At 36.4% G+C, this 288,358-nt stretch overlaps 2 protein-coding genes and 1 pseudogene across 5 annotated transcripts; 1 reads left to right on the top strand and 2 right to left on the bottom strand.

Annotated features, from left to right (window-relative positions):
- Window positions 1-56,986: 56,986 nt before the first annotated feature.
- LOC123811325 lies at window positions 56,987-58,874 on the bottom strand (annotated as a pseudogene).
- A 14,842-nt stretch (window positions 58,875-73,716) lies between these two features.
- UGP2 (UDP-glucose pyrophosphorylase 2) lies at window positions 73,717-133,992 on the top strand. 2 transcript variants are annotated; one of them, XM_045828435.1, is made up of 10 exons: window positions 73,717-73,977; window positions 89,295-89,422; window positions 90,272-90,379; window positions 123,889-124,074; window positions 125,354-125,487; window positions 126,633-126,930; window positions 128,464-128,661; window positions 129,178-129,420; window positions 132,118-132,222; window positions 133,530-133,992. In XM_045828435.1, exons 2-10 carry the CDS (start codon window positions 89,309-89,311, stop codon window positions 133,635-133,637), a joined length of 1,494 nt encoding a protein of 497 aa, XP_045684391.1. In that variant the 5' UTR covers window positions 73,717-73,977; window positions 89,295-89,308; the 3' UTR covers window positions 133,638-133,992. The 2 variants fall into 2 exon arrangements, with proteins under 2 accessions (XP_045684391.1, XP_045684390.1); XM_045828434.1 differs by lacking the exon at window positions 73,717-73,977 and adding an exon at window positions 74,519-74,980.
- Window positions 133,993-134,600: 608 nt separating this feature from the next.
- On the bottom strand, window positions 134,601-238,130 carry VPS54 (VPS54 subunit of GARP complex). Of its 3 annotated transcripts, XM_045828432.1 has the most exons (24): window positions 237,407-238,130; window positions 231,042-231,122; window positions 216,544-216,699; window positions 214,897-215,138; window positions 211,569-211,647; window positions 208,699-208,733; window positions 207,424-207,555; window positions 203,812-204,197; window positions 193,077-193,203; window positions 191,973-192,080; window positions 180,843-180,898; window positions 179,019-179,115; window positions 170,983-171,320; window positions 162,952-163,081; window positions 162,146-162,327; window positions 161,650-161,762; window positions 155,477-155,540; window positions 150,146-150,251; window positions 149,177-149,264; window positions 148,488-148,609; window positions 148,297-148,377; window positions 141,019-141,126; window positions 139,400-139,494; window positions 134,601-135,989 (listed from the first exon to the last, which is right to left on the bottom strand). In XM_045828432.1, exons 3-24 carry the CDS (start codon window positions 216,677-216,679, stop codon window positions 135,884-135,886), a joined length of 2,931 nt encoding a protein of 976 aa, XP_045684388.1. In that variant the 5' UTR covers window positions 216,680-216,699; window positions 231,042-231,122; window positions 237,407-238,130; the 3' UTR covers window positions 134,601-135,883. The 3 variants fall into 3 exon arrangements, with proteins under 3 accessions (XP_045684388.1, XP_045684389.1, XP_045684386.1); XM_045828433.1 differs by lacking the exon at window positions 231,042-231,122 and having other exon boundaries at window positions 214,897-215,102; XM_045828430.1 differs by lacking the exon at window positions 231,042-231,122 and having other exon boundaries at window positions 237,407-238,129.
- Between the last annotated feature and the right edge of the window lie 50,228 nt (window positions 238,131-288,358).

The raw sequence follows: 288,358 nt of genomic DNA, 5'->3' as shown, positions 1-288,358 counted from the left end.
GGAGTGGGTAGGGAAAAGGGGGATCTAAAATCTCACCACATGGAAAGTTTCTATAATCATAAGATTTTTTCTGGGCTGTGTAGTTTGTGGAGCCAAAGGGGGACAACCATACAGCAGACTTCTTACAGGAGAAGCAAAAGTGGAAGGACTATACATAGAAAAATGTGATTGTAAATTAATTTCTCTTTAGGATATAAGCTTCTTTCTTTTCTTTGCTCCTTATATTTATTTTTATAAAGTAATTACAGCCCTGGCTGGCATAGCTCAGTGGATTGAGCTCGGGCTGTGAACCAAAGTGTCGCAGGTTTGGTTCCCAGTCAAGGTACATGCCTGGGTTGCAGGCCATGACCCCCAGCAACCGCACATTGATGTTTCTCTCTCTCTCTCTTTCTCCTTCCCTTCCCTCTCTAAAAATAAATAAATAAAATCTTAAAAAATAAATAAAGTAATTACAACTTAATTATTTATTTCAGTATACAAGAGAATCTCAAGCTTTCCACTGTGAGTCTGAATTCTGTATGCCTTGATCTGACCAATTTGTTCCATTACAACATTGAGAAAAGTCTGAAAAGTGTAACAATGGAAGAACATAATTATTCATGAAATGGTATCCAATAGTTTTAATGGCAGCAATAATGAGATGATTATCTTCTGAATCCTAGCTTAGTGAGTAATTTTAGTAAATTAAGTATTTCAGTAAATTAAAGCCAGAACAGAATGAAGTGTCATTCCCAATGCCAGGCCAGAATTAAAAAAGGCAGGGATCAAGAGGAGAAGGCTCCATAGCAACTGTGGCTTTCAGATTAGAGTAGACTAGAAACTAGGAAGAAGGCAAGGCTTCCTTAATTTTATTCAATATAGTTTTCTGCTTAAAGAGGAAGTGAGTGTAGATTATGATTCCAAAAGCACTAAGAAATTTCTGGTCAAGGTGGTGGCATAGGTAAACACAACTTGCCTCCTCACACATCAAAATTACAACTAAATTATAGAACAACCATCACTCAGAAACACCAGAAATCAAGTTGAATGAAAATCTGACACTACAGAATTAAAGAAACCACATCCATCCAGACTAGTAGGAGGGGCAGAGATGCAGAACAGGCTGGTCCTATACCCACACGTGGTGGATTCAGAAGGAATATCTTAAGAGCAAAGAGTCCCAGCCCTGCACCAAACCCCACCAGCCCAGGGTTCCAGTTCCAGGAAGATAAGTCTCCATTACTTCTAATTGCAAAGACAGCAGGGATTTAGTCAGTGGAAGAAAATTCTGGAGTCCCAAGCAGTTCCCCTTAAAAAGCATACACACAGAATTATGCAGACTCATTCCCTCTGAGCTCTAGCATAGGGGTAGCAGCTTAAAAGGCACTGGTGGCATACAGGGAGGAACTTGAGTGTCTAGCATCAAGGTGAGAGCTTGAGGACAGCTTTCTCCCAGACAGAAAGGCAGGCAAAAGCCATTGTCCCTTTTCTGAACACTTCCCCCCGACAGGGCCACAGAACTGGCAGATAGGTGCCATATCTGAGACTCCATCAACCTGGCTAACACTATTTGCCACTGCCCTAGAGATCCACTGAGACTATATCTAACCCAACTTATGGGCCCACCCAAGCTATTAATAGTGGCTTTTCCATATGAATGGCTGGTCTTGGCTCATTCTTCACAACTTCCTAAATCCTCTCAAGCAACCACTGACCTCAGTGAGTCTCCAGCCCCTGTACTTCTTGCTAAGTGGCCTCAGGCCCAGTACTAGCAGTAACAAGTCTAGGTTCACAGCTTGGCTTCACCTGGGAAGCTCCAAAACAAGTACAAGTTGCTGCTATCTCAGATTGCTTTATAGCTCATGCAAGGTTGCCCCAGGCAGAATACAAATGAGGGCTGACCTTGGCCTCCACAACCCAGGAAATCCCAGAGCCTTCACCCAGTACTATTCTATTGTGAATATTAGTACTATTCTAGTACTAATAGTACTTCACTATTTACAACCAGTGAATAGTTACAGACCACATTGGAGCACCACCACCCTGCCCTGGCACAGCTGAATTTCCACAGATGGTGGAGCTTGGTGTCAGTGGTCACAGCCTGTCCTTGCAGCTGACTGGCCTGGGTAAATACCTCCCTTGACCTTCCAACAGCAATCAAGTCTCAACTACAAGATGAAGGATGAACCTTGAGTACCTAGCTTCAGTGATAGGGGAGGCTGTGCCAGTGGACCCTACAGAACACCTACTACATTAGGCCACACTACCAAGACACTACCTATATATATATTGGGTAAAGACAAGCATCTTTACCTAATATATAGAAACAAACACAGGGAGGCTACCAAAATGAAGAGACAAAGAAACATTGCCCAAGTGAAAGAATAGATCAAAGCTCCAGAAAAAGAACTAAACCAAATGGAGGTAAGCAATGTAACAGATGCAGAGTTCAAGACACTTTATAAGGATGCTCAAGGAACTTAGTGAATATTTCAAGAGCATAAAAAAGATCCAGTCAGAAATGGAGAATAAACTAATTGAAATAAAGAAAAATTTAGAGGGAAACAACAGCAGAGTAGATGAAGCTGAGAATCAAATCAATGATTTGGAACATACAGAAGCAAAAAGCAACCTATCAGAACAATAAGAATAGAAAAGAATAAAAAAAATGAAGATAATATAAGCAGCCTTTGAGACAACTTGAAGAGGTCTAACATTCATAGGAGTGCCAGAAGGAGAAGAGAAAGAGCAAGAAGTTGGAAATCTATCTGAAAAAATAGTGAAAGAAAACTTTACTAATTTGGCAAAGGAAAGGGACATGCAAGTCCAGGAAGCATAGAGAGTCCCAAAGAAGATGGATGCAAAGAGGTCTACTCCAAGACACATCATAATTAAAATGCCAAAGATAAAGAGAGAATCAAAAAAGCAGCAGGAGAAAAAGCATTTAGTTACCTACAGTGGACTTCCCATGATACTGTCAGCTGATTTTTCAAAGAAACTTTGCAGGCTAGAAGGGATTGGCAAGAAATATTCAAAGTCATGAAAAGCAGGGACCTATAGCCAAGATTGCTCCACCCAGCAAAGCTATCATTTAGAATCAAAGGGCAGATAAAGAGCTTCCCAGACAAGAAAAAACTGAAGGAGCTCATCATCACCAAACCATTATTATATGAAATGTTAAAGGGACTTATTTAAGAAAAAGAAGATCAAAACTATGAACAATAAAATGGCAATAAATACATATCTATCAACAATTGAATCTAAAAATGAAAACTAAGCAAACAAGTGAACAGAGACAGAATCATGGATATGGAGAGCATTTTTATGGTTGTAAGATGAGAGGTAGGTGTGGGGGAATGGGTGAAGAGGTGAGGGGATTAGAAGTAAAAATAGGTAGTTACAGAATAGCCACAGGGATATAAAAGTACAGCAAAGGAAATGGAGTAGGCAAAAACTTAGATGCATGACCCATGCACATGAAAAATGACGTGGGATTGCCTGAGGGAGTAAGGGGTGCTGAATGGAGGGGAACAAAGGGGGGAATTGGGAAACTGTAATAGCATAATCAATAAAATATAATTTTTTTAAAAAAGCACTAGGACTTCAATAAGTGACTTCTCTTAGTTTTTCCAGTTGTAAAATAAAATGAGAAATAACCCTCTCTCTATCACCCCTTTGTATTCCCACCATCTGGAATATATTATGGCTATAGGTTAGAATAATCAATGATTTTTTTTCCAGAACATGATGTACAAAAGTTATCCCTACCATCAAGTGTCTTAATACACTTTATTTAAGATGTCCCTCTAGACTTCCGGCCAAGATGGAGGTATAGGTAGACACACTTTGCCTCCCTCCACAACCAGAAGAAGGACAACAACAAATTAAAAAACAAACAAACAACCAAATCTGCCAGAAAATCGAACTGTGTGGAAGTCAGACAACCAAGGAGTTAAAGCAGAAACATTCATCCAGACTGGTAGGAGGGGCAGAAACAAGCAGCCAGGGCAGCAAGGACCCGAGGCAAGATGGTGGCTGGAGGACTGGTGTGGGTGAGGTGGTGGCTGGCAGAGCAGTTGTTCCTACATTTGCATGCATAATTTGGGAGGAACAACTGGAGAGCAAGACCAACTGCACAACACAAGGTTCCAATGCAGGGGAAGAAGGCCTCAAAACCTCTGACTGTAAAAACATGTAGGGGTTGTGGTGGCAGGAGAAACTCCCAGCCTCATGGGAGAGTTTGTTGGGGAGACCCACAGGGTCCCAGAATGTACACAAACCCACCCACCCAGGAATCAGCACCAGAAGGGCCCAATTTGCTTGTGGGTAGCGGAGGAAGTGACTGAAAGCGGGGCAAGAGCCAAGCAGAGCAGCATTGTTCCCTCTCTGACACCTCCCCAACATACAGCCCCCACAACATAGCAACCTGGGTTGCCCCGCCCTGGCAAATACCTAAGGCTCTGTCCCTTACTGCATAACAGGCAAGCTGAGACCAAAAAATATGGCCCAAATGAAAGAACGGATCAAAACTCCAAAAATAGAACTAAGTGAAGAAGATATAGCCAACCTGTCAGATGCAGAGTTCAAAACACTGGTAATCAGGATGCTCACAGAATTGGTTGAGTATGGTCGCAAAATAGAGGAAGAAGTGAAGGCCGTGCAAAGTGAAATAAAGGAAAATGTACAGGGAACCAACAGTGACAAGAAACTGGGACTCCAATCAATGATTTGGAGCAGAAGGAAGAAATAAACATTCAACCAGAACAGAGGGAAGAAACAAGAATTCAAAAAAAATGAAGACAGGCTTAGGAACGTCCGGGACAACTTTAAATGTTACAACATCTGAATTGTAGGGGCGCCAGAAGGAGAAGAGGAAGAGCAAGAAATGGAAAACTTATTTTAACAAATAATGGAGGAGAACTTCCCCAATCTGGCAAAGGAATAGACTTCCAGGAAGTCCAGAAAGCTCAGAGAGTCCCAAAGAATTTGGATCCAAGGAAGCATACACCATGGCAGACCAATTACTTTATCCAAGATGAAAGATAAGGAGAGAATCTTAAAAGCAGCAAGAGAAAAGGAGACAGTTACCTACAAAGGAGTGCCCATAAGACTATCAGCTGATTTCTGCAAAGAAACCTTGCAGGCAAGAAGGGGGCTGGAAAGAAGTGTTCCAAGTCATGAAAGGCAAGGACTTACATCTCAGATTACTCTATTCAGGAAACCTATCATTTAGAATGGAAGGGCAGATAAAGTGCTTCCCAGATAAGGTCTAGTTAAAGTTCATCATCACCACGCCCTTATTATATGAAATGTTAAAGGGACTTATCTGAGAAAAAAAAAGATGATAAAAAATATTAACAGTAAATGACAACAAACTCACAACTATCAACAACTGAACTAAAAAACAAAAACAAAAACAAACTAAGCAAACAAGTAGAACAGGAACAGAATCAGAGAAATGGACATCACATGGAGGGTTATTAGTGGGGAGGGGGAGGGAGGAGAATGAGAGAAAAGGTACAGGGAATAGGAAGCATAAAGGGTAGGTACAAAACAGACAGGGGAAGGTTAAGAATAATATGGGAAATGGAGAAGCCAAGGAATTTATGTGTTTGATCCATGGACATGAACTAAGGGGGTAATGGTGGTGGCAGAGGGGGCACAAGGCAGAGTGGAATAAAGGAGAAGAAAAAATGGGACAACTGTAATAGTATAATCAATAAAATATATTTTAAAAAATAAAACAAAGTTATACATTTCCATTAAGCAAAAAAAAAAAGTTAATGAGGTAACAGTTTCAGGACCACTCACTAACATAGGCCTCCTCTAAGGTCCTTTGAAGAGACCTAGCAACACTGCATTTGTAATTTTTACACGGGTGCTCCCTATATTATACAAGCTTCAGGCCCAAGAACTTGATTCTGTATAGAATGGCATGGAAAACACTGTAACGTCTTCAAGCATTGTGAACCAGGTACAGGACACTTAATGAGAGGAAATTCTTCCCTACCTATGTAATTGTAGGGCTTGGAACAAAATGAAAATGGGGTCTTTGTTGGAAAAATAGAAAATGTGTGTTGTTATAGGGACTAAATTTTAAATCTTTTTCTTTTCTTCCACTGTCTCTCAACCTGTCAGTGTGTTAAATTTTTTTTAATTGGTTTAAGAGAGAGAAAAAGAGAAAGAGAAACATTGATTTGTTGTTCCACTTATTTAGGCATTCATTGGTTGATGCTTGTATGAACCCTGACCACGGATCAAACCGGCAAACTTGGTGTACTAGGAGTACATTCTAACCAGATTATAACCAATATATTAGGCATTTCTGGTTTTAGTCAATGCTCAACTCTGTATGTGACCACATAAAACACTGAAAAATAGCACATAGTTGTGGAAAGCTTTATCCATTTTTCAAAAAATGTTTGCTGAGTTTTTCAAGGTGCCAGACCTATTATGTATGCTGGGGGTTCAGCAGTGACCAAGACAAACAGGCTCTTGATATCCTGAAGCTCACTTTTGTCATCTGATATAGCTTTCCAGACTTGAAACATGACCATCTACATAACTAATGTGACTATTAGGCCATACATTTTTTAGTAGGAGGGGGTGTCATATTCATCTCTGTATTTCTAGCACCTAATATATTGATTGGTGCATAGAATGTACTCAAAAGACTTTGTTGACTGAATAAATAAATTCATTTCCAGTGAAAATAGCATAGCTTGAGAAATTGACCCAAAATGAACATACTGTTATTTATTATGACTAAAACTTCATGAAAGCAAAATATAGCTCATATATTCTGAAATGTAACACCAAAAAATACTTGATTAACGAAGTTATGTAGAAAAATTGACTTATAAAGGACATATTCAGAAATTAGTCAGGAGTTATTTTTGTTTTATGTCATTACAACTATTCCTCTGTGCCAACAATTTGCTGCTGAAGTTGTTTTTAAAAATACAATCTTTAAGTAGTAGATTAAACCCAGCTGGCTTCAAATGATACCAAGGCTGGGGGATATGGGGGTACAGCTGGCCATCCAGGGAGTTCCATGATCTTGTTAATGAACAACTGATACTTGTAGGCTTTTCTTGTGGGAGAAATTCTGTTTCCTGAGAATAATTGCTATTATTTTTTATTAAGGTAAAATTCACATAATATAAATAGTATACAATTCTATGACATTTAAGTGCATTCACAATGTTGGGCAACCATTGCCTCTATCTAATTCCAAAATATTTTCATCATCCCCAAATGAAACCCCTTACCCATTAAACAGTTACCCTGAGAATTTTAAAATCTTTGGCTCCATGTAATAAGTACAAATGCTATAAGCTATGTAATAGAGAAACAACAAGGAAATTACTTTCCTCCGAAAAAGTAAAAATAGTAATTTAATAATACATTTCAAAGGGCCAGCAGGGGCCAGCCTATGACCCCAGGAGTGCTGTTTTCCTAACCTCTGATTTGAACATGAGAGTGTGATCTGCCCTCCAGGCAGGCAGCAGTTACATCTCTGCACAGATCTTACAGCCTCTGAGAAAGTTGCCTGGATGATCCTAGAAGATCAAAATGAAAATTGAGTTTTCAAGAATATTCAAGGTTTTTAGCCATAAGTGATTTTGAATTATCGATAACCAGGCAATCAGGAGATATGGTAAGTGGTTAAAAAGAAAAGTGTGGATTCAAAGTTGTTAAATGGGTTGGAATGAGAAAAAAGTCATAAGCACTACACTTACAAATTATAGGAATTGCCTCTTCACAGCCTTGACTCTATTGATGCAGCCTTGACTCTATTGATGCAGCCTTGACTCTTGATGAAGAATGTGTGCTGGTGCAGGGACTCACATATTTAGGGGAAGCTACCAAAAGATCTCATGGAGAGAAAACTCCATGCTAAGGGAAGAGCTTAGAGGAAGAGTTTGGGCCAGAAACAAAGTCTGAGTCACCAGAAGGGCATGGTTTTTCTGATTCCAGTGTTATATTTGTCATTCAGATTCCTCTCCTAACCCATATTCTCTTGGGGCTCATGTTGGGGTGGGGTAGGGTGAGGGACATGGTGAGTAAAAAATGGAAAATTACAGGAGCTGTTTGGCTAAAAAGGAGGACTTTTGAACTAGGCCAAGGCAGCTCATCCATTAAAAGAAAAAAAAAAGTGTGGGAAGAACTAAGTGCAGGGCATTTGTTAGACATGAAGGATATAGTGCTAAACAGTCCCTGACCTCAGGAAGTTAACAGTCTGAGGTGGATATTTAAAATTGAACTACATAAATGCTGATTATAATAAAGTGTACAAAGGAAAAGCTCAATAGGCCATGGCAGTGTTTAACAGAGGAATCTAATCAGGTCTGGAAGGACAGGGAAGGCTTCCCTGAGGAAACATTTCAGCTGAAACCTGAAGGATAAGGAGTTGGAAAGAGTGTGCAAATGTTTCTGAGGTGGGAGGATCTTGAGTTTGAGGCCGGTGGGCTCAAGTACAGGGGCTGGAGAGAGAAACAGGGGCACAGCTTATGAAGGAGCTGGCTTCTTCTCTGCACTTACAGTGGGTATCCTGCTACAAAAGCACCCAGCTCCAGGTAGGGCAGAGAGTCCTTCCTAGTTGTAGACTGTGGAGTGTGACCTGAACTAGGGTCTTGAAAAACTTAGTAACAGGATTTGGCAGGTGCCCTGGTTTTAACTTCAGCTAAATGCACTTAGGCCATTAGTTTGGCCTCTTTACATGGCCCAGGCTTCTATGTAACATTGTCCCAAAGATGTGGGTTCAGTCTCTTCAGCAAATTCCAAGATTATTCTAGGATCTTGATCAAGTCTGATAGCAGGAGCTAAAACTAAGGCACGTGGTGCTGGCAAGTTAAACTTTTGGCTCAATGCAGAGGCACAGATGTTTGTCCATCTGCATGAGAAACCCCTCACAACATTAACTCTTCTATGGTAAGAAGGGTGCAGCCATGTTTGTGCTTTCCCTAGCAGAAAAGTTTCCCCAGGAATGAAGAGCTTGTAGAGTCATAAAACTCTGTTACATCAGGGCCAAGTTTCCTAACAGATATTTGGTTAGAATGACTATGGGCAGGAACAGCACCCCTAGCAATCCTTTGCTCTAGGGGGCCATGAAAGTTGTCCACCTTATTTGGAGTAGTATTCTGGTACCTGGCACATGCACACTACATGATAGGGAGTCTATAAATATCATTGTAATGACTAAGTGGAGGCTGAGCACACGGCAGGCAGTTCTGCCGAAGCACTTCCCAGCTAACTCCGAAGATTTGTTTTCTCTGCTTGTAGAGATGTGAGAAAACAGCAGCCACAGCAGTGATTCTCAGCCCTGCCTGCATATCATGGGGATTTAAAAAATACATATAGTTTTATTTCAGACATGTTTTAAAAGTACATTTATGAAGAAATTAGGCTAAAAGTAAATATGCACAAATATTAACTTTGACAGTGAGATAACGTACAGTTGTTATCTTACTCTGTAGTAATGTTACTTAAGGGGAAAAAAAAACACTTTACTGAGATATAATTGCCATGCAATGAACTTCATATATTTAGAGTGTCAATGATAAGTTTTAACATATTAATATACCTTTGAAACCATCACCACAGGCAAGATCATAAACAGATGGATTACCCACAAAAGTTTCCTCATGTCCCTTTGTAATACCACCCTTCTGTCCCACTCTTATTCCATTCCCAGGCAACAAGTGATCTGTTTCCTATTATTATAGATTAGTTTGTGTTCTCTAGCACTTTATATAAGTGGAATTGTAAATCATGTATTCTTTCCATCTGGCTTTTTTTTCACTCAACATAATTATTTTGAGATTCATTCATGTTGTTATATGCGCCAGTAGTTGATTCTTTTTATATCTTTTGATGGGTGTTTGGATTGTATCCAATATTTAGTTATTACAAATACACCTGCTATGATCATTCATGTTCAAGCCTTTGTGTGGATGTATGTTTTCATTTATTTTGTGTAAATACCTATGAGTTGAAAGTAAATACATATGAATTGAATGTAAACACTTAGGTAGGTGTATGGCTTAAATTTTAAAGAAACTGCCGAACTGTTGTCAAAAATGGCTGTCATATTTTACATTCCCACCAGCAGTGTATGAGTTCTAGTTGTTCCATAACATCTCCAATTTGGTGTGGTTAGTCTTTTTAACTTTAAACATTCTAGTAGGTTTATAGATATATCACTGTGGTATTAATTTGCATTTGTCTAATAACTAATGATGTTGAGCATATTTTCATGTATTTATTTGCTATCTGAATATCTCTGGTAAAAGGTGTTTTCAAATCTTTTGTCCATGTTTTCATTTGTGTGTGTGTATTCTTATTACACTGAGTTTCAAGAGATCTTTATGTATTCTGGATACAAGTCTTTTACCTGATATATGACTTGCAAATATTTTCTCCTGGCCTGTGGCTTGTCTTTTCACTCTCTTCACAGTGTCTTTTGAATTAGATGAAGTCCAATTTATCAAAACAAAATTAGAAATAACCCTTTGGGGTGGCATCTAAGGAATCTTTTACTAACCAGGGTACCAGAAATTTTTCCTTTCTTTTTTCTTATTTAAGTTTTACAGTTTTAGGTTTTATATTTAGGTCTATGATCCATTTTGAATTAATTTTTTTTCTGGTGAGAGAAAAAAAGTTCATTTTTGCATATAAATGTCCCACTGTTCCAGCACCATTTGTTGAAAATCAAAACAAAACTATACTTTTTTTTTATCCTCACCAAGGACTCTTTTTTTCATTGCTTTTAGAGAGACAGGAAGGGAGAGAGAGAAACATCGATGTGAGAGAGAAACATCAATTAGTTGCCTCCTGGATGTGCCCAGACCAGGGATGGAACCTGTCACCTATGTATGTGCCCTGACTGGGAATCAAACCCACAACCTTTTAGTTATGGGATGATGCTCCAACCAAGCGAGCCACACTGTCCAGGGCAAAACTCTGTGTACTTTCTTCATTGAATTTCCTTATCTCTCTGTTGAAATCAATGTACCATGTGTGTGCAGACCTATTCCTGGAGTCTATTCTGTTCCACTGAACTACCTCAATACTTGACTATTTCAATTCTCAGCATTTCTATATGAATTTTAAAATTGACTTGTCAACTTCTACAAAATATCTGCTGAGATTTTGATGGAGGTTGCATTGAATCTATAGATCAATTCGGGAAGAAATGGCATCTTAAAAATGTCAAGTCTTCAATTACTTGAATGTTTAAAAAAAATACTGATGCTTGACTACTCCAGGCCAATTGAATCAGAATCTCTGGGAGATGAGATAAGGGTATCATTATTTTCTAAGAAATTTCACAGGTGATTTTAATGTGCACCCATATTGGAAAACACTGAGTCTGGACATACCTCTTAATGGGCTTTTGTGCGCCTAATTCTCCTAAAGGAAATAAGCAGCAGTGAATAACACAAAAAATGATTGCATTAACTAGTTATGCTGAAGTTTCAAGAAAAACTTTCAAGGAAACAGAGATTTGAAGGCACATCATGTGAAAGAGAAATTTAATTCTTCCTAACCCAATAGACAGAAACTTCAGAGAGTCAGGCATCATATCCACCCAACGAGGTGTCAGTGATGTCCTCAGAAACACTAGGTTTCCTGGGAGAGAGGATAACTCTGGTTTTATAGACTGGATAAGGATTTGGTAGGATCTATATATTCAGCATTCACTAGGGGCCTACTATGTGCTAATAAAAAGGTTCAGAGGCTTTTCAGCATCAGCAGAATTCTTGGAAAAATGGTTAGCTAACCACTCTAAGTTTCTGAGTCTGTGAGATACTTCTTTAATATTTTTCATGAAATGGCTGCATCACATTGTTGGGACACAAGTGTAGACTTTGTTATGATTCATAGCCCAGAGCTGATGGGGTGAAATGAAATAAATTGTTGATGGATAACTAATTCTGTGTGAAGGATAAGAACACACAGGAGTATACAGCATTATGGGGGAGGGACAATAGAAATGGTAATAATGGAACAATCTCACTGCGAAATGGAGGCTCAGAACTATGAAACTTCAGTGGGTGGAATCAATCTCTTGTGTGGATCACTTGAGCAGGATAATGATAATATGCTATAAAGTTCTGGAGGTAAAGTAACTGGTAAAATGTCTGACAGATTTAAAAATATAATGCTTTTCTTTAAGGGCACATGGAATGTTCACTGTAATTGACCATTTTCTAGGCCACAGAGTCTAAAAATTTTCAAGTAATTGAAACCATACAGACCATGTTCTTTGATTACAAAGGAATTAAGCTAAAAATCAACACTAAAAAAGATAATTAGAAAATTTCTAAGTATTTGGAAATTATATAATATACTCTTAAATAACCTATAGGTCTAAGAAGAAAACAATAAATACTGGAAACCATTTTGAATTGAAAGGAATATTTGTTTCATATTAGAAAATAAAACATATTGAAACTGAGGTACAACTTAAGTTGTGCTCAGAGGAATATTTGTAACCTAAATAAATATATTAAAAAAAGAAGAAGTGCTGAAAATCATTTTAAGAAGTTAGGAAAAGAATACCAACTTATACCTAGAGGATGTGTTACAGTGAATCATATGAAATTATCTGTATTCAAACATTTTTCTTATGAAAAGAGCAATTTCATTTTGTTCAACCTAATAAGAGAAAGAAAATAATGAAAAACTAAAGCCTACGTTATAATGAAATAGAAAACAAAGGTGGTTCTTTATGAAGATTTATACAGAGATTCTTAAAATGTACTCTGAGAACCCTTGGATATCCCTTAGTTCAAGGAGTCCACAAGGCCAAAACTATTTTAATCATCATCATAATCATCATATGTTATTTTTATTTTTTGTACTTATTATTTCACAAGTATATAGTAGAGTTTTCCAGGGTCTACATGACAATACTGCAACTGATTGAAAGCAAAAAAGGATAAGAGAATCCAGTTGTCTTCTCTTAAGTCTGGTATTAAAGGAGATTTGAAATATAACACAGATTTGAAATATTATTCTTCTCACTCAGTTTTTTTGTTTTTAACAGCAAAAATACGTTGAGATATATTCATACAATGGAATACTATACACCAACTAAAAGAAACAAATCAATGATAGATGCAGTAACATTGGAGAATCTCAAAAGTATTATGTTAAATGAAAGAAGCCAGACACAAGAAGTATATATTGTTTGATAATATTTATATGACATTCAAAAACAGGCAAAACTAATCTGTTGAGTTAGAAGTCAGAGAATAATTACTCTTTATTGAGCAGGAAGAATGACTAGGAAGGATACAAGGAGGGGATTTTTAAGGTGTCAATAGTGGTTTATTTCTTGATATAAGTGGATATAACATGGATAGTTCATTGTGTAAAAATTCATCAAGTTGAGCACTTAACAAATTTTGTACTTTCCTGTATATATATTATACTTCAATAAAATAACTCATAAAGATATTTGTATAAGAGATTGAAGGAGTGATTTTGTTTTTACTTGTAGAGGCAAATAAATGACTATTGAGTAAGAAGACTTAGAGAAATTTCAGGGCTGATGCAAAAATATTTTTGAGCTAAATCAGACTGTGCCATTAGAATGATCAAAGTATAATTATGTAATTTAGCTCAACATTATTGTGAGAAGAAAAAAAACTTTAAATTTTTAACATTTTGTTTTAGTATTGATAAAAACAAAATGTTCATGTTTGATAAAAATATGAACATTGTTTAGGAAATAGTGGTATGAAGAATTATAAATGTAATAAGTCATGGTATATTCTAGAGACTGTATAAAATATCATATTAGAAGTCTTGGAAAAACTGAGCTTCAAATTAAAAAGACCTCTTACTCTAAAACAAAAATGTGCCATGGCTAAATACAAAATAAATTAGACAGAAATCTAGATGACATAGTGAAGTCCAGAAAATGGTAGGTCATAAATTATATAGGGAAAAAAATACTAAAGAAATAACTTTCAAAGGCTGCCAAATCTGATAACAAAAGAGTTTTATGATAGAAAATGTTACAATCAGTCTGAGAATCCATGGAACCAGGTCGTCATCATGGGGAAAACATAAAATGTAAAGTGAAGAAGTAGCCACAGAGAAAATGATAAGGCAAGACACAGACAGGGAGAAAACAAAAGCACAGACACCAGTACAAACATGGACAGAAGATTTGAATAAATACTTCACCAAAAATATATACAGATGGTAAATAATCACATGAAAAGATATTCAACATCATTAGTCATTAGGGAAATTAAAATCACATAATGCAAATTAAAACCACATCTATTAGAATGTCTAAAATTTAAAACATGACAATACCAAGGATTAGTAAGGATGTGGAGCAGTTGCAATTCTCATATGCTGTTGTTGTGAAAGTAAAATGTGACAACCATTTTGGAAAACAGTTCAGCAGGTTCTTAAAACGTTAAATACACATCTACCATATTGAAAGCATACAAGTATATCCATACAAAGACTTGTAGTTGAATACTCATAGTTTTACTTATAAAAGCCAAAACTGGAAACAGTCTAAATGTCCATCAACAGGTCAATGAATAGACAAATTAAGGTACATTAATAAAATAGAATATTACTCAGCAATACAAAAAATAAACTATTGATACACGCAACAGCATAAATGAGTCTCAAAATAATTACACTAGGTAAAAGAAGCCAGACAAAAAAAGAATACATGCTGTATGTTTCTATTTATAAAAAGTTCTAGAGAACTGTGAAAATACCAGAACTGTTTTCCAAAATGTGTAACCTGTTGTATAAATGGCTATTTAATGGTAGGGTGCATTGCTGTGGCCTCCAACCATAAAACATAAATTTCGGAGGAGCCTCGAAACAATAGGTGTTAAAATCCCACTTCCATTTCTGCAGTAAAAGGAAGGATTTTTATAGTGCTTAGGTAATCATATCCTTTAAGCTGGGAAGGAGCCAAAGTAAAATTGTTGGGAAATAAGGCACATGCTTGTCCTGACATCTGATTTTGCATGAGTCTCAAGGCAACGTGCTGCTGCAGTGGTAGAGCAGGCCTGTTTAGCCTTAGTCTGGAAGGGAAGGCCGCCCATACCTCCTGCCTGAGATCTATTTGCAAGTGTGTATTTCCTTGAGACAGAGAATAAGGCTTGACATTGATTAATTACCTTGTGAGGAAAAAATGGTAAATGCTTTCCATTCTTGAGTGCAAAAATGCAAGGCAGTTTTACAAGAAAGTCTTTCAAATCGCTTTCTCATATGGGCAAAAACACTGTTGAAAAATCTTCGAGTCAATTTCTAATCCACTGTGTGAGCATGGCACTGTAAAGCTTAGTTTAGCTACTTGATAAATAAGATCTATGTGTCTGAATTATCCTCTCACCTCTTTTTCTGAAAAGATTCCAAGAATTAGTTATTGGAAACAAGACATTGTCCTAATCTTTGACATATTTTTATAATAATTCATCAGATAGATTATAGGTCTACAAAGATAAGACAGAGTTCCTGTCCTCAAGTTGCTCACCATCTTTCTCCCAACCACCTACAATATTCCCACTGCTATTTTCTGGGTGCCAAACAACCTAAGGAACTTTGTCTTTCATACTTATTTCCAGCTCCATACTCTTGCACTCAAATTTTCAGCTATGCACAGCTGCTTGATTCTGTCTCATATAAACTGCAAATATCTTATGTCAAAGAGTGACTGGCAGTTAATGATTTTTTCAATCCTGCATATAATATCTGGTTCATAGGAATGCTAGCTCAATACATTTGTTTTATTAATGAATATTATGTTTCTCCATCTACCCTGTGTAAAACTTCCAATCACCATAGAAGAGCTAGTGAAAGGGTTCTCTTGTGGTTCATAGGAGACTATGGCTGCCAGAATACAATCTGGAAACAACAGATAGATTATTCTGCTCTTCACCAGAAGGATACCCTTCTGGTAAGCCAGGTTTAACATGATTACCCTCAATTACAGAGAAGTAGATATTTTTCCTGTTGCATGTTTTTTCTTCTAAGCACAGAACTCCCAAGGACATACTTGGCCTAATCTGAAGTAGGGGCTGATGTGTAACAAGTAAAAAGAAACTTCAGGAAGAGAATCACAGCGATTTAATCAGCCATTGGAGTCTAATTCAAGACACCTGCTGCTTTGTTTAACAATACAGTCTTCCCAGAACAACACATCTTTCTTTGTTTCCTAGCACTGATGGATAATTTATGCATGGCTTGGAGAACAACATTTATTATGGTAACTAACTTCAGGCAGAATGGAAGCTATAAAGAAAATAAAAAGGCAGTTAGATTCCAGTGTAATGGAGCATTTTAGGCTCTAAAAAAGAAAACAAAGCAAAACAAAAATACATGTGGGGCCTGAAAACTAGGCTAAGTAGCCATCTTATATTCCTCCTCCACAAAGAAAACCACTCCAAAAATGGGTGGGATCGCTACGCACAGCTGGAACTGAGCCAACACTGAAAACCTGGAGAATCAGGTCTGTTACAGGATTAGCTTGAGAAAAGTGTATTCATCTTTGAGCTACTTGGTTCAACTAGTGCTATTTTCACCTAAATTATTTCTTCAAAGCTGTACCCTTAATAGCACGATAAGTTGCCACTTTTTTCTTCCCTATATCATTTCCATACTCAATCACAGTCCACATGTCAGGACTTTGGCCAGCACTGAAGTGTCACGTAGGTATTTGCTGAGGATAGGCAGTCCATGACCATGACAGGCTCGTATCTGCCAATGCACATGCCTGTCCATGCAGAATATGCCAAATACTTGCACCAGAAATGTTGGAATGGGATAGACGTCAGCTGACTGAATCATTCTTTCTCATACTGCAAGTCATAGCTTCAGTGCATGCAATTTGGGTGTTTTTTTTTTTTTTGCATGCTGTTTCCTCTGATCATGCTTTATGTCATCTCTGGATTACTTGATGAAACACGGTTTAGTGTTGGATGTGTTCATTTAAGTGGACAGTGAGTGACAGACTTGCTCCTCACCATATTAAAAACAAAGTGAGAGGCTGACAAGTTAAAGTATTATGAAAAGTGAAGTCAGACAGAGAAAGAAATATGTGATTTCACTTATACATGGAATCTTTAAAAAAAACAAATACATAAACAACAAAAAATGAAAACAAACCCATAGACACAGAGAACTAGATGATGGTTGCCAAAGGGAAGAGGGAGAGAGGAATGGGAAAAACAAAAACAATGAGAGCTCACATTTAAAGGTACACAGCTTTTAAAAAAGGTTAAACATATGACTCAGCAATTCCCTCCTACATGTATGTCCAAGAGAAAGAAAACAAATGTCTACATAAACTTATACACAACAAAATATACCATTATCATAATAGTCAAAAGTAAAAACAACTTTAATGTCCACCAGCTGATGAATAGATAAATAAAATGTGGTAAGTTCATTCAGTGAAATATTATTTGGCAATAAAAAGAAATAATGTACTAATACATGCTATGATATGGCAGAAACTTAAAAAAAGGTAAAGGCATATTAAAATATTTAAAAGTAAAAATATCCTGTTCTATTTCCATCCCCACTTCCAAGTTTCATTAATTGTATTTTTACTTTTAGTGATACAATTTTAAAGACATAGAATAAGTAAAAAAGAAACACAGTCTACTTGGGAGGCAGACTGGCATGTAAACAACAGGAACAAAACAATATGTGGGGTAATCGATTCCCAGTTAGGGCACATGCCTGGGTTGCAGGCCATGGCCCCCAGCAACTGCACATTGATGTTTCTCTCTCTCTCTCTTTCTCCCTCCCTTCCCTCTCTAAAAATAAATAAATAAAATCTTAAAAAAAACCAATATGTGGGGTAAATATAACATAGAAGCAGGTACAATATCGAAGAGGGGAACAGAGGCAATCACTCTGCTTAGGAAAACTAGGGAAGCTTGTTGGAGGCAGTGGCATGTCCTCAACATGAATTATTACAGCTATAGTTCTAGTACGTGCAACTGCCACTTGCCCATACCCAGCTGAGGAGATAGTCCAGGTAGCCCCTAGGACTCTGCTCTCTTTTCCCCAGCCACAGCTCTCTGACCCAAAGGTGAGCACCACAGAAGAGGAAAAAACTCTTTCTCTACCTTCTGATGTTCATGACTGGAGCCCTGTAAATTACACTGATGACAATAGACAGGTTAACAGCAGGAAAAAAACTACTGGGTTGGCCAAAAAGTTGATTTGGTTTTTTTGGCCATAGGATGGCCCTAGTAGTGTTTAGTTGTCTTTAACTTCATTTGAAACAATTTTGTTAGATTGTATTGTGGCAGCTGTCATATCAGTGTGTATTTTTTAAAAAGTTATCAAAATCAGTGAATTTTTGTGTAGCCATTTTAATATTGAAGATAGAAGAAAATATGCAACATATTTGGCATATTATGCTTTATTATTTCAAGAAAGGTAAAAATGCAACAAATGCAAAACAAGATTTGTGTAGTGTGTGGAGAAGGTGCTGTAACTGATTGAATGTGTCAAAAGTGGTTTGTGAAGTTTTGTGCTGAAAATTTCTTGCTGGATGATGGCTCCATGATCAGACCATTGAAGTTAATAACGATCAAATCGAGACATTAGTTGAGAACCATCAATGTCGTACCATAAGAGAGATAGTCAACATACTCAAAATATCCAAATAAATAAAGTTATTCATGAAAATGTGTCTTTTCTTTCTTTGTTTTATTGTTGTTCAAGTACAGTTGTCTCCATTTTCACCCCACCATGCCACCACACCCCCACAAAGACCTTGCTGCAACCAGGAAAGACAGTGAAATGACAAGTCAATGTTTAGGCCCAATTACCCAACACAAATGCTAGCAAACTGAAATGATCATTTTGATCTTATAAACTAAAAATCATAAACCATGTATACAATTGTATTGTTGTACTTGAATTCAAATCTCAGTAATAAAATTGTACAAGGAACCAATGCTGTGTTTAGGACAAGGCTTTGGAATAGACAAACCTGTATGTGACTCCTGGTGCTTTGGGTGGGTTTCTTAACCTCCGGAAGCCTCAGTTTCTCAATATAGACCATGAACATAATTATGCTACCTCACTGATTTATAAAGATAAAACGTATATGTACATAAAGAGTTTGGCTGTGCTTATAATGAGGCAGAATAGACACAAGTTAGGGAAAATTTCTGACAAGTGGAATGAGGAAATAGGAACAACATCACTGGCCAACAAGCCAGTAGGTCCTCTCACAGAGCCCCCACCTCCACACATGATCAAAGGGAAATGGTTTATATTTAACCCCTACACTCCCCTCTGCTTCTTCTACCTAAGGTAGCTACTTTGTGTGAATTCACACTCACTGCTTCTCCCTCCCTCTATGTGCTGTGTGGAGAGTTGAGCTCATTTGTTATCGAAGAAGGGTAGAGTGTCATTTTTAATCAGTATTTTGAAAGGATACTAAGTAGGTATTTATAAATTAAGAATCCATAAATACTGAATTATATACACTTATTATTCTGTTTTAATATTTATAAAGTTCTTAAGGCAACATTCCTACAGGTAATTTTTTCATAGAGTGCTATATTTTAGGGAGGTTTGTTATATTCCTCTGTTCTCTTCCTTTTTTTCAACTTAAAATTAGATGTCTTCCAGATGCATGCACTCTTCAACTTAACTAAAGCAAAAAAATTACTAAAATCTTCTTAAGTTTATTTTTGTCCCTTAATTTGAATTCTATAAGTTTTAATTATTTTTTGAGAAACTTGAATTGTTTAATATTGGTTTTTATATGATTGTGTAGCAAGACAAAGACTTAAAAAATACATCAAGACTGAATAACCATAATAATATATACACATTTATCAGGAAAAACAGAGTACACATTTGGAAACACAGCTTCATATTTTGCAAACAAGATTAATCACACTGACCTGGCTTTAGGTAAATGTTTTAAAAATAGGTAGGTGTTTTCCACAGATAAATTCCTTATTTAAAATTTTTATGTTCTCATTTTATTGTGTTTCCTCTATGTGGCAGTCAATTAAGCAGATAATAAATATTTGAATTAAAAAAACTCAGTCCCATTATGTATAGTCTTTAGGAGGATGGTTTTATGCATTTTTGAAGAGGGCATCTGAGTAAGTATCTTAATCCAACCCTTCAGGAGCTCTGGAGATATTTTTATGCCTAGGATTGGCTCATGATACTGCCAGTGCCAAGTATGTAAGATGAGTTCAGCCTCATGAAATCCTGCTCTGCATCCTCATACCTGAAAATAATGAACTTTAACTTGTTAGCTTCTCGCTGTTTTTAATATGGTGAGAAGAAAGTCTGTCACTGACTGTCCACTTAAATGGCCACATCTAAGACACTGAATTGTGTTTTATCAAGTTATGCAGATGTGACATAATGCATGATCAGAGGAAACAATCTGCAAAAAAAATTCAAATTGCATGCACTGATGCTATCACTTACAAAATCAAAAGAATGATTCATACTCTCAAGAGATATAAAACTGTACAATGTGAGTACCAAAAGCACAGTGAGTTTTATTCTTTGGTACTTGATGTATTCTAAGTGCCTAGAACAGTTTCTGGCACATACAGGTGCAAAAATATATGTCAAGTGAATAAATGACCAAGACAATATAGATGCAGAAAGGGCATCATTTCTAGCAAATTCTTATATTTCCTGATTTATGATTATTTTAGTCCTCTCATATGAGCACATATGCCTTGACTTACTATTTTTTTAACATTTTATGAGCTAGTGCATCCTGAGATCTTAAGGAAAATCAGCAGAGAACAGGTCAATTTAAACTGGAGAAAGAAAAGGGGATAGTCATCATCTTACAAACTGAAAAAAAGCTTTTTAGGATAGAGTGCCTAAGATAGGGCGCAAAAAGCAATGGCGACTTTAGGAAAGAAGAGGCAGACATCCAAAACAAACTTACCTGCTATGTAACTTTTCCCAGGGTCACCTGGATTCCTTCCCCACAAGCAAAATGTGTTTAAGTAAGTAAAGTACAAAAACAGACTGAAAAGTTCCTCTACCTATACCTATTGATAAAACTACTGTACAAAGAAAGATGACATATGCAATGATTGCAGAGAATTTGTTTTTATTTTAGAACAAAGTAATTTTGACTTACTTAAACATACCTTATCTAAAATTTTGAAGAATCAAATGTGTGGCCTATTTTCATTGTTTGTTGGCTGTTCCAGTACTTTAAAAGATGCATTTATAACAAGCATACATCAGAGTGGCATTATATAAATAATGGTAAACTTGAGAACTGACAATAGTCCAGCTTCTGTCAATTAAAATGATAGCAAATATAAATTATAAATAAACTATGGAACAAAATACTAAGTCAATTTGATTAATAAAGTTAATCAAATTTTATTAATTTGGGGGCCAATATTATATTATCTCCTTTTGTTTTAGCCTTTGCTTGAGTTCATGATATCTAGCACATCTGCAGATGTATGTTACAAAATTTCATAACCAAAATAATGACACAGCCCTTCAAGACATGTACAAACAAGTAGCGTAATTTTCTAGAGTATGATGTTCTAGTACAGTCAAGTATTACAAGAAACAAAAAATAAGCAATATGTCATTGATGTGTATGACTCGCAGGACATTAGTCAACACATTTTGCAATAAAGAGTCTGATTGACTGATGTAATGGGAAACAGGAGAATTTTTCTTAGTAAATTTTCCAACTTCATATTTTTACACTTGAGAGAAACATATGGTTCAATACTTAACAGACTTAGTATTGGTAGGAGGCCTGTGAAAATTGCTTGCAGCCACATCTATATGGCATCTTTCAGAACTCTTGTAATGACTTCCTTTTTTCCTAATGCTAAATACAAATATAGTCCTATTTTAATCAGTATAAATATTATCTAAAGGAAATTTTTATTTTTACCTAAAAAACAAACTACCATAGTTCTGTTGTACAACTCTCTTGAAGAAGAAGAGGAAGAAGAAGAAGAAGGGGGGAGGGGAGAAGAAGAAGAAGAGGAAGAAGGAGGAGGAGGAGAAGAGGAGGAGGAAGAAGAAGAAGAAGAAGGAGAAGAAAAGAAATATCATGCTTTCTTTTTTGTTACTACTTTTTGTTATACCAATTCTGTAAGTGGTTTTGAAAATGATTATTAGGTGAATACACCTAATAATTTGCATACAAATTGTATCTTCCTTGGTTGCCTTCACATTTTCAAATCTCATTTCTTTCTCTGCTCTCCAAACATATTGCTTTCTGCTCCTACCATTGCCAGACTTTAGTATCACATACATCTGTTTGTCAAAAGTGCCTGTAATTCTACTACTCAGAACCCCTGTGATTCTACTGCTCAGAACCTAACAGATATCCTTATACAATAACACAACAACAAAAAGACAAGTAAAGACAAAAAATACCAACAAAACCTAAACAAAGAGAGTATGGGGCAGGGGTGGGGAAGAGGGGAAGTGGTGGGAAGGACACTATATCCCATATTAGGATTGACACAGGGACAAATCTCAGAATATGGAAGCCTATTTCCTTGTCTGTATTACCTTGTGCATCTCTTTTCTCAGAACAAGAGAGACAGGCCAGGAGCAGAGATTATGTCTGTTTTACAGTTTTTTCCTTTAATGACAGAAATAAATTTCCTAAGAAGCTAATTAATTTGATGCTTTGGAACACTTCACTTGTGTGGGCTTAGAGGTGTTCACATGTCCAATACTTTTCCAAAATTTGTAAAAGGAGATATTCTAACTGTAATCATAACTAAAGTAAAAGTATACCCACTAGAGCTTCTCACACTTTCCCTCATGGTGTGATGTTGGAGTAGCTGCAAGTAGATTCAGCTAAGAAAAAGTTGAGTTGAAGATAAATTTAGTTTGGGTTTAGTTGGAATATTCATGTGGTTTGTAGTTGTTCCTGAATTAGTTAAGTTTTTGCTAGCCATCTCAGTGTAAGAATAGCTCCCAAGAATACCACTAACTCAGCCATGGCATCAGGTGTCTTCTGATCCTAAGGCAAAGAGTGCCAGAGGTTGTATCATGATGTGAACAGTGGACAATACAGAATTAGAATTATAAGGTAATGGAAGAGAAACTAGGTTTGATATATATGGAACCAGAAGCTAGCCTGGGGGAAATCGTTCTAGTCATTAAATGTGTTCGATTACAAGTGGAGGGTTTAATTCTCATCAATGATACACAAAACAGAAGGTTTCTTCTATCCAGAGTGAACTTGACAATGCTACTTGCATAATTATAAAAGCACTATATACATTTCTCCCATTTTAATGAAAATCAGGTGACATACATGTTATCATCATCCTTGTGTTCATGGGGAATAAACCTGTAACTGTACTACAAACAGTAAGTACAGATGAGTACATAGTGTTTTATGTATCTCAAAATGTTATCACATGAATACACTGATAAAAGATTTAAATTGCTTGCTGATTTGATATGAAATACTAAATCAATAAAGATAATATAAAACTCATAAGACACCACTACAATGAAGACACCAGTGACAATTCAGAGAATTAAAATTAGCCCCATGCAATAGGATATTTGAAATTCTTCAAATATTACTGGTTATAAATGAAGAAAACTTGATAGAGGTTTTCCCAAAAATTTACATGAAATTACAATAATGACTAGTGAGGTTAAAAGAAACTTTTCTAAATTCTCAATAAAATTTTTATTTTTGATCAACCATGCTAGCAGTTATCTGTTATTTCTATAGAAAAAAATAACAAAATTATTATTATATGAAGAAACTATCAAAGAGTATGCTGACAAAAAGTAGGAAAAAGAATTATAGAGATTTATCAGACAATTAGTTAACAAAAATATAATTTTTCTGGATTTCGTCATTTCTGTGGTATTTGTCAGATTTTTAAAATTTAAATTTGTTTTTATTCCTTTTCTCTATTCATTTTCACACCCATTTTTGTAACTTAGTATTCTTTTTCTTAAAGAGTGTCCCAAATTTTATAAGCTTCATGTCACATGAAACATGAATCTGCCTGTCCATTGCCTGGCTCAGAGTCTGGCACATTTGAAGTTTATTGAAGCAGTATGTAGGAATGGCTGTCAGTCTAAGGGTAGTGACATGAGACTCAGTTTAGTGAAGGAGAGGTCAGCCTATGTTAAGGCTCTTTGGTATATCCAGCTTCTAGGCTTGACCAGTCTGGAAACTGTGATGGTACCACATCTGCCAATAGAGATATTGAACCCAGTGAGTGGGAAGTCAAAATGGCAGAGGCAGTGAAAATGAGGCTAGAGACTGTCATATGGTGTCACAGTCAAGAAGCAATATTTTTCCTCATGCTTTCATTCTTCACGAGTGCTAAAATTAAAATAAAATTCTATCTCCAAAGAATATGCAAATTAATTTTCATGTGTTTGGAAATTTATTCCTTTGAGTTATGTTTCTTAGCTGGAGAGAACGATTCCTCTTCTTTCCCTCTAACTGAATAATGGGAAACATCTGTGAGTAGGATTACATCCAGTCCCAAGATACCAACATTTGGAAGTGACTGAAGTCTTCCACATAGAGTTCTAAGTTAAAATACCTTACTTGAATAAAATGCATATTGTGACCTGATATTGCTATTCTATTCATGTCCTACTTGACAATATTCTAAAATCTAAATATATGGTTGGGTTAACCGCTTCCTGATAGAGCTGCTTCTGAAGCACCACACCTAGAATTAGACCCACCAACCAACCAGTTAGAGCTTGATGGGAGAACTTGGAAGTAGGCAGTCTTCTGTCAAGGTGCTGGGGAAAATATAGGGCAGCATGGTATCTAAAAGGTATAGCAATAGATAAATTCAAACAGTTGGTATTGTGAGTTCTGATACTCCAAGTGGGGTACCCTAAAAGGAGGAAATGCAGAGGAAAGTAGTTTAGAAGTCCAAGTAGGCAAAGAGTCAGCATCAGGAATGCCCATTAGCAGGTAACAGAACTTTAGTGATGTAGCTGATGTTCAGGGACAGACTCCAGTCCCTAGGAAGGGTTTATAGTAGAGATTGATAATAACAAAACAGGACCCTGACTGTTCAAGCTACTAAGTCAGATATCAGCCACAAGGAAGCAAGGTGTCAACTCAGTTAACCAACTGAAGCACAAGCAGGTCTTAGAGAATAAGATTTGTGATCAGAACTTGGGCAAGTGGTCAAGAGCTGCACTAGCAACAAAGGTGACTGGTGCTGAACCCTTCAGCATTGAGCTACAGCCCTTAAATCTCTTCTATTCAATGTCTGAATTGGACAGTAGGCTAAGCTGAGCTCATGGTTAGGAACAAGTTAACCTTTACTGAGGGAAGAAGACAACTGTAGAGACTTAGAACAAGGTAAAGTCTGACTCATGATCAAGTAAAGGAAGGCCCTACCAATGTATAGGGCTTTTAAAATAAGTCATCAAAAGAGAACATATTACATAAAAATTAGCAACAAACTAAAGATAACTTAAACTACTAAAAAAAAGAAGAACTTTTAGTAAGGGGAAATATTGTTTTAGTGGGAATAAGAAGCAATCAGATTTTTTAGCATATGTGCTTTAGCTTACTTTTATACATAATAAGGCAAGAAAGAAAATGTCAATATAGGCTGTAGTTAAAAACTCTTCATTTTTTAAATATAGGAATAATTAAGTTAGGATTTTAAAAGTAGCTTTCTTTTCCTAAACACTGATTTAGCAATTGTTTGATATGACTTCCTCACCTAGGAAGCTGCTCAGCACATTTTTTTTTGACTCATTGTCTGATTCACCACAGAGACAGGGTGTGCCAGTTCTGGACATCACTGGTATCCATTATTTACCCCCACATATCATTGCTCAATTCCTGGGATAGGGTAGAGGACACAGTAGGAGATTCAATATGTAATAAATAGAATTTGTCTTATTTTCATAAGCCTAATATCTGGTGAGCCATGAGTTACTTCCTATCCCTGCCAAGTTGGCAAAATTTCAATCACTGGTCTTCAAGTTCCTGCTTTAGTAGTCCAATTAAATTTGAGGACTGGGTCTAATACTGAGACCCAGTCCACTTGGCTGGGCAGCTGATTTACTCTGGGATTGACTCCTGAAAGACTGAACCCTATTTTCTATACCTCTAGCTTTTGATGAAGATTCTTTTCTGAAGGTGTTGATAACCCTAAACCACAGAACTGGCGCCTGCTTATTTTAGAGCATTGCTTACTGCCTGAATATTTGCCTGGAATAACACTGAGACTGGCACCCTTTCACACTTAGGTGTTAGCGAGGATCTCCTAATACATAGGAAAGTTGTGCAGAGAAAAAAAAGCAAAGATTTGGAACCTGAGAGATGAAGGGTTGATCCTTTTAGTTAATTTTTGATAAATCACTGAACTCTTCTAAGCCAATTTCCCCATCTATAAAAATAAGAGGAGTGATTCTTACTACATGTCAACTGTGAAAATTAAATAAAACAAATAATGTAAAGCATCTACTAATCTAGTGTAAAAGCTGCTTACTAAATTATAGCTATTGTGATCACTAGCAAATTTAAGGAAAAAAAGAAAATTTATTTATCCAATGAATATTTATTAAGTGCTTATTAGCTGCCAAGTATTGTATGGAGCTCTGGGGAGAAGTACAAAGGTGAAGATGACATGGTCCTTTAGTGGGAAAAAGGAAAAAGTAAATAGACATCTTCAACACAATATGCTGTGGATAGTGCAGTGACAGACATTGACCCAGGGTGATGAAGATAGTCATAAGAGGGGAATGAAAACTAGAAGAGATGATTCTGGAAGAGCTTCCTAAAGAAAAGAACTGATTAAGAGGAAAAGGGGGTTAAAAGATGCTCCTGACAGAAGTTTGAAAGAGCTTAGTGGATTTGGGAAACTGTGTGGTTGGATAATAAAGTAGGAAAGTAAGTCAGAGAAGAAAATGGAAAGGTAAGTAGGGGTCTCTCCTGATGGTCCTTGTTGTTGAGCTAAGGAGTCTGGGATCAAACCTGAGGGCTATGAGTGGCTGCTGATGGATTTTAAGCAGATGAGCACATGATCAGATTATGTTTTAGAAAAATCACTGCAAACACTTCATAACATTGTGGATTTGAATAACACTGAAAACAAAGACAGAACTACCATAGCAGAAGCCCATGTGCTGCTTAAGTACTGTCAGGATGGGCGGGGTGGGACAAGGTGGAGGCTGGACTACAGTCAAAATGGTGGCTGAGCTACAACCTGGAAGAAATGGCTGACATCAAACCAGGGCACGAGGAAAGCCACCAATGACGTGTTGCCACTTTGTTCAGAGGGAACCAATCCCCAGCCCCCACGAAGAGGGCCAACCAGAATAAAACCCCACTGTGTTCTCTGCGCAGCGCCCCGCACCCCCCCCCCCACCCCCCCGCTGTGCACGGACCGAGAAAATCTCGCCCAAGTGCACAAACTCCAAATAAAGCTTTATACTGCCTAACTTTGTGGCTTATTTGGCATTTATTCCTTGGTGGAGCCTAAGAAAACCTTTCAAGTACATTCCCCTCTTAATGTAAATGTAATGCCCAAATGATTCCAAAGGTGTTCAGATAATAAATAAAAATAAAGTATATTTTATTTCTTGATTTTTTTTACAAAAACAAAATTATATATCTTCAACAGTGATTAAAATGAAATTCTAGGACCCCTACCTGTGCTCCACATCTATGGTCTTAACACTGTGTGTACGTACCCCTAGTAGTCACAGGTCTGACTAAAAATGACTTAATAAAAATGACTTATTTAATGTGAAATGCTTCATCTTAAAGTGGTTAATGTAGATATGTCTACATTGAACTCTATAGATGTTACTGACAATTTAAGTACAAAAATTCTTAAAATTTTCAATTTTGTAAAATAGTACTTTCATAATACATATGGCACATTGCCATTTTTAGTATGTTGGCAGGAAATTTAATTTTTGAGAAGTGATTGTAAAAGAACTTAGAGGAACTGAAAATATAATTAAAGGCATCTGTTGAATCATACACAGAGATTAAATATTAGGTAAAAAATGTCAAATATTTGTTGTTGAATCCTCTGTTTCTCATGTGATCAAGCAGACCAGATCATACCAAAAAGGCATGCTCCACACAATGCCTAGCTCTGAATTGCTGCATTTCATGTTTGTACTTTGCCATATACCTTTTATCCCTTAATACTGGTTTCCATTTGTGTAGTAGACACTGAAGTCATCTCTTCAACATCTACCCCACCTCTTGACATTGTGCATCAGCCATGTGGTTGAAAGAACTGATCTGTGCAACTGAGGCAGGCTCTGATTAAGTCTGACTCAAGAAAATCTGATCCTAAATCAAATAGGACATTCCTTTGGAAACAGGCTAGTTTAGGAATGGCCACATCACTATTTCTAGGCCAATGAAACATGACAGAAAGATTGCTTAGGGGGTTCTGAGGAAAAGTTTCCTAATTCTTAAGTGAGACTCATTAGCAGAGATAGCATCTTTTTTTTTTTTTTTGCACAAAAAAGCATGGAGCTGTAATTGTTACTACTATTCTATTGCCACAAGGAAATGGCCTTAGGATAGAAGTGATATCTTAGATCCTTGATGACATTATTAAACTGTGATTCAACCAACTCTGAAGCCCCATGTACCTCTGTACTTCCAGTTGTGTGAACCACTTTGAATTGGATTTCTGTTACATGTAAGTGAATGCATTCTAAGTGATTCAGTTTCTTACCACTTTTGCCTACCACTTTGCTTCTACCTTGATTGACCACTTGGCTATCTTTCTTAGCACTAACCATCATCATCACTCTTCTACCTAGTCATTCATAGTGAACATTTTGGTTGTCTACGCAATAACTGTTCCCAGCTTCTTCCACTAGATGTGATCATGTAGGATGGAAATGAACCTGTTGCAGCTATGAGAGAAGGTAGCTTGAGGATGAAGTCAATATGCTGAAAATAACAAAACAGAAAAATGGAAAGAAAAAGCCTGAGTCATTGATAATGTCATTTAACAGCTGGAGTACACTACTTTCAGCCTTCTTATTATTTGACTAACAAATATTGTCATCTTTTAAGACTATTTGAGTTGGGGTATTCTGTTATTTGAATATGAAAATGACCAAACTGATAAAGAATTTAGTACCAAAATATGGGATGTTGCAAATAACAAACCCCAGATTGTGGCAGTGGATAAGATGAAGTAGTAGATCAGAGGACAATGAGGATCCCAGGATTCCAAGCTGAGAATAAAGTCACTATTGTTCTTTGGTTGAAGAATATATTTCTTTGAATTGGCACTTTGTACCTGAAACACAACCTTTTGAGATTCTAGTGTTAAGGGAAATGATAGTGCAAATGAAAATGGTTGGTGTGTGTCGGCATTTCATGAAAACCTATAATAAACAGGGAAACTTGGGCTGAAAGTGAAAAAGAACATGGTAAGAGATAAGCTTAGCTGCCAAAGTTTCTCCTAAAAATGTCATGTTAAATAATCTGCATTAGGAAAAGGCAACTGGTTTTGTGTCAAATATAGGCTTACAAATGGGATTCTCCACCTAAATCCCTTGTTTCCAATTGAACTTGTGGCAAAGGTTATCGAAATGTGGACCAGGAGAATGGACGAATCTGAGTTCTAGATTTAGAGTTCTCAGACCCAAAGACTAAGACTATGCACTCTCTTGCTATATTTCCTGGCTTATAAAATTGACTGAAAGTAAAAATTGGAACCCACTAAGTTTTTAAGGGAAGTGACTTCTAAAAACACTCTAAGCCTGGCCAATCGACAATGAATAATTTTGTAATAGTTTAATCTCTAAGGCACACCATGAGTCTTCCAAACTCACACTAACAGAAAGTGCTAAACTCTCCAATACCTATCTCAAATGTGGTGATTGAAGACAATCAACAAGGAAAGTGTTTCCAGAGGACAAAACCAAGGACCATGGAGGATAATGGATCCTCCTAGAAAATAGATTCAGAAGCTACCAGATTAGTTAACCAAGGAATTCATGACTACTAGGATGGGCAGTCCTCTCTCTTCTTTCTAACAGGATATGATTTGGGCTATAGAATAATGTCCAGTGACTGTTATTCTCTTTGCAAATGAGTTTTAATGTAGTTATCCTGTTTCTTCTCCATTGTTGTATATCCAACATATTTGGGAGGGAAAACTTATCTTTAAGCCATGGGTCCCTGGTTCACAAGCAGACATGTCCAGACCTAGCAGAGAGGTCTTCTCCTTGGAACTAGATATTGTTACTGGCTGAGACTCCATTTTTTTTCCAAATGGAGATATAGTGAATGTGCCTCGTGTAGGTAGGGACATTTTTAGATCATATGTGTGGAAAGAGGGAGGTATGAAAGTTGACATCATATGTGATGCTGTTGGTTGTCTATTCTACATCCATTCCCCCTTCTTCCTTTTTGAAAGATCCCTACCTTTATTCAGGTACCCATCCCCTTCTATGTGTCCATGTGCATGCATAAGGAGTGATTGGTCTCATACCTACTTCCAAGGGGAAATCCCCACTACTCTAAGGCCAATCATGACTCTATTTGCTTGTTGGTAATTGTTTCTGACATGGGCATGCTAATCAATGAGACATGAGGAGAAGTTTGCTAGAAGATTTCTAGTAAAGATTTCTCTACTTTTTAAAGAAGATACAAGAAAGTGATAGCTTGTCCTGGCCAGGTTGCTTACTTGGTTAGAGCATTGTCCCAATACAACAAGGGGTGCAGGTTCTAATCCCAGTCAGGGCACATAACAAGAATCAGTCAATGAATGCATCAATAAGTGGAACAGTCATAGAAGGAAAATAATGTGAAGAAACATAGAGAGGATGGCTATCTATAAGCCAAGGAGAGAGGTGGGGCACAAATCATTCCATCACAGCTTTCAGAGAAAACCTGTTCTGCCAATACCTTCATGTCAGACTTCTAGCTTCCAAAACCATGAGACAATACCTTTCTATTGTTAAAACCACTTAGTTTGTGGTACTCTGTTATGGCTGTTTTAGAAAACTAATGCAGTATCTGTGCCATTTCTTTAGGAATTAAGAGTTTTTCTTTCTTAACAGAATTAGCAAATAAATGGCATAAATATTACAATGCTATGCATTCATTTACTTATTCAATTTAACTTTAAAAGTATTTATTGAGTGACTACTATTTCCCAGGACCTGTTATATGCTAGGTTCACAGAGGTGAATAAAGTAATTACTTCCTGCTCTTTTTTCTATAGTTGTTCAAGTACAGTTGTCTCCATTTTCCTGCTACCACTTCCCCCACACACCCCCACCTCCCACCCTCAATCCTTCCCCGCTTTCACTTTGTCCATGGGTCCTTTATACATGTTCCTGATGAGCCTTCCCCTTCCTTCCCCCATTATCGCCCTCCCCCCTCTCCTCTGGTTATGGTCCGTTTGTTCTTTATTTCAGTGTTTCTAGTTATATTTGGCTTGCTTGTTTGTTTTGTTGATTAGGTTCCACTTATAGGTGAGACCATATAGTACTTGTCTTTCACCATCTGGGTAATTTCACTTAGCATAATGCTCTCCAGTTCTGTCCATGCTGTTGTGAAGGGTAGTAGCTCATTCTTTCTTTCTGCTGTATAGTATCCCGTTGTGTTAACGTACCATAGTTTTTTGATTCACTCATTTATTGATGGGCACTTAGGCTGTTTCCAGCACTTGGCTATTGTAAATAGCCAAGTTTGGCTATTTACATTAAATAGTTTGGCTATTTATTGTGCTGCTATGAACATTGAACTGTATAGGTTCTTTTGAATTGGTGTTTCAGGATTCTTAAGGTACATTCCCAGCAGTGGAATTGCTGGGTCAAAAGGCAGTTCCATTTTTAGCTTTTTTGAGGAAATTCCATTCTGTTTTCCACAGTGGCTGCACCAGCCTGCATTCCTACCAACTGTGTACTAGGGTTCCCTTTTTTCCACAACCTCCCCATCACTTGTTGTTTGTTGATTTGTTTATGATGGTCATTCTATCTGATGTAAAGTGGTATCTCATTGTGCTTTGATTTGCATCTCTCTGATGGCTAGTGTTGCTGAACATCCTTTCATATGTCTTTGGACCTTTGTATATTCTCCTTGGAGAATTATCTGTTCAGGTCCTTTGCCCATTTTGTTTGTCTTCCTGGGGTGGAGTCATGTGAGTTCTTCATATATTTTTGAGATCAAACCCTTGTCTGTGGTATCATTGGCAAATATATTTTCCCATATGGTTGGTTTCCTTTCCATTTTGCTGGTGTTTTCTTTATCCACACAGAAGCTTTTTATTTTGATGAAGTCCCATTTGTTTATTCTTTCCTTCATTTCGCTTGCTCTAGGGGACATATCAGTGAAAATATTGCTGCATGGAATATTGAGATTTTCCTGTCTATGTTCTCCTCTAGGACTTTTATGGTGTCAGGACTTATATTTAAGTCTTTCAGTCACCTTGAGTTTATTTTTGTGTATGGTGTAAGTTGGTGGTCTAGTTTAATATTTTTGCTTGTAGCTGTCCAGATCTCCCAATACCATTTGTTGAAGAGGCTATTTTTACTCCATTTTATGCTTTTGCCACCTTTGTTGAGTAGTAATTGGCCACAGAGACTCTATTCCGTTCCACTGATCTCTGTGTTTGTTCTTACGCCAGTATCAGACAGTTCTGATTATGGTGGACTTGTACTACAATTTGATATCAGGTATTGTGATCCCTCCTACTTTGTTCTTCTTTCTCAAAATTGCTGTAGCTATTTAGGGTCATTTATGGTTCCATACAAGTTTTTGAAATGTTTGTTTTATACCTGTGAAATATGTTATTGCTATTTTAATAGGGATTGTATTGAATCTATAAATTGCTTTGGGAAATATGGACATTTTGATTATGTTAATAATTCCAACCCATGAACATGGTATATGCTTCCATTTATTTGTGTCTTCCTTAATTTCTTTATTCAGTGTTGTGTAGTTTTCTGAGTATAGTTCTTTTACCTCCTTGGTTAAGTTTACTCCTAGATACTTAGTTTTTCTTGTTGCTATAGCAGATGGGATTTTTTTTCCTGATTTCTGTTTCTGATATTTTGTTGTTGGTGTACAAAAATGCCTGTGATTTCTGAATATTGACTTTGTATCCTACTGCTTTGCCTTTAGCTCCTGTTCTTAGAGAGCTCAGTAAAGTAGCTGTGTCATTGAGTTTAATCTAAGAGAGGTCATTGTCAAAAACTTTAGAAGAAACTATTTATAATTCAATAAATCACATGCCAATTGCAGATAATTCTTTTGTGTACATTAAAGTGGATTTCTATCATAAATATTCATGATAAATAAATGTTACATTCATGAAAGGAATAAAGTATTAATCTTAAAATATTTGATAATTAATTTAGGCTGACTTTCCTATAATCAGTCTTAATTGGTGAGGCTTTGTCCACAAGATTTGCAATGAACAATTTTGTAAAAGTTATTCAAGATTATCAATAAAGTTCCAAGGATGTGGAGATTATAAAGAAAGTGGAGTAGTAAAAAAATATTTAAAATGTGGTCCTTGTCCTCACTTATATAATTTAATAGAATATCTAGACAATGAAAAAAGGTATAATTACACCTACAAAGTAATGTGTGGGACAAAGTAAGGTGAAAAGAAAATAGCACAAGGAAGGGATAGTATTGGAAAGCTTTTTATGTAGAAGGTGATAACTTTTGTGCTTGGTTTTAAAAGAAGGGACAACTTTCATACACCATCATTGGTCACTGTTCTATTTCTCTTGCATGTTCAGAGCCAGTAATTAGATCTACATTTACTTTGCTAAGGAAACATCAGGCTCTTCTTGATACAAAGACTTAACAGCCAGTCCCCACTCCCTGCCAACTTGCCTTGGAATAAATTGTGGTGAGCTATTTTAGTCCAATTGATTTCAGATACTATCTTAGAAAAAAAAATGTACAACTGTTAGCAAAGAAATAGTGGTCATAGCACAATAAGGTTTTACATTTTATTTAAAGTCTAATTATTCTGAGCTCTTCTAAGTTTGTCTATTATAAATTATTACCTATTTACAGGAGGCCATAGAATAATTAATTCTTCAACAACTGAGTTTTTTAAGAAACAGAATTAATAAGTAAATAATATACAGAGTCCAGAAGAAGTAAGCCCTGCTTAAGTGTGGTTGGTAGGGTAGTAATATGGGTATACTAATTTGTAGTTTTAATTTGAACATTTCACCTAATGTGTTATTTGGTAGGCTTGAGTATGATATTGTAATGTGACATAATTATGTGCTTATGATTTTGTAATAAAAGATTTTGTAATAAAAAGGGGCATTATTTGTGCTGGACCCTATATTTGACCCTAGATCTATTTTGATCCTTTCATGTACAATTACGCTTCTATGTAGAAAAAAAGATAAGTATTAAAAATGCCATTTTAATGTACCCATTTTTTTTTATTTCAGAGAAAATCTCTGGTTAGGAGAATTAAACAAGAATAAATATCTTTATCTCAGCTCATAATTAGTTATTGAATTGAAATCTAAGGTATCTTTCTTTTGATTAAGAAAGCTGATAATACCATATTTTATATCCTTACAATATTACATTTCTCAGTTGAAGTCACAGCAACCTTATAACTACTTATTTTGAATTGTGGTAGATAATCCATGTTCCTAGATCTAAGATCTGTCTATGATCTGAAATGTTTTACAAGTGAGCAAATGTGTGTTTCTTGCCTTTGCTTAATTATCATACCTACAAAGAATGATTTACACTTTGAGTTCTGCCAATACAAATAGTTTTCTGTTTTTGGAATTTTTCCTATTATGCAAATCAACTACATTTCTGAAAAACAATTTTGGTCAAAGTGAACAGGAATGTATAAAAGATCTAGCCTACAAGGAAAGTAAAATGTTTAATTAAAGCTCTTATTAGCTGTTGAATTCAAAAAGTAAAACTGAATATAAAGGAAGGTAAACCATACAAAACTAGTAACCTAGAAAAAGACTTTTAGATTGGGATGTGACCTCAGTCATTATCCAGTTACATATGAGAGGACTTAGGCTCACTGAAATTCAGTAACTTGTACAAGGTCTCAGAGATAGTGGAAGATTTGGAAAAATATCTGTCACTTCAACTCTAATCTTTCCTTGATACTACTCCTGATGGTGACAACCATTAAATAATAGTAATCTCAATGGTTTGCAGCAGCATAAGAGTCTTTTCTAAATGGATCTAATTTTAGAGTGATGATTCAAGAGGTTTCAGACTTTTTCTGTAAAGGGCCAATAGTAAATATTTTAGGCCTTATGAGCCACAAACATTCTTTGTCTCATTCTTCTTTTCTTATTTGTAATGCTTTAAAAATGTAAACCTTTTTTTAGCTTGAACACCAATTAAAAAACTAACTAAGGGCCAGTAGCTTGCCAAGGCTTGTTACAGGTCAGAGAGTGTCAGTCAGTACTTCTCATTGACCCAAGGCAAAAAGAAAAAAAAAATAAGATGGCAACGTAATAAGCTGAATTCATTCAATTTAAAGGACTGTCCTCTGCCCTGAAATCATGTCCTTCTTCAATTTGGAGGAAGACAAAGACATTAATATGTTCTCTTTTATGGAATAATAGTGATATAAATAGTAGCTATGCATAGTTACCTATGTAACTATATAAAGTGCAGTCCACACTCAAAGTGGGGAAAGAGGGAGGATGGTAAGCATCAGTTATTCCAGGCAGAAGTAGCAAAAAATTTATGGACATACCTTAAAACCACCTCAAACAGCAAGAAACAAGTACATTATCTCTATTTTTATTGTCCTGAGTAACTTAGCCTTAACCTCAAACTGGCATACCCTATTATCATCACTAAAAGTGGTTTATTATTCTCAGAATGCTGTGGGAAGGAGTCCCACTCACCAGCACCAAGCAGTTTATGAAAATATCAACCCATAAACAGCAAACACCATTTACACAGATTTCTTTATGAAATAATATAGCCAGTGCTGTTTTGGTCTCACAATAAGGTTTATAGATGTTCTGAAAAATGGACCAAAGAACTGCCTTGCTGAACTTAATATAGCTCTGATTAAAGGTAAAGCATTGTGAAGATTATTGGTCTGAATTTCTTAGAGGAACATTTCCTACTAATAATGATTTTAAAAATTTGGGGCAATCTCTTCAACATGGCTGGCCTAGGTAAACACACCTTGCCTCCTCACACAACCACATCAAAATTACAGCTAAGCTATAGAACAACCATCACTCAGAACCATCAGAAATCAAGGTGAATGGAATTTACACAACTACAGAATTGAAGAAGAAACTACAAAAATCCAGACTCATAGGAGGGGTGGAAATGAACTAGTCCAACACCCACATGTGGTAGATAAACATTCAGAAAAGCTATCTTGTGAGCAAGAGGTCCCAGCATCACACCAGGCCACCCAGCCCAGAGTTCCAGTGCCAGTAAATCCCCATAACTTCTGGCTGTAAAATCTAATGGGGATTGAGTTAGTGGAAGAAACTGCTGGATTCTCAAGCAGTTCCTCTAAAGGGCCCATGCCCCGATTTACTCAGACTCACTCCTCCTGAGCTTCAGCACCAGGGCAGCAACTTGAAAGGCACTAGTGGCATACAGGGAGGAACTGAAGTGTCTGGTATCATGGTGAGAGCTGGGGGACAGCTTTCTCCCAGAGAGGATTATTGGCAGAGGTCATTGTTCCTTTTCTGAGCCCTCCTCCAACAGTGCCACAGAGCAGTGGGCACCATAATGAGAGTCTATCAACCTGGCTTGCACTGTTTGCCTGTCCTGATGATTCCCTAAGGCTCCTCACCACCCAATTTAAGGGCCCACCCAAGCTGTTAACAGGGAGCTTTTCCATACAAATAGCTTGTCTTGTTTCATGCCCCAGATCTTCCTAAATCCTCTTAAAGAGGCAGCAGCTGGCTTCAGTGAGCCCCTGTACCTCTTGTTAAGTGGCCCCAGGCCCAGTACTAGCAGCAGCTGGCCTTGGTTCATAGCTTGGCCATGCTTGGGCACTTCCAAGCCCAGCACAAGTAGCATCCATCTGCAGATCACTTTATAGTTTATGCCAAGTAGCCCAGGATAAAACACAGGCAGTGGCTGACCTTGGCTTGCACCTCCCCAGGAACCCCAGAGCCTATGAACCCAGTGGACAGCTACAGATCACATTGGAGTACCACCACCCAACTACTTCCACAAGTGACACACTCAAGGGGTGGACTCAGCAGGCCCCAGAGCCCTTCTGAAGTAAATACTGCACTGTGGAGTGGGCCCGGGCACAGCGGATCCTCCACAAAGAGCAGAAGTTGGTAGTCAGTGATCACAGCCAGTCCTTGTAGTTGACTGGCCTGGGTAAATCCCTCCCATTGACCTGCCAACAGCAATCAAGACTCAACTATAAGAGGATGGTGTACTCATCCCACACAGGGGGCACACTTTGAGTACCCAGCTTGGGTGATAGGGGAGGCTGTGCCACTGGTCCCTATAGGATACCTACTACATTAGGTCACACTACCAAGACAGGGAGTCATAGCAGCTCTACTAAAAATACATAGAAACAAATACAGGGAGGCTGCCAAAATGAGTAGACAAAGAAACGTGGCTGAAATGAAAGAACATATCAAAAGTCCTAAGAAAGAACTAAACAAAAGAACTAAACAAGAGATAAGCAATCTATCAGCTGCAGGGACCCAAACACTGCATCTTACATGGATGCTCAAGGAATTTAGTGAGGACCTCAACAGCATAGAAAAAGATCCAGTCAGAAATGGAGGACACAGTAATTGAAATAGAGAACAATTTACAGGGAATCAACAGTAGAGAAGACAAAGCCAAGAATCAAATCAATGATTTGGAACATATAGAAGTGAAAAAACAACTAACCAGAACAGCAAGAAGAAAAAAGAATTTTAAAAAATGAGGATAGTATAAACAGCCTCTGGGACAACTTCAAGTGTACCAACATTCACATCATAGAGGTGCCAGGAGGAGAATAGAAAGAGCAAGAAACTGGAAATCTACTGAAAAAGTAGTGAATGAAAACTTCACTAATTTGGTGAAGGAAATAGACATGCAAGTCCAGAAAGCACAGAGAGTCTCACACAAGACAGTTGCAAAGAGGCCCACATCAAGACACATCACAATTAAAATGCCAAAGGTTAAAGATAAGGAGAGAATCTTAAAAGCAGCAAGAGGAAAGCAGGTAGTTACCTACAGGGACAATCCCATAATACTGTCAGCTGATTTCTCATAAGAAACTTTGCAGGTTAGAGAAAATTGGCAAGAAATATTCAAAGTCATGAGAAGCAGGGACCTACAGCCAAGATTCCTCTTCCCAGCAAAGCTATCATTTAGAATCAAAGGATAGATAAAGAGCCTCCTACACAAGAAAGCTAAAGGAGTTCATCATCATCAAACCATTATTGTATGAAATGTTAAAGGGACTTATTTAAGAAAAAGAAGATCAAATTTATGAACAATAAAATGGCAATAATACATAGTAATAATTGATTCTAAAGAACAAACTAAGCAAACATGAGGAACAAAGATAGAATCATGAATATGGAGAGCATTTTCATGGTTGCCAGATGGGAGGGGAGTGTGGGGAAACGGGTAAAGAGGTGAGGGGATTAAGAAGTACAAATAGATAGTTACAGAATAGCCATGGGGATGTAAAGTACAGTATAGGAATGGAGTAGCTAAAGAACCTATGCATGACCCAGGACATGAACAATGGTGTGAGGATTGCCTGAGGGAATGGGGGGTGCTGGGTGGAAGGGAGCAAAGGGGGAAAAATTGAGACAACTGTAATAGCATAATCAGTAAAATATAATTTAAAAAATTATACAGTATACAACCTCTCACTTAAGAATTTTGCTGCATTGCACCTAGCCAGCAAATGTATATCATAAAAATTATCTATATTATTGTTGGCCTATACAGATTAAAAAATAAGAGTGGTGGAAATATATTCTATTTCTTCTACTATAAGAGAAGGAACAAGAATTCAGAAAAATTCTAATTTCTTTAGCCATTCTTAACCAATTCTAGGAGGCAGGTTAGGACACTACTCTAAGCAGGAAGCATTCTACCCAATCTCTAACCAACTGGAACACAAGGTTTCATACTTGTACCTGTGTAGGAAGTGAACCCTTTTCACATTGTCATGACACAAAAACTCAAGGTTTCCTTTTTTGTAGTTACAGTAAGCCCTCACTTAACATCATCACTAGGCTCTTGGATATTGCAACTTGAAGTGGAACAACATATTACAAGACCAATTTTATCATAGGCCCATTAATAGAAATAAGAATTAAATTCTTACAGCATATTTTCTGGTCACAAAAACATCAAACATCTAAATAAAGGCCCAAATTACTTCTAATATTAAATACTGAAATAAATGAGAGCTATATACACATTTCAGAAAGATTAATAAAAACAAGTAAGATAATTATTTTCAAACCTACTTATTTCAGTTCAGGGTAGTGAGTGACCAGACCCTTTGTGGCAGCTCAGGGCACCAGGCAGGAACCCACCCCAAACAGGACACCCTTCCACCTTGGGGCACTCACACACACATACACATACACATACACATACACACACACTGACTCAGACTGGGACAATGTAGACAAGACAAATCACCTCACAAGCACATCTTTAGGACGTGGGAGGAAACTGGAAGACCTGGAGAAAACCCAAACAGACATGGGAGAATGTGCAAACACAGAGAGTAGCCCTAGCCAGGAACCAATTTATTTTCCTCATCCACATTATGATGAAATAACATTATTCCAGGAATTGCTGTGGATCCTTTTTTATAACATTTCCAGAAACCCTCACATTTCAAAGTCCCAAACCTTAAAAACTATCTGTGGAGTAACATACTTCAAAAAGATGGTCAGAAAAGGCTGTGCCTGTCCACCAGCATTTGTTTTTCAAATTACTGAAAAACAATTATTATTAATTATCGATGGAAATTTGTCATTCAGCTTCTAAATGAAAACAATGTCTCACGAGATTCTGACATTTTCACTCTGACATTCATTCATTGGCAGCGACACCAACCCTGACAGCAGACAATGCTGAGTGTGGCCTATGAATTTCAAACATACAAGAAAAGAGTTTCTGATTCAATACTGAAAACACAATAAATTTTATCTTCAGATTTATTGCCTACAATTAAAAAATTTATGGCAGGCAATAAATACAAATAATATATGAGGGAGGACCCCAAAAACCTGTAATAAAAACCTGGGATTATCTTCTGGAGGGTGGGCTCCCTGTAGTACAGGCTTCCCTTGCTAGGTAAGTGTTCCAGGAACCCATCTGTGTCAGTGTCCCAGCTGGCATTGTTGTGAGAGGCTGCCTGTGGTGTCAGTGAATTTTTTTGGAAGGGCCTTCTAACATGTTTGCCCATTTCATAATGGGTGATTTATGAGCATACCTGCCCACACTGAGTGTTCAGCAGTTCTTGTAGCATAATATGTTTTAAAAAATGCTAAAATTCCTTTATAATACAAAAAACAAATGTTGAAATATAAATAAATAAATAATTGAATTTAAAAATTAAAATGAGAGATTTTTTTCCCCTAAAAGTTTGGGCCAAAACATTGGTGCACATTATACACAGGAGCACATTATACATGACAAAATATGGTAATATCCTAGTCCACTCAGACTGCTATAAAAAAATACCATAGACTAGACTTACACACAATAGAAATTTATTACAGTTTTAGAGGTTAAGAAGTCCAAGTCTGAGGCACTGGCAGATTCAGTGCACAGTGAGATTCTGCTTCCTTGGTTCATGGACAGTCCCCTTTTCATTCTGTCTTCACATGCAGGAAGTGGGAAGGGAGCTCTCTGGGGTCTGTTTTACAAGAGCATTAATCCCATTCACAGGGGCTCCACCTTCATGACATAATCACTTCTCAAAAGCCCCACCTCCAAGTACCATCACATTGGGGATTACGTTTCAGCATATAAATTTTGGTAGGACACAAACATTCAGTCTATAGCAGACAATAAGAAAAAATATAAATTGTTTCCTACTAGCTCACTTATTTAATATTACAGAGGAGTTTACAGTTCAAACTTGAGATCTCCCTCAATTACACTCACAACATGCTAAATTCAGTGTTCAACCAAATATAAGGCATTTTCAGGCATGCTTGGGAATATTGAACACAGACATATGTAATTTCAGTGTTTAGTCTTGGATATATACTTTACCTCACTGACAATTAAATACCATGCTTTTATATTTAATTTCACATTGTTCTCTCAATCTTCTATTTTCACATAGTAAAATTAAAACTGAGAAGATGAGTTTTGTTTTCAGGTTAGTTCTAAACAATAAGACTTCTAAAATAAAAAATTAAATCTCAGGAAATGAAGTTACATTGGATTAATGAAGTTCACAAATATCATATGGAAGCCATCTGTTAGAAAGCAATCAAACCAACAAAGGCAGAAACAGATCCATATAACAGGTGTTCAAAGCACTTGTTGAATTACTACAGAATGACTCTATAAATCTGAAGAAATGGGGCTTTCACCTCTGAACATTAAGGCCTTCATTCAGAGCTCATCATTTCAATAAAATACTTGAGGTCATAAGGCTGTGAGCTTGTATGTTATGATCTTTAGTAGAAATCTATTTAGAACAGGAATTTACTGAGATGAAACTGGCAGGATACTGAAAATTCATTCAAGTTTCTCAAATCGTGAAAAATTGAATTTCTAACCTAAAGTTTTTTAACATTTAATTACTTCATAAGAAGTATTTTTTTCTTTAAATGAAAAGTTCCCTCTACAGCATACCTTATATAGACTGTAGTGAAACTCCAAATCACTTTACAACATTTGGCTAATAAACCTAGTAAAAAGAAATGTAATTAAAAAAGCAATATATAAAATAGCACCAAAAGACCAAGGCAAACTGTAAGTACAATACAAGGTTGGCTTTACATGTCATTGAGAATCCTAATTAGAATTTCTATACTGCTGCAAGCTGTCCTCTTGTCCTCTTGATTCTCATCTGCTCTCATGATTTCAAATGTCATTGGCCATGTTAATTACCATGGTTTTCAGACTATAAGACGCACCTTCCCCCCAAATTTGGGAGGGAAAGGGGGGTGCATCTTATAAGCCAAATGTAGCTTGTCTAGCTCACTGTGCAGGGGGTGGCGGTGAAGTGGAGTCACAGGTTATTAAATATTTTACCGCATTTTTTGCTTCAATTTTTTCCCCTATTTTCCTCCTCTAAAACCTAGGTGCATCTTATGGTCCAGTGCATCTTATAGTCCTAAAAATATGGTGCTTTCAAACATGTACTCCAGCCATCACTTCTTTCCTGCTGTGTTGACCTGTTTTTCTTCACATAGGACAATCTCTTCAAGAGTTTTACAGATTCATAAAGAGAAATACAGGTGTGTAAAAACCTTTTATGGAAGTATAATAAACATTAATAATGTCGATTTATATAAGGAGACAGGAAATGCTACATTGAGGAAAAAATGCTGCATAGAGGAAATGTTGCATGGAGTAAGTGAAGGAGTGACAGTAGGGGAGGAAGTAGACCAGCATTTTAGGGGAAAGAACAGTATGAGTCAAGTTCCCAAATCCTGAATCAGCCTGTAAAGTAGTTCCCTAAAATATGGGCCCTAGAATGTGAAGTGGGGAACGGCTAGAAACCAGGCAAGGGCCAGATCATGGAGGGTGACTTGTCATACTTTGGAATTCAAATGCATTCCATATTTCTTATGCCTATTATGCAACAATAAAGACGCATTAAAGGGTTTTTCAAGCAAAGGAGGAACAGGATCAGATTTAGATATAACAGGATAAAAAGGTTTTCTATTTTAATCCCTACTGCCTTCTAAAGAGCATGACTTATATTTGTTTTGCTGAGCCCCCAAAGAAATTTGGCTGTACGCATTTGTGAGTGGAAAGCTAGAAAAGCTGAACTCCTGTGATTTCCAGAGGGAGAAGGAATTCTTTAGGACAACTGTAGGGAAAGGCACAGAGGCAAGAGAAGCCAGCAAAACAGCCAATGACAGCATCCCTATATTTTCTATAAAGCACTATCTAACAAATACTTTGAGTGGTTGGTTTATTGTTTGTTTTGATAGAAACTGAGCTTTACTTCAAGATCACTCCCAGAAACAGTATCCACTGAGTACATACCAAAGACAGAGAAGGCTATGAGAGTGACAGACTCTAAGGTGGCTCCTCATAATATTTACCTCCTTGTTCACATCTCTGGTGTGTAGGGAGGACCTGCAACTTGCTTATAATGAATAAAATACAGCAAATGTGGTGGGCTGTCACTCTCATGGTCTCATTGCTCTGTCCTGATAGCAGACTCACTCTAGAGACTATCCTTGCTGGTTAGTCGAAGTAAGCAGCCATGTTAGGAAAGCCACAATGACAAGGGACTGTAAATGGCCTCTAGGACCTTAGGGCATCCTCCAGCCAACAGCCAGAAAAAAGTGGAGCTCAGAGTCAAACAACCACCAATAAATGAATTCTGCTGACAACCTCAGTGAGCCTGGAAGCAGATTCTTCTCCAGATGAGAACATAGCACTTTCAATACTTTGTAGTGTTGTGAGATGTAAGCAGAGACCCAGTTAAACTATACCAGAGTCTTGACTGAGAAATAATAAATGTGTGCTATCTTAAACCTCTAAAATTTGTGGTAATTTGTTACATAACAAGAAAACTAATATAAATATAACAACTAACAACTCTTCTCCCCAGTCTCCTTTGCCAAATTTACAGGTATTTCATTTACAGGTATTTTGTGGCCTTCACCTGACCTCTGAATTACGTAAGGTTTAGAAAAATCACTTTCTAAAGCAGCTGAAAGGATGGATTGGAGGAGTGGGAGACCACAGGCAGGAGATAATGGCAATAACTCAGGAATAATGAGGGCCTTAGCCAAGCTAGGAAATACAGGAGTGAGAATAAGTTTCAGGAGGAATAGAATCTATCTGGGACATGATAAGTTCAAGTTCAAGTGCCTGTACAACCTTCAAGTGAAAATATCTAGTAAGCTTTGGTACTAACTTTGAGAATACTAGTTTTGATCTGGCAAAATTTACACTGTCCTGGATGTAACTCTTCTCAAACTGAGAGTAATTTGCCTTTTCAGCCCTCACCATGTAGCCTATGCTTCATGGAGCTATTTGATGTTCCCAAAACATGACAGGTTTATGCATATTTCCATGTCTTTGCTTATGATTTGAATGAATTACAGGTCCCAATTATGTTCACTTATGAAAATCCAACTCAACTCTTAAAATCCAATGAAAATGTCAATATACTTTGTTAGACTGTAGGCTTCCTCAAGGGTAAGGCTCTTTATTTTGTTCACATATATATCCAATAACTGTAAAATAGTGTCTGGCATTTGGTAGACACTCAATAAATATTTCCTCAGTAAATGGATGAATGTCTTAGTGTTAGTAATTCCTAATTCTCTCTCCAGTCACAGAGCTAGTATATTCCACATGCTTAAAAATGTTTGTTGATAAGTAGTACAATGAAGAACCTCTCCTAATGTTTATAGACAAATGAAAAAAAGAAAATGTAAATTTAATAGGAAAGATAATGAAAGGGTGGGTGTATACCTAAACTTTAGCTCTGTTGAACACTGTGAATCACTTGTTAAATCATTCAGCAAATGGATAACAAGCACATAGTACATGCAAGGGGTGAATGGTTATCCAAAAGTCATTGCCAACCCATTCTCCCTCGCCTCCCTCTAATTACTGAGGTGGAAGTGGACATTCATTTTCCCATTCTCCTTTATAGCTAGGATAGCCATGTGACAAACCATTACGGACAATGAAATGCAAGGGGAAATACTGGGTAGATGATTTGAGAAAGATGAGTCTTTTCTGGTTAAAGAGAGAGGAGGAGAAGGAGGGGGAAGGGGAGAGGAGGAGGAGGGGAGAGAGAGAGAGAGGGGGAGGAAAGAAGAAGAAGGAGAAAGCTCTTCAGTAGAGTCCTCTGCTTCCTGCCTTTGAAAATGGTTGTGATGAAGCTCAGTGGACTGAGCACCAGCCTGCAAAACAAAAGGTTTCAGGTTCAATTCCCAGTCAGGACAAATACCTGGGTTGGGGGTGTGTGAGAGGCAACCAATCAATGTATGTCTTACACATTGCTGTTTCTGTCCCTCTCTTTCACCCTCCCTTTCCCACTGTCCAAATATTAAATAAATAAAATATTTTTTAAAAAAAGTAAATGGTTGTCATGATTGGAGCTTTTGCATCCATTATGTGACTCTGAGAGAAGGCAAAGAGAATCTCAGAGACAGAACCTAAGCCCTTACATTAAACTGCTAAATCAGTGCCAGCAAGCACCTAATTCTAGTTTTATATTATGAGAAGTCTAACAAATAAACCCCTCTTGCTTAAGATCTATTAGTGTGTTATTCTGTTACTTATAGTTGAAAATATTTCTAAATTAGTAGAGGAGATTAAAAAATCTAGATAACAATATAATGATAAATGATGTTGTCTATGAAATATCTTTAAAATGCCTAATTTGGTTTTGAAAATAGCATTTATGTATCTTTTAAAATATATGTCATAAGTTACACTACCTATTATTTGACTGTGTTATCATAGTCTTCACTGTCTCTTCTGTTAAACCTCATCCTGTAAATAATTGTGTCAAAAATGAAGAAATTATGATTTCATTAGAGTATGTTTGTTAACTCTGATTTCATACATAGGCCTATTAAATTAAAAATGAAAGGAACAGAATACTGTTACAGTAGAAAATTAGAATTACTGAACATTACAAATTTACCCACTCAAAAGTTTCAAAGTAATTGCATTCCAAAATAATGGAGCTCTATCTACACTTTTCGAAAAAAAATAAGATTTTTTTATTTATAGACATTGCAAAAGACTGAAGTGGTGATTACAGAGCACATTACATAATTTTGTTCCTATTTCTAAAACTCCAAACCATTTTACAGGACCATTTTTTAAGTTGCCTAAAAAGCATAATGAGAACTCTATGCTTTTCTCTGTTATACTTGCCAAATGCCATCAAGGCCCGAGTAGTGTTTTAAATCGCTTTTATAAATGAATAGTGTAGCCAATCACCAGTTCCTAGAATTACTGAATAAATGAAGCAAATATTCAATACAAAACCACCAGTATAATAAATAACAATCCTGGAGCCTTTCCAATAGATTTATAAAAGGAATCATTTATTAAAATAATTTCTAAGAAATTTCATTAACAGGAACTATTCTGCATTAGTGGAAATTACTATGAAGAGTAAAGTTATCAGCATCTTCCTTCTTATTTTTTATTCATAGGCACTATTTAGTCATGAAACACTTATTAGGTTAAGAAAGCATTGAGCTGGGTCTGGAGTCAGAGGATACACAGATGAACAAGACAGAGTTTCTCCCTTCCAGGAAGCTTTCATTGTTGAGAGGCAGCTAGCCACAAAAGCAGAAAGCCTCTAAACCATGTCCCACTAGTTCTGTTAAGGTTGGGACTATTAGAATCTAATGGTGGGAGAGCAGTCCAAGCGAATGGCTTTATTTGCTTGATTATTAAGGAGCTGCATCAAATCCCATACCAGTGGAATTGTTTGTGTTAGTCATGCCCATAATGAGATAGGTGTATCAGATTTAGCCTAGGTGATGACTGCAAGAATTAATGAATTGTATCATAACAAAATGCGAGAACTGGCAAAATGGGGTCAACCTGTGTTTGTTTTGATTTTTAGTTTAATCAGGTATTAAAGTTATTTAAAAGAGTTAAAGTCACATTTCCTAATCTGAAACTTGTTTGTTTCTTGATAGAGTCTTAAGGAACAAAATCAAAGATACTTACTAAAATTCTGTATCTTATCTCTTGGAAAGAATTATCTATTGTATTCTTAGTTATACAACATATTTACATCAGGTGTATACAGGTTGACCAATTCTTACAGAAATTCCTGCCAGTATTAAAAATGTTATAATGGGCAATTATCACTAAAAAGAAAATTAATCACATCTAATATTAAGATAATTAGAACTGAAATTCAAAAACTATGAAGCTGAACACAGATCTACAGAAAACCTTGTACAAGTGTACAAGAATATTCATAGCAGCTTTACTCCTAATAGCCAGAAAAATAAATAATTCAGATGTCTGTTATTAGGTGGATAAACAAACTGTGATACTGTGGTGGGTTGAAGGGCGGCTCTGCAAAAGATGTGTCCTCTTGGAACCTCTGAATGTTACCTCACTTGGGAAAAAATCTTTGAAGCTATAATTAAAGATCTTGAGAAGAGGTCGTTCCCAGTTAGAGTGGGCACTAAATCCAATGACACTGTACACATAAGAGACAGCAGAAAAGAAAGAAATAGAGGAAAAGACCATGTAAAGAAAGAAGCAGAAATTAGAGTTAGGTGGCTATAAGCTAAGGAACACCTACATCCACCAGAAGCTGAAAGAAGCAAGGAAAGATTTATCCCCTAGAATCTTCCGAGGGACCATGGGCCTGCCAACACCTTGATTTGGGGCTTGTGGCCTCCAAAGCTGTGAGAATAAATCATGTTGTTTTAAGCCATGAAGTTCATTATTATGACAGCCCTAGGAAACTAATAACAGGTATATTCATACAAACTGTGGTATACTCATACCACAGAATACAATTCAGCAATTACAAAAAGAATGAACTATGCAAACCCTCAACAACATGATAAATCTCACAAACTAGTTGAGTGAAAGACACCATAAACTCAAACATACAGACATGGTATAATTTTATTTTTATGACCTTCAAGAACGGGCAAAATTAGTCTTATGGAAATAGAAATCAGAAGAGTGGTTAACCTCTGGGGTGGGGGTATGGGGAATTAATTGGAAAGGGGCTTGAAGGCACTTTCTGAGAGAATGAAAATGTTCTCCACCTTGATTAGAATTGTATTATATAAGTGAATGCCTTAGTCAAAAACTCATCAAAATGTACATTTAAGAGCTGCTACGTTTTATTCAATGTAAATTAGATCATAACAAAAAGTACTGAGAGAAAAACAAAACTGCAAACAGCAGTGAGCACTGAAATCATACAGTAAGGCAGTGGCAAACTACAGCCTATGGACCAAATGTGACCTGCTGCCAAAAAGAAAATTTAATGGAACAAAGCCAGGTCCAATCATTTACATATTGCCTATGGCTGCTTTCATCCTACAAAGTCAGAGTTGAGTAATTTTGACAGATACTGTATGGCCTAAAAAGCCAAGCATATTTACTGTCTAGCCCTTTACAGAAAAAATCTACCAACCTCTACACTAAAATAGCAGTCTATAACTATGTCTATAGTGATGGAGATCTTTTCTTATCTAACATGGTGTAATTCTCAACAGTATGAATTAGCAGTGTTTGTTAAGACTGAAATGTCATTCCTCTAGGCACATAGGTGAGATTTTGAGCTAAATATTATGATTATGATTCTTACTAAGAATATTAGTTCAATTTTTTTAATTTGCCACTTTGAAGCACAATTAACACTTTACTACTAGATGGTCCAAAGTCATGGCCTTTTATCCATATATACATTAACTTTTATGGCCTCTGTGCACTATGTGAGGACCTGAAGGAATTAAGAACATGACACCCCAAAATATGCCACTTTAGCATATTAACTATTTTGAGCTAAAGGCCCTTGAAATACAGCATATTCAAGAAAAACACTCTGACTTGACTTATTTTTCTTAAAGTAGAAGATGAAATTTCTATATGAAAGATGGCCTCCCTATACTAGAAGGAAAATAACATTGTCATCAAGGACAAGAAGTTAGGACTGAGAAAATTCTATACAAGCAGACCTTGTTAAAATAATTCTTATCCTCTTTTAGCCTCCCCACATAGTTTAATCACTTTTCCATAGTTGCCTCTCTTTATTCAACGAAATAAAAAGCAAGTAGGTTTTGCCATTTCTCTGGGTCTTCATTTCTTATGAAGGTTCCCATGTCAGGTAAAACTTATATTAAATAAATCGATATGTTTTTCTTCTGTTCATCTACCTTATATCAACCTAATTCTCAAAGCCCAGCCAAAAGGACCCTAAGAGAGTAAAGGTAAAAATTCCCCTTCCCTATAAAACTTAACAGTTGATTACAGAGAAATGAAGGAAATAACTGGTATCAGATGGGGTGGGGCTGAGAGAACTTAACCAGCAGCTGAAGTGATCCCAGGGGGCTATGAGGCATAGCTTACGGAGGGTCTAGTCAAATGGTTGGATTCTTGAAGGCATAATTTACAAAGGGGTCTAATCTGATGGTCTAGGGACTCTCAGGTAAGAGTGTCCAAGCTTAGAAAGTCAAAATTACAAGCCAGATAGGGCTTTTCATTGCCCTTAGAATAAAAACCAAAAATCCTTGAAATGGTCTCCAAGGTCATGAATAATGTGTCACTGCCTACCTTTCAGAGTTTCTTCTTCTTCTCCTTCTACAATTTATTTTAACAGAAAGGATATGATTCATGTTGACCTTCAGAAGATTCTTTTGGCAGCAGTTAGGTAAAGGCTGAAACTGACAAGAACAGTTAGGGACCACTGGAGTAACTTAAGTAATAAGAAATAATTTAATGAATGCCTGAATTAGGAGAGTGACAATGGGAATGAAAAAAATGATGAATCAGCATAAATAAAATATTTATTATTTACTCAATGAAATACTATGTAACAACAAAAATGAACAAACAATGGTCACATACACCAACATGGATGAATGTCACAAACGTGATATAGAAGTAGGACACAAAAGGACATAAACAGTATAATTTTTTTCACATGAAGTTCAAAATGGAAAAAAAAACTATGTTTTTTGAGATACTTTTAGATGTGTTTTAATGAAGAAAAGCAAAGAAACAATTATCACAATAGTAAAGATAGTGGTTACCTATGAGAAAAGAGAACCATATAGGTGTTGCTGATAAAATTTTATGTGTGTATTTATACCACAATTTAAAACAAAGTTTTAAAAAAGATGAATTCTACATAAACAGTTGAAGTAGAAGTAATTAGGACTTATAGATAGGAAGGTAAGAGAGAAGACTTGGAATCAAATAGCCCTGGGTTCAAATATTGGTTCTGTTAATTAATGAACAAGTTATTTAACCTCTCTAAGCCTCAGTTTTTATTGTGGGGAGCTAACAGGACTGCTATTAAGATTAAAGTTATCTGAATGAGACTTCCGGCCAAGATGGAGGCATAGGTGGTCGCACTGTACCTCCTCGAGCAACCAAAACTGAGGACAACAAGAATTTACAAAGAAAAAACAACCAGAACAGAGAGAAATGAACTGAATGGAAGTCTGAATACCATACATCCAAACTGTTAAGGAGGGGCAGAGTCGGAGGCCTATGGAGAGGGGTGGAGGGGTCCCGGCAGGATAAATCGGTGACTGGCAGATGCGGGTGCACAGGGCGCAGACGGCAGTTGGCGGACCCAAAAGCACAGGGGCAGCTGACAGACTGGTGGCAGACCCTGGGCATGGGAGGCAACAAGCAGACCCAGTGAGGTGCACAAGGCATCTGGCTCGCACAGACAAACTAAGTGAAAATGGGCAGTGACACAAACCTCGCAACCCAGGGACCCAGTGCCGGGAAACAAAGCCTAAAGGCACCAACTGAAAACACCTGTGGAAGTTGAGGTTGTTTGATTCTCTCAGCCTCACAGGAGGCTCCTTGGGGAAACTCACAGAGTCCAAGAAAGTACACAAACCCACCCGCCCGGGAGCCAGCACCAGAAGGGCCCAATTTGCTTGTGGGAAGTGGCAAAGGGGACTGAAGTCCTAGAGAGAGCAGAGTGGGCGTCATTGTCCCCTCTTGGACCCCACCCCCACATACAAAGTCACAACCCAGCAACTGAGGTGCCCCACCCTGGTGAACACCTAAGGCTCTGACCCTCATACATAACAGGCATGACCAGACCAAAGGGAAAAGAAATAATAAAATAAAAAAGATGGCTCAAACAGAGTTAAAAGCCCCAGAGCCAGTTTTTTTTAAGCGACTGAGAACTAGCCAACCTATCAGATGCACGGTTCAAAGCACTGGTGATCAGGATGCTCACAGAATTGGTGGACTTTGGTCATAAATTAGATGAACAAGTGCAGACTACAATAAGAGAAATGAAGGAAAATGCACAGGGAACCAATAGTGATGGAAAGAAAACTGGATTTCAAATCAATGGAAGGGACCAGAAGGAGGAAAGGAACAACCAAGCAGAAAAGAATGAAGAAATAAGAATTCAAAAAAATGAGGAGAGGCTTAGGAACCTCCAGGACATCTTTAAACATTCCAACATCCAAATTATAGGGGTATCAGAAGGGGAAGAGGAAAAGTAACAAATGGAAAAGTTATTTGAACAAATAATAAAGGAGAACTTCCCCAATATGGCAAGGGAAATAGACTTCTAGGAAGTCCAGGAAGCTCAGAGAGTCCCAAAGAAGTTGGACCCAAGGAGGAACACACCAAGGCACATCATAATTACATTACCCAAGATAAAAATGAAGGAGAGAATTCTAGAAGCAGCAAGAGATAAGGGGACAGTTACCTATAAAGGAGTTCCCATCAGACTGTCAGCTGATTTCTCAAAAGAGACCTTGCAGGCAAGAAGGGGCTGGAAAGAAGTATTCCAAGTTATGAAAGGCAAGGACCTACATCCCAGATTGCTCTATCCAGCAAAGCTTTCATTTAGAATGGAAGGGCAGATAAAGTGCTTCTCAGATAAGGCCAAGTAAAGGAGTTCATCATCACCAAGCCCTTATTATATGAAATGTTAAAGGGACTTATCTAAGAAAAAGAAGATAAAAAATACGAACAGTAAAAAAAGACATCAAACTCACAGTTAGTAACAACCATACCTAAAACAAAAGCAAACTAAGCAAACAAATAGAACAGGAGCAGAACCACAGAAATGGAGATCACATGGAGGGTTAGCAACAGGGAAGTGGGAGGAGGAGAAAGGGGAAAAGATATAGAGAATAAGTAGCATGGACAATAGGTAGAAAATAGACAGGGGGAAAGCAGGAATAGTCTGGGAAATGTAGAAGCTAAAGAACTTATGACACATGGACATGAACTAGGGGGGGAATGTGGGTGGGAGGGGTGGGCAGGGTGGAGGGGAGTGAAGGGGGAAAATGGGACAACTGTAATAGCGTAATGAATGAAATATATTTTTTTAAAAATTAAAGTGATCTTCTGTTTGGCAGCAGGACTAGAGGAACTTCTGGCCAAAATGGAGGTGTAAGTAGTTACGCTTCACCTCCTTGCACAACCAAAAGAAGGATAATGACCAATTTAAGAACAAAAAACGACCAGAAATGCCAGAAAAGCAAACTGTACGGAAGTCCAACAACCAGAGTTAAAGAAGAAACATTCATCCAGACTAGTAGGAGGGGCAGAAACAGGAAGCTGGAGCAGAAAGGATGCACAGCAAGGTGATGGCTGATGAATGGGGTGAGTGAGGCAGTGGCATCAGAACCTCTGGCTATATAAAGCAGAGGTAGGGATTGCAGTGACAAAATAAACTGCCAGTGTCTCAGGAGAGTCTGTTGGGGGGCCAACAGGGTCCTAAATGGACTCAACTCCCTCAATCCAGGAATCAGCACTAGGGCAGCAACTAGAAGGACACCAGTTGCTAGTGGGAAGTGGGGGAAGTAACTGAGAGTGGGGCAAGAGCTGAGCAAGTGGCATTGTTCCCTCTATGGCCCCTCTCCCACATATAGCACCATGATGTAGTGACACCCTGGAGAATACCTATGGCTCTGCCCCTCACAACATAACAGGTGCACTGAGACAAAGAAATGTGGCCCAAATGAAAGAACACATCAAAATTCCAAAAATAAAACTAAGTGATGAGGAGATAGCCAACCTATCAAATGCAGAGTTCAAAATACTGGTAATCAGGGTGCTCATAGAAATGATTGAGTATGGCTGCAAAATAAAGGAAGAAGTGAAGGCTATACAAAATGAAATAAAGAAAAATATACAGGGAACCAACAGTGAAGGGAAGAAAACCTGGACTCAAATCAATGATTTGGAATAAAAGAAAGCAAAAACAACCAATCAGAACAATAAGAAGAAAAAAAAACAATCCCCTAAAACAAGGATAGTGTAAGCAGCCTCTGGGACAACTTGAAGTGGCCCAATATTAACATCATATTAACACCATATTAACATCATATTAACATCATAGGGGTGCCAGAAAGAGAAGAGAAAGAAAAAAAATTGGAAATCTATTTGATAAAATAATGAAAGGAAACTTCCCTAATTTGGTGAAGGAAATAGACATGCAAGTCCAGGAAACACAGAGTCCCAAACAAGATGGATGCAAAGAGGCCTACTCCAAGAAACATCACAATTAAAATACTAAAGGTTAGAGGTAAAGAGAGAATCTTTAAAGCAGCAAGAGGAAAGCAGGTAGTTACCTACAGGGGAAATTTCCACAAGACTGTCAGCTGATTTCTCAAAAGAAACTTTTCAGGCTAGAAGGGATTGGCAAGAAATACTCAAAGTCATAAAATGTAGGCACCTACAGCCAAGAGTGCTCGACCCAGCAAAAATATCATTTAGAATCAAAGGGCAGATAAAGAGCGTCCTACACAAGAAAAATCTGAAGGAGTTCATCATCACCAAACCATTATTACATGAAATGTTAAAGGGACTTGTTTAAGAAAAAGGAGGTCAGAACTATGAACAATAAAATGGCAATAAATATGTTGATACCTATCTATCGACAATTGAACCTAAAAAACAAACTAAGCAAACAAGAAGGATAGAGACAGGATCATGGCTATGGAGAGTGTTTTGATGGTTGCCAGATGGGAGTAGGGTGTGGGGCATGGGTAAAGAGGTGAGGGGATTAAGAAGTACAAATAGGTAGTTACAGAATAGCCATGGGGATGGAAAGTACAGTATAGGAAATAGAGTAGCCAAAAAACTTATACATATGACCCATGCACATGAACAATGGTGTGGGATTGCCTGAGGGAGTGGGGGGTGCTGGGTGGAAGGGAGAAAAGAAAGAAAAACTGGGACAACTGTAATAGCATAATCAATAAAATATAATTAAAAATAAATAAAAACTATACACATGCAAGCCACTTTTTTGGTTCAACTCCTCACTTTTTGAAATTGACTCCACATTTTGAAAATGAACAATAAGAATGTAGCTCTATCACATGACTCTCCATTTTTCTTCCCCTAATTTCCTCTTTGTAATTTTTATTATATTACATCAAGTTCTATTTGTTACTATATTGTTTTAAAGAATAAAGTTGACCCTTGAACAACACAGGGGGTAAGGATGCTGCCTCCCTGTTGTTGAAAATCCAAATTTAATTTTTGACTGCTGCAAAAGTGTACTATACTTAAACCTCTATTTTTATCTTCTCTGTTATATAAGATTAATATAGTTGTTTTCTGCATTTTTCTATAAATTTCTTTTGAAAAGTGAAGTTTTCCAATCAGTATCAGAATTTTGTAAATCCTATTCACTGCTGAATCAGGTAGTGTGAATAGACTTATGAAAAGGAAAATGTAAGCCATGTTACTAAACACACATGTATTGAAGGAGAATGTTCTAGGTGTCAATGTCAAATGAATTCTCTTATATGCCCATTGATTGCTTATAATACCACATTTTAGTTTGGTTCGTTATTGAACTATGGCTAATACAAATTTTTGCCTTTAGTAAAGATTCCAATTGTCTTTCTTTGGTGTTGATGGCAGGAGAACCATATATTAATATTAAAATTATTAGTGTTAAGAATATTGTCATTATTAGGTTTTTAATCATGCTATTTCCTATAGTGAATCTACTTTTTCTTTTTTTTTATTTAACTCATATTTTATTATTTTTTGGTAAACATACAAATGTTTTTCATAACCATGATGACCATTTAAAAGTTAAAAAGAATAAAAAACAAAAAATAAAACTATAATCAAGAAAATGCCACTCATTAGAAAAAAATAGCTATCAATAAGGTATTTTCAAATACTTTAAATATAGGTAAAATTTATAATAACTAGAATGTGCCATGGCTAGTGTGGCTCAATTTGTTGGAGTGTCGTCCTATAACCAAAAGGTCATAGGTTCCATTCCTGGTCAGGGAACATACCCAGATGGTGGGTTCAGTCCTGGTCCAGGTGATTTTGATCCCTGGGTTCATCAGGGAGGCAACCAATTGATGTTCCTCTCTCACATTGATGTATCTCTCTCTTTCTCTTTCCCTTTCTCTTTCTCTAAAAGGAATTTTAAAAAGTGTCCTTGGGTTAGGATTAAAAATATAAATAAATAAAACAGGTTTCATGGTATCTTGTTTTATTATGTCTTAATGCTTATCTTTTACTTTTAAAGTAACAGATTACTTCAAAACAAAGCCAAGATGTTTAATGTTTTATAATTTCATTATTTTACAAATTTCAGATCCCCAAGAAAACTCAGAGCACAGATTACAAAAGAGACAGCCTTCAAAATATATTTTGTCTGACAAGCAGAATAGTTTTGGGCTTGAACTTGAATACCTTCATGTAGTACTCAGTTGCTCTGGTTGACCAGCTTCCCACATCACTTGCTAGGAATGTGAGAGATAAATCACTTTTAATATTAGAAACCTGATATTTAATTGCAAAAATTAGTTGCATTCACAAAGCAAAATTCAAATACTATAAACTCCATGCTAACTGTTACTAGTTATTTCTAATTGGGGAAAAATAGATCCAATAAAAAGTTCTCATTTTCATAACATTTCCCCACATATCAAATTATCAGACATGCTTGTATATATGAGTACTATCTTCTTAGATGGAGTACTGTAATGTGCAACCTGAAATCTAAGCTAGATAAATCATTCACACCAAAAAGTATTGTATACTAATTTCTACCATACAATGTTGACTCCCAAAGAGTGGTTTTCAACCTGGTCCATATATATAATACAAACATTCTCAAATACTTGAGCTAAGAAAAGCTGACATTAGTAAGACTAACAAAATGACAAGTAAAAGCAGCCTTCTTTTAATCCCAGAATGAAGTGAACAGAGAAATATCTTGTAAGACAAATTGGAAAAGAGGAAGAATTTGAAGTACATTTGGCCTTGGACACTTTTTCATTGCTACTCCTTCAACTTGTACAAGTTCAAGAATAAGAAACTGCCTCTTAGTGGGAAAAAGTGCAAAAAAAAAAAGCAGCTGAATAGTGAAAGGAAAAGTACAACAGAGTATATGAAAATTTGTAGTTATGAAAATAATCAAAAAATGATGATACTAATTCCATTGTGAAGTTTAAGAAACAACAAATAATAACAAATGATTTAGACACTAATCTGTTAGGTCTTTTTAAATTCTTTAGAGGTTTAAATCTGATAGGGAATACTTATTTACCTTTCAATTTGTCTCATTTCTTAAAACTTAACTGATTCCCATCAGAAAAAATATTTTCAAATTCTTAATAATTAAAGCCAGCTTCTTAGCTACACTTTGATGGGGCTATTAAAAAGCTTTGCAACATTAATCCCATCAATACCAAAGTTACTGTAATCAAATTTATTTACAAGCAAGAATTAAATTTGCTATCACCATCCCCACATTACTGCAATGACACACGGAATGAGTCATTTCATTTCTTCAAGAAAAATTACATTGAAATGGTACTGAAAGCTTTTAGCAAAACATTTTTTATTTTAATAGAATATTCAGGATCCTATATTAATAAAAATATAAGCAAATAGTGTTGCATCTTGGTCTATAAATGTTGTTCTCCACAATGGACTTAAAAGTATTTTTTAAATACCACCAACAAGATACTGGTTAAAGTTTATCTCTGACACATTTTTTAAAAACCTGTTAGCAGCTTTGCCATAAAACTGACTTAAGGTAGTCGTATTTTTCATTAACACTGAGAACAATCCAACACTTGGTATGAATAGTCCTATCAGCACACTATACTAAAACAAAATTGTGCAACATTTTGTAAACTAGCTACAATTTTCAATAGCTCTATTCACCAACCATGTAACAGAATGGTATATATTTATGTGTCATCTATACAAGTATTAATAGGTTTTTGGGATATTTTTCACCAACTACAATAGGAGGAGAATCTGCCTGTATTATTTCTATTGGTGTTTGTAAAATATGAGACAGGGCTCTTAGCTCAAGCTGACCTCCCTATGGAGCTGCATTTATATTATCATAATACTTTTCAAACTGTTTTGGACTCTACATATCTCCTGTAATTAGGGTTTGTTAAAAATAGCAGAAAGTCTTCCTCATGGCTTTGCATATATTTAGCAGTGTGATTTCTTAAGGCAGCTACAGTTAGAGAGCATTCCTGTTCTTTCAGTTGATCTTCAATGGCTCTAGATATATAGTGGCCATTAGATGGTATCTGTTTGGTTTCCAACTGTCTAGCTGCCAATATTTGAAGAAAGTTTTTCATTTTTCACATGTATAAGCTCCATATGAAATTGAGGTAAGTTCTCAATTTCATCTTGTGTTATCTTCTTTCTTTCTGCTCCTTCTCCAATACCATTTTTTGTTTCTTGGGTTTTTTGTTTTGTTTTTGTTTTTGTTTTTGTTTTGGTCTGACCTCCTTTGTACTCTTGGTACCTTAGGGGGTTGAGGTTTGAAATGTTAACAGCAGTAGAATCTCTTTTACTCAGCTTCAATTGTTCTAGTTCCTCTCTGTATTTCTGTTCTATTTCTGCTTCTAACCATCAGTGAGTTGCTTTCTCCTCTTTGTCATTCTTGAGAACAGCATTCTTTATGCCTTGAATTTTGGCTTGCTAGTCCTTCTCACCAGCTGCTCCTCTTCATCAAGCCCTTCTGCCAAGACTACTTTAATGACCACCTGGTAGACCAGCACTCCTCTACTTTTTTATTAAAGATGTTCTACTGAGATCTTTCTAACTTCCTGTTCTAATACTATTGGTCACCTTGAAGGCCTAAATTTTTGTGTTGAAACACGTTTTTATTGTACGACTAGAACAGATCCCATTCCTGGGTTTTCACATTTCTTTCTTGAGTTCTCTTTTTATTCCTATAGAACATTTCTGAAAGCAATGTTTTGTTTTGTTTGTAAAGGTGCATAAGAGGTCAAAAAAGTGAAAAAGTCCCTAAGTTGTCCTCATTCATGAATGTTTTGTCTGTCTACAGAATTCTAGGTTCAGAATAATTTTCTCTCTGACCTTTGAAGGTATTGTTCTACTGTCCTCTAATAATCAATGTGGGTAATAAGGTAAAGGGAAACTTCAGTCTACTTCAATATCCCTATCACTCTTGTAAATGTAACTGACAAACTCTATTTGGCTGACTCTTTTCTATCCTCATTTTAACTAAACTCTCATAATTGGGCTTTTCTGACACTGCTCTTTGGGATCTATACTACACACCATCCTGGTTTTTGTAAATTGGCTACTCTTGCTTCTTCACCATCTGCTGTTTTTCTTTTTCTATGAGACCTGTAAAGGTTGAAATTCCTCTATCCTCTTTTCTATTCTCTATGCCTTCTCCCTGTATGATCTTACCCATTCTCATACTTTTAAAACTATTTGCTGATAATTCCTAAATTTATATTGGTAGGCTAGATGTCCTTTCTGAGCTCCAGATTCACATCTTTATATATCTACTTGTTATCTCTTTTATATGTCTCCCAGGCATTTCAAACCTAACATAAACAAAATGGTTCTCTCTAAATCTGGATCTGCCTCAGCAGATCCATAAATGGCCCTATGATTAATTTTTCCTCCTTCACCTTTCTTTCATTCATTTCTCATGACTCCTCCCTCTTCACTTAGTCTATCACCAATACCTGTTATTTCCACCTTCAAAATACGTCTCTATATTCTTTAAAATGTAAATCATATCATGTCAGTTCCCTGCTCTAAATGACCAGATTGCTTTTTACTGCATGTAAGATAAAATCCAAAACCTATGCAGCCAGCCCTGCATGTTCGATTTCTTCCTTCTTCTCCAAAATAACTTCTTGCCTCTTGCCTTTCTCCACACACTATTTCCTCATGCCAGCCTCCTGTCATCTCTTAAAATACACAATGTCCTTTTCAACCTCAGTGCCTCTGTACTTGCTATTCTATCTGGCATACTTTGCCCACAGGTCCTTATATGGCTGACTCCTTTTTATCCTTCAGTTTTTAGCTTTTAGGTACCATTCTGGAGAGCACAGTATAGGTTGGATTTTAGTTCCCACAGGCAGTACTTTAAATGCCACTTCTCAAAAGCATTTTCTTGACCACCTTACAAAATTAATGCTGCCTGTTATTCTGGATCACAGCACTCTATTTCCTTCATAGCTTTTCATTTGATCTGCAGTTATTTAACTAATTATTATTTTATTTACTTGTTTATGAGCTGTCACTCCCACTTAGGTTAGGAACTTCTCTGTGAAGTTCACTATTACAAACCTATAACCTACCAGGGTCTGGTTCATGATAGATGTTCAATAAATATTTATTGACCGAATAAATGAAAGAAGCTGTGCCCTGAAATTCTTAAGAATATAAAAAAGAAAGTGGTTTAAGTTATCAAGTTTAGTTTTTCATGAATACTTTCAACTGAATACTTGTTTTTCTTTAAATTTTCTTTTACTATTTAATTATTTCTACCCCTTGAATTTTCTGTTCTTTGTTTCCCAGAACCTCTTTTTGACACATCAAAGGGTTTGAATGGGATTTATTCCATTGCCCTAGAGTTGGTGATATGTCAAACTGAGTACAAAAAAGTATTAAGTATCTCTCACTTTAAAGAGAAAGCCTCAACAGTTGGGATCTTTGCTATTTCTAACCAGTATATCAATCCCTATTCCCTAGCTAACCCCAGTGTCTATGAGTAGGATATAAAAAAGAATAGTGAAAAAAGGAAATCTTTAGCATTGCTGTAGACCAGAGTGCAGCACTTTTTCCACAGGGAGTAGGGCAGTGAGTTTCCTACCTCCCAAAAGATGAAGTATGAAGACTGAAAATCACTTCTTACAAGACCAACATCAACCTCAAATGTTGGATATTTTTTACAGAGCCTACTTGTTGATCTGCCTTACCACTTTAAGTGGGGAAAGGCGAAATGAAAGAGATGGCAGGGTAGAAAGCAGGAAGCCGAGAAGTTTGTACTCAGACTATCTAGTTTGGTGAGGAAGTAGCAATTTCTCATTAGCCAATGACTCCTTGGAAGATAGCAAGTCTTAAGTCACTTTCCTAGTGTGTCACTTAAGAGAGCAGCAGTCTCTGGGTTAGGTGATTCTCATACCAAGGGTGTGCAGGCATTGCCAGTTGTAAGAGCTGAGGTAATGTGAAAGATACCAAGTTTGCATTAGCTCTCCTAGGTCAGGGATCTATGCAAACTGTATAGCTGGAAGGCCTTACAAGCACCCTCCTCCTGGTCCCCACTAATCACATGAGCTCTGCATTAGAAAAATAACATTTGCATCTCTGCCATAGAAGTAAAGCAATAACAACTAAAGAACTGTAATTGCAGACCCAGTGAACTAAAGAGATATTTATCACTCTTCCCCATTTTTCCTTCCAGTACTCCCAACTCCTGAGGAGCTATAATGAGAAGGAAGAGGAGTGAAAAGCAAACCATGTTTCCCTTTTTATTGAAGGCCCCTGGAGCCACAGGTAAATCCTGAGCCAAAATGAGATGGGGAAGGGAAGATGAAATTTAAATGGGATTTGAAATTGGGATTTTAAACTGAATTACCTGAGTCTTAAAAGCCAAAAGTAACCATAAAACTATGGGATCTGCTCAAGGTGTTATTGAGAGGCAGAAGAGGGCAATTTGACAGGTCGTGATTGAAGGAAGCATTTAAAAGTTTAATGTTTGTGGGGCAACTAGTTTCAACAGTTTAATAAAATGGACATATGTAGATATTGAAATTCCTGGATTGATACCCCACATCATAACTTTTCTCTCATATTTTCTTTTCGTCTCCGCTGTATGTTTCAGGAATTTCTTGAACTTTACTTTTCATCCCTTCTGTCAAATTTTTAAATTTTGGGAATCATATTTTTAATTACCAATCATTCCTTCATGTACTGATTGTCATTTTTATATAGCTTGTTCTTGTTTTACATACATAGGATCTCTAATTCTCTGAATTAATCTTCATGTCCTTAATAAAGTTTTCAATTTTATTGTCCCTCTCTTTGGTGCAGTTGGTTTTCCTCAAGTATCTGGTTATTCTTGATTTTCTACATTGATAAATAAGGAACTAGGTTGATTAAAACTGATGCTGGCATATGGGTATTCTTTGTTTGGTGGGTCTATTTATATTTATTACACTAATAATGCCTGTTCATAGTAGTATTACATAAAAATAATCAAAAAGAGGGAAATAAAATTCACCCACTATCTCACCACCCAGAGACAATCATTAAAATTTTGGTATAATTTTATCCAGTCTTAAATAACTAACAGACAAACAAAATTTTTTAAGTTTTTAATAACTGAATCTATCTATCTATCTACATATGTATCTATCACCCAATTTAGCCCCATTTAGGATATAAGGAATATCTTTTCATGTCAATCGGTATACATACTACTGTTATCTGTGAATGACTAATATCCTTCTCCTTTTATATAGATTCCAAATGTATTTATCATAATTCAACTACTGCCCTGTTGGTGCATTTAAGTTGTATCTTCATTTTTTACTATTAGCACTGCAAGAAATATCCTTTTATACATAGTGCAACTTCAAAGCATTAATTTTAAATTGTGTTTAAAAATATATTTTAAAATCAAAACTTATCTTTTTCCACTTGAATATGAAAGGATCTAGCTGAAAAGCAGATATGTAAGTTCAGAGGCATTGAATGTTTACAAGGAAAGTGTTCAAAGGAAATATCTTCCTCTTAAGGGTTTGGAGAATAGAGTTTAGAGGTGAGAAATGAATGGGCTGAAAAAATACAGTCCCAGTGTGCAAAGATTAAGGGCAATTCTGGGGCTAAACAAAAAGTCAGTGTGGTTTGATTTTTCTTTGACACTATGTGTATAGGTCTATCAGTTATCTTAGACTTTCTAACAATATATATAGATATAGCTCAGCTGGGCAATTCTTTTGCTGGTCTTACCTGAGTCACTTATGTGGCCAGTTTGATTCATTAGGCAGTCTGACTAGAGCTAGAGAGCTTAAGGTGGACTCCAAAGAATGTCTGGCAGTTAGTGATGGTTGGCCTAGGGGGCCTCAACTGGAAAAACTTGTTTGTACTTCATGTGGCCTATCATTTTCCAGTAGATTAGAATGGACTTTCTTCATATGGTGGTCTCAGGGAAGCATTCCAAAGAGGAAGACTAAAAGCTGAAAACTTTCTTGAGGCTAAGGCTTAGATATCACACATCACTTCTGCTTCATTCTATTGGTTAAAGAAAGTCACCAGGGCAATAGGTAAAACAAACTCTACCTCTTAATGGGAGGAGTGACGAGGTCCTATTACAAAAAGGCACACCACAGGGATTGGAAGAATTATAGCCATCTTTGCAAAAAATTTATCACATAGAACTCATTTTGAAATGCCTCTTTTATTCAGTGTTCCTAGAACTATATTTCTAAGTTGACTGTCTAAAACATTTGCTGTCTAAAACATTTGTTTCCTGAAGAAATAATGGGAAAACCCTAATATACACTAATATACACCAACATAGCACTCTACAACATCTCTCTCTCTCTCCATCTATTTTTAATCCTCACCTGAAGGTATGTTTCTTGATTTGAAAGAGACTGAGAGAGGGACATCAATGTGAGAGAGAAACTTTGATTGGTTGCCTCCTGTATGTACCCCGATCAGGGGTTGAATCTGCAACCTAGGTATGTGCCTCAACTGGGAATCAAGCCCATAACCTTTTGGTGTATGGTACGACATTCCAACCAACTGAGTCACCTGACCAGGGCAGCACTTTAGAGCTTTTAAAGTACATTACAAATATCTCACTTGATAATTCATTCAACAAACTTCTTTTGTGTGCTAATTATGTGCCAACTACACTGATATGCTCTGTGGTACAAGATAGATGTCCTTTCCCTCAAAGAGCTTACAGTCTATAGAGGGAAAAAATAGATATTTAGTAAGTAATAATGATCAAGTAATAATAACTTGAGATTAATGTTATGGCAAGGCAACACAGGAAATCATTATTAGTCAGACTCTGTGCCAACACTGAGATGATCTTTATGATAATCCTGTAAGAGGCAAGGCAAGTAACTAGTTGTTATTATCTTTAGATGAGAAAACTAAGTAAGGCTCATAGAGTTAACCAAGTAATTTATCCAAGGTTTTCAGGTCCTAAGTGGCAAAAGTAAAACAAAACAAATGACCACCCCTCTCCTCCCTCCCCCCACCCCCCTCCAGCTATTTTCCAAAGCCTGCTTTTTCCAATATACTTTTCTGCCTCCCTAGAAACCAATATTGTTATGAGTACCTGAAAGAGAAAAATACACCAATAATTTTTTTAAAAAAACCTTATACAAAGGTACATATTTTGTGGGGATTATTCTGAAGAAACTTCAGAATACATTTTGAATGGTTGCAAATGAAATGGTGTAAAATTTTTTTATCACCATTTGTGCAATGTCTCTCATGAATGGTGAATGTATTTGTTTCCTTTGGCTGAAGATACAAATTACCACAGAATGGTTCATAACAACACATATTTATTCTCTTCCAGTTTTGGAAGCCCAAAGTCTGAAGTGAGTTTCTCTGGGCTGAAATCAAGGTGTTACAAGGGCCACATTAACTCTGGAGGCTCTAGAGGAAAAAAATTTCCTTGCCTGTTCCAGTTTCTGGAGGCTGTCTTTATTCCTTAGTTCATGCTTTCAAATTACACCGCCTTTTGTCCACCTGCTTCCATCATCACATTGCTTTTTTCTTCTCTGTCTTCAGATGTCTCTCTTGTCTACATTTTATAAGGATACTTGTTATTGCATTTAGGACTCATCCAGAATAATCTCTCCATCTTAAAATCCTTAATTTAGTCACATTTTTGAAGTCCCTGTTATCATATAGAGTAACATTCACAGATATCAGGGTTTAAGAAGTGAATATCTTTGAGGGCCATTATTCAGTCAACTACAGTGTAGCTTTCATTTGAAAGTCTTAATTAGAAACTATGAGAAGCTATTTCAAACATAAAACCTGATTTAAAAACTTTATGCAAGGAAGTTCAAACATTCAAAAAGTTGAAAAAATTTTATCTCAAGAGTTTCATGCATATTCAATATTTACTATGTCCCCTATTACTTTGCACTTATTTTTATTTTCATAATTTTATGTATATTTTTAAAGCAATTAATTTTTCACCATGTCTAATATACCCACAAATTCCTTCTAGGTTACCCCCAGGTGCCATACAAATATGATCATTTTCTCTGTGTGTCATGATGAGGAAAAGGTTGTGAAATATAGCTCTACAAAGTTTAGGAAACTAATACAATGGAAAAAAGGAGGCTGGATGCATAAGTGAGCAGGGCCCATATCTATTATAATAGGAAGTTAAAACATGTAATGCTTAAAATCCAGAAACCAAAGAAATAGCAATATAAACATTTAGAAATAAGTATCAGGTATAATTATGTACTGATTATATATAACTGAGATAACTGTCAGAAGAAAAAAGAGTTGCCTCTGGGTTGCAGGGTTAGAGTAAAGAGAAGTAAGGCAGGATAGTACTGTTATTCATTATGGCCATTTTGGTAGTAGTTAGATTTTTTAAAAAAGATATACATCCTTATTGAAAAAATTTTAAAAAGTCAGTTAAAAATGGTACCAGAACTTAACATTAATATACCACACTTGTTCCTGTGGTGTTTTTTCTAAATATGACATCCTCCTTTTCATTCTAGATAGGGAAGAATACTGTTACTTTTTATTCCCTAATTATATTGTACATTTAATGATATATAATTACCCAATTATTTAGGCCTTATCCAAATAATAATCCTGAGGATCTTCTCTTTAATATTTAGTTAGAGTGGTAGGTGTGAAATGCTCAAAATAAATTCCCTAAGTTAGGAAACAGAAGTTCTTTATCCTTTCCTTCCCAGTGGTGGCACTAACAGGAAATTTAATAACCTAGATCAGAGGCAGAGATGTTTTGAAAACCATCAAAAGACATTTGATGGAATGCACAACAGGGCATCTTTAACATGGTTGAAAGAAGGGGAAAAGAACAGAATTAAACTGTATGCTTTTCTATTTCATAGCTCTTTTCTATGAGGATTTCAAAGTCACTAAGAAGAAGTAACCTCATCATCTTTTTATACATCACTACAGAAAAAGAATAATGTTTATTCTATCTTAGGAGTTTAGTAAGAGATGTGTTATTTCCTTTTTTTTTGTATTTTCAAATTATGATTACATAGTGATCTATGTTTATTAAAAACCCTGAGAAAACACAGGGTGTTTCCTTATGGTTTATTCCTGGGTCTACTAATTAAATGAAATAACTCCTCTGTCTTTATAATCAAGGAGGATTTTGAGATGCAATTTGGCACGAGTGAGGTACAATTTTTACGGGCATCACCAATCTTCATCAACTCTCCTATATGCAACATGCAGAACAGGAGAAACAGTAGACAGCATAGAAAGGACTGGTCTTCTAAGCAACTTTCAGAGGAGAACCTAGAGAATTATTGATAAATGTGAACAAGACAGTGCATGCTTTAGTTAAAATGCATTCTTGAGAGCCTGGAGACTTTTGAAACTACTTAAAAGATTTGTTTTTCAACTCTTTAGATGATTATCTGTAATGTGAGATAACCCTGATTTTTTTTAAAGCAGCTTAGTTATTTGAAATAAATGCTACTCTTGTGATATAAAAGTTATATAACCTTCCAATGTAATTTAAAATCATAGTATGAAAAAATGGAAGGATATGTCATAATTCAAATTCATAACCTGTTTCAGTAAACTTCCTGATTAACAGAGTGCTGGCAACCGGAAAGAATGAAGTCCTTCTCTTCCTCAAATATTGGGAAACAACATTCATTTTTTTAGACTACTCATTCATTAATAGTCCATCTCACAGATATTATTCGATATCTTTTTCCAGCTAACCCTATTTGGTTACCTTTTAACTCAAGTAAAATGCCCTATTGTTAAATCTAGTCAGTAATTGGCAATTTCTAATTAATAGTAACCCTCTTTTTCCTCTTTCATGTGGGTGGCCTAGGATTTAAGATGGATAAAGGTGGAAGCCAATATTGAGTGTGGGCAATAGTCTAGTGTATAATTGTTAGCTGGCCTCTTGGCTAAACATTTTGGGCATGACATTGAAATTTTTAAGTCTCTGGCATGTTTTCCAAAACTGCACTGCTTTATTTTTTTAAAATGAAGTGTGTAGGGAATGGGAATAGGACAGACAAGAAAAATATCCCCAAACCCACACACATTGCTGATATGTACATTTATTTCATATTTTAGCAATTTCTAACCCACCTCTTTTTGGATAATGACTATGGTGGGTAGTTCGCAAAGCTTACTCCGAAGTTATCAGAATGTTGCATTTGCTACTACTGTTTTTATACTTTGGTCCAAGTTCACATGCTAAGTAGAAATAACTGAAACAAATACCTTTAAATATAATTTTTTAAAATTTTGTTTATAGCTCTCAAGGAGTAACGGATATAACACTGCAAGTTAAAAAGATTTAGTGGCAATAAACTTGTCATTCAGTATACACTTACCAAGTGTTTGCTATGTACCAGACACCGTGCCAAACACTAAGTCTAGAAAGACGCAAAAAAAGGTGCTTAGAAATACAGCAATATCTATTCTCATTGTTGATAAAATGTTCCTATGTAAAGAAAAAGAAAATGAGCTACTTTCAGTCAAGATGGAGGAATAGGTAAACACACCACACTTCCTCACACAACCACACCAAATCACAACTGAATTATAGAACAACCATCATGCAGAGCAGTCAGATTGAGTTGAATGGAAGTCTGACAACTATAGAATTAAAGAAACCACATCCATCTAGCCTAGTAGGAGGGGTAGAAACGCAGAACAGGCTGGTCCCACATCCATGTGTAGTGGATAAAAATTAGGGAGGGGTATCTCGGGAGAGAGGAGTCCCGGCCTCATACCAGGCCTCCCAGCCCAGAGTTCCTGTTCCAGGAAGGTAAGTCCTCATAACTTCCAGCTGCAAAAAAACAGTGGAGATTGAGTCAGTGGAAGAAACTTCTGGAGTCCCAAGCAGGTCCTCTCAAACAATCCACACACAGACTTACTCAGACTCACTCCCTCTGAGCTCCAACACTGGGGTAGCAGCTTGAAAGGCAGCAGTGACATACAGGGAGAAACAGAAGATTCTGGTGTCCAGGCAAGAGCCAGGGGACAGAAAGATAGGCAGAGGCCATGGTCCCTTTTCTGAACCCTCCCCGCTCAGAGCTACAGAGCAGGCAGGTGGTTGCCATATCTGAGGCTGCATCAACCTGGCTAACACTGTTTGACCCACCCTGGAGATACCCAGAGACTCCCTCCCACCCAACTTATGGGCCCACCCAAGCTGCTTTTTCCATATGCATGGCTGGTCGTAAATCATGCTTCACAACTTCCAAAATTTTCTCAAACAAGCAACAGCTGGCCTCAGTGGGTCCCCAGCTCCTGTACCTCTTACTAGGCCAGGCACTAGCAACAACCAGCTAGATTCACAGCTTGGCTTCACTTGGGAATCTCCAAGCCCAGCACAAGCAGCAACCATCTCAGATTGCTTTATAGTTCAGACGGGGTGGCTGCAGAAAAAACACAGGTAGGGGCTGACTTTGGTCTGCACCAGCCAGGAAACCCCAGAGCCAAAAAATGGCCCAAATGAAAGAACAGTAGATAGCTACAGACCACACTGGAGCACCACAACCCTGCCCGTGCACAGCTGATCTTCCAGGGAGGGTGGAGGTTGGTGTCAGTGGTCACAGCCAGTTCTTGTATTTGACTGTCCTGGGTAAATCCCTCCCTTTGACCTGCCAACAGCAATCAAGGCTCAACTACAGGAAGACAGTGTAACCCCATATGAAACACACACCTCAAGTACCCAGCTTGGTTGATAGGGGAGGCTATGCCAACAGTCCCTACAGGACACCTGCTACAGTAGGTCACACTACCAAGACAGGGAGTCATAGTAGCTCTATATAATACATGGAAACAAACACAGGAGGCTGACAAAATGAGGAGACAAAGAAACATGGCCCAAATGGAAGAACAGATCAAAAGTCCCAAGACAGAACTAAACAAAGTGGATATAAGCAATCTATCAGATACAGAGTTCAAAACACTGGTTACAAGGTTGCTCAAGAAACAGTGAGGACTTCAACTACATAAAAAAGATCCAGTCAGGGGACTTCCAGCCAAGATGGAGGCACAGGTAGACACACTGTGCCTCCTTGCAAAACCAAAGGGACAACAACAATTTAAAAACAAAAAACAACCAGAACTGGCAGAAAATTGAACTGTATGAAAGTCCAACAACCAAGGAGTTAAAGAAGAAACATTCATCCAGACTGGTAGGAGGGACAAAGACAGGCAGCCAGGCAGAGAGGACTTGCAGCAAGGCAGCAGCTGGCAGACCTGGTGAGGCAGTGGATTGTGGAGCAGGTGGTGTACATTTGTGTACAGATAAACCGGGAGGAACAACTGTGGAGCGAGAGAGACTGCGCAACTCATAGTTTGAGCAAGGGGAAATAAAGCCTCACACCTCTGATTGAAAATACCTGTGGGGGTTGAGGTCACCAGAGAAACTCCCAGCCTCACAGGAGAGTTCATTGGAAAGACCCACAGGGTCCTACAATGTACACAAACCCACACACCCAGGAATCAGCACCAGAAGGGCCCAATTTGATTGTGGGTATCAGGGGAAGTGACTAAAGACCCGCAGAGTGGAGCAAGTGGCTTTGTTTCCTCTTGAACGCTTCCCCCACATCAGCTTCACAATGAGAGACCAGGGTTGCCTTGCCCTGGTGAACACCTAAGACTCTGCCCCTTACTACATAACAGGTGTGCTGAGACAAAAAAAAAAAAAAAAAAGGCCCAAATGAAAGAACAGATCAAAGCTCCAGAAAAAATACAACTAAGCAAAGAAGAGATAGCCAACCTATCAGAGGCACGGTTCAAAACACTGGTAATCAGGATGCTCACAGAAATGATTGAATATAGTTGCAAACTAGATGAAAAATTGAATGTAAAGTGAAATAAAGGAAAATGTACAGGGAACCAACAGTGATGGGAAGGAAACCAGAACTCAAATCAATGGTGTGGACCAGAAGGAAAAAAGATTCAACCAGAACAGAATGAAGAAACAAGAATTCAAAAACATTAGGAGAGGCTTAGGAACCCCAGGACATCTTAAAACATTGCAACATATGAATCATAGGGGTACCAGAAGAAGAAGAGGAACAGCAAGAAACTGAAAACTTATTTGAACAAATAATGGAGAACTTTCCCAGTCTGGCAAAGGAAATAGACTTCCAGGAAGTCCAGGAAGCTGAGAGAGTCCCAAAGGAGCTGGACCCAAGGAGAAACTTACCAAGGCACATCATAATTACAGTAGCCAAGATTAAAGATAAGGAGAGAATCTTAAAAACAGCAAGAGAAAAGGAGACAGTTACCTACAAAGGAGTGCTCATAAGACAGTTATAAGACTGTCAGCTGATTTCTCAAAAGAAACCTTGCAGGCAAGAAGGGGCTGGAAAGAAGTATTCCAAGTCATGAAAGGGAAGGACCTACATCCAAGATTACTCTATCCAGAAAGGTTTTCATTTAGAATGGAAGGGCAGATAAAGTACTTCCCAGATAAGGTCAAGTTAAAGGAGTTCATCATCATCAGGACTTTATTACATGAAATGTTAGAGGAACTTATCTAAGAAAAATAAGATAAAAAATATGAACAGTAAAATGACAACAAACATACAACTATCAACAACTGTACTAAAAACAAAACCAAAAACAATCTAAGCAAATAACTGGAACAGGAACAGAATCACAAAATGGAGATCACATGGAGGGTTATCACCAGGGGAGTGGGTGGGAAGAGAGAGGGAAAAGGCACAGAGAATAAGTAGCATAAATTGTAGGTAGAAGATAGACTGGGGAGGTTAAGAATAGTATAGGAAATGTAGAAGCCAAAGAACTTATATGTGTGATCTGTGGACATGAACTAAAGGGGGGAATGTGGATGGGAGGTTGTGTGCAGGGTGGAGGGGAATAAAGTGGGGGGAATGGGACACCTGCAATAGCATAATTAATAAAATATATTTTAAAAAAGATCTAGTCAGAAATGAAGGATACACTAGTTAAAATAAGGAACAATTTGCAGGAAAACACAAGTAGAATGGATGAAGACAAGAATCAAATTAATGATTTGCAACAGAAGGAAGCAAAAAAAGAATGAATCAGAATACAAGAAAAAAGAATCCAAAAACAAAAAAATCAAAAAACAAGGATAGTGTAAGCACCTTCTGGGACAACTTGAAGTGATCCAACATTTGCATCATAGGGCTACCAGAAAGAGAAGAGAAAGAGCAAGAATTCAAAATCTATTTGAAAAAAACAATGAAGAAAACTTCACTAATTTGGTGAAGGAAATAGACATGCAAGTCCAGGAAACACAGAGTCCCAAACAAGATGGATGCAAAGAGGCCTACTCCAAGAAACATCACAATTAAAATGCTAAAGGTTAGAGGTAAAGAGAGAATCTTTAAAGCAACAAGAGGAAAGCAGGGGAATTTACTTACAAGGGAAATTCCCATAACAGTGTCAGCTGATTTCTCAAAAGAAACTTTGCAGGCTAGAAGGGATTGGCAAGAAATACTCAAAGTCATGAAATACAGGGACCTACAGCCGAGTGCTCTACCCAGCAAAAATATCATTTAGAATCAAAGGGCAGATAAAGAGCTTTCCAGACAAGAAAAAACTAAAGGAGTTCATCATCACCAAACCATTAGTACATGAGATGTTAAAGGGACTTATTTAAGAAAAAGATCAAAACTATGAACAATAAAATGGCAATAAATACATATCTATCAAACAGTTGAATCTAAAAAACTAAGCAAACAAGAACAGAGCTAGAATCATGAATACAGAGAGCATTTTGATGGTTGCCAAATGGGAAGGGGGTATGAGGGAATGGGTGAGAGGTGAAGGAATTAAGAAGTATGAATAGGTAGTTACAGAATAGCCATGGGTAGGTTAAGCACAGTATAGAAAATGGAGTAGCCAAAGAACTTGCACACACGACCCATAAAAGTGAAGAGTGGTATGGGTGGGTATTGCCTGGGGCTGTGAGGAGGGGTGGGTACAGGGGGGTAATGGGGGAACCTTGTGACAACTGTAAGGGCATAAACAATAAAATATAATTTTAAAAAAGAAAATGATATGTCAAGGTTGTTACACATGCCAGGACACGGGACTGGTTAAATGAAACTGAATTTTCTCAAGTTTCTATGGGGAAGTAGGAAGGAGGAATGGGAAAAGTATAGGCAGAATTTATATCATCCTTGGATGATAGCACATGCTACCAGTGAAAAAATGGTTCTCAGGCTTCTTTTTAGTTTTTAATCCATTCCAATTCAAACCTGCACACATACTCCTTCCCAGCCCCCCATCTTCACCCTCCTTTAGATACCTCTGGGTTTCTCTCAAGGTTTAATCTGTATATCTATCTAGCCATGTTACACGTTTCTTATGATACAGATATCAGCACCATTTACCTTAAGGGGAAATTCCACTGTAGTGTTTTGAAAAATAGCATTAGAGAGAGAGAGAGAGAGAGAGAGAGAGAGAGAGAGAGAGAGAGAGAGAGGGAGAGAGAGAAATTTTTTTAGGTATTAAATGTATAAATATAGAGAAAAATCGGCAACTGCCTTCTAAGCAGACTTGAAACTGATCCATGGCCATGATCTTTGTTCCCTAACCCCACATGATCTGCTGAGTGAGATTGGTTTTAGTGATTCTGAGGGAGTGGGAGGTTCTTTTACAAAATCCTTCAGTGTTCAGGATTAAAATTTAAGCCACTGTAGAAAGAAATTTCACTTACAGGGCACTATTTAGAATATTTGGGAATACAGCTTGTAGTGTTCTGTAACAGGCAGCATCTGGGTGGTCATAAACTTAACCATTGAAGACAGCTAATTACTTTTTGGAGATTTCTTGAGGCAGCATGTGTACAACCTTTGATACTCTATCTCAATACATAATCACTCATAAATGAAGATGTTATTCTTAGATATTACTAAATGCTCTTGCTGCAATTGAAAGTCATTTCCTCTCCCTTAATCTTCTGCAAAGAAAATAACTGATCTTCCTTCTCACAATAAACCATGTATAATTAAAGACTCTTCAATGCCCTTTGACTTTATCTATTGCAGGCTGAGCAACCGTATGGGGCCTAAGTTTTTTTGGCGATATTTTATTTTGGTGTTAATTCTGATTGATAAATACTGCTTATTTAGAGCTGGAACAATTTCTCTACTGTACACAAAAGATGTGGACGTTCTCATTAAGTTCTTCATCTCCAAATGCCATTATTAAAATGTATGCATCTGGATTTCAGATACTTTGCTTTTATTTGGGGAAATTATTTTACAGCTGATGGGTCTTTGGGTGTAATCTTTTTGGATTTCACGTAAGAAATATAGTAACAAAGGTTGTCATTCTCTAGTGTGACAAATGAATCACTGGACTTTTCTGTTACTTGTTTAATAATATTTCCATTTGAATATGTGGCACTGAAAAAATTAATGTTTAGAGAATGAGCCATTTAGAAATTCTCACTCTGATTAGTTTTGTCCAAACTTTTCTAGAATTACTTGGCTTATTGAAGGCACCTAGAGAGTGCTGACAACTCACCTGTCCTGATGTAGACAGGTTGAATTATGAAGAGTAAAATCTGAGATACACCCGTTGACTGGCGCTTTGAATCTTACAGATAAGGCGGGCGCTGGGCGGGCCTTTTTGCAGTCCCTGGACACTGCCAACGTTCTGTCTTTTAACATCCTCTTTCCTTGAGGACTTCAATAATCTATAAAAGGTAAGCATCTCTTGACAGGTAACTTAAGCCATTTCAACTTTGATTAGAAAAGTAAATGCTTATTACAACAGAAATTTCTACAGGAATAGGAACCAAGTAAACGCCTATCACAGTAGAAATTTCTACAGTAATAGGATTCGGAGGTGGTGGTTCTTGTAGGAGAGTCTTCATTCGGCACTTTCTTTCACGCTCTAAATCCCTCCTGTTAGTGGGCCCCACACATCCCCTGCTTATTCCTTAAGGTATCTTCACCTTTCCCAAAACAGATATGGTGAGGAGAGTTTGTGAGAAAAGCCTGGGGTCTCTCGGGATAGGTGTTCTCTGGTGCTCTGGCTCTATGCACAGAAGAGGTATCTTTCTTCAGCCTCTGATAAGCGGAAACAATTTTCAGACTGAAAAATAACCACTCCCTTACTGAAGTTATCTGTAGAAAGCAGGGTATTTTACTGGCGAAATGTTCCTGTCAGCCACCACAAAAGCATACCCAATGCGCGGAATCCCCACTTTCGGCTCAGTGCCTACCTCCTCTGGGCGTCCAGGAGCTCCAGACGGCCCGCCCCCTGACACTTCCGCGAGTCTCATTGGCCAGCTCCTGCGTACGCCTCGACTCCTGACTGGCGGCTGCTCCTGTTCGTCTGCGCAGCAGGAACAATTCCGCACCGAGGGGGCTGCTCCAAACGAAGGGGGAGGGGAACTATTTAGAAATTTTGAAGAAAGTAGGGGGGATTTCAGGTATCCGGAGCCAGCAGCTGGTTGGGCGGAGGGGTTTAGCAGCTGGGCGGCAACTGCGGACAAGGGATTCAAGGTGTGCTGGTGTGAGGGTACGGAGGGAAAGAGAAGGGTGCCTCTGAGGTGACATTCACTCAGCCTGCGGGCCTTCTTCCTGGGGCACCAGAAACGCCCCCAATTTCCCAGCTGCTAAAGGAAGAAGAGGAAGGTGGGTCTTGGTGGCAATTTGGAGGGGGTGGGCTTCCCACCACTCCCTAGGGGGGTGTGTTTCCCACTCTGAGATGTGTAGAGCCATTGTCCTCTACTCGCCGTGTGGCCCCAGAGGCCAAATTTGGGGTTTGGAAGAGCGGTGGGCAGGAGGGGCCGGAAGGTGTGCGAGGCGGATCAGGCCTTCCCGGATTCCTGTCTGTCAGACTCTGGGCCGCTCGCGAGTTCTCCCCGTTCGGGCGGCCCCGGTGTGTCGCGGGGGAGGGGCGAGGAGCCCTCGGCCCCTCCCATCCCAAGAAAAAGCCTCGGCTAGGGTTTCGCGGCTGGAACGGGAAGGCGGGGAGCTGGAGGCCTGTGCCCGCCCTCGCAGGGAATTCTTAGCACCTCCTAGTCCCAGGATATTTATGGGCTGGTAAAAATGGTTGCTTCTTCCTCGTCGTCCCCCCCCACCCCCACCCCCCGGGGCCGGCCTCACAAGCCTCTCCCGCCTCTCCGAATCCTGCTCGGGTGGGGGACCGGTTTTGCGGAGAACTGGCTAGGAGGCTGGACTGCGTTGAGGGGAGGTAGAGCCTGGAATGCGGCCCGCCAGCGCCAGCCAGTGTCGAGCCCCGGAGGGCGTGGGGACCCAGGGGCGGTGAAATAGCCGCTGTAGATCCGCCTCTTTCATTGATGAAATTTAAGTTCGTGTGATTTTACCTTTCCTGGCAGTCTCCAGTTGGCCCTCGCTTGTGTCAGGAGCGCAGTGTAGCCCGGAGTTACAAACAGACAGTCGCACCAAGTTTCTGTCTTTGGAAGTGGAGGTTTTCTTCTTCTTTTTTTGAGGCAGTTTTAATCGCTTTCAATAAATACCTAAGTAGCTAAACATTTGAAGAGGAGAAAGAACACGTCGGTTGTTAAAGAAGGGGAGGAAATCACTACCTGATAAGCGTGACTTCTCTAGAAATTAACATATATAAAAACCAGAGTATTTTAATCAATACCCAAAATGTCGAGGTTTGTACAAGGTAAGACACGCTTCTTCTTATCTCCCGGGTTGCTTCAGCCGAATTTGGATACTGGCACTTGAGAGGGTTGGTGGGTACGTTCATTAGAGACACTATTTGCGAAACCTTTTTCGTTAAATTGACATTGGAGCTGCCGTGAACTGCTGGACTGGCGTTTCGTTACGAATAACTTATAACCCTGTGCTCTGCTGGGTGTAGTTCTGCCGCCCTGAAATCAGGTTAATAGCACTCCAGTTTCCCGGGATAGTGGCTGTAAATGATGGTAAAACAGGATTTTGGTTGCTGATAATGTTTTCTTTTCCTAGTCGAAGTTGAAGTAACTGAGTGTGCGCGGACAAAAGGGGGAACTGGGAGGGCTGAGTAAAGGCAGGTGGGTTTCGTCAGGACTGTTAGGGAGAGCTTGAGTGTTGTTCTCAGCTCCTACTCCGTTTGTGTGCCTGGTTTGAGTCTCAGATTCATTTATTGCGAAACCGAGAGTAGCTCATAGAAGCTGGAGGTCATTTCAGCAGGAGAAATGACTTTGCTGCATTGCTGTGTTTATTTTTTCCTTCTTTAAAATCTGCAAGGATTATTAAGATTTCTTTGAAATTTGAAAATTGCCCTCTAAGTTCTACATGTATATTAGAAAAGGGTTAGGGAATTACTCTCAACTGATTTAAGCAGTAACATTGTGTGTATGTGTGTATACCTTGTACAGTTTGAAATTGGTGCTTATCTTAAACCTCATCACCAGTTTATAGCATAAAATTTGCCTTCTGCTATGCAAAAAACCGTTTTCTTGTGAACCCCAGAATATGAAAGCTTCAGCCATCTTGCTGAACATACAGCTAGTAAAGTTCAAAATCACTTAATGTGACTTTTCAATAAATGTAGATGTACTTTAAAAAAAAAGTGTCGGTAATGGCTCTCATCTGACCCTGGGAATAAAAATGCCCTATTAAATTTTACATCACTTCATTAACTCTTCTTTGAGTTATGTATAAAAATCGAAGAGAATTTGACAGCCTGCCTTGTTATGGAAAAAGGGGACACATTCCTACCTATAGCACTAAGCTCAGAAATGTCACTTGTCATTAGACTTTCAAATTCATGTTATACTTCATGTTATAGTGAGAGATGCTTCTTAAGTGCTTATTGCATAAATGCCTTAGAAAAAGCAAGGCAGAAGTAACTTAGAAATGTGCTAGTTTTGCAACAACAAAATTTATTTACCAGAAAACCATTATTTTGCAACATTATGCTAGGTGAAAGTGGACAAATCACTTCTCTTTAAAAGCTAAGAATGTTTGTTAAACTCTAGCTGTTCTGTGTAGCTGTGTTTTGGAATAGCTTGCAGAGGTGGTGTGCATTGACTGATTTCACAGCCTTTACTGTTAAAGGCTGTCTTCAGGAGATTCTAAATCAAGTGGCAATACCTGAGAGTTGATGTCAATGTTGTTATTCATTTCTGTTGTCATCTACTTTTTTAAAAAAGCTTTTTATTTTGGAATACTTTTAAATTTGTAGGACAATTGCACACATGTCAAAACTAAGAAATTATTATAGATACATTACTACTAACTAGACTTATTCAGACTAGTATTCCATGACTCAGTCCAGCATTGCGTTTAGTTGTGATACATTTTTGCTTTAAATAGTAGTTTTCCTTTTAAATTGGCAGTTTTGCACAGAGATGACATTTCTTCCTGCTGCTCCCTGCCCCCAAATTAACTGGTTGTCCTCCTGTTTATCATTGTTTAAGTTTTGTGCTTCAAACTCTGTCGGGGTGGTTTAGTTGGTTACAGTGTTGTCTCTGTACCTTGAAAGGTTGGGGGTTTACTCCTTTGTGGGACGCGTACAGGAAACCCCTCTTTCTAGAATCAATAAACATATCCTTGGGTAAGAATTAAAAAAATTTTTTTTGTACTTCAAGTGTAAACCCTTTATATGATTAATGAACTCTGTTGCTGTTATAAATGATAAACTCAATTGGCCAATGAGTTAGCTGTCTCTACAGATCAGTTTGCAAGTGTAAGGATTGGGATTTTTGTTGATTTTTGAAGTTTTTTAATTGATCAAATTTTTTGATCTTTGTTGTAGTACTTACTGATATTTCCATTCATTGATACATAGGTTGTGCCACTCATAAGGCAAAGATTGAATGACTATTAGACCCCTGTTTTCGTATGTTGTTTCAGTTAAGCTTTATAAGAGCCCTGTGAGGTAGCAGATGCTTTATATCACCTTACAGCTGAGAAAATTTAAGTATCTTGTCCAAAATTCACAGCTAGTAAGGACTTGTGTGTGTAGATGTATCTAAAACCCTTGTCCTTTCCAATACCCTTTGCCTATTAAAACTTAGTTATCTAAAAGATGTGTTTCTCCTAGACTGTCAGTTCCCTTTGGGCATTGTATCATATCCTTGGGACAAATAAATTATCTTGTAGTGGTTAATGCTCTATGAGAATTTGTCATGAATGATAAATAAGAAATTCAGCTCTTTCCATGTACTTTTTAGCAAGTTAGCCTACCTTTTGTTTTGATAACACCTGTTAAGATTACATAAATGTTGAGAAAGATAAAAGGGTATGGACTTAGTTCTGAACCCTGTTGCTCAGAGGTGACTTAGATACATAACTTTTCTGAACCTCAGTTTCTACTTATATAAACTTTGGGTATTAATACTTATGTCACAGGGTTATTGAGAAGCTGAAATGAGATGAATTGTGTGAATTTACTAGTCACATATCAGATGGCTAATAATTTTTACTTTTTCTTGAAATGACAATGACCTTTCAGATAGCATTGCCACCGTAAAGATAACCATATGTTATCAACAGAAATAAACAGAACAAGGCAGTCATGACAGGTCTTTATTTTCCTCTTTCAGGTTTGGTGTTCAGGCCCCTAGCACTAGGGAGTTGATATGTTTAACAACAACAAAAAAAAGAAGTGTGGGGTATAGAGGAGAAGCTTAACAGTGATGTAAATACACAGTTGGTGATAGTTTTTGTTTAAGTCCAGTCAACAAAATTTCTTTTGAATGCTTATAAAGTGCAGTTTTCTATATTGGTATTTCTGATGTATGTATTATGGTGGGAACATGAAATTCAGAAGATGTGTTGTGTACATGTGTTTCTGAATTTACTGGAAATTGGGGTTGCTATACTTGGCTTGAATCTCTTTCCCCAAACCTAGGCAATGTGCTTTTACAGAAAAGCTGGTCATCTCCATTCTCAGGTGCTTTAATCATAAGTTTTAAAGTAAAAATATTCAATTAATAAAACTGTTTAATGTCAATAGGAGAGTTCTCAGTATATATTCCCTGGCCAAAAGAAGGTTCAGTGTTCTTTGGGCATCTCCCAACTCTGTGTTCCTCAGGCACTTAAGATTTCTTTTCAGAGGAAGACTCTTCTTTATTGGTTCTAGGACGTAATACCCTAGTTTGGTGTATTCTACCCTCAGGTCACCTGCCTGCCTGCCTGTGATATTACCCATTTGCTAGTTTTCTCACCTTGAAGGGGTTTTTCAGGGCCCCCAATTATTCTAAATCTATGTGAGTACTAGCTGAGTGAGAAGGGACTCCTTATCATAGTTGGAGGTACTAGGGGTAATCAGCAGCTGTGACTTTTTTTTAAGATTTTTAAAAAGATTGTTTAAAGATTTTTTTTAAAGAGTTTTATTTTTTAGAGAGAGGGATAGGTAGGGAGGAAGACTGGGAGAGAAACATCAATGTGTGGTTGCCTCTTGGGGGCCCCTCACCAGGGACCTGGCCTGCAACCCAGGCATGTGCCCTGACTGGGAATCATCAAACTGGTGATGCTTTGGTTTGCAGGTCTGTGCTCAATACACTGAGCTACACCAGCCAGGTAGCTGTGACTTTTTGCCAGGTTTGTCATTCTGTGCCATTTGGAATTTTGCTTTTTTAAAAGTTATGGCTGCTTTGGGGTAGTCTCCCTACATGACTTGAGTCTTATAAATGGTGCAAGGACTATTGTCATCTAGCCAGTTAAGGCCATGTTATGTGCTTATACTATAATATTAGAGGAACTTTATTTACCTAAATTATATAAATATGTCTCTTAATGTTCTTAAATTGAGGTACTTCCTTATATTTCAAGGAAGCCTTTTGAGTATCTCTGTGTTTAAAAAATATTTGAGACTTGTCAACTTTCCCATTTGTTGGAATTCTCTTTTTTATGACTTTTTTTTGTTGATGCTTGTTTGGTAGATGGCAGCTAGCCAAGGAGGATTAGTTGAGCTAATTATAACTAGAGGGGTCTCTGATGAATACAGGGATGAAAAATATTCTGGGCCAGGTTGTGGAGGTTGGACCTTAACCTGTTTCTTCTCAAATCCTGACACCAAATTTAGCTCATTGCTGCTTATTTAGAGGCCTAGGATGCTTTTAGCCCAGAGGGGTTGTGGCATGGATTTGAGGCAGGACTAGAAGTGGCAAAGCAATGACTAAGACACACTCCTCATTTTTTTTAAAGATGTGCCTTAGGGTTCATTATGTTGCTAGAGAGTGAGGGATTTAATTAAATTCAGAGTCACAGTTATAAATGGAAAATTAAACTCAAAGAGTTGAGCTGATGGAAATTTTGTTTTTCACTGTGGACCTTGTGATCTCTGTGGTTATACTTTGTTCTTGATAACTGAGTCTTTCTTCTGGTAAGATGGATGATTTTCATTTGTGAAAGCCAATTAAAGAAAAAAATTGACAAGGAACATTAGAAAGATAAGAAATACTAGCTGGTAAACTCTCAGTAGTGTCATTTTAATATTGTGAAGATAAATTGAAAAATAACTTTATGAGGAAATTAAGATGTTCATTTTGGGGCAATAGATGTTTTCTTGTAACATGGGTTTACACATTCTGTGTGTTATTTTTTTCTTCATAGACAATTGTAGTTTTAATTAAAATAATAGGATACTTAATATTATGTGAAGAACATTAGTTGGTCTAATAATGGAAATGTCCTAGGCAAAAGGATAATATACTGTAGTTTTCTAGTTTCCACCAAGTTGTATTTGGTACTTTTTGTGGAAGTGCAGGAGTTCCCAGAAAGTCAGATATGTTCATCATTGAAAAGTTAATATGAACAGATATTTGAAAGTCAAACCAATTCTGGATTGTCTGTAAAAATGATTGATTAAGAGTTGACTGTGCTTACTTTTCATAATGCTATTTCTTATGATAACTAATATTTATGCCAGTGGAGAAAATTTCAGCGATATTAGAATAAAATTGTTGGGGAGATCCTCTGAGGGCTTTAGTGAATGAGGTAGTTAGTTCACTTACTACCTTTTTAATTGCTTAGGATCTCTTTAGAAGTTGGAGTTTTTCTAAAGACTGGTGTCATTTTGACACAGCTTACAATTTCTTTTCTTAAATATAGTTAAACTCGGTATGATAGTGTTTGAATTGTGGACATCTTGGGTAATTTAGTGGATTGTTCAGGCACAATGACTGTTAGTTGACTGAGACCTCTAAAACTCTTCCAGGCATGCATTTTTTTATTAATAGCTATTAAATTCTTTGAAAGTTGGCTTGCTAAGCTACTGAAAGAGAATTAAACTTTGTGGGTTTTGATTGGGCTTGTGTGAGAAAAAGGAGATAATACTTCATTTGAAGGCTGTTTCCTAGTTCTGTTGATTGGTAATGCAGGCATCTCCTTTAGTTTGTTGAACAGTAATTGTCTAGGGCTCAAATTCTGCCTCTGCCAACAGTTCCATTGTTTATTTTTCTCACCCATTGCCAAATGAAATTGATTGTGCCCCCAAACCATTTGATAATTAAGGATTGTTTTTGAGAACCATGGAGAAACTGGCTTGTTGTCTCAGTTAACTTACATAAACAACAAAATATTTTATTTTCCCAAACACTTTTAGATATTCATTAATTTTTTTGTATATAAATCAAAAGAGTTCCCTGTTTCTCTATGATTTCACTTATGGCTTAAAAAATATTGTATTCATGTACATAAAATAGCCATATTTAATCTACTTTTTAATTATTAGTCAACAAATTGTAAAAAATACCATTGTAGGGGACACTCCTTTAACAATAGCACCACTTGCTCTTTGGCTCTGGAGACCTGCAGACAAGGTGATTGGCATTTGTGTTTTTCTTTGGTTGCTGCTCTGGCAAAGGATGATGTTTTCTTCATGTTATAACCTTGCCTAGACTTTTAAAATTTCCAGTGAATGCAGGAAAACAGAATAACACAATTCTGTGCACTGTTTTGGGTTTAATGGAAGCCAAATGGTAAAATGCTTATCGTTGGTGATAAAATATTTATAGAGTACATAAAAGCTTGCTTCGATTTTTCATTGCCCAGAAAATAAACTATATAGAAAGAAAAGCTGAAGAGCATAAGAGAATGCTTATTCTGATACATAGTTTTAACCTCACATAATAACATCACATAATAGACATAGTGAGTTTTTGCCAGTTTTTATTCAGATTTGGTGAGATACAGCTGTAACAAAGAAAGGGGAGACCTTCCTCCAGTAAGAAGAGCAGGGCGCAGGGCAGCAGGGTTTGGATTCCAGGTTAGCACTGCCACTGTATCCTTAAGCAAGTCAGCATCCTGCCTTGCCCTACCCCATTTCATCTTTAAGATAAGGGAATTGGACTCATTCACTGACCTTAAAGCCTTTCTGAGCTTAAAAGTTTAATCTCAGTACACATATATAAAATTATAGAGCAGGCCTGCCAGATAAGTTTTTGGTCCTTGGTGGTGATTTTATGTTGTATCCTTTTTCCCTCCTCTCAGCAAATGAGTTCAATAGGCTCCTTGGCATGCCACCTTTCTTATCATCCATTAAATTTGATGCTAGGTGGTAACTAGTTGGTATATCTCTTCTGAATGTTCTGTTTTCAAAAGTGATATTTTTTGTTTTTGTTTTTTAGATTTTAGATTTTAAGAGCTACTTTGTTGTATGAGCGCAAAGTTATTCTTAATTGCTAATGAGAAATCTGGTTTAGGTATAAATTCTAAGTTAAAAGTTTTTTAAAGTAAGCAGTGCATGATTAGCAAAAATCTCTGTTAGCAAGGGTCTCTGCACATTTGGTGCTGGAGTATTGGAACAGTTCTAAAAAGTCTGGTGCATTTTTTTGTTACCAAAAGGAATTTATTAAGCATTCCTATGTGTGCAAAGCTGAATCACTAAAAAAATGTAAATATAAACTGTTGTACTGTACTGTAGTTTACAGTCTAAAATAATCAACGTTGACTTTAATACTAAAAGATCATATAAAATTGATCATAGAAAATTAACTTATCGATTTTTCTTATGTGATTGAATGCCATGGACTATAACTTTTCCAATTTTTCCTAAATTAAGCTAAGCCTAAATATAATTGCCCAATTTTGGGAGCTCCAGTGGCACAATTGGTTAGAGAGTGGTACTTATAATTGCTTAATTTGTTTAATATCCAAAGTTAGTGAAAACATTATGCTAACATATATATTAGATAATAAGAAATTGAAAAGAAATTTCAAGGTCATTTTGTCTAGATCACCTACATTTTGGAATTTATTTGACCATATCTCTGATACTTGGCTAATAAATCAGCCTCTGCTTGAGAAGCCTTAGGGACTTCAAGTACTCAGGGCTAGTCTACACTTTTCTTAGCCTCCCTTTCCCTATGACCAGAAATGACTCTTAAGCACTTTCTATTTGGCTTTATCAGCACTACCTTCATGAGACTGGACTCTGTCTTCTTCATCTGTACCTAGTATATAACTATCGTAATAGGCTATGGCTTTTTAATTTAATAAGCATTACTTATTTACTGTGTCTCATACTGTTAGGCAGTGGGACTATAGCAGTGAACAAAATAGGTATGATTTATTCTTAAAGAGATTGTAATTTGTTGGGTAAATAGACACTGAATGAATTTTTTAAAATATGTTATAAAAGAGTAGCACAAGGATCTACCATCTGAGCATGTAATGGGAAACTTTGGTTCGTTTAGAAGACTTCTAGGTGGAGATTACAATTGAACTCTGACAAATGATATGTTAGTGACTACTCAAGCCGCTAATATAAGAATTTAAGATCTCCCATTTATTTACACATTATCAGGTGCCTGTACTGTGTACCAGGTGCTGAGGTAAATGTTGAGAGGGAAAAGTTGAATAACATAATTAACGTAAGAGTTATGGTAGAAAGGAAGGCCTCTTTTAATGTTCAGAAGCTACCACCTAGAACACTAGGAATGCCGCTCCCAAAATAGCAGAAGCTAAAGTCACAGGGTTTGAACCTCTGTGGGCTGAGGGATTAGGTTTCCTGAAGGTTGGGGTGATTCCCATGATTTTAGAATTTACACTAGGCTATTACCTTCCATTTTTTTCTTCTCATTTCTGCCTACTCTTCTGTAAAAACATTGAATGATGCTTGTGATGTGTGTTTTGGAACAAACTTATAATACTTGGTATGATTTTAATTTCATGGAGCAGAAAAATACCACCTCAGTTGGCTTAAAAAATGAGGGACTTATATCACATGAACCTTGAAGTAGGATGTTCCAGCATTGGTTAATTCAGTACAGTGATTGCATCAGTCTTTCCTTCCTTTTGCACTCCTAAGCATATCTATCTCATTCTTGGGTCAGCTGTCTTTAAGCTCACTAAAGAGCAAAAGAAACTGGAGGTGACAGATGAACACATACTCATTATGTCCAGGAGTGAAAAAGGTACTATTTCTTCTCATGTGTTTCTTTTTCTCAGTGAGAAATGCTTTTCTCCCAAGTCCTTTGGCAAACTATCCTCATTGGCTCACTGGCCAGAATCATACATATTATGTTTCATGATTAAAACAATCACTGGGAAGGCTTTAAAATCTGGGCCTGGTGCCATTTCTTAAGCACATGGCCTTGGGGCAGAGAACAGATGACAGAAAAACATTGGAGTAGGGAGAAGAACAATGTGCATGGCTACTACAAATATATTAAGATGGAGTATAATCTATATCAGAGCTACTCAAAGCAATACTGGCAGCAGTCACTTATTAGAAATGCATATTCTCCTCACTCCAGACCCACTGAGTCAGAATCTTTGGGAGATTGCCCAGAGATCTGTGTTTTAACAAGCCCTCCAGGTGATTTGTATGCACATTAAAGTTTCAGAAGCACTATTGAGATGTCACAAACAGAGGAGGAAATTGCAGCCTTTAGGCCTTCTGCTTTAGCACCTTCTTTAGCTTTGGCTACTCAAAAGGGGTACTTCCGCTTTTTTTAAGACATGCCTAGCTAAGGAATTGTACGTATTTCCCATCAAATGATGAAGAGAAGTGATATGATTAAGGTTGTGGTTTATGGGGAACCAATCCATTCTGCTTAGTACCACCAGATTAGAGTGACAGATGGGCAGAATAGTTACAAAGCTGTTTTCATTATGACCAGGCGAGTGAAAATGAGAGGGTAAGGTAGCAGCAGTAGAAATAGAGAGCATTGAATGGAATTGAATTAAGTATAATATTGGATTGGATGTAATGTGCAGGAGAAAGGAGGGAAGAGTCAATTGTAACTGAGATTTCTAGGTCATCTAGGGGTGACTGAGAGAATGTTAATGCCATGGAGGAGGGCAGGGAGATGAATTTAGATGATTTGGACATGTTAAATTTGAGGTACCCAGTTGAGTATCCAGGTGCAAAAGGTCTAGAATACTATAGGGAATGTGAGCCTGTAGCTCATGGGAAAAAAACGATCAGGATGAGAGTCACATATTTGGGAGTTATTAGTAAGGAGATTGGTAAAGGAATAATTGAGGGGGAAATGGTGTGAGGACAGACAGAATCTTAGGAAACTCAAGGAGTAGAAAAAGAATGGAAATTGAGGCCTAGACAGATGTAGAAGATGATGTGGGATGATATTGGGTAATGGAATCCAAATAAGAAAAGCTTTTCTAGGAGGAAAATTAACAAATAACTGAGTTTAAAGGACTGTAGTATAACCACAGAAGAGGATGTTCAGCTTTAATTGGCCATAAATCTAGTCAGTATATGTCTTTAACTTTATTTGTTATTTACAGTCGCTACTATATTCTTGGAGTTTTTAAACCGTTTCCTGGTTTAAGATGAAGCAAGCTCTCCAACTCTCTGATTTTGAGTACATCTTAGTGTGGGTTTCCAAGGAAGGTTGGGATTCTTCAAAAATAATGAATGGTGGGACATGGCCTGGAGAGGGCTACACACCTTCTTTGTTGCTCTTGGTATTCTTTTTTCAGCCTTTCCATCGCCTTTGCTTTGTGAAGCTATCTTTCTTCTTAAGAATGTGAAGTTGTTTTGTTTGTGCCAGTATCACGATGTTAGGGAAGGGTAGTATGTACACTTCTTAGCTGCTGAAATGGATGAAATGAAATACCTGAATTAAATAAAAACAATCACTTGTTAGATTGTCTCCTACCTCTTGATTTATTGCTTTTTCTCCTCCTCCTTTTTTTTTTTATTTTTGTTGGCCCCAGTTGAATAGAGGAAAGTCCACAATGTGGAAATTTTAGTTCTTATGAACAAGGAAGAATTAGGAAATTGAGGTGGGAGAAAATTTGTAAAAATAAGTTCTGCTTGTTCTGTCCCAAATTGACTAAGTTGTAATTAAGTCAACCAAGACAATTCTCATAAACCCAGTTTTATGTGGTAGGGAGTTTCCTTTTTATTCCATTGAGTATAAGAAGACATTCTGATAGAAATGCTTTTGGAGTTATTTAGGGATTTTTGTGCCATGATTAAAGAGCTAGACTAGGAAAAAAAAAATGCCCAAGATAGTTTCACCTCATTGTGTAGTACTGGACCTCAGCATAAACTGGCTCTGATTCTGAATTCCTTAAGGCCTGTACTGTGACCTTGGATAAGTCACTTAAACTATTCAACTTTGTTTTCCTATCTGTAAAATTGAGGGTAGATTAAATGCTCCCTATCATCTATAAAAATGTTTTGATTTATGACTGAGTTAATGAAATGGGTGATTCCTATTCCACTCTCTGTCTAAAGTCAAAGAGAATCAATTCTTTATTGCTAAGAAATGAGGAAAAAAACATTTTAGGTTAGAAATCTTGCATTATTCAGGGGATACTTTAATTGACCTTCCATTAGAAAGTCAGCTGTCATTGCCAGAAGTGTAACCTGAGAATGCTAAAAGCCCAAGAATGCTTCTAATATCTGTACTTCTTTTCCTACCCAAAAATTCCAGACCTCTCTTTAAAAAAATCAGGATGAATAAGGAGGTCACTACAAAGGGAAATTGTTTCTAGCTCTGTGCCTCCTGGTCTGTGCAAGATAGACACTCTTCTTGATTAAGTACACTATTCTTTATTCTTGAATATTCTTTATTCCTTAAAAGCCCTTCCTTAGCCTCTAATCACTTAAAAACAGAACTTCACAGTTGCACTTTCCTCAGGGAAAAGAGAGGGAAACAGCTGTGGAATAGAGTAGAAGTGATAGGCGTGTTGTAATTTTCTTTTGTTGTATAAGCTGTTCATATTTGTAGAGGGGGTAGAAGGAATACAAATTGTTTTTCTGCATTTGGTGCTATGTCAAACAAACGGGAAGAATAAAGGTTAGGGCTATTATCAAAACTCACATTTGAATCTGTGTTCTCCCTCTTTGAATCAGTGTTTGAAGGTTGAACCTGCTACAGCTAGTAGAGATCACATGTAATATTAAATGTGAGCCCGTCAGCCAGCCTTCTTAGCTTTGTTTGATAGGGTAGTGACATGATTTCTGTGCCTTTTGACCTTAAGTCATGTATGTTGTTGGTAGGCTGTTGTTCTGCAGAGAGTTTTTAAAATTTGGTGGGGAGTTTTGTTTTTTTTTTGGACTGGTCTCATGTAGACAAATCTCAGATGGCTACTAGAGTTATTTTTAAATTTAGCAGTTACATTTAGTTTTATCTCACTTTGGCATTTGCCCAGAATATAAGTAAGTTAAATGTTTCCATCACTATATTTTTTAGAAATGTGACTGTGAATGCTGACCTTCAGGATCCAACTTTAACAACAAAGAAGCAAGTCTGTAGATGTCTTTTTTTTTTTTTTTAGAGACAGGCAGGGAGGGGGAGAGAGAGAGAGAGAGAGAAACATCAATGGTGGTTGCTTCTCATGTGGCCCCCACTGGGGACCTGGCCCGCAACCCAGGCATGTGCCCTGACCAGGAATCGAACCTGCGATGCTTTGGTTCGCAGCCCGCACTCAACCCACTGAGCTACACCAGCCAGGGCTTGTAGATGTCTTTGAGTCTAAAAAACTAAAAAACCTTTTATTTAAAAAATCATTAGATAGTAATTTCTTGATCTATTTTAATGTGTGACACAGAAACAATTTATTTGTTTTTTTATTTTTTTAATTGATTTTTAGAGAAAGAGACATTGATTTGCTGTTTAACTTATTTATGTGTTCATTGGTTGATTCTCATAAGTGCCCATACGGTTGGTGTGTCGGGACAATACCGAGCTACCCGGCTATGGTAATTCATGTGTTCTTTAATTTAGAGGTTTTATATTTATAGATTTTGCTTCCAGATTATTTTCTAAACATTAATATGGGATTTGGCTTAAAGATTGGGGAAGGGACCTCACAGGTATATGTGAGGTGCAGAGTAGAGGACTTAACCTGTGACAGATTTTAAATTACAGCTAAGTTTGCCAAGGGATGAACATATGTGGGTGATGTCACATTAACTCTAGTTTTAAATGTTCTGGAAGAGGTTATTAGTTATCTGTCGTAGTTATGCAAACATGCTTGTCCATTATCATCAATTTTTACAGATTACAATTGCTACTTACTAGTTGAAACCTATCTTTAGGTTATTTATGGAACACACGTGTTTATGGTGTTTTTTTTTTTTCTCACAAAGACCTTATTTATGAACCACAGTTTTAATCACTTTGGTAGTTTTGCTGGAGTCCATAAACTTAGTTGCATGGTGGTTTATTCCTATAAAAAGGTCACAGTTAGAAAATGGTTATTTTAAGATTAGATTGTGTGCTCTCACCAAATACCCTTTTTTTCTCTCTTGGATTTTAATATGATGAAAATGTATAATATATTTTTGGAGAGCTATGTTAATATCTCATTTGTTAACATTTTTATATATTTGGGAGAGGGAGAGGCTGTCTATATTAAATAAATGCCTTAGGAGTTAACATAATATACTAATTTCTGCTCTTAGAAGTATCTTGAAAATATCTATTATGTTGGCTTTAATTCTGTCTGTATAAATGTTCCTTTCTGTCCCTATAACAAGTGAAATAATTTATGGTATGTATGTGAAATACGATTCTGCTGAATTAACAATATTTGTAGAACTAATTAGTTATCAAAGAAAATGTTTGAACATAAGCTTCACAAATACATTTATAAAGTAGGATTGAATTAAGTAGGTATTGAGGATAAAGAAGGTGAACAATAATATTATTGCCCCTTATTTTATAAGAAATAGGGTAATTACAATCTAGATAGCTAAGTGTAAAACATCTGTGTTGGCATTTTTCTCCCAAGGAACTTGGGCCTGGGATGTTCTCTTTTTTGTGTGATTTTCTATTTTGTTTTCATCTAAAAGCCATTTCTGTCACCTTTATTAAGATCCATCTGTCACAGAGATGCCCAGCTATGCCAAAAGCCCTGATAGTCTTGTCTGACAAAAATAAGTACAGAAATGTCTTGGCTGAAATTAAGGACCAGAGTGGGGAATTAGTCCTGTGTCGTTCTCCTTTTAAAGTGAAAATTTTGATGCCAGGGAAGTAGAGACATCTTGGAATTGCCATTATCTATTTCTCAAGGGATTATTCTAGTAAGAAATATGAAACTAGAGTGGCTGTCCTTCTAAAATGGAAAGGATTTCTTAAAATTTTCATCTGGCCTGGAGGAGGGAGAAGTCTTTTGCTTCTGCATAATTGCTAGATCCCTTCAGTTATGATGCAGCAGTTCCATAAGGGCATGTTCCATAAAACATGTCCTTATTAACATTATTCCAATTGTTCTGATATTTTTCCAGCTTTGATAGCTAGGAGGGAAACGTTAGTAGAGATGGAATTATGTACTCAAATGAAGATTAATCCTTTTACTTCTACCTGCCTCATCTTCCCAAAAGTGTTTAGTGTTTTAGATATGTTTAGTAAAACATAAAGATGTATCTAATAGTCAAATTTGAGCACATGTGATTATATAGTCCCAACTAATTAACATTACTGAAATTCTGTGTGAGGATGATGGGACTATAGAGTTGAACTCTTCATTTGCTGGAACATCAGAAAGAAATCAGTTATAGCTTGTCAGCTGTTTGGATGATATCTGATTTTCAGTTGATGGTTTTATATTTTTGTTTTAAGATCTTAGCAAAGCAATGTCTCAAGATGGTGCTTCTCAGTTTCAAGAGGTCATTCGACAAGAGCTAGAATTGTCTGTGAAGAAGGAACTAGAAAAAATACTCATTACAGCACCATCACATGAGTTTGAAGTAAGGACTCTACACTGTTTTTTGTTTTCATTCTTTGCATGCTAAATTGCTATTGCTGTTGCTGACTATCCAGTTTAAAATAAGCACAAGATGTAATGAGAACATAAAAAAATTAGGATTGCTTAACAATTAAGGATTTTCAACATTTGGCCATTGTAAAACCATTGTCTTTTTCTTTTTTATTTCTAGGAAGTTTCTAAAGTCTAAGACAATCAGAACAAAATTACACTTCATTTATTCTATGTTTTGGTATCATTGGGTGGAGAAATGGATATTAGTGTTTAGTTAGAATTGAGAAAAGTTAGTTTATAAACCGTATATCTTGCATACCTTTTCTAAACAGCCAATTCTAATAGAACTGTGCTACTTATCAGCTATTGTATAATAGATGTGCCACACTAGGCAATGTGTTTACTTTTCTATTTATAGATCAATAGATTATCCTTTTCATTTTCAAATTTCAATTTGTACTTAACAAATTAGTTGTGAGGTTAGTTATGTTTTGTTACTCTTTGTTCTTTTGGTGAAGATTAATTTACACATAAAAGAAACAGAGAAAGATATTGGTGAATAAATATAGAAAACCATTTGGAATTCCCATGGACCAAATGGTATTCAGATTATATGATAGTGGTAGGAGATGAGGAGGATTATTTGCTTGTATTTCTGTAAGTGTGGTTCCTATTAGATCTTCCTTCCTCTTTAGTTTTAAGTTGGGATATAAAAAAGACTCCATGTTTTAATAGTATAAGAATTTCATTGAAACATATTTTAAGTGTATAATATCTATCTGGTTTTATTAAATATTAAGCATTCTGCTAGTTGTAACAACAATTTTTGTTTTCATAGCACACTAAAAAAGACCTTGATGGATTTCGCAAGCTATTTCATAGATTTTTGCAAGAAAAGGGACCTTCTGTGGATTGGGGAAAAATCCAGAGACCTCCAGAAGATTCGGTAAGTTTTAGATAATATGTAGGAAAATTTAAGGCAATTTAGGACATTGTTTTAATTTTGGGTATATAGTTTAGGGCAAGGGTGTCAAGCTCATTTTCACTGGGGTCCACATAAACCTCATGGTTGCCTTCAAGGACCGAATGTAATTTTAGGACTGTATAAATGTAACTACTCTTTAACTAGGGGTAAGGAGCTTGGCAATTTCGCCTGGTAGAAACAAGGTGCTGAGCCAGATAAAACAAGGTGGAGGGACAGATTCAGCCTGTGGGCTTTATGTTTGCCACCTGTGGTCTAGGGGACCTGTAAAAGTCATCATTCAGACATAGGAATATTGCATTGCATTCATTGTTTCCTTATGCTGAAACTGCAGAGATAGCTTTCTACCATTTTCCCCTGTTTTAGACCTTTCCATTTCTGCAGAAGACTTATGAAAGTCTAATCTCCCTTTAAATACTACCTCATAACTTAATATCCCTGGCTATGAGGCAGTTCTTTGGAAAAGTATCAAGTGCACAGTAAGGCTTCATTTATGTTCTTTTCTCCCTACTCTCACCTAAGCCATCTGATTTCTTATTGTCTGTAGGGTAATGAACAGACACCAAGTCAGCTGCTTAAAGCTCTCCCCATGCTTTCAACCCAAATAGCCATATTTCCTCTGCCTGCCTTTTGTGAATCAACCCAGCAGTTCTTTCTCACACATTATATTTGTAGACTTCTATGTCTGTTGTTTCTTTGGAATGCTGTGGTCTCTTTACCTGTAAAATGCCTCTACCTCTATCATCAGCCCCTAACAGAAAGCCGCACTGAAGAAGTGCAGTAGTATCTGATGTTTAAATCTTAGCTCTACTGCTTATAAGCTTTGTGTAAAATGAGAATAATACCAAGTGCTTTATTTCCTTCTCAGGGTCTTTTTTTAAAGATTTTATTTATTTATTTTTAGAGAAGGGATGGGAGGGAAAAGAGAGGGAGAGAAACATCGATATGTGGTTGCCTTTCACATGCCCCTCACTGGGGACCTGGTCTGCAATCCAGGCATGTGCCTTAGACTGGGAATTGAACCAGCAACCCTTCGGTTTACAGGCTAGCACTCAATCCACTGAGCCACACCAGCCAGGGTTCCTTCTCAGGGTTGTTATAAGGCCTTATTAAGAAACATAAACTCTAAAGCATTTTGCAGATGTTAGTGGTTATTTCTGCCATCATGTGGTGCTTAGCTGGCCTAATTAGTATTAGTTGCTTATATGCCTGTATTGTCTTCATACTAGTCTTTAAGGCCAGGGGACTATGTGTCTTGATCTAATGTTTGTTGAATGGTTGATTTAAAAGAAGTATTTGTCTAGAGGAGGAACCAAGATGGTGGCATAGGAGGATGCTGAGCTCGCCCCCTCCCAGGAACACACTGAATGTACATCTACATTTAGAGCAGTTTCTTCTGAAACAACTGAGAACCACTTGAACAACTTCTGAGAGAGAGACCACATTGAGAAGGTTAGGGAACTGTGAGAGTTCTCGAGAGCTGAGGGAACTATCCAGGAACACCACTATTTATATTTCCCAACACATAGATAGTAGGTAGGAGATCCATCCAGGTTCTCTGGACAACCTGCAAGGCCACTGTAGCATGTCCTCAGCCACCCCTTCCAGAGCTAGATCCAGCAGGAACAGGAGGGTACTGTAGCAAGCATACAAGAGGCCCCTCCACCAATGTATTGATTCAGCAGCTATGGCAGTTTGCTGCTAAGTGCACGAACTGGGCTGCACATGCATCTGAGGCTCTCTCAGCTGGAGTTAGTGTGGTGATTGCAAAACACTGTAGTACCTGAAGGCAGGGTTGTCCATCTGGAGAAAGGGCAGAGACAGTGGGGCACTGCTGTGCACATATGTGGGGCTACCTTGCCTAGAGAGGGTACTGAGCTATCAAAGTGCAGCAGTATGTGCACACAGGGCTGCCCCATCTGGAGAAAGTTTGGAGCTAGGAAGGCATTGTGAGGCATATGTGCAGAGCAGTCCTGCCAGACCTGAGTCAGGGGACAATTAAACCAAGAGGACACACCATGTACACTCTAGGAACCTGTCCCTACACTGGGCAGTCCTTCCCAGATCAGAAGAGCAAGGAAACACACACAGATCAGGTTCCCCTACCCAGAACCCACTTCTTTGACTTGGCAATGTATCAGGCACCACAGGTACCTATCCTAACTATAACTGGCCTTCCCAAACCATCTGACACAGTCTACACAGAGGCAACTTTTTCAAAATTGGAAGAGATAGTTATTTTATCTAAATCTTAGGACAAACACAGACAGTCAGACAAAATAGGGAGACAAAAGAGTAGGTCCCAATGAAGGAACAAGAAAATATCCAGAGGAAAAAACTAATAAAATGGAGATGAGTAATTTACCTGATAAACAATTCAAAGAAACATTCATAAGGATCCTCAACAGAATTGAGAGTAGGATGGAGGATCTCTGAGAGCACTTCAAGAAATGAAAAATGAGTGTCGCAGATTCAATTCCCAGTCAGGGTACATGCCTGGGTTGCAGGCCATGATCCCTAGCAACCGCACATTGATGTTTCTCTCTCTCTATCTCCCTCCCTTCCCTCTCTAAAAATAAATAAAATCTTAAAAAAAGTCATTCTTTATTAAAAAAAAAAGAAAAATTAGTAAAGAACCAATCATAGATGAAAACTACATTAGCTAAAATGAAGAAAACATTAGAAGGAATTGACAATAGATTAGTTAGTGGTAGCAACCTGGAAGACAGAATTGTAGAAATCACCTAATCTGAACAACAAAATGAGAAAAAAGAATTTTAAAAATAAGGACCTCTGGTATAATGTAAAGAGCTCTAACATTCACAATATAGGATTCCAAAAGGAGAAGAAAGGGGCAGAAGGTATATTTGAGGAAATAATGGTAGAAAATTTTCCTAATCTGTGGAATGAAACAGACATTCTGGTATAGGAAGTATAGAGAGTACCGAACAAGATAAATCCAAAGAGGCCCACACCAAGACATATTGTAAGTAAAATGGCAAAAGTTAAGAGTAAAGAGATAATAATGAAGGCAGCAAGAATGGAAACAAATCACATTTGAGAGCCTTTCACAGAAATATATGGATATGTATGAGCCTCATGGTAACCATAAACCCAAACCTACAAAAAACAAAGAGAAAGGAACCCAATTAAAAAGCTAAGGAAAAAAGTCAGCAAATAAAGGGGAAAGAGATCAAGAGAAGAGAAAGGAACAGAGAAGAGAAAAAAAAAAAAACCCTGAAAACAACAAAATGGCAAAAAAGCACATACCTATAATAATTACTTTAAATGTAAATGGGCTAAATGCTCCAATCAAAAGGTCTAATGTATGGGGAAAATTAACAAGACTCATTTTCAGAATGGGGAAAAAACAAGACTCATCTATATGCTGCCTGTAAGAGAGTCACTTTAGATTGAAAGTCACACAAACAAAGTGAAAGGATGGAAAAGAGACTCCATGCGAATAGAAACAATAACGAAGCTCTGGTAGCAGTGCTCATATCAGACAAAATCGACTTTAAAACAAAGAATGTAAAAAGAACTAAAGATATTATGTAATGATTTAGAGGTCAATCCAAGAAAGGGATATAACAATTGTAAATATGCACCCAACATAGGAGTACGCAGGTACATAAAGCAAATATTAATGGATGTAAAGGCAGAAATTAATAGCAATACAACAATAGCTGTGGACATTAATATTCCACTTACCTCAGTGGATAGATAGATCATCCAGACAGAAATTAGTAAGGAAATAATGGCCTTAAATGCCACATTAGACCAGATCGACTTATTAGACACTTACAGAACATTTTTCCCCCAGACAGCAGATTTTGCATTTTTGGTAAGTGGACATGGGACATTTTCCAGGATAGACCACATATTAGGCCACAAAACAAACCAGTAAGTCAAGAAGATTGAAATTATATCATGTATAGTTTTGACCATAATGGCATTAAACTAGAAATTATCAACATGAAAACTGGAGAAACACACAAATACATGGAGATTAAACAGCAGATTACTTCCTTAAGAATAATGAAAATGAAAACACAACTTTCAAAAATTTATAGGATGCAGCAAAAGCAGTTATAAGGGGAAAATTCATAGCTGTGCAGGCCTACCTCAAGAAATAGGAATAATCCCAAATAAACAACCTAACTTTATACCTAAATGAACTAGAAAAAGGAGAACACAAAACTCAAAATAAATAGAAGAAAAGAAATAAAGATCAGGGCAGAAATAAACAAAATAGACACTAGAAAAATAATACAATGATCAAGGAAACTAAGAGCTAGTTCTTTGAAAGGGTTAAAAAATTGAAACCTCTAATGTAGCGAGATTCATCATGAAAAAATAAGAGAGAGCCCAAATAAGTAAAATCAGGAATGAAAAAGGAAAGATTACAATCAACACTACAGAAATACAAAGGACCATTAAAGAATACTAGGAACAGTTATATGCCAATAAATTGGACAATCTGGAAGAAATGGACAAATTTCTAGAAACATAACCTTCCAGGACTAAACCAGGAAGAAACACAATCTGAACAAACCAATGACTAGCAATGAAATTGAAGTTGTAGTCAGTAAACTCCCAACAAACAAAAGCCCAGATGGCTTAACAGGTGAATTCTACCAAAGATTTAATGAAGAATTAGTACCTGTCCTTAAACTGTTTTAAAATATTGAAGAGAAAGGAATGCTTCTAAACTTATTCTATAAGGCCAGCATTACTCTGACACCCAAACCAGACAAAGACACTACAAAAAAAGAAAATTATAAGCCAGTATCTCTGATGAACATAGATGTAAAAATTCTCAACAAAATACTAGCAAACCTTATTTAACAATACATTATTAGGATTATGTACCATGGTCAAGTGGGATTTATACCAGTGATGCAAGGCTGGTTCAACATCTGCAAAATAATGTGATTAGTAACATCAGTAAAACCAAGGACAAAAATCATATGATTATCTCAGATATAAGAAATACAGAAAAAGTATTTGGCAAAATTAAACATCAATTCATAGTAAAAACTCTACAGAGTGAGTACAGAGGAATTTAACTCAACTTGATAAATGCTGTCTTATGACAAGCCCACAGCTAACTTCATACCCAATGGTGAAAAGGTGAAAGAATTTCATTTGAGATGAGGAACAAGAAAAGGATGCCCACTCTTATGACTGTTATGTGATATGGTATTGGAAATCCTAGCCACAAGAAAATAATACCATTTATAACTGTATCAAAAATAATAAAATACTTAGAAATAAGTTTAACAAATGTGGTGAAAGACTTGTACTCTGAAAACACTGAGACACTGAAGAAATTGCCCTGTCTGGATAGCTCAGTTGGTTAGAGCATTATTCCGATATGTCAAGGTTTGAGCCTTGGTCAGAGCACATACAAATTCATGAGTAGGTGGCACAACAAATCGGTCTCTCTCTCTTTCTCTCTCTCTCTCTCCCTCCCTCCCTCCTCCCTCTCCCTCCCTCCCTCTTCTCCCCCACTCTAAAATCAGTTAAAAAATTAAAGACACTGAAGAAATAAATTGAAAAGGACACAAATAAATGGAAGGATATACCATGTTCATGAAATGGAAGGATCAATATTGTTAAAATGACCACACTACCCAAAGCAGTCTACAGGTTCACTCCAATCTCTATCAAAATACCAATGACATTGTTCTCAGAACTAGAACAAACAATCCTAAAATTTATATGGAATCCCAAAAGACCACAAATAGCCAAAAGACTATTGGGAAAGAAGAACAAAGTTTTATGTGTCACCCTTGCTGATTTCAGACTGTAATACAAAGCTATAATAATCAAGACAGTATGGTACTGGCCCAAAAAGAGTCACATAGATCAACTGAACAGAATAAAGAGCCCAGAAATAGAAAAGAGAATATAATTCACTTATACGGTCAATTAATCTGTTACAAAGGAGACAAGAATATACAATAGAGAAAAATGACAGTCTCTTTAACAAGGTGTGTTGGGAAAATTGGACAGATACATGCAAAGAAATGAAACTGGATCATTCTAGTACATCATATACAAAAACTCAAAATGGATTAAAGACTTAGATGCAAGGCCTGAAATCATAAAACTCCTGGAAGAAAATGTAGATGATAAACTATTTGACATGAATCTGAGTAATATCTTTTTGGAGAATATATTTGCAAATGATATATTGATAAGCAGTTGATATTCAGAATGTAAGAAACTCAGACAACTCAGTAACAATAAATAATCTGATTAAAAAGTGAGCAGATGACATGAAGAGACATTTCTCCAAGGAAGACATAAAAAAAAAAAATACTCAGTGTCGCTAATCATCAGGGAAATGCAAATCAAAACCATAATGAGATATCACCTCACTCCAGTCAGAATGGCTGTTATCAAAAAGTCAACAAATAACATTTGTTGGTGAGGATGTGGAGCAAAGGAAACACTTGGACACTGTTGATGGGACTGTAGATTGGTGTGGCCACTGGAAAATAGTATGGAGAATCCCAAAAAACCTAAAAATAGATCTGCTATTGATTTCACTGCTGGGTATTTATCTGAAAAACAAAAAACAAAAACAAACAAACCCCAAAACACCAGTTGAAAAAGATGCATTCCTATGTTCATTGCAACATTATTTACAATAACCAAGATATGAAAGCAACCTAGGTGCTCATTGATAGATGCATTGATAAAGAAGCTGTGGTGTATATAAAATGGAATGTTACACAGCAATAAAAGGATGAAACCTTGTAATTTGAGACAACACTCAATTGTATGTAGATAGGATTGATCTAGAGGGTATTATGCTAAGTGAAATAAGTTAAGCGGAGAAAGACAAATACTGTATGATTTTACTTATATGTGAAATCTAAAACAAGAACAGACTCATAAACAGATCAAACAAATGGTTGTCACAGGGAAGGGGCATGGATGGATGTATGAAAAACTTGAAGGAAGCCTTGGCTGGTGTGGATCAGTGGATTGAGTGTGGGTCTGCAGACCAAGGGTTTGCTGGTTTTATTCCCAGTCAGGGCACATAACCTGGGTTGCGGGCCAGATCCCCAGTGTGGGGTATGTGAGAACCACACATTGATGTTTCTCTTCCTCTCTTTTTCCCTCCCTTCCCCTTTCTCTAAAAATAAATAAGTGAAATTAAAAAAAAATTTTGAAGGGAAATATAGTTCATAATATTGCAATTGTGACAGATGATTACTAGAATTAGTATGGTGATTATTATAAGATATATGAATGTTGAATTACTATATTATGCACGGAAACTAATATTGTATACCAGCTATACTTAAAAAATGGAGTGATTTTCTATTTTTTTAAGGTTTAAAAATTTTATTTTTAGAGAGAGGGGGAAGGAGGGAGAAAGAAAGGGAGAGAAACATCAATGTGTGGTTGTCTTTCGCATGTCCTCTGCTGGGGACCTGACCCACAACCTAGGTATATGCCCTGACTGGGAATTGAACTAGTGACACTTTGGTTTGCAAGCTGGCACTCAATCCACTGAGCCACACCAGCCAGGGCTGAACTGATTTTCTTAAGCGTAAGTTTTATTAACGTGCTGACCATTCTTTCCTTTTGTGTCAGCAATTTTGACCTCTGCTGCTAGCAGTACTTTTCACTACAGATAGAAAAGACTTGATAGAATAGAATAATTGTGTGTAGATAGTTTATCTCTTATGTGCTTGTAATCTTAGATAATCTAATACTGATTTAAAAACAACTGTTTAGAGAAGTTTTTGGCAAACTACTGCCTCAAAGTTACCCCACTGCCGGTGTTTGTAAATTTTACTGGGACATAATTGCACACGTTCGTTAATGTACCATCTATGGTGGCATAAACCAATGTAGTCCCTCAATTTTTTCCTAATGGGAAAATCTTAAAATACAATTCCTGTTTAGTAGTACTTTTATTCCCTTATGTGAAAAATGTATTTCAGTTAAATAATTTACAATGATTAAATACATGTTCTTTAAAAAAATAATTTTTAAGTAAAGTTTTATTGTAACAAGCACACTCATTCATTTACATATTGTCTATAGCTATTACAGTGCTATAATACTACAATGATTTCAATATTTGTAATCAAGACCACATGGCTTGCAAAATTTAAATTATATTCTTACAACCAGCAGAGTAGCGCAGCAGAAGCCTGCTGGGCCCATAAATTATATTCTTTCTGGCACTTATGGAAAATAAGAGGTCTATTCAGAAAGTATCCATCCATGCAATGTGAAAAATAGAGACATTTATTGAGGAAGATACAAGGTACAAGAAATATTGCACATGGGACAATAATACCTGAGTCTCCTTCAAAATAGGCACCTTGGGACCTTACACAGTTCTTCCAACTGCCGTCAGCTGCCCTGTTGTATTTTTCTGAATCTCATGGAAGATCTGAAATCTCTTCCCTTTCAAAGGTGATTTTAGTTTTATGAAAAGCCAGAAGTCTCAGGGTACCAAATCTGGGCTGTAGGGGGGCTGAGTCACCTGGGTGATTTGAAATTTCACCATAAAACACTGCATGAGACGTGATACATGAGCTGGCACGTTGTTGTGATGAAGCTGCCAGTCACCAGTTGCCCATAGCTGTGGCCTCCTGAATCATCTGAATAGTTTCACTGGAGGAATGTTCAAGCTTAATGCAAAATTTGATGCAGGTTAGTTGCTCTACTCTGAGTCATTTTGAATGCAATGGTCCACAGTATATATGTTCACTCAACAGTGTTTATTGCCCCCACTGGCTAGTTTAGTGAAGTCATAATTGTTCACAGACGTGCATTCTAGTCCACTCTCCTTGGCTTCCAGGTTCCATCAGTGTTGCACAAACCATTATCATATTAACAATGGTTGGCCTTTTTCTGGACAGACCTTGTGTATGATGATCCCGTTTTAATATATTTATTTTCAGAAGATTTTTAGTAGTTTACTTCTTTGGCCCCCAGAAAACTGACCTCACGTGCCATTTTCAATTCAGATGATTACTTTTCAGACAAAAATATTTTTTCATAAATACCAGATTGAGGGACATACCTAGAGATGGGTATTAAAACTTTATGTTGTCAAGTTTTACTTACTCTTGCCTACTGTGTTGAATACTTCATTTTAGTTCTGTCAGTGAACACATCCATGTTTTTTGAAAAGCCTATTTGAGTCCATATTTTATTGAATAAAAGCTATGAAGAACTTGATTTATGGAGTATGATAAGGATAATGCTCTGCTGCAGTTTTGTAATTGTTAACTAAGTGAATGTTATAATCAAGATTATCTTGATCATTTAGCTACATAAATAAAAGCAAATTAAAAATACATATATTACGATTAATGTTTTAGAAAAGATCAAGGAAGGCCCAATTAGCATCTACAGCTTCATTGGACAACTTCATTGTTTTCTAGAGAGGCTGTGAGAATGTCTTGTTCCTGGCCAAGCTTAATGTTTGAGCTTACCTGTTGGGGATGGGGGAGGATGGGAAGTGATAGAAGATGGGAGATGAGGAGGTGCACAGCTTGCTCTAGATGGTACTGAGGCTAACAGGTTCTGTTAAGCCATAACTTAAAACCTGTGGTCACCTGGCTGGCAGTGACCCCTGGTGATAATAAAGTACATTCTCATTTATATGAAAAATGTTTTATAAACTATGGTACATTTACACAATGGAATTCTATGCAGCAGAAAGAAAGAAGGAGCTCCTACCCTTTGCAACAGCTTGGATGGAGCTGGAAAGCATTATGCTAAATGAAATAAGCCAGGCAGTGAAAGACAAGCACCATATGATCTCACCTTTAACAGGAACCTAAACAACAAAACAAAGAAAGAAGCAAAATATAACCAAAGACACTGAAATAGAGGACAGGTTGACAGTGACCAGAGGGAAGAGAAGAGGGAATTTCAGGGGAGAATGGGAAGGGATTACAAGAATAAATTTAAAGGATACATGGACAAAAACTAGGGGGAGGGTGGTAATGGGAGGGAAGTGGGGAGGGTTGGGTGGGAGGGCTGGATTGGGAGTAAAAGGGAGAAAACTGTACTTGAACAATGATTAAAATAAAAAAAATCTTTAAAAAATGTTTTATAAAGAAGGCCTTTTTTTTTTTTTCATTTAATTAGGAACACAAGTTGTCCCCATTTGATTTATGATTATCATCGTTCTTGTTTTAAAGTCCTCAAAAGGAGTTATATCAGTTAATTCTTTTTTTTTATTATTGAGGCAGAGAATTGGCATACAGAATATCATACCAATATGGTATTTAGCTTCAACAGATTTTTTTGTTTTGCTTCACAAAGCAACTGGGAGCTTTTTGTACTCCTGGTCTGTCAGTACAGAAAGATTGAAATATATATGTTTAAATGACAAGGCATTCTGAGGAAGTTATAGTGTACATACACAGAGTAAAAATACGTAGTTGTTTTTTTTTTTGTTTTTTTCAGATGAATCATAGTGTATTGTACAGCTAATGTTTGCACATCTTTTTGAAAGACTTACTGGAGGCAGTTTGGTCAAGGATCTAACATGATGTTACATAGGTTTGCTCTGAGCATGGTGAAGACTACAGTTAGCTAATGGTAAAGCCTTTGGAGACTTATTTTGTATGTGTGTAAAGATAAAATGAGATCCTAAATGAAAAAGTTTTCTACAAAAAGGAAATAATAGCATTTAAGAAAATGGTCCTGAGAACATTGATGGATATGAGTCGTATCTTTCCTTGACATAAAAGTTTTAAAGTGATAATTGTAGAATTAACTAATTTAAGCAAATACACTAATATTAATTTAGTAAATATTACCTACTTTTAACTAATTCCCTGCTTTTTGATTCCACATTGAATTTAAGAGTCTAGTGTCCCCCAGGACTACCTTTCTTCACACATGCCTTTATATATAGTACCTTTATTTCAGGAAGGGGACTTGCCTAAGGAGGTTAACCACAAGTCTGTGATTCTTAATTCCATTCTGGTTAATTATTCATTATTTCACTTAATAAATAGTAATGGTAAATACATGCTTCTTTAATGTCACCTCCAAGACTGACTGTGAGACCCCAGGTAATATTGGACCAAGATCTTTAATCACTGCCTTTGTGTCCACTGTTAGGGGACTGTCCAGTCTCACAGAGTTGAGGTCCTTGGGAAAATCGTAGCATGGGTATTGGTGGTAGTACCACTCTTTGAACCTGTCACCATTCTCTCCTCCGTATACCCCATCCTACAGTATTTTTGGACCTTGGCTCATATGTTGTTATATAGATTATTTTGGTATTATACTCTTCAGGTATGTCTTTTATGTAGGTATTTTGTATCTTATAAGTGGATGGCAAAAATGTGTGAGGTTCTTCTATCTCACATCTTCATCTGTATTACAACTGTTAGGGAATTTCTATGATCTTTATTTAATATAGGATAGCTGTGAACCTATAAGATTGATACTGAGAGAATTTTTACATAAAAAAGATGGGTAGCCCGTGCCTACGTCTAATTCTAATCCTTTCTGGCCTGTCATTCCTTGGGGGATATTTTACTAAATTCTTTTCCTGTTTTAGATCACATGTGGACAGCTGACTCTGCTTCTCCCACTGTATAGCCAAGATGAGACTGGAATGTTTGTTTACACCAGGCATCTCAGCCTGGGAGGTCTGCAGGAATTATAGGTCCTTCATAGATTTCTCGACATTATAAGTAAATCTGTGCATAAATGTACATATCTTTCAGAGCAGATTCCTTCAAAGGGGTTCCTGACCCATAAAGGTTAAGAAATACCATTTTAGAATCTCATTGAAGAAACAATCAATGCATACCTCTTCTCTGCAAGGCACTAGCTGGATGCTGGTGCTACAAAAATCAGTCTTGGTCCCTCTTCAGCATTTTGGCCTCAAGTTTGTGGAGAAAATAGATCCAGAAAGAGCTAACTATGGAACAGTGCCATAAGCAGCCTGTGAGGTGCAGTGTAAGCATCTAACTGGCATGAGACTTCCCAGTATTAGTAGACTCCTGGGGTTAACCTTGAGGCAAAACTTTTCAAATGATGAGAGGAAAATCAAAGAAAAGAAAAGCTTCGAGAATGGTAGGAGTCTAGAAATAATATGCTTATAGCATGTAGCTGTTCTCTAGCTATGGATGATATGGTGGATGTGTCTGCTTCTCCAAGTGTAGAGCCAGAAGAAAAGTTCTAAGGGAGAGAGATGCTGAGTCTCTTTCCCTGGCACTACAGCTCCTGGTCACTGACTGAGGCTACACTGGAGAGATGTCAGAAACTACAGTTTCCATTTAAGAGAGACACTAATGGTGGAAGATTGGAACAGAATTTTAAAACCATGCTTCATTATATACCTCAAACAGTTAGTTTAGATTTTTTGTAAAACATGAACCCAAATAGTTAAAAAATGCCAATTCTTGTTTTTGTTTTTTTACATTGTGATAAACAAACCTTATAAGGTTAATTGGCATTTTAGCTGTTAATAGCTTTTATTTTTTAATGTCAGGTTTATTGAGATATAATTTACGTATGGTAAAGTTTACTCTTTCAGTGTACAGTTTTATGAGTTCCCGCAAATGCATTCGGTTGTTTAACTACCATCACAATCAGATACAGAACTTTTCCATCATCCCCTGTCAGCTTTAAGTTATGCTTCTTCTTAAACCCTTACAAAGCTCTGGTTCTCACTTCCCTCTTCCCTTAAACAAACAAGCTAAGAAAATACGTATCTTTCTGAAATACTGCCATTTTTTTCCTTCTGACTTCTAGAAAGTAAAAGGTCAGCCTAGCTTCCACTCTCAGTTCCGTGTCACCTTAGTCTTAGCCTTTTTCTTAGTCTTTGTTCACACTGTGCCTCATCCTCCCTGCCCCCACCTCCACCTACCTTTTAACCTTCCATAGAACTTTTTTTTAATAGTTTCTGGCCTTTCCCTCCTACCCCACCTTCATTTTTCCAAAGCTGCTCCAACATGCTCTTACACTACTTTACTCTTGGTTATTTAGTGCTTCAGTTTTATTTTTTGAGGAATATAGGAGTATCAGTTATTTTGAAGCATCTTTTCTTCATAGTTAGACTATCGGGAGGGTTGGCTTGTAGGAGAAATATAAGAAGCGATTTTAGTAAAGAACTAGTCCTAGTCACATTAGCAGATTGGCCTTTGGACTCTCCTATCTCTTCTGTTTGAACTCTTTTCTAATTCCCTGGGTCATTTACCTTTGTTTTCTAATCCATACAGAAGTAGAATGTTCTCTGGAAACTACAGCCTTAGTTTTAAGGATATGGTCCAAATGCCTCACAAGGTTGACTAATTTTATGAGTTAAGCTGACTTCTATAAAAGGATAATGAGTATTTACTTTTTGTAGTATTTGAATTTATTTTTTACCATCTGTATATACTTGTTTTGCCTTTAGCAGTTAAAGCATATCCAAAAGTCTTTTTACTTCTAGAATTTCTATAAAGAATTCTAGAGCAGTTAGGCTTAGGAAACACTTAGCATCTTCTCTTCATAGTTACCTTCTGTTTTGTACAGTCATTTTCCATCTGTAACCACCCTGCTTTTTGCTTATATCTTGTTTTTGTCATTTGGGTTATCTGCCAAGTCTTTTATTGTCATCTCTTATCTAGTTTACCAGGTTTAATGTACACAATTGTAATGAGAGTTGTTAAGGTGGTCGGTTACGTAGGCCATGAAAGAATTCACAAAGAGAAGCAAGTGTAGAAAATAAAGTTTTTATTCACTCTCCTAGAAAGGAGAGAGACATGGTGTGGAGAGATATACCAGCCTTGAGGGGTGGGGGCTTTGATCTTTTATTGGATTATAATTGGTTTGAAAAAGGGTGGAGGGTGCTGCCATGTGGTGCCTGAGCTGCTGGGGTGCTGTAACAGTTTGTTCCAGTGTTATCTTCTGCCTGTGCCTGTAGGAGCAGTTATTTCTCTTCCTGCTTTCCAGTAATTTCCAGTCTTGGGGACAGCTCAGAAGAGTAAAATGGCAGTCATGTTTAACTAGGTCATAGGCCTGCTGAACAAATGGTGCCACAATAGCAAATGGGGCTGGCTTTGTCCTTTTAGGAATATTATAATTTTCTATTTCTTCAGCATTTCAGAAGGTGCTATAGTTTTTTTTTCTTTTTGACTTTTTATTGAATATTTTATTGTTGTTCTATTACAGTTGTCCCAATTTTCCCCCTTTGCCTTGCCCCCCCAATCCCCACCATGTTATCCATGTCCATGGGTCATTCATACGTGTTCCTTGACTAGTCCCTTCCCCTTCTTTCCCCCCTTATTCTCCTTATCCCCCTCCCCTCCCTCTCTGTTCACTGTTAGTCTGTACCTTGTTTCCATGCCTCTGGAAACAAGGAACCTGGTCCTGGACCTTGAAAACAAGGTCCTGTTTTGCTCATTTGTTTGTTTTGTTCATGAGGTTCCTCTTATAGGTGAGATCATATAGTATTTGTCTTTCACCTCCTGGCTTATTTCACTTAGCATAATATCTGCACTTCCATCCATGCTGTTGTGAAGGGTAGGAGTTCCTTCTTTCTTTCTGCTGTGTAGTATTCCATTGTGTAAATGTACCACAGTTTTTTGATCTACTCATTTACAGTTGGGTAGTTAGGCTATTTCTAGCACTTGGCTATTGTAAATAACACTGCTATGAACATTGGGGTGCATAGGTTCTTTTGAATTGGTGTTGCAGGATTCTTAGGGTATAATCATGGCAGTGGAATTACTGGATCAAAAGACAGTTCCATTTTTAGTGCTATAGTTTTTAATGGAAGGGCTGTGGGTATGGGACTTTAAGAGGCAAAAATATCAAGAGTAAGAAACAAAATGCTGTAAAAATGGAATGAGTGAGAAGCAATTTATAATGTATGTTTTTTAAATAAACTTTAATTATAAAATGGTTTGATTCATAGAAAAGTTGCAAAGATACTCCGTTTTTAACCAGAAACATTATATGGCTATCCAAGCTGATTTTGTTACCTATACCCCATTTTTAAGCTTCCTGTTCTGTCGATAGAAGCACAAATAATTAATGAAAATGCTGATAGGATTTTCCTTCCAAACTTAAAATGGAAAATAAATAAGAGCTGAGAAGAAACATGGAAATACCAGAGGGATACCTGTGACTAGACTAAATATGGAAAAAGGTATAAGTTAGACATTAAACAAAGATTTCTGTTTATAGATGGGTTTGTTTAAAACAAGTGTCTTTATTTTAGTCTTAAAGCCCTTGAGAGATCGGTAAGTTTTCTCTTTCAGAAAAGCAAGAAACAAACACCATTCCAAAGTTTTTGTTTTTTAATAAAACAAAGCTTTTTAAGCATTTTTTTATTTTAAGAAAATATGTAGAGTTATGTTTGCAAAGCTCTACATCTACAGTTAATGCTTATTGTCAGTGTTGGGGTGCCTGTATGTCAGATCTTGTATTGAGTTCTTTGCGTTCCTGATCTCATTTAATATTTGCAACAGACCTAGAAGAAGATAGGTACTACTATTATGCTCATTTTACAAAAGAGGAAACTGGAGTTTCCTCTTGCCTAAAAGGAAGTAACTTGCCTAAAAGGAAGAGCCCTGGTAGGAACTAAGTAGTCAGGCTCAGAGACCTAGTTCTTTGGTATTCTTTAGTAACAGTAATGAAGTGCATCAAGGAGTACAAACCTGTCTTTGTCTCTGGTGCAAAGAATGTGGGGTACTTTATGTGCTTATCAAAAATACTAGTAGCAGAAATAACAGCAAACACTTATTCAGTACTAATGTGCCAAGGATTGTTCTCAGCTCTTTAGGTTCAGTTCCTTATGTGATCCTCCAACAACTGTAGGAGCTCACTGTTATCCCTGTTTCACAATGGAAGACTCTCAGACCGAGAGGAATTGAGTTGTCCACAGAGATGACTTACCTAGTGAGTAAGTGGTAGGACCAGTATATAGGCCCAGATCTGCCTGAGCCCAGACTCTTACCCACTATGGTATGTTATAGAAGACTCACCAGATGCCATCAGTGTTTGAAAGGAAGTTGAAAGTGTTACATGACAGCTTTTCCATCACTTCTCCATCTGGAGTAGAACTGTTACATAGACTCTACTCCTTCCCTTAGAGCTTAAAATACCCTCACAGGCTTTGAAGTTCTTCTGGCAACACATTTAACAAATATTTATTGAATAGCTACTGTGTGGTGGGCTTTTATCTCATCATTGGGATACAAGTAAAAAAGACAGAGGAAGGCCTAACACTAATACAGCTTCATTCTAGTGGGAGAGAGAAAACATGGGTGTGTAAATAAATAAGATCCTCTTAAAGTCTAATTTGCCATTACTGTTCTTCTGGCCCAGGCTTACCCTCAGCAGTAACATCTCCCTGGCTGAAGTTTCTTCTTTCTAGTTCACCTGTAGTCACTACACGAAGCTACAGAAGTCTCCTTTATTCATTATTTTTATTCTACAGATTTATCAAATATCCACTATTTTAATTATTGGGAATGTAAAAAATAAAGACAGTCCCTGTTCTTACAGAGCTTATAACCTTGTACAATGCTTTCCAACCTTTCCTGTGTAGTAACACGCAGAAAAAGTGAGCAGAGTAAATACAAGAGGCTCTTTAGTTGGGAGGAGTCTGTTGCTGTCTCAAGCTCTGCCCAGCTGCCTAGAGGGCTAAAGGAATCAACAGCACAGGCATGCAATAATAGCAGACCAGTTTTGAATTTTTGATGTAGTGGGAGATATTTGCATGAAGATATGGGTATAGTACAGTGGGATAATAGCTATGAGGGTAGTTCTGGAGATGCTCACTAGTCATTTTCCACCAAACAAGCTAGAGAGATTAACTAGAATTCTTCTTTTTTTTTTGAATGCTTAATCTGCTCTTAATATTAAGTTTTTCTCTCATTAATAGAATGGTTTGCTCACCAGAACTCACTCTGTTCCCAAACCTGTTCATGACAGTTATATTTGTTATAATGACAAATGTAATTAAATTTTATATAAGCCAATGAAATGGGTTTTTAAAACATTATTTTTATGAAAAATGAGTTGAATGCTTTGGGAAAATTGGATAAAGATGAATAGCCAGAAACAAACAAACCCCATTGATGTGGGTGAGACAAGTATGAAAGATTGAGAAAATTTGTGTAAGTCTAGAATGATTTTTTTGAATGTAGATTGTTTCACAGATGACTAAGTTCTTGATCCTCTTTGAAGAAATGAAACTGGAAATCACAGATGGTATATTATTTGTGAGCTTTATGTAAGATGACACAGAGCTCTCTGGTCAACAGACCCATACCATAGCCAAGGAAAAGACCTTTGTGGATGAATGTACCTTGATTTGTAAACAATTGAAATAGTTTATGTACCTAAAACTTTTTCATTATTCTGTGCTTGAACTTAATTTATAAATTAACTGTCTTCTGTCTAGAATGTTTTAGATACATAGGCTTCTGATATATTTACCAAGTATAGCAGGAGAAGGAGCAGCTGGACAGTTGGGAAGTCCAGAGAAAGTAAGAAATGAAGAGGTGATATTAGAACTGGGTAGAAGTAAGAGTTTGCCCAAAAAGTCAGGTGGCCATTTCAGGTTAAGAGAACGTGGAGTATAAAAGCCAAGGCATGAGTAGAAGGTTCTCTAAAAACTACAGTTTTATAGTACTACTAGGGAATAAGAATGGAAATGACTGGGAGATGATAGTAGACAAAGTAAGTAGGAACCATGTCTTCAAATTACTGTCAATTAGGAGGAATCAGTTTGGCTGAACTAAGAAGATGCTGGAAAGTATGGAAGATGAGAAGTTCTTAGCTTTACAGCAGGCTAATTGGAATATACATGTATTTATAGGAGGCAGGTGAGGAATGTCTGTGCTTTTAAGTTCTTAGATCCTAAACAAAATTGAAATTACATAGGGATTGAGCAACTTTTTATAGTTTTAAAATATTTAAGGAGATCGAGCTATAATATTCTCAGTCTTATGATTAGTTAACAGGTATCTGAGAAATTACTTTATGCTCAGTGTCAATTTACAATATATTCAACCAATACAAAACTACCTACTTAGGCATACTGAATTCATTCTGCTTTTGGTGTATTTAACACTTCCAGTTTAGTAGTAATGCCAGTGAGATCAAAAACACAGACTCCAGAGTTTTAAATCCCAGCTTCATCGCTTCTTAGCCATATAACATTGGAAAGGTTATTTAACTGCTTGAAGCCTCAGTTTCCTCACTCATAAAAAAGCAGACATAAAGGTAAGATTTTAGTGAAGATTATTGAGAATTCATGTAAAGCACTTACTCTGTCAGACATTCTGATAAAGACAATAGATGTTTACTATTGTTGTTATGCATTTAACAAATATTTATTAAGTTCCTCCTAGATGTTAGGTACTATCTTGGGCACAGGAGAAACAACACAATTTTATTAAAAATATAGATGGTATTTCTTTTAAAAATTGTAACTTTCGTGTAACTTGCATGTTCTATTATTTGTCTTTGCTGAATATATTTTAATATATTCATTAACAGTATACTTAATTTGATATATATTTCACTGATGATTGTGAATGATACTTTTTATTTTTATATTTTTGGTAGAATATTTCATCTAGTAGAACCATAATTTTCATTCCTATAATTCTCTTGTATCAGATGTGTTAGTAGCTTGTAGTTTCCATTGTAATAGATAAAGCTCATCTATCCTAGCAAATTTTCCTCATTGCAGAGATAAAATTTAGCTAACTCTTAAACCTTCAGTATTACAGGAGGTCTGTATTCTGTCAGGTCAGTGAGAATAAACAACATAATGCCTTCCATCATGAAAATGGTTAACTGTGGTATTCTTTTTGGTGGGTATTATTAGAGGGTATCCACATAGTGAAAACCCTAGGATATATGTAGAATTATCTTTAACCAACAACTCCGGATATATTCATAGATTTTTATAAACAACTAAATTCAAGGTAGATGTAAGGGGTTGGCCTTGTCTCAGAGGACTGTTTCAGGTATTAAAAGAATTGGGGGCCCATTCTTATATTGTGTGGAGGTATAGGTATTTAAAGGCTTGATGGGTGTTGTTCATTGTGGGGTATAAGGTTTAGTGAGCTAGGGAGGCATTGCAGTGTTAAAACTTAGGTGAAATTGTAGGAAAGATGGCTAATAATCATTATAGGATTAGTTCTTTGATCACTTGTTACTGAACATGGCAAAACTTTGAAAGTCAAATGTTTTTCCTTAATTTTTTCATGGTAGGAAACAAGGCAATGAATCCCACTTACCACTTGAAGGAAATATATTAGTAGAAATACTTGATAAAACATGAGGGTTGGGAGTTTGTACAGGTATATTAGTGTGTGTTACTTCTGGGGACTCTCCTATAGTATACATGGAGCTTGATTCTGATTTTTTGCTATTATAAAAACCCTGTGATTAATATACTTTCACATAAATCTTTGCATATATGAACTTTTTCTTAGAATAAATCATCAGAAATGGTGTTTTGTTCAGAGGATATGAACTTTTGAAAGTTCTTTTTACACATTTCAAACTGCTTTCCAGAAAAGACTATACCAGTTTGTACTCTCATTCATATTAACTTTTGGTTCAACAGCCTTTTTTTTTTTTTTTTGAGTTCCAACTGTATGTTAGAGGATTGTGCTGGTAAAACCCAGTCCTCATCTAGTTTCTAGTTTACAATCTGGTGGAGGTGTGGATAATAAAAGATGATGTAATGTATTTCAAGTGGCGATAAGTGGCGTGGATATAAATAAAAAGGATCAGGATTTAGAGAATGTGGAAATAGAGTTAATACTTTAAATAGGGTGGTAGGCAGAGATAGGAAAGGTCTCTTTGAGTTGACATTGAATGGAGACCTAACGAACTATTTTATTGTCAGTCTCACTGCCTTTATTAAAGCATTAAGTATTCTTGTTTTTAAAAATAATTTACCAGTTCAGATGGATAATATTTTTAATTTCTTAAAAATTTATTTTATTGGCTATTTATTATTGCTTGCAATATTTAATTGAGATTATTATTTTATTTGTAGTAATTGGTTATTGGACTTTGAATTGCTGTGATCCTTAACTTTGTTTAACAAAAAGGTACAGTATTCAAGTTTGGCTCCCCAGAGAGACAATATGAGACTTGAGATGACAATAAGTGACTTTTACGATTCTGACTCCTGGTAATAGTTTTTGTTGAGGTTTTTTTTTTTGTTTTTTTTTTTTTACAAAATTTGATTTTGGTAACTGAAGTAGCAGATTGTATTCAAGGACATTGAGCATGAGTTATTGAGTTGGTGCTGATGAATGTGATTGTTTAAAGAACAGTGTTAATGCCAAGATTTCTGACTTGCTCTTTGAAAGTGCCTGTTTACTTACCTGTTCCCATAACTTCTTGCCTTTGGACATGTGAGGATTTAGTGTATGCATAGCACAGCTGATTCCCTCCATCACTGTTGAATAATTTAAACTAATTTTTAAAAAACGCAAAGATGTGGGAGTTAATAGCTGACACAATTGAAATATGTATTTGATTTGATAGTTTGCCTTATGTTCTTATAATTTATAAGTGGAAGAAGCCAAAAGAACTTTCTTAGGAAATGTACTTTTCCAGGTTCAGCTTAGTGTTCATCATGTGATTGCTCATTTTAGTTGTTTACTTATCACAAAGGGATTGTTTATAATTACTACATTAATATTATGGCCTATAAATATTTTTTATGCAAAGCTAAGCCTTAGATTCAGGTTTTCTTTATTAAATGTGTATAATGTATGCTAATCTACTATTTTTTTCTTGAATTAAAATAATGTGTGTTTTTAATTTGGTTTCTAATTAGTAATGAAACCACTTTTGCTTTAAACTTAGTATTTAATAAAACAAGATATAAGTTTTTTATCCAAAGTAGGACAAGAAATAATTTCCCGAGAATAGATTTCATTTATTAATAACTCTATTACTTCCATCATTTATTCAATAAAAATGTGAGTGCTGCCAGTGAGACTGACACTTGGTTAAAGGTGATGGATGTGGTAGGTGGAATACAATATGGCAGTTCCTGCCCTCATGGGGTTTATAGTCATGTAAGAGATGTGGAGCACTGAACAAGCAATTTGGAGGCACTATAGTAATTGCTATCATAGAAGCTTATAGTACCTGAAGCAAGAAGTGGGGGCTGTACCAGGTTCACTCTGGGATATGAGGGCCACAAAAGACTTCTAAAGGAATGATATTTTTGCTATGTGGTTCTTGGACTCCTTGACAGAGTAGATGGGTGCTTAAACATTCACACCCAGACAAAAGACTTCAGACATTAAAAAAATATTTTAATTGTGTTAAAAACGATAACATGAAATTTACTATCTAAACTGTTTTTAAGTGTACACTTCAGTAGTATTAAATATATTCACATTGTTGTGCATCCAATCTTCAGACTTTCATTTGTAAAACCCAAACTCTACACCCATTGAACAACTCCCATTTCCCCCTTCCCCCACCCTGGGAGTCCCCATTCTCTCCTGTCTCTGAGAATGTGACTCCTCTAGATAACCTCATGAAAGTGGATAAAAGGCCTTTGTAATTTTAGGTTTTCTTTCTGTTTTTCTGAAAATTCCCTGAATTCTACTACCATTTGCATTTTACTTCCCTGCACAAATATGAGGAGATACCAAAGCCTGGAGGATTGTAATACCGCAGTGTTCCTGCCATGGAAGCATGAAGCCAACATAGCCTACGGGAGGTCCTGCTCCCTTTAGTCATCCTGCGAGGTTGTCAGGCCATATGGAGCCATTTTAGGAGAAGTACAGTTTGAAAAAGAAGAAATATTATCAAAACGTCCATTTTTCTCATCTCAGAAGATAGTCTTAAACCAGGGTTTGACAGACCTTTTCTGTAAAGGCCCAGTAGTAAATGTTTTAGGCTTTGTAGGCTGTGCAGTCTCTGTCATGATTACTCAGCTCAGCCATGGTAGCATGAAAGCAGCCACAGATAACATGTAAACTAATGACAGTGTCTGTGTTCCAATAACACTTTATGAAACATGTGGCAGACCTGATTGTTTCACAGACTATAGTGTATTGATCTCTGTCTTAAAGTATCCTCAAGTTACACAAGACTAGAGAGAGACTTTTGGTGAAACCCCTACCTGATAGATCGATCAGTAAGCTGCTTTGTGAGTTGAAGCAGAGAGAAATTCAGTACCATATTTTATAAAATTTATGCCATTGATTGTAAGTTGCACCTTTTATATACCACTAGAGAAGAAAAGAAGTTAAACCAATTAATTTCAGGATCCCATTGGTTGTATGATGCATCCTGGTTTCAGATATGTTAAAATGGGGGTGGTGGTTAAAATGGGGGTGGGTCTGAATCAGTGATGTAGTAGTAATACCAGCCAACATTTGAAATCTTACTGTGGGCTACACACTTTGCTTAGCACTTTATATGTATTATCTCATTTATCTTCATAACTAATGAAGTAAATGAAAACAGTTTAGGGCAGTTAATAATTTGCTGTAATAAGCATTCAAACCCAGGCAGCCTGGCATTAAAATCTGTGCTCAGCCTCATACTATTACTGCCTCATTCATTTTTGATGCAGTCTTTTTCATCAAATGATACCATTCACACTGGAATTGATAGAGTTTATTTCAGTGATTTGAATCAGGTCATGGAAGAAACAGCAGCTACATCAATCCCCTTAAGAATATCCTTGCAATTTCAGGCATTTTTCAGGGAAGCCAACTACTGGTTTTCATCCTGCTGGTTTATGTGCCTGCTGGTTTCCTCAAAGAATTACTAGTGAACCTCTTCTGAAAATGTTTGAGAGTGATAAAAATTTCTAAGCCAAGCAAAACTTGTGCTGGAAGAGAAGTCTTGGTGCCCAGTGCACAGATAGTATCTGTGATGCCAGCCAGCACTTCTGGTCCTGCTGCTGCAGAGGAGAGTGGGTGCCACCTATCACTGTAGTCCTTCCCCTTCTGCATCTGTGAGCCTTGCATTGAAGATGGTGCAACCCTGCATAAGTGATGCAGACTTCAGCAAAGATGACCTTATTGACTTTGAAGACAGGAAATATATGAGCTTTGAGATTTCACAGTCTTGGAGAATTCTGGTGTGCCAACTACAGGCCTGCATTCACCGACAGAGCAAGTTGTGAGAGCTTGCCTTTTAGAGAGTTGAGGTTTTCAGTATTTGTGATCATTAAAAAGAAAAGTCAGGTAGAATGGCAAATAAGGATGGCATGCATGTAACCATCTCAAACTACACCACAGTGTCAACTTCTTAGTCAAACCAAACAGAAGCCTTCTCATGGAAATTCATATGGTGATTCAAAGTTTATTTTTTGGCTTATTTGCATATTAACTTTCACTGGGAAATAAATGGCATCTCTTATAAAGATTATTTTTATATTCTGTGAAATTTCCACTGTAGTAAAGTAAATTGTATGTAAAATGTTTTGTTTCTGGGGGTGGGGGTGGGGATGCAGTTTCCTGAAAGAACATCTGTTAACTTCTGATTTTTACAAGTTCCTCATGGCTTATAAAGCCTGAGAATCCCTGGTCTGACCTGAGATGTGGAGGACGAAGAAATGGCAATTGGTGAAGTGAGGCTGCATGAGGGGGAAGAGTGCAGAGGACTGCAAACGCGATGTGACACATTAGAGAGCTTAACCATGTTCCTGGGACACAGTGTGTCAGGGGTAGGAGAGGAAGATGTGAAAGGCAAAAGGGCTGAATTATTAAGGACCTTGAAAGCTGTGTCTTAAATGTTCCATTTAAGATTAGATTCAGCTATAGTGAAACTCAAAATGACAAAATCTAGACAGAGACAATCCAGAGCTAGTATGGCAGTATGGTGTGGTCATCAAAAACGTGGGCTTCTCTATCTTGCACTCTGTCATCCTAGCATATCTCTTCATGGTGTCCCAGGTGGCTGCCTAAGTGAACTTTGGTCATCATGTGTCCAGTCCAAACAGCAGGAATGAGGATAAAGGGTACATCCCCTGTTTTTTCACAGAAACTTCCTGGAACTCTTAACAACTCACTTCCAGCTAATCACATTGATCAGTACTTTGGCACAAATAGCTACAGTGAGTCTGGGAAATGTAATCTTTTATTTGGAATGGTGGTGTGCCTGTCTGAAAATTGGGGTTCTAAGGTGGAAGGGGAAAAACGATGTTGGGGTAGGTAGGAAATAATTGCCATGCCATGTCAGTGTCTTATTTTTTGTGAATTGTGTCATAAGGGGAGAAACATGTGCAAACTTCTCTTTTTTAAAAGATTGCCCACCTGCAAGGTGGAGGGTAAGGAGACTGTAGAGACTACTGCTGTGACACAGGTAAGGGGTGAGCAGGGTGCTGACTGATGGCATGACTGACAGGATTTGGTCATTGATCAGATGTGAGCAGGCTCCTGGCTTAGCAGCTGGGGATGTCTGGGTGCCATAGAGACAGGAATGATTGAAGCCATGGGATTAGAGCAGATTGCTAGGGACAAGGAGGTCTACTTAGAATGGGCTTGAAAAGGATCAGCTAGAAGGAGAAGGAAAATAGAATGTGGTATTCCAGAAGTCAAGGGGAATAGAGCCTTTTAAAATTTAGAGTGGTCGGTTGTGTTAAATGCAGCTGAGAGCACAAAGAGAAGTATTAATGTTACTGATATGATTTAGCAGTTCTGAGGATGTTGATGACCCTGTTAAGAGCAATTCATTGAATGATGAAGAAAACTGGATTGCATTGGGTGAAGCAGTGTAAGGGAATTAAAGAAGGTTGAATGTAGCAACCTTTTCAAGAAGTTTTGCCTCTAAGAAGATGGAGAAAAAGAGGATGTGGGTATGTGCCATTAAGGGGCATGTTTGAGATCGTAGCCAGTTATTTTTGGAGGTTAGGATTTGCAGACAATAAAAACCCCAAGTCAAAGGTGAATAGTTAAGCAATTTATTAAGCAAGAGCAAAGAGAAAGCAAGAATCAAGAGCATACATCACCAGACTGGAAATCACCAATATCCGAACGCAGGCACTGGGGAATCCCGGAGATAGCAGCATTCAGGGTTTGTCTGAGTGAAGCACCCTTCCCTTGGGTGAGATTCCAAAGTCTTGCTTTGGGGCCTCTGGGTTAAATACGTTTTAGACAAAAGTGTCTGTGCGCTAAGGGCCTTTTGTGACTCAATTGACCAACTGTTCCCTCTGGGAGAATAGCGAATTCTTTCCCAAGGAAATGATCAGTATTTACAGGTACTGAGTTGAAAATGGTGTTTGGTCTTCCATGGAGAAGTGTTACAGAACAGATCTGGGGGGGGAATGATACACTATTACTCAATGGACCCATCCTTGTGCTCTGGGGGTCCCCCTGCCTCTGTACTAGGTTTGCCTTGCCCGCTGCCAGGGGAAGACATCTTTTAATGCCAGAGATTGGTGAAAAGGAAAGGGACTGTTTATTTAACCTGTAAAAGGTTATACAGACTTAGAGTAATGATGTAATGTCTTCATTAAAAACACTAAAGTCTTTTAGAATACCCACAAACGCACAGTCCTTCCTTCTCTCCTTTGCCCAGGCCAGGTTACCATATCTTAGGAATAGAAGTAGAAGTCCATGGTTCAGGCAACGTCTTGGTTCTGGCACCATCAGCTGTATTGCCGCCATGATCTCCAGTTAATCCAAAACCATGTGGCACCTTCTTATGGCCCATCAGCAAGGATCCTTTCACCTCTTCCAGGCAAAGTCTCTCCTGCTTCCTAAGCCACGTGGCAAAAAGGGTGCACCCCAAAGCTGCACGGTCTCAACTTTCACCAAAGCTGCATGGTCCCAAAAAGCCCCAGCATGGCATGGGTCCATTGAGTAATAGTGTGCCTGAGTTTAAATCCCCAAGCCATTCTTCCTCTGCAGCACCATTTCCAACTCCTCCCACAATCAGTTACACCTGCCAGCATTCCTGTATTCTTCCAGCTTTGCTGGGCTGCCATAGTAAGTCTGGGCAGGCATGGCCCCATAGCATGGAGCCAGTCATCTCCAAGCTCTCATGCAGGCTCTGTGACCAGGGGGAGTTGCCTCCCAGGTGCATCATGGGTTGAAGTCACTCCCATCTCCCTGGCTCAAAGTGTGGCCACAGCTATTTAACACATCTGTGAAACCAGTAAGAGGTTATACATATGTTAAATGACCATTCTAGAAATTATCTGCAAAACTGTTGCTATTCAAAACAACTCTCAATGGCCCTGCTCCATGCGTCCCATCCCCCAGCTCAGACTTGTGGGGGTGAGGACATCATATATATATTTCTAATATTTCTTGGACACCCTGAGTTCTGGACCCCATTACAAGTCCCCATTTGGGGGCCCACTCTTGGCTGCACACTGTTATAGAAGAGCTAGTTCTCCCTGGGAGACAGCACATCTATATTTCTCTTACAATAAAAGCTTGAGCCTAAACCGGGAGGATTCTTAATATTTCTTTAACCCGTCAGAGTGTTGGAAGGAATGAGTGTACGGATCACTGTTTTCTTTTGTTTTTAGATGGCAAATATTTGAATATGTTCATGCTAATGGAAAGGAATGGAGAGGGAGAGGCTGAAGATGAAATTGGATGATTGAAGAAGTGGGGTTCTTGAGATGTGCACTGATAGATTGTCTTAGGGTGGGAGACAGCTCTTGTAATCAGAAGGAGGGGAAGAAGTGGAAATGAAAATGCAGGAAGGTCCTGAGGATCTGGTGGCAGAAAGTTGAGGGCATTCTGTATGTCATGGCTATATTGACTTTATGAAATATGAGTTTAGCTCAGCTTGGTGGCTAAGAGGGTGTTGGTGAACTTGGTGGACCACGTGATAATGTACAAGATTTGTCAGCTTTTCCCTTAATTAAAAAAAAAATCTCTGGTCTAGGTATAAATTTTCGGTCATTATATTAATCTGTGGGAGCTTTCAAATGACCCACATTTTGGTCATTACCTTTAGAATTGTGAATTGAGACAATATGTAAAGGTGCCTAGCACAGAACTTGGCACACAGACACTGCAGTAAGGGTTGAGTGAATAAGCAGTGTTCTTGGGACACTTTCCGTACATATGGAGTGTCATTCCAAACTTGTTTGTCTGTTTACACAGATCGTTTTTTCCAGCAAACTTGCTTTTGTTGAAAAAAATCTTTCAGGTTTCAAGAATCATACCCTTGTGAACTCTAACAGGGCAGGCACTGTTAGCTTGTTTGGGGTGTTTGGCACTGTCTCCAGGAATAGCACAAATATGCTACCACAAACTGGGTTATACTATTGCTAACGGGAACAGTGTGTCTATGACTGTGTGATGAATTCAGCTTTTCTTCTAACTGGAAACTAAGTTGTGAACAGACTTGGCAAGATTCAGATCATGGTAGGCAATTTTTAAAAGATCTTTTAAAAAATCAGCTTCTGCAGAAAAGCTAGATTGACGTCTTAGAGGGCAGAATGTTGTTTAAATTGTTCTTTAGTAGTTTATGAACTACTTTCTTTTGTTAATTCCCAAGAGGAAGTTGAATATTTGACCAATTCTTTTATCCCAGTGAAAAGAGCACAAGAGTGGCCTAGCCTCCCTTGCACATTTTGCAGGAAGCCTCATGGGGTTTGCCTTACCTTACCTGTAGAGGTTGCCCGATGTATATTTAGTTGTATTAGAGCTTTTCCTTGAACACTGAATTCTATTCGTGTCTGGAAGAAAGTGAGTCAGGGTGATTAGGATTGAAAGCACAAAGATTGCTCTAGTAATTGACTAATGTGATTCAGTCAAAGTAATGGTTAAACTGCATCCAGCAGTGCATGGTACTCCCTGTTGTCTCTGAACCCCACCCATCTTTTTCTGAGTGGATGTCTTTGTGCATTCTCCTGAGGTAGCTGAGAAGGGACAAGTGAAGAGTAGGTCAAAAAATGTCTCTGTCACTAGGTGTGTCCAGTGTAACTTAAGCTGTTGCCATGCAACTTTCTAACCCTGATCCCCTGGCTTGTGGAACTCAGCTGAGCTCTGTGAGGTTTCTGGTGAGGGTGAGGACAGCATGACCAACAGAGAGAACTTCTTTTGGCATATGGGGTAATTTACATGATGGAAAATTGTGCTTACCACCTAATTTAACCTGTAAAAAGCTTTAGACAAAAAGTGTCCCAGCTTGCCATAATCAAACAATTGGTACCTTTCTTTGCACATGTGTGTGTTGGGGGCAGATGGGTGTAAGTCACCCAACATAAGTGAAAGACCTCCAGTAGAGGCTTCTAACAACAGTACTAACCTGAGCACTCTGCCATACCTTGTTACCACTTACCTTGTGACTCTTCTCTTTCCTTTTATATAGTTCTTCTCAGAATCCTGTTAATAGTCAAGATTTTCCAGTGGGGCCTGAATTTAATTAGCTGCTTTAAAGATTAGATATAGCAAGACAAGTAGGTATTATTGAAAGCACCACATAAAGAACCATGGTTGCTTGACATTTGTAGAAGTAGGGCAGCTCCTTTCCCACTTAACTTGGGGTACAAGATTCTAAATGTGGCACTTCACAGAGAATTCTGGGCATGCAACTGAATGGTGAACAAGTGTTTCCGCTTGTGAGTTGCCTTGGCCTGTGCCCAAAAGTCTTTTATAACTGGGTTTTGGAGCTTAATATTGTGCTTAGATTAGCTTATTATATTTCACATGAAGTAATTTGAAAAGTAACTCAGAATTCACTTTAAAATTTAAACTCAAGTTCTTAAGATACATATCTTAGAGAGATTTTAATTAAAACTAAAAGTATACTTAATATACCTTTTGGCTAAAGGCCAAGTGGCCTAATGGTAAAATCATTAGGAGGCTGAGATCTTATATTACCATGCTAGAATAAGTTTTTGGGATACACGAAAAAAAATTGTTTAGCCTCCATTGACTCAGTCATAAGGAATTATCTTATTAAAGCATTCTAAATAAAATGTATGTTTTGAAGTTTATAGTTAAACAAAATGCATTTTTGTAAATATTTTCAAGAACTTTATATCTTTGTGGTACATAGATCACAGATTTATGAATATACATGATTTTGGAGGATATTTTTTCTTCTGATGAAATTTTAAGGTACAAGGTTGACCTCTTTTAAAAGATATTATTTATTTATTTTTAGACAGAGAGAAAGGGAGGGAGAAAGAGTGTGAGAGAAACACTGATGTCAGAGAGAAACATGGATCCCTTGCCTCTCATATGTGCCCTGACTGGGGACTGAACCCCCAATCCAGGCATGTGCCCTGACTGGGAATCGAATCAGCAACCTTCTGCTTTGTGGAACAATGCCCAACCAACTGAACCACACTGGTCGAGGCAACATTTGGTGTTTAATTCAGGAAGTGAAAATTCCTTTTAGTACTTTTTCTTAAAGACTTGATCTAAATGTAAATAAATAGCTAAAAATGGTTAGTTCACTTTGTTTAATGCTATGAATGTTAGTATACTGAACAGTTCTTTAAAGGTTAGAATTAAGGTATCCAATTTACATTACTCTGCTTGATACTGTTATTTAAATTTATATAAACATTTGTGGGGTCAAAAATGAAACCTATATTCTCCCTAAAGATATCTTAACATACTCAGTTTTTATGTTTACTGTCAGTTTGTTTTCCAGTTTAAATTTAACTGAAATATTTGCAAACATTTTGCACAAAACTAATAGTTTTTAAACTAATTAGCAGAGCATTTTTATTCATGTGATATTAGGCATTTACACGACTTTAACTGGTAGAATATAAGTGTTATATGGAAGTTTTCTATTTGAAGTAGAATATTCAGATATTGCCAGTTAATCCCAATGATGTGCCTGGTTTGAATAGCTGGTGTTGTTTTAATGATAAAATATGAAGGATACCTACATCATCACGGATTGGTTCAGAGATTTCTGAAAAAGTGTTTGAGGGTAGGAGTTGGCATTCAGTTTTCCTAAAGCTTAGACTAAAGCTGAATACAGATTATTTTGTGAAATTCTGAGGCAGAAGTTGACCATCAGTGTATCCTTAGTAAAAGCTATGTATTACTATGCAATATATTACAGTATTGTTATATAATTGGGATGTTGACTTGTGAAGATAAGGAGGAATCATATTTTAGCTAGTCCTTTTATGTGTTTGAATGTTTTGTGATGTCTTTGTTATTAAAGTGAAAAGATTACATTCAACAAAAGATTCTGACGGAGTTTTATTCAAATGTAAACCATAATTCTGATTCTTTGGTTCATTTTTTTTAAGTCGACTGTTTAGAACCACACATGGCCACTAACCACATATGTTGACTTACATTAATTTTAAGTAAAATTAAAACTTGAGTTCCTCAGTTGCATTAGCCACATTTCAAATGCTCAGTAGCCAGCCACATGTAGCCAACACAAATTTAAGACATTTCCGTAATTGCAGCACTGTGTCTAGAGAGTGACAGTGAAAATAGTATCATTCTATTGATCTTCTGACTCCATACTTAAATACAATCTCTTTTTACATTGTTTACATTTTTGTAAAGGTTGTGCCTTGAAGTAACAGGTTGTACATTGCTCAGAGATACTAGTAAATTCAGAACACAGATGTTGAGCTGTGTCTGAAATCCAAGTCTGGCCATTCTGCACTGTTTTCACATGTATCTGAAGAGCAGCATCTGAAGTATTAGATATATACTTTTAGAACTGTGGTTATGCTGGCAGTATTCTTTTTACCCTTTTAATTTTTTAATTCTCTTAAGGTGTGTTATGTTTATTAAATTAAAATAAAGGGGAATCAGTTTTATGATTACTAAACTAAGATTTCAGAACTTGTATTCTATTTAATATCTGCAAATGGTATAAATAAATTTCATAAGTTTTATAATTTGCCAAAGAATGTCAACTTACGCATATATCTGTATTCCAGTCCTTCGTACCAATCCCTCCTTCTCCCTGATATGTTGCATAGACACAAGTAAATGTTATTAAATATGGACTTTGTTTTTGGAAAAACCTTCATTATTTTGAGACATTCTCAAACATGTAAGCCATTTAAAAAAAAAAGGATGTGAAATGAATCTTGAGGACATTATGCTAAGTGAAATAAGTCAGTCACAAAAAGACAAGTACTGTGTGGTTCTACTTGTGTGAGGTATGCAGAGCAGTGAGACTCTTAGAGGGAGACAGTAGAAAAGTGATTGCCAGGGGGTGGTGGGTGGAAGAGGGAAGGAATGGGGACTTGTTTTTTAAAGAATATACTTCCAGTTTTGCAAGATAAAAAAAAGAGTTCTGGACATTGTACAATAATATGAATACACTTAAAATGGTTAAGATGGTAACTTTTATGCTATGCATATTTACTACAATTAAAAAAAATTTGCAAAACTGGTTCTCCCAACTTTGAGATAGTGCCTTGGTTTTTTTTTTTGCCTTTTGCATTGTTATACGCACTTTAAACTGGCCTGCCAGTTTCCACCCCCCAAAATTCTTGAGATCTTGATTGGAATTGCATTGATCAGTTTAAGTAGAATTCACATCTTTATATTAGTAAGTCTTCTAATTTATAAACATGATAAATACATCTCTGAATTTGTCTTTCAGTCTTTCTCAAATATGCTTTACAGTGTTCCATGTGGAACTCCTGCATATCTTGTTAGATTTATTTCTAAGTATTTGATATTTTTGATGGTATTATAAAAGACACATTTTAATCAATTTTATTTTCTAATTCGTTATATACAGGAACAGTCTTTTTTCAATCACCTTTAAACTTTCTTAAGCATACACTTCCATAGTGTGAAGTATATTCACACTGTTGCAAAACCAATCTCCAGAACTCTTAGGTCTTGTAAAACTTGAAGTCTGTATCCAAACAAAAACTTGCCATTTCTTCCTACTCCCAACCCCTGGTAACCACTCTTCTACTTTCAGTCTATATGAATCTGACTACTCTAGGTGCTTTATATAAGTAGAATCATACAAGTATTTGTCTTTTTTGATGGGCTTATTTCACTTAACATAATGTCCTCAAGGTTCATCCATGTTGTAGCATGTGTCACAATTTCCTTCCTTTTTAAGGCTGAATAATATTCTTTTTTATGTATATACCACATTTTGTTTTATCCATTCTTCTGTTGATAGACAGTTACATTGCTTCCATTTTTTGGCTATTGTGAATAAGGCCATTTTAAATGTGAGTGCACAAACATCTCTTTGAGACTCTGTTTTCAACTATTTGGGGTATAAACTCAAAAGTGGAATTCCTGAATCATATAATAATTCTATTTTTAATTTTTTAGGAACCATCATACTTTTTTCTTAAACAGCTTCAGCATTTATACATTCCCACCAATAGTACACAATGTTCCCAAAAGGAGTTTAAAAAAATGTTCTAATTTATTAGAATTATTTTAATTCTAATAATTCTAATAATTTATTTGTAGGGTCTTTGGATTTTCTATATATAAAATCATTGGTGATTAATGACATTTTTGTCTATGCTAATGGATAAATTGAATACTATGTGGCAATGAAAAGTAAATGTACGGTAGCTACCATGTGAATTATACGAATTATTTAAATCCTTAAGGAAGGAATTCTGTCTTTGTACATACCTAGAAATATGACAAAAACCCTATGCCATCATTCTCTGAAGGACAAATTTAGGACTTAGTGGAGGAGGATGGCAAGGAATATTTTGGTTTTGGTTTTTCCCTCCTTTGGAAAAGGAACAATGTGTGATCATATATATATATATTTCTCCAGAATTGAAGTAGATCCATAGTGTACCAGAACTATTTATAGACTTGACAAGTTTTGTGTATCCCCTTTGTTACATTGATGCAAATTGGGAATTTCTGTGGTTTTGGAGATGGTCTGAGAGGACTGCATGTTCTCACCAGCTGGCCAAATATTTGTAGACTGAACTTTCCCCCCAGTACTCCATTGTAAATGAATCACTGAACAACTTCTGCATGCAAGGGAAGTTAGCAATAAGTACTTAATTTTGAACCAGAGGGCCTGTGACATTTATAGGAAATGCAGCTGAAACTTTACACAAGAAAGCAAACTCTTTAAGAAAGCCTGGAAACAACCCTGGGATTGGTTTAGTTTAACCTTCCGTAAAGCTGATTGAAGTACTTTTATAATCTTTTTTAAATTTTTGATTTAATCTTTATTATGTTTTTACCCATTACCTTTTACTCCCCTTATATCTGCCCCAGCAATCACTACACTGTTGTCCATGTCCATGAGTCCTTCTTACTTACTGCTCAATTCTTCCACTCCCTAACCCTCCCCCCACCAGCTGTCATCCTGTATTCTATCTATGAGTCTGTCTCTGTTTTGCTTGTTAGTTCGTTTTGTTCATTAGATTCCACATATGAGTGAAATCATATGATATTTGTCTCTCTTTGGCTTATTTTACTTCACATAATGTTCTTTAGGCCCATCCATACCATTGCAAAGTGGAAAATTGTCTTCTTTTTTATGGCTGAGTAGTATTCCATTGTATATAATTCTTTTTGTTTGTTTCTTTTAAATTTTAGATTCAACCCTATGAAAAGATAAAGGCCAGGGGCTTACCTGATAATATATCTTCGGTGCTGAACAAATTAGTGGTGGTAAAACTCAATGGCGGTTTGGGAACCAGCATGGGCTGCAAAGGCCCGAAAAGTCTAATTGGCGTGAGGAATGAGAATACATTTTTGGACCTGACCGTTCAGCAAATTGAAGTGAGTAACATTTAGCCTTTCTCACAAGCTACAAAAGTTGTTTTTAGTTGCTAAATTATTATAACTGTTACCTTATAAAATAACAGATGTGAATTTGAGCTAGTCAGGGAGCTTGCTTTCTTTTGTAGGTTTTAGTATATAAAAAAGTTTGGTGTTCCTAAGGGCATATCCTTGGGGTGATATAAAAGCTTTTGATCTTTAAATAGCGTTTGTGATGGCTGAAATCTCTGGGTCTCTTTGAATTCTCCTTTGATCTCCCCTCCACTCAGCCCCCTTCTTTCTAGAGGCACCCTTCATCACAGCTGGGATGCTGCGGCTTTATTAACCCCTTTGGGGGCTAGGGAGAATTTCACATTTCTGGTTGGAGGCTGTGGATGCTAAGAACTGTTCTTGGCTTCTTTCTTATGATGAAGTCATTAATCATAGACTGTAAGCTCTTCAGGGACCGTGGCCAGTCTTTTTCATTTCTTTATTTCTAATTCCTAATATGGTGCTGGCAACCACAGTAACAGCACTAAGAGTAGCAGTGGCTAACATGTATCCAGTACATACTGTACACCATGTATTATCCTGAGCTCTTTACATGAATTGACTCATTTATTTCTCTCAAAAACTCTATAGGATAAGTACTGTTACCATCCCCATTTTAGAGATGAGGAAACCAAGGCACAGAGAGGCTGATTTACTTGCCCAAGATTCCCTGGTTAGTGGGTGCAGAACACAGGGCAGTCTGACTTCTGAGGCCCTGTTTTCCTCCCACTCTGTTGCCTCGGCTTTTTCCACAGACTGAAGGATTTCAGTTCGGGTGTGATTCACTACTCTTGACATAATAGTGAGAATAGGGAGCCATGACTTTGTAACTTTGTACTTAATTAAATCCTCACAATGCCCTGGAGACACACTAAATGCTCAGTCAGCACTTGCTGAAGTCGTAGGGCACGGTGGCAGGGCACACAGCTCCAGAGTCAGACTGTGGTCATGAGGAAGGTGTCCCTGCCCTGCTGCTGACCTGCTGACCTGCCTGCTCTGGGCCTCACGTAGCATCCACACAATGGAGACAGTACTTTCTCTTTCTCAAAGACTTGTGATTTAATGAGCAAGTATGTAGTGAATTGCTTACTTAGCAAAATAGCTTCTGCTAAGTAGTTATTTCAAAACAATATATGTGGCTATATAAAATGTTTTGGACATTTTGTGATTAACAATTAAGAGTTCATTTTATACCTTTATGCAAAAGATAATTAAGTCTGGATAACCTTATTGTCATTTTCCTCCCTAGCATTTGAACAAAACCTACAATACAGATGTTCCTCTTGTTCTGATGAACTCTTTTAACACAGATGAAGATACAAAAAAAATACTACAGAAGTATAGTCATTGTCGTGTGAAAATCTACACTTTCAATCAAAGCAGGTACAAGGAGTAGAAACAATTAACTCTGGGGGAGGTGGGGCAGGAGGTACTCCTGGGGAAGGACTTCTTTGTCTTGTTTGAACATAGTAGCCTCAAGATGTGTGACATGTGCCCAAGGCTAATGTTGCAAGTGTTTGATGCCTTTAGAGGCTGAACATGTAATAGATATGTGATTGCTCTAATCACACTGTGGTTGTGTAACTCCAATTCTTAAAAGGGAATCTGCTTGAAATCTTGTTCCTGGTCCAGAATACTTGAGGATAGCTTAGGTCTTTGCTTTCTGAGGGCATGTTTGGGCTCCAGGTGGAATCTTTCTATATTCCACAATATTGGTAACCTTCTTTCCTAATGGAAGGAATTTCCTTAATATCCTAATACAGGCTTGGGGGAAATTTAATAAATTTTGGAGAAGATCTTCTACTTGGGAAGGGAGATTAAGTAAAAAAGAAGTGTGGTACAGCCCAGGCAACTGGGGAAATGAGGCTTCCATCTAAGGACAGACACGGGTTTATGTGAATTTGCATGGAAGAGATATTTCTGTGTACCTTTAGTTTTTCGGTGTTTCTTTAAACCTGTTTTTCCAAGGACTCTGTTACGTCACAGGTGCTCTGCCTCCATATTCCAGTTGCTCTTTAGTCTGTTACAGGGCCAGCTCCTCTCCCTGCATTGCCTGCCCCTACACAGGTCCTCACTAGGAGCAGGAAGCCACCTTCCCTGGGCACTAACCTGCTGTTGATTTTTTGTGAAAGAAAGAGTACCACCCCTCAATCTTTGTTTATAAGAATGGACAGCTTTTCCCAAATAAGTTTTCAGGGAAAAGAACAATCCTGTGACCAAATGAGTTTGAGAAAATTTACTGTACCTCCTCTCCTCGACAGTCATAAAAGATATATTATCTAAAAAATATAAGGTGTCCTCCTACCTGTGTGACTGTGGGAAAAAATTTTTTGCAGTAAATGTAACTATCTAGAAAACTGATTTTTGGACATTAGATAATGAGATTTTTCTTAAATGGATTCACATCATCTGATTAAATTACTAATGATAGACTGAAAAGGGGGGGAGTTTTATTTTACATTAAATGAACTGTTTTTCTTGAAAGTTTGCAGTGTTCTAGAGTTGATAAAAGCACTTTTTTTTTTAAGGTACCCAAGGATTAATAAAGAATCTTTACTGCCCGTGGCGAAGGATGTGTCATACTCAGGGGAAAATACGGAAGCTTGGTACCCTCCAGGTCATGGAGATATATACGCCAGTTTCTACAACTCTGGTTTGCTCGATATCTTCATAGGAGAAGGCAAAGAGTATATTTTTGTGTCTAACATAGATAATCTGGGTGCCACAGTGGATCTTTATATTCTTAATCATCTAATGAATCCACCTAATGGAAAACGCTGCGAATTTGTTATGGAAGTCACAAATAAGACACGTGCAGATGTAAAGGTAAATACTGAGAGGAAGCAGTTTGGGGATTCACATCTTCACATTTCATAGGTTATGTAGTTCAAACTTTTCTTTTATTGGAAAGCTTCCGTGTGAAGCTGAAAACACTTACCCACTTGGTAACATCATTTTAAGACAGAACAAGATAGCATTCTATAGAGTACCCTAACTTCTGTGTGACGTAACGATGTATATATAAATCCAGATTTAATAGTATTAAAATTATCTTTACTTTTTGAATAATCTATGCGGGCAATCTTAACTGAAAACAATTCCACATATTTGTAACAGAAATTTGAAACATGGGAAAGCACTTTCAGTAAGTTTGCTCAAACCTTTTTCTTCTAGTTTGAGTCTTAAGTATTTCTATTTCATTGTTCTTTTAATGAAAATTTACTATTTCTAGTGTAATATGTATTTCTATGTTTGATCACTGTAATCTCTCTGTAATTGCAAAAAAATGCAATTTTGTTTAGCATAAAGCAAAAATTTGATTTTTTTTAACTTGTATTGAATATATTGGGGGACATTGGCTAATAAAATTATATAGGCTTCAGCCCTGGCTGGTGTGGCTCAGTGGATTGAGTGCCAGCCTGTGAACCAAAGGGTGGGTCACCAGTTCAATTCCTAGTCAGGGCACATGCCTGGGTTGCAGGTCTGGTCTCCAGTTGGGGGTATGTGAGAGGCAACCACATTATCGATGTTTCTCTCACTTTCTCCCTCCCTTTCCCTCTCTCTAAAAATAAATAAAATCTAAAAAATAAAAATTATATAGGTTCAGGTGTACAATTCTATAATACATCATCTGAATATTGTGTGTTCACTACTCCCAAGTCAAGTCTCCTTCCATCACCATTTAAAAATCTGGTTTTCAAACTTTGCATGTTTAGTGGTAATGAAACTTGGCCTTTGATGAAATGGTACACAAGGTTTTACTAATCACTCACAGGGAGTATAAAAAAGGTGGGCAATGTGTGAATACTAAAATAGTCAGTTCCTGAGCTGGGTTCTATGCATTTATAAATGTCCATCCCACCCATGAGTGAATGCTCCCCTCCTCCCACACTGCTGTGGCCTCGTGACTGTAAGGCCACACAGTGGTCACTTCTTGACTACTTGTGCCTCTGTCTTCCCTTTTCTCCCCTTATCCTAGAGAGCTAGTCAGAGCAGGGTCTGAGGTGGTGGGACTGGTTATTTTGTGATGGCAGTGGTTTAGGAATAAAAGGAATGACTGTTCCTGTAGCCAGCCTTCAGAAAGTGAGAGACTGATGTCTTCCCAGAGCTTCTACCATGGACAAGAGGAGGGTGGATATATGGTATAAAGTAACAGACACTCTAAATTATTTTCTTTGGTTCTGTCTTCACGTATACTTTGTTTTGTATCACAGACTGAATCACTGCCAATGCTTTTTATTTCTAGAGGATTTTATCCTCAGTGTCTTTTCTGTAACATTCACAGGCTATAAACAGTATGGTATGGATGTGGTTGGGAGACATGTGGAGCACTCATACATTCTTCTCTGCCTTTTCTAGGGTGGGACACTCACTCAGTATGAAGGAAAATTGAGACTGGTGGAAATCGCTCAAGTGCCAAAAGCACATGTTGATGAGTTCAAGTCTGTCTCAAAATTCAAAATATTTAACACAAACAACCTCTGGATCTCTCTTGCAGCAGTTAAAAGGCTGCAGGAGCAGAATGCCATTGACATGGAAATCATTGTGAATCCAAAGGTAAGTCAAAGTGCTGGCTCCCTGGTTCCTGAGATCATTGTAGGCTACACACAGGCCCACTCCCCGACTCCCACTGGCCTGTCTGGTGCATTGTCACTCCTTTTGCCTAGTCAGTCTCTCCAGGTCCTGGCCTTGGCTTTCAGAGTCTACATCCAGCTCTTTAGGGTGACAGACCATGGTGCCCTTACTTGGCCCTGGTCGTGGCAAGAGCACTGGGCCCAAAAGTCGAGGATGTACCTCAGCTTACTTTTTGCTCTGATACTTAGAGGCCTTTTGGCCATAGGCACCTTTCTGAACCTGCGTTTCTGTATCATAAAATGGGAATATTACTGAATGGAAGAGCTATAAGGCTGAAAAAAAATAACATGTAAGCACCTGGCTTATGGTAGGTACTTGATAAATGTTAGTTCTTGAAATTCTGCATCCTTCAGTGGATCTCTGAAACCACTCACCAAATATGAACATGGAACTAGACTGTCCAAACCTATACTCTCCCTCCCTCTCTTTTTCTTACAGACTCTGGATGGAGGCCTGAATGTCATCCAGCTAGAGACTGCGGTAGGGGCTGCCATTAAAAGTTTTGAGAACTCTCTAGGTATCAATGTTCCTAGAAGCCGTTTTCTGCCTGTCAAAACCACGTCAGATCTCTTGCTTGTGATGTCAAACCTCTATAGCCTTAATGCAGGATCTTTGACAATGAGTGAAAAGCGGGAATTTCCTACAGTGCCCTTGGTTAAATTAGGCAGTTCTTTTACAAAGGTATGTAATTACAAAGATATGATATACACATTAATTTGTATTTCTAAATGTGTAATTATAATGATGATATACACATGAATTGGAATCTGTCTCTTTTAGACCTTTACTGCTTTTATCAGAAGAATGTTAGTTCTGGCTTAACAAACATAGCCCCTTCCATTTGCTGAGCAGTGTTCTACATCCCAGGTATTTAGCAGTAAATAAAACAGACTACAATCCTACCTTCATGGATGCTATAGTAGGGTAAGGAAGATGATAAGCAAATAAATTGAATGTATAGTAGTATATCAAGTGGTAGAAAGCCTATGGAGAAAATATAGCACGAAGAGGAATGTGTGGGTGGGGTAGTAGTGGTGTCATTTTACATTGGTGGCCAGAGACAGCCTCACTGAGAAATTTTGTGTCATGCATGTGTCTGGGGTGAAAGTATTCCAGGCAGGAGGAATAGCAAGTCCAGTCAACCCAATCCTAACGAGAAGGGGAATCCCCCGAAATTAATCATGTTAAAATATCGAGAGGTTAATGCAGTGGCAGGGTGAGCCTTTGTGGCTGACCTGTAGAGTCCTGCTATGCTGTCCAAACTATTCTAGTTCTGGTTGTGGTTTAGTGCCACCTGGTGTGCATGTGTGTAGTGGGTCTTATGGCTGCACTGGAAATTCCAGGATAGTCATCTGGCATCTTCATAGTCTCTCCATTATTTGATGCCTTTTATCAGCCTGGTTGGACTGGGAAAATCCTGGTGATGCAAGGACCCACTATCTTCTCACATCCTGATATGGGATTGCCAACCATATTTGGACTAGCCTCACGCTCCCTTCAGTTCCTTCCCACTCTCCATATCCTGCAGGAGATAAGAACTTCAGCTGCCTCAATTTGAGAACGGGGCGGCATAGGCAATGGTTAGTTGCTCTGAGGAAGAACATGTTTTGGGCACATTGGAGAGCAGAGTGAGCAAGTAAGGGACTCGGAGTAGGTGGATTATGTAGAACCTTGTAATTAAGTATTGGGAGTACTGCTTTTTTTTTCTTCTTGTAGATGAAAAGCTATTGGTGAGTTGTGGGCTGAAGAGTGAATCAGGGAGACTGGGGAATAGGTTGTTGCAGGAATCCTGGCCAAGGGAAATGGTGCTTTGGACCAGGGTGGTAGCAGTGGAAATAGTGAAAAAATGTTGACATTATGAGATATTTTCAAAGTTGTATCTATAAGGGTCAACCATTGGCATAGATGAGAAGATAAAAGAAGAGAAGAGTAAGGATGACTCCCAAAGTTTTTGGCCTGTGCAACTGGAAGCATGGAATCGCCATTTACTGAGATGGGGGAAGGCTTGGGTAGAGTAGCTTTAGGGGGAGAAGCATGGGAAGTTAAATTCTGGAGATACTACGTTTATTAGACCTTCAAATGGAGAAGCCGAGTGTGTAAGTCTAGAGCTCAGAAAAGGGATCTAGAAGAGACAGTTGCATTTGAGAGTTGTCAAATTATAGCTGGTATTTAAAGCCATAACATGGATCACCTAGATGGCGAGTGAGGAGTGGAGGTGGGTGCTCCAAGAACTGAGCTCTCGGGCACTCTCAAGACTTACATGATGGGGCTAAGATGGAAGAAGCAGCAAAGGTGACTGAGGAGTTACAGGTTAGGAACTGGGTAGAAAACCATGAATGAGATGTCCTGAAAGCCAAATGAAGAAAAGAGGGAGTGATCATCTTTGTCAAGTGCTACTGCTGAATCAAGTAACATGAATGAGAATTCACCATAAGATTGATCAGTAAAGAAGTTTTGGAGACTTACTGGAATGGATTTAAAATAGAAGAGAAATTGGAGATACAAATGTAGACAATTTATTCAAGCATGTTACCTTAAAAACAAAAATAGATAGCCATAGATAGAAAGGAATATAAGATTTGAGGGGTTTTTTTGTTTTGTTTTTTAAAGATGGAATTTACAGCATACCTATACATTTATGGATATGAAGTGACGCAGTCAAGAGGGGAAAACCATTGAAGAGGGAGAAAGGAGAAATGCTGGACAGTATTCTTTGAATGGGCCGTGAGAAGGGCTGGTCTTAAGTTGAAGGAGAAATAGTACAGTCTCAGTACTAGGAGGGACAAGAGTAATGGGTGAGGGGGCAAGGCGGGGGTGGGGGTTGAGGATGGTAGCAGTGGTAATAGAAGCCAGTGAAAGTTTTCCAATTGCTTCTGTTTTTCCCAGCAAAAAAGGAAACAAAGCCATATAGGACAATTTCTAGTGCCTGTAAATATAAGGAAATAAGAGGCAAAGACATTAATCATTTATAATGATAATCTGTGCAGTTGCTCTTCATTTCTTCTGAATCCTACCCACCCTAAAGCCAAGCTCCAGTCTGGTGTGCTTCAGACCATGATGACCTCTCTCCAACTAAGTGTGGGTTATCTAAACTACTCATATGCCTCTTAGCATAATAGTTGGTTTTCTCTTTATTATTCATTTTCTGATGTCTGATCTGCTCAGCTCTAAAATGCTTGATTTTAGGGGCAATGTTATTTCCTGGTCTCTCCTGCACAGGATCCAGCATATGGTCAGTGTTTAACAAATAGGTTCTTCCCACAGAAGACCTGAACTTTGCCATAAACAGAATGTTTTTACAGTTCAGTTAAACTATTTTGTAAATTTAGTCCTTAGCCCATTTTTGAAACAATTTATATGTTTCCATTTTTCTTTCAGGTTCAGGATTATCTAAGGAGATTCGAAAGTATACCAGATATGCTTGAATTAGATCATCTCACAGTTTCAGGAGATGTGACATTTGGCAAGAATGTTTCATTGAAGGTGTGTTATGAAAATTACAGACCCTATAGCTTTAAGAAACAGGTTCTATTTTCTAGTCCTAAATTCACCTTTATTTTAAGCAGTACTTCCTAGTCTGTACCAGATGTTTAGATACAGATACAGTTCAAAAATGAAATAGCTTACTATAATATTTAGTATTAATACTGTCTTCCATAGATATACAACATAGTTAAAATACAATTATAATTGTTGTATATGGGAAATTTTGTGGAATATAGCATTCAAATGGAAAGCACACACTAATACATAATTGAACTGGTACTATTTTATTGAAATATGACAATCTTTAAAACAGAATCACTGTTAAATTAGCATTACCTCACTAAAGAAGACTATTTGAAACTAAATGAAAGTAGAAAAAAATGACAACTTCATTTATACTGAATATAATCTATTCCTATTAAAGTAATCTGTTGTCATCAACTATTATAAACAATAGTCATTCACATTCTGTAGTACTTGGGTACTTTTATAACCATCATTCCAGCCTGACATAAGAAATGGGAATAACTATAGGTGTTTAAGTGTTAAAGCTCAGAACCAGACACAACAGATTTTTCCTAATCAAGTAGTTTTTAAAAATCCCATACCTAAAGCCCTGGCCAGGTAGCTCAGGTAGAGCATTGTACTGACATGCCAAGGTTGTGAGTTCAATCCTGGTCAGGGTACATACATACAAGAATCAACTAATGAATGCATAAATAAGTGGAACAAATCGATGTTTCTTTCCCTCTCTCTCTAGAATCAATAAATTTAAAAAAATGTTAACAAAAAAATAAAATCCCATACCTAGATTTTAGCTACTTAAATGAAGATCTTGAAAAACCAAAAACCACATATATATTGAATTTTATTGCTCACACTACCCTATCTAACCAGTCTCACTTAAGATATGAAAAATTTATGAGTAAACTGTTCTTAATAAAACCCCCAAACTGATATGTAAATATAAACTAAGCACCCGTTAGTTTCTTTGTGGAAGTACATAATTCTGGTGGCCCTGGAAATAGTTCTTTGAAAGGGCCAGTCACTTGGCGGCACTGGGTTTACTTCCCACTCCCTGTACCACTTCTGATAAGGAGACAAGGAATCTAGGAATAATGCTGGGACTGTTGCAGAGGACATATTACAATTTTCCTTAACATGTTATTTGTTTTTCATGTTTAATGTTTACAAATGTAGTTACTCTGTTGTAAATGGAGTTCTACATAAACTTGATGAAAAACCAATTGCATTTCAGCTTCAGTTGCAATTACCCTCTTGCTTTTTGTTTTCCCATCCCTTAGGGAACTGTTATCATTATCGCAAATCATGGTGACCGAATTGACATCCCACCTGGAGCAGTATTAGAGAACAAGATTGTATCTGGGAACCTTCGCATCTTGGACCACTGAAATGAAAAAATACTGTGTACACTTTATACTAATTATGGGTTAGTTTCTTATAATAAAATGTTCTCTAGGATTCTAAGATAGGCAGGTACATTACTATTTTACTGTAACCTGCAGTGTTAATTTTTAAAGTAGAGTTTTCTGCCTTTAAGCCTAAGAGTATGCTTTTAGCCTAAGAAAAGCACAGATGGAAGCAATACTTTTCTTGTTGGAAGAGGATCCTGAAAGTTCATCTTTAAGTGCAATATTGTTTAATCTGAAAACTGGGGCAGCTCTGCTGGAAAATCTTTTAACAGAGGCCTCAGTGATGGTCACTTTGAATTGCTTGTGATTTCAAAAATAAAGCTGTGAAGCAATACATGTGTACATTTATACTTTTCAATGCTAAATTTATGAAATGGTGAAGAAAAATGGTTTACTGTTGCTAAATAGTTACTGTATCAGTTGGAAGATTTGTTCTTGGAATAGGTTGTATTCAACCAGTTACTTAAAAAATCAAGTTTTTGCATTTCTGAGAATCTTAACCACATCATTATTTCCATAGGAATTAAACTTGAAGGTATTTAGTGCCTTTTATTTATTTAGTTCTAAAGCTGGGATGCCTGCCATACTTTCCACAGACTCTCCATTTATTTAAAACAAAGTGGTGTTTCTTTTCCCAGCTAGAGGAGAGGGGGTGGGTAGAGGTAGGACATTTCTTTCACATCCTTGTTCTACAGTACAGTGGGTGTGGGTATAACTTTCACAAGTTCCCTTTCCTTGAAGCTTCGTTTCTTGAAGCTTGCTTGTTGTCACTAAAAAATGTTCATGAATAACCTTTCAAATCAGGTCTACAGGTAGTATAACTTGTGGCTTTTCTCTTAAGAATCAACTACATTTTCCAATTCTTCCATACTTGTTTTTTGAGTAGGCCACTTGTTTAAAGTTTACTGTATACTATTAAAAAAGTTGTCTTTTAAAGTCTGGTAATTGTTTACAGCTTTATTTCAGACAGACATTTCAAAGCCAATGACATACCTCTATAATGATAAAGGAAAGAAAACAGGCTTTCCTTTTAGGAAACCAAAGAGCACAAAATAAGACTATTTCATTGTACATAATCACCACAAAGTTAGGCACTCCGACAGGGTTAGGCAAGATTCCTGGTGTGAAGTTAGGCACAGGCACTTTCATTTGTAGAGTGCTGCTGATTCTAATTTTGAAGGTAGGTATTACAAAAAGTCTGTAAATAACTTACTCATCACCTCATTTTCTGGCCCCAACACAGGAGCTTATATTTTGTTTCTCCCTGGTCTTTGTTCTTATACACATCAAAAGTAACTTAAAACAAGAACCCAAGGGAACCATATTCCATGTTATCTAAATGTTAAAATGAAAATGCATAAGTGGGCAGAATATATAAAAACATATTCTTACCTCTTCTAGAAATAAAAAGGCAAAAAAAACAAAACCCTTTCATAGATATTCTTATAAAAATACAACTATTAAACTGCAGGCTTTCATATACCACTTCTGAAAAGCATTTAAATTAGTTGCATAAATAAACATCAATATCTTATTCTGTATTACTTGTGATCATCCTTTCAAGTATTTAGACTATTCTGGAAGGCTTCACCCAGTTGACATAGAATGATGGTATAGGAGGGCTGAATATGTGACATACAAAGCCTGAAACTTAACATTGGTCACTAACACAAAAATTAAATTCCTAAATCCAAGCAATCAAAAGTTGTTTATTTTTTATAGAAAGATCTGTAAAAAAATAATTTTTCAAACAGTTTTACTTTCATAGAGAAAACTTTCTACAGAGGTTGACTAAGATTTTAATATTTTAAATTGTACCATCATTAAATAAGGTGGGACACCATATGAATTTCATTGCACTGGAAGAAATGCAAAGCATTTTTTAATATAAAGTATACAGAGCATTCTAGTCAGCTACAGCTGTGTTACAGCTATGTGTTCTTTTGGATTTGGTCCAAAGAAACCTGAGTCTGTTTCCAGAGAGAATGAGAAATGTTATAGACACCTGATCAGCTACTCCTCACTGAAGGAAGCATAAAACAGGCATTCCTTGTAGATCACACTTAATCCCCGTTTCCCAACACTGATACTTTCCTTCTCCCCTTCCCCTACCCCAGTTCACTTTGGGTTCCAGGTTCAGTTCTTGAATTGCAGGCATCCGATATTTCCTTTATAAACATATACATCCCATGGTCAGATAGGCTACCCAGTTTTCCAGGATGTCATCACCTCTTCTGTTCCCAGATCTCGGCCATATTTAGGTCCAAATCTTTAAGGCCTTTTAAGGCTTGAAGATTTCCAGTGTAAAAAGCTACATCTGCTGTGACCAACCTAAACATTGGAGAGAAAGTTATTTTTAATCTCAAACTTTATAGATAAAGTAGCAATGCTTACAGAGTTGAGTCCTATCCTAGCTGCTAGACTGTTACTCAAAATTCAGATTTCCTAGAAACCAAATGTCAATATAAGCAGGATTCCTGCCATCATATTGAGAGACCATTTAAGTGCTTCTGTTTCAACAATAAATGTTTTAAACCAGTGCAGGTTGGATTTAGTTTCAGAATTCTGCCCAATAAATTAGAACAATGAAATAGAGGAAATAACAGGTTAAGCTTTTTTGATCTGTTGTCACTATAGCATACATGTATATGACTAATAAAATCACAGTACTGATAATCAATACAGCAACACTCGATGAAAAGAGAGAATTACACTGAGCTGTCACATTAATGCCTATAATGTGAAGAAACACTCCTGGCAAGAATGCTTAGGTAAGCAGAAATATCAAATCTGCATAAATAAATAGGGACACATCTGATTCAATGTATATTTTGAAAGATGTGACCCATGGAAAAACAAACAGGAAATCTTGATGTATTTTGTAAAAGAGAACTCTGGCTTTACTATTTTAATAAATACGTAAGTTCTGGATTGCTGGACTACCTTGGGGCAAAGGTGTTTAAGTAGCCTTCATATTTGTACTACAGTCTAATTTAAAAACACCTTTGGACTTAGGTACTTAGTGTTTCACCTTTTATCACATAGCAGAATTTATTAAGGACCATGTTTTTTGTTTGAAATTCACCTAATTGAAGGATTCTAAATTATACTTCTTGTGATAATATGGTAAGTACAGGGAAGCTGACAGCAGTGGTTCAAAACAGAACAAAGCTTTTCTAAGGCAAGATCCCTACATTAAAATTAAAATTAATGTAGATCTCCATTTAAAAATATCAAGTTATGTTTAGTAAACACTATTTACAATCTATATGAGAAAGTGCACAGAAAATGTTTTATATCAAAACTGAAAAACTGATAAAAGAGAACATGACACCAGATACTTGCAACATATATAACCAACAAAGGATTAGTTTGAAGGCATCTATCTAAAATTAACAAGAAAGAGATAATACCCAAGAAAAATGGGCAAAGAACATGAACAGGAAAAGTCACAGATGAGAATCTCTGAATGACTAATCAATGTATGAAAAGATAACAAACAGGAATTGCAAATCAAAATCAAATACCATTGTCTTCCATCAGACTGGCAACAAAGAAAGTCTTAACAGCAAACGTTGACAGGATATGGCAAAACAGTGGGAGTGTAAACTTGGTAGTCATTTTGCAAAACATTCTGGTAATACTTGGTAGAATGGAAATGTACCTGTGCTCTAATCCACTTGTAGGTATATACCTAAAGAAATGGTCAAACCTGTAGATGTGTATAAAGATCTTCACTGTGGCATTGTTGTAATGGAAAAGGTACTGACCTAGAAATCTATCCCTAGAGGAACTTGGATACATTCAAGATAGGTGATTCATGTGGGACAATACAGTAAAGCAGTCAAAATATGGATAATTTACATAAATATAGATAAGTCAGTAACAACATTAAGTAGAAAAAGCAAGCAGAATATACTATCATAAGCAAATTAAATGTATAAAATATATTTTTTTAAAGATAGAGATAATAAGTGAGAAAGACTTAAAGGATATAGACCAGATTTACTATAAATATTGCCTAAGGGATGGAGGGAAGTGAGTAAGACTGGTGATGGGGTCCAGGGATACTTCAGCTTCATTTGCAATGAAAGCTTTTTAAAAAAAAAACAAATTTTTTTTGAGTGAAAATGACAAAATTTAAAATGATCAATTCTAAGTAGCAGCAATATAAATATTCTCTTTGTCTCTATTAAAATATCTTAAGATAGAGAAAAATCACATTCAAAAGAAAAAGTACAGTGCTGGGGAGGAGGAGTAGGGAGCGACTGCTCTTCCTCATGGGGAAGTAAAAAATGTTGGGAACTGAACAGATGGTGATTGCACCGAAGTGGTGGTTGTGTGAATGTTTAAGTACCACTGAATTAACTGTAAAACAGTTCATTTTATGTTATGTGAATTTCACTTTGAAAAAAAGTGCATTTTTAGAGTCAATCATTATAGCAACAAAAATTCTTTTAAGTACATAGTGTATTATGTCTTTGGCTAGGGCCTAGGGGTTAATTTTCAAGGAATTCTATCTTTCAAAGGATTACTGAAAGACACAGATCAACTTATACAGAATTAGTGTCTTTAAAAGTATATGACGGTGAAGATCTCTTAAGACTGTATTGATCTTCAAAAATAGCTATATTACCAAAGATAATAATGGGTAATGAGTTAAACTGGGTGCTTCAGAACTACTGGTCTGAGAAAACCAACAACCCAGATTCAGTTTTGCAAATTAAAGTAGAAGGGTGAAGTGGGAGTTAAAAATATTAGCTCCTTTTGAATAGTCTCTGAAAGATATTTGATGTTCATTATACTAACTTTGAACTCTTCTAGGGCTTTGAAATCTTTGAAAATAACTAATTTAAAAAGAAGAACCAGTTAGTAATCAAGACAGAGAATCAGATTTTTGTGTAGAACTTTGAATTTCAGCCTGGCTGAAAGATTCAGCAGTCTGAAACTTCTAAATAGTTTTTTTGCATAATCAGTTCAGGGTACTTCTTTCTAAGGGCAAGGCCAACTTCTTTCTGACTGCAGAACACATTTTTTCATTTGTTCTTATAAATCTGACATTCAAGCCTGAAACTCCTTTAATAGGGAATATTTTATTCCTAAAAATCCATGGAACAGGTAACATACTTAAGAAATCACTGCATTTTGTATAATCTTTCTCCATATCTCTCAGAGAGTGTAAGTGATCTGCCCAAAGTTACAAAGCTAGTAAGTTGCAGAACTTAACCCAAATTTTCACATTGTAAGTCCTATGTTTTCTCATATATTCCATAATATATTTCACAAATGATATATAGTTTGTTCAATGGCTTGTGATAAGATATGTACATATTAATCCTTACTGTTTTGTAACCCTGTGAAGGAATTAGGCAGATTTATAAATAAGGCACAGAGGTAAATTGGCTTTTTCATGGTGCCACAGGTACAAAGTGGGACTTTTGAGTTCTGTCTGGATAGCGGAAGACTCTACTGGGTAACCTAAGATGGTACTACTAACCCACACGGCCTCAAAACAGACATGTAAGATCAGTTAAGTAACTGACCATTTATAAAACACTTTAACATAGACAGATAGACATAGATATATATCATCCCCACAGAAGAGAAAAAAAGCAAAAGTTTTCTGATTTTACAATTTTTTGGCCCCAGAATGACTGTAGTGGAAAAGGACAGCACAATGATTACAACAAATCAAACAATTTGATATGGCAGCATTTGGTAAAAATATTTTGAAAACATACCCATTTTGAGGTCCTCCATCATTTATCACATTTAAATGAGATAATTGCTTTTTTAAGTGGAGTTTGTAACTTGCATTAATTCTTAAAAATAACATCTGTAAAAAAAATAAAACTAAGTTTCTTAAAGTTCTACTGAAACAGAAGGCATAAGTATCTGCTGTCACCAATATCAAATCAGAAAAATTTTTAAATAACCTTCATTTTGGCAATATACTGTACCTTTAAAATGCTCCCTTGAAAGTATTTTATTGTTATTTTAGTATATTTTTTGTACTTAGTTGGATGAAAGCTCTTTTTCCCCTTTTCAATATTATTTGTTTTAGTGTTATGACTTATCACTGCTTTCCTGCCCCTTAGAAAGTCCTCTGAGATATATAAGCAGTATATATCATGACAGGTAAAAAGAAATGGAGAATTCTGTAATACATTAACTAGGAACTTACTAGAGAAAGTAAAAAAATAGGAATGTCACTGAAGAGTGAAGAGGGAGGTGTGTGCTCTTTCTCTCAGCAGACCACACCTTTCCCCACCCCCTTCCCCAGGCCTATCTTCCTCCCATCTCTCTTTTTCCTAAGCCCCAAGGGCACTTTTTTTTTTTTTTTTGCGCCTCTGTAACTTGTTTCTGAGCCCATTTCTTCTACAGCTCACTTCTTCTGCCTCTGTGACTTTCTAAATAAACTTTCTCCCATAAAAAGAAAAGTGAAGAGAACTCTTGTGATACTTCTGTAGAGGACGACTGTAGGGACAGTGGGTGGATATTTCATAGATGAGAGGTGCTAAAGACTACTCATTTGATTTTTTCTGGTTTGTGCCTATATAGATTACTTATCCTGATCTAAAAAATACTTAAGGCATATTGATTAAGTTACTTTATGTGCCTTCTCATTGTTAACTCTATCAGTAATTCCTCCTCTATCCAATTTGGAATAATCACCATGAGTAACATAATTTATGTTCATTGATAAATGCCAACTCTGATTTTCAAACTATGGTTTTTTGCCATGCATAATGTGTACTTTTTTGCCCAAATTTTTGAGGGAAAAATAAGGATGCACATTATACATGGGTAGTACCTGAAATACCTTATATCTATTCTTGCGTCTTGTAATTATTTGTTACATAAAATTGCTTGTACCATATGTTCAAGAATAAATGCTAAAATTTCTTTACAATACAGAAAAGTATTTATAAATAAATTAAAAATTGAATTAAAAAAAGTAAAATTAAAGGTTTTTTTTCCTGAAAGTTTGGGGCCAAAACGTGGATACACATTATACACAGGAGCGCATTATACATGGCAAATACGGTAATAATGTAATGAATGATGGAAGTAGAATCTAGAATCTTTGATGCTCAATGGACAAATGGAAAATGTGCTTTTTAGAACTGCTGACTGTACAGCAAAGCTATTATTGCTCTGACCTGTCAGAGTAAGGAGCACTTTGAAATCAGAAATTTTTATCCATATTCCCTAAGTCAATATAACAACTGGAAAAAATAATAATCACAATAGAACTTGAACTAAGGATAATTGTGCCCAAAGTATGTTAAACACTAATTCTACATGCACATAATATGTTATATATAAAAAAAGTAGTTTTAGAAACTACACTACTCACTTGTATTTGCTCTTCTGGAAGGAGATCAATCATAGCTTCATGCATTTTTGCCATTTGCTTACAAATATTTCTGAAACAGGCAGAAGGAACGGGAGCTTTCACCTCATACTGGCAAGGGAAAATAATAAGAATTACGTTCATGTCCTTTGGATAGCACACTGTCCCCACAGAGAAATGTCTTCTGCTCCTACACTTCTGATATAATGCTCAAGCTCATACTTCAATTGTGATCTGGGCCACTCGTGCTAATCTCAAGAACTTTTCATTAAATATCCCAATCTACTTTGAAGAGAGTCAGCATAATCTTGTGGCTAAGAACATGGGCTGCCTTCCTTAATATGGCCCGTTTGGGTTTCCAGCTCTTCCAGTTCTTAGCTATGTAACATTGGGAAGTTACTTTGCTTCTCTGTATCTCAAAGGGCTTGCTGTGAGGATTTAAAAAGATGGCTCATAAGAACAGAAAACAGTACTTGATACAAAGTAAGTAATAAAAAATGTTAACTACTAATCTGGCTCAATATATAATGATGAATGATTAAAGTAGGCCCTCTAAATCAACAGATTATTTTTAAAACATGATTTTATGAATGTGTCATCATAACCATATCTGAAATCGGTATAACTCTAGCATAATTAAAATGTTCTTTTTCTTTAGTAGGTAGACCAATATAGTCATCATATTTAAGGTTAAGGGAAGACTTTTCCCGTAACAATCTATACTGAAAATTTAAATTTAAATTTAGGTAAGTTCATTTTATCATTCTTACACCTGGAACAACAACCTGGTAAGACTTAGATAACTATCTTTTTTGCCCACACTTTAGACTTCATAGCTTAAATTATATACCATTTTTATTTATAAGACATATTTGGGCTAAATATACTTCAGACGCACTCATCTTATAGTTTATTAAAATGATGAGCTCCAATATGCTGTCGTTGAAGTCACCATGTGACTGGACCAAGATAAGCAAAGTTGTAACCACCCGAGGGTTTGTCTCTCTTCAGCCTAGAAATACATCAAACATCCCCTTACCTTTTTTTCATTAATAACAACTCTAAGACATAACTCACATACTATAAAACTTACCCTTTAACAGTGTACAATTAACTGGTTTTTAGCAAACTCATAGTTATACAACCATCACCACTAATTTCTGAACGTTTTCATCACCCCAAGAACCCCATGATTAGCAGTCATTCCCTACTGCCCCCCCATTCACTTAGCCCCTGGCGACCACTAATCTCAATACATGGAATCATACAATATGTGGCTCTTATGACTGGCTCCTTTCACTTAGCATAAAGCTATCAAAGTTCCTTCATATTGTAGTATGTGTCAGTACTTCATCCTTTTTATGGCTGCATGATATTCCATTATATAACTATATCACAATTTATCCAATCATCAATTGGGCATTTGGATTATTTCCACTTTCTAGCTATTAGTAATAATGCTATAAACATGCATGGACAGGTTTGTTGTGTGTGAGGATGAATTTTCTTCGATTCTCATGGGTATACTCCTCGAAGTGAAACTACTGGGTCATATAGTAGCTCTATGTTTAACCTTTTCAGAAAATGCCAGAATATTTTTCCAAAGTGCCTGTACCACTTTACAATCCCACCTAGAAATGTATGAGGGTTCCAACTTCTCCATATTCTCACCAATACTTACTACTGTCTGTCTTTTTTATTTTAGCCATCCTAGTGGGTATGAAGTGGCATCTCATTACGGTGACATCCCCTTATCTTAACTAACCCCCTCTACTGAATTGCATAGTATCTCTCCAAAATCTGTATCTACTTGGAACCTCATGAGGCCATACTGGATTAGAGTGGACCTGAAATATAGTGACTGGTGTCTTTATAAAAGAAAGGAGAGGAAAATTTAGACATAGAGACACACAGAAGGAAGACAGCCATGTGAGGACAGAGGTAGAGATTGGAGTGATGATGCATCTATAAGCCGAGGAATGCCAACAATTGACAGCAAGCACTAGAAGCTAGAAAGAGGTAGGGAAGAATTCTTCACTAGAGCCTTCAGAGGGAGCTTGGCTTAGCAATGCTTTGATTTAGGACTTCTAGCCTCCAGAACTATGAGAGAACAAATTTCAGTTGTTTTAAGCCACTCAATCTGTGGTAATTTGTTGTGGCACCTTAGGAAACTAGAATACCCCCAAAACCTTCATTCACCCCCTGTTTTCCCTAAAGATACTATTCTTTCCACCTTAACTTTGCCATTACTTTTATTCAGTCAGCTAAACTTGATACGGTACCAGTTCTATTCTCAACCCTTAAAATTTGGTGCTTGCCATAACCCAAACCACCTTACCCCACTATTAACAATCTTCTGAAATTTCTCTGTGGAAAAAATCACTAAAGATGTCTTAACTTCCAAATGTAAACTCTTGTAGTTCCCCTTCTTCATTGCTCTGCAGTATTTCACACACTCTCACACCTGAAACACTTATGTAGCACAATGCTTTCCTGATTGCTCCTCTCCTAACCTTCCTCTTTTTGTCTCCTACTTCTTCAAAGTTAATCACCGCTTCTCTTCCCATCTTTTCCCTCCTATCAATCTCATTCACTCTCATCACTTCTAATAAATCTCCAGTCATGAAACACCTTATTGAGTTTAAGTCACACATTTCCTAGGTATTCCATTCCATAGCTAAGTTTACCATGACCTTCCCCAAACCTGCTCTTCTGACCTGTTTCAATTACTATTGCTGGTATTACAATCCTGTTCACATAGACAGAAATTTGCAACTTAAGTTTTTATCCTGCTTTTCCTTGTTTCCGTGTTTTAAATAAATCATTGGCTAAGTACATTCAAATTAGTTCTCACATTAGTTAGCTCTTTAGGTTAGAGTTTCTCAACCCCTACCCTACTGACATTTGAGGCTAGGTAACTGCTGTAGGGGCTGCCTGCAAATTGCAGGATATTCAGCAACGTCCTTGGCCTCTACTCACTAGTTACCATATCATCCTGCTCCCCAAATTGTGACAATCTAAAATGTTCCTAACATTTCTGAATGTCCTTTAGGGGATAAAATTGTTTCAGTTGAAAAACACCATCTTAGGTGAGGCCTTCAATACATCGCACTTGAAAAAATGTAGTAGCATTTTCAAGAGTACAGGTGTTACTTCAACAAACATTTACTAAAACTATCTGGCACATAGTAAGTTCTGAATAAATATTTTCTTGGATTTGTGCATGTACCCATATGTTTGTATATAAGTACATAGGTATGTATGTATATGTGTATACACATGTATGTATGTACTTGAGTGAATGGGTCTGATACTCTGCTAGCTGGAGAATACAAAGATTACTCAGAGAAAGTCCGTTTGGAGAGCTGTCCGTTTGGCTGGTGTTCCAGAAAGTGGACACTGCATGACACAAGAACACGGGTGAAGGGCATGTTGGAAGTAGCAGAGATGGCTTCCTGAGAAGCATACCTGGGCTGCTGAGTCTTAAGGAAAAAAAATTAAGTAAAAGTGAAATTGACTCATAGACACAGAGAGAACTGGTAGTTGCCAGAGGGGAGAGAGGTTGGGAGACTGGGTGAAAAAGATGAAGGAGATAAGAAGTAAATCAATAGTTATGAAATAGCAATGGGATATAAAGAACTGCATAGGGAATATAGTCAATAATATTGTGATAATTAAGAATAGTGCCAGGTGGGTACTGTAAATATCGAGGGGAACACTTTGTAAAGTATATGATTACCTAACCACTATACTGTGCATCTAAAACTAATATAAAATAATATTGAATAATACTGAATAATATTAAATGTAATTGAAAAATAAAATTTAAAGTTCTTTAAAAAAAATTAAGTAAAAGTATTCCAAATAAACCTCAAATCCATTCTACATACCATCTGATTAATCCTTCTAAAATGCAATCATGTGATTGATTAGTTTAAGAACTTTGGAGTTTTGCTTCTGTTTAAAATTTAGAAAGCTTCAGGAGCATGTTGCTACTACCCTAACCACAAGAAAAAACTGGAATAATTTATAAATCATAACTTCTTGCTCTGGCTGGGTAGTTCAATTGGTTAGAGTGTCGTCCCAATATGCCAAGGTTGTGGGTTTGATCCCAGGTCAGGACACATACAAGAATCAACCAATGAATGCATAAATAAGAGGAACAACAAATCGATGTTTCTCGTTCTCTCTTTCTCTCCCCCTTTCCCGCCCTCTCCCTTCCTCTCTCTCTAAAAGCAATGAAAAAAATGTTCCTGAGTGAGGAGATTAAAAACAAACAAAATACCGGGTCAAACTCCTAAGCAAATCATCAGGAAAAAAAGTAATTCTGACAGGGAGTGGCAAAGAGACACTTGTTAATAAGGAAAGAATACATGTTAGGGTAACAGAAATCATCAGCAGGGAAGGTGGTAGAGAAAACACTTAAGTTGCAATTGTCTAGGCACACTTTTGACATTAAAAAAAAAAAAGACATCAAATATGGGAAGGGGGTCACTTGAAGTTTCTAAAAGGCTTAAGAGCCCTGGCTGGTGTAGCTCAGTGGATTGAGCATGGGCCTGTGAACCAAAGAGTCGCCAGTTTGATTCCCAGTCAGGGCACATGCCTGGGTTGCAGGCCAGGTCCCAAGTATGGGGCACCTGAGAGGCAACCACACACTGATGTTTCTCTCCTTCCCTTCCCCTCTAAGAATAAACAAAATCATTTAAAAAAAGACTTAAGAAACATAATAACTATATGCAACATGCAGACTATGTAGAATCTTTGACCAAGCAAGTTATTGTGAGAAGAGATTTTGGTAAAATTGATGAGATTCAAATAGAAATAGGTATTAGAAGGAATTATTTTTAATTTTGTTAGGTATGATATGGTAGAGTGATTACACAAGAAAGTGTCTGTTGTTTTTAGAAATACATAAGTAAAATATCATAAAGCCTCAAATATATAAAAATATTTTAGCAAAAAAAGCAAAATGGTAATGACAAATAAAGGTGATGAGTATATGTGAAGCTCATTAAATAATCCTTATTTTTCTTCGCCAAAATTAAATAAATTGAGTTGTCACAGGACAAAGTCTAGGCACAGACCCAATTCTTGTTCAAAAACTGGATGACCAAAATGACAGTGTTAATGATAAGACAGTCTGTTTGGGGGCACCAGGGAGTCTCCCTAGTTGGCCAAGATGGTGGCAGGAGGAGGTTCTTACACTGAGCACGTGGAAAGCTAGAGACACCAGTGGACAGAGTCTGAGTGTATAAAAAGCTAGCAAGATAACTGGATAGAGAAAAAGTCCTCCTCACCCTATTCCAGTACTAGATTGAGGGTGGGACCAGGAGAAGGCAGGCACATGCACAACAGAACTCAAAATGCACAAGGGAAGGTGCTGGACCAAAAAGGCCTGTCAGTCTAGCCTGGGGAAAAGAGGGGCTGGTTGGGAGGTGGACCCACCCAAAGCATGAGAAAGTGTGAAAAGTTGATTGGTCATATTGAGAAAAGTACCTGGCCTGTCCCACACCCAAGCTAGTATAACTCCAGGGGAACAAAGAGGCTTGCTCTGGCTTGTGGCTGATTGGCTTGTGACCTGCACCTGCACAGTGCACTGCCTGTTCTCCCATGTGGCCTTAGCAGCCATGTCGCCCATAGCTTCCAAGCAGAAATCTGTCTTTCTCTCTGCCTTGCCCACTTGGTGATAAATTCACCTATGTGTTCATGTGAGCTCTCACTTGGGAGCACATGATCATGTAGCTCCAGGAGCCGCATGGCCCATGGCTGTGCTGCCTCCACATGCAGGCTCCAGGAGAAATTATGAAATGAAAAGCAGCCAGGAACAAGCTAAGCTTCCTGGATGGGGATATGACCACTTGGCAGCTGACTATGGGCTCCAAAGGATTGTCCTTTTAAATTGGAGCAGGAACTCCGAACACTGGCTCTGAACTCTGAATTTTGTCTTGGCCTAGATGAGGAGTTGGGTTTTGCAATAAGAGTCTACCATTCTCCCAGATTGTGCAGCACCTGAATAAAACCTCTTTCCTTTGCATCAGCAACTGCCTCAAGAGTCTGGCTTTTGTGGCAGCAGGCATCCAATATCCTCCCCCGCTTTTTGGTTCAGTTACAATATAATAAAGTCAGGTTTTTAAGAGTACTGACTTTCTTTTCTTTGGTTTTGTTTCATTATATCCCACAGCTTATTACTAGTTCTATTATTTAACATTTACTTTATTCTACATGTTAGGTGTCTACAGTCTCCTGCCATATTAGATGGTAAACTTGTTAAGGGTAGTCACAGTGCATTATTTATTGATTTTTGGTACACAGAATACCATGTTTCAAAAAGGAAACTGGTGAAATAGAACTGCTTTTGAATTTAGCGTGTACTTGGGGCCCTCAATTATTTTTAAGAATGTAAAGGGATCCTGTGGGCAAAACATTTGAGAACTATTAAACAAACGCAATCCTTTTTTCTAAGCACTCTTTTCTTACTGTCACCAACAAAGGTTTAGGCACATGTCTATGTATATGAATGGGTACCACTTTATCTTGCCCTTTTATGATTTTTGTAGCTGTTGCTCTTGCTATCTTAGAATCTGCTAGATACAAGTAGGAGGAAAAGCATATCGAAGTGCCTTGATTTATAAGCTTGCTCAAAATGTGCTCTTAGATAAAAGTATAAACTAAGTAAATCTTCACAGTTTCAAGTTCTAAAATTTCTGCTTTCTCCCTAAGATATGTGTTGAAAAACTTAAGGAAAAGAAAGAGTGACTGATAGGGCAAAAGTGACTGGGGTTAATTAACTGACATTTTTCTGAAGATACCCTCCCAGGGTAATTGAGAATTCTTTAGAAAACATTGCTTCTTTTAATGACCTACAGGGAATGAGATGCAAACATAAAACAAACACTGAAACCAATTATCTATGAGAGCAATAATGCACCTCAGACTCTGCATTTTTAATAACACATTTTATCACAAACAATTTATTTACTTTTTTTTCTCTATTTTGATCTTTGTTCTCTCAATTCTGTCTCCACCAGAAGGTTTTCAGAGTAAAACCTATATATTTGTCAATGCAGCTAACATAAATTACTTCTCTATAGGGTTTCGTTCATCTTTAAAAATCATCCCTCCCTCCCCCTGGATCCCTTAGGTGATGAGTATCAACTATTTGGGCAATCTGAAAATTTTATTGAGTTTTCTCCCAAAGTCTGAAAAATTTGATTTGTTAAACAACTATGAAAAAGTCATAATGCCTTTAAGCAAAGTCAAATAATTTATATAAATAATTACCTTAGATAACAGCTTGTCAAATAAATTATCCATTATCGCTACAAGCTTAGCTGATATTTCAGCTATGTGGTCATGGTAGTCCTATAATGAGAAATAACATATTTTAAAGTCCCTGGGATACATCTAAAAAACACTTAACAATTCAGGAATTAAATTTATGAAACTCCAGTATAAAATATATGAAAAAGTACCTTAGTGATATGATCAAAATGCCTAAGCATGCTATATTGCTTAGGCTGCAGTCGTGCTTCAAAATGCGCCCGGATCACAGGAATGTAGTGCACAATTAACTGCAAACAGCGTGAAGAAAGAGCTGAAAATCCAAGTTGTAGATATATCATGGAGAAACAAAAAAGGATATTAGTTGACTTTAAGTACATATATCAAATTAAGTAAAAAACATTAATTAACTAAATTATATACAAATCCCATTTTATTTCATAAATGAAGAATACGTTGGTAGAAAACATATCTCAGTTTATTTAAGAAAATCATTTGGTACTCAATACTGTAATGAATTTATTGATTTTCCAGGCAGACTCAGGTATGAATATTACTGGCCTGAGGAAGCTGACAGTACAACTGTTTCTCTTCTGACATTCAGATACCTTTCACCCCAAAGTACTTCACACATAACACAGTTTAACATTTTCCACAGCAGTGCAACTTCCAAATAACGTACTTGTTAAATTGGAAATTCCTCATTGCATTTCCCCAGAACTTAATTTTTTACTTATGGTGGTACATAAAAGAGTGAAGTAGCATTTGCCACTTTTACAGCCTTTGGTTAGAACAACAAACATCAGATATACAAGAAAACATGAATATAGTAACATAATTATAACACCTCAGTACACAAATTAAATTAAAGAATCCATACCCAAATTTTTTGTAGTTATTGTTTTTAGTCCAACAACTTGCAGTGCACCAGCTCCAAGAACTAACTGACAACTTCTTGAATTGAAGTACTAACAAAAGAAGGGGGAAAAAAGCAACAATTTATTAAAAACTATTCTTCATATTCTGGCAATGTGTTATCAGATCCAAAAATGCATCATCTCTCCTCTCACTGAATGACCAAGTAAATTTTCTAGTAGGAGCAATTAGGATCTATTTACGTAATGACCAAAAAAAAGGAGGGGATAGGTGTTCCTTAATGTACTGTCTGGTAGGAAAAAAAATGAGAAATTCTAACAATCAATTGTTGAGAAATTAACCTTTAACTTGCAATCACAGAACTTGTTCAGTCATTTTCTTCAGTCATTCTAACTGGATAAATCCTATTTTCAAAAGGGTAACACAATCTTTCTGCATTAAAATATGACAACTCAGTTTGGGAACATAATTGATAGATTAGATGTTTGAAAAAATGAAAACTTTTCATGTTAGCAGTTAAAAATATCTTAATATGAAATGGTTGAGAAAAATTATCACCACATTTTTATTTTATATTAATGGTTCTGAAAGAATGATTTAAGAAAAATATCTAACCTTAGTGAGATGAATTTTGTAAAGTTCAGTGAATTCCTTCCATGCACATTTGAAACCAGTCCAGGTTTTTTGACCTAAGTAGCCTCAGTCATGTTCAGCACCTAACGAACAAATCATCTCCTGTCTCCAACGTCATTAACAACTCTATGGGTGTAATGAGGAATCACTAAATGTGGAGTGAGAAGGAAGTAGGCACCCTTCTTCCAGGCACATGTGATTTAACCATAATTTAATGTCACAACATTAATGTTTTAAAGATAACTTAACCTTGAAATGTCTTAGAGTTGGAAGATAAGTCACACCCTAAAGAACTACTTCTTCCAACTATGTTTTCATAACAGAGTAAAATCATACCTACCTTCAATAAATCTGACAGGCGAGTAAGCATGTCAGTAGTAACAGATGGGATATTATCCACACACTGGCAATATTCAAGGATAATTCTTATCAACAACAATACAGTTCTATAAGAAAAGAAAGATGATCCAGTAGGCAGTCAAAACAAAAAGAAAACCCAACTGATTTGGCATATAAAAATCAACAACGATCTTGGTAACTGCTAAATTCTGTGTTAAACTTATCAGTACAGCTGAGTAGGAACTCACTAGATTGAGGGTGCAAAATTAAGGAGGCACTCAATTTCAGGGTCATACAGTTGCAGGGTCATCACTTTCATGACACTGAGAATGAATACTTCCTTAAATTTTGTGCTGTGGGCATATCACTCTCTGTGTGGCAGCCTTACTAAGTAAGTCTCTTCTATAAAGTAGGTATCCCATTTTTTGGTCAATTTGATACTGGTAGCCTGGCTAGTACCAGGGTTGCCTGTGGGAGCAGAGGGGAGGGACCACAGGGGCGGCACCATGTTGCCCCAGTAAACCAAACTAGCAGAGTGTGTGATGACAGGTTCCTCCACCTCCCGAGCAAGACACGGGAAGGGCAGTGGGGATGAGGAGAGGCCTTGCATGGAGCATGTGCAAGGCTAGAGAGGGTGATTGGCAAAGGGAAAAGCCCTCCTACTCCCTTTCGGTCCCTGGGTAAGGGTGGGACCAGAGGATGCAGCTGTGTGTACCTTAGAGGTCAAGATGGCTGCAGGGAAAGGTGTAGAGAAAGACCTATCAGTCTAGCTTGGGAAAAAGATGAGATTGGTTGGGGTGGGGGACCGTTCCAGGAACACATGGAAGCTTGGGCTGGAATATATAAACTGAGGAGAAAGGGGAAAGGGTCTCTCTCTCTCTCTTTGATCTATATTGTGCACATACTGGCTGGTGCTTTGTGGGACTAGCTGGCTCTGGAAGCCACATGGCCAAAGGTGGTGCAGGCCACACATGCAGTCCCCAGGAACGAGCCTAAAACCAGACTGCAACCATGAACAAGCTAAGCCACCTGGATAGTCATGCTGCAGCCACCTGCGACTGCTAAGGGGCAGTATTTCTAAATGGGAGAAGGAACTCTGGGTGCAGCCTTGGACTGGTCTGGCAAAAGATGGCTGGGTTTTCCTCTGGGTTTTCTGGAGGGGATGGGCTTTAAGGCAGGAAGCTGCAACTTTTAAAATTATCACCACATTTTTATTTTATATTAATGGTTCTTATAACTTTTGATAAAAGACCTTTTCCCTTTTCTCACCGTTCTCTGCCTCCAGAATTTGCCTATGGATGGCAGCAAGCAGCCGAACCCCACTTTTGTTCAGTAACAGTTTCAGAAATATGGACAAAAAGGCTACACATTGTTTCTGATTATATAGTAGGTCCTTAATCACAACTATTGAATTAATGAAAAGAATTTAGTCCAGATTTTCTTAGTGAGATCAAAGAGAACATCTACGACATCTAAGAACAATGTATCTCCTAAAATGTTTATTGGTAAATCATGTGGATGGAAAAAAAAGGTTCTATGGAAAGTAATCTCACAGGGTGATCTGATCATAAATTCCTAACTGGACAGGTTATGGTGGGTAGTCATGCCCCCACCATATAACTTTTTAGTAAAAGGTTTATCTTTACCTTAAGCAAGTTCCATTGTTTCTGTGCACCTAGGTTAACACAACTTTGAAATAAATTTAACCACCCTCAGAAGAGCACATAATCTTGTTAATTATCCTGTAATCCCATCCCCACCTTGCCTTCTCCCACCTCCTTGTAATCTTCCTTCCCTTACCTCCTTAATTTCAAATGCATAAAAAAGCTGCGAAATTGTTATTCTCTGGAGCATTTCAGATCTTACTCCCTGGTATATGTCATCAGTTTGGCTCAAATAAATTGTTACAAAAATTCTCTATAGGTTTGGACATTTCTTACATTGACAGTTACAAAAAGCTCTCCAAAAATGTGAAAGTCAACAGCTTATTAGCAGGACATATAAAAAATTAAAAAGAGGACTACTGAGAGGTTAAACAAGACTGAAATTAAGGGGAAAATAGCCATTCATTATAGAACACCTAAGTTCAACAAGATGCTCAGAAGTGCACAATCCACATCAAGTATTTTAGAAAAGTCTGCAGAATATCAGGAAGTACATTCAAGAAAGATAGTGTAACCTGCAGAAAATCCATTTTCTTTAATGTGACCCTTTCTGTTGTATACTCACTTCCTTAATCATTAAGCCCTTATGACATCTTAGTTTCAGTATCAAACTGTCTTAATCCTGTGGGGGTCCTGGCTGATCTGAGAGAAACAAACCAATTCTTTTCTTAAATATTGTTACAAATATTGGGTACATAGGTTCAAGGTCATGACTAACTGCACATTTGTATGTGACTAATGTTAAGCCATTAACATTTAAGCCATCAGTTTAGTTATAACACATGTTTTGTAAGGGTGCATGATATTCTATAGAAAACTGTATGTGAGAGATACCTCAAACTCTTAAGTCACTGTGTGTAGTTGGTGTTTTTTCCCTGTGAAATTCGAAGTTAGTGTTATGTTTTTTCTTCATGTACTGTTCAAAATGGCTAAAAAAACACATATCAATCCAATAATGCAAGAAATGCTGAAGAACTTCAGCAAATGCTACTTGAGTTGGTTATTGAAATATTTTGCAAGTGTTGTAAAAAGTATTTATGCCTTGAGCATAGCAATACCGTTAGTGATGACTTACAAATGTTTTGCAAAGCCAACTATTAAAGATTCTGATTAATACTGAAGACTTTTTGGTTGTATTTTTTAGCAATATTCATGTTTCTGTTATTTGAAAAGAAAAATTTTTATAATTTATGTTTTTATATTTCTTTAATAATTTCTAGATTGTAACTAAATTTTAAAAATCATGTATTTTATAACAAATGCAAACTTGCAGTGTTTTTACAATTTTTTTTCTGCTTTCAGCTCTTACTAGTAATGAATGTATCTCTCAGATGCACATAACCTATGCTCAATACTTTTTTGACCTCAACCTCCACAGGGTTAAAAACAAAGCCTCAGATCTATTGACCACAGTAAAAGAGTTTTAGTCAAGCTAAAGATAACATGACTTCAGCTGTATTTCAGCCCCAGGCCCACGAAAGCAGAACAACCATACTGGAAACCAGACAGAACAACACCATGGCTGACATCAGGACCTAATACAATGATCAAATACTCCCTACACTGGCCCTAACTAATCAGTAGAGCCCAGGACCTGAACTCCTTTAGCCCCCATGATTAATGATTTCCCCCCACTATAACCCATCCTCTGAAGCCATGGGGATGCCAGTCTTTTAGTACTAGCCTACTTGTGACTCTGGGCTTGCTGCCATTTGCTAAACCAGTGATTTTCAACAGGTGTGCTACGGCACATTGGTGTGCCACAAGAATTTTTAAAACATGCAGTACCCAACTATTTAGTCAGGGGCACTGACCTCTTTTTCTTTAGACTGTCAAATGAAAAAAATTACAACAGCCAACACAACAGCTGTTCAATATCAATGAATCAAAATTACACCTATTTTTTGTCAGATCTGCAAAAATATATTTTTGTTGTGCCACAGAATAAATTAGTTTATGTGTGCCATTAGATGAAAAAGGTTGAAAATCACTGTCCTAAACTAATAAACCTCTACTTTCTTTGCAGCAAGCCCCTGCTTGTATTTGATTGGGCTTTGATATACACAGGTGAACACAGGCCCTTTTAGTCTGGTAACAACAGTGTCTAGCCTTTGTAACAGATTAATTATCAGACCATATATTACTCTACTCATATTCCTACTGTCTGTTTTGCTGGACAGGAGTCCACTGCTTATCTTTTGTTTTTTTCTCTCAGCAGAGTTAATATTCCCCCTTCAGCTAGGGAGTTTAGTTTTTTGCCTAAAGAGCAAGAAGTAGCTAGATAGCTAGAGGGGGCCATTTCCATCAAGCATGGGAAGAGTAACCAGATAACGGATAGTTGAAGAGAGAGATCACAATTACATGGAAGGGATAAGATCACAGGGCTTTGCTCTACCAAAAGCAGGAAAGAATTCCAGAGGAGAAAGGAATTAGCTTATAATAGGGTACTTCACAGTTCTGGGTAAAACAAGTTGAGAAAAAGCATCAAAGTTTTGACTACTTATTATGTGCCAAGAACAATAAAAATGGTTAAGACATGATTCCCCACCTTTGAGGAACTCAGAGTCTAACCAGGGAGATATGTACATAAATAAAAAATTCTAATATGCTGTGGGAAGTACCATAATAGAGGAATGTAGAGTTACAAGGAGAAAATCATCCATTCTTCCTGGAGGGGTTGGGTATTTCAGAAAAAACTTATACAGCAACAAGAAACAAAACAGAAGAGTGAAAAAAAATTGGTCTAGATATTGGGAACTAGTTCTAATTCTGGCTTTATTTGGGTCATTTTAAATTAACCATTTAACCTTTTAAACTTCAATTCTCTTAAGTGTTAAGGAAACAGTTATTCTTGAAATGTCTATTTTACAAAATAGTTGTAGAGATCAAATGAGATCATATATAGGAAAATACTTAAACTATGATGTGCTGTTAAAGAATAGGAAGATATTATTTTAGTTACTCATTTAATAAAAAGGGATGAAATACTACACAAACAACACTGGGATTTATATTTTTCTTAGTTAACTTAAATTTAAAATACCATTATTGGTAAAAGAGTAAAAGATCTAGTGAAAATGATAATGGAAATAACTACCAACAATTATCAGAGGCTTATTAGGTGCTAAAACTGTGCTAAAAACTTTGCATGTATTACCTGTTTAATTTTGCAGTAATTTTTAGTACAGTACTATTTTCCATATTTTGTTTTACAGATAAGAGAAATGAGACACACTGAGTAACTTGCCCAAGGTCACAAAGTGTAACAGAGACCCTGGAATTCAAACTTAAGCAGTCTGACTCCAGCATCCACAGATTCAACTGTTATGCTATATACTACACACTAAAAAAGCTGCGGAAAAAAAAGAGTTTGAGATACTAATAACATTATGGAGACACTATACCACCCTTCCATCAGGTACCACTAGATTTCTTGTTACATGAGAAAAATCAACTACCCTTTTCTTTGTTAAGCCGGTGCAATCACTAATGGATACAGACTACAAAATATAGAAAGTACAAAAAGAATCCACAAAATTTCCTTTAAATTCTTTGGAGGATTTTAAGTTGTTAATCCAAAATTTCCAATTCACATAAAGGCGCAGCTAGAAGACCTATGTTTTAAATAACTGACTCAACTAATAAAGAAAAATGGGTCGGTCACTCACCCAACAACAGCATACTGTTGGCCCTCAACAATGAGAACTTCAGCTGGTTTCCTTTCTTCTGTAGCTAAGGAATAAAGCAAATAAACAAGAAAGACATAGGTACAAGATAAAGCAAAATATGGAAGAAAAATTTAAACTAGGAAAACAAACTGAATAAGATAGTTCCTGTTTATGGCCTGAAACTGTCTCATTTCTGAAAATGATTATCTACTTCTTAGGAAGCAAGAAAGTACAAAGTAAAGTATATTGAGTCTGAAATCAGAGAGATTTGGATTTGAGTTCCAGAACTGCCAATTACTGGATAGCATGACCTTGGTTGGGCCAATTAATTAACTCATTTGAGTCTCAATATTTTTATCAATTAAACATGGATAACAGTATCTGTCTTTCAGGTTTGTTGTTAATGATGGAGATAATGATTACAAACTGTCTATCCTCTAGGTCTGGCAGATGGTAAATGATCAGTAAGTAGTATAGCAAAAAAAAAAAAGTTATTAGTTTTAAAAGGTAGAACTAACATTTTAAGTGGCTGTCTTTTCTTTATTATAATTCTGAAAATGCAATTTAATTCCTATATTTAAGAGAGAATATATTTAATTTTCAAGACTTTAATCTAGAAGTTACTTTATTTTCATAATATGGTATTTCTTATCATTATAAAACAAAATTCATCATGTTGAGGTAAAAACAAAGGTAGACTGAAATTTCTGTCCTGAATCAACCAAATTAGTTAGATTACCATGGGCAAGTCATCATGCTTTCCTGAACTTCAAGCCCTGTTTGAGCTCAAAGAAGTTTGTAAATAAAAAAGGGGCTATGTATAAGTTCAGTGACAGAAAGTAACCTCATAGTGTTATCTGATCATAAAATCCAAACTGGGCAGGTCATGGAGGGTAGTCACACCTCAGGCCTCTGACTTTCCTAGTAAAAGGTTACCTTTGCCTTAAGCAAAACCTACCCATTGTTCTTGTGCATCTAGGTTAACACACCTTTGAAATGCCTGCTCTTTCAGGTTAAATATAACCACCCTCAAGACAGCACATACCTTAACTATTCCATACCTTGCTATCTCCCACCTTCATATAATTTTCTTTACATTCCCTCCTTAATTCCAAATGTATAAAAAGAACTGCAAAACTGTCATTTACTGAAGCAATTGAGATCTTGCTTCTTGCATTCCATCAGTTCGGCTCAAATAAGCTTTTATAAAAATTTTCTAAATGTTTGGACATTCTTATGTTGACAAATAAAATGTCTACTTCCTCATTTCTTTAAAGTAAAAAAATTCAATGTGATATAATTTCTAATCACAATTCACTCTGTATGTCAGATTAAATATTTCGAGGACAGGAAATGTTTCTTAACTAATTCTCTACATTGCAGATAAGTGGCATAACACAGCAGTTGAGAGAAATGGCCCTAAAGTCAGTCTTTAGGTCAATCTGCCTGAATCCAGATCTCAGCTCTACCACTTCCTAGCTATGTAAGCTTAGGCAAGTTGCTTAACCTCTTTGTGCCTCCATTCTCATTTTGTTAATTGAGAATACTAACAGTGGCTATCTCGTGGACCTGTAAATAAGATAACAATGTAAGGTGTTTAGAACAACCTGTCTAGCCTTCATATTAACTGTTGTCCATTACTTTCATTTCCCCAATGCTTAGCAAAGTAGCTATTAACTCAATAAATGAATGTGGATAAATAATAACCAAGATCCCTCAACTTGGTAAGAACTAGTAAAATGTTAATCGACTTCTAATAGCATATACTTTCTTCTCTCTCAGAGGAAAGAAAAAAAAAGACTGGAAGAGAAGTAGGGTATATAGAGAAACTTCTGTTAGTATCCTTCAAACCGAAAATGAAAACAAATAGTTTACTTTGCAGGAAAAATATATAGTTAATCAATCACACTATATCATTTTAATTAAAATATCATTATGTTTCCATGACAGTGAATTACAAGACAGAGCTATTCAGGGACAGAAAACATGCCTTAGTCATCTAGTACAACACCTCGCACTGTAGAAAGTCAATTAAATATAGCTTAAAAGGGTAGCAGATGAGTGATAAATCTCATTTTAAATTTGTGATTTAGGACTTCCAGCCAAGGTGGAGGTGTAGGTAGATATACTTTGCCTCCTCACACAACCAAAAGAAAGACAACAACAAATTTAAAAACCAGAAATAGACAGAAATACCAGAAAATCAATCTGTATAGAATTCCGACAACCAAGGAGTTAAAGAAGAAACATTCACTCAGAGCACTAGGAGGAGCAGAGATGGGCAGCCTGTGTGGAGAGGACTCACAGCAAGGTGGTAGCTGGAGGACCTGGGTGTATGAGGTGGAGGCTGGTGGACCAGGCAAGGTGGCTGGCAGACCCGCAGTTTCCACGTTTTCATGCAAATTAACCAGGAGGAACAACTGGGGAGCAAGAGAGACAGCACAACCCAGGGTTCCAGCACAGAGAAATAAAGCCTCAAAGCCTCTGACTGAAAATACCTGTAGGTGTTGTGGCAGTGAGAGAAACTCCCAGTCTCAGAGGAGAGCTTGTTGGAGAGGCAAACCCACAGGGTCCTACACGTACACAAAACCACCCACCCGGATTCAGCACCAGAAGGGCCCAATTTGATTGTATGTAGCAGAAGTGACTGAAAGTCGGCCAAGAGCTGAGCAAGCAGTATTGTTCCCTTTAGAACCCCTCCCTCACATACAGTGCTACAACCTGGGTTGCCCCACCCTGGCGAATACCTAAGGCTCCTCCCCTTACTACATAACAGGCAAGCTGAGACCAAAAAAAAAAAAAAAAATGGCCCAAATGAAATGACAGATCAAAGCTACAGAGAAAATACAACTAAGCGATGAAGAGATAGCCAACCTACTAGATGCACAGTTCAAAACACTGGTAATCAGGATGCTCACAGAATTGGTTGAGTATGGTCACAAAAATGGAGGAAGAAGTGAAGGCTATGAAAGTGAAATAAAGGAAAATGTACAGGGAACCAATAGCGATGGGAAGGAAACTAGGACTCAAATCAACAGTTTGGAGCAGAAGAAGAAACAAACATTCAATCAGAACAGAATGAAGAAACAAGAATTCAAAAACATTAGAAGAGGCTTAGGAACCCCCAGGACATCTTTAAATGTTGCAACATACAAATCATAGGGGTACCAGAAGAATAAGAGGAACAGCAAGAAACTGAAAACTTATTTGAACAAATAGTGAAAGGAGAACTTCCCCAATCTGGCAAAGGAAATAGACTTCCAGGAAGTCCAGGAAGCTCAGAGAGTCTCAAAGAAGTTGGACCCAAGGAGGAACACACAAAGGCACATCATAATTACACTACCCAAGATTAAAATGAAGGAGAGAATCCTAGAAGCAGTAAGAGAAAAGGAGGCAGCTACCTACAAAGGAGTTCCCATTAGACTGTTAGCTGATTTCTCAAAAGAGACCTTACAGGCATGAAGGGGCTGGAAAGAAGTATTCCAAGTCATGAAAGGCAAGGACCTCCATCCAAGATTGCTCTATCCAGCAAAGCTTTCATTTAGAATGGAAAGGCAGATAAAGTGCTTCTCAGATAAGGTCAAGTTAAAGGAGTTCATCATCACCAAGTCCTTATTATATGAAACAGTTAAAGTGACTTAGAAAAAGAAGATAAAAAATATGAACAGTAAAATGACAACAAACTCACAGTTATCAACAAGCGAACATAAAAACACAAAAACAAAAACACAATGAACTAAGCAAACAACTACAACAGGAACAGATTCACAGAAATAGAGATCACATGGTGGGCTGTCAGCTGGAAGGGAAGGGGGGAGAATGGGAGAAAAGGAACAGGGAATAAGAAGCATAAACTGTAAGTAGAAAATAGAAAGGGGGAGGTTAAGAATAGTATGGGAAATGGAAAAGCCAAAGAACTTATATGTATGACCCATGGACATGAATCAAGGTGGGAGAATGATGGTGGAAAGGGAGGGTACAGGGTGGAGGGGAATAAAGGGGAGAAAAATGGGACAACTGTAATAACATAATCAACAAAATTATTGATTTAAGAAAAAAATAAACGTGATTTAGAATGATCAGTGTTTTATTTTTCTTCCAGTTTTTGCTACTTGAATGTTTTTGCTTTGCTAATATAAAATCACTTAAAAATTATGATCACCACCCAATACTGTTATCTACTAACAACAGGCACTAGAAAACAAAAATTTACTTAATTCCTTCCATTCCTTTCTTTGCTCTATATGAATTAACCTATTTTACACCTGTCTTTAACCCCTTGTCTCTTGTCACAATGGTAGAAGAGACAGCTTTTCTCCTGAACTATGGATTCCATTTCAGGATAACTGCTCCACAATCACTACATCATTCTTATGCTAAATTAACCTTCTCCTCTTTCTGTTAAGCACAAAAATATAACTCAGCTTCTCCTACCTTAGAACTCTTCTTTCAATTCCTTGAGTGGATTAACGTAACAATCTCTAATTTCTCTTATGTCTCTAGCTATAATTTCATCACTCACTTTCCTTTCACAGCCAAACTTCTTGAAAAAGCAGGCTATACATGTCTACCCTTCCTCACCTTCTGAGTTATTTAGCACTGACCTACAATCTGACTTTATCACTCTACTGAATTACTAAGATAACAAATGAGCTACATGTCAAATCAGTGGTAACTCTGTATTTTACTGTTTTTCTATTTCTATGCCATTATATTTTGTGCAAATGGTTAAGTATACAATTTAAAAATATTTCTATGTAAAAATATTAAATTATTATTAAATGCATAAAATGTGAAAATACAAATGTCTCCTCCATTAAAAATATTCAAGTACTTTATAGCTTCAAATCTGGTAACACAGATTAAGTTGTATATAAATTTACATTATCACATGACAACTCCACTTAAGCCATTTTTATCTTTCAACCAATATTTGATACCAATTCTCTCCTTGAAATTCTGATTTTTTGATTTCTGTGTTCTTCTGGTTTTCTTCCTACCTCTCTGGCCCTTCCTTAAGTCTCCATAGTTTTTTTTCTATGGTTCTTTACACTGTAGTTTTCTCTATCATACCATACTACATTAATTACTAATATATTACATCTAATGTGATTGCTAATACATACTTTTTCATTGGACTTAACTGATGCAGACCCCCGGCTCATGGGGTCCACGTCATTATGGATGAAATGAGGCATTCACACAGACTACCAAGTCTGGTGGAGGAAAAGGGACAGCATGGCTTTTCTCTCAAGGGGAGCAAAAGCCTCTGCCCTTGCTCCAATGAATTTTTATTGTCTTACTGGGCACATTACAAGAAGGTCCTCATTAACTATGCACAGGCTTGCTTTAGGTAGTTACCTTTTACAGAAAACAAAGGAGCCAATGGTGCTAATCACATCACAAAAGAGGGATATTTGCAAATGAAAAGGCAAAAGTAGTTGGACTGGTTACACTCATCCTTGGAAGGTTTAACATGGATTTTAGCAAGTTGCTTTGCAGTAAATGTCCTCAATTCAGGGTGAGGGAGTTTTAGCAAAAAGCAAGACTCACAGCTGCCTAAGTACTTTGGGGGCCTGACTCCGCATGGGAGAACCTACCTGTGGGCATGGGTTCTGTGCATCTCCGAGTGGGAGCTGGGCCCATGCCACGCAGAACAGTCTACTACACTTAACCCTTTTAAAGAATTGTAACTGCTATCTCTGTTTTAATATCTGACAAAAAGAAGCTTACTAGTGCTGAATGAATGGTTACATGTCTCTAAACAATATGGTAACAGTGGTTAAGAATATAGCTATGAAATTATAGAAAGCTGGTTTCAAGTCGTAGCTCATCATATTGATACAAAATTCTTTAACCCTTAAAAGTTTCATGCTTCCTCACTTCCTCACTGTTAATACAATAGTATCTTCATAACAAATTGTTGAAAGAATAACTGGAGTTTTAAAAAGCAGCTGGTCCAGTGTCTGGCATATGATTAACCATCAATAAGTATATGAAATTATTATAAATCACCACAGATACTTTTATAGTCAACCACTTACTAACAAAGCTGTAAGTATTAGTTCTAGGCTTTTAAAGTGGCACTGTCAATTAAAGAAATATTAAGTATTTCTACAAAATGAACAGACAATGTAAAATTGGAAGAGAGTGTGTGGAAAAAATACCCGTACCCCCTGATTTTTTTTCAGGTAAAGCAATCTTTCCATCTGATAAAGAATCAACCAGATCCTGAAATTCTGCTGGAACATCGGCTTGCTTCCAGCGCTCATTGTCTAAGAGGAGGCTATTTAAAAGAAAAAAGAAAAATAAACTTGAATAATATTTTATGACATTTTCACTGGTTAAAAAAAGCTGAGAAAGTGCATAAGATTTTTATAACTTTTAATAATAATAAAAACTACAAATACATTAAGTTTAAGTAGAGCTCGTCAATTTAAGACACTGAGTTTTTACACAGTAATGGCTGTTAGCTATTGTTAGTACGTAAGAATTAAAAATGCTGAACACCTTAATAAACAGAAATCATTCATAAACAGTATGAATACTTTCAGAAAGTATTTCTCTTTTTATATTTCTAACAAAGAAGAGTGACAAAACATAATTAACTTCACTTTGAGTGGGAAAGGAAAGGCAATCTTCCCGACAGAATGGTCACAGTTATGATACCTGAGCTTGGTTTTTCTCTCTTCATGAAACCTGTTTACAAATTTACTAGCTTGACTCTGAAGTGCTCCAAGTAATGACATGCTTTTTCTTCCACATATCTGTTCAGTGTCGAAAATGAATGTTTCCATTAATCTAGAAAGTGTTATGAATTCCGTGGAATTTAGCTTCTCAAGAAAACCATCCTAAATTTTAAAGATAACACAAAAATCATGACAGTTAGTATAACACCAAATATGGATGTGTTATAAAACCTCTCAGTCTAACAAATGTTAATATTAATATTATTTTTATGATATGTAATATAATATATGCATAAAAATTATTTTAAAAATCAATTTAATGAAATTTTCCCAATACTCTAATCCCAAAAATTGAACATAAAAAGCATAAGATGTCTAAATTTTATTCTGACCCATTTAAAGTACACTAGCTCAAACAAATTCACATCATTATATAAAAACTTCACAACATTGGAATTCAACTAATTTTATTAATTGACTAGTCATACACATACATATATAACAGTATTATTAACTTCAAATTAATTAAGGTATATTTCAAATTTAAGTCTTTTATTAAATCATTTATTTGAAAATAATACTTGAATAAGTTTTCCTATTTCTCTCTTATTTGGTTTATTTTAACATCTCCCTAACAGACCATACCAGTACTGTTAACCTTATTATGTGTCAAAAATATAATATGCATTATGGGAAACATAAGGATATAAGCAGGGATATGATTCCAGCTTTTCAAAATAATTACACTATATATAAAATATCTAAAGCTTTATCAAAACAGCTAACCTTTGCTCTCGACATCAGAAATTTGACAGCTCGATCATGGCATATATCTGAGGCACTATACAATAACTCCTGCGTATTATTTGCCAGCTTTCCTAGTTCTAAGTCAGTTAATTTCATGTCTTCATTCACCCTGAAAATAATTAAAATAGATTAAGTTAGGGAAAGTTATGAACACACTGTTCCACATTGGTCACATATCAATAAAAAACAAAATGCAATAAAACATTTGAGGAAAATTCGGTGATGTATCAAATACTTTTAATTTGTGGTGAAGCATCACTTAAATGTGTCAAATAATACAAATAAATATTTTAGCTTAGTCTTATATAAGAATAACTTTCTCTTTCTGCTACAGTATTTTTAATAGTTAAATTCTGACTCCGGAAATTTTGCAAGAACTACAGCAAAAAAATTCTACTTAGGTACAAGGTGGTAGCTATAGTAGGTTGTGCACAAGTGTCTAGGATGACACAGTGGAAGGAAGGAAAAAGCAAGGAAATGTTATTTCATGACAAACAGGCTCTCTGTTTACTTACAATTATGAAAGGTTGTTAACATTTAGTTTAACTGAACTACTCCTGAGCACTTAACTGTGTTTAAATGCCTGACACTGAAGGGGATATAATAGATTACTGCCCTCAAGGAACTTAAAATAGAGCAGGAGTATTTATAAGATATAATGCATTTTTTTCCAGCTTTAAGAAGGAAATGCAAGACTTTAAGTTAATTATACATTTTTCCCTGGGCATATATAAAGATCACTGATTCCATGCTAACAATTCAGTTTACTATGAACCAAGTTAAATGCCTTAGCATCATTTTCTCTCTTTCAATTCAATTAAAATAATTTTCAAAGATATTATACAGAGGCACTGATGTATATTAATTTCAGGCCAACCATTACTCTAACTGGGTTAAGCAAAGTATTAAAAAGTTATTTCCTGCTATCATTCAAAATTATAACATCACTAAATTTATTTACTAGTACTTTAAAATAATGGATTAATATTCTTAAAGTACTCTCAGAAACAGTCATTTGTTTGGTTCTCACATTCTGAGGCAAGTATATAAATATCTACCCGCATTTTTCCGACCGTAAGACACACCTAGGTTTTAGAGAAAAATAGGAAAAAATTTTTTGAAGCAAAAAGTGTAGTAAAATATTAAATAACATAAATAATATAATATGTCACCAATGTAAATATAAACAGAACTCAACAGTATCATTAACAACCATTATTCCTCCCAAATTGGGGTGGGGGGGTGCATCTTATAGTCCAAAAAATATGATACTTTATACATGAGGACACTGAATCTTTGAAAATTTAATGACCAACCCAAATCACAAGATTAGAGGGTGAGACTAGAATTCAGAATTAGTCTAATTTTATTTCTAATCTGCTAAGCTTCCTCTACTCCAACATTTACTTCTATATAGACGATCCAGTGCTATTTTAATACCAGCGCCTGTAAACTGCTTAAATTTCAAAGTTCAAATTTACTTTGAAAATAAAATTTTCTTTTCTGAAGGATTTCTGCCCTAGCTGGTGTGGCTCAGTGGATTCAGTGCCAGCCTGCAGATGGAAAGGTTGACAGTTCAATTCCTGGGTTGGACACATTCATGGGTTGTGGGCCAGGTCCCCAGTTGGAGCTGTGGAAGAGGCAACCAATCAATGTACCTCTCACACATCAATATTTCTCTCCCTCTCTTTCTCCCTCCCTTCCCTTCTCTCTAAAAGTAAATAAATAAAATCTTTAAAAAAAGATTTAAAAAATAAAATTTCATTTCCTAAAGGATTTCTAAATTTATCTCCATGTAGCAACATAATGATTAAGAATTTGGAACTCTTTGCAATGTGCTACCAATTCATAAAGATACACACACAAAAAAACTCAAGTCCTTAATAAATATGGTGACAATTCAAAAAGCTGAGGTTTGTTTTTTTTTAAATCATTTGTTTGTAATTTTGCTTTTTAAAAAGACCTTTAATTTTAAGTCTATTGGATCTTTTTCATGTTAGTAAGGGGAAAAAACCTCACAAGTATGTTTCTGAGTATTTATACAAAAAAAAAGTGAAAGATCTCAAAGAGTTTGCCCACCCATGTTCAACTAGTAGCACCATACACAACAGCCAAGAGATGGGAACAATCCAAGAGACTACCAACAGATGAATGGATAAACAAAATGTTGTCAATATATACACAGGAATATTATTCATCCTTCAAACAAACAAACAAAAATTCTGACATACGCTACAACATGCTTGAAGACACAATGAAGACATTATAATGTGGAAATAAGCCAGACACAAGAGGGCAAATACTATATGATTCCACTTATATGAAGTATCTGGAGTAGTCCAATTCATGGAGACAGAAACTAGAAAAGTGGTTGCCAGGGAGTAGGTGGAAGAAGAAATGGGTTGTTAGGTATAGAGTTTCACTTTTGCAAGATGAAAAAGTCCTAGAGATAGGTTGCACAACATGAATACACTTACCACTATTAGATTGTACACTTATAAAATTTACCATCTTAACCATCTCTGTTTTTTTAAACCACAATTTAAAATAACTTTTATTTTTAAAAAAAAACTCATAGAATTTTCTAATCCCTTCCATTATTTTTCCTTTCCCATTTCCCACCTGGGACATTATTTATTCTTTTGTGTCCATATCTCCATTGCAATAAATTTACAAAACTCTAGATCATTTTGACAATGTAATAAGGAAAATCTACCACTAACAAAAATAAAACGTCAGACATCATTTTTGCATGTGCTATATCCATGACACAGTTATATACTGTAAAAACACTAGATAATGGAATAGCCAGAGCCCTTGTTAAGAAACAACTAGTTAGGGTCACATGTATAAATATACTCAAATCCACTGCCTCTGTGGGCTGGGTAGTTCCCAGACATTTATGTGTCTATGGAACATATGAGAAACCATTTGAAAAACCTACATTATCATGCCATGGGAGCATGCAATTGGGAAAAGCCAGAGAAACCTCAAAGTGTAAAGTCAGCCACAATGGAGGAGATAGGGGAGGGATATAAACTATGATGCTGCACCTGACTTAAAGGACTCTCAAACAGCATGGCCCACTGCTTGCTATCTTTCAACATCTTATCTCTTCTGCCACAGTAATAGTTTTAGCAGATAAATAGCCAACAAGCTAAAGACTTTATTTCTTAAGCCTCCTTTCTGGCTAGATATAGTCCTGTGATAATATTATGGCCACTATGATATGAATGGGAATAATAAGTGCAAATTTTGGACTGTGTACTTAAAAAAAGAAAAAATATATATATAAGCAAATACATGTGCAGGCAACAGAGAACAAATCTAAAATCTAAATGAATTTCCAGTAAACCATGAATAATCAAGGAAATCTTGGAAGAACAATGAAAGAGGAAAAATTATGAGATATTAAGGCTAATTAAAAAGCTATCATAACTAAGACAATTTTACTTAATAGTACTGGTGCAAAGACAGACAAATGAAGAAAACAGAGTCCAGAAACAGACTCATATATATATATATGATTTAAGGCAAGAATGGCACTATACAGCAATGAGTAAGATAATCTTCTCAACAAATGGCATGAGGTCTGAAAGGTATCCATGCTACACACAAAAATCAATTCTAGATGGACTGCTAACCTGCATGTGAAAGGGAAAGCAACAAAGCCTCTAGAAGATAACATAAAGAAATATCATCAAGGCCTTACACAGAAAAAGAGTTATTAAATAGGACACACACAAAAAAGCACAAATCACAAAGAAAAAGAACCACAGAATTATATTAAAATTAAAAACTTTTTTTTCCACCAAAGACCCCAATAAGGGAGTGAAAAGTCAACCTACAAAGTGGGAGAAGATATTTGCAGTATGCACAATTGCCAAAGGGCTTATGCTGAGATTACATAAAGAACTCCCATAAATCAATAAGAAATAAACAACAAACCAATAGAGAAGTAAGCAAAGGACTTAAACAGACACTTCATAGAAGAGGATATCCAAACTAATGAATATATGAAAAGTCTCTCTTACCAATTCAGGGAAATAAAAATCAAAATGAATACACCTGTGACATACCTACTAGAATGACTTATATGTAAAAGACTGACAACACTAAGAATGAATAAAGATTAGTGACAGGACCTATTCCACACTGCTGATAGGACTGTGAGTACAATCACTTTAAGAAACTGGTTAAGTTGACCATTCACATACCTTATTCATTCCTAGGTATATATTCAGAAATATATAAACAGAAATGCTTATAATATGTACACCAAAAATATATCTACAAGTTTTTCACAATAATCGAAATGGAAATAACCCAAATTTCATCACTAGGAAAGAATAAATACATTGTAGTATAGTCAGGAAGTGGAATCTTTGTAAACAAATAAACTGCTATATGCACAGGCTTAAAAATATATCACAAACATAATGTTTAATAAATGAAATTAGAGACAAAAGAACATGGTTTCATTTCTATAAAGTTTAAAAACCAGAAAACCAGTAAGAGTCTGGGAATTGGTAGAGTGAAAGCATGGTGGCAAGAAGGGCTTCTAGAGAGTTGATAAATGTTCTATTTTTAACCTGGCTGGCAATTACACCACTGTATTCACTTTGTGATGAGCTGAACATATGCAATTGATACACTGCCCTATATGTGCATACACTCTAATTAGAAAGCTAAAACAGACTTCTGGTCAAGATGGAGGCACAGGTAGACACACTGTGCCTCCTCCCACAACCAAAAGAAGGACAACAACAAATTTAAAAACAAAAAACAACCAGAACTGACAGAAAATTGAACTGTATGAAGTCCAACAACCAAGGAGTTAAAGAAGAAACACTCATCCAGACCAGCAGGAGGAGCAGAGACGGGCAGCTGGGCAGAGAGGACTTGTGGCAAGGTGGTAGCTAGAGGACCAGGGTGGGCAAGGCTATGGCTGGCGGGCAAGGGGGTGGCTGGCAGACTCAGCAAGGTGGAGGATTGTGGACTGGGCAGTCCCACACTGGCATGCAGATAAACCAGGAGGAACAACTGGGGAGCGACAAAGACCACCCAACCCAGACTTTCAGTGAGGGGAAATAAAGCCTCAAACCTCTGATTGAAAACACCTGTCAGGGTTAAGGTGGCCGCAGGAGAAACTCCCAGCCTCAAGGGAGAGTTCATTGGAGAGACCCACAGGGTCCTAGAACCTACACAAGCCCACTGACCAGAAATCAGCACTAGAGGGGCCAATTTGATTGTGGATAGCAGAAGAAGTGACTGAAATCTGGCAGAGAGCAGAGCAAGCACCATTGTTGCCTCTTGGACCCCTCTCCCGAATACTGCTTTGCAATGAAGGAACAAGGATTGCCCCGCCCTGGTGAACACCTAAGGCTCTGCCCCTCACTATATAACAGGCAAGCTGAGACCAAAAAGGCCCAAGTGAAACAACAGATCAAAGCTCCAGAAAAAATACAACTAAGCGATGAAGAGATAGCCAACCTATTAGATGCACAGTTCAAAACACTGGTAATCAGGATGCTCACAGAATTGGTTGAGTATGGTCACAAAAATGGAGGAAGAAGTGAAGGCTATGAAAGTGAAATAAAGGAAAATGTACAGGGAACCAATAGCAATGGGAAGGAAACTAGGACTCAAATCAACAGTTTGGAGCAGAAGAAGAAACAAACATTCAATCAGAACAGAATGAAGAAACAAGAATTCAAAAACATTAGAAGAGGCTTAGGAACCCCCAGGACATCTTTAAATGTTGCAACATACAAATCATAGGGGTACCAGAAGAATAAGAGGAACAGCAAGAAACTGAAAACTTATTTGAACAAATAGTGAAGGAGAACTTCCCCAATCTGGCAAAGGAAATAGACTTCCAGGAAGTCCAGGAAGCTCAGAGAGTCTCAAAGAAGTTGGACCCAAGGAGGAACACACAAAGGCACATCATAATTACACTACCCAAGATTAAAATGAAGGAGAGAATCCTAGAAGCAGTAAGAGAAAAGGAGGCAGCTACCTACAAAGGAGTTCCCATTAGACTGTTAGCTGATTTCTCAAAAGAGACCTTACAGGCATGAAGGGGCTGGAAAGAAGTATTCCAAGTCATGAAAGGCAAGGACCTCCATCCAAGATTGCTCTATCCAGCAAAGCTTTCATTTAGAATGGAAGGGCAGATAAAGTGCTTCTCAGATAAGGTCAAGTTAAAGGAGTTCATCATCACCAAGTCCTTATTATATGAAATGTTAAAGGGACTTATCTAAAAAAAGATGAAAATATGAACAGTAAAATGACAACAAACTCACAGCTATTTACAACCAAACCTAAAAAAACAAAACAAAACAAAAAAACCCTAAGCAAGCAACTACAACAGGAATAGAACCATAGAAATGGAGATCACATGGAGGGTTATGGGAGGGGGTGAGAGGCGGGGGAAGGTACAGAAAATAAGTAGCATAGATGGTAAGTAGAAAATAGAAAGGGGGAGGTTAAGAATAGTATAGGAAATGTAGAAGCCAATGAACATATATGTATGACCCATGGACATGAACTAAAGAGGGGGAATGTGGGTAGGAGGAGGTGCGCAGGGTACAGGGGAATAAAGGGGGGGAAATAGGACAGCTCTAATAGCATAATCAATAAAACATATTTTTAAAAAAAGCTAAAACAAAAAAGGTAAGGAGGGTACTAACCCTTTGCCCTCTCCTTCCTGCTGCTAGGGATGCAGATGAGATAAAAACTGGAGCAGATCCCTTAGACAAAGACAGAAGTTACACAATGAGGATGGAAGAGCTGCCTTCTCAGCTCTGGACTACCTGATTCTGAATTGTTACATGAGAGAACCATAATTCTATATGCTTAAGCTATAGAGGTTTTTGCATCTTTTAATAGCAGTTTTACACTGTACCCTAACCAGTAAATGTAAAAATATTAGCCTGAACAGAAAAAAAAATGTTTTATTGATACATAGTTCAGGGTTTCTTTGTGGGGGGTTTTGGAGTTTTCTTTTTGGTGGGGAAGGGAGGCGTTATAGCTGACTTTATGCTGTTAACGTAACCTTTCTAAGCTCCTGGGCCATAAATTGACTTATGTGAAAATGAACAGAAGTACTGAGTTCTTATTATTCTTAAGATGATTAAATGCAGACTATGTTCTTTGACCAGAAATACTTTATTGGCTGTTTTATTTTCACTCTTACTATACAGAATATTGGGACCACTGGGGTTTGTGAATTGGATGGTAATAATCCACAATGTTATCAATGTTTCCTTGATTTTAATTGGTATACTGTGGTTATTTAAGGTAGTGTTATTGTATTTAGGAAATATACACTGAAGTATTTGGAGATAATGGGACATTAAGTCTGCAACCTATTGTCAAAATGATTCACAAAAAATATTAACATGAAAGACAGGAAGAGAGCAAAAGGAAGGGCAAAAGAAATAGGACAATGTGGTAAACTGTTAACAAATGTAGAATCAACACGAAAGATATATGACAGTGTTTTGTACTATTCTAGCAACTTTTCTATAAGTTTAAAAATTCAAAATAAGTTTTAAAAAGTAATGTGTAAAAAAAGACAGTGTGATCTATTTGGAAATTAATTTCTTTGAAAAATCAAAAATTGTAAATCAAAAAGATCTTCACTATATACAAAATACAAAGGTGACAAAGTAGAAGAAAAATAAGCAAAGTGATACCAATCTGAGTTTCAGGACAAGTTCTGTTTCTAGTGATTTTACATCATCTAAACTCTTTGAAATGAGGGCATTTAATTAAATTATTCCTTTCTAAACTTAAAATTCTGCAATTCTCAGCTACTTCCAAAGCTTACCCGCTTACTACCTTCCATATATTTTCAAAAAGATATGTTTCATAAAATTAATTCACTTTTGTTATCAACTCTAAAACCAAAGTATACATGGTTTTCCAATAAACTGAACAACCAATCTTATTGAAACCATTAATGATTCAAAGTCTTGTTAAGTTGTCAGTAGTTACCATACTCACATAATGTCCACACCTCCTGGAGTAGCAGATGATGGTATCTGCTCTTTGCTGGATGAAGAATCAGTAGTACATTCGGGTTCAGACACCGAATCACTGCTGCAGGGCTCACTATTTGGAGATGCATTTCTCTGAGAGGCAGTGTCAACTGCTATAGGTGTTAATTCACTCTCACTGAATGCATCACTTATAAATATGCCGTCATGGATTAAATAAGCCACCTCTGTGTCCAGTGAATTATCTTTTGCAGCATTCTTCTGTTGTGAAATCTCCAATTCTCTAGTTCTTTGGTTTTTGTCAAGAACTGAGAGAACAACACTATGAATGACATTTAACGTTGCCTACAAGAAAACAAGATACATTTTTAAAGAATTTAAAATATCTTGCACTTAAAGTTCCCCAAAGTGAATTCTGCATATGTACTTTTGAACATATTAGAAATGTCTCAAGGTCATGCATGTAAGAATTTCTACCAATCTTTTAATAAACTGTGACTTGTGAAAAAGAACTGCTCAAGAGAAATGGGTTCCCTAAAATTTAGGAGTAGACTTCTGTATTTTAATTGATTTTGTAAATAGAAATCTCTCTCTCTCTCTCTCTCTCTCTATATATATATATATATATATATATATTGCAGATTTCTCTAAACTCTTACTTAGATAGGTTACACTAAATATAACTTGCCTGTCAAAGAATCATATTCATTGATGTGCCTGCTTAAAAGAAAAAGAAATCCACATTTCTTTTCATGCCTACCCTTACATCCATCTCTCTATTCACCTCATGCCTTTTCTCACTCTTCAGACATTCTGATTCTCTTTCTATTCTTCTAAATTATATTGTTCCCATCCCAGTGCCTTTGTTGTTTACCCTGTTTGGAATGCTCTTCACCTTGATCTTTGCATAAGTGTTTCCTCTCATCACTCAGGTTCTTGCAGAAAGTTACTTCCTCAAAGAGGCCTTCTCTGACTCTTCTCCCAGCAACTTTATCCCATTACCCACTTTTAAAAAAATAAGTTTTTATTATTTTTTTAACTTTTTAATTCTAGGTCTCCACTACAATGTTAGCTCTAAGATACTGGAACAGTGCTGAGCACATGGGAGGTACTTAATAAATATTGAAAGCTAGATGAATTGAGAGTAATTTTATGTAAATTAAGTCTTTATGAACTATTAGGAAATAAGGAGTTACTTGCCTACTTTAACATTCATGGTTGCATTCTCATAATTTGTTGTCCACTTTCTCAAAACTCTTGATTTGTTTTTCAAGATCTACATGGTTCTAGGGAAGCAGACTCCAACATAAGGTGTTCAAAGACAGGATAAGAGTCTAAGCTAGTGCAACCAGCACATGGAACTACTGTGACCTGAGCTTAAAGCTAAAAAAGATACACAGAAGGCAAACCGAGAGAAATGCAGAGAAACAAAACCTAGGCTAGATAACATCAACTTTTCTATGAAACACTAAAAGTTGGCCTACCTGTAAATATTTTTCAGTTATATAAACAAATAAATCCCCTTAATTGTTTAAGACACTTTGCTTATGTTTTCCTGTTATTTGGAACTAAGAGCACTTTGAAAGATACAGTAGCCCATACTATACACAGCAGAGATCCTGTGCCTTCAAGGGCTACACTACCAAAGTGCCATTGGATACTGTTTTTCCCCGCCTTTCTCTTGATTAGTAAATTCTCTATTGTCACAAACTTGCTTCTTGCTACACTCCATCACTGGTGATTTTAATCTCTACTACTGTTTTAATCTTTTTTAAAAAAAGATTTATTTATTTAAAGATCTTATTTATTTATTTACTTTTTAGAGAAAGGGGAAGGGAGGGAGAAAGAGAACAGAACATCAATGCGTGAGAAATATATAGATTGGTTGACTTTCGCATACCCCCAACTGGGGAACCTGGCCCACAACCCAGGTGTGTGCCCTGAGAATTGAACCTGTGACCTTTTGGTTCATAGGATGGCACTTAATTCACTGGGCCACACAAGCCAGGGTTATTGTCTTAATTTTAATGTGTTTATTTCTCCATCTTTGTTTTGCCTTTCTTCTTCCCTTATCTATCCATCTTGCTGACTTTCTTTCTTAACTTTTTCTTTTAAAAAGACTATGATAGTTAGCATGGTCTTTCCCTTCCCAGCTATACAAATCAGCCTAAACTATGGGGTACAGACAACAAACAAGAATTTTAATAAAAATTCAAAATACAATTAAAAAATGAAAAAAGTTGGTTTTATAGCTGAAAATCTGATGTCAAAACTTACTAAAAGATACTGTTATCAAAACAGTATAGTACTAGCATAAATACAAGCACAGAAATCACTGAGACAGAATACAGAATTCAAAAATAGACCCTCACATATATAATCAAATGATTTTGACAAGGGTACCAAGACCATTCAGTGGGGAAAGGAGAGTCTCCAACAAATGGTATGCTCTGGTTGGTGTGCCTCAGTTGGTTGAAGCATCATCCTGTAAACCGAAGGGTCACAGGTTCAATTCCCAGTCAGGGCACATGCCTAGATTGTGGGTTTATTCTCTGTCGGGATGTGTGTGAGAGGCAAACAATTGATGTTGTTTTCACACATCAGTATTTCTCTTCCTCTCTCCCTCCCTTCTCCTCTCTGTAAAATCAATAAACATGTCCTTGGGTAAAGATTGAAAAAAAATGGGTGTTTAGAAAACTGGACACCCCCATGCCAAAAAGCAAAGTAGGGCCCCTTTCTTACACTGCATACAAAAGTTAATTCCATATAGACAGAAGATAAAATAAGACCTAAAAAAATTAACTTTTATAAGAAAACATAGGGGGAAAGCTTCACAACATTGAATTTGGTGATGATTTCTTGGACATAATACCAAAAGCACGGGCAACAACAACAACAAAATAAACTCCATCAAAATTTAAAAATTCTGTGCACCAAAGGACACAATCAACAGAGTAAAAATAAACAACCCATGGAGTGGGAGAAAATATTTGCAAATCATATATCTGATACAGTGTCAACAGCCAGAATATAGGAAGAACTCCTGTAATTCAAAAACAACACCTGATTAAAAAATGGGCAAAGAAGATATTTCTCCACAGAAGATATATTAAAGTAGCCAGTAAGCTACTGGCTTAAAGATCATAAAAAGATCAACACCACTAATCATTAGAAAAATGAAAATCAAACCAAAAGGCAGTACAATCTTATACCCATCACTAAGCTACTATCAAAAATAGAAAAAAAATAATGAGTGCTGGCGAGGATGTGGAGGAACCAGCACCCTTGTTCACTATTGTTAGAAATATGAAACAGTATAGCTGTTATGAAAAAACAGTATGGAGTTTCCTCAAAAAATTAGAAAGAAAATTACCATATGATCCAATAACTCCACTTCTGAATATATACCCAAAAGAACTAAAAGTAGCTATGAGATACTTGTATCACATTCATGAAAGCATTAATCACAATAGCAAAAGGTAGAAGCAACTAAAGTGTCCACTGACAGAAGGGATCAACAAAATGTGGTATATTCATATAATGGAATATTCAGCCTTAAAGAGGAACAAGATTCTGACACATGAGACGAAATAAATGAACACTGAAAACATTAAGCTAAATTAAATAAACCAATCACAAAAGGACAAATACTGTATAACTACACTTATATGAGGTACCTAGAGCAGTCAAACTCATAGAGGCAGAACGTAAACGGTGGTTGCCAGGAGATGAAAGAAGGAGGGAAAGGGAAGTTATTGTTTTAATGGAGTTTCAGTTTTTTGAGATGAAAAGAGTTCTGTAAATGGATCGTGGTGATAATGGCACAACAATGTGAATGCCACTAAACTGTACAATGAAAATGGTTAAGATAATAAATTCTATGTGAGGAGTACTTTACCACAATAAAAAATTTCAAAAAATACAATTAACAGCAATATGAATTCTTAAGTTATTAATGATTGCTCAAATATAAAATTTTTAAAGCATCAACTTTTATTTTTTTTCTCTATTTACATTAAAAATATTGTTAAAATGTTCTGGCTGAAATTTTAAGTTTTAGTTTCTTCTTTTTAAATAATTTTACTTCATGCTAAAGTGATATATAGAATATCCTTTGTTTCTGAGAAATATAAGAATATAGGACAGTACATTAATAACCCTGGTAAATTAAGTGTTTCAAATAGTTTATCCCTATAACATATAAACACTGTTAAAAACAAAACAATCTTTTCTGATCATAAAAATAATTCCTCTTTGTAGAAAATTTAGGAAAAACAAAAATGAATAACAATTTAAATTATACATACTCTTATCACCTAAAGATAACCATAAAGAAGACAAGCTGTCTCTGTTTTGTGAAGTTGCAGGGATAAAAAATCTTTTTGACATAGCTGAAATCATATTGTATAAGTAGGTCTGTATCTTGCATTTTCATTTAATGTTATAATAATGTTTAATTATTTTCAAAATTAAAAATCCTTGGCTGTATGACATTCCATTGTAATGAATATACCAGATATAACTTATTTCACCACTCCTCTATTGATAGACATCTGGATTCTTCCAATCTGTAGTTATTTTTAAATTCATTAAAAATGAGCAGCCTATAATTAACACTATTTTTTAGTGAAATCATACCCTTACAAAATCACAAACTTGTATCAAAGATAAAGCAGTACTTAAAGTTTATATGTTATCTTCAATGATGTCTTACAGAAGTATTAGTTTAAGTGGTCTAAATATGAAAATGAGAAATTACAACTATGACAAATCACTGTATGTATATACATTAAAAACAGTAATCCCCCTGTTCTTCAGGGATACATTCCAAGACCCCCAGTAGATGCCTGAAACTACAAATAGTACTGAACCCTACATACACTATGTTTTCCCTACACATACATACCTATGATTAAGTTTAATTTATAAATTAGATTAAGAGATGAACAGCAATAATAATAAAATAAAACAATTATAACAACATATTGTAGTAAAAGTATGTGAATGTGGTGACCTGTTTTAGAGGACCCCTTGCTGAAGTCTTGGTATAGGCTCAATGCTTTCTGGTACAATACACTGCCATCAATTGAACACATTTTCTGTTTATGCCTTCCACCCACAAATTTGATGCCTTTTTCTTGTTAGCTAAGCACTTACGCATTGTCACTAGAACTTTTGCAGTTTGAAATGCAACAGCAAAATTAGCACACATTTTTTTCCTTCTTCACAATTTCACCGATAGAAGATTCAATCTTATCATTGATCTTAGCAACCTCAGCATCCTTTTTCTTCCTTTCCTTATTAAGTGATGAACTTTAACCTTTTCACTTAAAAGGAGTACTTTATGTTTTTTCTTTGGCATTACCAAATTGCCAGCATCACTACTCTCATTCTTTGGGGCCATTATTAAGTAAAACAATGGTTACTGAACACAGCACTGAGACAGTGCAACAGTCAATCTGATAACCAACATAGCTACTCAGTGACTAACAGGTGGAGAGTGTATACAGCATGGATCTGCTAAACAAGATATGGTTCACATCCCAGGCAGGATGGAGCAGGACTGCATGAGATTTCATTATAGTACTTAGAATGGTGAGCAATTTAAAACTTATGAATTGTGTACCAAACTGATCATTTCTAGAATTTTCCATTTAATATTTTCAGACTGTAGCTGACCATGGGCAACTAAAACCATGGAAAGCAAAACTGTGAATGAGTGAGGGAGAGACTATAATAATTTGGCTTAGTTTAACTGATATAGAACCTAAAAGTGAAATAGTTACTTAAAAAATTTGGCCAATATTATGCAATGTGGGAGTTCTGTATATCCAGACATGTAATAATAAAAGTGTGTGATAATGTCGAGATAGGAATACAAGAAAAAGTGGAAACATGACCTAGTTATTGAGCAATCCACAGATAAAGGGTTGCTATCTCTCATTATCAATGGGTGGGATCAACATTTTGGTAGGAATCTAAATTAAGTATAGTGAATCACATTTTATAAAATTTTTCCCACTCTGATTGCAGAATTTATGCATGTGACTTAGCATTACTCAAATGATGATAATAAAAAGCCATGTCATAGATAAGTACCGAAGTCCCCGAGACCATTTTAACATGGTACTCAGGAGGTGTCGGCAATATTAACTAATGCATATAACACAACACTGATAGCTGATAATTCAAAAAAATATCTAATTTCACAAATAGCCTATTATACTCAGTAATTCCAAATGGCTCTCTTATTAAAACATAATCCCAACCAGTATGTCTTAGAGCAGGGGTCCCCTAATCGTGCTGTGAGGAACTAGGCCATATAACAGGAGGCGAGTGGTGGGCTAGTGAGCAAAACTTCATCTGTATTTACAGCCGCTCCCCATTGCTCAAATTACCATCTGAGCCCTGCCTCCTGTCAGATCAGCAGAGGCAACAGATTCTCTGAGAAGCATGAACCCTACTGTGAACCGAACATGTGAGGATCTAGGTTGCCTGCTCCTTATGAGAATCTAACACCTGATGATCTGAGGTGGAGCTGAGGTGGTCATGCTAATGCTGGGGAGCAGCTGCAAGTACAGATCATCATTAGCAGAGAGGTTTGTCTGCACAGAGACCATAATAAATCAATTGCTTTCAGTCTCATATCAAAACCCTATCAGTGAGTGGCAAGTGGCAATTAAGCTGCATAGGGCAAGTGAGTTGATGTACTTCAATTGTACAGATGCACCTGGTGGCAGGCTTTAAGTCAGAATCCAACACTTATTTTAGTCCATATGTGGCCCACCCATTGTATGATTTACCACTTTGTCCGTGCCTCTTTCCCACACTGTGCACTTGTCTCAGTCACAGTTTTGGTAAGTCCTCATGCTAACACTAGCAAAAATGAGTAAAAAACAAATGTCCAACCCATTTGTGAATAAGCCAGGTGAACTGATGCTGATTCATTGGTGCTAGAAGAGGATCAACTTCTTGAGATCTCAAATGACAGTGGCCTTAGAAGTGTGTTTGAAGCAACTTGAAATCTCTATATATTCTAGATTAAAGTCAAGGCAAAATAGCCTGAGATTGCTACAAAAACACTGAAAAGTCTGCTTCTATTCCAGCATCCTATCTTTGTGAAGCAGGGTTTTCTGCAGTGATAGCAACCAAAATGAGATTATGGAGTAGACTGAACATAAGCAACACAACTTCTGGTGTCACTGTCTCCCATCACCCCCCGATGGGACGATTTGATTTCAGGAAAACAAGCCCAGGGCTCCCACCTATTCCGCATTATGGTGAGTTGTATAATTATTTCATCATACATTATAATGTAGTAACAATAGAAATAAAGTACACAATAGATGTAATATGCTTGAATCATCCCGAAACTATTCCTTCCTCCATCCATGGATAAATTGTCTTCCACAAAACCGGTTCCTGGTGCCAAAAAGGTTGGGAACTGCTATATTAGAGTCTGTGACATTTTTTTCTTCTGAAAAATGCTGTGTGATACGTTCTTTTCCTTATACTAAGTGGCCTAAAAGTAAGTGGTTTTGATTAAGGAGATAAAGTAATTAAATGTAATACATGATCCTTGAATAGATCCCAAATTGAAAAATGAAATAAAAACCTGCCATAAAAGAATTAATAAAGCAATTTAAATATGAACTTATGTTTTAAAAAATGTCATTACTATCAACACTAAATTTCTAGAAGAATTTAGTTTAGGTTCGGGGCAGATGTTTTTACTGTTTTATAACATTTGACCTCTAGATAATCTAGAGATTTCAAGTATCACCAAATCATTAGAGAAAATATTATTGCATAACATTTAATGCCAAGCAAACATATTTCTTACTATAAAACAAATATCTAAATTATAAAAAGTACCAAAATATTCTAAAATACTTTAAATCTTATTGAAAACCAAGTCTCTTAGAAAAATTACAAGAACAAAGAAATTGTTTTATTCCAATTAATTCTACATATATTTCTAAACCTAGAAAGGTGACTTAATTTAGGGATATTCTGGATAAACTGACAATCACATAAGCTTACCTTAACTCTTTGTAGGAAAACTATAAACTTAGAGAAAATATTCGTTAGCAAATCAAACCACTGAGGGAAATTCAACATTCTCATCTGATCTGCAAGCCTAGGAAAAAAAATTCAAACAAAAAATGATTGCCTTTGGGCCAAATGATATATGAACAAAACCTACAAATTAAAGGAAGCTATACTAAATACTATCTAGTAAGAGAAGAATTAGGTAATTTTATCTAGATACCTAACTAACATCATAAAATTGAGTTGAAGTCAATTATCAAACATCTCCTCCTTTTTAAAACATCTCTAAGACTGGTCTAGTCAAGTATACTGATTTAAGAATCTTATATGATTCTATGTGGGCACGATTCGTGACCACCAGATAAAAAGCCGTAGAGAAGTAAACCAATTTTGGTTTAAGGTGGAGAAGATATATTCTGAAATAGATAAAAATAGGAATATAACATTTCCCTTAATAAACTTAATAACCTTTTTAAATTATAAACTAAATAAGTATTTTTCCACATATGAAATGGTGGCTAAGAGCATGAGCTCTTGAGCCATGCTGCCTTGGTTCAAGTTCTAGCCCAGCCATATACTAATTGTATGACTTTGGACAAGTGACCTAGGCCCTCCATGCTTTAATTTTCTCAACATAGGGAAAGTAGCAAAACTTACCTTATATGGTTGCTCTGAATATTAAGTGAGTTAATAAGAAATACATAGTATAATTCATGGTGCATAAAAAAGTGCTATGTAAGTATTAGCCAATATCGTATTAGTACACATATATATGTAACATATACTAGATATAATATATATACTAATCATGTATATGAGTATAACATATAATCATATAGCCAATATTTACATAGCTGACACCAATCAATTAACTTCAAGATAAAAAATTTATGTAAAATAGTTCCATAAAAATATTTTATAAAACAATGACTAATTACTCTAAATTTTTAATGACTACTGCTGTAGCTTATAGTTTATTTCCCAAAGATTCTCCTATATTTGATATACAGAAGGTTTTCTATTTGAGAAAATTCCCTAGGGAATAAAAAATTAAAAATAACTGACTCTCCCTGTCTATAGGGCTTTTAACAGTCCCAATTAACTTAATTTTTCCAATTACTGTACTAGTGCTTCCTGAATTATTAGGGTTGCTTCAACTAATTCTGAAACTGAATTTACACTAGGTAATAATGTGGAAATTAAAACTCCACAATCCTTATTCTATGAGTCTAACGTACAGAAGTTTCACAAGTTGTCCATATGGCTATTCATATCTTAGGCCAGTTAATAAAGTTTATGTATCTATATGAATAAGGTATTCATAGTCATGAAATATTTATCACTCTTCTCAAAATAAAAGAATAGGGAGTTCAAGGGTGAAAAAAATTACAGACATGGCAATTCCAAATCCTGTACTCAAACTTCTCAAAGCCAATTAGAAGCTGTGTTTTAATTATTTGGCCAAATAATTTAAATTTAACACTGCTATTCCTCTGAAATTGATTCTTCAGTTTCCCCCTACATACCTACACTGTATCCTCTCTCTGCTCTTGGAGGTTGACCTGCTGCACTTGGCCATTGAGGAGCCCTTACAAAAGATTGGAAGGAAGAAAGGTGCTTATAGCGCCATCTCCCTCTCCCGAGGGGTTGCCTTCCAGATGACTGCCTCCTTCCAGTGAAGATCACTTCAACTACTGCATGTCTTTTTTTTCACCCCATACGTGCCTTTCTCCCTCTGAATTTCAACTGTTCTTTTCCCTTGTCTGTGTCATCATTTCTGCTACTGATCAACCACAACCTAATATTTATACTTACTTCATGACAGCATCTGTGTCTAGTTCTTCTATTTGTGAAACTTTATTAATCACACACTGTAAAATTTAAGAAAAAAATGTGATTAATGTAAATTCTAAGTATTACATGGTATGTTCAATTATATATTTAAAAGGACCTCAATGGGCTAGATAGTAAAAAGTATTATTTTGAAAATAAATCTAAAAAATACATTAAACTAAAAGGGTCTCAATAACTCTGATAATCATTTTACCAGATTTCTCTTATGTCTTTTACACACCTTAAAGCATTTAAAATACTTCAGCATTACTGTTATCCTATTAAATAATTATTCCAGAGTACCTTGAACTGTATTAATTAAAGTCCTCTACTATTTAAAACTGTTCAAAACATAAAAGAATGCAGAACAGAACTATAATACTTAGGAACAAGATATAAGCCCCATGTTAAAATTCCAAATAAAACATGACAGATTTCTGTATATTGATTTTGTATCCTGCTGCTTTACTGAATTCTTTTATTAGTTCTATTAACTTTCTTGTGATTCTTTTTTTTTTAAGATTTATTTATTTTTAGAGAGAGGGGAACGGCGGGAGAGAGAGAAGGAAACATTGATATGAGAGAAACATCTATCAGGTTGCCTTCTATCTGTGCCCCAACCAAGGACTGAATTCACAACCCAGGCATGTGCCCTGACCAAGAACTGAACCAATGACTTTATTTGCAGGACAAAGCTCAACCAACTGAGCCACACCAGTCAGGGCTATGGTGGATTCTTTAGGGTTTTCTATATATAGTATCATGTCATCTGTAAATAGTGACAGTTTTATTTCTTCCTCTCTGATTTGGATGGCTTTTCTTTTTCTTGTCTGAATGCTGTGACTAGGGCTTCCAGTACTATGTTGAGTAACAATGGTGAGAGTGGGCATTCTTGTCTTGTTCCTTCCCGATCTTAAAGGAAAAGCTTTTAGCTTTTCACCATTGAGTATGAACTTAGCTGTGAGTTTGTCATATATAGCCTTTACAAGTTGAGGTAAGTTCCTTCTATGCCCACATTGTTGAGTTTTTATCATAAATGGATGTTGAATTTTGTCAAATGTTTTTTCTGCCTCTATTGAGACAACCATAGGATTTTTATCCTTGGATTTTGTTGATGTGATGAGTCACATTGTTTTTTGAATGCTGAACCACCCTTTCATCCCTGGTATAAATCCCACTTGATCATTATGTATAATCTTTTTAATGCGCTGCTGAATTCAGTTTGCTAGTATTTCATTGACAATTTTGTTCATCATGAGTATCATTACTACCAATAGATGAATGGCCAAAGAGGATGAGCCCGGTCCAGTGTGGCTCAGTGGACTGAATGCTGGTTCAATTCCCAGTCAGGGCACATGCCTGGGGTGTGGGCCAGGTCCCCAATAGGGGGCACACAAGAGGCAACCACACATTGATCTTTCTTCCCCTCTTTCTCCCTCCTTTCCCCTCTCTCTAAAAATAAATAAATGCCATCTTATTAAAAAAAAAAAAAAAAACCCACGTGGTAGACCATGCTGGGTAGTAGCCATAGTTCTTGACTATGGGGAAAGAAAAGGAAGCTGCAGAGACATTTAACACCAAAGAGGGATGAAAAAGAACTCCAGCATGTCCAATGGCTACCAAGTAAAAATCAACATGCTTTCAGATTGTTGTTTGGTAGCTTGATGTGGATTAAAGGACTCATTTTATTTCTAAATAAATAAAGAAAGAAATAAATATACTTATATAGATTTATATATGTGTGTATATATATTGTACAAGGGAATATTATGCGGCAATAAGAAGAATGAAATCTTGTCATTTTTGAGAACATGGATAAATCTAAAGGGTATTATGCTAATTGAAGTAAGTCAGGCAGAAAAAGACAAATACTATATGGTTTCACTTATGTGTGGAATCTAAAAATAAACAAAACAAATAAACAAACAAAACAAAATACAAACAGACTCACAGAAACAGAGACCAAAAGGATGATTACCAGAAGAGAGGGGATGAGGAGATGAGTGAAAAGAGAAAGAGAAATACAGTCAATAATATTGTGATAAGTTTGCACAGGGACAGATGATAACTATAAATAGTGGACTGATCACATTGTAAGATATAAAAATGTCAAATCACTATATTGTATACTGGAAACTAATATAACTGATATAATATTGTATACCAACTGGACTTACATTTAAAAAATTGTTTTAATTCCAAAAGAAGTTTATTTTGTAAGTTATGTTTCCTTGCAATACAGACAACGTTTAAAGTTTTTAAAAAATGCTTAGACTTCATGAGAAGTCTGGGAATTAAAACACCAGTTTAAAAAAACACTTATTTAAAAGTGTAATATACACACAGAAAATTGTACAAATTATTTTTATAACTCAATAATTTTTCACAATGGGGTATACCTGTGTAAGCACAACTCAGATCATGAAACTGAATGTTGCCAATAAGCTACTTTCCTGCTCCTCTCCTTGTAACTATTTCCTCCCAAAAGTCACTACTATCCTAGTTTCTAATACAACAGATTAATTTGGCCAGTGTTTGAAATTCACATACAGGGAACCATAGAGTATATATTCCTTTATGTCTGGTTTCTTTGGCTCCACATTATATATATGATATTCATCCATACTGTTCCATGTAATTTATTCATTCTCAGTGGTGTGTACTATTCAACTGCATAAATATACTACAATTCTATTTATCTTTTACTGATAATTTTTTTCTAGCTTTTAATACAAATAGTGCTGCCACCAAAAGTCTTTGGTGAACTTACATATGCATTCTGTCAGGTAGTACTCTGGAGCAGAAATGCTAAGTCAGAATAGTGTATATTGAGTACTAGTAGATACTGCCAAAAATTTTTGAAAGTGATATCAACAATTTTAAAATAGTGTTTTAGTGTTTGAAAGAGGTAAAAGATGGGGTGATTGTAATCTTTTATTTGGTTTGTTTTATTTAAACATTAAAAATTCAGTAATGCACATTCAATTTGATGATCAACTAAGCCTAGTAAATACATTTTAAATTGTTCTTTTTCATATACAGAAAAACTGAAGTTCAGTGAATAAGATTTATCTTAGTAAAAAAACGTCAAAACAAAGATCAGGGAAGACTAAAAAAACATGGACTTGAGTTTACAATTATGATTTCTGAGAGATGACGGTAAGATGAAATGGACACTTATCTATTGCTGGTGACACTACATATTGGTAATTTCTAACAATTTAAACACTGGACACTCTCTGACCAACAATTCCACTTTTAGAAATCAGTTATAAGAAAATAGTCTTATGGGGGAGAGGGAAGATGGCGGCTTTACTCTAGGCAGCGTTTTTCTCGGCTTCTGTGAAGAGGGGGGACACTCGTGGATTGGTGGAGAAACAGAGCAAGTGGGCTAGATTACCAAATCACTTTTGAAAGCAGGACATCAAAAATTATTGCACTCACTGGAAAACCAGATGGTAAGGAGTCTGATACAGGACAAAAGGGGCCCAGGGATCAGCGCGGGGTCTAGGGGTGCGCAGACCCCAGGCCCGCCCGGTGCTCCGGGGTCTGCCCCAGGGCTCCCAGGAGAGGCAAGTTGCTGCTCCCTCCCTCCCCCCAATACGGGGGTGAGCAACTCCAGGGGAGAACGGGTTGCTAGAAGGAACAGATCAGCCAGTTGGACTAAGAAAAAATCGCCCAGGGAATATGAACACCCGCCCAGAGACCGGGGAGAAATGAAAGCCTCTAGCCGACAGGACCAGGGGCACCTCTAGCCCGGTGGAAGTGCAGATCGGTGGAGAGTACGAGCCGGGCCACGCTCGGCTCGCGCCCCATAGGGAAGCCAGAATCGAGCGCTGCGATCCCAGGAGGGACGTGGTGCTGGGTGCGTTCCTACAGTAGTGGCTCAGAAATTTCCAGCCAGCCCAACCAGGGGAGCCAAGAAAGGCACCAACACCCGGTCGGAGTGCGGTTGGGCAGGGAACACGGAGCTGGAAACAGCTGGGCTGCGTTGGGAAGACTGACTCTCGCGCGACAGTGTGTTCGGGAGCGCCCAGTGTATCTGACAGACTTGCTGCGATCTGGCTGGGAGAGAGAGAAGCATTTCAAAGGTCCCTCAGCCAGCTGAAGCCAGCAAGAGCAGAAACACTGGTCTGGCCAGTTAGAAACCAACAAGAGGTTTTTTTTCGTTTGTGTATTTGGTTTTTTTTTTTTTTTGGTTTTGTTTGGTTTTGTTTGGTTTCTCTGGCTGTTGTTGGTTGATTGATTTTATCTTGTGTTTTATGTGACTTTTTTTTCAATTCTTATTATTTTTATCTCGCAATCCCTTATGTTTCTCTTCCATTCAACCTAATATTATTCTTTCCACTCCAAATTTATCTCTCTTGCACTACATCTTCTGCTTTTCTTTCCTTTTTTTTTAATCTTGCAAGTTATTGTAAATTTGTATTCTTTTTCTCACTTTTCCGACATTTTTTATTTTAATAATATTTTAGTATTCTTTTTCTTTCTGTATAATCTTCTTTGCTTGGCTGGTTATACTGTCATTTGATAGGTTCCCCCTGGTATCTCAGTCACAAGGTGTTGATAAGTTACTATCGTTCATCTGTGTTCCATTAATACACCTCTCAAGGTTCTATACTATTTATTCTTGTTATCTAGACCTCATCAATCCTGCCACAAGACTGTCACTTTACTATTACTGCTAGTAAGACCTAGTCTATACAATTGTAAATGCTTCTCAATACCCCTACCTGATCTCAGCCCACTTTGCAATTTTCTGAACTATACTATTGTGGGGGTTGTCTCTATTCTTTTACTCACTGCTCCTATATACTAATCTTTAGTCCAACCCTACCGTAGAAGCTGACCTCCCACAGCCTCACAGCTTTCCAGATCCAACTAACAATCCTCTCGGCCCCAATAAGAGTCTTACCTTCTTTCCATCCTTTCTAAAACATGGATAGTGGGGTGGAGGATCACGGTTAACACTATAAGGAGCCAAAGGATAACCCATCTCTTCTCTACTGGCTACTAAAGTAAATATCATAGTATACTGTTTTAAACCATTTTGCCTTACTCCTCCAATTGATCCCAAAAAAGAGTAGGGGGAAGCTGTGAACACCAGGATACATGAAGGAGATTGCACCACTGAAACACTCAAATATTCTATCACAGAAGTTCACACCATAATTACAGGGAAACCAACAGTTTCAAATTAACAAACAAGAAGAAAAAAGAAGAAACCCACGAACAATGAGAAAACAAAGAAACAACCCCCAACTGAAGGGAAACGAGGAAGCCTCAGGAAAAATGCTAAATGAAATAGAGGCAACTCAACTATCAGATAGTGAGTTCAAAACAATGATTACCAGGAAGTTCAATGAACTCACAATGAGCTTTCAGAAATTAGAGGAAAACTACATCAATCTCACTGCAAACTATATAAACATGAAAAAGGAAATAGAAACTCTCAACAAAGGTCAAGAGGAAATGAAGAATACAATTTCTGAACTGAAGAACACAGTAGAAGGAATGAAAAGCAGGATTGATGAAGCAGAAGATCAGATTAGTGAGCTGGAGGACAAAGTAGAAAACAGCATCCAGAAAGAACAAGAAAAGGAAAAGAGGCTCAGAAAGAATGAAGAGGGATTAAGAGAAATGCAAGACAATATGAAATGTAATAATATCCGTATAATAGGGATACCAGAAGGAGAAGAAGAAGAGCAAGGGATCGAAAACCTAGTTGAACAAGTAATGAAGGAGAACTTCCCTAATTTGACGAGAAAAAAGTCACACAAATCCAGGAAACACAGAGAGTCCCAATCAAGAGGAACCCAAAAGAGACCCACCCCAAGGCACATCACAATTAAAATGACAAAATTTCAAGACAAAGAGAGAATATTAAAGGCAGCAAAGGGAGAAAAAAGGAAGTAACATACAAGGGAGCCCCAATAAGGCTAACAGCTGACTTCTCAATGGAAACACTTCAAGCCAGAAGAGAATGGCAAGAACTACTCCAGGTAATGAGAACCAGAGGGCTGCAACCAAGGCTACTATATCCAGCAAGGCTCTCGATCAAGATAGAAGGCCAAATAAGAAGCTTCCCAGACAAAAGAAGTCTAAAACAATACACCTCGACCAAACTAGCTCTGCAAGAGATTCTAAAAGGACTGCTTTAAGGAGGAGAGAAGAAAGAGAGAGAGAGAGAGAGGAACACACGTACATAAAAGACAATGAATAAGTACCTATCAATAATAACCTTAAACATAAATGGATTAAATGCTCCAATCAAAAGACAAAGAATAGCTGATTGGATAAGAAAAAATGACTCACATATCTGCTGTCTACAAGAGACCCATCTCAGGATAAAAGACCTACACAGGCTGAAAGTGAAGGGCTGGAAACAAATCTTCCAAGCAAATGGACAGGAAAAAAAAGCCGGGGTAGCAATATTCATATCAGACAAAATAGACTTCCAAAAAAGGTCAATACAGAGAGACCCAGAAGGTCACTTCATAATACTCAAGGGAAGAATCCATCAAGAAGACATAAATATTGTAAATATATATGCACCCAACATAGGAGCACCCAAATACATAAAGAAAATCTTAGAGGACTTCAAGAAAGATATGGACAGCAACACAATTATAGTGGGAGATTTTAACACCCCACTATCAAAAATGGACAGATCTTCTAAACAAAAATATCAACAAAGATATTGTGGCATTGAACAATACCCTTGATGAAATGGACTTTACTGATATATACAGAGCTCTCCATCCAAAAAAAGCTAAATATACATTCTTTTCAAATGTACACGGAACATTCTCAAAGATAGACCACATGATAAGACACAAAACAAGCCTCAAGAATTTCAAGAAAATTGAAATCATACCAAGCATTTTCTCATATCACAAGGGACTGAAGCTAGAAACCAACCCGAAGGAGAAAAAACAAAAATACTCAAAATCATGGAGATTAAATAGCATGCTATTAAACAATGAATGGGTCAAGAATGATATTAGGGAAGAAATCAAAAGGTTTCTGGAAACAAACGAAAACGAACTCACAACAACCCAAAACTTATGGGACACAGCCAAGGCAGTCCTGAGAGGGAAGTTCATAGCGATACAGGCCCACCTAAAAAGGTTAGAAACATTCCAAACAAACAACCTAACCCTACGTCTACAAGAACTCGAGGAACAACAACAAAGACAGCTCACAGCAAGCAGAAGGAAGGAAATAACCAAGATCAGAGCAGAATTAAATGACATAGAGACTAAAAGCACAATTCTAAGGATCAATGAATCCAAGAGCTGGTTCTTTGAAAAGATAAACAAAATCGACAAGCCTTTAAGCAGACTCATCAAGAAAAAAAAAGAGAAGACCCAAATAAACACAATCAGAAATGAAAGAGGAGAGATTACAACAGATACCACAGAAATACAAAGGATTGTAAGAAATTACTACAAAGAGCTGTATGCCAAGAAATTTGAAAACCTAGATGAAATAGACAACTTTCTAGAAAAATATAATCCTCCAAAATTCAATGAAAAAGAAGCAGAAAGTCTGAATAGACCAATAACAACAAAAGAAATTGAAGCAGTAATCAAAAAACTCCCAACACACAAAAGCCCGGGACCAGATGGTTTCACAGGAGAATTCTACGAAGCATTTAAGGAAGAGCTAACCCCTATCCTTCACAGACTATTCCAAAAAATCCAAAAAAGATGGGAGTCTCCCAAACTCTTTTTATGAGGCCAACATCATCCTAATTCCAAAACCAAATAAAGACACAACAAAGAAAGAAAACTTCAGGCCAATATCACTGATGAACATTGACGCTAAAATCCTCAACAAAATACTGGCAAACCGCATCCAACAGTACATTAAAAAGATTATACACCATGACCAAGTGGGATTCATTCCAGGGATGCAAGGATGGTTCAATATTCGCAAGTCAGTAAATGTAATACATCACATAAACAAAAGCAAAGACAAAAACCACATGATCATATCAATTGATGCAGAAAAAGCATCTGATAAGGTACAGCACCCATTCATGATAAAAACACTCGGCAAAGTGGGAATAGAGGGAGCATTCCTCAACATAATAAAGGCCATATATGAGAGACCTTCAGCCAACATCATTCTCAATGGGCAAAAATTAAAACCTTTTCCATTAAGATCAGGAACAAGACAAGGCTGTCCACTTTCACCACTTCTATTCAATATAGTACTGGAAGTTTTAGCCACAGCAATCAGACAAGAAAAAGAAATAAAAGGCGTCCAAATCGGAAAGGAGGAAACAAAACTGTCACTGTTTACAGATGACATGATAGTATACATGGAAAATCCTATTGACTCTACCAAAAAACTGCTTGACCTAATAAATGAATTTGGCAAAACAGTGGGATACAAAGTCAATATCCAGAAATCAAAGGCATTTCTGTACACCAACAATGAAACAGCAGAAGCAGAGATCAAGGAAAAAATCCCATTTGAAATAACAAAAAGAAAAATAAAATATCTAGGAATAAACCTAACCAAAGAGGTAAAAGACCTGTATTCAGAAAACTACACAACACTGAAGAAAGAAATCAAGGAAGGCACAAACAAATGGAAACATATACCGTGTTCATGGATTGGAAGAATTAATATCATCAAAATGTCCATACTACCCAAAGCAATTTACACATTCAATGCAATTCCTATTAAAGTACCAATGGCATATTTCACAGACATAGAACAAACACTTCAAAAAATTTATATGGAATTATAAATGACCCTGAATAGCTGCTGCAATTTTGAGAAAGAAGAGTAAAGTAGGAGGGATCACAATACCCGACACTATACTACAAGGCTACTGTAATCAAAACAGCCTGGTACTGGCATAAAAACAGGCACATAGACCAATGGAACAGAACAGAGAGCCCAGAAATAAACCCAGGTCTCTATGGTCAATTAATATTTGACAAAGGAGGCAGCAACATAAAATGGAATAAAAATAGCCTCTTCAACAAATGGTGTTGGGAGAACTGGACAGCCACGTGCAAAAAAAATGAAACTTGAGCACCAACTTACACCATATACAAAAAATAAATTCAAGGTGGATAAAAGACTTGAATATAAAACATGACACCATTAAAGTCCTAGAGGAGAACGTAGGGTAGGGAAATCTCAGATATTTCACGAAGAAACTTTTTACTGACGTGTCCCCTAGAGCAAGGGACATAAAGGAAAGAATAAACAAATAGGACCTCATCAAAATTAAAAGCTTCTGCACAGCTAAAGAAAACAGTATGAAAATTAAAAGAGAACCAACTGTATGGGAAAACATATTTGCCAATGATACCTCAGACAAGGGTCATCTCCAAAATATATAGAGAACTTACACGACTGCACTCTAAGAAGACAAGGAATCCACTTAAAAAGTGGGCAAAGGACTTGAACAGACACTTCTCCAAGGAGGACATACAGAAAATCCAAAGACACATGAAACGATGTTCAATATTGCTAGCTATGAGAGAGATGCAAATTAAAACCACAATGAGATACCACTTCACACCAGACAGAATGGCCATCATAAACAAAGCAACAAACAACAAGTGTTGGAGAGGTTGTGGAGAAAAGGGGACCCTAGTGCACTGTTGGTGGGACTGCAGACTGGTACAACCACTATGGAAAGCAGTATGGAACTTCCTCAGAAAACTAAAAATGGATCTGCCTTTTGACCCTGCAATTCCACTGCTGGGACTCTATCCTAAGAATACTAAAACACCAATCCAAAAGAACCTATGCATCCCAATGTTCATAGCAGCACAATTTACAATAGCTATGCTGGAAGCAACCAAGATGCCCATCAGTAAATGAATGGATCAAAAAACTATGGTACATTTACACAATGGAATTCTATGCAGCAGAAAGAAAGAAGGAGCTCCTACCCTTTGCAACAGCGTGGATGGAGCTGGAAAACATTATGCTAAGCGAAACAAGCCAGGCAATGAAAGACAAATATCATATGATCTCACCTTTAACAGGAACCTAAATAACTAAACAAAGGAACAAGCAAAATATAACCAAAGATACTGAAATAGAGGACAGGCTGATGGTGACCGGAGGGGAGAGAAGAGGGAATTTAAGGGGACAGTGGGAAGGGTTCACAGGAACAAACTTAAAGGACACATGGTCATAAACTAAGGGGAGGGTGGTAATGGGAGGGAAGGGGGGGGGGGGGGGGGGGAACTGGATTGGGAGTAAAAAGGAGAAAACTGTATTTGAACAATGATTAAAAAAAATTGAAAAAAAAATAGTCTTATGAAAAAAACAAAAAACAAAACTTTATACCACAGACATTTGTCACCATGTTCTTTATAGTACCAAACTGAAAACAACCTAAATATACAGCATAAAGAAATGGTTAAGTAGGTTTAACTACTATAATGTTGCTGAAAATTTATACAATCACTAAAGATTATGTTTATGAAGGCTTACATAATGAGAATACGCTTGTGTTTCTAACTGAAATACATGTACAAATCAAAATACTATATACAGTATGATAGCACCAGTGAAAAACATTAGTAACAATTTATACTTAGAAATATTCTTAGATGATAATCTTTTAGCTAACAGGGCTATGTTTTTTTCTACTTTTATACATTTTAAATTTTTTTGTGCGGTTTAAATTTCAATGTGCGGTTGCTGGGGGTTATGGCCTGCAACCCAGGCATGTACCCTGGCTGGGAATCGAACCTGGGACACTTTGGTTCCCAGCCCGCACTCAATCCACTGAGCTACGCCAGCCAGGGCTAAATTTTTTAATAAATGAGAAAATATTACTACTATACTACAGAGTCCAGCAGAAGTAAGGCCTGCTTGAGTATGGTTGGTAGCATAATAACATGAGTGTAATAATTTATAGTTTTAATTTGAACATTTTACCTAAAATGTCATATGGTGTACTTCAGTGTGATACTGTTATATTACAGAATTACATGCTTATGATTTTGGAATAAAAAAGGGGCTTATTTGTGCTGGACCCTGTATATTATTTTTAGCATCATGTAAAAATAAACTTCACAAAAGATTCTAGACCAAATTAGATCAAGTAAAAAAATGTACAATTACCTGTTTAATGATATTCTTTGCCGTAATAATCATTTCTTCACTATAGATTTCTAAAAAATTAAGTTTTCTTTGTTTTAAAAGTCCAAATACAAGAGACACTAGTCTTTCCTATCAAAATAAAAGAAGAGTATGTAACTTCACACTTTAAATATCAAATAGGCAGAAATCTCACAGGCAGTGTTCTAACACTGACAGAAATCTCACAGGCAGAAATACTAAATATCAAGGGTTTTATATTTTGATGCTCAGAACTCTATCTTTCATGTGGTATTTTCTAGAAGCCTAAAAAAACCCTTCCACAGCAATCTTGTCATCAGATTTTTGGAGTCAGTGTTCCAAGACAGGTCAATCCTATTACACAGCAGTGGATCAAATGAAGCTGGTTTAGAGCCAAAACAATCTTATTAGAGTGTATTTTGGCCTAGTTTCAAGTAGCTAGAAAGTATCCTTGCAGACTGTGATGACCAATAAATACTCTGTGATCCATGTGCTTTCCAATTAGTGGTCTAGAAGACTACAATGATGACTTGGACTATCTGTGGAACTGCAAACAGGTGAAAATATCTCTTAACTACTTAGACTGCTATCAGGGCTCTCTGGATTCTTCACTAGTTCTTGGCAGTAATCAGCACTGAAAAGTTATCAGGTGAATAAAGCCTGGATATGATATATTTGTATATGCATATACATAAAACATGTTCATAATATATGTTCAGTGAATGACTAGAGAATGACTAGTGAGTTACCGCATAATAATGAACACTTTTTAAAAGATATACTCCAATACATGCATACACATGGATATATGTTAACTTGTCCTATATCTACATTTTAAACTTGGTTTGAAGTTAAATAAAGACCTCATTTTAACTCCAATTTCTAATTAGGCTATGAAATTATTTTATTCTCTAATTTCACAGAATAATAAACAATTATGGTACTTGCTAAAGTCATGTAGTGAAGGACTTCGTAAGTCAAATAGAGGCTGAAATTTAATGGTTTTTTTTTCACTATAATCTGAGAATGTGTTCTAAACTACCGAAGTTAGGAATTAACTTCCTTAAGCAAAGACATAAATGTCATTCCACAGTTCAAAATACATACCTCTTCTAAAATTTGACAGTCATCTTCCAGTGGTCTATTTAAGTCACTGTGAGAATAAGTAGAAAATTCTGCAACCATCATTTTATCTATCAGTTTTTCTAATTCACAAAGCTGTGATCCCAAATGCCTACAAAGGAGGAAGAAATATTATATACAGTCATTAAAAGTCCAAATTCACTCTACAATTAAGGGAACTAGTAGGCAAAACTTCTCTGACAGTACTTGTGCAATAATGTTTTAGTAAAATGGAGTCCTTTAACTTAACAAAAATAACTGCAATAGTTTCACATCACCTCCCAAATTCTATTTTTTCTTTAACATACAGATCGATGTGTTATAGGAAACCTGGCTCTAGAAATTTCATGACTGCTTTTTTATTTACTTTTACAGATAAAATATTTAGATATTCTAACCTTTTTTTTAAATTGATTTGAGAGAGAGAGAGAGAAGGGAGTCAAGTCCTTTCTTCATTAACCATTTACTGAATATCAATGCCAGCAGCTCCCAAGTCATTCATTTATTCAACAAATACAAGTACCTACTATGTGCCAGATCCTGCTCTGCGTGCATATATCTGAAGGACTAACCAGAGGGATAGACTGATGTACTTTAATCTCTGTCATCATCAGTTTGAGTTACTTGCAATATCCCTCAGGTCAGCAAACTGAAAGTCATTAGAACATAAGACTAAAAATACAAAAATACTGAACTACAATCTATATACATGAAACTTTTTATCATAAAATGTTTCTTTTTAATATACCTCTAATATTTGCAGATCCTAGATAGCATTAAAGCAAGAAGGACTCTAATCTGGGCAGAGTTGTGGGGATGGTAAAGGCAAGTATCACTATTCGGAACATTTGGAAAAAGCATGCACTGTCCAAGAGATAAGAATGGTCCCATAAAGTCCCTGCTCTGCAGGGCACTAAGGATGAGTACCTTTATATACAAAGGAATATTTGCTACACAATCTAATAGCTTTATTTACTTACTTACTTACTTAATTTTAGAGAGAGGGGACGGGAGGGAGAGAAACAAGGATCAGCAGCCTCCTGCATGCGCCCCACTGAGGGACCAAACCAACAACCCAGGCTGGTGCCCTGACCAGGAATCAAACCCATGACCTTTTGTCTTACAGGACGACACTCGACCAACTGAGCCATACCAGGCAGGGTTAATAGCTTTATAAAAACAATGGGTTGAAGAAACCTAGGTATCTAGTTGGTCCAAAGTATTCCAAAAATTAAGTGATACAGACCATTGGGAAATCTGTTTATACCCCAGGATAAAAAAAATTTTTTTAAGTACTATCTTTGGGGGAAATTTTTAAACATTCATATTTAAATTTGTTAAAATTTAAATTCATGTTTAAATGTTTTAAATTTAAGGCTAAATTTAAACATCTGTAATTAAATTAAATAATAAACATATGCACACACATACATACATACTATATTTACTTAAAATAACATAAATCTGCATTTTGCAATATGAAAATTATATTTGTTATGGTTAATCAGAAGACTAGTAAGGTTCTCATAGATGGTACTAACATCTCATAATTATTAGAACATATCTACCAGTACAAACTAAAACAGTGTCATAAGGGGAATAGGGCAGTGTCTAGCAAAATTACATAGGCAAATACAGTCTTTGACCTAGGAATCTCACTTCTTGGAATCTGTCTCAGAGATACACTGGTAAAAATACAAAAGAATATACATTCACTGCAGCACCATTAACTGCAAAGGAATATAAACAACCCAAATGTTAACCAATAGGGGCTAGCTGAATGTATCATAGCAGACACCACATGCTTTTAAAAGAATTGAAGAATACCAGATAATATACTGTATACTGCTACAGAGCAGTTTCTCAACATCTTTTCACTATTGCCACCCTAATCAACAACTGCCCCCCCCATGAAATTTTAGTATCACAGATATACTATGTATCTGTTTACATACTGTAGTCCTTTGGAGGGTCACAAACCATTGTAATATCCAAGATTTTTTCACCCTTCAAGAACAAATTTTGCCCTTATGGGGTGATATTCTTGACCCTCACTGAGAATATATACTGTAGAGTCATCTCCAGGGTATGCCAGAGTAAGGTAAAAACAGCAAAATGAAAAAAATGTACAGTATGCTAATGCTTATTTTACATGAGGAACAGGTGGAGACATGAATGGATGGATGGATGAAGGGACGGAATGAAAGGATGGAAAAATATTAACTAAAACTTTTTTAAATGATGACCTACAGAGGTAAGTAGGGAGGAAAGTGACCAGGACAGAAATTAAATTTCTCTGAATATCTTTTGTTTCACAGATTTGACTTTAGAACCACAAAACTATTTAACATAGTTATAAAACAACATTACATCTTGCAAGATCAAACCTATATATATAGGTTTATATATATATCAAAAGCAAATGAAACAAACAAACTTAACTGTATATTGAGTTAGTATCCAAATTTACCCAAAGAGGAATTATTTCAATGGACATTGAAACATGGTAACTTATCAATTCATTCAACAAAGGACATATCCTTAAGAAAAAGAAATCCTACATTTGTAGTAATCATATTGTTAGTTCTGAGAGCATTCTATTGATATTAGGAGATAAAACAAATAAGTAATTATGTTGACATCATTAGAAACCACAGTTTTCAGCCTGTTCAAAAGGATATATAGGTAAGACTGAATTCTATAATCCTGAATTTAAGTTGAAACTATCAATACAAACTCAGATTTCTTTTCTTTATAAAGGAAAAATTATTTTCTAGCTGTGTCTACTACAAATTACCTCTGGTTCCAAGACTGTAATTTTTAAATACCATTTCCTACTAAAAGAAACTAGAGCTGCTTAGAGAAGTGGGAGATTACAAGTCTGGACAGAAAATACATGAATATCTTGTCATAACACAAAGTAAAAAAACAATCAATGACTACTCATGGAATCATGTCAAAAGGACTCAAGAATGAATGGGAAGAGGTTCTTCCAAAAGACAGAAAAATTTGAACACTGATAAAAACAGCAAAGAATTTAAATACTTCAGATATATATAAATTCATGTGTTTATAAAAATATTTTTAAAAACTCATCAGTCACCTTTAGAGGATGCTAGATTTTCAAATCATTTTTTTAAAATTTCTAAGTGAAAAGATTCTAGAATTTATCCTGCCTACACTTGTAAAAAATGTACTTCAGAGTTATCAAATAATTATTATGTAGAAATACAGCTTTAAGGAAATATTCCAGTTAGTAAATGAATAATGAAGTACAGAATTAGAGTATCATGATTTGGAACTCTAAATGAGATGATAAATCTAGGCAATGATCATTAAATATCTGTTAATAGCACAAAAAAGACAGACAACCAGATATATGCTTCTTGATTGAAATACACACCACTACCTATTAGGTGCTCTTGATGAAAAGTAAAACTTAAATCTGATCAAGCCTTTAAATGTAACTATCAGTTTACAGAAAACATGGGCAAAAGAAAAACATGATAAACACGGGGATGTGGCAATATCCAGACTGTGAGAAGGCTCTATAAGACAATTCAATTTCTTCAATAAATATTTTGAAAGGGAGAATACACAAGAATGGAAAACTATATATTAAGACACTTGAAATATATTATTTAGATCCTTATTTCACACATTATAGATCCTTATTATTTAGATCCACATATTATTTAGATCCTTATTTCAACAAACACTATAAAAAAGAATTCTGAGACAAACAGGAAAATCTGAAAACTGAAAATCTGAAAGCTGTGTGAAAATATAAATATTGGTTAAGTTTTTAAAGATATTTTTCTTTCAAGATACATAATGAAATATTTATAAATAAAATGAAATAATGTTTTGAATTTGTTTCCAATCCAGGAGTGGAGGGGCACAAGGAAAACAAAGTTGGCCATCAGTTTGTTAACTCCCAGGTGATTTACAATGTATTCAGCTTCATACAATTCTCTATATAATTTCCTCTATTTCTGAGTACTTTGAGTTTTCAATAAGGTTTTTTTTTAAGTATCAACATGGTAAGACATAAATCTACCCATAACTTTACCATTGCTTGGTTCTCAATTTTTATGAAAATCAGATTCATTACAGGTTATGTGTTACTTTCAGGTATGTGTTACCTTCAGGTATGAATGAATGGTCTTCTACAAATCCCAGTATAGAATTATGGTAAAAAGTCAATATGATTGTATCTACCAATATTTGGGCATCAAAATAATAAAACTCTGTAATTTCAGCATAGTAACTTATATATGACAATTTCTGTTTGATCTCAATATTGTCTTAAGTAAATGAAAACCTTTATTCTTATGCATTCTTTAACTACTTTTAAAGTCTAATAAATATAATTAAAAAGAACAGATATGAATTTCAATACTAACATCAAATAGTATTTCATAATCACAGGTATGTAATATATGCACAAAGATATGTCTAAACAAATCTTTAAACAAAACTTCCAGGATTAAAATGTTCTACAAGACTCACACATTCATCCTTGCTGTTTTTCTATTCTTGACTATTATAACAACAGATATAATAATAATGACCCACACATTATTAATCTTATTGAAAATATTTAATAATGCTGTTACCAGCTCATTTTAAAAGTATATATCCTAACAATCACATACAGTAATTTAGGGTGGTAAAAGAAATCTACTGAAACAATAAAGAACTAAAATAACACTTTCTGAAAAAAGTACTTACTGTTTTATATGATAAAAAAAATTGGAACTCCAATACTTCCTACTTTGACATGCCTCAATTTCTACATTAATTCAGATCTTCTACTAAACTGTTCACTACAATGACCTTTGTGCTGCTTTTATCAGAGAAACATACATCAATAAACTCTACAATAATATTAGTGTTATCAAATTGTAAAAAGTCTGGTTTCTGGCTTCACCCTAGAGCACACAATTTGAATGCTTCCTTGCTACAATGTTTTGAAAATCTAAATTATAGATTATATCAGGATCAAAGACTTTTTTACGTACCTTTGATAATTCCAATAATAAAAATCTCTTAAATGGAATCCCAAGATGACCTTAGATCAATGAAAGCACAATAAACTGGGACATACAACTAACTGAATGTTTTCCACCTTTTCTTAAAAAAAAAAAGTTTATGACTAGGAAAAAAGCTAGTTTTATTAAGTTTTATTTTAAAATCAATTGCCATGGTAGGTCCTGGCTCAGCAAACTTGTACCTTAATTGCCCATGATTTTACCTCTATCACATTATAAAACTAGCATTGATATTCCCAGTGATCTATTTGAGGTCCTATAAATCCTCAAATATATTTAAAAGCATACATAGCTCTTGGGTTAGATGAGACCTAGGCTGAATCCTGACTCTACTGTTTTATAACTTGAGCCATGACTTGGAGCAAGTTATGTATGCCTTTCTATGCCTCAGTGTCCTTATCTATTAGATTGGGATAAGATTACTGACCTCACAGAGGTGTTTAAGGTGGAGGAGGGGGGAGTGGGAGGCAGAATAAAATAATACATGCAATACATACTTAGCACAGTACCTGGTACAGAGTACCAAAGATTTTTTTAAATGTTCTTAGGTTTTATAGTAGTGGTAGTAATAGAGTAATTGTGGTATTAAGTAGCAAAGAAAAAAGTTAACAATGGTGAAAACAGAGTTTCTACATAAAACTTTACAATAAGAAAGAGCAAATAACAACACTGCATCCTCAAATTTCAAGGTAACTGAAGTTTTTGTATGTCAAAACCTGCAAGATATCAAAGTTCAAATACATTCTGAAGTTTATAATGACTTTTCTGTATTACATCTGCTTAACAAACAATTCAATGTCATTAACTGCAGCAACACTTTTAGGTAAAAGTAGTACAGATTACAGATGATATATTTTGTTATACTGATTACCAGAAATTTGTTACTGCTAATAGCAAACTTTCGTTCCATGAGTAGTGGTTAAAAATATTTATATCCTAATAATTCAAAGTGCCCAATTTTCAACAATTGAGGCAGTAAAATCACTTAAAAAATTTTTAACTACAAAAATCAACAAAGGTACAAAAGATCCATTTTAATAATTACGAATTACTCAATGAGACAAAATTTCCCACTGTGCAAATTACTGTCCACATTCAGAAGAGGGAATTAAACTGGGATTTTTACACTGATTAACAGATACATTGTACCCCTAACACATTAGTAGAGCCCTCTTTGAATAGACAGGAAGACATTTTAGTTGAAATTTTTGTTTTAAAAAGAATAAAATTATATAAGAAGATGTGACCACTTTAATTCCAAATTCTGAAAAAGTAAGAGTACCGATGGTAATTTAAAACCAGGCTTTTCAATTCTAATGCATTTTAAAGTCCTAAAAAAGCTTTTTAAAAAGGCAGCTGTGAAGGCCTTACCTTCTAGAAAGTCTAACTTAATTGATTTGGATGGAGTGTGGCATGCTTTTCATCATATAAAGCTCCTCTGAGAGTTTTAATATGCAGCTAGGATTAAGAACTACAGTCATACATAAACTATAAATGGTTAACTAGGGACAGTGATTACAAAAAGTGAAAGAAAGGAAAAAAAGAATACGATAATGATACCAAGAGTCAATATACATTAGGTAATACTCTGGATCATTCAGATTCCATAAATACATAGTAAGATGTATTTATGACATCTTGCTCAAAACATTTAGGGCCCATTAGAAAAATTCTTTAAGAAAAATCACAAATAACAAAATATGAAAGAATGTTATTAAATTGCATTAGCATATAAGCAAAATGTCCTGGAGGTTCACAAGTCACAAAAATGTATACAGAAAATATCAAGGTCAAAAATATGGAAAGAATGAAAAAAATACTTAAGTATTTTTTACTACCACTGGCTAAAAAATATATGATATTTTCAGAAAACCTGTACACAAATAAAACATTCAAATTCTTTTTAAATAGAGATTTGCAATTGTACTAATTTGACTATTGGAAGATTTTGATGTCAAAGTTCCCTTTAAAAGTGTTAGGAAAAAAACATAGCTGAAAGCAAATCTGGACTAAGATCTATCAAATGGAAAGACTATTAACAAATTAATCCAACAGAATCCTTGGTTCTACTGAAAGCTTCCTTCTTTTGGCCCTGGCTGGGTAGCTCAGTTTGTTAAAGAATCATCCTACTACACCAAGGTTACCAATTCAATCTTCACTCAGGGCACATACTAGAATCAACCAATGAATGCATAAGTTAGTAGAATAACAAAATGATGTCTGTGTGTGTGTGTGTGTGTGTGTGTGTCTCTTTCTAATAAACAAATATTTTAAAAACAGATTTTTTATTTTAAATAAAACCCTATGCTTTCCTAAGATATGGCACACAAAAATGACTAAAATTTGTTCTCTAGTATGAAAAGTTAGGAGGAAAGTGTGTGAAATTCAAGTACAATATCTCTTATCCTCTAGTGTGAAAGAATAATCATGTTAATAAACTAAGAACACACCTTGTACCACTATGCCTATAGTAAACAAGAGACCTAAAGTACATGTTATCCTAAGTGATCAAATATAGAATCTAAACTATTCTTAAGCTTCCAAATAAAGTTAAATGGCCCTAAAAATATCGGTGAATCTATAAAAGAGAGATAAAAATGTTGATATTTAACAGCTTTACAGCAAAAGGAATAATAAAATCAAGAAAGTAAATTATCAGATAGGATTTAAACAAAACAGTAGTTAAACAAAACTAAATTGTGTTGTAATATGTCAGCCTTAAACTACTTCAACTAGAAGACTGTATTCTTTACTAGAAAAACATTTTCTTTTACAGTACTTCTATGTTTGAAAATTATGTGCACATAAAGATGTTTATCAGAAGTTAGAAACTCAACACAGTTCTGATACCACACTTTTATACAGTGATAACCATACTGGAACTGACATTTGATAGCTTTACAGAAATGTTTTATATGAAGAATAAACACTCTTTACATATGTGTAGGTTCTAATAAAAATAACAATAAACAAATATTTGAGCAAAATGTAGACCATCAGAGTACTTGAAAGTTCTTTTAAGTCATTTACAGCATGTCCCCGAATAATGTTCATCCAACATCCTTTTGTTATAGTGTTAAGAAAAAAAAAAATTCCCAATAGGGCCCAATGTCTGAGTAATTTTTGCAGGTCCTCTCCAAGTCTGTGTGTGTTTTTTCTGGGTACTTCAATTTCCTTCCACATCCCAAAGATGTGCATGTGAAGTGACATGGCATATCTAAACTATCCCAGCCTGAGTGAGTGTGGGAGTGGGTGTAATATGACTCAGGTGCAAGAATGTCTTGTTCAGGGTTGGTTCCCACCTTGCACCCTGAGCTGCTAGGAGAGGCTCCAGCCACCTGGAATGCCCTGAACTGGAATAAGTAGGTTGGAAAATAATTATCTTGTTTGTATTAATCTTCTTAAATGTATTCATAGCTCACATTTATTTCAGTGTTTACTATTAGAAGTGTTTTGGGGTCTAAGTTTGGTGATGTTTCTGTGACCAGAAATATGCCATAGGAATTAACTCTAGTTCATATCAATCAGCCTGTGGTAAAACTAGTTTCATTATATATCATCTTGCTGAAAGTCACAGTTTCCAAGAACCCATCAATGACATTAAGTGAGGGCTTACAGTACATCTTTTTATGAAGAGCATTTTTCCATTTGAGTTAAGATACAAACAAAAAGAAGGTTGAATATACAGGTATATTCTTCCTTGACTCAAAATAAATAGAAGATTATGAAATTTTCATTCTATCTTCTAATAAGACATACTAGGAATAAACATCAACCCAGTTTTTAAATATTTTTAGATAGCTTTGGATAAATATACTTTTTGTCAATATTATTAGGCATAAATTTGAGTTAAGGAAAATAAAATTTTAAAAATTGCATGACCTTTAGGGTAAAAGTTAGAACAATTTTAAAATTTGTGTTTAGCAGGCAAGCATTTGATCCTTGATTCTATTCTCAGTACTGTACTATTCAGAAGATAAAGCACTTTACTCTGTAGAACTGGATCCCCAATATTCATTAACATTCATGATATGATATAGTAGTGATACTTGAAAAACACAGCTTCTATCATTACAGAAGCCCATTTTACTAAAGTTAAAATTATTTATTTTAAAAACATATTTTATATACATTCACAAGAGAAATCTTTAAATTATCACAGGTAAAAAGGAAACTAAAAATCATTTAGTCATCCTGGGTTCCATGCTGGAAAATCTGAAGTAGGTTTCAAAGTACTATGAACCAACCAAAATTGCTTGTAAAATTTTACGTACAGGGTTATTTTTATGAAAAGAAGGTCTAAGCACAGCTTTCAATAGATTCCCAAAGAGGTTTGTGGTTCAAACTTTTTATTTAAACATCCAAGCCTGATTAGTTTCCTCCACTAACATTAGAGCTCCATAGCAATCTGTATCTTCATCATCTTACTGTATTACATTGTATCATAACTACCCAGTAATTTGTCTACTTTCCTGCCAAATAAATTGTAGAAACAATGATAGCAGAGAACACCTCTGCTTTGTTCATGGCTATATTTCCAGTATTGTCTTGTGTCTGACAAGTAATAGGTGGTCAAAAACCATTTCTTCAATGAATGAATCAATTATTTCTGTAAAGTTGGGACAAGTTTTTTAAAATGCTGCCTACATAAATGTTCTAGTTTCATATTCATATGTAACAGTCAACAATAATTTATAATATAATTAAAATAAACTTATTTTGAAGCAAAATTTTCCAGAATATATTAAATATCTTTTAAGTTACAGAGCATATATCTTCTATAAAACTTCTTTATAGTTACTAAGCAGTGTAAGATCTGGATGGGTTTCCCAGTAAATAGAAAAATTTTTACAAGGACACTGCAAGCCTACTAATTGAATGAAATTTTGATGGCTTGCAATTGGTTTATCTATAAATTAAACATTTTGTCATGACCTCATAAAATAACTAAAGCCCTAAACTTAAAAGTATTTTCAAAATAAGAACCTAGGGTAAATTGAGTCTTTTCCATCACCATGTAGAATTTTTTTGTAATGTGATAAACAGACTGAAAATCAGAAATAAAATAATTATGAAATTTAAAACCTATTCAAGAGCTTTTAAAATGAACTTTTAATTTTAGCTATACTGGTACTCCTTCCTCTACCTTGATCTACTATCTTGACAAAAAACCATTTCAACATTTTCAAAGTTGTGATTTCATTGACTTCATCTACTAGAAAATTTAATTTTGCTTCTCCATCCAAATGTCCCTGTAAATATTGTTCTTTATTTATGGGTTTTCTTCAACTAAGACTAAAATATCAGAATGATAACATTACTAAACAGATCAATCTGGAAGAAAAATATCCATGTAATTTTAAATAATACTTTATTTTTCGGACTATAAGATGCATGCCCCCGCCCCAATTTGAGAGGAATAATGGTTGTTAATGCTGCTATTGAGTTCTGTTTATATTTACATTGGTGAAATATTATGTTGTTTATGTCATTATATATTTTACCACAATTTTTACTTCAAAAATTTTTTCCTATTTTCCTCTTCTAAAACCTAGGTGCATCTTATGGTCCAAAAAATACAGAGTCACATTTCTTCAGTGAACATTACACACTAAACTTTAAAAAATTTCTAATATTATTTCTAATGGTTTATTTAATTGACATACCGGAAGCTGTGAATGCCCTGAAGTTCCTGCTGTAGAACCTCTTGTGTTGTTGCTATTAAGTCCAATGCTCCAACAAATTCAGAAGTAGATAACAACACCTGTACTGTAGGTTGAGTCTGATGTACCGTGGCCATTAACTTCAGTTTATTGTATACTTTAACACAATTATTTCTGGTAAGTGCCAGTCTTAAAATATGTAGTGATCCTTCACACATTACTTTATCAATCTGTGCAATTTTATCTCGAAGCATTTTTACAGCCTGGGAAGTTTTCTTGAGGTAGTCCTGCAATTCGTGTTGAGAGGTCATTGCATGAAAAAATGCTTCTGAACGCAGAGAAATCTGGTGAGCAATGTTTACTTCCACAATATCCAGATAATGGCTCAGCTTAAGAGGGAAGGAAAAAAATCATGGAGTATTATAAGTATACCTTCCTTGACTGTCTATCAGAAATACTTTCTGAAAATGACACAAGATTTCTACATGTGTTTTAAATCCCACTGTCTGAACTGTGTGATTATGGGATCCTTGATATTGGACACAACAAAAGGGAAGGGAAGTGAAAGGTATAGCCCAAAGATTAATAAATGTTAGACAACAGAGTAGAAGGTGATTTACCTTCTTCTGCTGCCCCTGCCATTACTGTCCTCCAAACACCAACCACTTTCTAGAAAGTAAGAGTACCCCACAGTCATCTCAGATTTTTAATCTAGTCACAAATTCTAAAATCTGAGAGAGAATGATCTCTTTACCCCCCAGAGACCATTGCCATCACCAACACCACACATAACTGATCTGACTAAAAGATGATTATAACTGCTATTCATTGACCTCCTCCTATGGACCAGGCACTGATATTTTATATACATCATTTTCTAATTTGAACAATCTTGGAATATAGGTAATTATTATTCTCATTTTACAGATGAGGAAACTGAGGCTCAGAGACATTAAATCACTTGAATAAAGTCTTGTGGTAAGTAGCAAAACTAAAATTTGAACCCAGGTGTGTCTGACTCAAAAGCTGAAGTTGTTTTTATTATACCATGCTGCCACAAAGTGTTAAAGAATCCACAAGACAGATTGGTGGCCGGTCACAAATTATAAAAAGTACTAAAATTAATTTGGATCTTTTAAGGCTGCTTATTTTACATTTTGAAAATTATTCTTTTATTAATTTGTAAACCCAGCTAATTTCCAATGAATTTTGTTCTGAAAAGGTTGGCAAATGCCTTAAACAATTAGTTCATATATATTTTTGTAGCACTACCAAGGTTAATTCTTAGAGTAACATATATTAAAAATGTTTTTATAATTTCAAATATGGGCTACTAAAACTTGAGTTTCCTTCCTTTCTAACTGCATATGCCTTTCCATATCTTTCGCACTTGTTTACTTTTAGATTCTTCAACCAATAGCTCAAATTTAGGCATTATTTCTGAACATCTCTGGAGAATTCACAGTGTTAAAGGGCTAATAGACTTTCAACATTTAGGACTCATAAGACTGGAAGAGATGATTTGGTCACCTAGCCTGTTTCCTTAAAATCATGATGGGCATAATATCTTCAGTAAGGCTCCTTCAGTAATCTATTATAATATAAAACAGATCACTAACAAGAAATTTTCCCACAGTTTAAATCTCTTGGCATTTATACACTTGTGTTGTTGTTCTTTTCATCTTCAATTCAGCTGTTCATTTATTTACCTGAAAAGCAGTATGGGGACAAAAGTACTAGGGTACATCACAAGCTAAAATGCACTCAATTTTCTGAACAGTAAATTGGGAATGGGGAATTCCTTTAGGACAGTGCTACTCAGAATGCAGTCTACATGCTGCTGCCAGTCTATGAATTGTTTAGCAAGTCCCAGATAAAATACAGAGCTTTGCTGGAAAGTAAATCAACTACATCACTAAGCCCAGTGCACTGTTTTTCGAAAAAAGACTTTCTTAAAAGAAAGCAATATTATGATTTACATTCTAGTGCTAACTCCTTATCTCATCACAGACCAGCACTCTGGGTAGCACTACAAGGGCATACAAATTTCTCTGATCCTGGTTGTAACACCTCCTTTCTCTAAAGCTAGCAAGATAAAACAGCTGATGTCAATCACAAAATGAGTTTAAAACTACTCTCTTAGAATCTGTGTTCCATTACTTTTCTAATAACAGAGCAAAATGAGAAGGAGCCAGAATGTAAATATAACAAATCTGATTCTGCAACTTACCAAAAAAAACCCCAAACAAACCTATATTATTTTAGTCACTTGAAACATTTAGCAAGATAATATTGTTTTATTTTAATTTTAAAGATTTCAGCAACTTATCAGTATTCCATTCCATTGATCTATTCTTTTCAAAGGCATATTTTCATAAATCTTTTCTTATTAATATTCTATAAAGGAAACAATTTTTAAAGTATTCCTAAAAGCATCTATACAGATCAATTAGATTCTTATTGGCTTTTGTTGTTTTTCTCTTTTGAGGTATTATTCTACCAGGATACATACTTGGAATGTGAAAAGTGGTCTGGGAGTAAGCCTATGTCCATAAACCCATCTTTTTCATCAGATTTATTAATTTGTTCTTACTCAAGGAAAATCTTTTTAAGTGAAATGTTGTCAAAGGAAAAAACTGAATTCATTTTCATTTTTAAATCACTTTTATTTTTCAATTACAGTTGACATACATTATTCTGTTAGTTTCAGGTGTACACCCTAGTGATTAGACATTACATAACTTACTAAGTGATCATCCTGATATTTGTAAGAAAAGGAATACTCACTAGTCTTTTCCTACATTTCTTTTCCTATCCTCCCCAAACTAGTCCTTTCTTCAGTTACTGAGGAAGACTGGACCTAATTTATTGAACTGTCTTTCTGAGACAAGCTTTTATATTGTCAAGAGATACCAGTAGACTACAACAAAATGCTTTTTCAGTTTTAGAGAAGCTCTAAACTAAGTGTGCGGGTGGGGTGGGGGGAACCAGAGATTCAAAAGTCTTTAATTCCTGTAGAAATTTTAAGATTCTTGACATGTGAGTTACGATATTCTTGAAGTTCTACATATCAAATGACATTCAAGATGTTGATATTTCTAAAACATAGAACACTGTGAGAAATTTTAAAACTGCTGACTAATAACATGCAAACAACATGGCTTTGCAAAGCTAAAAATACAACAGGAATATTGATAAAATCTGCTTTAAAATGGGGATAAACAGTGCCTCAGGATAAACTGATTTTCTGTGTTTTAAATCATAAAGAATACAAAATTGGCCAATACGTTGTTTGGGATAAAGGTAAAGCGATTATAATTACATGTAATTAGATAACTCTAATACATATTTTCAACTGAAATTCTACCAACTGTTGTTTCAGATGAATCAGTACTCAAATAATGAGGTTTTCCTTTTTACCAGTACAACTTGTATTCCATTGAAACAAAACACTATTACTTTATCAGTAAGATTTCAACGCTTGTAACTATCAGTAAAAACAAAATGAAATTTAGAAAGTAGTGCTTACCAAATAAGTAAATCTAAATCCACACCAACTAGCACCACTTGACTACAAAAAATTTTTCTACATGGAAAAAGTAAAAAAGAAAATACCTTTTCTTGTAGCAACTTTGAGGAAGCTGCATCACGATTTCCTTTTCCACCAGCAGTATTAAAATGAGACCATGGTAAAACTGAATTAAAAGTTAAGGAATCATCCAAGGCAAAATCTGGTTTCATAAAAATCTATTAAAAAAATGCATTTCCCTGCATTAGAAAAGCATTTTCTTTACATCCATTATCCCTTCTAATATCATAAGACCATCAAACAATAATTAATTTGGATCTCAATATAAATAGCAAAAGCAAGTGATAACAAGGTTGAGTTATTCACATAAAAATCTTTAGAAAAATGTAGAAGCAAAGTCTCATCAAGCTACACAAGCTCATGAAAGACAGAAAAATGTTTTGTTGCCTTTACCAATGGAGATGATTATTCCATTACAACTTGATCAAATGCACTAAAGCAGTCCCACTGGGCATATACCAAAGGGAGATATACTTTCTTAAAATTTCCATATTATTTCCCACAAATAGTGGGGGGGGGGAGTTAATGCCAGGTATCAGTTTCTTATATATTTACATTCTCCTGCTCAAAATTCTTTCAAAATTGTTTTTTTAGGTTAGACATACACTAAATTTTAAAACCAAAACAAATTCAACTTTATGAAAAGCCTACTTTTTGTCTCGTATATATCACAGCCAACTGGGTACTAAGCCCTACTCATTATATTTCCTAAATATTGCTTGAATTCCCTCTCTTGTCTACCTCCATAGCACTTCATCAAAAGAGCTCTTTGTTATCTCTGGATTACAGTAAATGGACACTTAATGATGTCCTTCCCCAATCTATCCACTACACTGCTGTCAGACAGCCCTTTAAAGTAAGTATAACTGAATTAACTTCTCTGTTTAAATCTCTAGATGGATTCCCATGACCCACAGATCAAACTCATTAGAAAGGCATTGAGAACCCTTCATTTTTTTGGACCCATTCACCTCTTTTTACCTTTCCCACTCTTTACAAGTTACATTTGAGCAGTACTCAATTATCTTCCATACCCTCTTATGCTTAAGTATCTTTATACGTGTGTTTCTGGCCTGGAATGCCCTTGCTTATCTTCTGATTCAACCCAATCAAAGGGGCAAACACATCTCTGTGTTTGACACAAAGATTAATCACCTCATCTCTGAACACAAGTATACCATGTACATTTTTCTATCTCATACTTAACAAAAATTATTTGCTTAATATGTATATCTCCCTCTGGAATATGTTCCTGTAAGATTGGATTTACAGCTTATTATTCTTTGTATCCCCATAAGTACCTTAGGTACTTGCTCCAGATCTGTCCTGGATTTATCTATGAAAAAAAAAGGAAAAGGGAAAATAGGATTTTTAAAACTTATTTTCATTTTACTTCCATAAAATATACTTTGACAAGATTTAATACTGTACTAGGTCACAACCAAATAGCCACTTAAGTTTCTTTGTTCAACACAAATCTATCAAGCACCTCCTATATCCCTAGTAGTATGCAAAGCACTGTAAAGCATATGTTCAAATAATTTTAATCAATTATATAGTAGCAATAAAACAACTAAGTACATTTTAAGTGAGAATGATTAGTCTACAATAAGTTAGTCTACAGTGATTAGCTACACAGAAAGCCTGATACTATTTTATTTGTTGGTGAATTAAGTTTGGCATGCTATATAGTTTTTAAAAATGAATTAAATTCAAATTTTTAATTATTCAAAATATCCATCATCCCTTCCAGAATTTCCTTTGATCAAAGATTTTTTAAATATTTTTAAATATATTAATTTTCTTATACATTTTAGTCTGTATCATGTACAAACTTAACTGCAATTGAACCTACTTTATCTTTATCTCACCATTAAGATCTCAGACAAAGTACTCTCCTTCCCAAAAGTAATCCATCCCCTCCAGCCTCTTCTGCTGAACTTGCCTAATCAATTACCCTGCCTCCCCATATCTTCAACCTCTTCCTCCTTCTGAGATCATTTTCCTCTCTGCACATAAACATGTTCCACTCTCTCCTATTAAAAAAAGAAAGGGAAAGAAGGGAAAAAGGGAGGGGGAGGGAGGGATAGGGAAGGGAAGGAAACGAGAAAAGAAGGGAAGAAGGGAGGGAAGCATGAGAGGGAAGGAAGGAAGGATGGATCTAGGGCCCAGACTAGATTGAGACAAGGGAGGACTTGGCTGTAAAATTAACGAAAGCACTCACTCTCAGGGTTATGCAAATGTCTCTCTTGCCTCATCTATTCCAGGCCATGCAAAAACATTCTTACACTCTGTTCCCTCTGTAGTCAATACCTTATATCTCAGATTTTCAAGTCACATCCACACTGGCAGTTTCCATTTCCTTCTCTTGAACTCACACCTTAATACATAGTATTGAGGTTTCTGTAACCACCACTCCAGTCTAAATTCTCTCCCCTAAGAGCTCCTAAATTGCCAAATCCACAAAGACTTCTCAGTGTACAAACTGAAGTATTCTGACATCGTAGAATAATCATTGTCACTTTTTTATTGTTACTCAAATACATTTGTCTCCATTTCCTACCCCCGTCACTCTCCCCACCCCCAGCCATTCCCATTCTCACTGCTTTGAAATTCTCACCACCTTTCATTTCAATAGTGGAACTCTCTTTGTTAACTCTCTTATCTTACTACTTCTTTATAGTCTCCTTTACAAGTACCTCATTTTCTATCTGCCCCTTAAATGTGGCAGCTCCTTAGTGTTCAATTATCAGTTCTTTTCCTCTCACTATTCACATCCTTCCTGGATGATCCCATCCATGTCCTTGGATTCAACTACCATGATATTATCTAGCATATTGTCTATGATAATGTCTACTATACCTGCATCTCTAGCCCAGATCTCTTTCCTGAGCTCCAGGTTGCATACCAGATATCTTCTTTGCAAAAGTACTGTACAATTAAACCAGTCTCCAACTCCTCCAAAATTCTTCCTCTTATATTGCCTTTCTCACTGAATTATACCAGCTGCCCAAGCAAGAAACCTTGGAATCATCCTCAAATCAACTTGTTCCATCACCAGCTAAGTGACCACCAAAACCTGTGCCTCGATCTCTCAAAGGCCCAGCTTCTTCTCCATCTTTATTATAACTGCTATTTGGGGCCACATGATTTCTCACTTGCATTAATTCAATAGCCTCCAACTGTCTCCTTGCCTCCAGTTTTATCATCATTCAAAAAGTATTATCCCCAACTGTTTCCACAGTGAAATGTATAACCAGAAATCTGATTATGTCTGGTTAAAAGATTTTGAAGCTCTATACTGTTTTAAGTAAAGAAATATTCCTTAGCATGGCATACAAGACTCTTGATCTGACACCCGCCTATTTCTTTAGCTTCTTTTCTTGCTCCTATTAGAGCCAACATACCAAACTCTTGCAGTCCCTTGAACATGATAATTTATCTTTTGATTCTATAGCTTTGTACAAACTGTCCCCTTTTCCTGTAACACTTTTTCCCACATAAATATTTTTCAATAGCTAGTTTAAAACACAGACAATCATCATCAACTCCGAGAAATTTTCTAAGGCTAAGTTAAGAGCTCTATACAATTTTACCACACTGAACTTATGGCTTGATATACAGTGCTGTGATTTTGGGGTTATTTTTTCTTTTTCCTTTTTTTTTTTTAACAACTACCTTTTTATTTTATTTTTTATTTTTTTTAAAGATTTTATTTATTTATTTTTTAGAGAGGGAAGGGAGGGAGAAAGAGAGAGAGAGAAACATCAATGTACAGTTGCTGGGGGTCATGGCCTGCAACCCATGCATGTACCCTGACTGGGAATCAAAGGGTTATTTTTTTCTTAACCTTACTGAGGAGATCATCAGCTTCTTGAGGATAGGGACTATTCCTTGTTTATGTATTTTTAAGCAATGAGCACAGTACCAAGTATCCAGATATTAAATAAGTATTTGTTGAAGACAACACTACCATTAGACCAAAGATTTTTCTCTAAAAGCTTTTAGAAAAGATTGTAATTTTAAGGTATAAAAGTTTCACTAGAAATAAAAATCATAGGTAGGACAGCCAACAAGTTCCAAATATAAAAATTTTGTTCATTAATATTTGCTATGCTACAAATAGCACACATTCATTTATATATTATCTACAAATAGTACATATTCCTACCATGAGTATGTAAGAGAGTCCTGTCAAAGGTATCTTTAGGAGGACAAATATTCTTGCATCTCTCGTGAATCTTCTCTCTCTGATGAAAGGACAATTAAATAATGTGATCAATGCTATGTGGCAATATGTATTGTATACAAATCATCAAATCATCATATTGTATCAAAGCATCAACATGTTTCACAACAGAATCAGACATATCAAATTACTTCTATGGTTCTTAAATATGAAATCACTAGCCCTTTGCACTTATATAAATAATAAGTATGCTTAATAAACTAAATATCACTGAGATGTATGAACACCTATATACTTACACTCATCCATTTTACATAACTAGTAAAATCTCCATAAATTTGGAATGAAGTGGGTAAGCAAATGAAAAATCCTTACTTACAAAACAAAAATCAAGAAAATAATTTTTTAAAAGAAGAAATTTTGAAAACCAATATAGCTTAAATAGTTATTAGTTGACATTTTGAGTCAAAAAATATATATTCCGCTGATTTCAGATGAAATAAACACTAACAACATTGTCATCTTTTCAGAGATATCATAAATAGGACACATGGGTAAGTGCAGTGTGTTAATGAAAAAACACTGGGCTAGTAGTATTCAGAGTTCTGATAGTTTGGTCAGAAACTACACAGAACTGTATTTCAAAGTGGCTGTACCAGTTTTGAATCCCTAATCACAATGAATGAAAATTCCTATCAGTCCACATCCTTGTTAGCACTTCGTGTTGTCAGTGTTTTGGACTTTTGCCATTCTAAATATTTTTTAATTGATTTTGGAGAGAGACAGAGAAACATCAATTTGTTGTTCTACTTATTTTTTTTAATCCTCACCTGAGAATATGTTTATTGGTTTTTAGAGAGAGAAGGCGGGGAAAGAGAAAGGGAGAATTATCAATGTGAGAAAGAAACATTGACCAGTTGCCTCCTGTGCACGCCCTGCTCAGGGATCAAATCTGGAACCTAGGTATGTGCCCTGACCAGGAATCAAACTTGCAACCTTTGGTGTATGGGATGACACTCCAATCAACTTAGCCACCCAGCCAGGGCTGTTGTTCCACTTATTTATGTATTCACTGGTTGATTCTTGTAGGTACCCTGACCTAGGATTGAACCCGCAATGATTGCAGACAATGCTCTGACCAGCTGAGCTATTCAGCCAGGACAGATTTTTGCCATTCTAATACACATGTAGTGGCATCTCATGTTTCAATGTGCAATTCCCTGATAACATATGATGATGAGCATTTTTTGATACATTATTTACCATCTTTGGTGAGACATTTGTTCAGATCTTTTGTGTGTGTGTGTGTGTGTTAAAATTATATAACATAAAATTTACCATTTAAAACCATTAGTGATGTTGACCATCTTTTCATGCACTTACTGGTCATTTGTATATCTCCTCTAAAGAAATATCTATTCAAGTCCTAAGGTAGGAATGCTTGATTATTCATTTTAGATCTTTCTTCTTCCCTAATAAATGCATTCAGTGCTGTTAAAATTTCCTTCTAAGTTCTGCTTTCACTTGAACCCACACATTTTGATAAGTTTCTATCAACATTCTCTTAAGTTCATTGATTCTTTCCTCTATATTCCAAGTCTATTAAGAAATCCATCAAAGGCATTATTCATTTGTTAGTGTTTTAATTCACAGTATTTTCTTTTGATTCTTTGAGTTTTCATCTCTCTGCTTACATTACCCATTTATTCTTACATGTTGTCCACATTTTCCATTAGAACCCTCAGCATATTAACCATAGTTGTTTTAAATTCCCAGTCTGATAATTCCAACATTGCTGCCAAATCTGTATTTTATCCTGGTACTTGCTGTCTCTTTAAACCATGTGTGTGTATTGTCTTTATTATATATTGTAATTTTTTTCTTGAAAGCCACATATGATGTACTGGATAAAAAGAACTGAGGTAAATAGGCCTTTTATTGCATGGTCTTATGTTTACCTGGCTAGGAAGTAAGTTGTTTTTACTGTTTGCTATAGCTACAGGTGTCAGAGGCTAAAATTTCCTATAGTATCCTTGTTTTGGTCTTCCTTGCTATCTTCAGAGACTTCTTAAATAAAGTCTGACACATGCAAGCATTTCCACTGTATTCCACTGTTATTATACAGGTTCCCGGTTGATGTGATGGTACAGTAGGGGAAAAGGCAAAACATTCTATAGTCTTTTGATTAGGTCTCAGTCTTTTAGTAAGTCTGTGCCCCTGGACTGTGACCTTCAAATAGCTTCTCAGCTGTTGATTTTTAAGTTTGTTTAGATTTTTTCTTTTTGTGAGGACCGAAGTAAAAACTTCCAACTTCCTTTCATGCTGAATTGGAAATAATTTTAGCTTTTTAAGAAATTGCCAAACTGCTTTCCAAATGACTTTTACCATTTTAAATTCCCACCAATAGTATATGAGCATTCCAGTTACTACACCAGGGCTGGCAATAGAGTGAGGCAAGCAAGGAGCCATGGGTATTTAAGGAGGCACCTATTTTCAGATTCTGCTGTCCCTTCACATTTTACACAATAGGCACCTCACTTGCCTCATCCTAGTACTGGCCTTGTCCTTCACATGTTCACCAAAGTGTGAAAAAATGTGTGCAGACTTGGTATTTTTTTCTTAAATATTTGGTAGAATTCAACAGAAAAGCCATTTGGACTTGAGTTATCTTTGTGGAAAGATACTTAACTACACATCAATTTCTTCAATAGAGGAAAGGCTATTTGGATTATCCATTTCTTCTTGATAGAGCTCTGGTATTTCTGTCATTCAAGGAATTTATCAGTTTATCTAAGTTGTTAAATTTACTGGTATAAAGTTGTTCATATTTAAATATCAGCCTTTTAATCTCTGTAGAATCTGTAGTGATGTCACCACTCTCATTCTTGTTATTGGTGAATTGTGCCTTCTTTCTTTTGTTCCTGATCTGTATTGCTAGAGGTCTGTCAATTTTATTGATCTTCTCATAAATAACCCAGCTTTGGGTGTCAGTGATTTTCTGTATTATTTCTCTATTTTCTATTTCATTGATTTTTGCCTTTGGTGTTTATTTCTTTCTTCTGTGTATTGTCATTTAAATTTTCTCCTCTTTTCATATTAGGAATATGTCATTCTGAAAAATCATTATAGTAAGAGAAATATATTTACATAAATCTAAGCAAAGAATTAGATACAACCCAGTACAGAATGTATATGAACAAAAAAATAATACAATATGTTCCTCAAAGGCTATTGGTCAAAATCCATTATAAATCAAACTAAAAGTATTTTTATTATTTTTGACCTGACTAACCTCAAGATTTGATATTACCTGAGAGATTTCCTGTTGATATATTGTAAAATGTTCCTTGCTGATCTGTGGGAGGTAGAATGAAGGTATGACTTCAGTGTCCACAAAGTCCAATCCCCATGTTTTTGTGAAGAAGTCAGATTCTCTTTTTGCTAATCTAGGATCATTTAATGCTGCTGGGAGATTTACTTTGGAATGATATATAGTCCATCTATGTTGATCTGTAACTAGAGATGGGGCAACACATATACTATTTGAATCACCTGCAAAAAGTAAACAAGAGAACTCTGTAAAGTAAGTTCTATGTTTGAAAGTATGTCCTAGAAAAATAAAAATGCTTAAATTCTACATTATACAAAGCAATAACTCTCTTCTATAGCAAATGTTTTAATAAAAATCAATCTGATTAAATAAACTTGAATTTTCAGCATCAATTGCCAAAGGAGAAAAAAACATGTACAACATGAAAGATATGCAAAATTTAAGGCTTGTAGTTACAGGGGGCGGGGTTAGGTGGTAAAGAAAGTCTTCTATTAATTCCTTTCCTTACTGTACTACTTATCTTCTCTCAACATCAAAACTCTTCTACCTTCTACTGAATATCTTCTATCCTTTGATATTCCAGTGTTTTTCCCCCACAAGACTGGTCCCAAAATTCTTTATTTGACTTATTATTAGATAACATAAATGCTACTGTGACATTAACCATAGAGGAAAGGAAATTATACAGTTGATTCTTGTTCACAGTAGTTCTGTTCTAGAAAATCACTGAACACTTAATTAGCAAACACTGAACCACTGCTCCTAGAGGAAATACAGAGTTAGATTCCTGCAAATCTCTGGTCACAATATTTTCATCAATTTATTAATACAGAATCTTATGCATGTCTATTTAAAGGTTCCTTATGTAATATATATTGTTAATTCATCAACATTGAACTTGTGGCTAACACAACTATAACTCAAACCTGAATGAAGCTTATATAACATGCATATTTTCTTTTTAAGATTTTTATTTATTATTTTTAGAGAGGGGAAGGAAGGGAGAAAGAAAGAAACAAACAACAATGTGTGCTTGCCTCTCACACACACCCTACTGGGGACCTGGCCTGCAACCCAAGCATGTACCCTGACTGAGAATTGAACCAGCAACACTTTGGTTCACAGACCGGCACTCAGCCCACTGAGCCATACCAGCCAGGGTTGACTGTATTGTGTTTAATTACAGAGCTGTCGATCTGTACCTACATTTTCAAAACATTTTTTAAGTTTATGTATATAACGTATTTTATGAAATGCATGAAAAGAACTACATTCCAATTTCCTAATGTATTTACTTCCAAAATTATTTATATCTCTTCAATTTTAACAGCTAAAATTTACTATTTTAAGACAAGTATATGAAATCTGTCTACTCATTTAAAGATAATACAAATCCTCCTGGCTGGCATAGCTCAGTGGATTGAGCGTGGGCTGAGAACCAAAGTGTCACACGTTCAATTCCCAGTCAGGGTACATGCCTGGGTTGCAGGCCATGACCCCCAGCAACTGCACATTGATGTTTCTCTCTCTCTCTCTATCTCCCTCCCTTCCCTCTCTAAAATAAATAAATAAATAAAATCTTTAAAAAAAAAGATAATACAAATCCTCAAAAAATAAAAGCATTACCTGTGGGTTCCTTGGGACACACATCTGGCAGTGACTGCACAGGTCGAATGTGTTTAGTTGGATCTACCTCTTTTTTAAAGAAAACATCACTGCTGCTTCCTTGAGGCACTGGTGAAGAACTGTGGCTTGAAGCCATTGCATAAAATCACCACTCAACTGAAAATGAGTAAGAAACAAATAATATTCAAGATGCTTAATATAAATCAAAATTCATCTGCAGGGTGGGACAAAAGTAGGTTTACAGTTGTGAGTACGTGAAGCAGAGTTAACAAAGCTACTGTATAACCATAACCTGCATATCTTTTTTCCATAACAAATAACTGTAAACCTACTTTTGCCCCACCCTGTATAAGTATTATACATGTCACAAACTTTCTTTCAAAAGCAAACACATTACACAAAATTCCCAAGTACACAATTAGAATATTCACTATTGAGAGTTACTCAATATTTATTTAGTTTTCTAAGAAAGTTGTTTGTCCTCATTTAAACAGTATTCTCCCCAAAGTGACCTATCCTTAATCTTTTATCCAAAGTGCAAATAGAAAGCAAAGCTGTAAACAATATCTACTAAAAAGAAAAACATTCCATTCATTCAACAAGTGTACAGTAACTATGCATTATGGCAAAATGGGTAATTGTATGGTTTTTTGAAATGTGACTCCCTGGGTTCATATCCCAGCTTCACATACCAGCAGTATAACCTTGAGGAAATTTACTTAGCTTTTGTGTGCTTTACCTCGTCTGTAAAAATGTGGATGAAGAGAGATCCTATCTCATAAACGTGTTGTAACAAAGGAATAGATATATGTAAAGCATTTAGAACAATGCCTGCCTCAAAGTTTGTGTTCATAAATGTTATATTTATTATTACTACATGCCTATCACTATATTAAATGATTATAATAGTATAATTCTTCAATCTGCCTGAAATTAAATTAAGTCATCAAAACACTAATAAGTAAAATATCAGTTAACCTATGTCTACATTTTTTAGTATGTACTGAAAGAATTTGTGGGCAACATAATATAGATTCATTCAGTGTTGGGTAAAACTTTACAAATGAAGCAGTACATAAACTGGATACTGAAAAACATGTAGTACTTAATTATTAAAGAGTAGATAATCTTTTATTGGTGAGTATATCTATCAAATAGCAGGCACTCAATAGTTTTAATGAAGGAGTAAATTAGTGGATATAAACAAATGCTTACAGATGAAAGGAAATTTAAAGATCACCTAGCCCCCACCTGGCAAAAAAAAAAAAAAAAAGATCACCTAGACTAAGTTCCCCTCATACTGGAGGCAAGTATAGAAAGGCCTGGAAAGACTAAGTGGTTTACAAAGATATATATGGTTTAACAAGTGTCCAAAAAAAAAAACAAAAAAACCCCAAATCTAACTTAGGAAATCTGGTAAATAGAAAAATAAGAAGAAGAAATAAAGAGCAAAGATATAAGGCTAGAACCAGTGACAGAAAATTCATTCACTCTAATTTCCCTCTAGTATGGTGGAAAGTTAAAAATTATATTTCCCAGACTTCCTTGCACCATTTCGTAACCCCATATGTAAAATCTGATTCAAGCAAAAATGATCAATGTATGGAGTGAAAGGTTCAGAAACAGAAAACTCAACTGGTGTCAGAGTTTTATCCCACAGATTACTTAGCAATGCAAAGGGAAAAATGTATCTTTAAAATGGAAAGATCTGCCTTGGCTGGTATGGCTCAGTTGGTTGGAGCACTGTCCCATAACTGAAAGGTCACAGGTTCAATTCCCAGTCAGGGAACATACCTAGATCGCAATTTCAAACCCCAGTCTGGGTGCATATGATCCCCAGTACAGGCACATACAGGAGGCAACCAGTCAGTGTTTTTCTCTCACATCACTCTTCTTCTCTGTCCCCTCTTCTCTCCCCAAAAGCAATGAAAAAAAAATGTCCTTGGGTGAGGATAAAAAAAAAAAAAAATGGAAAGATGTGGCTGTCACTACCTTAACTAAGTCATCAAACTTGGTATTACTAAAAAAATAGTAAGACAATTGGTACTGTGTGACTCATGAAAAGGCAATATAAAATAAATATCATCTATGAAACATTTGCACCAAAAATGTTTAATTCAACCTAAACAAGCTTCTAGACCAGGTGTTAAGCTTTTTCGTCCTGAGGATTCCTTTGGCAGTCTTATAAAGTCTACAGACTCCTTCCCAGAATAATGTTTATAATGTATAAAATACATAAAATTACAAAGGACAATTATACTAAAACATAGCTATCAAGCTATCTTTTTACATTGTAATATAGTAATATTTTTGCTTTTCAATGAATGCAAATCTTTCTAAACAATGTGCATAAATATTCTGAAATACTTGCAGCAGTTTGATGTGAAATTTCTGCTGGTGACAAAGTTACAAGTAATGCTAATACCCCTGTGAAGAGCCTCCTAAATTCATAATCAAAGGAAATGCTAAAATCCAGTTAAGCATGTTTTCTCAACCATAGCACTACTGACATTTTGAGCTGGATAATTCTTTGTTATTTGAGGTTCTCCCTCTGTATACAGTAAGATCTTTAGATACATCTCTGGCTTCTATCAACTTGATGCCAATAGCACTCACCCACGCACCTGGTTGTGATGACCAAAAATATCTCCAAACAAAACCAAACATCCCAGAGGATGGTAAAAAAAGAGAAAAGAACAAAATCACCCCAGTTGAGAACCACAGAGTTAAAGATGTAATTTTTTCCCCATCCAAAGTTCACAGACTCCCTGAATTCTATTCACAGACCCTATGGTGTTTGTGAACCCAAAGTAAAGTACTTCTACTCTAGACCTACTTTACAGTCTATAGGAAACAGTCATAAATAGGATTGATAGGTTAAACCACAACATGGAAAAACAATCAAACAAATTGAGAATATGAGACATTATAGAAGAAAGCTGGTCTGGACACTTAGATCAATGTCATTTTTAAAAGGTGGAAACCATTCTATATTGAAATAAATAGACAACAGCTAAAAGCTGCATGTGAGCCTTGACTGAGTCCTGGCTCAAAAAGAAAAAAAATAGCTCTAATACATTCTTAAAACAACTGGGAAATTCTGAATATAGATTTTTAATTAGTTTTCTTAGGTGTATTAATGGTATTGAGATTAAGGGAAAATGTCTTTATACTTAGGACATGAATACTTAAGTATTTAGGAGTGATTTGAAAAAATACACAGATAAAACAAGTATGACAACATTTAAAAATGATTAAGTGAAGTATATATGAGTGCAACATGTTCTACTCTTTCATTTTTCTCTATGTTTTAAAATTTTCACAATAAAATGTTAGGAAGAAGAAACTTTACATATTTGTCAAATGTTACATAGATGAGTAATGTAAAATATGGATATCAGAGAGAAAGAAAAACATTCAGTTGGTAACTGTTAATCTACCTGAAGATGGCATTATTGTCCAACTTGAAATATAGAGGAAAGAAATCAATAGATTTCAATGAAATTTTAATGTTGTGGGAGAATAATATTATATATTAAAACTGGAATTCCGTAAAGGCTGAAAGAGAAGGCAGCTGAGACACAGAAACATTTACCACAAGCATTACCCAATACTGTGCAAAAATTTCTTTCCTTGCTTCTACACTGATATAGTAACTACTTACCGAGAATACTGGAATTATAATATCATTTACAGTCAACTCTGAACTATCCATGAAATAGCCTATTATAGGTAAGGTAGTAGCAAATCTTTCTAGTTTTCCTCTACCATTTCAACGTATAAACATTTCAGCAGAGTGGTTAATAACTAATCATTTATTTCCTTTTTCCTGTTTTTTCAAAAGTGATTTTAAAAACACCCTACTTTATAAAATCTAAACTTGCCTGACCTCTATCATGCTTCTGTCACACTGTGGTCCTCTAACTGGTCTATCTGCTTCCAGCCTAAACCATTCTGCATGTTGCTTTAGGATTAAATCTAGGAAGTTTTAATTCTGTTATACTTTAGCTCAAAACTTTTTAACTTTCAGACAAATGCCAAGCTTTATAGGCTGGTACTCAAGATTTTCCATAATCTAATGCTTATCTTCCTTTCTAGCCTTATTTCCTATTACCCACAAATAATGTCAATTCCAGACAGGGTGGTTTAATTGTACCTCTAATCCATCATGTTATCAAGGCCTCCTTAATAATCATACCATCTTTCTACTTACCTAATGCCTCCTCTCCCTTCAAAAGTTACTTTAAATTTTATTTCTAGATTATATATCCTAAGAAAACAAATATATGCACACTCCAAAACATTAATAAAAATAATCCCAGCACTGGTCTGGTCAGGTGGCTTAGCTGATTGGAGCATCATCCTATATACCAAAAGGCTGTGGATTTGATTCCTGGTAAGGGCACTACCTAAACTGCGGGTTCAGTCCCCAGTTGGGGCAGGTACAAGAGGCAACCAATCAATGCTTCTCTCCCACATAGATGTTTCTCTCTCTTCCCCCTCCCCCCACCCCCAATACTTCCCCTCTCTCTAAACTCAATAAACATACCCTTGGGTGAAGATTAAAAAGAAAAATCTCAGCATTATTTTAAGAGTGAAAAAGAACCACAATCTGAAGTAAGAAGGAGTTGGTTAATAAGCTATAGCACAATCAAACAATGGATTATACTGCCATTAAAAATAGAACTGCAGACCTGGCCAGTGTGGCCCAGTGGATTGATTGCTGGCCTGCGAACCAAAGGGTCACTGGTTCAATTCCCAGTCTAGGGCACATGCCTGGGTTGCAGGCCAGGCCCCCAGTAGGAGGCACATACGAAGCAACCACACATTAAACATTTCTCTCCTTCTCTTCTCCTTCCCTTCTCCTCGCTAAAAATAAATAAATAAATAAATAAAATCTTTTTAAAAAAATTGCAGACCCATCAGGAGGGCTACTATAAAAAAAATCAGAAAATAGTAAGTATTGGCAATGATGTGGAGAAACTACAATGCTTATGTTCTGTTCATGGGAATGCAAAATGGTACTGATGTTATAGAAAACAATATGGCAGATCCTCAAAAAATTAAAAATAAAACTAGTACATGATACAGCAATTCCACTTTTGGGTTATATACACAAAAGAAGTGAAAGCAAGGTCTTGAGGAGATATTTATACCCCATGTGATAGCAATATTATTCAAAATACCCAAGAGGTGGAAAAAACTTTAAGCATCCACTGACAGTTGAATGGATAAACAAATGTAGTATATGCACACGATGGAATATTATTATTAAGCCTTAAAAAGGAAATTCTCACATATGCTACCACATGGATGTTGAGAACATTGTGGTAAGTGAAATAAGCCAATCACAAAAAGACAAATGCCATATGATTGAACTTACATGAGGTATTTTATTTAAATACAGGCATACCTCAGAGATATTATGGGTTCAGTTCCAGACCACTGAAATAAAGCAAATATTGCAATGAAATTAAGTCAAATCCTTTTGCTGGTGGAGGGACTTGCCTTCAATTTACAAAAAATACAACATCTGTAAAGCACAAAGTAAAGGGCAGTAAAATGAGGTATACTTATAGTCAAATTCATAGAGACAGAAAGTAGAATGGTAGTTGCCAGGGGTTCGGGGGAGAAAAAAATAGGGAGTTATTTAATGGGTATAGTGTTTCAGTTTTACAAGATGAAAAAGATCTAGAGATTGGCTGTACAACAATGTGAATATACTTAATACTACTGAACTGAATACTTAAAAACAATTTAGATGGTAAATATTATAAGCATTTTATCATTATTTTAAAATTTGTTAAGAGGATTGCCAATATTTAATGACATAAAAATGTTTGACATATATTGTTAAGTAGAAACAGTTTTCAAAATACTATGTATAGTATGATCCCAACTTCCTAATTTAAAATAAGCATGCATACTGGCAAACAAACAAACAAACAAACAAAAAAAAACAAAACCTCTACAGGGACATATACCACAATCTTAGCAATGGTTAGCTCCAAATGACAAAAAAAAATTTAACTTTGTAAATGTTCTCTATAAAAACTAATTATTTTTGTATGTATCAGTCAGGTTCTCCAGAGAAACAGAACCAATAGGATATATAATATATAAGAGGATATTTACTAAAGAAATTCTTTCATGCAGTTATGGAGGCCCAAGAAGTCCCACCATCTGCTTTCTGCAAGCTGGAGAACCAGGAAAATCAATGGTATAATTTATAATTTAGCCCAAGGCTAAAGGCCTGAGAACCAGGGTGCCACTGGTGTTAAGTCCAGGATTCCCAACAATCTGATGTATGAGGGCTGGAGAAGATGGATGTCCCAGCTCAAGAAGAGAGAATGAATTCTCCCTTCCTTTGCCGTTGTGTTTTACTCAGCCCTTCAAAGGACTGAATGACAATGATGGTGCCTGCGCACAATGGTGAGGGTAGATCTCTTAACTCAGTCTACTGAATCACTGCTAATTTCTTCCAGAAACACGCTCAAAGACACACCTAGAAATAATGTTTTATCAACTGTATGGACATTCCTGGTCCATATATAGTGGGCATGCCTAGTCAAGTTGTCACACAAAATTAACCATGACCCTTTGTTAATCAGGAATAATGTTATTGCTAAACTGCAGAAGTTCAGCTTTAGCCTTATACCTACCTACACTATGAATCTTTACTATAACCCACAGAAAACTACCCTGCCTTTGATGCTTACTGTCTATATGTCAACAGTCTACAAATTTTTCATCCTGTATCCCATCGGTTAAAAATTTTTAAGCAATCATTTACAAATTATATGGGGTACTACTGTATTAATAAGTACAATATAAAACTATGCTAAATGAAATTTTTAAAAGATGTGATAAACAGGAAAGACTTTTAATCTATATTTTACTAATTAATAGCAAAATTACCTTTTTACTCTATTTTTGATAGCAAAATGATGCTTCATTATTATTAAAAATCTTGATTTAGCCCTGACTAGTGTGGTTGAGCTGGTTGGAGTGTTGTCCTGTAGACCAAAAAGTCAATGGGTTCAATTCCCAGTCTGGGCACATACCTAGACTGCAGGTTTGATCCCTGGTCGGGGCACATACAAGAAGGCAACCACACACCAATGTTTCTCTCTCTCTTTTTCTCTCTCTCCCCCTCACTCTCTAAAAGTAATGAAAAAAAATTCCTCAGATGAGGATAAAAAAATATATTAATATAACACCTCATTAAATGGTACTTCAAATTCTTATCTCTAAATTTATTTTTATAACCTGGCTTTAATTCCTGTTACAGGGGGGAAAAAAGATGTATCACAAATGTATGTAGAACCAAATGGAAGAAATAGTATTATTGCATCACTGATTATACTTTCTGAACTCTCTGTTTTGAGGTTTTTAAAGCAAGTTAGAAAACTCCATTATGAATTTTCAAGAGTTCATCATTTAACAGAATCACATAATGATGGAATGTTTCAAACATACATTTTCAAACTACATTTACCATAGCCTGAATGTTTCTAGAAAATAAACTATTTTCTTGCTCATTGTTTAAAAAGAAAAACACCCTTCAGGAACAGATTAAGAGAGTCTGAGTGTGTGTGTGTAAATATCTGTTTCATTAAATATTACTGTCAGTCACATGCCATCCCTGAAAAGATGAGCAAATCTGGAAGGCTTTTTTTGTTTTAAAAAAACACATAACAATTCTTAGAATTTGACAACTCTTTTGAGTGCTGTTATGTATGGCTATGGAAGAGCTTATATTAGAATAGGAGTAGAATTCAGCTCTGCACTTTGTTGTTAACTTGTAGTTCCATTATTAGTATTATCTTTCATCCAAGATGTGATTTCCCTACGGAATCATTTTTAAGTTAATTGGGCATTTTGTGAGAGTTAATTTAGTTAAAACTAAATAACAATCTATAAACTCAATTAACTACTCATGGAAATTATATCACACAGATTAACTAAGTGAAGGATACAGCTATTAATCTCATGTGCTTGCACATTTATTTAAAACATGACCATCTGATAAATGAACATATGGACTGGCTGAAGGTGATGGTTATAAATTGTCATAATAAATATCAGTAAAGGTGCATTTCCTTCTTCTGCAGATTAAAAAAAACAAATATCTCTTCAGTTGGGTGGAACCTTACCAAGGAATTTGGACTTACACCACTTAAGACTGTGATGAGTCACTATAGACTTTAAGACACTGGAGTTGAATACATCACTCTTGGAGAGTATTAGTAAAGAGGGCCAAGTAAAGAACCTAAGGCAACTCCAACATTTCTGAAGACAGAAAAGAAATATATAAAGAAAGACTGTAATAAAGACAAGAAGGAACATCCTAGAAAGTGGGGAGAAAACAGAAGAGAAATACCAGCTCAGAGTTTGCAAATAAAATAATAAAGAAAATAACCTCTTTTAGATTTGGCAATTAAGAAGTGACCACTCACATCGGAAAGCAATGTCATGTCCAACAGTGGTGGTAGAAGTGTGACTGCAGAAGTTGAGGTGAAATAGAAGATGAGGAAATTAAAAAACAGTACCTATTGTTTCAAGAGACCCAATATGAGATATAAAACAGAATTCATATAGCTATATATAATGTATGAAAAGGTACACAACAAAAACTTGCTTAGTGGCCTTTCCTGACCTCTCTATCTAAGCAACTCCTCCCCTTTATCTTTTCCCTGTGCAATACACACATCCTGTTATTCTTCACCACTAGCATTACAGTTTGTGATCTTTGTAGCACTTTCTCAAATTATAACTGACTGTTTATTTACCTGCTTATTTCCTGTCTCCCCCACTATATAATAAACTTATATTTGTTTCATTTACCTTTCTATACCAAACCCAGCACAGAGTCAGCATTCAGTAAACTTTAAGAATGTTCAATGAATAAATGAACAAATGAATGACTATCATGGAAAAAGAAGTAAACACATACAAGCCATTAACAATGTCTCATACAGGATCATGTACGTTCAAAACCATCTTAAAACCCAAGTCAAAAATACATTAATTGCTTATTTGTATAATATCATCTGATTTTCTAAAACTTAGTTCTAGATCTTTACTTTTCATGTGAGACAGTATAATACAATGGTTAAGAAAACTACCCATAAAATGAGTTAGATCTCAGTGACCTATTATATGTGTTACCTCTGAAATTTTCTTAACCCTTCTAAATCCCAGTTTTCTCATATATAAAATGGGACAACAGTATCTTCCTCATAGGAATTTTGTAAGATTTAAATTAAATATAATTTACGTAACCTATATAAGTTCATGACACAATACTTGGCACATAATAGGAATTCAATAAATAATTGCAATTACTACTATTCCTTATTATAAACATCTTAAGTATTAACACTGACACTATCCCATACAAAGTTTTAAATCAATTTCAGCTTTAGGATCCTGAGCCTCTTCTACTGGTGTTCTTTGCTTGAGTGCCCCTAGTTTGGGGAGAGAGGGGGAGAAAAGACAGCAAACCAATATGGGCAGACATAATATCAGAAAAGTAGTCAAGCACAGGACTGGTCCTCAAATCCATACCAGTAAAAGGAAAGAAATAAAGACTACTAGAAAATTATGATAAAAATAAAAAAATGGTGGTCTAGAACAGAAGCAACTTTGATGACACAAACTGTGCTTGTAGGAGAAAAGGAGGAGGAGGAAGAGAGGCTGGAAATATGCATTGGAAGACATTTAAATAATGGTCAGAGTTGAATCCTTGGGAATGGCCTGGATGGGATAAAAATTAAAATCTCTGAGTTGACTTAATCTGGGTCAACTTTCTACCTAATATCTTAATCCTTTCCACAAGGGGCCTTTCTGCCTCCAATTGAAAGCCTTCTTCAATAATGAAGAATTGACTACTTCAAAAGCAGATTATTTGCTATAAAACAATGATAATTGCTTTAGGGAAAAAGATTATTCCTTATAATGAACAGAAACCTGCCTCTGTTCAATTACATCACAGGATTGACAGAGTAAATAATTTTAGTCACAGGAAGGTAATATTACAAAGGGAGAAAGTGAGGGGAAAGCAAGCTAATGAGAGCTCAGAGCTTTAGTAAGGCAAATACATTTAAGAGGGAAGGAAGAAAACAACCAGAAATACCATTCTTTAGGAGCCAAAACAAAAGTATACAGAAGGAAAGGGTGAACAGTAGTGTCAACATGTTGCAGAGAAAGCGGTCAAGGAAATTGCTAACTTCAAAAACACTGGATTAGAACAAATTTAGGACAGTGGTTGGGACAGAAGCCATACCACTTGTGGTTAACTAAGTGATGAAGTAATAAAGGCAACAAGATCAACATCTCTTGATGGTGAAAGAAAACAGACTAAGAGTTGAGCAAGACTATTTTAGGCCATGGGAAACCTGAGCGTATTTATAGGCAAACAGCAAGAAACCAACCAAGGGATGAAATTAAAAAAGAACAAGAAAAGGTCCTGGAGAAAGGAAATGGGGGAGAGGAAAAATTTAGATATACAGGGGAATAGAGGCAGAGAGAAAGAGAGAGACATCATACCCAGGAACTATGAGGTACCTTAGGCTATGCCCAACTTGAGAAAGACAGGACTTTCTCAAGCAACAATGAGAAAATAAGTAAGATAATCCAAGAAAGTTGACTTTCACCCTACTCCCCTGCCTAATGCCCTTATTTTGGGAATGAGGGGAATCAGATGGGATTTGGGCAAACCTGGATTGCCTCACTCCCACTAATAGTTCTAAAGTTGCTGTAACGTCCTAAGATCAAGAGTTCATTGAAAATATGTTATCATTAAAGAAGAAAGGTTGGCAGGGAAGAGAGAACCAATGGAAAGACAGTAAGAAGATTTATGTCGTCACTAACATTTGACTTAATACTTATACAGTGCATAACTGCTTGCTTTCATTCAGTTTATTTTGTTGGTCTTCCTAACAACCTAGTAAGAAATGCATTTCTAAGTAAATCGGTGAATGAATGAATCAATGATCCTCATTATGTGGATGAATGTACAGGTTCGAGTAATTGGTTTCAAACCATTTAGTTAACTGTGAATATAGTATTTGCCTTCAGACCTTCTGATTCTAAATTCAATACCTCTGTCTCTATTCCACACTGCCTCTCACAAAAAAAAAAAACAAACAAAAAACTGAGTTTTTCGCTACTGCCTCCCATACATTTCAGGTACTCAGCACTTTCCTCTTTTCTCCTTAAAAGAGTAATTATTGATCCAAAAACAATTATTTACACTAATAAATAATTACCGTTAATGTCCATTTTATGTTAAAAACAAATGACAGCAGCCCTGGCCAGGTGGCTCAGTTGGTTGGAGCATTGTCTTGTACACGAAAAGGTTACCAGTTTGATCCCTGGTCAGGGCACATACCTAGGTTGTGGGTTCCATCCCCAGTTAGGATGCTTATAGGAAGTCACCGACCAACATCTCTCTTTCACATGGATATTTCTCTCTCACATCAATGTTTTTCTCTCTCTCTAAAAAAATCAGTCAACATATCCTCAGATGGGAAAAAAATGAATAAATAAATAACATCTGATTGTGATATAAATTTTTTGAGACTTTCCCTTTCTCTTTTTAGGTTCAAAGAATTTTATAAAATTAGGACTGCTAGAAAATTGTTCTTCAAGTAAAGAGACACTATACATTTTCATCAGTATAATTTAATATACAGTATATTCTTAGCAAAGAGATTAATTCTTGAGCTGCAATGTCAAATAAATATGCTCCTATGGACCATCATTTTAGCACTCTCAACAGAAAATGTGTTCTGAATTTTAAATAATTGACTTATTAATGAACTTTTATAATGTCTAATTGTATTTTGAGAAGGTACAGATAAAGTAGAAAATATTTTTACATTGGAGCTGAACAGAGTCAGCATTTTTTTATACAATGGATTTAAATTTAGTAAAAAAGGAAAATTCAACACTCAATACTATTTTTTCAAAAAGCAAACAAAAAATGGCAAATTTGAATTCCCCAAATTTAGAAGTACTGATATATGCAAGGGAAAAAAAAAACCAAAATTGTAATGTCCTACTAAGGACTGATTTGATAGAAATCAGTGGAGATTATTTTTTTTTAATCATAGGAATTTAAATATCTCGAATATCTCATATTCTAAGAAGCACTTTCCACAACACTTTTGGAATTTTAAGAGCCACGTTCTGGAAAGTGGTATAATTAACCTTCTTTCATATAGCATAGCAACAACAATAAACTCATACACTATTTAGGTATAAGGTTTATTAGCATCTGACAAGAATCTAGTTTAACCACAATCTTTAAAAGTACTTTAAAATTTTTTTAAATTGCCCTGGCTGGTGTGTCTCAGTGGATTGAGTGCCAGCCTACGAACCAAAGGCTTGCCAGTTTGATTCCCAATCAGGGCACATGCTTGGGTTACAGGCCTGATCCCCAGTTGGGGGCGTGCAAAAGGCAACCACACATGAATGTTTCTCTCCCTCTCTTTCTCCCTCCCTTCCCCTCTGTCTAAAAATAAATAAATAAAATCTTAGTTTTTTAAAAATCATGTATTATATACATTATTGGTCACAATCTCAATGATGAACCTAAAATTTAAACAGAAATACCTGAGCTTTCAAAAATGCTAACCTATTAAGGCTATCATATAAATAAGTACTTGTCTAGTCATTTTGGTATTAAAAGAGTATGGAAGAAGCTAAAGGAACCCAGAAAATAAGAACAAAGTTGTAATAATCTAATTTGCTTTTCCTTACATTTTCATTTGACACTTATGAGACCTATGCCTTGTAGCAAACTCTGAATACCTGTTTCTTGAAGTTCCCTATTTACTTCGATTTAGAGATAAGATAGAGATAATCTTTGCTAAAAGGACAAAAAGTATAACTATTTGTAATTTTAAATTTAAATTATTTCAAATAGCTACAAAATAAGTAATATTTCATGTGTGACATCCACATCAGAAATAAATTTTCATAAATACCCTTAAAAACAATATATGTATGAATTTTAAATCTAGATATTATTCAAAATAAAAGCAATGTTTTTTCCCCAAGCAGTCATCAGACTTAAAACACTAAAATAACATTAATAGAACAGCCACTAAAATTAAGAGTCACAGGCCTAGAATTAATAAAATTGTACTGTGATAAAAATCTGTCTCTAGCATGTAAAAAATTTGATGAAAACTAAATGTAACTTGGATGCCACTGATATTACTATTTTACTTAAGACATTTTTGTCAAACTGAATCAGATTAGAATATTAGTATTCTGTTTTTCATGTCTCGGTCAAAGATTAGCAAATAAATCCTAAAATCGCTCATTCACAGTAACTGGAGGATACATATATCTTAAATATTGAAACCATTAGACACATTAAAATGCCTACAAAGAGTAAGTTTAAAATAAAATCGGTATAACTGACCCTACTACGAAAATAGTTACTATAAGAAATTGTATATTAATATATTCATAAGAACAAAAATAAGAACTGGATTATCTACTTTTTATTTTATCCTCACCCTGAGGATATGATTATTGACTTTAGAGAGAAAAGGGAGGGACAGAAAGGAGAGAAACATCAATAGGCTGAGAATCTGCAAATAAAGCAAAAAGCTAGAAACTCATCTTCAATGAGTTTCAGGAAGTGGTTCAGAAATGAAAATATTAAATGTTATCTTAATAAGGTATAAAGTAAATAACTATAAAGTTCATTATTACTATAATCCCAAACCAACAATAAATTATCATTTTAAGTAATCACTGATTGACATTACTCTACACTCCTGCCTCCCCACTATTTGGGTCTCTTGGCCTAGTTCTGCCTTACTAGCTTCTCTACTTAGCTTGGATCCAGTGGTCAATTATTTCAACAGTCTCCCTTGTATCTCCAATTATCTCCTCCCTCATCTATCTTCAATACAATGGCTTTGCATTGTTCCTGGCTTGCAAAACACTGCCAGAGAAAACTTATGTAAAACATGAAAAATATAAATTTGTAAGTCCCAACCTCAGATGAAGCCCTGCTCAGCAGTCCTTTCACTTATTTATTATAAAACCCTTCTCTTTCCCAGACCCCACAGTACTTACGACAAACTTGCAGCACTCTCATACCCCCTAGCATACCTTCATCAAGCCCATGCTTAAAAAGTAAACTTTTTACTTTATACACCTCCCCAAAATAAAGGCCTCAGATATGACTTCTTCCCTGCAAATCCAGATATACCTAATTCTCACCTACACACAACTCCTAACACACAGCTTCTGTCTGAGATACAGTATAAGTGTCTACTCTTTTCCAGGGTTAATTCTCCAACCAGTTAGCTGTTCTTGATCTCACTTCTTCCCACTACATCTGAGACCTTGTTTTATTAATTACTCCCTAACCCTTATCTTTTATCTCACTGGCCCATCAAAAAAAAGTTCAAGTAATAAATTAAAGTTCTTTCCCCTCAACCTTATCTCCTCCAGCTACTTCTTCTTACCTCCCCTTTATTGATGAACTTTTATTCTCTCTTTGGTCTACCTCCTTAGCAATGTCTTCCATCTCCAAAACTCACCTGGCTCTGAAAAAGATAAAGAATAACCTGATTTTTAAATTCAATTGCTTATATTCAGTCTTCATTTAACTTGACCTCACTGCCATCAAAAGTCAATGAAAATAATAAATGTAGACAGAATGAAAGAATTATAAAAAATCACCATTTGTAATCATCCAGTACAATTACGATGAGTTACTCAAGCAAGAATTATTAATGGATGCTAAAACCACTGGTTTAAAAGGTTGTTAGAAACAGGATATTTACATGGCCACAAAATACCATCCTATGATTATTTAATTAAACGGTTAAGAGGTCTATCAGTTCCCACCTTACCAAATGACCAAGCTGGAATCATACCAACAGGGGAACAGACTTATATGCTTACTGAGGTGATAAAGTGGTAGGTACACATATTATCTGTGGAATATTCTTGCCAGAAATATTTGACCAGAATCTAATCATGAAGAAACAGACTAATTCAGAATATGGAATATACTTGAGGATAAATGCCTTTACTTTTCAAAAGTTAAACCAAAGAAGAGAGGGAGGCAATGGGACTAGTTCAGACATACAAACATACAAACATCCCCCACTTTCTAAACATCCCCCACTTTCTAAAATTGAATTTTCTTTTTTTTAAGATTTTTAAAAATTTACTTATGTTTAGAGAGGGAAGGGAGGGAGATAGAGAGAGAGAGAGAAACATCAATGTGTGGCTGCTGGGGGTCATGGCCTGCAACCCTGGCATGTACCCTGACTGGGAATCGAACCTGCAACACTTTGGTTTTCAGCCCACGCTCAATCCACTGAGCTACGCCAGCCAGGGCTAAAATTGAATTTTCTAAGTTTACCATATTAAAACAAAGAAAAAAAATTAAAACATCTACCAATACCACCACATGACCTATTCTGAATACTGCCTCAAACTATTCTACCCTCCTGCTACCCCAGAAAAATCTCACTAAATAGCTTCATCTGTTTACCTGAAGTCTTACTTTTGTAAGATTGTGAAAGCTGACCAGTTAACAAAACTGTAAGATGTTTTTCCCCACTCATTTTATGTATTTTAGTTAATTCAACTTTAAATGCTACAGAACAAACCATGGACACTGGACATGTCAAAAAGAATCGACGTATCTCTTTTTGTGTAAAAAGATGTTGAAAAATAATAGAAAAAGAAACAAATCTAGAAAGATTTTATAAATAGTGGGAAGGTTTAAAACCCTTCTTTCTTCAGGTAAATTTTCACATTTGAAGAATAATTACCAATGGTAAAAAAACTCTTCAAATATAAAGGAGGCATGAATAGTAAATAAATACAAAGAATTATTCCCAACAAGGGAATTAATCCAGATAACTGTAGCTTACTCTCAAAAAAGGCTAAAACTTTTTGCACAAATAAGTAACTTCTGCAAAATTTAATTCTGAAATTAATCATGTGTTTTCATGACTTTTCAAATAACATATTTTGAAAGCAAGGTAACCTTCTCTTGATAAATTGATTTTACCATTTTAATAATCAGTTTTATACTGTTCTATAACAGTGATACTCTCAGAAGCTACTGAAGGAAGTCAGTTTGCCCCTATTAAAGAACTTCTAATTATGGTAATACTACTAATTATTTTGCTAGTTTGTTACCCATATATTTTTAGAATTTCTCTCTTAAAGAGGCTGTCAGCAGTCACTGTTCTCTACCTTGCTATATCTATATTCCTGCCTTTGGCACTTCTCTCTACCATTCTAATTTGATTCTTCTGAAACAAGTAACTAACTCTTTTTTTAACTGAGTTATAACTGATATAACAATTGTTTCAGGTATATTAACTAACTCACATAGTATTTTATAGTTGATAGAGCATCTTAACACAATTACCTCATTTAATTCTCACAATAACCTTATAATACAGGAATTAGCACTATTCTTATTTTATAGAAGAGAAAGCTGAGGCTCAGAAAGATTGAATAATTTATCTAAGGTCATAAGGCAAGTAAATAGCAAGAGTGATCCCGATGGTCAATCTTCTTTCATCACCAAACTGAGTTGTTAAAAACAAATTAAAATTTGTTTTTGATTCTTGTTAAAAACAAGAATCAAAACTGGGATGTATAAGAAAAAAAAAGATGACATTCATGTATAAGCTTTGAAATTTTTTGGACATTAATTAATATACTATTAATTAATTAACTAAAACACTTAGCCTACTTCTTTTTCTTTTCTTTTTTTAGAGTATCAAAAGTAGAGTTTTTTAAAAATTATTTTATTGTTGTTCAATTACAGTTGTCTGCATTTACCCCTCACCACTCCCCCCTCAGCCAAACCCACCTCCCACTTCTCTTTTTCTTGACAGTTGACATTATCATGAAAAATAAAATCACTTAAACAAACTAGTACTACACTGCATCTATTTCCAATTTCAAAAAACCTACGTGCCAGTAATGAACAATTCAAAACATAATAGTTCAAATTTGCAGTAAAATAAGGATGCAATTTTCAGGAAAAAATTTTTTTTCTTCAGGGGGAGGTAGAAGAGGGTATAGGGGGATGAACAGTGATGGAAGGAGACTTGACTTGGGGTGGTGAACACACAATACAATATACAGGTGATGTAGTATAGAATTGTACACCTGAAATCCATATAATTTTGTTAAACAATGTTACCTCAATAATTTAAGTTTAAATAAATAAACAAATTGAAATTTTTTCTTCAGATTTAAAGACAACAAAACAAACTAAAGAATATCTGCATTGTTTCACAAATACATTTCCTTTTACTTTTCTCTCAACTGCCTGCCCCTACAAAGAAAGTTGCTAGAGAACCTAAAGAGTTAATCTGACCCACCAGTGTCCATTGAGAGTATTTTCCCACTAGGTCAAGCCCTTACCACAATCATGAAGACCATAGGTTTAGAACAATACTACTGACATTTTGGGTCAGATATTTAATTCTTTGTTTTGGGGGGGAGGGGGGCAGGGGTAAGGGATAGGATATATCCTGTTCACTATAGAATGTTTATCACCATCCCTTGGTTAGATGCCAAAAGCACACCCTCCTTCATTTGTGAAAATGAAAAATGTTTCCATACACTGCCAAAAGTCCCTTGGAGGTAAAATCACCCCTGCTTGAGAACCATTGGTTAGATGTTAGGGCCCTGGGTCTTTGAAAAAGGAGGCCTCCAAGCAGCCCTGTTAATCATAATTTTAAAAAATTGTTTTTAAAATTCAGATTTTTAAAAATAAGATGGTAATAGTACAAACAGACTAAATAACATATTACACATATATGTATGTAATAACATATTACATACATATTAAAAGCATTTTTAGAGGATTTTGTAACATGAATTTCACTAATGTGTGGAAACATTAGTCCTTCCCCACTGGAAAAATGTCCAGTTCTTTCCCTCCTCTGCTAGTAAAATGTCAAGTACAGTATGTACATGCATACATGTACACATGCATAAGAGAACCTAAACAATTCTAATGGACAAATCCCCATTTCTTGCCCTTCATGGCCACATTATGGTTCCTGAACCATGCATCCTAGAGATTCAAGCTTCCACTGTGCAGCAAGGAACTCATCTGGTTCCTGCCATCTATTTGTGCAGCAAGCAGGAAATAAGCTGAAGACCTTTAAGGTCTTTTCCTACCTTACTATCCTAACACTCTCAGCTTTTATTTATTGACAAAAAATACTCTTTCAGCTTTTACTTATTATTGACTCCCAGCTGACCAGACCACCTCTTAAGATCACTGGAACCATTCATGCTTTTTTTCTTTCTGCACCCATTATATTAACCTATGCTGAATAGAATCAAAAGTATATCAGGTGTTTAAAGCATCGCTTAATATCAATGATCAGTTGCTTATTCTGCCTCAAAATATTTTAAGCACGTAAATTGATTTTAAAACAAAAACTTTCAAATTATTGAGCTGATACCATTTATATGAATGAACCACATAGGCAAATATTGAGATGAAAAATAGATCAGTGGTTGCCTCGGTCTGAAGTGAAGTCGGAAAATGGAGAGTAACTGCTAATGAGCAGTTTTCTTTTGGGGGTGATGAAAATATTCTAAAATTGATTATGGTGATGGTTGTACAACTTTGTAAATATAGAAAACATCATTGATTTTACACTTTAAATGTGTACTTTTGCTCAATAAAGTTGTTTGTAAAAAGCTAAAAGCAGGAAAATAAGTTTATCAACACTTATTGATAGGAAAATGTGATTAAGAATAAATTCTGCAAATTTTGCCATTTCATGATTTGATTTTAGTTCCAAAATTATGAAAAACTTAATACCTATTCAGAATACCCTGACAGCTGTTGGTGGATAGGGGAGGGAGTGAACAAAAAGAATAAAGAAAAGAGAAAGAACTCATGGACACAGACAACAGTGTGGTGATTGCTGAGGGGTGAGATGGGGAGGAGAGGAGGTAGAGTAGGGTATAGAGGGATAAATGGTGATGGATTGATACTAGACTTGGGACGGTGAACATACAATACAGTATAGAGATGATATGTTGTAGAATTGTGCACCTGAAGCCTGAATAATTTTGTTAACCAGAATTATCCCAACAAATTCAATAAAAAGGAAAAAATTAAAATTAAAACAATACCTGCCCGGAAATAAATTTTAACTTTTTCCAAAAAAAAAAAAAATTGTAAATTTAATCATATTTTCCTAGTAAATGTTACATGATTTAGAAGCTATGAAAAACATTTCAGAAAACCAATGCTACAGTAACAGTACCTCCACAAGAACAAAATACAGAGGTCCGGCACAAACAATGCCCCTTTTTTATACAAAATCTTTTATTATAAAAATCATAATCATGTAATTCTGTCACATAACCATGTCACATTCAAGCACACCATATGACATTTTAGGTGAAATGTTTGAATTAAAACTATAAATTATTACACCCAAATCACTACCCTACCAACCACACTCAAGCAGGCATTACTTCTGCCGGGCCCTGTATATAAGTACAGTCAACAACAAGAAAACATGGACAGCGTTTATAGTTTTGTTGTGATACATTTTTTATAAAGAAAGTCATTAAAACATTGTTAATTTCTTTTAAAGAGACTATTCTCAGACTATAATGTCTGTCCTAGTAATGTAATAATTCTGAAGTTACCAGAGTATAATTTAAAAATAACCAAATCACATTAAACTGCAAACACCTAACCCCTCAAATCAAAATCTGCATATAGTGATCATTTTTACCCAAACCTATCATGAACAATGATGACTACTATGAACCATCAAGTAACAACTATTGCTAGGAAATCAGATTCTAACTACAATATAAATACAGTCAAACAAACAAATCCCATCATTTCTTCTGTTCTATTATAAATGCTTAGAAAGATTAAGGCTCTCAAAGCACTTTTCCAATTAGAATTCTCTATAGATTTATAAAAGTCAACCTGAATATCCATCAAAATCTGCAATTTTCACAATAACACACTTCTCAGTATACTATCGTAATATCACCTGCCTTGTAAGCATTTACAATTAAGATTGCTCTGGGGTTCGGTAAATCAGAAAAAGGACCAATTAAAAATAAAAACACTCCAAACATTTTAATTCTTCAAAAGTAAGGAAAGCCTCAATGAAAACAAAAAATAAAACTGGTTAAAGGGGAATTTTTTTAAAATGCTACCCGGCTCAGCCAAAATTCTAAAAATACCATTCTGAGCTCAGCACATGGACAGCCCAAGTGGTCAATTATAATGGGCAGGCAAAAGTTCCCTTGTCAACGACGGGGAAGGCCTGCCTTTGTATCAAAGCAGAGACAGAAAGTAGAACTGAAGAACATTAATTATTGAACAAAATACTGCGAGCTAAATTGCCAAACTGCAAAACACCGAGTTAATCTCTGGGCTAGCCTTCCCCAGAAATAAAAATGAATTTTTAAATTTAAATTATTCCAGTAGCATCAAAAGTGGGCCCAAGGGCCCGGCTGTAAAAAGAAAGTTTGGGGGCAGCATCAAAGGAGGGTGGTGGAACTTCCCGGAGCCCGGATCCGGGAGAGGGGCGAGAACGGCGTTTAGGGCCACAGGCTGGAGGTGATATGCACAGCTGCCTGCCCGATCTCGGGACAGAGTGAAAAGAGGAGGCGGCGGCGGAGAGGATAATGGGGCTTCAGCGCCGATCAGTTACGACTGAAACTCTGTCGGCTGGGAGACAGGGAGGAGACAGGGGGGTGGGGTCTGGGTCCCTCTCATCTAAGAGGAGGTCGGGTGGAGGGTGGGCCGCGAAGCGCAGGGAAGGAGCGGGGCCGGCCGGACACCTACCTGCGGGTCTCGGGCAGCCGCCCCAGAGCGAGGCCTAGTGCATCGTCGCCGCCTCCAGCCCTTCACGTCGCGCCGAGACTGCAGCTCCGCGGCCGCCACTGCCCGGAGCCCGGCCGGGCCCGAGCCCGGCTTCTCGCCCCAGCCCCGCGCCGCCTAGCCTGACAGCCCGGGGAGCACAGGGCCGCCCTCTTGAGCCCAACTCCGCTCGGGGAGGAGAAGCGGCAGCGGAGGCTCCTTCACGTCTCTCCCGGGTGTCCTGTCAGCCAGCAGTTTCCCCCGGGTCCGCAGCGCCGCCTCCGCCGCTGCTGCCACCGCCTCTCCCACATTCCCGGCCTGCAGGGGAGCCACCGCCGCGCCGCGACCACTACTCTCCGCGTGTCTGCTCCCTGCTGACTGCCTCACCTCACCCCGCCGACCCGCTCGGCCTGGCTAAGTCCGGGGAGACCGCGCCGGAGGCCGCCGCGAGGCAGCCGCAGCCCCCAGCCCACAATCCACCGCGCGGCGCGGCTCCGCTGGGGCGGGAGGGCCGCGGCCGGGGCCAGGGGGAGCGCTCGCCGACTCGAGAGAGGGTCTGCCGCGCTGGCGCAGCCGGCTTTCCCCCGCAGCGGAACATACCCCGCACGGTTCCTTTGCACCCCCTCTCATAGTCCTGCTTTCGAAGACAGAAATCCACGCTGATCTCTACTTTTCCCCACGACCCTTCCCCCACCCGGAGTTCTCAATAGCACTCAGATGCCGCCTTCCGCCTTCCATGGGACTGAGCCCTCGCCCACTCCCCAGACCCACCGACTCTGGAAGTCCCTAAATCACCACTACTTATTAAAGTACATGCTTCCACAACATTCCACCTCTCCTGTCACCCCCTCAAGGTGAACGCTGTTCAGAGTTTCCCAAATAAAAGTCATTTGAGAAGTTAAAGGTCACCTCCTCCCCAACGACCCCCAGGACCTTGAAAACTACGTGGTCTCTATATGGAGGCCCTCCCCCACCGAGCTCTCTTTTTCCCTACTTCAGGCCTTCTTCCCAGGCATCTACCACACTTCTGTGGCACTGAAATCAACAGAGATACTTGAAGTCTGTGTGAATTATTTAATACCTCCCCATTGTGATTTTTAATGGTAATCCAATTCAGCCTGGTTTCAGAGGGCCTACAATCTTAATTCAATAAAATACAATCCGGAAGAAAGGGAATGTTTTAGAAGATTTTTAGAGGAAAAAAAGACCCTTATTCATTTGACTCCCAATGTCTTAATTTTCAGAAGCTTTCTTTCATTTTGAAACTATTTCTTTGAATAAAAATATCAAGGTTTCAGACATTTAAAAGGCACTTAGTATGTTTAAACACATCAAAAGTGAAAATGTAACTCATAGTTGGGAACTGATAAAAACATCCATGCAAGTTTCACTTCCAAAAAGTCACTTTAAAAACTGTGAACATAACTCCTTGTGAAGTACTATTTTACCCACTAAAGAGTTACAGTTGGGGGAAGGGGAGGACAAAAAAGAAAAAACAAAATATTTGAGCGGTAATGTTTACGTTACGTTTTTCTTATTTCAGTTCTCCACAATTTTGTAACACGGAAGAGTGAGGATATCAATTCCCAACATGAAATAAATTTTACTATAAAGTGATAGAGAAACCCACTTAAATCCCTGATCTCATAAAAAACAGGTGAGTTTACATTATCAAAATATTAAGCAAAGATTCCCCAAATTACATCTAAGGCCAGAAAGGAAAATAACTTCACTTTAAGTCTAGAATCAGTTCATAGATTTTAGTAAGAAATGGATTTAGCAAGTTCCTATATTTTGACCCTGCACCAAGAAATCAAGAGTTCGAAAGCTGCCTTAAAACTGGTGGTTTGGCCTTTTAAAAACTGTTTTGGGGTTGTTTTTTTTTCCTTTTTATTGAATTTATTGGGATGACATTGGTTACTAAAAGTATATAGGTTTCAGGTGTACAATTCTATAATATATCATTTGTATATTGTATTGTGTGTTCACCACCCCAAGTCAAGTCTCCTTCAAAAACTATTTGCATTTGTACTCCACCTTGTTCCAAAAAAGATTCCAAGTGGCTCTATGTGGGCAATTGGATTAAAGAATAGCCTTGAAGTATTTCATAAACACTAGAACAAGACAGACTGGTTTGCTGCACTTATTATCCAACTGTAGATAACATGCCACAGGGAGAAAATAAATATTGGTTATTGTGCTTAGTTCTTTCAAGGATCCAGCATGATGTCTACTTTTACTTTTCCACAAAACAAATCATAATCATGAATCTAAACAGAGAAGTAAATGCTATTGATTAGATTTGCCAAAACCAAAACAAAACAACAAACTATTCACTGGACAAGTAATTTAATTAGGTGGATCAATTTCAAATTAATTAATATATTCATTTATTATCACTGGAATCATTTCAGTATTAGAAAGAAAAGGCAAATCACAAATATGTATAGATATATTATTAGTGTTCATTTCCAGAAAGCACAGATAACAGAAAATTAAGAAAAACTGATATAAATCATCATTGCCCTAAAAAAGAAGAAAATATTTAGCTACCATATTACTAACATTGTATTTGGCATAATGTTTATTAAAACTGTTAAGATTATGAATGGTGATAATATATCAGGGTTATATATTCTCATCAGAGGAAGAATGGGCAAATTTAAAAATTCTGGAACACCTATAAAAGGCTTATTTTTATGTTTACTGTTTTCAGGGCATATTTGTGTGACAGTAGAGAGGTTAACATGTCAACTCAATCAATAAACATTATTCTAAACAACTATTTGACAGAAACTGTACATTTACATGCCAATATAAATTCAGAAGGGAAAAGGAACACTGGTAGAAGAAACAATCAGAAAAATTATTTGCACTTTAGTTAGACATGAGCACTAGCCCCTCTTTTTTCTGCAATAGCAAACCTTAAATGGAAACCCACTCAAGTTCTCTTGCCTACTATATTGCTAAATATACAAGGTCTGCATGGTAAAAGTCCAGCCATTGGTAATATAACTGACACCGATATAACCTGGCAGCCAAGGAGAAGAGCCTGGAATGTGCACGAGTGAACAATGACAACCTCACTGTACTAGTCAGTGGGGGCAGCAGACACCATTGAGTGAGAATGTGTACTGTGTGGCCCTCACATTCAGAATGATTGAGTGAGTAGAGCAATGAATCTGCACCAGATTTTGCCTTAAGCTTGAACATTCCTCCATGGAGAAACTATTCAGATGATTCAGAAGTCCACAGCTATGGGCAACTGGTGATTGGCAGCTTCATCATGACAATGTGCCTGCTCATGAATTATATCTCGTGCAGTCTTTTGGTGAAACAACAAATCACTCAGATGACTCAGCCCTCCCACAGCCCAGATTTGGTGCCCTGTGACTTCTGCCTTTTCCCAAAATTAAAATCACCTTTAAAAAGAAAGAGATTTTTAGACCATCAATGAGATTCAGCAAAATACGATGGGGTAGCTGATGGTGATTGGAAGAACTATGTGAGGTGCCAAGGTGCCTACTTGGAAGGGGACCAAGGTATCATTGTCCTATGTACAGTTTCTTGTATGTTGCACCTTCTTCAATAAATGTTTAGTTCTCATATTACATGGATGGATACTTTCTGGACAGGCCTCCTGTATATAATTACGTTGTGTGTTTAGTGTAAATTATCTTTGGTAAGCAAAATTCATGTGCACTAATGAACTGAAAGTATTATGCTGATAGTGGTTTCATCTGGGTTTGTTTTTTTGATCCAATGCCCTGAATTATTTTATCCATCATATGTAAGCTATTTAAAAATGTTCTAATGTTTAAAAATCACAAGTTATAACATGATGATTGGAATCTGAATGTTTTAATATTTCCTCATATCTAATGTATACTATCTTTTTGTAAAAGATTATATTTATTGATTTTTAGAAAGAGGGGAAGGGAAGGAGAAAGAGAAAGAGGGAAACATTAGTGTGCAAGAGATATATAAATCGGTTGCCTCTCACATGCCCCCAGCTGGGGATCTGACCTGCAACCCAGGCATGTACCCTGACTTGGAATTGAATGTGTGACCTTTCAGTTTGCAGGCTACCACTCAATCCACTGAGCCATACTAGCCAGGGCTAATGTAGACTATCTTAATGTAAGAAAATTTCACAATTTGAGTATGGTGTAAGACATTAAATGAGATGTGGGTATAAGCACCACTAGAAATTGTATATTTCATGTGATAATAATATACTCAATAATTGGTGGGAGTTTGTAATATACAAGTTTTTCATATGTCATCAATTCTGCCTTCTAAATTAGCTGCTCTTTACTTTAGAAACAATTATTTAACTGTTAAATTTCTCTGCTCCATTTCTTTTTGACTCTAAATTCTAAATTTCCACTTTGATTATCATACTAATAGCAACAATCATTTGCTAAGAATTTACTGTTCTCCAAGCACAAGGAAAACCAAGGTAGTGTGTTACATTAGTTTTCTATTGCTGTGTACAAATTACCACAAACTTGGCAATTTAAAATAATGTATTTATTATGTTACAGTTTCTGTGAGGAAGAAGTCCAGGCACAGTTTAGCTTGGTCTTCTGCTCGGGGTCTTATAAGGCTATATTCATCAGCCTGTGTTCTCACTGGAGACTAAGGACAAATCTGCTTCCAAGATCATTCAGGTTGTTCCAACATCTTCCCGTTGTAGAACCGACAACCCTAGCTTCTTCTTGGCTGGAGGCTGGTCCTGTCTCCTAGAGGACACCTGTAGTTCCTTACTATGTAGGTTTTCCAAAATGGCTGCTTACTTCGTATAACTAGTAAGGAGTGTCTCCAAACTCTCTACAATGAGTCAGCTAGTAAGTCAGTGATAGTCTATCATTTTTTTGCCATGTTCTATGGTTTAGAAGCAAGTCACAAGTTTTGCTGCCACTCAAGGAGAGGGGAACTCACAAAGTTGTGACCACCAGGAGATGCGAATCATGGTGGCTACTTCAGAGTCCGTCTACCACCTGCAGTAATTAAGTCCCACAGGTTTTGGAATTTAGGTAACCCTGGTTTTGTAACAGCTCTGACACATTAGCGGTATGATTTTCATCTCATTTTCTAAACCTTTGTTTCTTCATCTAAAAGTAAGAGTAGTAACCTCTTCACACTTTATTTTTCTCATAGGTAAAATGAGGATAATAATAGAGTTGTCAGGATTAAATAAGCATTTTTAACATAGAAACTGATAACAAGAAATGCTCGATAAACACTTGTTAGTTTTCTTCCTTTTCTCTCCTCTCTTTTTAATGTTGATCTTTGTCTGATAGAAATCCCCCTTGGCATTTCTACCTTAAACTACTGCTTCTCTAGTCTGTGTCCAGATTGTGTGCATATATGTGTGTATGTACCTGTATCTAGGGCCATGCAAAACCAACTCTAGTATCAATACCTCTTAACAATAGAACTGTATTGCAAATGTTATCTCCAACTCAAAGTAGGCAAAATCAACAAATGATAAATCCATAACATTAGAAACACAATTATTACACATAGAGGCTTTCAGAGTTTAGAGAACTTCGGATTTTTTTTTTATTGTTGATGCTATTTTCCCTCTGAATCATGTTTATGCATGTGATACGAAAGGACATGTTATGGCATCATACTATTCATAGGTTCTGAGTGTGCATTCCAGCTTTGCTGTTTGTTAACTGAGTAGCCTCAGACATATTAAGCTCTCTAAATTTCAGTTCTCTGTGGCAATAAAGATAGTGCCCATTTCATAGATGTACTGTAAGGATAACATTTAAAGTATAGTTAAATAGCATAGCTTAGTGCCTAGCTCATAGTCAGTATTCAAAAAGAAATGTTGGCTATCAAACTCATCACTATAATCTTCACTATCTCATTATTATTAGGAGAGTTGTGTTAATGAAAACCACAGAACAGGAAGTGGCAAGGCATGGCTATGAATGAGTTGGGTGAGATGAGAAGCCACAAGTTCTTAAAAATCCTCATAAGCCAAAGGGCTGCAAATAAGATAAGTGATCAGAAGGTAGGAAGAGTCACAAGTCAGAAACTGTGCAAATAGGAAGTAGGAGACAAGGTAATATTGTGAATTCTCAATGATTGTGAGGAATGCAACCTAAGCCAATAGCAACAGAAGAGCACATGAAAAAAGTAATTCCTCCCTCAGACATGAAGTCTTTATATACTTCGTCCTGGGACAGGAGTCAATCATATAGTATATCTAGCTCAGTATTTTAAATAGGAAACACATGAGGCATGTTAGTATTAGAAAATAGTGAATAAATTGTTGAATAGATTAGAGGAGTACAATAATCAGAAATATGGGCATATCCTGACAAATGTAAAATTATTTTCAAATTGGGCCATTTTCCTAGAGAAATATATATATACATATATATATACATATACGTATATATACATATACACACATATATATACATATACACATATATATACACAACATTTTACTAGTCTCATCATATTTTTTCTTATATTTCTTTATACAGTATTTGGTTCTGTTATTGTTTCATTTGGTTCTTTTATCTATGGAGGCTTTGTCTAACAAACTATGTTATAAATACTTACAGGACAGGATTTTCTGTTGTTGCTGATACTGTACTTTTTCAAATATCTTTACGTCATTTATTGAAGAAACTACTTTTACTCTGTTGTATGCTCATGAACCCTTTGTCAAATATTAAGTGACCACAGAGACATGGGTTTCTTTCTGGGCTCTCTATTGTGTTCCTTTGATCTGTGTGTCTGTTCTTATGCCAGTACCAGGCTGTTTTGATTACAGTGGACTTGTAGTATAGTTTTATATCAGGTATTGTGATAATCATCTTTATCTTTCTCAAGATTGCTAAGAAGGATGAGCAGCCACCCCCTCAAGACTACTGAGACTATCTGGGGTTTTTTGGTGCATACAAATTTTTGAAGTATTTGTTCTAGATCAGTGAAATATGCCATTGGTGTTTTAATAAGGATTGCATTGACTCCATAGATTGCTTTGGGTAGTATGGACATTTTAATGATGTTAATTCTTCCACTCCCTATATTTGACAAATGGGGCAGGAGCATACAATGGAGTAAAAATAGTCTTTTCAATAAATTGTGTCAGGAGAACTGGACTGGTAGACCACCAACTTGTACCATACACCAGAATAAACTCAAAATGGATAAAAAGACTTAAATATATGCCATGATACCATAAAAATCATAACAGAAAACATAGGCAGTAAAACTTCAGATATCCCATGTAGCAATATTTTTGTCACTGTATCTCCTAGGGCAAGGGAAATAAAGGAAAAAATAAACAAATGGGACTACATCAAATTAAATAGCTTCTGCACAGCTAAAGAAACCATAATCAGAATGAGAAGGGAACCAACCATATGGGAGAACATATTTGCCAATGATACACCAGAAAAGAGTTTAATCTCCAAAATATATATAAAGTACTTGTATGACTCAACACCAAGAAGACAAACAATTCAATTAAAAAATTGGCAAAGGACATGAACAGACACTACTCCAAGGAGGACATACAGATGGCCCATAGACATATGAAAAGATGCTTCATATCACTAGCCTTTGGAGAAATGCAAATTAAAACCACAATGAGATATCACCTCGCACCTGTCAGAATGGCAATTATTAATAAATCAACAAACAAGTGCTGTAGAAAAGGGAACCATTGAGCACTGTTGGTAGGAATTCAGACTGGTGCAGTCACTGTGGAAAACAGTATGGAATTTCCTCAAAAATTTTTCCTAAAAATGGAACTGTCTTTTGACCCAGTGATTCCACTGCTGGGAATATACCCTAAGAATCCTAAAACATCAATTCAAAGGAGCTTATACACCCCTACATTCAAAGTAGCATTATTTACAATAGCCAAACGCTGGAAACAGTCTAAGGTGCCCATCAGTAGATGAGTGGATCAAAAAACTGAGGTACATTTACACAACAGAATACTATACAGCAGAAAGCAAGAAGGTATCCTACATTTTGTGACAGCATGCATGGAACTAGAAAATATTACGCTAAGTGAAATAAGCCAGTTGGTGAAACACAAATACCATGTGATCTCACTTATTAGAGGAATCTAATAAACAAAATAAACTAATGAGCAAAATAGAACCAAAGGCATGGAAACGTGGAACAGACTGACAACAGCCAGAGGAGAGGAGGAGGGGGATAATGGTGGAAAGAAGGAGAAAGGACTAGTCAAGAAACATATAGGAATGACCCATGGACATGGATAACAGTGTGGGGATTGACTGTGGGAGCAGGGGGTGGGCTGGGCAGAGGAAGGCAAAGGGGAAAAAATTGGGACAACTGAAATAGAATAAAAGTAAAAATAAATCCTTAGAGAATATGCAACAATATACTACGTAGTGGATTTTGAATAAATGCTTGTTGAATTAAAAAATAAAATGAATTATTCTCCTTACTAAATGGTGTTTGGCACAATGAATATTAATAATTCATAAACTTCATAGATGTCCTTGAAATCATACTTGACTCATTCATATCCCAAAATGATTGTGTCAACAAATTCTAGTAGTTCCACCTTTCAAATATGCCTAAATGCTTCTCACCACTCACTTTGTATCTTCCCTGGTCCAGCCCCTCTTGCTGGTGGAGTCCCTAACTACTGCTGTTGGGCTATCCACTGCTCTTTACAGAAAGCATCATTCACAGAAACAACAGGGTGAATGGTATTTCTTGGAGTTGTGTAGTACAATCATCCTAATTGTTTGAATTAGTTCAAGTCTCCTAGTCTTTGTCCCCCACCAGTCTATTCTCAACAAAACAGTCATCTTGATCCTGCTAAAACTTAAATCAGATCATGTCATTTCTCTGCTTAAAACTAACCAGTGCTTTGTCTCATTCATAGTAAAAGATAAAGTCCTTGCAAGACTCTATATTATCTCATTCCAGTCTTACCTCTCTAACTTTATCTCCTCCTGTTCCCCCAATTTCTCACTCTGTTCTAATTATATCGGACTCCTCAAAGTTCTCAGGTCATGCCATCATGTTCCTGTCTCACAGCATTTGCACTTGCTCTTCTTCCTGCCTGGAATACTTTCCCCTCAGCTATCCAAATGGCTAACTCCCTCACCTCCTTCAGGTCTAAAATTTATTCAAATTTCACCTGCTCAGTGAGACATTTCATTATATCCATATTTCTCACTGTAACAGCATGCTTTTCTACTTTCCTTCTACTTGCTTTTCTACTTTCTTTTTCTCCTTAGCCTTTATTATCATCTACCCCCATATATTTTACTTGTTTATTGTCTATATTTCTCCCACAAGAATGCAAATACATGAGGGCAGAAAATTTTGTCTTTTGCTTACTATTTTATCCCCCGTCCCCCCACCAGCACCTGGAACAATGCCTGGTGCAAGTTGACAGCTCAATAAATATTTGTTAAAAGAATGAATGAAAGATAAAGACAAACTGGTGCTTATAAACACAAACCACTTTCTTCCAGTCACTCAGCACAATGAGTTATGTAGTTAGTCTAATGTCTTGCAAACAACTTGCCACTGATACATTATAGGGCTCAAGATTTTTGTAAGCCACTACTAATTTATTAAATTTATGATAAATATAATATTCTTGGCTTATTTTTATAATTGGAGTATTTTAAGTAATAACTGTATGAAATTATTTTTTAAATATGCAATGCTATAATGAAGTAAAACTATAAGGACAAAATGATTAAACATTTATTAGAAAAATAATTTCATTTCAAACTTTTCCAGGAAACAGAGAAAGTTTATTTTAAATTTTTCTAGGAAAATTATGGGCAATTTAGAAATTATACATTTCCAGAGAAATAGAAACCATAGTTGGCCTCTCAAAGGAATTCCTCAGAACCACTTCTACATCAACTGGGTACATGACTCAGCACCACCATCTCTCAGAAAGAACCCCATAAGCCGCAAGAATACTACGAATTCTTACACTACTCTGTAATATTTTTAAATAGAAAAAAAATCAAACAGTGAAGAAATATTTTACAAGCAAAATAAACAGAGACCAAAAAAAAAAAGAAAAAGAAAAACAGTAGGTATCATGAAACCAATTTCACAACATAACCCAAAGTAAAAGATTACTATACAATGGATTGCAATTATATAGTGGATTTTCTTTAAGCACCAAAATGCATTAGAAAGGCCATTTAATTCTCATGCCACTCTTGGTCATTTTGTTTCCCATTCCACCAGTGAAATTATTGTGTTTTCTTGCCTTATTCTCTTTACTTCTATGAATTCCTGAGCATTAATGAAAACAAGTTCTCAACCAGAATCTGACTTCAATCTAGTAGTCTTATTTCTAAAAATCTAACTTTAAGTTTAGAAGAACATTTTTCCCTTTCATCATTTTATTTACTAATTTTTAAGGATCTACATCAAATAAAAATAATTTGAAAAAGAAAACATTGTTGAAATCAAAGACTTTTGGAACAGAAGAGGCCTCTCACTGGACAGATGAAGAAATGAAGATCAAAAGCCTGAGACAAATAACCTTTTAGTGGTGACAGCCTACTTCCAATCAGATACCAGGTTTAAGTTCAACAGTCCCTTGCTCTTTATCCTACAGTCTCCTGTGAGAATGCCACAGCAACAAACTACCAAAAAAGTAAAGAATTATGTTAAGTGGAATTACTTGTTATTTGAATTATTATGAGATTCCCTCTCTCCTCCAAAGAAAAAGTAAAGCTTTCTCTAAAGTATGGAATGTGGAGTATGAAAGTTTTTATTACTTACAGGAAAAAAAATCTTGGGAAGATTTTACTTGGTACTAACCACTTAATAACTGGAAATAATCAGTGTAGATTAATTTATCATCTTAAGTACTTTTTAACCATTTACAAATCCATGAGACAGCTCCATATTTGGTTGTAAGAATGTAGTCTTTTAGAAATGTGTGGCTTATTTTAATGTATCTCACCTTTATATATATGCAAAAGCCTATTTTCATTCTTCTAAGTTTATACTAAGTTTACTTTGCAGTTCAGTATGCACAGCAAAAAGAAATGGTAAAGTGAGCATATAGAACACATTTACAAAACATAAGTTGTTTTTTTTTTGTCTATTACAAATTGAAAGAATCTGGCAGTTTTTTTCCCCACAGATCCCTACAATACATATACATTAAATAAGTGTGCAAACAAAAGGCTTGTATAAATGGCTTGGTCTTGGTGATTAAACTGGCTCACTGATGCATGCCAGTGAGTGCTGCTCTGATTCCAGGTGGCCAGCATAGCTCTCTGGTTAATGGTATCCAGAAGGAAATTGCTCTCCTCTATGATTCTTCACCGCCTGCCCAAGCTGCCTGCATTTTTCTCCAGTACAGTACGGGCTCTCCTACTCACTACTTGCCCCCCAAATGAGGTTAATTTTTTGTCAAATTTGTGATTCCTCTTAATGGTGGAACCTATATTCTAAGTCTCTTATAATGAAGAGGTAACAAAAGTGTTCCCACACCAGTACTTCCTAACTTCCTGCACTTTTCCTCATTCTCAAGTAGACATCCAGATATCCATTCACATTCAATGAATATTTACCAAGGATGTTTCTGGGTCCAAGGCGCTAGCAGTTAGCAAGACTGATTTAGTTCATGCTCTCATAGCACTCACAATCGGGGGTGGGGTGGAGGAGTAGAGAAGAGAGATATTAAACAAATAATTATAGGAATTGTTCAACAACAGATTGGATGGGTGTCATGGAAAAGGTAAAAAGAAAAAAGTTATGGAGCTTATAATGATGAGTGTAATTTAATGTAGGTGAACAGAAGGTTCTTGCTCAAGGAAGTAGCATTTAAAGTGAAAAATGAATAGGCTTTAGCTATGGAAGGGAAATAGTGGTAGTGAAGAGTCCCAGGCAGTGGAAAGAGCTAGCAGAAGGAAGCTCTGAGTCATGAAAGGTATAGGTAAGCAGAGGAAACAGAGAAAAGGTCAAAGTGGCTGGCATGAAATCAGAGAAATAGGCAAGAGTCAGACCACACAGAGAGTTGTATGTCATGTCGGAGTTTGAACTTTATTAGTTTGAACTTTATTAATGAGTGAGTGGAGGTAATCAAGAGAAGGTATGGCATGAGCAGTTAGAAGAGTATCTGTTATGGACTGAATGTTTGAATCCAACCCCACCCCCATTCCACATTAATATGTTGTAGCCTTAACCCCCAATGTGATCATAGTTGGAGATGGGACCTTTGAGAGGTAATTAGGTTTAGATGAGGTTATGAGGGTGAAGCCCCCATTATGGGACTAATGTCCTTATAAGAAGAGGAAGAGAGAGAGAGAGAGATTCCTTTGTCTCTACCACACGTGGACATACAGCAAAAATGCAGCCGTCTGTAAGCCAGAAAGAGGGCTCTCACCAGAAACTGAATATGCTAGCACCTAGATCTTGGACCTCCCAGGTTTTATAACTGCAAGAGAAATAAATGTTGTTTAAGTTACCCAGTGTCTGGTATTTTGTTATAGCAGCTAGAGCTGACTAAGACAGTGTCCAATATTTGAGAGGTATTCTAGGAGATAGAATTGGCTGTACTTATTGATTGATTGCACAAAGGAACTAGGAAATAAGTGGATATTAAGAATGATTCCTAGGTTCTGACATGAGCAACTAGGAAGATGATGGAACCATTTAGTGAGACAAAAAAAAAAGGATGAGAAAAAGATTTGGCACCATAAGTTCAATTTGGGATATCTGTAATAGCTACCTGAAAATGTTAAGGAGGCAGTTAGGTATATGAGTATGAATCTGGAACTCAGGAGACCTGAATGAAGATATAAATTCAGAAATTGTCAACATGTAGTTAACAATTGGAATGATGGATGTGTATGAGATTTATGAGAGAGAGAGAGAGTGAGAGAGAATAAAAAAATAAAGGGAAAGGAAGAGAAAGGTAAGGAAGGAAAAAGAAGGGTAGAGGAACTGTGACTAGCCACAAATTCACACAAGCAGATATCAATGCATAGCAAATCAATGACCAAAAAAAAAGTTTGTATAAATGGCTTTGCCTTATGATTAAGCTGCTTCACTGATATGTGCCAGTAAGTACTACTCTGATTCCAGGTGGTCACCATATCCTTCTGGTTAATGGGCTAGGTGCTGAGAGGAGGAAAAGCAACCAGGGTAGACTAGAAAGAGGAAGGAAGAGAAATAACAGGAAAATCAGGAGAAACTATGGGCTTCACAGAAAACAAAGGAAGAAATATTTTTGGAAGCAGCTAGTAGTTGTCAACTGTAGCAAATGAAATATATGTTGTCCACTAGAGTTAAAGCATGAAGATCACAACTCATCCTAGCGAGACAAATTTAGTAGATGGTGGAATTGGAAGCATGCTGTGATGAGTTGAGGGCAGTTATAAAGAGAAAAACAAAGTTATATGACTAAACTGTTTAGAAGATTGGTTGTGAAAAAAAAAAAATGCCCTGACCAGTGTGCCTCAGTTGGTTGGCCATCATTCTGCAAAGCAAAATGTTGCCAATTTGCATCTCAGCCATAGCACAGTCTGGGTTGTAGGTTTGGTCCCAGGTTGGGGTACATGCAAGAGGCAACTAATCGATGTTTCTTTCTTACATTGATGTTTCTCTTTTTTTTTTCTTTCTCCCTCCCTCACCCTCTCTTTAAAAATAAATAAATAAAATCTTTTTTTTTTAAAGAGGGCCTAAATGGAGTGGTAGGTGGAAGTGGACATGAGAGAGGATTTTCTTAATATGGTAAATATTTGAACATGTTTGAATTCCCAAGTGTTCTTCAAAACAAACAAACAAAAAGTAACTCCTGTGAACATAATAATAAATTTTCTCCTAAATATTTGTTCATTTGTGTTATTCTGTGGGTCAGGAGATCTAATATCATTTAAAACTTTTGATTGGAATCAACTGATCAAGTAGGAACCAATTTCCTCATCTCTCATCTTTCCTGTCATTCATTTATTCATTTAAAAATATTTATTGAAAAGCTACTATGTCTCATCCCCTGTTTTAAGCATTGGAGATACAAAGCAAGCCCACTTTTACTACTTCTCAGCATTGTACTGGGGTTTCTAGCCAGTGCAATAAGTTAAGAAAAATAAATTTTGAAAAATACAAGAACTGGGAAGAAATAAAACTGTTATTATATTTAATAATACAACTATATTTAGGAAATCTCAAGGAATCTATAGATTAGCAGAATTAGTTAATCAGTAAGATTGCTGGATATAAGGTGTGGTAGGTAGAAATCTAAGTTACCCCTCAAGATTTCAGTTCCCTGGTGTACATGCTCTATGTAATTCCCTCTCCCCCTTAAGTGTGGTTGGACTTGTGAATATGAGCTTTCACTCACTTGATTACATCATAGTATATGGCAAAGGTGAAAGAATTTTGCAGATGTAATTAAGACCAGTTGAACCTGAGTTAATCAAAAGGGAGATCATCTTAGTGGCCCAACCTAATCAGGTAAGCTCTTGTAAAAGAGAGTTTAGGGGTCAGAGATATCAGAAATCAGAATATTTGAAACAAGGGAAATGGTTTCCTGCTGGCTTGAAAGAAATAAAATGCCATGTTTCAGACAGCGCTGCATGACAGGAAATTGCCATGGCCTCCAGTAGCTGAGTGTGGCCGTTGGATGACAGCCAGAATGAAAAAGGAACCTCAGCCCTATAATTGCAAAGAGCTGAATTGCACCAATAACCAGTGAGCTTGGAAAAGGACCCACAGCCTGAGATAAGATCATAGGTCTGGGTGACACCTTGATTTCAGCCTTGTGAGACTCTGAGCAGATGACCCAGCTAACCTGTATCGAGACTACTGACTCTTGGGAACTGTGAGATAATAAATTTGTTTCTTAAGATGATAAGTGTGGGTAATTTGTTATAGAGCAATAGAAAACCAATATGTAAGGTCAATATGCAAAAATTCAATTGTTTTTCTAGATCAGCAACAAACAGAAAATTTTAAAAATTGTTACCATTTACAATTGCACAAAAATATCAAGTGCTGAGGAATAATCTATTAAAAGAATACAAGACCATTCTACACAGAAAACTACAGAACTTTCTTGAAAGAAATTGAAGATAACCTAATAGAAATATATGCATTATTCTATTAGTATTATGCATTATTCCATGCATGTTAGAAGTTTCAGTGTTAATCTCTTTAAATTAGTTATGGATTCAGTGCAACCCTAATGAAAATTCCAACAGGTTTGTATATGGAAAATAGCAACCTGACTCTAAAACGTACAGTTGACCCTTGGACACCATGGATTTAAACTATGCGAAGGGGCCCACTTATATGCAATTTTTTTTTCACTAAATATCTGTTTTTGACCTGTGTTTGAGATTCAGTGAATGCAGAGAGCTGACCATATGCATTGATCTACATCATTTTACATAGGGAACTTGAGCATCCTCAAATTTTGTTTTCATGGGGTCCTAGAACCAATCCCCAGCAGATACTGAGGGACAATGGGGGTAGTTAAGTAGTGGGGGAGTCAGAGGTTATACATGGATTTTTGACTGTACAAGTACTGACTCCTCTAATTCCTGTCTTGTGTAAGGGTCAACTTTATATGGAAATGCAAAGGGTCAAGAATAGCCAAAACACTCATAAAAAGAACAAGGTAGGAGGATATAGTCTACCAATTACCAAGGCTTACTATGAAACTACAGTATAATATAGTATTGTATTAGTGTAGTAGTTAAAGATAAGAAAAAATAAATTAAAACAGTAAATGGAGGTAATTCAACAGAAAAGTGGGCCAGACACATGAACAGGTACTTCACAGAAAATGATATCCAAATGGCCATATGAAAAGTTATTCATTCTCATGTGCAATATGATATGTAGTAACATACCTGCACTTAAGAGACAGAAAATGAAAAATGTTGCCTAGAAGGTGAAGCAATGGGTACATATCAGGGTAGAAGAGTAAAGTGGTACAATCACTTTGGAACACAATTTGTCAATATCTTCTAAAGTTGAATAGGTGTGCACTCTATGACCTAGCAGTTCTACTCTTAGGAATATATCCAGTAGGAATGCATGTGTATGTTCATCAAAGACCTTTACAATAACTTTGAGTGACAGAAGCCAGACCCACACAAATGTATACTATATAATTCCAGTTACCTAAAATACAAAAACTCAAAACTACAGTGTTACTACTTGATGGGAGAGAAGGGATAGTGATGAGAAGGAGTGTAAGGGGGACAGTGCTTGATTTCTCAGTGAATGTGGTGGTTACATATGTGTATTGACTTTATGATAATTTTTTACTCACCCATTTGTTTTGTGTATTTTTTCTGTATGTGAGTGATATAGCAATTAAAAAGATTTCAAAATAAAGCCAAACTTCTTGCCCTTGTGGACTTTATATTCTACTGTGAGGATCTCTGCTGTCCTTCATGTTGGCTGCCTTCAATCTTAGGCTTCGAGTGGTAGGAATGGTAGGAAAATGGCTGCCAGCAGCTCTTAGTCGACAACTTCCCATGTTCAAAGCAGTAGCCAAGGCGTACTTACAGGTTCAGCAGATGTCCCAGATAGTCTCTCTCTGGTTCTGGTTGGGTGATATATCCATCCCTGTCACTGAGGACAGTGTGAGGCTCTGATTAACCAAGCCTGAATCACAACCAACCCCCAAATCAGAATGCGACAGAGTCAACCTCACCTTCACCAGAATACATAAAATAAGAATAAAGAAAGATGTAGTTCTCCAGAAAAAAGAAAAGCAAAGGATAACTGGGGCTCCACTTCAGAAGAAAAAATAAATGTGGGCTGAAACCCCAGCAAACGTCCACAACAGGTCTCCTGCAAACGCAAACCCAGGTTTGCTACTTCATATTAGGTCAACTTCCCTTTGATCCCTTTCATTTTTACCCCGAATGTTTCAGTGATTTTGCTCCCTTACTTCTAATGTGCTAATGTGCTTTCAAATAGAATCAGCTGAGAAATAGGCTATTCTCCCTTACACCATCTCTCTATCTCTAAATTTAAAATAAGCCAAAAACAACCGACCAAACAACATAAATAACAGCAAAAATTCGTTTGCAGTTTCAAATGCTTGTTTCCATAGAAACTACAATGTAACAAGAAGATTAATAAAAATAATCAGGCCTTGGAAAATAAGTTCCATTTCTACTTACCTTTAAAGGCTCCTTTCTGGTGGCCAGGGGCTGTCTCCTCTGGTAAGCTTTCCTTATTATCCCCATTCCTGACCTGAGTTACTCAGTTACTCTGACTCTGTGCTCACTTACACTGTATTGTAATTTTCTGTTTACCTATCTGTCTTTTCCATTGCTTCATGCCTCCCTTCAGCCTTTATCTCTGTATCAGCAGTACAAAGCTCATTGTCTAGGACATACATGGTGGAGGGTCAATAAATATTTTCTGAATGACTGAGTGCCTCATATCCCAATTGAATTTAATCCTGATAACTGCACTGTGCAATAGAGATTATTTATCTGCCACTTGGAAAAGTAAGTGACTTGTTCAAGATCACACACAGTAAGTGGAATCAGGATTTGAGCTTGAATTTATCTGATGCCAAAGTCTGGGCTCTTAGCCACTGCCTTCGTAAAAAATGTTTATTTATGTGGAATGAGATTCAAACTCTAGCTTGCAAAAGCTTTCCCTACATGGATCCTACCTCTCTTTCTAACCCTGAACAGACTGGGGTTTTCCTGCCTCTTTGTTTATGCTAGGTTCTGCCAGCTTCTACAAGGACAAGCCCAGATGTCATCTCTTTTACAAAATTTCCATCTCTTTTTGTTTCCATATTAGACTACTTCACCATGGTTTGTCCTCTGCATGGCCCCTGGTACAGTAACTTGCACATGGTAGACTTTAAAAAGATTGCTGGATGAATTAAGGATGGTAGTGGTGCCTTTTTGGTATGTCACTCATTTCTCTTGCTGTCTAGGGCTTAGGGCTGTGCAAGTCATTATTAAATCTGCCCTCATATCCCAAATCCTCCTAAGATGCCATAGTCTATCCTCTTTTGATACTCAAAAGAATCTTATGCATTCAGAACCACCTGCTATCCAGTTGGCAAACTGAAGTAGAAAAAGGGCTTTCGATAGTTTTTAACAACGTGGCTTCATAAACAGTTTGAAAATGTGACTTTGTGAATTCTATGTTTTAGTTTATAAGGATGAAAAGAAAAGTAAGGACATTTATTCTGGTGTTTCTAGTGCTGAGGTAATTGGGTCTGCCAACAGTAGAACCTCAAATTAACCAGAACCCAATTAACTGGTATTAATTGATATCTCCAGTTACACACGTACACACAGACACACACAGGAGAGAAGAAAGATTTGCTTTTAGTAGAGACAAATGACAACAGCAACAAAAATATTATTATGGGTGTGTTCAAAACAGCAACTAGCAGTGTGTCCTCCTCTCAAAACAGCATCATTTCCAGGAATGAAGCAATTCAAAATCTGAATCATGCAACGAGATTGAAAGATAAAATGGCTTAACTAGCAATTTCATTTAACCAACACAAGTCATTTCCCACAAATTGTGATTAAGTAGTGATATATCATAAGACTCTAGTGAGCTGCCTAGGAGTTTGGGGCAACTATAATATTCTGTAAAAACTCCTTAAAAGATAACTTTGCACACCTGTTGAAGAAAAGAATTAGAGCAACTAAACTAACTAGAAATTTAAGGGAATTAAAAAAAAAAGGCCAGAATCCTCAATGTGCAGCTGGAGCAGAAGATCCTGGTGTATGCCCTGATTTCTGCTAAATTGCAGGGCTCTCCAACGATCAGGTTTCAAGTTTCACTGCAGCCACTGACTCAAAGTGATTATTTAGCCTGCAAAACAGAAAAGGCTATAAAGAGACATGATTGAGGTACTGAAAATTGCAGTTAAAGAGGGCACATAAAAATTGATCTGTTTTTTCCTTGTAATCTGATTGAACAATACAGGAACAGAAGAATTTAAAATAAAGTTTAATATTAATGGAAGAACTAAGTATGATTTCATGCAGCATTTTTAAAGGGGTACTATTCATAATGGCAAAGGGGGCATGAGGGAATAGGCTGAAATAAGCCTTTAACTGAGTAATCATACATATTAGTATTTAATGACAAACTCAACAAAATGAAATTTCAGGTGATTAGAACCCAAGAACTTGCAAGTTAACACAGAAGATTCTGCTGAGGGAACACAATAATAGCTATTATAATAAGTAAGCAAATTAGCATGGTGAGCAAAGTGGTCAATATGCCAAATATGTTCTGAAGAAGAAGAAAGCTGCTGTGTTCACAGCTACTTGCCAATATTTGTAAAAAAAAAATATTACTCCCTATTTCTATTAACGTCCCTAATAATTTTGGACCTTTTCCTCCGCATTTAATCAGTCATATAATTACAGTCACACACTGCAAAACATTGTTCCAATTGCCTGATCCTTTTCTCCACATTTAGTCAGCCATGTAATTACGGTCATGTGCTGCATAACACTTCGCTCATCAAAGGACTGCATGGACTACAGAGGTCCCATAATGGAGTTAGAAAAGTCCTATCACATAGTGACATCGTAGCTGTCGTAAGTCATGGCACAACACATTACCTGTGTGTTTGTGGTGCTGCTGGTATAAACAAACCTACTGTGCTGCCAGTCATACAAAAGTATAAGCACACACAATTATGGACAATACATAATACTTGATAATGATAATAAACAACGTTACTGGTTTATGTATTTACTACACTACAGTTTTTGTCGTTGTTTAGAATGTACCCTTGCTCTACTTATGAAAAAAGTGTCCTGTAAAATGGTACACTGTGTTACACCAGCAGCAGCCTCATACGCCTTGTGTTTACTGTCTCTTGATTGAATAATTTTCTCCTGTGCTTGATTTAATCCCATGTTGTCTCTGTACAGTAACGTGCTATACAGGCTTGTAGGTTAGCAGCAGTATGCTACATCATATAGCCCAGTGTGTAGGAGGCTATACCATCTAGGTTTGTGTGAGTGCACTTTGTGCTGTAAGCCTAAAGATGACACATTTCTTGGAACTTATCCCCATCATTCTGCCCCGCATGACTATGTGACTCTAGTCTCATATACCCTTTTCCTCCTTTCTCATTCTCACCACTCAAATGTTGCTTTAACTTTCAGGAGAATTTTGATAGATATTTCCAAATTACCCTTCAAAAATTTTTAAATGAACTTATATTTCCACTAATCATGTAGGGCATGATTACACAAGGCTTGAGAGCCAAATCCGGCCCTCCACCTTGTTTTATCCAGCCTGACACCTTGTTTCTACCCGGTTGCAGCGCTTAACAGTTGAGCTCTCTCTCTTTCTTTTTTTTTTAAATGTACAATTTATGTTGAGCTCTCGCATAATTGTTAAGGAGTAGTTACATTTATACAGTCTTAAAATTACATTTGGCCCCTTGAAAGCAACCATGAGTCTGATGTGGCCCCCGGTGAAAATGAGTTTGACACCCCTGGTGTAGGGGAACAACTGTGTCCTTAAATAGCCAGCAACATGTGGTATCAGCAAACTTTTTGATCTTTATCAATCTACCAGGTGAAAAATAGAATGACATCTCATTGATATTTGATTTGTATTGCTTGTGTATGTGCCTATAATGTATGATTTCTTCCTACCCCTCGGTAACCAGCATTCGGTCACATAGACAGGCTCAGTGCCAGGGGACTAGCAATGCCAGCATTTTACTTTATAGCCTTTAAAATGGAAGACAGGAAGGAGTGGATGTTGAAGCCATAACCATTTTTTTCATTTATGTCTTTTGGGTTTTATGTCTTTCTCCACCCTAAGATTAACATTTCACCCATAATTTTTAAAAACTTTTTATTATAAAAGTATTCAAATACACAAAAGAGAATAGAATAATGAACTTCCATGGATTTATTATATAGCTTAAGAATTATTAACATTCTATATTTTTGTTTCAGCTATACCATACCTAATAATTTTTGAGAAGATAAATTAAGATATCATATTATCATGAACACATTAGTATGTTTCTCTAACAAGTAAGGACTATTTATTGATGTATACATACATAGTGGGTTGGCCAAAAATTCTGTATGGTGTTTTCTATAAAATAAAAGACATGTTTTTCATTTTTACCAATAACTTTATTGATTTGGATATTTTGAGTATGTCGGCTATCTCCCATATGGTATAACATTGATTGTTCTCAATTAATGTCTCAATTTTATCGCTATCAATTTCAACTGGTCTACCCAACTGTGGAGCATCATCTAGCAAGAAATCTCTAGCACAAAACTTTATGAACCATTTTTGACACGTTTGATCAGTCATAATACTTTCTCTATGCACTGCGCAAATCTTATTTTTCCATTTCAGTTGTGTTTTTACCTGTCTTGAAAAAATAGAGCATATTATGTCAAAAATGTTGCATGTTTTCTTCCATCTTCAATATTAAAATGGCTACACAAAAATTCACCAATTTTGATAAGTTTTTAAAAAATGCATGCTGATATGACAATTGTCACAATACAACATAATGAGTTTAAAGACAACTAAGCACTACTAGAGTCATCTTACAGAAATTAACCAAAAGAACTTTTTGGCTATCCCAATAGCTTTGCCTGTTTTTGAACTTTATATACATAGAATTACATTACAAACTTTACATATATAAATGGCAGCATATTGTTTGGTGTCTGGCTTACTTCACTCAACATTATGCTTATAAAATTTATCCATGTCATGCATAATAGTAATTTGTTTGGTCTCATCACTATAGAGTGTTTCATTGTGTGAAAATTCCTTAGGTTTTTAACCATCCTATTGATGGATATTTGGGGTGTTTCCAACTTTTAGCTATTGCAAATAGTGCTGCTATGATCATTCTTGTACAAGTCTTTTACTGCACATGTATCTGCATTTCTCTTCTGTATATACCTAGGAGTAGCATCACTGGATAATAGGGTATGATTATGTTCAGTTTTAGTAGATTCTCTCAGTTTTCTAAAATATCTGTACCAAATTACACTCCCACAAGCAGTTTATAAGAATTATAATTGCTCCACATCATCATCAACATTCGGCATTGTCAGTTTTTGCAAGTTGAGTTCCCTGGGAAGTAGACTTGGAGAAGGAGATTACCATGCAGGGATTTTATTAGGAGGTGCTCTTGGGATCAACATCTGCAGAAGGGAAAAGGAGTGGGCAGGGTTGGACGGAGGGAGAAGTGGGACTGTGGTGCAGTTTCAGCTGCTTCAGCTGACCCCACAGAGAGCCCCTGCCTTGGGGCCCTTGTGTGGCCTCCATACTGCCACCATGGCTGCTCTGTTTATATGTTTATCATTTAGCACTAGAATCACATGATAGAGGCTGACTGAAGTCAACCAGCTGAGTTATTTTGTCTGTATGTTGTTTAATGTCTCTTCTGTGGTAGATGATCTCCTGTGGGTATTAACATGCAATATTCATACCTACTTTATAACCCACTCCCATCTGGCTATCCCACCCCCAATCTCATCTCCAATCTTCCAATCTTTCTTCTTTCAGGACCTTGCCAGCTGGCCAGGTACTTTGCCCCTGCTCATGACACTATGTATATTTTAACCTCTGGCCACTTCTCTTTCCACACAGAGTAAATGACATGTACAATGAGATAAATATTTATTGAAGCACCTAGTCAGTGGTTTCAATGCCTAGGAGATTTACCACAGGTTAATTAAATAAAAATCTTTGGGAGTGCATCACTGTTTCTTTTAAAATATTCCAGGTGATTCCATTGTTCATCCAAATTTAAGAATCATTGCTCAGGTGTTCAGCTTTCTCCTAAAACCAGAAAGATGATGTTCCTCAAACTATGTTGCACATTAGAATCAACTGGAATCATTATTAAGCCCCACACCCAGAGATTCTGATCAGAGGACTGAATTAAGATCCAAATCTCTGCATGTTTTAAAATAGTCACCCCAGAATAGATAATTCTGATGAAAGTGGATCAAAGAGCTAATTATGACAATCTCTGATATAAGTAAACCAAGTTCCTTGCTTTTAAGGAACTTAAATCTCATAGAGAAGCAAGTTATTTTAATTGGTGGCAAGAGGAGTTTTAGCAAGGATTGTTGAAAAATCACCTCTAGAGGATTTTAGAAATCAGATAATCTGTTGTCTGCTATGATGATTTAAATAAAATCTATACTTGACAAAGTCTGGGCTTCCAGTCAAAATACAGGTGTAGGTAAACATGCCTCACCTCCTTACACAGCTACAGCAAAAATTACAACTGGCCTGTAAGACAATGATCACCTAAAATTTTTATAAAATCAATCTGTATGAAAGTCCAACAACCAAGGATTTAAGAAGCCACATTCATCCAGACATGTAGGAGAGGCAGAGATGCAGAGACACATAGAGAGGTGAGAGCTGGAGAGGTTCAGAGAAGCACAGAGACACAGAATGGACAATCCCACTATCATGTGTGGTAGATAAAAATAAAGAAGAATACCTTGGGAATGGGGGGTCCCAGTCCCAGACCAGACCACCAAGCCCAGGGTCCCAGTGCCAGAAAGATAAGTCCCTACAACTTCTGGTTGTAAAAACCAGTGGGAATTGGGGCAGCAGAAGAAACTGAAGGATTCTCAGGAAACTCCTCTTAAAGGGCATGGGACAGATTTAGGACTTACCCCTCTGAGATTCAGCACCTGTGGCATACTGGGAGAAACTGAAGTGATTGGCAACAGGGCAGGTGCTGAGAGGAAGCTTCCTTCTGGGCAAAACTCCAGAGACCAGGCAGCAGCATTGTCCTCTCTCTGAGCCACCCCCTACACAGAGCCACAGAGTAGTGACATGGATTGCCCTGCCTCAGTGGTTACCTAAGTCTCCATCCCATATAACTTATAGGTGAGCTTTTCTACAATAGACCACACTACTAAGACAGAGAGTCAAAGCAGCTCTACCTAATACACAGAAACAAATGCAGGGAGGCTGCCAAAATGAGAAGACAAGGAAATATGGCCCAATGAAAGAAAAGAATAAAATTCCAGAAAAAGAACTAAATGAAATGGGGATGAGCAACCTATCAGATGCACAGTTCAAAACACTGGTTATCAGGATACTCCAGGAACTCAATGGGTACTTCAAAAGCACAAAAAAGACCCAGGCAGCAATGAAGGCTGTATTAAGTGAAATAAAGAAAAATCTACAGGGAATCAACAGTGGAGGGGATGAAGCTGAGAATCAAATCAATGATTTGAAACATAAGGAAGAAAAAAGCATTCCATCAGAACAGAAAAAAAATTAAAAAAAAAAACAACCAAGGATAGGCTTGGGAGGCTCTGGGACATCTTAAACGTACCAACATCCCAATTATAGGGGTCCTAGAAGGAGAAGAGTAAAAGCAAGAAATTGAAAACTTATTTTAAAAAATAATGAAAGAAAACTTCCCTAATATGCTGAAGGAAATAGACATACAAATCCAGGAAGCACAGAAAATCCCAAACAAGATAGACCCAAAGAGGACCACACAAAGACACATCATAATTAAAATGCCAAAGGTTAAAGATAAAGAATCTTAAAAACAGAGAGTTACCTACAAAGGAGTTCCCATAAGCCTGTCAGCTGATTTCTCAGAAGAAACTTTGTAGTCTAGAAGGGACTGGCAAGAAGTATTCAAAGTGGTGAAAAGCAAGTACCTACAACCTAGATTATTCTATCCACCAAAGCTATCATTTAGAATGGAAGGGCAGATAAAGTGCTTCCCAGACAAAGTAAAATTAAAGGAGTTCATCATCACCAAGCCATTATTATGTGAAATACTAAAGAGAGTTATGTAAGAAAAAGAAGGTCAAAACTATGAACATTAAAATGGCAACAAATTCACAACTGTCAACAGTTGAATCTAAAAAACAAACTAAGCAAGCAAGCAGAATGGGAATAGAATCATAGATATGGAGATTATTTGGAGGGTTATCAGTTGGGAGTGGCAATGAAGAGAATGGACAAAAGGTGCATGGATTAAGAAGTACAAATTAGTAGGTACAAAATAGAGGGATGTTAAGTACTACATAGGAAATGGAGTAGTCAAAGAACTTATCTGCATGACCCATGGGCATGAACTAAGTCGGGGGATTGCCAGAAGGAATGGGGGTACCAGGTGGGGGTCAAAGAGGGAAATACTGGGACAACTAACTGTAATAGCATAATCAATAAAATACGTTTTTTTAAAGAAAAAGTCTGAGTTGCTGTGTCACTGAATAAGCTTATACTTAAAGCTCCCTATAAAATATTTCATTTCTTTAAAAGCTAGGCTATATTATCAAGAATGTTTTCAAGAGAACCACCCAAATTAAAGTTACAGCGGGCTCTTTGCTGTCTTTACATTTATGTCCTAATACTCCAGTGGGCTCTCTTTTCTGCAACTTTTGACAACTGGCAGCAGCAGTTTTCATTGTCAAGAGCACTGCTTCTCCAATTTAATGTACATAACAATCACCTGGCTCTCTTGTTAAAAATACAGATTTAGATTCAGTAAATTTAGGCTTCTGCATTCCTGCACTTATTTTTAACTTCCCAGGTGATGCTGATGCAGCTGGTCTGGAGACTTCAGTCTGAGTAGCCCAGTTATAGGGCCTCTTGACTTTCCTCTCTTGCCCATACTTCACCCTTACAGAGGTGTCCAACCCTCAGCCCACGGGTCACATGCAGCCCAGAATGTCTATGACTGGGACCCAACACAAAATCATAAATTTCTTTAATACCTTTTTTTTGCTCATCAGTTTTCATTAGTGTTTGTGTGTTTACTGTGTGGCCCAGAGATGCCAAAAGGTTGGACACCCTGGCCATTTCTGTCCAACTTTAGTGCTTTGGGTTAAAGTCAATAGCCCCAAACTGCCTAAAGTGTTCAAATCTGGGAGGTTGAATGATCCCAATACATGTTCTGCCTTGCGAATTAGACATTGGGCCTCAAGAAATGAAAAATTAAACTATAGTCAAGTATAGACTTTAAAAGAACAATTAAAAATGTGGTCCACACTTTCCAAATTGATTCAGACCCTTTCTGTCCTTTGATTTCATCAGTACTACTCACACCTTGACTTCTCATTAATTAATGAGATTTAAAAAGATATATCTGTAGAAATGATATGCTGAACACTTAACTGATGACAGTTGTGTAGTAAGCTGTATTGAGAAATTAAGTTTGTGCTGCAAGTAAATAAAATTATCTTGCCAAGAAAAAAGAAACATTAAGTTTGTATATGCTAAAATTTTTTAAATCTTTGACCCCTATATTTTCATTCTTGATAATTAATTATCAGTAATGTGCTTGTACAACAAACATTTACTGAGCATTTACTACATGCCCTCTCATTGTAATGGATGGTGAGTTAATTTAGAAGAAGGAGAACAGCATTTTCTCAAAGGTAGTTCAGAATTAACTAAAATGAAAAATTTGGAAACTAAATCCTTAGTAACTGAGAATAATTATGTAAATTTTGATACAGCAATTTAAAGAAATATTCAAGACATTAAAAATTCTGTGTAGATTACAAATTGTATGTAAAAGGAATGCAACTGAGAAAAAACTGTCAAAGCTAAAGTAAAATAAAAGCTAGGGAAGCAGAATTTTAAACATTTAGTATAGTTATAATATTACAATAAATAAAATATCACCTTAAAAAACTTACTCCAAGAAAGCATACACACACAAATATGCGGAAACATAAGATACTACAAGGGTTCATTCCTTTTGCTATTGATGCAACTTTTTAAAAGCCTTCTCTCACACCAACAAAAATATTTCAGTCCTTTCCTGCCTCCAAAGTCTGCTTCTTTCAGCCTGTAAGTGCAGGCAGGAGATGTTGGGTGGTGATCCAGAGCTCACCAGTGACTTACAGTGAGGGAAAGTTTCCTGAAGAGGTTGGCAATGGCTATCCAGACATTTTATATGTGTATCAGCCATGTCAATGCCACAGACTCTACAAAGCTAAGACCAGCTATTCCTTCAGCTATTTTTGCTGAAAAGTTATTGATGCCTGGCTCTATTTTTCTCTTATTGCCAATGTTTTGGCTATTGAATTTTTAGTTGTAAATGTCAGCTTGTTTATATTTGAGTTTAGTCAACATTGGAACCCCTAAGCAATTCTTTGTATGGTAAGACCCCAGATATAAAGTCATAATTTAGGGAAAGGGAATGGGAGTGGTGAGCACTTTTTGATGGGAAGATAATGGTGAGCAGAACCAACTAAAAATTGTGTGTGTGTGCAAGTAGACCACAGCAGCTGGTGGGCGATAAATGAAAGCAGGGTGCGAGTGGAAAGTGAAGAAAGGGAAATAGAGTTTTGGAATTTTTGCAGAAAATCAGAGTGCTCCCCTGAGAACTATCAATTTTTATTTTTCTCTTATCCTTTTATCTTACCAAAGTCTTACCAGGCCTGTGAAGAATAGATAAAGATTCACAGAATTAGAAGAATCGAGGAAATAATAAGCCTCTTAGCAGAGATTTTATGAAGGTTACTATGAGCTAATTTAGAAACAGTACTGCTGACTGGCGAGAAAAGGACACCCTTATATTCAGAGATAGTGATGCTAGCTCCTCCTGGGCATCATTTATATGAATGAGTTTGTTTCCTTGCCCTACATTAAGGAATTAAAAGGCATGATCCTACTTTGTGCTCCTCTTTACATTCCTGACACACAGGTGAAGGCAGGTGGGGTTGTGCATATATTAATTTCCTATGGAGGAAGTGGTTGTTCAGTGATCTTGGAAAAGCCTAATGCTAATGTATTACAGCAGGTGGCAGCCTTTCCTCGGGAGAGAAAAGCTAGGTTTCCCTAATGCAAAATTGTTTCGGTTTTATAGCTTTTCTTTGATATAATTGTCAGTTGATTTATCTAGGGCCAGAAGTTAAGATTGGCTTCGTGACAGAGGGACCATGGAGCCTGGAAGAGGGGGTGTGGGCTCACTTCCTGGACCCAACTCCACTGGCTTGGAGTTCCTCAGTGACTGCCCTCAGAGAGCTTGGTGAAACGCAGACTCAACGCCAACTGTGGTGGGTGAAGGCACGTCAGCTTGAGGCTCAAAATGGGCTCTGAGCAAGAGTCCACAGGGAAGAACAGAATTTGCCCCAAAACATAGAATTTGAGCAGAGCAAGAATTACCCTGCCTTGTGTTGTGAGGGAGGGTGTTTGATAGCAGAAGTAAACCCCCTTTCATTCCAGATCTGTAAAACAGCCTTTTAAGCTAATCTGCCAAATGTTTTTTGGGAAAGTTATTAAATTCTTTTCATTCAAGTTTGCAAAGTGTTTAGTAGAAAACTGGACTTGGCAGAGAAGCTTGACATTGAAAATATATCCAGTTTGTTTCTATTTTCTTAATGATAAGATTATATTTTATCATTTATCAAGAAGGTACTATATAGAAAATTGTATTATTCAAAACTTAGTATGAATGAGGAGCTATTTTCTAAAGTCCCTACAGATGGATTTGCTTTGCATATAAAGGCAATTGGGGTGATGAGACATGTAAGAACAGGCAGAAATCAAGGAACTAGCTGTGACTAAATTAATTAAAATTAAACAAAATTAAAACTAAGAATTAAATCCCTTAGTTGTATTAGCCACACTTTAAGAGCTCAATATGGCTAGTGTTTACCATATTAAAGAGCACAGATTACTGCCCATATCTGTGATCACAGACAGTTCTACTGAACAGCATTGAACTAGAGGAAAACACCTGGGAGCACTGCCAAGTGAAAAAGTGGGTGGGTCAGAACAAACCCCTTCCCCCCAGTAATATTAAGTATTGTAATAATAATTCCTACATGTGGCAGGAGTTGCAGATGGAGTATTTCACATAATCCTCATGACAATCCACAACCATAACAGCACTGCTGCCAACATTTGTTGAAACCTTACTGCAGGCCAGGCACTAAGGACTCTGTTGTAATCACTCTTTGCAAGGCCTCATTAGGGTTAGTACTATTATTGTCACAATTTAACAGATAAGAAAACTGTGGCAGAGAGGGGCTTCATAATTGATCCATGGTTACCTGGCTTGCAAGGTTCAGCTGGGATTCAAACACAGGTTGTACTGCGTAATAATAATTAGAGAGAAGACATGGAAAATGTCTAGCATGCACTGTCTTTTAATCCACTTTCTCCTAAGACAGGCCCAAGTCTTGAATTCTCTGTCACATAATAGTCTTTCTGGCTAAAGAAGGCTTTGTGCCAATTCTGATAGAGTAACAATGAGCCCCTGTTAGCCAGGATGTGAGCCACTTCCTTCCCCCCAGAGCAAAATCTGCTGTCTGCACAAAGGATGGGGGTTTCTCAGAAGCTCACCTTTGTAGAGGCAAGTCTATCTGGGTGAAAATTTTAAAGTAAAATATTGTTGTTTAAGATGAAAATGAAGACTAGAAGTACATATGGAAACATGCTGTTTCTTTAGGTGGTAAGATTATGAAAAATTGTTTTTTCTTTTTGTTCAGCTGTATTCTGTAACTTTTCTACATGAATATGTGTAATAAAATTTTAAAAATCAAAGCCAGATACTGCATTGTGAAAGTTGTTAATTGATTAATAATATTTTTGGCTTTTGATAATATAGCAAATACTTAATACTGATAGCCAATAAAAATCTTTTAAATTGAATGTTAATTACTTCAATCAATAGCAGAAAAACATGGAATTTAATTATAAGGTTAAAAAGGAAACAGAACAATATCCAGGTACTTACTGGTTCTCTGCAGATGGACACTCAGTTGTTTTGTGTTCATGGCCCTGTAGACAGCTATCTTACGTTATCCAGTTCAAAGCGAAGCACAGTCTGGTTGACAAAACGGAAAGTCTATGAGTCACACTACAGGCAAAATCAGAGATATATGTGGGCTTGCTTCTAGACCACCGTTAATAAAGCAAGTATAGTCATAAAGCTAGTCGTAACCTTTGCTGGTGGAGGGTCTTGCCTTCCGTTTGTAAAATACAATATCTCTGAAGAGTAATAAAGTGAAGCACAATCAAACAAGCTAAGCCTGTATTACTTTTACCAACAGCACCAAATGGTCTCTAAAAGTGAATAAACTTGGTATGGGGAAAGAAAAGGGGTATCTTTCCAAACTACATCATGTTTGCCATTCCCTGGTGAGACTCCTGTGTAGGAGTGACACTACAAAGTGTGGTGGAATGGAGGCAGGAAAAAGTACAGAGGTTGAGAATTGGTCAGTAAGTGCTAAGTACAGTTCTTTCCCTATAAAATTCTAAAAGACTTTGTGATAGTTTTACTTTAGTAGTATGTCTTTATATACTTTTAAAAAGTTATATTCTTTTCAGTGTGTATACATTTTAAAGTTAATTTTCTTTACAAGATAAATAATATTTGGTGTGCTGCTAAAGGATATCTTGATATTCTTTTAGTTAAACCCATAGGTGAGTCCACTATAAAATGATAGCCAAATAAAATGGCAGCCCAAAATATTTTCAAGTATCTTAGTGTCCTGAGTGAATACAGTGTATGAATCATTCACTTTAACGGTTATATAAAAGGAGTTTTTAATTACAAAAGATAACTCAGAAGAAGGATCAAGTGATAATATAACACCAAAGAATGAACAGTTTGGTCCTTCCTCCCTCATGTCCCTACCTCTCAGGCTTTCATTTAAAAAGTAGTATCTGCTCACTTGGGAGTGATTTCAGTTAGGGGACTATAGTTTTAAAGCTCATGAAAAACAAAAGACAGGCAAATCCCCAGCCATCATCTGTCTAGGCAGGCAGTTGGAGATGAAAAGGAATGAACTGGAAAAGGGCACCAGATTCATTCCACAGGTGGTGTTTGCAGCTGCAAGGGTTGGGTGAGACAAGCCCTTCTGAGAAACATAGAGAAATACTCAGCCTTGTTCACTGTCAGCCCCTGCAAGAGGACAAACCTGGCAGCCTTAAAAAGGAAGAGTCTTGGAATCAAATCAGGATTTGTGTTCCCTGTTTGACTGAAGGCATTTTCAAGCAAACAGAATCCTGAGATGATCAGTTTAAAAAGATGTGTGTGTGTATGTGTATGTATATATATATATGCATACATACATATGTATATGCACACACACATGTGTAGATGCACTTTATATTGCCTGATGATGCCAAATAATCCTCCTTGGCCAACTAAATTGTTTTTGCAGATGTCTTGGAGCTACCTGTTTGTTTCTATTCTGCTTTTCATAGTTAGATAATATTTCAAATAACTTTTCTTTTTGTTTGGTGGAAATGACCAAGCCAGGGTCACTGATCTGATACCACATCATGTTCATCTTTAGTCTCACCCTGCACTTGTAGTTTCATAAAGAAAGCTTCATTGAGGCTTTGGCTTATAGAGTTCAATTTACGGGTGTATCCATTCCCTCTATTTTATTTCCACCCTCTGGCTTTTCATGGGTATGTGCTTTGCTCAAGTGTCCCCAGAGACCAGGAAGAACTGGCGACATGGATGAGCTACACACACAGCTGTTTACATTATCTTAAAAAGCAGGCCTCACATTTCACTTCAGGATTGGAAAATGTCTAGAAAGATTAGATTTAGTTCTTTTCTTTTGAACTTTAAGTGCAAAGGCTTGAGTTAATCACCCTCCTCACATGAAGCTTCTTCTTATTTTATTTTACTTTATTTTCTTGTTTTATTTTATTATTTTCTTTTTAAATTTCCAGCATCTGTAGCCACTTTAATGTATTTAACACATGCTTCGATGCGCACAAAGCCCCGAGTTGTTTTTTATGCAATGCTTTTTTATGAATGTATCTGTTTTAATTCTGTGTTGTTCAAAGACTCTTATTCTGTTCGTTGCTTTTTTACACAATGCTGTTTTTAAGTTCTTCCCATGTTTCTTTATGCGCATGTAGCTCATTTCTTTGAACAGCTGCATAAGATTCCACATTATGTGTCTGATACTTTTAACATATCCATTCGTCTGGTGCTGGATATCTAGATTGCTTCTTACTCCCTTGTACCACAAACAATTATGTAATAAACATCTTCATACACTTCTTCTTATGAATCTGTGTGGAGAGGGATTCCTGAGCCACTGATGGCATGTGAGAGCACGTGTATACACACACACACTCACACACACTCAAATAGTGCCAAAGTGCTCTCTCGAATAACTGTATCTAATTATAGTCACATCAGCAGCACATGAGGGTTCTTGTTTTCCCCACATTTTTGCTAAGACTGCCAAATCATTGTCCAACTTCCGTATGTGTTGGGTGTGAGGTGGTATCCCAAACAGTTTTACTATGCATTTCTCTGTTTACTAGTGATGTACTTTTCTTCAACCCTTTTTAGTCATTTGGGTTTCCACTTCTGAGAACTGGCTATTCATATGCTTTGTCAATGTTTTGACAGAGATTCTTTGCTTGACCAAACTTTAGTCAGTCTTCTGAACCTTCTTCTAAGTCCATCTGTGTAGTACAATACATCCTTGGAAAATTCACTTTTAGCAAGAACCCTACTAAGTCAATTTAACCAGAACCCCACCCCCAACCCTCAATATCTGATCAGATTCCTCATCCTCCACAATCCCCCATGTGATGTCTGATCACCCCAGTCTACCTTCAGTAAGAATCCTGTTGGAGCCCTGGCTGGCACAGCTCAGAGGATTGAGTGTGGGCTATGAACCAAAGCATTGCAGGTTCAATTCCCAGTCAGAGCACATGCCTGGGTTGCAGGCCACATCCCCAGTAGGGGCCACGTGAGAGGCAACCACACACTGATGTTTCTCCCTCTTTCTCCCTCCCTTCCCCTCTCTAAAAAATAAATAAATAAACAAAATCTTAAAAAAAATAAAAAGAAAAGAAAAGAAACTTAATTTAAAAAAAGAAAAAAGAATCCTGTTGGGTCTCTTCACCCTGATGTTTCCTCTTAGTAATTTCCCATCTACTAACCCCCCCACCCTGATCTTTGTCTATAAATCCCCACTTGCCTGCGTTTTGGAATTGAACCCTGTCTCCCTCCCCCACTGCTAAATCCCATTACAGTGGTCATTCTAAAACGAAGGACCTGAAGAAAGCCTGCCTTACTGTCTTTAATAAGTTGTGGATGAAAAAAGGGTTCTATAGAAACTAACCTCACACATTACTTGGTAGGTATCACACTCCATATATAACTTTTTAGTAAAAGGTTTATCTTTGCTTTAAACAAGTCCTGTCCATTTTTTTTCTGTGCATCTAGGTTAACACATCTTTGAAATGCCTCTTTTCAGACCCCTCCTTCTAATGCGTGAACCATACTTTCAGATCCTCCCCGCCAACGCCGCTCCACCCCGCCCCCGCCCCCGCTTCTAAGACATAACCACCTCCAGAGAGCAAATAATCTTAACTATCCTGTAATCCAACCCCCATCTTGCTTTCTCCCACCTTTCTTTCCCCATGTTACCTTTGTTAGGTCCCCTCCTTAATTTCAAATGCATAAAAGAAGCTGCAAAACTGTTATTCTTTGGAGCACTTGAGATCTTACTCCCCAGCATATGTCATCAGGTTGGCTCGAATAAACTACGAAAATTCTCCAAAGGTTTGGATGTTTCTGACATTGACAAAGTGTCATTGTGTACTTTTTCTTTAACAGTCTCTATTGGGCACTTTGTTTGATTTGCCAGAGGACGAGCACATCGGAACAGAGAGGAGAAGTACTTTCCTCCTGCAGCAGTCATCTGCGCTGTTTGCAGACAGAGCATCACTGCAGCCGCAGAGGGGACATGTCTACAGGGTTCAGCTCTAGTGTCACAAATCAAGTCCGTGAAGGGTGGACTTGGAGCTGAGAAGAAATAAACTGATAACTGGAACATGTACCAGAAGGAATTCTTTTAAATTAAGAGTTCTAATTCAGTTCTGGTGAATCAAAGTTTTATGATGCCAAGGTTTGACCACACTGCAGGATGTACACATCATGGTACCCAGGAGCCCTGGCCAGGTGGCTCAGTTGGTTGGAGCATAGTCACATGCACAAAAAGGTTGTGGGTTTGATTTCCAGTTGGGGCTCATATGAAAGGCAACTGATCCATGTTTCTCTCTTACATCAATGTCTCTCTCACTTCTTTTTCCCTTCCTCTCTTTCTAATATCAGTAAAGCATATTCTTGGGTGAGGATTATAAAAAAATTACCCAGGAATTTGTAAAAATGCAGGGCCCATGGTCAGTAAGGCACTATATTAATAGTATATGTTGTTGTTTACCTGTGATTTTTATGTCTTTGATCCACTATCAATGGAAGTTATACTTAGAGTCATTTTCTTGAGAACAAAAGTGGATGTCTGATTTGTCTATAATCTTTCTCCAAACATTCCATTATAGAATGTTGACTAGCTGACACCAGGCTTGTCTTTTTGACAATACCATTTCTGAGGGTGATTCAATAGGCATTTTGATTTACCAGTAAATCTGTTGTGAGGTTGGCAAACACATGAGTTCATCAGGACCTGGTTATTCTTGGATGAACAAATGAAACTGAGTTACTGAATCACAAAGCTAAGATCTAAACTTCACAGAGCTACAAGGAAACCAAGTACCAAGGAACCAGACTAGGGATCTGTGCGGGGACCGGGGGTGACACAGGCTGCACCCGGACCAGGAATGAACTTGCAACCTAGGCATGTGCCCTGACCAGAAATTGAACCCACAACCTTTCAGTTACTGGACGGTGTCCAACCACTTAGCCACAACGGCCAGGGCTAGAAACACAGTCTTGATGCAGAAATTAGATTAAGTCCAAGATATTAAGCAAAACCCCCAACCTAATGTTAGGACACATCCTTTACTTTCCAGCCCCAAATGGCTTTCCTCTGAAAGCTTGCAGTGGGAAGGGGAAGGCATGTGGGATGGCTCTTCCTCAGCACTTCTTATCATTATGCCAGACCTCTTCCATTTGCTTCTAAATGTCCACTCTACTCTTTTCTACATTTCTCTCTGCCAGGGAGGGTAACCTTTTATGGGTGTGCTACTTTTCCCTTTCACATCCAATGGCATTTGGCCAGGGGGGAGCCCTTGCCAAAGACCAGAGGAAGGGAGAAGAGGTTAAGGTATTCATACCTTTGGGTTTTTCCCAGTGAGGTTGCCTCTGCTTGGCTCTGTCAAAGCGATGGCTCCACTCATGGTGGTCTGCTCAAATAACACTTCTCTTCCAGGTTCTGATAGTCTGTCCCTCAGGGCCTAGGGACGTCACCCTTGCTGCTGCTTCTAACATCTAGTTCCTAGACTAACCTTTTGGTTTCTGTTACAACACACTAACCCTCTTGTCAATAATCTCTTTGGGGGGAAAAACCCCTCCTCAAATTATACTAATTTAAGTACACCATCTGTTTCCTGTTGGGACCCTAACTGGGAAAAAATCCATTAAAATTCATATTGCATAGCAACTCTTGAGGTTTTTTTTTAATCTGTTTTCTCAAATTAAGTAACTCACATCACAAAACTTACTCTTAAATCACTAGCCCCATAATATTATTGTCCAAAGTCATTCAACAACTGCTGTACTGTACTGGGTCCATTCTAGGTTCAGAGAAACTACAGCTGGTGTTTCTAGTCTCCCCGAATACATCTCTCCCTTTCTGTTTCAGGGCTTGCTTACTGGTAATTTCTCCCACTGGAAGGAAGATGGATCTAATTAGTTTCAATATCTTCATGAATTAGTCTAACATATTTCCAGGAATGTACGTATTTTAGAAGAGAATGCCAAGATAAAAAAATGAAGCTCTAATGGTAGAAATTTCAGATTCTATGATACCAGAAAAGGAGAAGTATATTTGGCCTCCTCTATTCTGACCAAGATGAGGCATTATTTCCCTGCATCTTTTTTCTAAAACGTCACCTGGAGCAGAGTTTTAAAGTCCTCGCTTCAGGGTTTGTGTAGCTGTTCAGGACTTTCCAGTATATTAGTTACTCAAAATTTTTAGCACATTTCAAGGAGAGCTTAGTTTTCACTTTTGAAAGTACAAGAAGATTGTACCTAAAGATTGTTGGTAAATGTTTCATAGTGTGCCTGAAAAATCATTAACGTTATCTCTCTTTTTCCATCTTGCATCTGATCATCTCTGCCTCTTCAGCCACACTTGAAATGAAAGAAATCAAGTAAACAACTTTTAGCAATCAGGGACCCTAAAATAGCAGATGATCTGCAGCAGGTTAAGCACACACCAACACACATGCAATCATTCAAACTTCGTACCTGACAAATAACACTAACAATTTATACTTTGATCTGGCTTGATCATTTGAAAAAGCTACTTTTTTGTGGCATAAATATAGATGATAGTTCTGTCCTGCCACCAAGTTTCTCACTAGAAAGCCACATTAATCTTTTGATTCTCTTAAAAAGAAACTAGTGGAATTGGATGGTTTCTTCTAAATGGTAAACTAATAAAAAGGTACTAGAGCTTGTAGAGTTAAAAAAAATATTGTCTTCCTCCTTTTCTCCTCTGGTTGAAATTAGTTGGTTTAAGTCCACAAATATTTACCAGTTGTTTACTATGCACCAGGCACTGTTTAATGCAAAAAATACAGTGCTGAAGAAGGCAAACTGAGTCTCTGTCCAAGGCGGGTGCATTCCAAGTGAGGGAGAGATAGGTAATAAATATGTGAACAAATAAAAATACAATTTCAGGAACAGAGCAATATGAAGATGAAATATGATAATATAGTAGATCGTACCTCATGCAGCTACTTGATGACATCGGAGTTGAGACCTGAAAGCTGAGAAGGAGGCAGTAGTGTGACAATCTAAAGAAGAGCTCTACCAGCAAAGAAATAGTAAGTGCAAAGACCTGGGGTAGAAATGAGCCTGGTGTATTTAAAGGCACAGAGATGGGCAGTGTGGTTGGAACAGGGAGAGGGAAGGCTTGGAATGAAAACAAGGAGATGAGGCCGAAGAGGGAGGAAGAGCCAGGTGAAAGGATAAAGGGAAGTTACTGAAGTGTTTAAAGTAGTGAAGCTGGGAAATACATGATCTGTTTTATATTTTAAAAAGCAAGCCAAGCCACTTTGTGGAAAATGGATTGTAAGATGTCAAATATAGAAATGGGGCGACCAGAAAGAAGACAATGGTGGAAGTCCAGTGACAGACACTGGTGGGTTGGCCTAGGGGTTCAATGAGGCCACTGTTAAATGCCTCCCTTTCCCTTTAGTAGTCCTAAGGCACAGATGGATTAACTGTGGGGTGTGAAGGAAAGAGAGGAATCCAGAATGGCTCAAGTTTGCACTTGAATGACTGTGCGGATAGTGGTAGAATCAATAGTTCAGTTTTTATCATGTTCACTTTGAGGACCATGAAGTTTTTATGTGAAGTGGATGTACCTGTGTCACAATATAACAATTTTGTAGCACTTACCACACTGACATTGGCTTCCCTTCAGCCTGCACTGGAACCTTATGCTGATGCAATAGAGAACACATTTGTGAGATATTCAACCAACAATTTGCCTTCCCACGAAACCCTTGTCCCTGGCTCCCCACCCACTGAGTCAATGGCATGCATTGAGTCATGGCAAGGAAAAAAACTCAGCCAAGTCATCATTTAGCTTTGAGTTTCAAAAAAGGACTTAAAAAATTCATAGGAAGAGAATAGTTTGAAATCAAGTGCATATGATTAGCCAAAGCCAGACTTTGCTGAAAGAAAAAAATATATACTCGTGAGAGTGTACACCAGTGTAGAGAGGGCTTGGAGGACTGCCCCTGAACACATCTTAGCTGGTGCCGTGAAGAACACAGGATGTGATGTCAAAGCCATTTTTCCATGACTGGAAAGGAAGATAAAAGTTTAAGCAGCAGACAGGAAGGGGGGTGATTCAGAGGGTATAGGCACAGAGTTGCCCCACATGAGTGGTGGGGGAGTCGTAAAGCAGAAGAAGTGTGTACCCCATTTCCATTTGGAAGTAGGCCAAATACAGAAAAGTGGAAGTGCTAGTTAGGCAATGAGAGGCCTTCAGGCAGGGCCTCCAGTCCCTGCAGGCCTGTGCATGGTCTGCAGGGGATCCAGTGGGAGAATGCTGACAGGGTAAGTGGGCTGGAAGAGGCCTGGTCTTGGGTCAAGAAAGTACAAGGCATGTGGCCTTGACCACTGAGCATGGTGACAGGGACCGTGACTGTCAGTAGGTGACCATGACTAGAATCAATGTAGGCCCAAAGCCAGAGAGAGCAATTTCTTCACCAAGGGAGGCTGCAAAGTCCTGGAGGATGCTGACTTTTCCTGTAACTCCCCTATAGCTTCTCTTCCACCTGGGCCACATTTTGGAAAGGGGAAAGAGAAGAGGAGAATTCTGGGATAAGGGAGAAACACTGAGAGACTGGGTGATTTCCCAAGAGGGATTATTTTAAACCTCAAGTAACTGAGATATTTTTAATCAGCAAGTCTAGTGTTTTCAGGAATGGGGGCTTTTTAGCAAGAAGTCATTATGGACAATAAAGTTACTATATATATCTGTATATCTTATTTTTTTAGTGTATATAAAAAGGAAGGTCTGTATCATTTACTCAGTGAAAAGAACTTGGCTTAATGTACCTTAGCCAGTAATGAAGAGGAGGGGAAGGAGGAGAGGGGAGGACAGGGATTGATTCTGTCAAAACTGGTTGCCTCCCAGGAGAGTAGGGAGCAAAGGAGAGAGAAAGACATATTTTTCACTGTACACATTTTGTACCTTTTGCATTTGTACCATGTATCAGCATTAACTCTTCCAGAAATAAATTTAAAAGTTTCTGAAATGAAAAGAAAATGTGGATGCACATTGATCTACAGATTGTAGATGCAATCTGATATTTAATGTTTGACAACTAGCATTAAATACTTTTCATCTCACGAGAAATCTTTGAGACACTTCTCAGTGCACTCCACAGTTATTTTAATTTGTACTGAGCTTGTTTTCTTTTTAATATTTTTTATTTTAATTGTTGTTGCATTGAGCTTGGTTTTATGAGCTGCTTATCTTGCCTCTCCAGCTAGCCCATGACCCACCTGTGCTTTGTACCCCAAACACAATACTGTACATCTTGTAGGTAGGCCATTCCTTCTACAGGAGAAAATAATTCTACTGATCCAGTCAGTCTTGTCTGCCATCCTGGAGTGAGGTGTGGAAGGGATTGGTGAGGGGTATTTGTCTCTACTCTGGTTGTTTCTGCTCCCTTGGCACCAAGTAGCAATGAGGAAGTAGTGGAAAGAACTTGGGCATTGCAGTCAAACTCACTAGGACTTAACCTCTTCCAGCAATTAGCTTTGGGCCCTAGGTGAGTCTCAAGTTTCTTCTTCTACATATTGGTGTTAATGTAAATCTCATTGGGTTATCCTAGCACAATGCTAGAACTGTTCTGATTACCTCCAACCCCTAGTCCAAGAGAACAGAGACTAATTTTTGTAAATTCTTACATTTGACCAAACTCAGCATTCCTCTTCTCCTGGTTTTCCTTGGTTTCTACCCAAGACATAAGTCCCTCCATTCATCTTTTCCCTTATTCTCATTTACATCTTTCCCTATATTTTCACTTCCTTGACCCAACCTTCCTCTGCTTTCTCCTTTTATTAATATGTTTTCATTTGCAAGTAACAGGCAACTCCAGTCGAACTGGTTTAAACACTAAGGTCATTTATTGACTCAAATAACTGAAAATTCAGTCATGGCAAGGTCCATGGGGTTGGCTGCAGTTCAGAGGTACCAAGAACTTGGTGTCTTTTTGTGCCTCCACTCTGCTACCCTCGGGGTCAGCTTCATTCTGGGACTGGCTTCCCTAGTAGTTATAGGCTGGATGTCAGCAGCCACTGGGCCCATATGTTTTCTCATTAAATGTCTAGAGAAAAAGCATTTATAACCATCACACTAAAATCTTGAACTCCCTTAATTGGAACAACATGGACCAATCATGGTGACTAGGAGATTGCCATATGCTGATTCATTGAGCTTTATTTTGTCCACCCTTGAGCCAATCGCAGCAGAAAGGGAGGTGAAATTACCATGATTAATTTAGACCAGTGTTTCTCAACTGTGAGCAGTAGTGCCTCCTTGGAAATATTTGGGAATGTTATAGCTGGAGTGCCATTGGCATTTAGTGGGTGGGAACTAGGAGCTTAGAAAGTCTTACAATGCACAGGACAGTCCTATACAATAAAGAATTCACCTTCCCCAAGTGCCAATAGTGCCCCTGCCAAAAACTACTGGCTTAGAGCATCAGGCCACCCCACCCCCTTTCCTGAAGCCAGGGATTCACTTTCCCCAGAAGCACATAAGCCACAGTTGGGTAAATGGATACCTGAACAAAAATGAATAGATCACTCAGCACCTTCCTAACCTTGTTTCCTTCTGTCTTTACTTAAATCCCTCTTGACAATATAATTTACTTCCTAGCTCCATTCTGTTGTACATGTCCAGATAAAATCTACTGTGGCAATGACTCTTAGTATCTCCCGAGGTATAAGCTCAAAATTTTAAATTAAAATGAAGCTCTATTATTGAAACTGGAAAAGTCAGCATTCATACTGCCTGTCGCTACCAGAACAAGAAGTAGAGACAAGGGTTGAATCTTTATGGGCACTTTATTCAGAGGATGGTGATCTGAGGATACTGTGGGTTATGTACCCTAAAAACCATCTTCACATGTGACCTCAAGCTGACCTTTTTATAAAGAGAAGAAAAGGGTAGGTAAGGGGTTTGGAAAAGGGTTCATCAGATAAGAGTTGCAGGTCAGAGGTGATTTTCCTACCATTTCTTTATCTACTGATCAATAATTCTTTGTCTGTTTCACAGACTTACCTCCCTGGAACACAATGGCTCAAACACTATCTTGATCACTTGCAGACCTCTTGAGGCACAAAAGTTGAATTGCTTGTGGACCTCCCAGAATCACATAGGTTACATACTCCAGTTCCTGGAAAACAGCTTTCTACATGCATCAACCACTTAAGCCTATCAACTGTAACTAAAGCCAAAATCTTTAACCCTTGAGTTCTCCTATCATTATGACCATAACTTTATTATGGCCATCCATAATAAATACTACATTTGTCAGCCTTCTTTGCAGCTAGATATGCCATGGGACTAAGCTATGGTCAATGGATTTAAGTAGAAGTGGCATACAGCCTTCTCCCAGTCCTTCCTTCTTCCTGCTGACTACAATGCAAACAAAATTAATGGAGTTGAAGAAACCATACTGGACCATGATATGAAAGCCAAATCCTGAGGATGGCAAAGCAAGGAGCTAGAAATAATCTTGATTCCTGACACCTTAGTACTCTATTCTAGCCTTAATAGTGTACCTGAATTTTTATGTAAGAGAGCAATCAACTTCTTTCATTTTTATTCATCTGTTATTTGGGCTTTTTGGTCACTTACAACCAAGCATACTGATATAACAATATTGGATCGACATAATTGCCTCCCTACACCAGTACTGGGGGTTCTAAACACTAATGGTCAAGTCACATGACTAAGGAGATCAGTGCCCAATATATAGTACACTCTCCAACCTTACCTGGATCCTCAGTGCTATGAAGTAGTGTCTCCAGTTCTCTCCAGCAACCACTCCAAACTGTCACACTCCTCAAGCTTTTCAGTCTTCCTTCTTTCATTTTCCTCTTAGAAATTGATGTTTGCTTATATCAGAGGGAAGTTATAGGAAACCACAAAATAAGAACTATCCCCCTCAGCTTCCCACCTCCAAGGTTACCCATTGTTTTTTCCTTTCCTCCAATTACAATAAAATTAGCTTGTCTAAAGCTAATTCCCCCTATATTATGGATCCAATGTTCTTCATCCTACCCAGGAACTATCCTCTATTCATTATCTTCCTCCCCTATACCATGGCTCCTTCCTTTCAGCTTTCTAACATCATCAAACAGCTCCAATATGCAAAAGAAACACACAGAAAAACTTTCCTTCAACTTTGCAATCCTGTCCAGTTTCCCTTCCCTTCCCTTCCCTTCCCTTCCCTTCCCTTCCCTTCCCTTCCCTTCCCTTCCCTCATTTCCTTCTTCTTCTCCCTCTCTTCTCCTCCATAGCCAGGCTGCCTGATTTTTCCAGGTCTCTACCTCTTCATCAATCAGGATCTTCTTAAACCCCTGAAGAATGGCTTCTGCCCCTACCACTCCGTGAAAATACTGTTGTCAAGGTCATAAGCATCTTCCTTGTAGCTAAATCCAACAGATACATCTCAGTCCTCAACTCACATTACTCCTCAGTAATGTTCAATGTAGACCACCCTTCCTTGATGCATTCTCTTCCCTTGGCCTGTATGGCATTGATCTCTTGTATTTTTTCTGTCTTTTCCCCCTCTGACATCCTTTTTCAATATTTGCTATGGGCTTCTTTTCTTCTACCCTACCTCTTAAATGTGAATGTTCTTGTCTGTCCTAGGTCACAACATTACAGCATCATGGAGATCATACGGTGATCTCAAACTGCATTCATTCTCTGCTTCCAATCTTGCACACCTATTTTCCACAGTACAGAGTGATCTATCAAAAGTGCAGCTCTGATCTCATTATTCCCTGATTCCTTATGGCTATTAGGATAAAAGCTCAACACCTTGGCTTTTCTTACAAAGATCCTTACTGATAATGTTTCCCACCTGTATCTCTGACCTCTTTTCTTGCCACTCCCCTTCTTTTACTCTCCATGCTGTTACATTCTATTTCAGTTCCTCAAACATGTATTACTCTCTATTGTGCTGACCCTCTCCACAAAATAAGCTATTCCCTCTTCTGGGACTCCTCTTTCCACTGTCCTCCATCACCCTGCCCTCTTCCTGGCTACCTCCCTCTTCTGCATAGTATTACATCTACAGAGCCTTATCTGACCTCTCAAGTGCAGTTCAATGCCCATCCTATGCACTCTTAAAGGATCTTTATTTCTGTCTTAGCACTTACACGTCATTCTACAATTGCTTATTTACCCGCTTTCTTCTACTAGATTTTCAACATTGTGAGAGTAGGCACCATATCTATTTTATTCACCTTTTGTATCTCCAGTGCCTCTCACTTAGTAGATGCTCAGTATATTTTTGTCAAATAAATGAGCCCAAAGTCGGTATTCAGTATTCAACACATGCTTCCATTCCAGGTGGATAAACACATTTGACTAGCCAGGCAATTAAGAGATACTCAGTGGAGTATTATTAAAAACCACTCTCATGCTGAATTAGCAAAGAATTCTGCTTTCCAGACCTGTTTATTTAATTCTTATGAAATCATTAAATTTTAGAGTGCTATAAATTGTGAGGCTCATGTAAAGAAACTCAAGATCAAATTAAAATCAGCTCTCACTTTCCAGTTTAGGTCATCAACAGGCTTTCTTCTTTGAGATTTCTCCAGGATTCCCACAGGACAAGGAGAGAGAAAAAGGTGTATCACAACTGTCAGCAAAGACACTCATTAGTTTGCTATTCCACTCAAGAGTTCCTCTCTCCTATTTTGTGATCTCATGGTTGTTAGAAAATTAAAAGTAGCTCTCCATACTTCATGAAGGATGAAGGGTCCAGTTCTGCTAAAATATTCAATGAATATTTAACTGAAGGCTGATTATATGTAAGACATCCTCTTATTTTTTACTATCTTTTCAGGTTTTATAAATGATCAAAACTTTGTCTCCTCCAAGTATTTTATTCTCTGGCATAGATCTCCCTGCTTCAAAGAGGAGTTCCTATTCTGTTGCTGAAGACCTTCCTGGCCTTTAAGAAGCAGAATGAAATCAGATAAGTAGTTTCAGTCCCAGCCATACAGGTCCAAACCACAATACTGATTTAAGACACCAAAAATAATTTTGCTCTGTGCTGTTTTTCTAATAATATTGGGTTGGCCAAAAAGTTCGTTTAGTTTTTTTCTGTACAGTGGCTCTAGTAGTGCCTAGTTGTCTTTAACTTGGCTCAAAACAATTTTGTTAGATCATATTGTGACAGCTGTCATATCAGCATGAATTAAAAAAAATATCAAAATTGGTGACTTTTTGTGCAGCCATCTTAATATTGGAGTTGGAAAAGGTAACAACACAACTGAATGCAAAAAAGATTTGTGCAGTGTATGAAGAAGGTGCTGTGACTGATAGAATGTATCAAAATTGGTTTGTGAAGTTTCTTGGTACTGTTAACATTTTGGCCAAATAATTCTTTGCTGTGGGGTTGTCTTATGCATTGGAAGATGTTCAGCAGCACCCCTGGCCTCTCCCCACTAGAAGCCAATAGCAGGAGATAGCCAACATATTCAAAATATTCAAATCAATCAAGTTATTCGTGAAAATGAAAAATGTGTCTTTTATTTTATGGAAAAACTGAATGGACTTTTTGGCCAACTCAATATTTATCATGATGCATTGCATTATTTTCACGATGCCCTCATATCCATTCATTCAAGTACATTTTAGTCCCTGGTACATATTTGCTGGTTAGAATATATTTTCTGCATGAGAAAATAATTTTTTCAGAAAGGGGATAAAATTTTAGATTAACAAACTTACTCCATTATCTCCAATTTCATTTAGAGAATTGATCTAGAATTCCAGTGGGGGAGGGGGGAAGAAGCATCATCTTGTTGCCACCCATATAAGTTTAGTTTGCTTAGATAAAAAACAGCAGCAACAACAACAAACCAACCCAGAAAGCAAAAAGCAAATGCTGGTATTTAGAAATGCTGCTAGCTGGACACGAACCATGCAAATAGACGCAAATGAAAGAAAGTGTTAAAAGTTGATGTGTTCTTGCCAGCCATGAAGATGGGGCTGTCACAAGACTCTATTTTGTTTACTTATACCTGGTTCTCCAAGTAAAGACTTCTGTCACCAACAGTTTTCTGAAACTGTTCTTACTTAATGAGATGTGACCTTCTTGTTTGTGTGTAAATCTGCAGCAAATGCTGGGCCCTGTGGTTACAGGTATACTTATACATCAGACCAAGGGGATTAGGGAATCCAGTTCAAATTGTCAGCCATAATGAGCAACGACAATGACAAAAGTCAAATTAATGTAATATTCTCAGAGTAAAAATTTTACCTACTACATGTTACATCAAATCTTTCACTCATGTTTCTTCCATTTGTAGTATAGCTATTTCATTGGTAAGCAGGCTTAATTCAGCATAACGAAGGAATGCATGAAAAGGTTAAGATTGACTTTCTGTTTTAATTCCTATTACAGTCAAACATTTTTGCACATCAAAAAGATGTTCAAACTAGTGCCACGTGTCAACATATAAATAAGTTCCAATACAGGTTGATGGGACTGTTCCTTTGAATTTGTTGTTAGGGAATTTGACCTATTGGGTCACTGCTGTGAACTGTCTCCCAAACTATGCTTTTACAGAACTGTTTCAGCTATGAATAATTTGGAATATCCTTTCTATTTGCCATTGAATGATTAAACTGAAGATAATTTTATAGTTAATTTTCTCTGTTTATAGTTAAGATTTTCTGATTTTGTTATATTTCAAAGAGGCTACTGAGCTCTCCAATTGAAGAAGCAATAAATTTATTAGTTTGAGACCACCTGCTTTTACATAGGACCAGCACCAAAGTCCTAACAAACTAAAATGAGATACAACACATATTAATTCATCAATGCCAAAGAATTGGATTATTTTGTTTCCATAGAATGGCAAGTAATGAGATTCATGACCACCGATAAAGCCAAGAAGTAACATAAAAGTATGTTACAAAATTACAGGAAGGGCTGGATTCAGTATAACTCGATCTTTTCCTAAGGTGGGTTGCTTATCTTGATATTTTCTAACTCCCCTCACTCAGTCTCTAGTTTATTTACACTGAATAAGTGCCCATTGTTACCTACTTTGATAAAGGAACATCTAAGGACTGGTATCTGAGGCCAGACTGAATTAAGGCTTGGACTTGAGCCTTGTCTGAAGAATTCCTTCTGTTTGTGAAATTCCACCAGGACATTTTCAATGGTCCTTTTGTATTTAAAAAGGAATTAAAACACTTTGGTAAATAAATATGGCCATATTTGAAGTCAGTAGCAATAATGAAACCACAAAAGCACCTTCAAAAAACTCTTGATTGTTAACTCTGAAACTTTCAAAATCCTATAAAGCAGTAAACACTCTTTTACTGCTTCTCTGCAAAAGGCCACATCCCAAGGGTAACGTCTCAGACTTTTGTTTCATCACATCACAAATAGAACTTCAGGGTTATGTTACCCTTGCAACTAGATACCAACTTTGCATAGTACACCTGACTCAGGGATCATTGCCATGGTTGAGTTCTTTGAACAAAATCAATCAAAATATAATTAACATTTTCATTCATGCAGTGTGAATTACACTAATGAACTTGTTAGACTTTACACACTCGAGTAAACACTGTTCCTTTAAAAAAGTCATCTTAAAAAGCTCTACTTATTCCAAAATTAGGAGCAGCTATTCAGTGTGTGTGTGTGTGTGTGTGTGTGTGTGTGTGAGAGAGAGAGAGAGAGAGGGAGAACTCCAAGTTGTCTCTTGGTATGACTCCTTCCTATAATTTCCACACCTGGACATTTATATAATTACTATGGGACCACAATAAGTTCTCTAACTCTACACCCCCACCCCAGTCCTTACACAAACTCAACTTTAGAAGTAATTACTTTAGGGTTTCTAACATGTTACCAAGACCCTCAGTGAGAAATTCCTCCCATTTCCCCTCAGCTGCCACCTGGTCTGTCCCCACTTTGGAAGCTCTTAGGTCCATTCTGTAGGAAATTCCTTTTCTTGCCCCTGTACGCCTACCTCAATTCAACCCCTGTCTCTCCACATAGGGATCTGCCCCTCATAACTCAAGATTTAGACAACGTTACAGGCACTTGGAGTTTGGGTTACTATTATTTAATTATATTGTGGACTAAGAAAGATTCTGAGTTGCTTAACAATATAGTAGTTTTAACATTGTAATGAGACATTACAAAATCATCATATTTCAAATAACTCATTTTCTGAAGATCATTTGACAAGGAAGGCAACTGAAAGTCCAGTATCTGAATGTGTTGCATTCTTGCAGAGGTGTGGTATGCAAAACGACTGTGCTAAATTCACAATAAATAGAAGAGTAAAATCATAAGAAGAGCCTTACCATTAAATGAACATTCAGCTTCACTGTATGACTCAGGGAGAGTACCAAAGAGCTCTAAGTGAAACTGCTGAACCCTTGATTCTCTTTTCCTATTCGTCTTTCATTTCCAAACTAGGCAGCCTTTCAGTGAAGAGAATTCTGAAGCAGAATGTGCCCTACATTTGGGAGCCATTGTTTATGGAAATGAGAGCTGATGTTTTGACTCTGCTGACACTTTTAATTTAAAAAGAAAAACAATTAAAGTGTAACATACTTATCTCTGTTTCGACAAATAAAACATGGGAATTTAACAAAATCTTGGTGACTTGGGTTCATTATAATCAAGAGTATTAGGACAGACATAGGGGACTGAGGTTCTAGTACCAGATTTATCACTCAGTAGCCATGTTATCTGAGGCCTTGGTCTCTCATCTGTAACTTAATTGCCAAGATCCCTTCTAGTTTATATTCTATGTTTTATTAATAGTTATACAGTAATGATATGTTACAACTTTAGGAAATTCTAAGGTGGGTAGATCTTAATTTTCCCTTCCAATCATGGTTGACTTCTGTGCCTTTCCTAACCAAGAACAGGCTCAGAAACTTGTATCTATGGATGACATACGTTTTTGGCTATAATTGATATTTCTTCTCTTTTCTTCAGGATAATCCTTCTGTTCTTTTCCAGGCATTGCCTATGGATTTTCACCTGTTGTCCTGTAAACCTTCTACTTATTGCCACTTTTTACAATATCTCCACCTTCTCCATTTGTTGTCTTTTTAGCCAATGAAAACACACTTTCTGGTCAAATAAACAGTTTCAGTAACCTTCATTCTTTTGACTATTTTTGTTCATGCTACTACTCAGAGACTGTTTTGGCATCTTAATGGTTCAGAGCTCTAACAGTTTTCTATAATTATCTAAGAAATCGTTTTTGGGTATTTGTCATGTGTCAGACACCATGATAGTCCTTTATTGACTTGGAAATGATTCCTTCGCTATGCTCCAGGGTTAAAATGGGAAAGCAGCACATATGACACCAAAAGCACAGGCAACAAAAGCAAAATAAACAAGTGCAACTACATCACATTAAAAAACTTCTGTACAGCAAAGGAAACAGACATTGAAAAGGCAACTTATGTAATGGGAGAAAATATTTGCCAATCATATATCTGACAGGGAATTAGCCTCCAAAATGTCTAAGAAACTCCTATGACTCAACAGTAAAAACCAAAAACAAAAACAAAAAAACCCTAATAACCTAAGGAAAAAGTGGCTAAGGACTTGAATAGCCATTTCTCTAAAGAAGACATACAAATGGCCAATACATATATGAAAAAATACTCAGCCACTAATCATCAGGGAAATGCAAATCAAAACCAATGAGATATCACTTCATACCTGTCAGGTTGGCTATTAACAAAAAATAAAAAACAGGTATTGGTGAGGATGTAGAAAAATTGAAACCCTTGTACATGGTTGGTGTGAATGCAAAATGGGGCAGCCCCATTATGGAAACAGTACGGAGGTTCCTCAAGAAATTAAAAATAGAACTACCATATGATCCAGCAATTCCATGTCTGATTATCCAAAAGAATTGAAACCAGAATCGTGAAGAGATAATTACGACTTCCATCTTACTGCAGCACTATTCACAAGAGCAAAGCTGTGGAAACAACCTAAATGTCTAACAGATAAATGAAGAAAACATGGTATATACATACACTGGAATACTATTTAACCTTAAAGAAGGAAATTCTGCAACATGTGAAAACATAGATGAACCTTGAGGACGTTTTCTAAGCAAAATAAGCCAGTCACAGAAAGACAAGTACTGCATGAAGCTACTGTATAAAGGAACAGCAGTACTTCCTGGATGTGAATTTCTCTGACTAAAGAACCAGAAATAATTATGAGTTTCTGTACCAGTGTATCCACTGCTACTTTTCAGGCAGTTGCATTGATCTTGTAATGTTCTCTTGCTGAATAACCTACTAAACACCTTTATGCTAAATTGCATTAAATCCGGTTGTATACTCATGCCACTTCTGATTCTATCTTTTGTTATAATACCAAACTATTTTCCCCCTCTTTTAAAACTTTTTGCTGTTGATGCTTAATCTTAATTGTAATTTTTTAAGCCACCTTAAATCATTTTTGAAAAGTGACAAAGAAATAGACATCAAATTTCACTAAAAAAAAAAGTTGGGAGGAAGCAGCAAAATGTGGTGGTTGCCTACACAGATATGGAGCAACACTTCAAAGTTCAAATTCTGACTCCTCTATTCATAAGCCATGTGAACCTTGGGCAAGTTACTAGACATTACTGTGTCTGGTTTCTCTTGTAAAATGGAGACAACAGTTCCTATCTCATAGGGTGTTTTGAATTTTAAATAATATCAGTAATAGAGAGGGTGGGGCAAAAGTAGGTTTACAATTGTTAGTATGTAAAATTAAACAATTAATAAATAATACAAAAATAAACTCAAATTCTCACAACCGTAAACTTACTTTTGCCCCTCCCTATACATAGAATAGTGCTTTTAGAACAGTGCTTGACATATAGCAGACACTCAGATATTGGAATTATTTTATGCTGGTTTAGCTTTAACATACATAGCGGAGTTAACAATTGAATGTCAACTTAAACAAACCACCATTCCCATTCTATCATTTAACAGAATGTTTGGACTTGACACTTTACAATTACAAGGAAAATTCTTTTTATTCTTTTTTGACCATATTGTCAAATCCAGGCATATCTGCTTAAGGGAAACTGGATATTAAAATCTAGACCTATATAATAGGCTTAAGAATTCTTTGTTCTCCATAAATATTTGAATATTAAATTCTTTTTCAAAAACAAAACACAACATGTGCTCTGCCACTACCAGAAAGGATTTGAAGCAGCAAAATATTAAGAGTCAACAAAACTGAGGACTTTAAAAATATAAATGCAAGAGCTAAGGAAAAAGGTGTACATGAGTGGGGAGAAAAACTGTACCAGAACATGTTGGCTAAAGGAAGCTACTGCAATTGAAAACAGACCTTCATTTCCTGAGAGGGTGGCCAGAACAAAGAGAAACATGAGAGGTGTCCCAACTCTCTATTTCAAAGAAAGGAAGCTCACTATTAATCAGGAGGAATACTTGGTTTGTTTCTAAACTATCATAGAACGTATGGAGAACAGTAATCATAATAGTTAAAAAGTTTGACAGTTTTTTTTTTAAAGCAGAAACGGTTTAACTTTGGCAAACATCTTGTTTAAAGGAGTGTCAACCTAACATCCAAGACTAAGTTCCTGATTCCACAACCAGTGTACCCTCCCCCACAAACCACTCTGCTCATAATCTTCTCCACTTCAATAAATGGCAATTCTATCCTTTCAGTTGCTTAGGCTCAGCTGAATCAGCCTCGACTCTTTCATACCCATATCTGATCTACCAGCACTATTGTCAGCTTTGCCTTCAAAACATATGCAGATTCCAGTCACTCTTCAAGCCAGCTCCACTACTTCCACTTTGGCCCGTATCTGTCATTTCCCTCCAGGATTGCTGCACTGGTCCCCTAATTGGTCTCTCTGCTTCCACTTCTGTCTACTTAAACTCTTAAAATTATATCAGATCATGTTACTTCCTTATTCAAAGTGCTATGGCCCCCATATTAGAATAAAAGCCAAAAATCTCAGGAGGTCCTCCAAGAACTAGTTTCATCTCCATGCCCCATTTTACCCTCTGTTGCTCTATCTACTACTTTTTTGCTTTTATTTAATTTATATTTTATTGATTATGCTACTATAGTCCTGATTTCCCCCCTTTGCCCACCCTCCCAGCATCCCTGCTTCCTCAGGCAATCCCCACACCATTGTTCATGTCCATGAGTCATGCATATAAGTTCTTTGACTACTCCATATCC

This window comes from Phyllostomus hastatus, unplaced genomic scaffold (genome assembly GCF_019186645.2).
Source record: "Phyllostomus hastatus isolate PE091 unplaced genomic scaffold, TTU_PhHast_1.1 phas_scaffold_78, whole genome shotgun sequence".
NCBI classification, from domain to species: Eukaryota; Metazoa; Chordata; class Mammalia; order Chiroptera; family Phyllostomidae; genus Phyllostomus; species Phyllostomus hastatus.
The sequence above is the reverse complement of the archived record's forward strand: the minus strand, read 5'-3'. Positions and strand labels throughout refer to the sequence as shown.

Bases quoted from the DNA above. Each gene is read 5' to 3' on its own strand.
- UGP2 (XM_045828434.1), top strand. The intron at 125,488-126,632 runs GTACAAGGAGTA...TTTTTTTTTAAG, and splicing joins TACACTTTCAATCAAAGCAG to GTACCCAAGGATTAATAAAG. The intron at 126,931-128,463 runs GTAAATACTGAG...TGCCTTTTCTAG, and splicing joins AGACACGTGCAGATGTAAAG to GGTGGGACACTCACTCAGTA.
- VPS54 (XM_045828432.1), bottom strand. From the start codon at position 216,679: ATGGCTTCAAGCCACAGTTCTTCACCAGTGCCTCAAGGAAGCAGCAGT. The intron at 179,116-180,842 runs GTAAGTATAAAT...TTTTTTTCCTAG, and splicing joins GACACAGATGCTGTCATGAA to GCTTGCAGATCAGATGAGAA. The intron at 155,541-161,649 runs GTACGGGTATTT...TTTATTCCTTAG, and splicing joins ACCTGAAAAAAAATCAGGGG to CTACAGAAGAAAGGAAACCA.